Consider the following 281,135-nt stretch of genomic DNA (forward strand, 5'->3'; position numbering starts at 1 on the left):
CCCCACCCCGCACCCTAACCCTCCCCGTTAGTGCCTAAACCTAAGTCTCCCCCCTTCGTGCCTAAACCTAACCCTCCCTCCTTAGTGCCGAACCCCAGGGCCGCAACTAGGTGGGGGCTGGAGGTGCATGTGCGCAGCTGCACCCGCCACCATTGTCCTCCAGCCCGGTGCCGCAGGAAGGCTCCAAGCCAGATGCCCGCATAGGTTTTATTACCAGCGAGTACCCGGCTCCTTCCCTGCAGCGCCGCGGTAGCTGGAGGCTGGAGTTCTCTCCTGAACTCCAGCTTCTGGCTTTCCCCACGGGCACTATGGGAGAGACGTCATGACGTCTCTCCCATAATTCCAAGGAGCAGCCGGGCGGATCGAACTGCGGCGAATGCAGGAGCTGGGTTTAAGGTAAGTAATGTTTTTCTTTTTTTTTTAAGCGGCACTACAGGGGCATTACCATATGGGCACTACTACAGGGGCATTACAATGGGGGCATTACTATATGGGCACAAGTACAGGGGCATTACTATGGGGGCATTACTGTATGGGCACTACTACAGGGGCATTACCATATGGGCACTACTACAGGGGCATTACTTTATGGAGGCATTACCATATGGGCACTACTACAGGGGCATTACTATATGGGCACTACTACAGGGGCATTAGTATGGGGGCATTAATATATGGGCATTACCATATGGGCACTACTACAGGGGCATTACTATGGGGGAATTACCATATGGGCACTACAGGGGTATTACCATTTGGGCACTACTACAGGGGCATTACAATGGGGGCATTACTATATGGGCACTACTACAGGGGCATTACTATGGGGGAATTACCATATGGGCACTACTACAGGGGCATTACTATATGGGCACTACTACAGGGGCATTACCACAGGGAGCATTATTATAGGTGCACTGCTGAAGGGGGCATTACTATAGGGGCTCTGCTGCAGGGGGCATTACTATGGGGGAATTACCAGGGGGCGCCAAATTACTGTCTTGCCCCGGGTGACAAAATTCCTAGTTTCGGCCCTGCTAACCCTAACCCCCCACAGTGGTGCCTAACCCTAACCCCCCACTTAGGGGTGTCTAACCCTAACCTCCCCCCCAAAAAAACTAACGCTAACCCCGCTATGGTACCTAAACCTAACCACCCCCCCTGCGCTAACAGCTATGACTCCCCGCACTTACATGGTTCGGGCTGGTGTCTGTCTGTGTTCCGGCATCGGGATTAAGATAGGTATTGGTATTTCGACAGAAAAAATGTGTATAGTCCTGGCGCTAGGGAAGTGATATCCAGAAAATATGCAATAAAAGTATAACAATTGAAGCAATCATGTAACAAGCTGCAGCCAACAAAATTAAGGAATATAGGTTAATAATGAAAACTGAGATAAAATATATATATGTATATATATGAACTAGAGACTCCCAATAAGTGTCAGTAGGTCTCTACTAAATAGTCAGAGCTCCAGAATGAGTGGCTGTACAGCGGTACAGTGTGGTATAGTTACCAAGTGGAGGTGGGTGCTCAGACTTGTTTAAAAGGAGAGTATCCTGCAGTAATGTGCTCACAGGGACCAGTATTCTGGACGTCTGCTTTCAACCCCCGTCGGGGCTCCTGCACAGTGCGCTCACCTCCAGGTGATACAGCCGCTCCAGGTGATGTGGCCCGCACAATGTGCACGGCAGTAAAAACGGGGCTCCCGCACACCGCTGTCACCTCCGGGTGATGCAGCTACTCCAAATAATGTAGCCGTACAAGGCAATAGGGACGGGCTCCCGCACAGCACGCTCACCTCCATGAAGTGCAGCTACTCCAGGTGGTAAAGCCGCTAAATGTCCATGGCAATAGGAACGGAGGTAGATGATGAGTGTAACAAAGCCGGATAGGCTGATGTGATGTGCCGGCACCTCAGAACAAGTGGTAACAGCCGTCAAGAGTCTCTGGCATGACAAACAAAGGGTCCGTAAACTTCAACGCGTTTCTCTGCATAAAGCAGCTTTATCAAGAAGCGGAGATTCCTTTCTGTATCCTGGGAGGGATTAAATACCCCCTCCACAGTTGTTGATTAATTAATTAGTCATTTAAATTTCAAATCAGCCTTCAATAAAGCTATATTACTTTAAATTAAAAAAAAACAAAAAAAAAAAAACCAAAAAACAACTTATTTAAAACAAATAAAGAACAATAATAACAATAACATTAGTGATTAATTATTATTAAAAAACTGCTACACAGACAGATTACTAGCATAAAGCAATACACGAGGAGCACTGAGCAATTACAAAGTGATTATATCAAACATAGTCATATAGTCAAAACCAAATAGAGATCTATATTAAACAACTAGATTTGATCATATAAATTCTAGATCTATATTATCATTTAAACCATTTGGCTTAAGAGATTGCATTTTCAAAATCCACGCAGCCTCTTGTCTACAAAGTATTCTAAAGCGATCACCACCTCTAGGGGTCTTAGAAATCACCTCTAACCCAACTAGTTTCAAACCAGTGGGGTCGCTAGAATGTTTATCAGCAAAGTGTTTAGGAACACTATGTTTAAGAAGTTTATTAAGTATATTTCTTCTATGTTCCATAAATCTAGCCTTTATAGTTCTTGTAGTTCGGCCTATATAATATAACCCACACGGGCAGATCAATAAATAAATAGCATATTGAGAATTACAGTTAATATGTGATTCAATAGAAAATACAGTTTTCCCTATTGTTGAACATACATCTCTTGTGCTATGCAATGCAAAGCGGCATGTAGTACATCGATTAGAATTACATCAATAAAATCCAGTAATCGGAGTACCTAACCAGGTCACTCCAGTATTGGGTATCTTAGACTGTATATTATTCCTGAAAAAGCTAGGAGCCAAAAAATTACGTAAATTCTTGGCTCTCTTGAAAACTACCGTAGGTTTCATATCAATGCATTTCTTCAAAATTGGATCCGTGAATAATAGTTTATAATTTTTTTTAATAATGTTAGTAATCTTATTCGCTGCCACATTAAATTTGGAAACAAATGTTAAATTGGAATTAAGTTTGTATCCGCTGGTCTTCTTTTGATACTTCTTTCTACTTTTATTCAACATAGCTGCCCTATCTAGAGATAGAGAATCTTCCATAGCTTGATCTAAAATAGATGATGGATAGTTGCATTCTTTAAAGGAATCCACCAGGGCCGATGCCTGAGCCCGAAAGGCTCTTCTAATTCGATAGAGTTGACTCTTAGGTACATTATTTAACCATTTTTTATTGTGATTACTAGAGTAAGGAATGAATTTACAAACATCAACTGTTTTCCTAAATGTAGAGGTGACTAACTTACCCTCTATGCAGTCCAGAAATCTTTCCCATATGCTCCATTTAATGTGCTTTACTGCACTTCTGAGGGAAATGAGACGCCCTCATTCTGGGCTAGCACCCTACCTTATTGGTTTTAAAGCATGGACTATGGTAATGTATATGCACACTGTATTAGGCACAATTCTAGGTAAGTCCTAAAAGTTATATACTGTAGTGCAACTTTGGTTCATTTTTGGGGCGTGGGTCCCCCTGGATTGCATTGGCTGGTTTGTCTCAGGGCACTGCATTATAACACATTTTCCTTTATAACACATTTTAACCCTTCACTGTGTGTGTTTAATATATATGTACTTCACTTTTTTATTTTCAATCTTTATATGCAGCTGCAGCTGCTCCTAACAATTTCTTTACATTGCACTTTTCTTACTATGCTGGTGCCCTGGGGCGGCTTGGCTGGGGCAGTTTTTGGGGGGTCCTGCGCTCTGGATTTGAACTCTAGTATGTTAGGGACCTACCCGAAAGAGGTTACCTGGATATGGTGGGTAGGCCCATAAGCTTGGCCATGATTATGCTAAAAACCTCTACTGATTGCAAAATGTTATTGCATTTATATATATAATTAATGATTTGGAGTTGTGCACCTGAGATTTGTCTGTTTCTGTGCCTGCATTTAGTCTCATCAGGTAGCACCTCCCATTATATATATATAGTCAGGTTGTGCAGTCCAGAAATCTTTCCCATATGCTCCATTTAATGTGCTTTACTGCACTTCTGAGGGAAAGGAGACTCCCTCATTCTGGACTAGCACCCTACCTTATTGGTTTTAAAGCATGGACTATGGTAATGTATATGCACACTGTATTAGGCACAATTCTAGGTAAGTCCTAAAAGTTATATACTGTAGTGCAACTTTGGTTCATATTTGGGGCATGGGTCCCCCTGGATTGCATTGGCTGATTTGTCTCAGGGCACTGCATTATAACACATTTTCCTTTATAACACATTTTAACCCTTCACTGTGTGTTTAATATATGTGTACTTCACTTTTTTATTTTCATTCTTTATATGCAGCTGCTCCTAACTATGTCTTTACACTGCACTTTTCTTACTATGCTGGTGCCCTGGGGCGGCTTGGCTGGGGCAGTTTTTGGGGGGGTCCTGCGCTCTGGATTTGAACTCTAGTATGTTAGGGACCTACCCGAAAGAGGTTACCTGGATATGGTGGGTAGGCCCATAAGCTTGGCCATGATTATGCTAAAAACCTCTACTGATTGCAACATTTTATTGCATTTATATATATAATTAATGATTTGGAGTTGTGCACCTGAGATTTGTCTGCTTCTAGATCATATGTATGCATGTGTACCAGGGGCAGATTAAGAGAGGATGGGTCCTGTTTGCAGCCTCCGTGCAGGCCCCCTCCTCTCTCCACGGTGCATTTGTGAGTAGACTACGACACTGTGCCAGAGTTTCTGCGCATGTGCGTGTCTCTAGGAACATGGGACAGACGCCATGTTCCCAGTGATTTCTTTTCTGCGCAAATCTATGGGAAATTGCCAGCTGCTCCATTTTTCCTGTAATTTTTGTGGTGCCGATGCAGGACTCTGGACAGTTAAGTATACAAAGTGAGTGCAGGGTGCGCGGTGTTGGCCCCCTTGGTCTCAGGGGCCCATGTGCACCACACACCCTGCATCCATTATAGATACGCCACTGATGTGTACACAATTTTTACGTACATTTAAAGGTTGACAAGCACCATGATGGTATAATGGTTAGCATTACTGTCTCACAGCACTGATGTCTTGTATTCGTTTTCCACCAGGGCCCTAACTGTGGAGATTGTATATTCTCCCCGAGCTTGTGTGGGTTTCCTCTGGGTGCTCCAGTTTTGTCCCATGGGTTCCATACAAAAGGTTGACGATGAAAAGGTCGACAATGATTTGGTCAACACCAGAAGATCAACATGATATACTGGTAGGTTAACTGGCTATTGACAAAAAAAAACCACTAGTGTGTGTGTGCTTGCATGTTGTAGGGAATAAAGGGGTCTACTTACTAAGCCTTGGATGGAGATATAGTGGATGGAGATAAAGTACCAGCCAACCAGCTCCTAGCAGTCATTTTTCAAACACAGCATGTGATATGGCAGTTAAAGTACCAGCCAATCAGCTCCTATCTCCATTCACTTTATCTCCATCCAAGGCTTAGTAAATCGACCCCACAGATTGTAAGCTCCACGGGGGCAGAGACTGATGTGAATGGCCAAATATTCTCTGCAAAGTGCTGCGGAATATATGTTAAGTATACAAATAACTGGTTATAAATACATAGATTGTCTGTTCCTGCTACTAGTATATTATAATGTTGCCACCTTACTGACATTTTCAATTGTGTGATCCGATTGTTTATTTAAGCATTCCTTTTATACAGTAGTAGACAGTGGTAAAGCTCCATTGAATAACAAATGTCCACTCAATTGTTGACTTGGCTCCTCACCACAGGGGAAGACATGTATGTATCTAGCCACATTTATGTTTTTTTAATATGTAACATCATTTTGTTTAGGGGAACTATTCATTTGTATAAAATGTATATTTTCCTGTATTTTCCAATGTTTTTTTCCTCCTGACAACAATCTGTTTTGATTTATCCAATATCTCTTCCCCTAAACATCACTCCCCTCTCTGGGAGACAAACAGTATCTAGCTGTGTTCTTCTAGATTGTTTTTTCACTATGTAACATCACACTGCTATTGTTAGAAGCCTTCTATGTTAGTCTAACATAGATGTATAGGATGTATATTGGATGTATAGGTCACTAAATGAATTGGTCGCTAAATGAGGAGCCGCATATACTTAATACAGATAATAATTTTTATTTATGCTGAATAAAGAAAAGGTTTAAAGGAAAATCAAACTTAATGCTGTAACTGTGTTTTACTTTGCATAACTCTTGCATACTGTACAGCACAATTAATGTTATAAAAGACATTCAGAGTAACATTTTAGTCCTTGTACTATGGGTTCCAGCTGGTTGTAAGTCTAATGCTGCCCATCCACTAGGCGATTATACCTAGCGATGGAGCGATAACGACGGTCATTATTGCTCCATCACTTGGTAATCGCCCGCAAATCAGGCAGTAAAAGGTTAAAAACGACCAGCGATGCGCACGCCCACTGGTCATTTTAACATCAATCATCGCCCGAACATGACGGTCAACCTGATGACCGCCATGTTCGGGGATGATTGATCTGCATACACTGAACGTCTGAACGTTCAGTGTATGCAGTTCACCCCGCGGGAGACGATGGCGTCGTAATCGTGCCGTCGTCTCCCGCATCGTTAAATGGATGGGCAGCAAGCGGTTGTTAAACAAGTAGGTTTTTAAGTGAGAAACATCTGTACATTCTACTCTCCATAACGTTTATTAAATGCATTACAGGTGTTTTTATTGAAAAAATAAAACAAAGTACACATATATTCAGATATTTATATGCAATGTATTTATTTTTTCAAAGTCACATTGTTTAGAATGTTTAGGGACTCTTAGGGTTATATTTACTAAAGTGAGAGTTTTTAGAAGTTGAGATGTTGCCCATAGCAACCAATCAGATTCTAGTTATTATCTTCTAGAATGTGCTAGATAAATATTAAGTAGAATCTGATTGGTTGCTATGGGCAACATCTCCACTTCTAAAAACCCGCAATTAAGTATATATACACCCTAACGTTAACAAAATGTGTATTTTGCACTGTTAATTATTATATCCATATACAGTGGTGCTTGAAAGTTTGTGAACTCTTCAGAATATTCTATATTTCTGCTGAAATTTGGCCTAAAATTACCTCAGATTTCCATACAAGTCTTAAAAGTAGATAAAGAGAACCAAATCAAACAAATGAGTCAAAAAAATTGGAATGCTCATTTATTTTTTAAGGAAAATTATCCATCTGTGAATGTCAAAAGTATGTGACCCTTTAGGTTTAGCTGATATTTGGAAGGTGAAATTAGAGTCAGGTATTTTCTTTTCTATTTTTAAGTCTCTTTATTTATAAAGGTAGATAACAAATAAATAAAAAGACATACAGCAAAAGTAAATAAAAAATAATGTAGCATCAAATAGTATACAGTCATAATTAGACAAAAGTACATAATAGCAAACGCAATATAAAAAAACAAAAATAAGAAAACTTAAAACTACCACATTTTCATTTTTGTGTATCAAAATATATAAACCTACAATTCTAATAAACAGAAGAATAGATAGAAAAAAAAAGAATAATTGTGGGTGTGTGGTGGGGGAGGGGGAGGGGAGAGAAGGGGGAACACCAGGCAGCAGAGTCACAAGGGTTCAGGGAATATAACCAACCTTAGTAGAATATATAGAAGTGGCGAACAATTCCAATATTCTAAAATGAGCTTCACACCAGGCTCGGAAGGGTTTTTATTAAAGTGTAAGAACCAAGGGGTCCAAACTTCATGGAATTTTGGAACTTTATCATGGAGGAGAGGAGTGATATATTCCATGGAGGCGGTATACCAGAGTCTGTTAATTAGTGCTGTAATAGAAGGTGCAGTAGACTTTTTCCAGTTAGTGGCTATCAAAAGTTTAGCTGCGCTAGACACATGAGTACATGTTTATTATATGGTTTAGAAAAATCGGGAAATGGTTTACATAATAAAACATGTAAAGGATCCTTACTAGACACAGTACTAAAGATATCACCTATCAATGATAAAACCTCATCCCAATATATAGAAATTAGTGGACAATCCCACCATATATGAAAGTAGGAGCCCTTTTGTCCACACTGATGCCAGAAAAGGTCCGATGTTAGTGGATAGATAGAGTGAGGTCGCTCAGGGACCATATACCATCTGGTATAAATTTTGAAGGAATTTTCCTTGAGGTTGGTATTAATGGATGTCTTAGAAACCAAGTGTCGAATATCTAACCACTCTGCATCATCCAGAGTCCTTCCCAGATCAGTCTCCCAAGTCAACTCAAATGGCTCTTTTAACTCAGAGGGGGACCCTGCCAATAGGAAATACAGGATAGAAATAGTACCCCTACGACCAGGGTCATAACTGCAAAGGCGCTCAAAGGACAAAGGACCCTAAAATTACGGGACTTACTAAGGGAGCTAATAAAACTGGTGATCTGCAATATTCAAAACGGTGTCAAGTGTGCAGTCCATATTTGTCACATAACTCCTCAAAAGTCCAAGGGGTAAAGTCCCCAACTACATGTAGGATTCTAGGGATACCTGCAGCAACCCAGGGGCACATATAGGGGGCCTATACAGCCTAAAGGAAACTGAGGCTTTCTCCAAAGGGGTGACAGCGGGGATGGGTGCGAAGCTACGATCCCAAATGCATAAAGTGGCCTGAATGCAGGGAACCAAATGTACCGAGGCTGGAGGGAGCCATGGAAGAAAACCAACCCTTTGATCCCCGTTTAAATCACTTTCAATATCAACCCATTTCTTGCGACCAGGGTCCAAATGCCAAGCCATAATGTGGCTGAGTTGTGTAGCAAAGTAATAGCATTCAAAGATAGGGAGGCCTAGACCGCCATTAATAGAGGATTTAGCCACAACTCCTTCGGGGTCGAGGTTTTTTACCTTGCCATATAAAAGTACCACATATCGATTGGACAGTGCGTAGGAACATTGTCAGGACAACAATCGGGACTCTTTGAAATAAGTTAAGCAGCCGAGGTAGAATATTAATCTTTACAGAGTTTATCCGTCCAGTCCAGGAAATACAGAGAGGAGTCCATCTAGCTAAATCTGCTTTAATGGATTGCAAAAGAGGGACAAAATTAGCTGCATATAGTTGGTCATATAATTTCGTTATCTGGATACAGAGATTTGTAAGAGATTTCGGGCCACAGAGGTAATCAAACTTAAGTTCTAATCATTTAGAATCAGACGGGGGAAAGGCGAAACGCCAAAGCCTCAGATTTTGATCTGTTAACCTTATACCCAGAGTATGTACCATATAGAGCCACTTTGGCCCCCAATTTATCAAGTGATGTCAAGGGAGAGGAGAGGGTCAAAAGTACATCGCCTGCAAACAGCGACAATTTATATTCCATGTTCAGGACAGAGATACCCTTTATATCAGGATTATTCCGTATCTTATTAGCCAGGGGTCCAATGCATAATGCATAAAGTAAAGGGGAAAGGGGACAGCCCTGCCTGGTACCATTACATATCTTAAATGTTGGTGACAAAAGTGCATTGGTCGACACAATCGCAGTCGGGTTAAAATATAACACTTGGACTGCCTGTAAAAAATCCCCACAAAAGCCATATGCCAGTAAAGTCAGAAACATAAAGGGCCAGGACAGTCGATGGAAGGCTTTCTCTGTGTCTAGTGATAACAGGACTGCGGGTGTTCTGAATCTATTAATATGGGAGATCAAATTAACCGTACGCCGTGTATTATCCAAGGCATGTCAAGAGGGCACAAAGCCTACCTGATCTGTATCGATGAGCTGTTGGAGGTACAGATTTAGGGCCTGATTCAGACCCACTCGCGAGCGGCTGTCCGCTCGCAAGTGGGTCGATGTTATGGACTGAGCATGCGCACGACGGAGGGAGCTCCGTCGTGCGCATGCGCCAGACGCGACGAGCGAAGGAAAGTCCTTCGCTCGTTGTGTCCGATCAAAGGGGGCGTGCTGTCAATGTTGATTGACAGCACGCCCCCTTTGGTAGGCGTGCCGGGGGCGTGCCTCCCTGACGGGGGCGTTCCCACGGGAACGCCTCCCGTCAAAAGCCGGCCCACTGACATCACTAGTGATGTCAGTGGGAGTGATTTTGGCTCTGATAGAGCCAAAATCACTCCGGAGCTTGCGGTTGAAAACCTCAACCGCAGGCTCCGGCTCGCAATTTCGATGGTCGCGATGGTCACGACTAGGGGTGTGCACCGGCCACTTTTGGTGTTTTGTGTTTTGGTTTTGGATCTGGATCTTTCTTCGTGTTTTGGATCTGGATTGGTTTTGCCAAAACCACCCTTCCGTGTTTTGGGTTCTGGGTTTTGTGTTTTGGATCTGTATTTTTTTGAAAAAAAGCATAAAAACAGCTAAAATCACAGAATTTGTAGGTTTTTCTGCTCCTATGCTATTATTAACCTCAATAACCTTAATTTCCACTCATTTCCAGTCTATTCTGAACACCTCACACCTCACAATAGTGTTTTTATGTCCAAAAGGTTGCACCGAGGTAGCTGGATGACTATGCTAAGCGACACGAGTGGGCGGCACAAACACGTGACCCATCTAGGAGTGACACTGCAGTGGCAGACAGGATGGCAGTTAGAAAAACTAGGCCCCAAACTGTACATAATGCAAAGAAAAAAAGAGGTGCAAGATGGAATTGTCCTTGGGCCCTCCCACCCACCCTTATGTTGTATAAACAGGACATGCACACTTTAACAAATCAATCATTTCAGCGCCAGGGTCTGCCACACAACTGTGGCTGAAATGATTGGTTCGTTTGGGCCCCCACAAAACAAGCTGGCAATTAATGTATCCCTGCACAAACTGGCTCTACGGAGGCAAGATCTCATCCTCATCCTCCTCATCCACCGATTCCTCACCCTCTTCAGTGTGTACATCCTCATCCTCACAAAGTATTAACTCGTCCCCACTTGAATCCACCACCACAGGTCCCTCTGTACCTTCTGGAGGCTGGTCTCCCTGGAAGAGCTGATAATTCATTTTGATGAACATCATCTTCTCCACATTCTGTGGAAGCAACCGCCTACGCCTTTCGCTGACAAGGTTCCCGGCTGCACTAAACACTCTTTCGGAGTACACACTGGAGGGGGGGCAACTCAGGTAAAATAGAGCCAGTTTGTACAGGGGCCTCCAAATTGCCTCTTTTTCCTGCCAGTACAGGTATGGACTGTCTGACATGCCTACTTGGATGCTGTCACCGATGTAATCCTCCACCATTCTGTCAATGGTGACAGTATCATATGCAGTGACAGTAGACATGTCAGAAATTGTTGCCAGGTCCTTCAGTCCGGACCAGATGTCCAAACTTGGTCCTGCCTGCCCTGCATCACCGCCAGCGGGTTGCTTAGGATACCTAAGTTTTTTCCTGGCAGCCCCAGTTGTGGGAGAAAATGAAGAAGGAGCCGTTGACGTGTCACGTTCCGCTTCAGCTGACAGTGTGTTCACCAGCAGGTCTTTGCACCTCTGCAGGCTTGTGTCGGCCGGAAAGAGAGACACCACATAGGCTTTAAACCTAGGATCGAGCACGGTGGCCAAAATGTAGTGGTCTGATTTCAACAGATTGACCACCCTGGAATCCTGGCAAAGCGAATGAAGGGCTTCATCCACAAGTCCCACATGCCGAGCGGAATCGCTCCGTCTTAGCTCCTCCTTCACTTTCTCCAGCTGCTTCTGCAAAAGCCTGATGAGGGGAATGACCTGACTCAAGCTGGCAGTGTCTGAACTGACTTCACGTGTGGCAAGTTCGAAGGGCTGAAGAACCTTGCACAACACGGAAATCATTCTCCACTGCGCTTGAGTCAGGTGCATACCCCCTCCTTTGCCTATGTCATAGGTGGATGTATAGGCTTGTATGGCCTTTTGCTGCTCCTCCATCCTCTGAAGCATATAGAGGGTTGAGTTCCACCGCGTCACAACCTCTTGCTTCAGGTGATGGCGGGGCAGGTTCAAGAGTGTTTGCTGGCGCTCCAGTCTTCGGCACGCAGTCGCTGAATGGCGAAAGTGGCCAGAAATTTTTCGGGCCACCCAAAGCGTCTCCTGCACGCCCCTGTCGCTTTTCAGAAAATTCTGCACCACCAAGTTTATTGTGTGAGCAAAACATGGGACGTGCTGGAATTTGCCCAGATGTAATGCCCGCACAATATTGGTGGCGTTGTCAGATATCACAAATCCCCAGGAGAGTCTAAGTGGGGTAAGCCACTGGGCGATGATTTCCCTCAGTTTCTCTAAGAGGTTGTCGGCGGTGTGCCTCTTACTGAAACCGGTGATACACAGCGTAGCCTGCCTTGTAACGAGCTGGCGTTTCTGAGATGCTGCTACTGGTGACGCTGCTGCTGTTGCTGCGTAAGGTGATACATCTACCCAGTGGGCTGTCACAGTCATATAGTCCTTAGTCTGCCCTGTTCCACTTGTCCACATGTCCGTGGTTAAGTGGACATTGTGTACAACGGCATTTTTCAGGACACTGAGGACACTTTTTCTGACGTTTCTGTACAGTCTCGGTATCGCCTGCCTAGTGAAGTGGAATCTAGACGGGATTTGGAACCGGGGACACACTACCTCCATCAATTGTCTAAATCCCACTGCACTAATGGCGGATACCGGACGCACGTCTAACACCAACATAGCAGTCAAGGCCTCAGTTATACGTTTTGCTTCAGGATGACTGCTGTCGTACTTCATCCTCCTCGCTAAGGACTGTTGGAGGGTCAATTGTTTAGTAAAAGTAGTGGTGTTCCTACTTCCTCTCTGGGATGATGAACGACTCCCAGCAGCAGCAACAGCAGCAGCGGCAGCAGTAGGCGTAGCAATGCAGGATCCTCCGGAGGAATCCCGGATAGGAGAGTCAGTCATGCCAGTGATATGGCCTGCAGGACTACTTCCGATCCTGACTAAGGAGGAAATTGACGAGGAGGGAGTTGACGGTGTGGTTTGCAGGCGCTTGGATACAACAGGACAACGGGATTTAGGTGTCCCTGGACTGCTTACGGTCTGAGCCAAAGTTTCTGAACTTGACAGTAACTTTTTATGAACGCGCTGCAGCTGCCGTATAAGGGAGGATGTTCCTAGGTGGTTGACGTCCCTACCCCTACTTATTTCACCTTTACATATGGTACATATGGCAAGACAGTTGTTGTCCGGATTTGGATAGAAATATTGCCAGACCAAAGAGGTGGAATGTTTGGTCTTCTGCCCAGGCATGACCGTGATGGGCTTTTTCATCCCACGGACAACAACTGTCTCCCCCGGAGCCTGATTTAAACAAACCACATCACCATCAGAATCCTCCTCGCCAACTTCCTCCTCAGCGCCAGCTACACCAGTATCCTCATCCTGTTGTACTTCAACAGTGACATCTTCAATTTGCATATCAGCAAGTGGACTGTGGGTGCTCCTTTCAGCACTTGCAGGGGGCGTGCAAATGGTGGAAAGAGCCACCTCTTCCCGTCCAGTGCTGGGAAGGTCAGGCATCGCAACCACCACCACACTTGGACTCTCCTTGGGGATTTGTGATATCTTCTTAGAAAGCACAGTTCTTCGCTGTGCTTTTGCCAGCTTAACTCTTTTGATTTTTTTAGTGGGAGGAGTGCTTCCATCGTCATGTGAAGCTGAACCACTAGTCATGAACATACTAGGGATCGACCTTAGCCGTTCCTTGCCACTCCGTGTCGTAAATGGCATATTGGCAAGTTTACGTTTCTCTTCAGCTGATTTAAATGTCTTTTTCAAGGTCATTTTCCTGAACTTTGCCATTTGGGATTGTATGTGCCCTCTACTATGACATTGGGCATCGGCCTTGGCAGACAACGTTGATGGCATGTTATCGTCTATGTCATGACTAGTGGCAGCAGCTTCAGCACTAGGAGGAAGTGGTTCTTGATCTTTCTCTATTTTATTTTTATCGGAGAAAGTTTGGTCCTCCATTTATGTTATATCGATTTGATATATACGTGCGGCTAAACACAGAAAATAATTTTTTTTTTGGTTTGGACTGGAGTGTACTTTGTGGGTTACAGCACCCTTTAACGGTCAAGCCAGCCGGCCCTTTACTTATGACACAGGCGCACTCTTGGCACTACTTTGTTGATGCACGTGCGGCTACTGCGCACACAATTCACAAACACAGAAAATAATTTTTTTTTGGTTTGGACTGGAGTGTACTTTCGGGGGTTACAGCACCCTTTAACGGTCAAGCCAGCCGGCCCTTTACTTATGACACAGGCGCACGCTTGGCACTACTTTGTTGATGCACGTGCGGCTACTGCGCACACAATTCACAAACACAGAAAATAATTTTTTTTTTGGTTTGGACTGGAGTGTACTTTCGGGGGTTACAGCACCCTTAACGGTCAAGCCAGCCGGCCCTTTACTTATGACACAGGCGCACGCTTGGCACTACTTTGTTGATGCACGTGCGGCTACTGCGCACACAATTCACAAACACAGAAAATAATTTTTTTTTTGGTTTGGACTGGAGTGTACTTTCGGGGGTTACAGCACCCTTAACGGTCAAGCCAGCCGGCCCTTTACTTATGACACAGGCGCACGCTTGGCACTACTTTGTTGATGCACGTGCGGCTACTGCGCACACAATTCACAAACACAGAAAATAATTTTTTTTTTGGTTTGGACTGGAGTGTACTTTGGGGGTTACAGCACCCTTTAACGGTCAAGTCAGCCGGCCCTTTACTTATGACACAGGCGCACGCTTGGCACTACTTTGTTGATGCACGTGCGGCTACTGCGCACACAATTCACAAACACAGAAAATAATTTTTTTTTTGGTTTGGACTGGAGTGTACTTTGGGGGTTACAGCACCCTTTAACGGTCAAGCCAGCCGGCCCTTTACTTATGACACAGGCGCACGCTTGGCACTACTTTGTTGATGCACGTGCGGCTACTGCGCACACAATTCACAAACACAGAAAATAATTTTTTTTTTGGTTTGGACTGGAGTGTACTTTCGGGGGTTACAGCACCCTTAACGGTCAAGCCAGCCGGCCCTTTACTTATGACACAGGCGCACGCTTGGCACTACTTTGTTGATGCACGTGCGGCTACTGCGCACACAATTCACAAACACAGAAAATAATTTTTTTTTTGGTTTGGACTGGAGTGTACTTTCGGGGGTTACAGCACCCTTAACGGTCAAGCCAGCCGGCCCTTTACTTATGACACAGGCGCACGCTTGGCACTACTTTGTTGATGCACGTGCGGCTACTGCGCACACAATTCACAAACACAGAAAATAATTTTTTTTTTGGTTTGGACTGGAGTGTACTTTGGGGGTTACAGCACCCTTTAACGGTCAAGTCAGCCGGCCCTTTACTTATGACACAGGCGCACGCTTGGCACTACTTTGTTGATGCACGTGCGGCTACTGCGCACACAATTCACAAACACAGAAAATAATTTTTTTTTTGGTTTGGACTGGAGTGTACTTTGGGGGTTACAGCACCCTTTAACGGTCAAGTCAGCCGGCCCTTTACTTATGACACAGGCGCACGCTTGGCACTACTTTGTTGATGCACGTGCGGCTACTGCGCACACAATTCACAAACACAGAAAATAATTTTTTTTTTGGTTTGGACTGGAGTGTACTTTCGGGGGTTACAGCACCCTTAACGGTCAAGCCAGCCGGCCCTTTACTTATGACACAGGTGCACGCTTGGCACTACTTTGTTGATGCACGTGCGGCTACTGCGCACACAATTCACAAACACAGAAAATAATTTTTTTTTTGGTTTGGACTGGAGTGTACTTTCGGGGGTTACAGCACCCTTAACGGTCAAGCCAGCCGGCCCTTTACTTATGACACAGGCGCACGCTTGGCACTACTTTGTTGATGCACGTGCGGCTACTGCGCACACAATTCACAAACACAGAAAATAATTTTTTTTTTGGTTTGGACTGGAGTGTACTTTCGGGGGTTACAGCACCCTTAACGGTCAAGCCAGCCGGCCCTTTACTTATGACACAGGCGCACGCTTGGCACTACTTTGTTGATGCACGTGCGGCTACTGCGCACACAATTCACAAACACAGAAAATAATTTTTTTTTGGTTTGGACTGGAGTGTACTTTCGGGGGTTACAGCACCCTTTAACGGTCAAGCCAGCCGGCCCTTTACTTATGACACAGGCGCACGCTTGGCACTACTTTGTTGATGCACGTGCGGCTACTGCGCACACAATTCACAAACACAGAAAATATATTATTTTTTTAGCACTTGAGGGGAGCACCCCTGATGGACAGAGCACCCCCTGGACAACACTACAGCACTCCTTTAGGACTGGGACACTGCACAGGACTTTGGAGTGGACACAGCCCCTATGGAGAACTGACTGCACAACACAGTCCAGCCAGCCCCTATGGACTTTGAAGTAGTGGACACAGCCCCTATTAACAACAGCAGCACAGCACAACACAGCCAGCCCCTATGGACTTTGAAGTAGTGGACAACAGCAGCACTACACTACACTACACTACACTACACAGCCCTAACTCCCACCCTCCCTCTTCACTGTCCACAGCCGAGTGAGAAAATGGCGCCGACGCGGGTACCTTATATAGGATCCAAAACCCGCGAGACTCGGAAGGCGGGATGATGACGTTTTGCCTCGATTTCAGATCCGAGTCAGGCGGGAAAAGTCGAGCCTGACTCGGATCGGACTCGGATCGGGGGGGCTCGGGGGGGTTCGGATTTCAGAAATCCGAACCCGCTCACCCCTAGTCACGACCATCGCGGCCATCAAAATGCACGCTCGTATAGCCTGTGGGTGGTGACCCACAGCTATACGAGCGTCCAGGAGGACGCTCCATTTTCATGGAGCCCGGCCCTCATTCAGAGCGTGCGCTCTGCTCAGAGCGTACGGCTCTGAATGAGGGCCTTAGTCTATTGACCAGTATCTTTGCAAACAATTTAAGATCCGCATTAATCAGTGAAATCAGCCGATAATTAGCACAACAAGTGGGGTCCTTTTGCGGTTTGGGGATTACAATAACAACCGACTTAAGAGTGCCAATATGAAAATGTCCCCCCTGTAAAACCTCATTAAAAAGGGCAACCAAATGTGGCGATAAAACATCTGAGAAAGATTTATAATAAGAAGCAGGGTTGCCATCTGGGCCCGGGGCCTTAGATGGTTTCTGGGACTTTAAAACAGTATCAAGTTCAGTGGCAAACGCAGGATTTTGAAAGGGGGGTTTCCAAATAATTGGTTACAGACCCAATGACAAAAACATCTAACCAAAATAAGCCTGCAACATACACTTAATTGTGTACTTCAAGTATTTTAATAGGAGGATATTATTTATTAGATTATGCAGAGCTGTCTGCTATTCCCAGGGGTGTGGGGGGATGGGAGGATACTATTTATTAGATTATGCAGAGCTGTCTGCTGCATGTTATTCCAGGGGTGTGGGGGGATGGGAGGATTCCTCCCATTCCTCCACCCCCAGGAATAACATAAAGCAGACAGCTCTGCATAATCTAATAAATATTCTCCTCCCCCCTCCAAACCCCCACCTCAAATACATGGAGCAGTCAATTGGAATGATATTAATATATATTATCCCCTCCTGGCTGCCCCCCCCCATACACAGAGCTGTAGAAAATGGCCATCATTCAAAAAATATTACTCCCGCCCCCCGCCGCCACCACTGCACGCAAGACCCCCGCCCCCCATACAGAGCAGTAGAAAATGGCCATCATTCAAAAAATATTACTCCCGCCCCCCGCCGCCACCGCCACTGCCCGCAAGACCCCCGGAACTCCCCCGACATACAGCAGTACTCACCCGCCGGCGGCCACCTACGTGTTGCGGCTGACAGCCCTGGAACTCCACAGCTGCTGGCAGTGACTGTGTGTCCAGGGCGGCATGAGGTGCTGAGGCATCCGGATCACGGTGCCCGGCCTGGGGACTGACTTGGAGGAGCTTGCGCGCTGCAGCTCCCCCTACAGCCAGCCCAGGCAGTGTAAATCTTTGGAGAAAAAAAAATATATATATTTTGTTCAGCAGCGGCGCTGCTCGCCGGGTCGGACAGGGGGGGTTTCTAGGTACTCGGAAACCCCCCCTGCGTGCGCGTGTGAAGTTCCTCAACTGTGATCTGGGAATATATAGTGCAGATATAGAGGAACTGTTCAGTTTGGGGAGATTACAAGAATCTAAGCAGGCCTAAGTGCCAAGTAAATGTGGTGCTGAAATAGAACGATTTTCTTGGAGATTATACAGAGATTTGTAAAAGGAATAAATAGACTTATTAATAACCACTGGATCATAGCTGGGAGTACCCTTTTTATTTCTAAGAGATGTAATGGTTTGAGATGCCCGTTTGGCTCTCAGATGAGAAGCTAGCAAAGTGTCAGATTTATTCCCTTTTTCGTAAAATCTCTGATTCAGCCATCGAAGAGATTTTTCTGTTCGTTCTGCTAACAAGGACTGGAGCTCCCCTCTAACACCCTGGATCTGTGAGTATAAGGAAGAGGAGAGAGTTGATTTATGAACACGCTCGAGCTGCTCTAATTTAGCAGTAAGTTCGACAATCTTTTGAGAGTTTTGTTTCTTTCTGTGGGAGGCGTATTTAATCACTGCATCCCTAACTACTGCCTTATGCGCCTCCCAAACTGTGGGTAGTCGAACCTCTAGTGTAATATTCAATTTAAAATAGACCTCAATCTGATCCCAAAGATGTTCCTTAAATTAAGAAATACGGAGGAGTGCTTCATTTAGTCTCCATGAGCGACGGCCACTAGGCTGATGTAAGGGGTCAAACTGTACCGACACAATAGAGTGATCTGACCATACATTAGAGATGAGATCTACTTTAGTCAGGACCTTCAATACCCCGCTACATCCCATTAACATATCAATGTGGGAATACAACCCATGAGGATGTGAATAGAATGTGTAATCCCGTGATGAAGGATTGTGTGCCTGCCATGTATCAAATAGACCAGCCTCAGCCATATGTTTACATAAGGCTCCAGATGGGTGATGCTGAGAAAAAATGTGACTTGGCCCGACCTATCTAAGATAGGAGATATAATAGTATTAAAGTCAGCCCCGAGAACCACCATATCTCAATGCAGCTTTTGCAAATCAGAAAAAAAGTGTACGAAAAAATCTGACCTGACCTGTGTTAGGGGCGTACAAACAGGGCCAGTGCAAGGTTTCTCGTCACTCTAGGCAAAGCTTTGGCCTACTGCCTTTCCTCCCCCCAATGCCTATTGTGCAGCCCCTCACACACAGTTTATGATTTTTGAAAACCATAATAATAATTCTTTAAATAATAATGTTTTTGTGATCATCTGGCATAGGAGCTGTACTGAAGCACTGATAACTGATGCTGCTTATGCTGTTAAGGCTTCACTTAACACAGGGGTTCTAGGGGGATGTTAGATAGCAGAACAGAGCAAAAAAAAAGTACTTCACTTTTCATGATTATTTGTTTGAGATCTTGTCTTAGGCCCTCATTCAGACCCACTCGCAAGCGGGCGCACGTACGTTAGGCGTACGTACAAAAATATTTAAATTCAATGGCTCGCTCGTATTTTCGTTCGCATCTAAAATTCCTCCCAAAACTCTGACGACCCCTCCTCTAACTAACGAGCGTACAAAATAGCGAGCGTACATCCCCGAAATGGCTTGAAAGGAACGCACGCACAAGTATAAACAGGAAGTGGCCTTGTCAGATGTCGATTACCTGCTCCTTTATTCTGCCTACCTCCATCAATCGTATCATGCCAATCAATGTATCAATTAGCTTAATTGTTTGTTTTTTTCAACACAATGCAAGAAACTTTACTCTTGTCCGTGTTTGTGTTTACCCGCAGAATACGTACGGATGAAACATTCGCTTTTATTGTTCAAAAAACATGTGAACCACAATTAAACAATTGTACTATTGCTGTGGATCCCCGCATATTTCCCTGGGTTCATTTCTTTATTTAAATTTGCTTACGCATGTCACTGCATCAAGCCTATCCTAACTCTCCAGAGATTTCTGGCCCTGTCGAACACATGACTCATACACTAACCAATAAAATTGCTCCTGTTAATTTCCAAAATACATTAGCCAATCAGAAAATTTTTACACACTTTATCAAAAATGATTTTTAAGAAAAACACCATTGCCATCATGAGAGCCTCCGCATTCACCAGGCGCAGGAGCTGCTGGTGCTTACGGAGGTCATGGATCGCCGGATCACCAGCCAGCCTCAACCCATGACCAACCGGCAGAAGCGCTCCGCGTATACGGAGGTACGGTCCCGCCTGCGGTCCTTCGGCTCACGCCGCAACATCGGGCAGCTGGAGCGCAGGTGGTCCGACCTGCAACGGCGAACGCCCCGCTTGCTGGCATGCTTTCGCATGCAGATCCTGGCAAGTAAGTGTTATGTATTGTGGTTTTAATGTTTGTGTTTGTGGGGCAAACTGCGTGTGCATGTTTTCCTGTCTGTTCTATTTATTATTTGTACTCATATCTGCGTGTGCATGTTTTCCTGTCTGTTCTATTTATTATTTGTACTCATATCTGCGTGTGCATGTTTTCCTGTCTGTTCTATTTATTATTTGTACTCATATCTGCGTCTGCATGTTTTCCTGTCTGTTCTATTTATTATTTGTACTCATATCTGCGTGTGCATGTTTTCCTGTCTGTTCTATTTATTATTTGTACTCATATCTGCGTGTGCATGTTTTCCTGTCTGTTCTATTTATTATTTGTACTCATATCTGCGTCTGCATGTTTTCCTGTCTGTTCTATTTATTATTTGTACTCATATCTGCGTGTGCATGTTTTCCTGTCTGTTCTATTTATTATTTGTACTCATATCTGCGTCTGCATGTTTTCCTGTCTGTTCTATTTATTATTTGTACTCATATCTGCGTGTGCATGTTTTCCTGTCTGTTCTATTTATTATTTGTACTCATATCTGCGTGTGCATGTTTTCCTGTCTGTTCTATTTATTATTTGTACTCATATCTGCGTGTGCATGTTTTCCTGTCTGTTCTATTTATTATTTGTACTCATATCTGCGTCTGCATGTTTTCCTGTCTGTTCTATTTATTATTTGTACTCATATCTGCGTCTGCATGTTTTCCTGTCTGTTCTATTTATTATTTGTACTCATATCTGCGTGTGCATGTTTTCCTGTCTGTTCTATTTATTATTTGTACTCATATCTGCGTCTGCATGTTTTCCTGTCTGTTCTATTTATTATTTGTACTCATATCTGCGTCTGCATGTTTTCCTGTCTGTTCTATTTATTATTTGTACTCATATCTGCGTCTGCATGTTTTCCTGTCTGTTCTATTTATTATTTGTACTCATATCTGCGTGTGCATGTTTTCCTGTCTGTTCTATTTATTATTTGTACTCATATCTGCGTCTGCATGTTTTCCTGTCTGTTCTATTTATTATTTGTACTCATATCTGCGTGTGCATGTTTTCCTGTCTGTTCTATTTATTATTTGTACTCATATCTGCATCTGCATGTTTTCCTGTCTGTTCTATTTATTATTTGTACTCATATCTGCGTCTGCATGTTTTCCTGTCTGTTCTATTTATTATTTGTACTCATATCTGCGTCTGCATGTTTCCCCTCTATTTCTGATTTTTTAATTCTACTGCTATTTGTTTTTTTTGTTTTTTTTTGTTTTTGTTTTTTTTAGTTTGGTTGCCCGGATTTGTCCATAAACTAAACGCAATTTCTTTGACATATTTTAGGGGGACAGCCAAGACTCCGCCGTCACCGTCCGTCCAGACGGCGTTCCCGCCCACTATCCCCAACCCCCAGCCAACACTCCACCCCAAATCTTTCCCCTATTCCCCACTCCTCCCCATCCTTCCCAGACCCTCTCCCGGAAATGTCGGGCCTCCTTCCCCTCCGTCCCACTTCCCCCTCTCCTCCACCCACCCCTCTTCCAATTACCCCCTCCCCGGAGTCCATCATAACTCCGCCCCATTCTTTGGGGAATGACGGATCCTCCGAGGAGGATCATGGAGGTTTGCCCAGAGCTCCCGTTTTGTCTCCCGGTATGTTTTTTTTTATTTTTTTTTAAAGCACAAACTGTTTGTATGTAATCATGTGTCGTGCCTTTCTTCGTGTTTTTGTGGCTTGACTTTTGTTGATTGTGAAGGTTTGCCTTTACCTCTTCCTGGTGATTTAAACATACACATATCATACCTGTGGGAATTTGTACCTAGGCCTTGTATTTTTGCCAGCCCACCCTTTTTATTTTTGTTTTTGGGTTTAGGAGTGATTTGGTTGTTTTTTTTAATTTTTCTGTGGATTCCCTATTGTTGTATTAACCCACACACTTTTCTCACCCACAGAGGAACAGAGGCGTCGGCAAGAGGTGGCGGATGTTGTGGGGCAGATGCGCCAACATGTCATCGGCATTCTGGTGGCCCTCGACCGGCTGTCTGGCCTCCTTCGGCATTAGTTTTTTTATTTTTGTTCTATTTTCCAATTAAATTTATTAAGACAAATATACGTTGTGGCTCATTTTTAAAAACCAAAACCAAGATAGTTTAGCCTGACATAAGTAGACTGTTCCTGCAAGGATTTCCCTTTTTTAAAAGTTAGATTGTGTTTTGTCTTTGTATGTCAAACAGACACAAGAAACACATAACAGTAACAATGTCATTTCCCTTTTTGGGTGTAGTGTCAATTACATATTTCTACATTTTCCAGGTTCCTACTTGGTGCGCAAGCTGCTTAGGCCAATCTTACAAATCCCAAGGTTGGGCCAGGCTTCCTTTTGGTGTGGATTGGGAAGCTGAAAACATATTTCAGTTTAGCTCAACTGGCGTCAGTACTGGTTTACCCCTTAGTCAAATGTAACTTGTGTTAACCTGGTTACACTTGCTGTTAACGTTCCAAAAAAGGAAGACCATTTCACTCTTCAAACATTTATTCACAACATAACAGAGAAAACAAAGTGGTCACTCCCAAAAAAAATACACAGTGATAAATTCAAATACAACACATACCAAGAAATAATTAAATAAAAACACAAAATCAAGAACTGGTTGACGAAGGACCATGCCAACATGATTCCACAAACATGGCGTTGCGATATGGGTTCCAGAATATATGCCCAAAAGGACCAGATCCAGGTTTGGTAAGGGTAGCAGGAAGTAGTGAGCGTTGGAGTGCCAAAGATTATGTGAACAAACAGAAGATGGTGAGAAAAATAAAAATAAATTAGATGTTCGCCAAAAAACACAAACACATTAGGTATAAACACTGGAGTTTTGTTCAAACTTACCTAAAAAATCTGGCCACCACATCATCGCGTATGGCCCCCCCACATACTGACCTTCGACCAACCTCGGGGGGGCCATCCTCAGGTAAGGCATCCTCAGGCTGCATTGGGACACCACTCCTTATGGCAATGTTGTGAAATATCCCACACAGGACCACAATTTTCGACACCATATCCGGCACATACATGAGCTCGCCACCAGAGCGGTGGAGGCATCTGAATCGGCCTTTTAAAAGGCCAATACAGCGCTCCACCACTTGCCTGGTGGCTGTAAGTGCGGAATTATACGCACTTTGTGGCCCTGGTGTGGGAGCCAAATAAGGAGTGAGCAGCCAGGACATGCAAGGGTATCCACTGTCTCCTGTGAACAAAAATAGACCACATCAGGAACACTGTGTATCAAGCTTAACATTGTTATGTACTAAAGGTCTCCACTTACCCAGAAGCCACGCATCACCAGCTTGTAGGTTGGTTAATTTCTGCCATATCCCTGATTGCCGGATGACGAAGGAGTCATGAGCACTTCCGGGTAATTTAGCATTCAGGGACAGGATCTGGAGGGAGGCATCACATACCACCATTACATTCAGGGAGTGATAGTGTTTCCTGTTTCTAAATATTGCCTCCAGCCGTGCTGGAGGCTGAAGTGGTATGTGAGTACCATCCACAACCCCTATGATGTGTGGGAAGCCAGCTATTTGGTAAAAATTGGCCTTGGCCACACTAAGGGCACCCATATCCAAAGGCATTTTAATAAAATGATGGAGGTGCTTGAAAAGTGCCTCCATCACTGCCCTCAGGATCCTGGAAAAGGAGGATTGGGAGATGCCCGCCACTATTCCCACCGTTGTTTGAAACGATCCTGAGGCACAGAAATGTAACACCGCCATAAATTGCGTCAGTGGTGGTATTGCTGTTGGACTGTCAATTTGCCGCTCAAGATCACTTTCTATTAATGAGAGAGTGTCTATGATGATTTTGGGAGGTAGATGGTAGCGTCTTAAAACCTCATCATCGGGCATTCCAAAAAGGGTGACACGTGTTCGAAATATCTGGGGCCTTGCATGCCTACGATGCCTACGCCTGGGACGAGTTTGAGGTTGGTCGTCTTCCGGGAGCAGGGCCAGAACAATTCGCCCCAGATCTACCTGAAATTCAAAGTTTACAATGTAAGGCTTTTGACCCACCCCAAAAGTAACAAAAAACAACTTAGCTTTCTGATACCATCCATAGCTGCTTACATGCCGGGGTATTGTCATGATACGTATAAACTGTAAAAAAGCCAACAATGAGACTTCAAAAATTTAGAGGGTGTTTTTTTTTTATTCAAATTGTTGCAAGCCAACACAGAAAATAGCGGAAACACACATTTGGCCATCGATGAAAACGACATTGCACACCGTACGTCAAATAGGGTTCAAATGGACCCAAAAAATGGAAAAGGGAAAAGCAAAACTGGATTACATGATGAATAAGCCGCCAAAAATGCGTTAATTATTTCGCAAATGCAAGTCACTACACCAACAGTCAAAAATGCGTTAATTATTTCGCAAATGCAAGTCACTACACCAACAGTCAAAAATGCGGTAATTAATTCGCAAATGCAAGTCACTACACCAACAGTCAAAAATGCGGTAATTAATTCGCAAATGCAAGTCACTACACCAACAGTCAAAAATGCGGTAATTAATTCGCAAATGCAAGTCACTACACCAACAGTCAAAAATGCGGTAATTAATTCGCAAATGCAAGTCACTACACCAACAGTCAAAAATGCGGTAATTAATTCGCAAATGCAAGTCACTACACCAAAAGTCAAAAATGCGGTAATTAATTCGCAAATGCAAGTCACTACACCAACAGTCAAAAATGCGGTAATTAATTCGCAAATGCAAGTCACTACACCAACAGTCAAAAATGCGGTAATTAATTCGCAAATGCAAGTCACTACACCAACAGTCAAAAATGCGGTAATTAATTCGCAAATGCAAGTCACTACACCAACAGTCAAAAATGCGGCAATTAATTCGCAAATGCAAGTCACTACACCAACAGTCAAAAATGCGTAAATTATTTCGCAAATGCAAGTCACTACACCAACAGTCAAAAATGCGGTAATTAATTCGCAAATGCAAGACAAAAAATGGACTTACCCAACTCGAATATATAAGATTTCCCAAAAAAACTTCTTTGGGTCCGAAAACCAAAAAAAACTAAAAAAGATGAAATGAGTGTTAAAAAAATTAACTAACCACAAAACAGAAGAAGACACCAATTGGCCACAAATTTGACTGCACAAAACTTACCAAATCAGGAAAGGATGTGGAAAAAATGAAAAAAATGCAAACGGAAAAACAAAAGAAATGTAGCAAAAACAAACAAAAAACCAACTCTGCCAAATCCTCCAACCGCAAACAACCAAATCCAAACAACTTAACCGACAACACTCCAACAACCCCACCTCGACTCCACACACACCAAGCCATAAATAGTGTTTATTTTCCCGCACAAATTAAGGATGAATCATAGGGACGCACAATCAATGATGCGGCCGCAAACAAAGGACGCATGTATAAATACGTCACGAAATCACATTGAATTTCTGGTTGTTTTCATTCTGGAAGCAGAAACATGGCTTCAGACCAGGGAAACAATGGCCAAAAATCCGGCGGTAAGGCCTTCATGCATTTTGTCTCCATGATTATTTTCAAACAAATATATTGGTCAAGTTGTGAAGTGGCTAAATCGGAATATTTACCCAAATAGGTGAGGAGGATGACATGGATGAGACTGCTGGCCCCAGTCAACCCGCCAAAGCTGCCAAAAAAAAAAGGCAGCCACATTTCACAAGCAAGGAGATGGAGGTTTTGATCCAGAAGTGCGTTGACATCCTGCCCCAGGCAGCCAGGAATATGAGCCAAAGCCAGAAGTGGAGAATGTGGGAGGAGGTCGCCGTTGCTGTCAATAGGGTGGGTGATTATGTCCGTCTAGCCCGGGATGTCAAACGGCGGTAAGTAAACACTTTCCCATCCTATAAACAAACCCCATTGTAAAAAAAAGGATAATGGTTCCAAATTCATTCCACAGATGGGCAGACTTCAAATATCGTCTCAAACAAAAACTTGCCGACAGGGCTAGGCATGCAAGGGGGACAGGTGGGGGTCCCACCCCTGTGTCATTGGAGTTGACAGACTTAGAAGAGATGGCACAGGGGTGTGTGCAGGCTGTGGAGGTGTTTGGCGTGTCCAACATGGATACGGACATGCCAGACTTTGCAGCTCCTCATGTTGGCCAAGGTAAGTCTTGTGATGTCACCAACTCTGAAATGCTATTGTGCCAATATGTAGATTCTAATGTGAGTCTTTTCTCCAATTTCCTAACAGAGACAGAGGCGGATGAGTCTGCTCCAGAGGGGAGCCTTGGCCGCAGAATTTCTGCTGGCTCTGCAGGGGAGGAACCAGTACATCCGGCTGAGGACCCTGCAGAAGCCAGTCCAGGGCGTGCCCCCTCGCAGGCAGTGGGCCTCCTCACAGAACTCAATTTTAAATCGGCTTGCCATACGGAGATTCTGCAGAGGATGGACGCCAGTCTGATACGGGTGGCTGAGGCCCTGGAGCAAAATGCTGCGGCCAACGTGACCATTGCTCAGGCCCTGGCGGAAAATACCAGGGCCAACATCCGCATCGCCGATGCCCTGGAGCAGCTCGTTCGCCAGCACATGGTGGAGCCGACCTCCCTTCCTGCCGGAACATCCGGATCCTCCACCTCTGGCACAACATCAGGCAATCCTCCAAATGTGCCTAGCCCTGTGCCTAGTCCAGAGGCCACAACATCTGCCTCTGGACAGGCCAGCCCGATGGCATCCCGGACCCGGTCTGGCGCCCACCCTCACCCAGCCAAACGGGCGAGAAAACGGTGACAGCAATGGCGACTTTTCCCACACTCCTTCTGTGCTTGGCTCATATTCCTTTCTGGTCAAAACTTCCCTCTCCTTTCTTGTGAAATGTTTTTAAATTTTGTATTTACGCTTATGTTAGCAGTTATGGTTTTTTTTTTTTTGGATCAAATATCTTGGCCACAAAAAAAGGCAACAAAATATTAGGCCAATTTGTTTGTGTTTAAACAATAAATTAAAAACAAAAAACTGACATTGTATTGTGACATTATTGTACAAATGGGTTACATTTAATCCTGGCCCTAAAGGCAAAAACTGACCCTCTTAAAAAAAAAAAAGGCCTCTTTAAGGAACGTTTCAAAAATCACATAGCGATGCAAATTCCACAGTAAACCAAAAAAAAGGGGAGCTAATTAAAAGATGATGACATTATTGTTACAATAGGCCATAACCAACAAATTGTGGCCAAAATAAAACCCCAAAAATGTACGCTAATTGATTGTGTAATCATGACATTAGCAGCTCTGATTTCCACCTGCGTACGCTTTTGTGCTATCCCAATAAACTGCTTTCCAAACACATACCAAGCCGGATTTCAATCCAACACTAATTACTTTACTGACCAGCCGCGATTAATCGCTGCACCATCGTGGAGTCCCGGGACGGAGGAGAAGGCCATCGCCAATGTGGTCGAGTAATCCTGACCCTAAGCTGTGCGAGCATTTTGAAGGGAAAGCGGATGTTTCAGTGACGTATGAGACGGTCCGAACACATTTGACGTTCGCATCGGATAATGTATGTACGCCCCAAAAACGCCTCGCCACGCCTGCGTTTTTTCATCTCCATCCCCGTCAACACCCAAAAACGCCCTGTTCTGTCAATCACATTTGACATGTCACTTCCTGTACGCTATTTTAGGAACGAGAGAAAAAAAGCTCGCAATCTGCCGTACGCACATGCGCAGTGTAACACCGACGCATGCGCGGTTAGTCAACATCGGAACGCAACGAGCGTACTGTTGTTAACGTGCGGCTCTGAATGAGGGCCTTAGTCCCATTATATAAATACCACCATTTACCCATCTCCCTACACTGTACATGGCACCTGCCCACCAGCTTTACCTTCACATGCCCCTCTGGATTCATTTTAGCAGCAATTTTTTTTCTCACAGTAATAATGTGGGCAGGAGTGGATTGGGATGGAAAACCAGCCCCGCAAATTTCTGTAAGAAGCCCTAAAAAAAAAAAAAAAAAAACAAGTACGCACATTGGCCCCTACAGAAAAACAATAAAACACCTTGGCCCTTGCAGGAAAACAATAACACACATTGGCACCCACAGGAAAATAATAAAACACATTGGCACCCACAGGAAAAAAAAAGCAAACATATTGGCTGCCACAGAAGAAAATAACACACACTGACCTCCACTGGTAAAAACACACATTGGCCCCCACAGAAAGAAAATAAAAACATCATTGGCCCTGACGGGAAATAAAACACACACACACACATTTGCTCCCAAAGGAAGAAAATTAAAACTCACTTTAATTGCCCCAGCCCACAACAGAAGAACAACCTGACCTGTCAGTAGTAGAAGAGAGGAGCTCCCAGTTCCTTCCTCAGCCACTGGTGGCCCCGCCACCAGCAGCCTCAGGGGTCTAGTTACTAAGCAGTGTTAGGAGACAGAGTGAAAAGTGATAAGAAAGTGAAAAGGTGCCAGCCAATCAGCTCCCAACTGTCATTTTTTAAACACAGCCTGTGAGATGACAGTTGGGAGCTGATTGGCTGGCAACTTATCACTTTCTTATCACTTTTCACTCTGAATCCTAACACTGCTTAGTATATAGACCCCTCAGTGTCTGAAGGGACAGGTGTGGTGGGTGACAGAGTTTGCACTGACAGGTATGGTAGGTGACAGGTTAAGAGAGTCTGCAGGGACAGGTGTGGTAGGTGACAGGTTAAGAGAGTCTGTGGTGACAGATCTGGTCACGGAACCCCTCTACAATGATCACCTCTCACAACATAGCTACCCACCTCAGCCACTTAAATGTCCTCTTCTTACAGAACTCCAACCCTGCCTACAGCCACTTTATTGTCCACCTCACACAGCACTCCTACCCCTACCCCCCCTCCCTCAGTCACTTCAATACCCTGCTCTCAGAGCACTCCTACCCCTCACCCCCCTCCCCCAGCCACTTCAATGCCCATCTCTCACAGCACTCCTACCCCCCCAACCCCCTCCCTCAGCCACTTCAGTACTTAGCTCTCAGCACTCCTACCCCTTAGATCCTCTCCCTCAGCCACTTTAATGCCTAGCTCTCACAGCACTTCTACCCCTCACCCCCCCCCCTCCCTCAGCCACTTCAATTCCCAGCTCTCACAGTACTCCTACCCCTCCCTCAGCCACTTCAAAGGCTAGCTTCCTCAGCACACTCTCCCCCCCACCCCCTTCGGCAAACAACCTAGGGATGGGCAGATCGATTCACTGCACTGAGTTGAGCCTCATGGTGTCTTGAGACACGACTCTTTAGATAGAGCAGCGCTGGAGCCAGCAGGGGAGCCAGCGACTCAGAGTGAGTCGCTGACAGCTCCGCCCCCCGCAGCCCAGCACTACAGCTCAGGGCTCTCACTGACTCTCCTGAGTCGGTGAACTCCCCGAGCCCTAGCTGTAGCTGCGCGACTCAGAGTGAGTCGTTGACAGCTCCGCCCCCCCCGCAGCCCAGCTCAAGCCTCTGCACTGACTCAGGAGAGTTAGTGCACTGCCCTGAGCCCTGGCAGTAGCTGCACGACTCAAGGTGCGTACACACTGGGCGATAAAGTGGACGACTGAACGATAACGATAGCGTTATCGTTCAGTCGTCCACTTTATCGTCCATTTTTAAGCCCAAAAAGATGAACGATGACGACGACGCACGTTCCCGCGGGTCGTTCGTCATCATCGTTCATCGGGCTGACATGCAGGCCAACCTGACGATCTCGTCAGGTTGCTGCATGTCAGGGAATGGGGGAGAGAGCCCGGCGCTGAACGATATCGTTAATGATATCGTTCAGCGGCTGTGCTCAATGTCATGAACGACATTGAGCACAGCCTGCCGGGGACACACTACACGATATCGCTCAGGGAGCATATCGTCTAGTGTGTATGCACCTTCAGAGTGAGTCGCTGACAGCTCCGCCCCCTACACTGCTGATCTGACACAGTGGAGAAGTATGATCAGGTTGGATCAGCAGTGTAGGGGGCGAAGCTGTCATTCACTAGCTACCACTGACAGAGAGGCTAGGGGAGGTGAGTCTCTCGACTCACCAAACACTGAGTGACTCGAATCATTCGCTCATCTGAATGAGTCGAGTCAGTGTGTTGAGACACTCACTCACTAGCCATCTCTAAAACAAACCTTTCTTTCTGTCCTGAGCCGCCTCCTGCTGGGCACTACATATGCACCTGCCGAGACTGTGAGCCTAGTACACAGGGAGGCGGAGCTACCCGGCTGCTCTGAATGTGGTGCATAGCACAGAGCAGCCGGCAGCCGTGAACATCCACTGCCTGGCCTGCCGTGTCCTGTCTGCCTCCCGCAGCTAGCAGTAAATATGCGGCTGCGGACGGCTCTAGATCGCCCACTCCACAGGTCCCAAAAGTACGGTCACCAGCCCAGCAGCGGCAGCCTGCTGCTCCTCCTCCCCTGCAAAGGAAGAGTAGGAGTTGCAGGAAGGGAAAAAGAGAGCAGGCCAGGTCAGGTGTCAGCGCTCGGCGCAGAGGCAGAGTAAACAGCTCTGCCTGTGCCGTGGAGTGGCAGCCCAGGCAGACGCGGCAGGGAGACCTCTCGAGGACATGTGAGGGTGAGTGACAGCTGCAGCTGGATAGACCCACAGCCGCTGCTTGCAAAATGTTAAAAAAAAAATTTCAGCTTAACTGATTCAGTGGCGCCGTCCGGTAGCCGGCGCCCATAGGCAGATGCCTAAAGTTAACTAATTGTGGTTCCGGCCTTGCGTAAAAATTAACTAAAGTCACAATTTGATGGCCAATTTGACCTATGAGGATGATATATCACCCTTCAGTATCACTTTTAATGGAGAGAGTCTGAAAGGGAACTGAAGAGTGAATCAGTATAGCTACCCCATGTTTTTTTAGTAAAGTGGGAAGATTCTCCTGCAAAAAAATGAGGTCCCTTTAGAGAGTTCCGATCATTTTAAATAAAAGTGATCGCTTGTTTGGGGTGTTGAGGCCCTTTACATTAAGCAACAGTACAGTTAGAGGCATAATGAAAAAATTTGTCAGTAAAGGGAAATGGGGAAAAAAGAAGAAGAAAAAGGGGGAGAGGAAAAATAGGGAATTGTGAACAAATCACCCCACAATTGGGAGATCGAGGTACACAATTATCGAGCCCGAAGGGGGAAATAGAAAAGGGAAAAATCTGTCTCAAGGAGAGATATGGATCTGGTGGGCTCAAAAATTTGGGAGAGCAACTGACAAAACTTAAATGGTAAAAATTTAAGTGAGAGTAGAGGAGTACAGTCTCGCACTGGTCCCAACGAATAGAGGGGTATATAGAAAAGGACGATCTATGTACTGACCACCCGGAAATAATAAAACAATTATAATCAATATAACAAATCACTGTACCTGCTCTAAGTAACATGCATATACAGTACAACAATGAAGACAAATAAGGAAAACAATAAAAATATATACATACAAAACAAAAAGGACTGTGGAGTCCGAATCAACAATGTCAACCAAGGCCTTCAAAAATATAAAAGAAGCCAAATGTACCGTATATACTTGAGTATAAGCCGAGTTTTTCAGCACATTTTTTGTGCTGAAAAAACCCTCCTTCGGCTTATACTCGAGTGATGCTCCAGGACCAGGGCCGGTTCTCCCGTTACGCAGCTGAGTAGGGCGCCACATATTGGAGGGCGCCTCACTCAGCTGCGTACCATGCGGGCCGCGGTGCAGACTGTGTCTCTGTGACACAGCTGCACCGCGTGTGTAGCAGTCAGCACTACACAGTGCCAAACACACAGCCGCCGGCGCAAGCAGCTGTGTGTTTGTTGTAATTAGCAGCCGATGAGAGTCTGTCAGACTCTCATCGGCTGCTGCTCCTCCCACTGCGGGAGCCATCTTCCGGCTCCCGCAGTGGGTAATGGGAGAGACGTCATGATGTCATGACATCTCTCCCATAATGCAAAGCATCCGGAGGAGCCGGTAGCAATGTCGGGTCCAGGAGCGGGGTTTCAGATAAGTGTTTTTTTATTTTTTTATTACCGGTACGTCTCTCTCTACTGGGGAGGGGGCTACTACTGGGGGCAGTACCAGGGGGGGATTACTACTGGGGGCACTACCAGGGGGGATTACTGCTGGGGGCACTACCAGGGGGGATATTACTACTGGGGGCACTACCAGGGGGGAATACTACTGGGGGCAGTACCAGGGGGGGGGATTACTACCAGTAGCTGCTGCATTTCCCACCCTAGGCTTATACTGGAGTCAATAAGTTTTCCCAGTTTTTTGTGGTAAAATTAGGTACCTCGGATTATATTCGGGTCGACTTATAGTCGAGTATATACGGTAGGTTTCAAAGATACCTACATAACATTATAATGGGATGCAGTCAGGAAGCCGACGGTCGAAATGCCGACCACCGGCTTTCCAACTGTCTAATCCCGGCAGCTGTCTAATGACAGGCGTCGAAATTCCGACGCCTGTCATTTTACCTATGCCTGGCATACCAGTCAAAGGTAAGCCAGGGGGCAGCGGGCACAGACAGCCGCGGGGAGGGAGGGTTAGGTTACGTGTTCCCGGGGGGGACTTAGGGTTAGGCACCCCCCCCGGGAGGGTTAGGCTACGGGAAGGGGGCGTTGGGGTTAGGCACCCCCGGGTGGAGGTTAAGAGGTTAGGCACTCCCCCCCCCGGGAGACTTAGGTTTAGGCTGCGGGGAAGGGAGGGGTAGGTTCAGGCACTTACAGGGGGGTTAGGGTTAGGCCTCTTTGGGGGGAGGTTAGGGGTAGGCACAGGACATTACGGATCTGTAGGTTATTCCTCCGTTCTCTATTCTCCAAGTCTTAATTTTTGTCACGAAGGAAAGCAAGCTCTTTATACAGAAAGTCAGAGAGATCTCCCGAAGGCCTCTTGTATTGGATTCTAATGTAGTCTACACTTCGGTAATGCGACCATTAAGTGTAGCAAGCTCACGTTTAAGCTCAGCAGACAGATGTTGGAAGTTCGTAGTAAGAGATATTTTTTAAGGTCAGCAATCATAGCTTGAATGTTACTTTTAGTATCAAAAGCATGGCCAGGAAAAAGTTCAGGACAATGCGAACCCGCCGGGGAGGCTGGAGGTGATTACGATGACTGACGGGAATCTGGGCGAGAAAGATGTTGCATGATGCCCTGTTGGGTACCTTTTCTGCCTCCTCTAGCTGAGGATTTATGCATGGTAGAAAAGTAAACGTAACCTAGTACAGTGCAGGTATAGTGAGATATATTCTGGGTGGGCAGGAGACTAAAAATAAATTAAAACATGGCCTGGAGGGCAGATTCACTGAAAAACTGTATCCGGTACATGTGAAATCTTGTGAAACCACAAGATGGCAGTATTACATCAAAAAACTTATAGAGCAGGAGCTTAAAAAATATTTAGCCCTGTTATATCAATGGCATTGGTCTGTCACCATGGGATGTAGCCAGCATCCCGACAAGCGGGATGCCGTCTGCCGGAACCCCGGCATCGGAATCCGGCACGCCGAGACAACAACTGCGCCGAAATCCCGACATGACTCGGGATGCCGATGACCGATCCCGGCAGACGGCATCCCGATCATAAGGACACCGCAGAAAAGTGAGTATCAGCCGCGGGGGGGGGGTGTGTGCTTAGGTTTAGGTGCCCCAGGGGGTGTTAGTGTTAGGCTGTGGGAGGAGGGAGGTTAGGGTTAGGGTCCGGGCAGGGGGGTTAGGATCAGGCACCACATGGGGGGTTTAGGGTTAGGCACTAAGGGTGGAGGGTTAGGGTTAGGCACTTACCAGGGGGAATGGGTTAGGGTGCAGGGTAGGAAGGGTTAGTATTAGGATACAGGAAAGGAGGGTTAGGGGGTAAATAGGACAGGGCAACAATACCCACCGTTCCCCTGTCAGGATTTGAACCTTCGGGATGGCGCTGTCAGTGTACTGACAGCCGGCATCCTGTCCATCGGTATTTCATACCGATTCCGTCACCATAGCGATCTCCAAAACTATAAATATATAAGTATTGATCACCTAACTAAGGCTGAGGTTAGCAAGGGCCAGTAGCAGTTTATGCAGACAACAACCTGCTACTAGAAGGCAGCAGTAAAGCAGCGTACCTGGCATCCAATCTGTGCATAGTCCAGATATCAGCAGACAGAGTCAGCCAGGAAGGGAGGTCCAGGCTAAGAGTGCCAAAACAGCTCTGCACTTTTGGGCTTGAAGGAGAAAGGTCCCCCTCGGAAGTGCAGCATCATTGCACCACTTGAGAAGGCCGCTGTGCAGGGGATCCAGAGCGGCAATCGGCCAGACAGGCACGAGGAGACCACCCGGAAACAGCACCGCCGTGTGCAGGGACAGTTGACCAGCCCAAATATTGCCAGGAGGACCACAGGAGCTGGGTAAAAAACACTTTTTTAAATGGTAGTGAGGCCGAGACATGTCCTCTCAAAATGGCTGCTAGGCCATGCCCATCAGAGTCAGGTATCTTCAATCGATAAGATGACAATCAGGTGTGAGTGGACAACCTCTCTTTAAAAGAACAGGGATCTATTAAATGTTCAGAACACATGTTTGTGGAAGTGTATTATGCCATGAACAAAGGAGATTTCTGAGGACCTCAGAAGAAGAGTTGTTGATGCTCATCAGGCTGGAAAAGGTTACAAAACCATCTCTAAAGAGTTTGGACTCCACCAATCAACAGTCAGGCAGATTGTGCAGAAATGGAGGAGATTCCAGACCATTATTACACTCCCCAGGAGTGGTCGACCAACAAAGATCACGCCAAGAGCACGGCGTCCAATAGTTTGCAAGGTCACAAAGGAACCCAAGGTAACCTCTAAGCAACTGAAGCCCTTTCTCACATTAGCTAGTGTTAATGCTCATGAGTCCACCATCAGGAGAACACTGAACAACAATAGTGTGCATGGCAGGATTGCATGGAGAAGGATGCTGCTCTCGAAAAAGAATATTGCTGCCCGCCTGCAGTTTGCTAAACATCACCTGGACAAGCCAGAAGACTATTAGAACCATGTTTTGTGGACAGATGTAGGGCTTTTTGGTTTAAATGAGAAGTGTTATGTTTGGAGAAGGGAGAACACTGCATTCCAGCATAAAAACCTCATATCATCTGTGAAACATGGTGGTGGTGTTATCATGCTTTGGACCTGTTTTGCTGCATCTGGCCCAGGATGACTTGCCATCATTGATTGGACAATGAAATTTGAATTATACCAGAATATTCTAAAGGAAACTGTTAGGACATCTATCCATGAGCTGCATCTCAAGAAAACGTGGGTCATGCAGCAAGACAACGACCCAAAGCACCAAAAAATGGTTAAAAAATAATAAATGTAAAATTTTGGAATAGCCAAGTCAAGTCCTCACCTAATTCCTATCGAAATGTTGTGGAAGGACCTGAAGCGAGCAGTTCATGGGAGGAAACCCACCAACATAACAGCGTTGAAGCTGTTTTGCATTGAGTAATGGGGTAAAATCCCTCCAAGCCGATGTTCAGGACTAATCAACAATTACCGGAAACGTTTAGAAGCAGTTTTTGCTGCACAAGGGGGTCATACCAGATACTGACAGCAAAGGTTCGCATACTTTTGCCACTCACAGATATGTGATATTGGATCATTTTCCTCAATAAAAAAATTAGCACATCTAATTTTTTTGTCTCATTTGTTTGATTTTGTTCGCTTTATCTGCTTTTAGGACTTGTGAAAATCTGAGGTAGTTTTAGGCCAAATTTCAGCAGAAATATAGAAAATTCTGATGGGGTTCACAAACTTTTCAGCACCACTGTAATTAAACATAGAGAGGCTGGTAGCACTGTCGATGTCGGATGCAGTGGCGCAATGCTGACAGTGGGCGTTATCTGGATGGATGCACACCAGGGAAGTGATTTGCAGTGGCATTTGCATAAAGTAGCAAATTGTCGACCAGCAACAGATGCAGACACTGCCGGTGATTCAGAGATGGCTGTAGTTAGAATCGCTGCTGCATCTTTGGACGCAGCAGCAAAGCTAACATATGGTAATGCAACAGGAGGCACCTGTAGGAAAAAGAGGCCTCCTGCCAGCATCTGCGATGCAAGTGCTGCATCCAAAGCTGCAGCATCAGATCAGCATCGGTCACGATGGTCGCAGTAATGGGCAACGGAACACCTCAGCCGGGGTCATGAAGTTTGCATCGGAAGATGCAGACCATGCCCCCGACACTGCCAGAGAATGGGAGCAACACACCTCCATGAACACAGGGCAGCTCCACTCCCTCCGTGTAGCTTTGGGGAACTGCAAGAGATCTTGCAGTAGAAGACCAGCGCATATGCAGCACAGATTCTGCGCATGCGCCGATCTTCTAACATCGGAGATGTAAACAAAAACCATTGTGTTTGCGTACATCTCTGAATAAGGCCCACAGACACGGCTGCGTCGAATTCAGGTTCATCCCTAGAATGTGTTGGCAATTATCCCTAGAGCCAGATTTACCTCTAGTACCAGTAGACCTTGCGGCCTGTGGGTGGCAGTCATTAGGAGGTGTGACCTCACATCCCCAGACAGTGTTTAAAATGCCAATGCTTTCATATTTCTAATGATCTATTAATGTGGAGGCCGCACTGCTTTACCCCACTGCCTGCTCATCCCAGTGCTTGCTTCTATACCAGGCAATTCACACACTCTGGTAAGCAGCTGCACCAATCAGTCACATGTGCTGTAGGTTCTACCCCCTGAAGTAGGAGTCTGTAACTCACATGAGTGAGCTGCACAACTGTTAGCCTGAGTATGTAAACCAGCCGAGATAATAGTGCACTGAGAAAAAGTCCATTTTGGAGTTTGTCTATGGAGTCTGTTTATGGAAACAGTGAGGTAATAAAGTAAGCCTTCTGCTGGGCACTGGTAGTGGTGGTGGAGGAAGAGAGCCCTTGCATTAACCCTGTAAATAAAAGCTCATTAGCTCTTTTTCATGAAAGTGTCCATGATTATTTACAACTTCACAAAACTTCACAAAACTGAATAAATGAAACAAAGATTGGACAAACAGCATAAGGAACAAGTAACACTTGCCTACTGCCACTAAACCCAGCACTTTTACTCTCCATATACAGAGCAGGTATTTGACAAAGTGCAGGATATGTGCAACAAAAACGCCTGAGATGCTTGTACGTTCCACTCAGCGTACTTCAATGTTCTCAGGATACAGCTCTGCAACCTAGAACCTTAGGTGTGCAGGAAATAAAAAACAGTAAATCTATTAAGATAAGATCGTATTTTCAAAGCCACTTTGAAAAGCCTGTGTGTGAATAGTGAATACCTCTCTCACTACACATTGAACCATGTTGTGTGAATGGCTAATGATTGGTGTTAAGCTTAAAACACAAAAGGGTTTGAGAATACAGAATCCTTAGATTTAAATTTCCCTTTATTTTCCCATGACACCAAGGTTAACGGTTGCAATAGTTTTTTAACATAATCCCACTGTTGTGGGATAAAACCCTGTATGTCATATATGCACTCCCATTTTTTAGTAGAGTACCTAAAACTATAGTGTAAGTAGAGAAAGTAACAAAAACTAATTTTGAAAAAAGTCATCCTATACAATGTGCAAACTACTTAGCATTGTAAATCCAAAGATTACAATAAAAAGAAATACAGAAAATCTTTTGTGGTTCAGATAAATCTTTCAGGTAGGGAATGGACAAATAAGCATTACTTCTACCTGACCAGTTTACGAGAGATAGAAATATGACTAAAATGATCTTCCTTTTTTAACATATTGTACACATGTTAAAAGTAAATGGGTCAATAATAAATGTCCAAACTAAATATAAAATATAAAAATCACAATCTCTTATTAATCATAAATTAATCAAATGTGGAATCTGAGAGCTTATGAAGAGAAACTATGGACCTCATTCAGACCCGGTCGCAAGCGCTGCGTGCTCGCAACTGGGTCGATGCTTTGGTCCTGCGCACGCGCAGCGGCCGCACTGCGCGTGCGCAAGCCCCGGAGCGAGAGAGAAACTCTCTCGCTCACTACAAAAGGGCCGGCTGTCGATATTGATCAACAGCTCGGCCCGTTTTGTAGACGGGGTGGAGGGGTGGCTACACAAACAGAGGCGTTCCTAACGGAACGCTTGCCGTTTTGTGGGCGGCCGCACTGACATCAGCAGTGATGTCAGTGGGGAGTTTACTGCTCGATCAGAGCAGGAAGCTCCCTAGGGCTTGCGGTTGCCGAGACCCAACCTTAGGGTCTCGTCGCAAGCCACCTGGTCGGTTGCTAAGCTGTGGGTGGTAAACCACAGCTTAGCAAGCGACCAGGAGGCCGCACTAAAAAAAAAAAGCGGCCGCCCTCATTCAGAGAGAGCGATCGCTTCTTGTTACCGCCTCTGAATGAGGGCCTATATCTACAAAACGCGGAAAATGAACCTAGGTGGCACATGCAAACATACTTTTGGATATGTAGTATTATAGTATAATAATAATAACAATAATAATACAGGTAATAATAACAATAACTTTTCTGCAAAAGTACTCAAAGTGCTTCACAATTGGAGACAAGAAACCATATTACAAAGACGGCAGCTATCTTAGGTGCATTACAATGCAGGGCCGTAACTAGGGTAGTGCGACCTGTGCCACCGCACAGGGCACCGCAGGGCAGGGGGGGCGCTGTTCGAGCCTTTCAATTTTCTGTTTATAATCATTCTCACTTGCAGCTTCCTCTTATTTTATCCCCAGCTTCCCCATCTTTTCCTTGGCCCTTCCCCATGAGGCCATGCTCCTTTTTCGGGTGCGATTTGTCCCCATTTGAAAAATAGGGGGGCGCCAATACTCTTTCTGGCACAGGGCATCATAAAGTCTAGTTACGGCTCTATTACAATGGTTACATTGGGTTGATGCAGAATATGAAATACAAAGTACAAAGTGGCAAACAAGATACAAGGACACAAATTATGAAATGTTAAAAGCATTATATAAAGGACCTATTTCTCCATTAGTGCTACGGATTGTTCATTCTACCCATGGAGCTATCAGAAAATGCAGGCCTCTTACAGAATTTACAGAATAGTAAAGTGAGATACAAAAGACAAGATGGAATATGACATTGGGATACAAGATACTCACGGAGTCATTAAATCCATTGACTGTGTATCATACCAAAGTAACAAGCAGCACAGGGAGACAACACATACATTGGTTAAATATAAAAAACTACCCACTGAATCATTTCCATGTGTTGCCATCCTACCTATTAACATACCAGGTGAGGCATCCATCCTAGGTACTCTACAAATTGTTACAGTGCTCATGATGACCAATCCATTAAGTGTGATATGCAGTGGATACAAAAATACAAATACAAAACATAATAGAGAACAAATCAGTATTCCAAGAAGGTGTGGGGGCAAGGGTGGTGTGGAGGTCTGTACGAAGCAGCAGCCTTGCTGGTATGGAGCAGGTACATTGCTGACCATGGTGGTTAATATGGGAAAGATTTCTGGACTGCACACCCTGTAATATATATATAATGGGAGGTGCTACCTGATGAGACTAATTGCAGGCACAAAAACAGACAAATCTCAGGTGCACAACTCCAAATTATTGATAATATATAAATGCAATAAAATTTTGCATTCAATAGAGGTTTTTAGCATAATCTTGGCCAAGGTTATGGGCCTACCCACCATATCCAGGTAACCTCTTTCGGGTAGGTCCCTAACATACTAGAGTTCAAATCCAGAGCGCAGGACCCCCCAAAAACTCTGCAGCTGCTCCTAACTATTTCTTTACACTGCACTTTTCTTACTATGCTGGTGCCCTGGGGCGGCTTGGCTGGGGCAGTTTTTGGGGGGTCCTGCGCTCTGGATTTGAACTCTAGTATGTTAGGGACCTACCCGAAAGAGGTTACCTGGATATGGTGGGTAGGCCCGTAAGCTTGGCCATGATTATGCTGAAAACCTCTATTGATTGCAAAATTTTATTGCATTTATATATTATCAATAATTTGGAGTTGTGCACCTGAGATTTGTCTGACCATGGTGGTTAGCAGACCTGTAAGGAGCAGGGGGCCTTTGTTTATGCAAAACAATTGGATGAGGCCCTTTGTAGTCCCAGAATAGCATGGGGACTGAGAGGTTGTAGTTCCTGGGCATCAAGTTAATAGGGAGAGTTCTGTGAATTAGTAGCCGGTGAACTGAGTGGTGATGTTGACTGGCCTGGCATGGACTAAGCTGAAGTAATGGTATCAATTAGTTGGGGCTGATCCTGGCACTGGTGGGTCAGATGGAGAAGTGCCCATGTTTCACAAGGCTCGACGGCTGATGGAGGGCCAAATGGCATGGCAGCTGGAGGTCTTCGTAGTCATATCTAGGTGAGGTAGGTGGTGGCCATATAAAGCTATTCAACTAAAATTTGCTAGTTCAGGGACAGAGCTTAAAACAGTGCATTAAATATAACAAAATAAATGAGTAAACCAATAAAAAGAAAATAACTCAATATGAACAATAAAGTACTATATGAATGAAAAGGTAGCTTCCATTTTTCTTGAAAATATCTCCAGTAACAACAGTTCTCTTTGCTGCATCCTACAGTGACAACAGCTTTCCAATAGTAAGCAATGGGGGGATTTCAAATCAGCACAAGTTTGTTAAGCTCCTTGGATGAGTGCCAAGAGCTATTCAACTGCCCACGCTGTTTAAATCCACTAGTCGGAGAATGTGTTTTGCCGCATTTTGGTGCATACACGGGACGATCGTCAACTATATTGTTGAACGATCTCACGGGTGTACTGGATGATCGATATTGATCATCCAGCACACCACCAACCCACCAACGATGGCCAAAGACCCACGATCAACGGTCGCGGGTCCCTATGGTAAGCTGGTCGATATCGACCAGGTTGGCCTGCATGCACGGGCGGTGGACGATATCGTTATCGTCCATACGTGCCCATGCATCGCAGGTCGTTGGTGGGATGGAGGCACAGAAAAATGCACCTTATGATCGATATCGTTATCGTTCATATCGCGCTTTTTAATCGTATCGTGTGAACGCACCATTAGCCCTGTGTATTACTCATGGCATCTCTCTCGACCGGCAGTGTAACAACTCACGCTGATTTGAATTTCACCCAATGGATAAAAGGTAATTTATTCCTGTAAAAAATGTGGTTGAAACAGCAGTGTTAAAGAAAACATATATACAGTACTTTTAGGATAGGTTGAAATAGGCATAAGTGTAGATAAAAGAAACTGAGAGGAAACATCACTTTGATCTGTAATATATAGGTATTAAATATTGAACTAATAAATACAGATTACAATTATTAAATCTTTCCTTGTAAATTGTTCTAATAGGATTAATTGTACTATTTCATTTTTTATAACTAAATCATTTTTTTATTTATGTATTAATATATGTATTTAGGAATGATTATTTTTAACTAATCAATGATTCATTATTCTCCAGAATTAAAGGAAAGTTTTTCCCATATGATGATTGATAAATAGTGGGCCAAGACTAGTTATACACGGGCATCTTAACATATGTTGGGAGGTGAGGGGGAGGGAGCAAACCAGACAAGCTAGGGCCCCAGGGAGTCTTAATGAGGTAGTATGTTTGAGGTACAGTATGAGTAAATAGAGGACATTCCATTGATCCTAATGTGTACACATGTGGTAAATACTGTACAAGTAAATGGACCATGCAGCATTCATAAACAATACTACAACACATATGCTAAAGCCCACAAACATGAATGGGTTTCCATGCCCCCATTCCCATTCCAGTCACATGCTCTTACTAGTGCTAATAAATCTTTACAAAAATCATGTATTTTGAAGCCAGCTGATAAAAGTCTTAAGGAAGTAACTTACAACAAAGCTCACAACTTATAAACGTGGGAAAATCTGTAGGTGGTGTACGGTACCTGTCCAAATCTTCTTTATAAGCCTGGCTCCAACAAACCAGGTGGTCTTTAGAGAGCCTGTGCTTTTCAGTAAGGGATTGGTAGCCTCTGGTAGGTTAAGCAGCCTTCAACTATCCGTAGAGTCACTAATTCAGGTTTTTTTTCCAAACCCCACCATAGCGGCACCAGTCCTGGACTCACCAACCAGTGGCTGTTTTTCCATTTATTAACGGTTCCCTGATAGTTTCCCTGTACCCACCCTCCAAGATGCTAAAAAGTGCTGAACTGAAAGTCGAGACCTCTGGGCTGTGGACATCAGGGTACTTAACAATTAGAGACCCATGCCCATTATATAATTCCTCTAAACTGTCTTTAACCGCTTGGATCTGTTTTGTTTCATAAAATAAACAGGATGAGATCCAATCTTTGCCAGCACTGAGCTAGACTTCAATAATTTGGTGGTGATGTCAATGAAAGAAGTTTGTCACTAAGGGCTTTATTTACGAAATGGCGGCTTTTGAAAGCCGCCGCTTCCCACTGAGTTAGAGGTGAAAATTTAAAACAGCACTCGCAGTCAGCATGCTTTACACTCTGTGAGCAGGCTGTTCTAAATTTTCACCTCCAAACCACAAGTAAGCTGCCGCTTCATATATAAAACTGTGAGGAGGATTTATATAATAGACAGGGACAGAAAAGACATCCACGGGTCCCTGGTTTTCATACTACCAGTAAGGGACCTATTCATCATTACTTAATTTCTTCAAAAGAAGGTGAAAATGCACATTTTTACCTGCAATTGTAGAAATTAAGTTATCGGGCCATTCGTCAACAAGTTAAAAGATATCACAGTTATTTCCTACTCTAGCAGAATGGCCCACTGTCCCCATACACTAGCATGGGGACAGAATTAATCAAACTCTGAAAATACAATATTTTCAGAGCTTGAATACGGGAGCATTCGCCATCTATATGTGAAGGAGGTAAGGGTTGCGAAGAGGGATCCTTTCAGAACCCTCTGCCCCTGACCGGCTCCTTCCGCCGGACATCAGGGCTCTTAATTCTTCAAAATGAATGGCCCTTGCTGAATCAGTCCTTACTTTCCATAATTTCCTTTTAAGGTCAGGTATTAGCAACTGCGATCATTGCTGAATCAGGCCCACAGTTCCTACTTTCCATAATTTCCTTTTTTTGTGGGTCATCAAAGAAAAGGCTGAGAATTTTGATTAAACCACATTATTAAGATCTTATTACCCATATACAGTCAGGTGCATAAATATTGGGACATTGACAGAATTTTCAGATTTTGGCCTCTATTCACCACCACCCATGGCTTTGAAATGAAACAAACAAGATATGCTTTAACTGCAGACTTTCAGATTTAATTTGAGGGTAATTACATCCAAATCAGGTGAACGGTGTAGGAATTACAACGGTTTCTATATGTGCCTCCCACTTTTTAAGGGGCCAAAAGTAATGGGACTATCAGCTCAAAAGCTATTTCATGGACAGGTGTGGGCTATTCCCTTGTTATCTCATTATCAATTAAGCAGGTAAAAGGTCTGGAGTTGATTCTAGGTGTGACATTTGCATTTGGAATCAGTTGTTGTCTACTCTCAATATGAGATCCAAAGAGCTGTCACTATCAGTGAAGCAAGCCATCATTAGGCTGAAAAATCAAAACAAACCCATCAGAGAGATAGCAAAACATTAGGTGTGGCCAAATCAACTGTTTGGAACATTCTTAAAAAGAAAGAATGCACCGGAGAGCTCAGCAACACCAAAAGACCCGGAAAACAACTGTGGTGGATGACAGAAGAATTATTTCCATGGTGAAGAAAAACCCCTTCACAACAGTTGGCCAAATCAAGAACACTCTCCAGGAGGTAGGTGTATATGTGTTAAAGTCAACAATGAAGAGAAGACTTCACAAAAGTGAATATAGAGGGTTCGCCACAAGATGTAAACCATTGGTGAGCCTCAAAAACAGGAAGACCAGATTAGAGTTTGCCAAACAACATCTAAAAAAGCCATTACAGTTCTGGAACAACATCCTATGGACAGATGAGACAAAGATCAACTTGTACCAGAGTGATGGGAAGAGAAGAGTATGGAGAAGGAAAGGAACTGCTCATGATCCAAAACATACCACCTCATCAGTGAAGCATGGTGGTGGTAGTGTCATGGCGTGGGCATGTATGGCTGCCAATGGAACTGGTTCCCTTGTATTTATTGATGATGTGACTGCTGACATAAGCAGCAGAATGAATTCTGAAGTGTTTCGGGCAATATTATATACTCATATTCAGTCAAATGCTTCAGAACTTATTGGACGGCGCTTCACAGTGCAGATGGACAATGACCCGAAGCATACTGCAAAAGCAACCAAAGAGTTTTTTAAGGCTAGAAAGTGGAATGTTATGCAATGGCCAAGTCAATCCCCTGACCTGAATCCGATTGAGCATGCATTTCACTTGATGAAGACAAAACTGAAGGGAAAATGCCCCAAGAACAAGCAGGAACTGAAGACATTTGTAGTAGAGGCCTGGCAGAGCATCACCAGGGATGAAACCCAGCGTCTGGTGATGTCTATGCATTCCGGACTTCAGGCTGTAATTGCCTGCAAAGGATTTGCAACAAAGTATTAAAAAGTGAAAGATAGATTTAGGATTGTTTCGTTTGTCCCATTACTTTTGGCCCCTTAAAAAGTGGGAGGCACATATAGAAACCGTTGTAATTCCTACACCGTTCACCTGATTTGGATGTAATTACCCTCAAATTAAATCTGAAAGTCTGCAGTTAAAGCACATCTTGTTTGTTTCATTTCAGAGCCATTGTGGTGGTGAATAGAGGCCAAAATCTGAAAATTCTGTCAATGTCCCAATATTTATGCACCTGATTGTATATCCATTCCAGAATGAAGAAGCCTCTAAGTGAAGTACAGTGCAGAAAATGTATGCAGCCGTAGTCACTTTGTCTACATTGGGCCGATAACTATTCCTCTGGTCAGAGCGTCCGGCTATGAATCAGGGCCAAAGTTTCTTGCTCGCCGTGACCTGGTCACAAAAGAACTCTCAAAGTTCAATGATCGCCCTGAGAGCTTCAGAGCCTGGCAATCCTCTTTCCAAAATGTAATCAGTGGGTTAGGCCTTTCACATAGCGAAGAGATAGATCTTTTAATTAAATGGCTTGGGAATTAATCCGCTGAACATACTAGAAGGATAAGAGTGATCAATATTAACCACCCTGAGAATGGCCTTAAAATGATCTGGGATAGATTAAATGAGTCCTATGGTCACCAGAGATAATAGAAAGTGACTATTCAAAAAAATTGATGATTTCCCTAGGTTACATAACAAAAGCTATCAGAAACAGAGAGAATTAAGTGACCTACTAATGGAGCTAAGTGTGAGGGAGACTTACCAGGACTTGCCTTCCTCGACACAGCCAGAGGCATTAACCCTATAGTGCAAAAGCTACCTTACAATCTGCAGGAGCAATGGGTCATCCATCGTTCCAAAAATAAGCAGCAGCACAATGTGCCATTTCCACCATTCCCTGTTTTTGTGGACTTCGTGCACCAACAAGCTAAGACCAGGAATGATCCTAGTTTTGCCTTTATACTGACTAGCTCGACCCCTCTTCTACCTAACCCCCGCAAAATGTCAGTCGCAGTTCACAAGACTAATGTGCATTATACAGATTCTTCCCACAGGTCTACACATTCTACTCGCCAAGAGAATAGAGATAAAGATCCTGCCAAGCAGTGTCCTCTGCATAACAAACCGCATCCTCTCCTGAAATGCAGAGCCTCCAGAGAAAAGTCCCTGGAGAACCGCAAAGCATTCCTAAGAGAAAAACGGCATCTGCTACAAGTGCTGCTCTTCTACAACCCACCTAGCCAAGGATTGAAAGGTTAGTGCTAACTGCATAGAATGTCACAGCACAGAACACAACACAGCTCTACACCCTGAAACAACTGTCAAACTTTATGCAATCCTAGATGATCAAAGCAACAAGTCTCTAGCTAGATCAACAATCTTTGAGACCTTTAATATCAAAGGACCCAGCACTCCATACTCCTTAAGGACTTGTGCAGGGATTATCGAGACAATGGGGAGAAGAGCAATTGGCTATCAAGTCGAGTCCATAGACGGAAAGACATGCCTTCCCTTACCCACTATCACGGAATGCAATGAGATCCCTGATAATAGGTCTGAAATCCCTACACCAGACGCAGCTATCCATCATGCACATTTGAAATGTATAGCATATCTGATACCAGAACTGGACACAATGACCCAGATAATTTTACTCATTGGGAGAGATATCTTACAAGTCCACAAAGCCAGAAGTCAGATTAACGGTCCACACAATGCTCCTTATGCTCAAAGATTAGACCTAGGATGGGTCATAATAGGAGAAGTATGTCTTGGAAATGTGCATAAACCAGCTACTGTCAACAGCATGCTTACCTATACTTTAGAAAATTGTCGCCCTTTTCTATTTCAACCATTTCACAATTACTTCCTCATAAAGGAACTACCACACTGCACTGTCATAGACTCTCCTAGTGACAACCACATCTGTGACAGCTACCAAGAACATTTGGGGTGCACAGTCTTCCACAGAACAAAAAAGGGATGACCAAGTGGCCATGTCCATAGAGGACAATCTATTCCTGGAAATAATGAAAAAGGGACTAGTCAAAGATGATGCCAACAGCTGGGTTGCACCTCTACCCTTTAAAACACACAGACGGCGCCTACTTAACAACAGAGAACAAGTACTTAAACGCTTCTCTTCACTAAAACGCAACTTTCACAGGAAACCAGAAATGAAAGATCACTTCTTCTCTTTCATGGACAAAAATTTTTGAGAATGGTCATGCTGAGATAGCTCCCATTCTTAAAGACACAGACGAATGCTGGTACTTACCAATGTTTGGAGTATACCACCCAAAGAAACTAGGTCAGATCAGAGTCGTGTTTGATTCCAGTGCCAAGTTCGAAGGCATATCCTTAAATTATGTTCTCCTGACAAGGAGTACTCATACGTTTCTGTAAGGACTCTATTGCCTTCACAGCTGACATTCAACAAATGTTTCATTGCTTCTTCGTGAGGGAAAGTGACAGGAATTTCCTAAGATTCCTTTGGTTCAGAGACAACGATCTCTCTAAAGATATTGCAGAGTACCGCATGAGGGTACACATCTTTGGTAGCAGCCCTTCCCCTGCAGTTGCCATTTACGGACTCAGACATTCAGCTCAAGAGGGCGAGCTAGAGTATGGTTCTGATGTTAGACAACTTGTGGAAAAAGATTTCTATGTAGATGAAAATCTATGCCAACGGATGAGACAGCAATCAGCCTCTTCAAGAGAGCTCAGGAAATGCTTGCCTGCTCTAATCTCAGGCTTCACAAAATAGCTTCCAACAGCAAAGGGAGTGATGGAAGCCTTCCCTTCTCAAAATCATACCAGTGATTTAAGGGATTAATATTTAGGAACCAATTCTCCACCAGCTCAAGGTAGTCTCGGACTCTTATGGGACTTCAAATCTGACTCCTTTACCTTCCAAGTGAACAGTGAGGAAAGACCCTACACCCGCAGAGGTGTTTTGTCTCTTATAAACAGCTTGTATGACCCCTTAGGATTTGCTGCTCCTGTCTCTATCCAAGGTAAAGCCTTGCTCAGAGACCTAACCTGTGAGTCATCCGACTGGGACGCGTCAATGTCTCCTCAGAAAAGAGATATGTGGGAGGAGTGGAAAAGTTTTCTGTCCACCTTAACCAACCTTTATATTACACATTCATATACTCCTGTGCGTTCTACAGAAGTACAAGACCAGAGACTATGTGTATTTTCTGATGCTTCAAACCAAGCAATTGCTGCTGTTGCATATCTTAAAACTGTGGATATTAGAGGTCAGTTTCATATTGGGTTTGTCATGGGCAAAGCAAAGTTAGCACCACTTCCAGAGCACACCATACCCAGGCTAGAACTTTGTGCTACAGTGCTAGCTGTAGAATTAGCTGAGCTAATTTCATCTGAGTTGCCAATTGAATTCTTGGGAGCAGAATTCTACACAGACAGTAAAGTAGTATTAGGATACATCTGCAATGAGACAAGGCGATTCCATGTTTACGTCAGCAACTGCGTGCTATGGATCAGGAGGTCCACCAATCCAAAACAGTGGCACTATGTGTCTACTGCTCACAATCCTGCAGATCATGCTACAAGAGCCATCTCAGCCAGTCTCCTTAAAGACACTTCATGGCTCAAAAGACCGGAGTTCTTGTGCGAAACAGATGGGAACAATCCTGTAGGTGACACCTTTGAGCTAGTAGACCCAGACACAGATGTGGAAATCTGTCCACAAGTGACTACGATCCATACCATGATCTCACGTTGTCAACTTGAGCCACACAGATTCCAAAGATTCTCAACTTGGAAATCACTTCTTAGAGCAATTACCTGCCTAACTCATATAGCCTGTTCATTTAAACGTGCCACATCTCTAAGAGTGACTGAATGTAAAGGTTGGCATCACTGTCAGAATATTTACACAGCAGAAGATCCACTTCTGCTTACTCCTGCCACTCTTTTTACTCAGAAGATTGGGACTATCTATGCTCCTTCCGGAGAGTTCACCAACATAGATTTATTCAAATGACAATGGAGACAAGTTCAAAGTCTAGCAAACACCTTTTGGGAGAGGTGGAAAAGACAATATATCTCTACCCTGCAGCCAAGGACCAAGTGGCAAGCTGCCAAACCTAACCTAAAACCTGGTGATATTGTGCTTGTCAGAGATTGCCAGTCACAACATAACGAGTGGCCTTTAAGTCTTGTCACCAAGACATTCACAAGCAAGGATGGGAAAGTTCGTAAGGTCGAGGTCAAGATCTGTAAGCAAGGAGAGACTAAGGGCCTGATTCAGAGCCACTCGTAAGCGGCAGCTCGTTCGCTCCGAGCGATGTTTGCCCAACTGCGCATGCGTACGGATCGTTATACGCATGCGCGAACCAGTCAGTGCGGCCGAAATTCATGTGCTCGCAAAATAGCGAATGCCTGCTAATTTGAGTGACAGAATGAGGCGTATGTGGGTTGTAACAGGGGAAGGCGCTTGAAAACGGGGAGTGGAAATCCGATCGCAGGCGTGCTTAAAGGTCAAAACTGGCGTTTTAAGGGAGTGCATAATTAATCCAGCAGCGTCATTGACCACGTCACTTGGTTTTTTTTAACTTAGAACTGCTCGCAAAATAGTGGTTGAAAAAAACAAACACAAGAATAGCAAGCAGTTCAGACGCTGTTCGATGTACTCGATTAATCTAATAAATAGCGGACATGACGTATGGTGCGAGCGGCCAGGGGGCGTACTTTTCAAATTTCCGTTCGCATGTTTTGCTCGCTCGTTCAGACTTAGAGGCGTGAACAGACCGCAAAGTACGAACGGTTCATTTGAATAGCCACCCCTTTTTAGAAAACGAACGACCGCAAATAGCGAGCGGCTCTGAATGAGGGCCTAAGTTGTTTCTCAGACCAGTGTCTGAACTGTTCTTACTGTTACCTTCTTAGAGTTTAAATTTGTGGTATCAGCGATACCAGACGGGGAGTGTCATGCCTTCAGCACAGGGTTTGTTAATCCATCTCACTTCTGTTACACTAATTCTGGGGTGTCCAACCTTTCACCTTCCCTGGGCCACATTAGAAGATGAAAACTTGGTTTGGGCCGCACATAAAATAAAATAACAGTAACGTAGTAGTAGTCCCCCCCTTGTAGTGCCCCCAGTAGTAGTAGTCCCCCCCCCTTGTAGTGCCCCCATAGTAATCCACCCCCCTGGTAGTGCCCCCAGTAGTAATCCCCCCCTGGTAGTGCTACCATAGAAATCCCCCCCCTGGTAGTGCCCCCATAGTAATCCCCCCCCTGGTAGTGCCCCCATAGTAATCCCCCCCTGGTAGTGCCCCCATAGTGATCCCCCCCTTGGTAGTGCCCCCATAGTAATCCCCCCCCTTGGTAGTGCCCCCATAGTAATCCCCCCCCTTGGTAGTGCCCCCATAGTAACCCCCCCCTTGGTAGTGCCCCCATAGTAATCCCCCCACTTGGTAGTGCCCCCATAGTAATCCCCCCCTTGGTAGTGCCCCCACAGTAACCCCCCCCTTGGTAGTGCTCCCACAGTAATCCCCCCCTTGGTAGTGCCCCCATAGTAATCCCCCCCCTTGGTAGTGCCCCCATAGTAATCCCCCCCCCTAGTAGAGAGAGACTTAATAAAAAAAAAAAAAAAAACCACTTACCTGAAACTCCCGCTCCTGGTCCCGACGCTTCCACCGGCTCCTCTGGTGCTTTGCATTATGGGAGAGACGTCGTCATGACGATGGCTCTCCCATTACCCACTGCGGGAGCCGGAAGATGGCTCCCACAGTGGGAGCAGCGACAGCCGCTGAGAGTCTGACAGACTCTCAGCGGCTGCTGATTACAGCAAACACAAAGCTGCCGGCTCCGGCGGCTGTGTGTTTGTGCTGTGTAGCGCTGACCGGACTCCGTCCGGTCAGCGCTACACACGCGGTGCAGTCTGTGTCACAGTGACACAGACTGCACCGGCCCGCGGTCCGCATGACGCTGCGGCCCGGGGGGCACATGGCACCCTGCCCCCCGGCCCAGCCCGCCACTGGTGATTACGCTGGCGGCACAGTGAATGAAGGAGAGCGTGGGGGCGTGGTCTGGGGGCGCCAGGACTACAGTGAGCAATCCCGGAACAGCGGGACATATTGTGAATGTCCCGCTGAATCCCGGACACTTGAGAGGTATGCGGGCCGCATTACGAGCCGACCTGGGCCGCATGCGGCCCGCGGGCCGCGGGTTGGACAAGCCTGCACTAATTCATATTAGCAGCCCCACCTAGTGGTCAGGACAGTAGCATCTTAAATCTGATCTATTTTGTCCTATTTATACCTTGCATACTGTATAACTTCATGCTGTTTGCATATTCCATGTTATATATATGTTTGCCTTGCATTTCCATGTGCATATTGTAATTGCCTTTTATTGTTTACATTTCCAGTTTTACCACACTCGCTTATACGCACGTACCTGTGTACATTCATACAAGTTCCTCTATTGAATAATAAATTCCATTCTTCAGGCCACATCTGACTGGATTATTAGAAGATAGAGTATTGGCTATGCTGTCTGCTCCAAATTTGTCAGACACTTAGTGAGGGGCAGAACAGTGACATTGTTAAAGACGGGCACAAGATCAAACTCCACTCTATAACCAAAGGGAGTAATTTAGTAAAATGTAGTTTCTCATCCACTCCACTGTAACTGGAGGCATAAAGGAATAGTTTACTGACTATTCCTGGAAGTAGTTTCTCCTTTTCAATTAATGCACAGAGGCACCAAATTCTTACAATATAGCTGGTATGCTCTAAGACATGTCAGAACTTCACTCACATGTTTGCAGTGAGCAATACAGATGTGTCCTGTTGCATCTTTGCTGATCGCGCTGCAAAGTTGCAAGAGGACACATCTGTATCTTCAGAAAGATCAGAATGTCATCCAGATAGACAAGAACAAACTATTGCATCTTGGAAATATGCTGTTCATGTATTTTTGAAAAATGTCTGGTGCATTTTAGGCAAGCGGTTCCCAATCTGTGTGCCACGGCTCCCTGGGATGCCACAGTGCTGTCACCGGGGTGATGTGGCCAGTGGCCTAAAGAGGCCGTCCAGAAGCTGCCTGATTTTTTTTTTGTTTTCCCGGTTGGAGCGGCAATGGGCAGGGCGGTGCAGGGAGTGGGGGATGGGGTGCGGGAGGGTTTATGTGAGTGTGTGGGAGCTGTCTGTGGCATGCAGCAGGCAATTGCTGAAATTGAATGAGGTCCTGGCTGCCTGGCTGATCTGAGGGTTGCGGATATCTGAGGATCTGAAAGCTACGGTGCTGATGATCTCTACTAAAGGTAAGATAGGGGGGAGACGGCTATACTATAGGGAGGGGGCAGCATTGGGAACTATAGGGTGGGCTGCAATAAGAGAGAGCGTGGGAGAGGGTTGGATTGGTGACTGGAGATGGGGAGGAGGGGTAATGCCACTTAATGTTCTATAGGGAGGGGGCTATCTAGGTAACTATAGGGGGCCTACAATTAGAGATAATTATACTACTTGGAGGGGGCCGCAATGAGAGGGGGGAGGGAAACCTATGGTGGGGCTGCAATGAGAGACACATAGAGGAGAAGGCTGTAACGGGAGACATATGGAGGAGTGGGCTGCAATGAGAGACATATGGAAGAGGGTGCTGCAATGAGAGACACATGTAGAAGAGGGCTGCAATGAGAGACACATGGAAGATGGGGCAGCAATGACAGACACATGGAGGGGGCTGCAAAGGGAGACACATGGAGGAGGGGGCTGCAAAGGGAGAGGCACGGAGGGGGCTGCAATGAGAGACATGGAGAGGGGCAATAGGAGAGAGACGGAGGTGGCATAGGAGAGACAGAGGCGGCAATGGGTAAGAATAGCCCAGTTTTTCTCTTTTCTATTTTGTGAATGATGACACTATGTATGCCCTTAATTTTAGATAATAGGCACCCCTGTCTTTAGTGCACTGGCCCTCCCAAAGCCTTTATCCAGCCCTGCTTTAACGAAACTTCAGTGCTGTTCTGTTCCACCCAAAAAAAATGCATATTTTTTTCTTTGGATTTATGTGTATTATTTTTGCAAACAAGTTAATAAGTATTTCTGTGCTGATCTAAATACTAATTACGTTATTTTGACCAAGCTACATTAAAAAAGGGACCGTACGGTAATTATTTTGGCTTAGGGGTGTCTTGAAAAAATCATGGCGACCCTAAGGGTGCCTTGAACTGAAAAAGTTTGGGAACCACTGACTTAAGCTGAAGGACATGACCAGATACTCGTAGTGACCATCGCGGGTGTTAAATACCATCTTCTATTCGTCTCCTGCCCTGATTCTGTTTAAGCTGTAGACCCCTAAGTCTAATTTAGTAAAGACTTTAGCCCCTTTAATCCGATTGGAGAGCTTGTAGATGAGAGGTAAGGGGTATTGATCTTTAATAGTGATGGCATTCAGACCCCTGTAGACGATACAAAGTCTAAGACCCCATCCTTCTTAATTATTATTATTATTATCGTTTATTTATATGGCGCCACAAGTGTTCCGCAGCGCCTTACAAAGTACATAAACAAATAGATTGATTTACAGTGACTTACAGTACAATACATTACAGGACATGGATAATATACATTGCTACATTCACGACCATAACACCCAGATAAGCAACAATGCAAGCAACCAAGTGTTAGGTGCCCTGATAGAGAGTAAGAAGTAGATGAAGGTAGAGTAAGGAGAAGCACAAGAGGGTAGAGGGCCCTGCTCATAGAAGCTTACATTCGAAGGGGGAGGGACAGACAAACAGGGGTGAAACAGATGGGGTAGGCAGGGAGGAAGGAGTATGTAGCAGCAAGTTAAGATGAGAGCTGGCAGGCTTTGATGAAACAGTGGGTCTTGAGAGCCCATTTGAAGGATTGAAGAGAGGTGGAGAGTCTGATGGGAAGCGGGAGAGAGTTCCAAAGGTGGGGAGCAGCGCGGGCAAAATCTTGGATGTGGGAGTGGGAGGAAGTAATCAATTGGCATGAGAGGTGGCGTGCATTTGTTGAACGAAGAGGGCGGACAGGAGAGTGAAGAGAGATGAGATCAGAGATATAAATGGGATAGGAATGGCTGAGGGCTTTGTAAGTGAGTGTGAGAACCTTAAATTAGGTTCTAAAAGGGAAGGAGAGCCAGTGGAGAGCTTGTAGGAGAGGGGAGGCAGATGAAGAGTGTTTTGAGAGGAAGATGAGCCGAGCAACATGCATTGGGGACAGACTGGAGAGGGGAGAGAAGGGATTTGGGGAGGCCAGCTAGGAGAAGGTTACAGTAGTCCAATCTGGAGATGACCAATGAGTGTATGAGGGTATTAGTGGTATCCTGGGTGAGAAAGGGTCTAATCTTGGACATATTTTTAAGATGAAAACGACAGGACTGTGAGAGATTCTGGATATGTGGTTTGAAGGAGAGGGAGGAGTCCAGGATAACTCCAAGACAGCGCACTTTGGGGCTAGAGGAGATAGTTGTGCCATCAATTGATAAAGAAATGGTGGGAAGTGTGGTTATGTAGGGGCGAGGGAAGATGATTAGCTCAGTCTTAGACATATTAAGTTTAAGAAATCGCTGGGACATCCAGGAAGAGATGGCAGAGAGACAGTTGGAGACACGAGTGAGGAGAGATGGAGAGAGGTCAGGGGAGGAAATGTAGATCTGAGTATCATCAGCATAGAGATGATATTGGAGGTCAAAAGAGCTGATGAGTTCACCTAGTGAGGATGTATAGAGTGAGAAAAGGAGAGGTCCAAGAACAGAACCTTGGGGAACACCCACTGCAAGAGGCTGTGGGGGAGAGGAGGAGTCATGAGAGGATCGGGCAGAAAGGTAGGAGGACAGCCAGGAGAAGGCAGTGTCATGCAGACCAAGGGAGTGAAGGATTTGCAGAAGGAGAGAGTGGTCCACAGTGTCGAAAGCAGCAGAAAGGTCAAGGAGAATGAGCAGACAGTAGTGGCCCTTGGATTTAGCAGCAAGGAGGTCATTGCTGACTTTTGTGAGGGCAGTTTCAGTGGAGTGGAGAGAACGGAAGCCAGACTGAAAAGGGTCAAGGAGGGAATGAGAGGAAAGAAAGGTGGTAAGGCGCTTGTAAACAACACGCTCAAGGAGCTTGGAGGCAAAAGGGAGGAGAGAGATGGGACGTAGTTGGAGAGAGTGTTAGAATCAAGGGTTGTTTTTTTTAGTATGGGGTAGACAAGGGCATGTTTGAATGCAGACGGGACAGTGCCTGATGATAGGGAGAAATTAAGGAGGTGGGCAAGATGGGAGCAGGCAGAAGGAGAGAGGTAGCGGAGGAGACGTGAAGGGATAGGGTCAAGTTAAAAAGAGGCCTGCTCCCGCTAGTGACTTTTACTGCCTGATGAATCCTCTTCCAAGGTTCTACTGTATATAGTAGTGTCAGAAAGTGATATGGAAAGACAATCTCATTCCGGGTGGGCAGGCAGTGTCTATGCAGCTTTTTTTGCTGTATATGTCACGGAGGGACCAATAAGGAGCCAGCAGAAGATCATCTTGGGAAATGGTAGCACTTTGAATGACACTATGTGGATAAATGATTGCTGATAGACGGCAGCGATGTCCCCAGGAAAGAATTTGGGATTTACTCCAATCTAAGAAGGGACTGTGTAGATGTAGCCAGGGAAGACCCAGAATAAGTGGACTCTCAGCTGATGGAAGCACATAGAAAGAGATCTGCTCCCTATGGAGAGCAATAACATGCATGGTTAATCACTGGGTTCGATAGCAAATGGTAGCCATAGGAATTTTGTTCCCATCTACTCCAATTATGTAAAGGCAAGACCACAGAGGCACATTTGGAATCCTGAGCTTTTAAACTTTCTTTCCGTGATGAAGTTCTCATTGGCACCAGAAGTAAAAAATCATACCCATGAATCACAATAACTTACACTAGGCACAACACTTGGCCCTTTAAATCTGAGACAGAGCGGCGCGCCCCCCTATGGGAGCCGCAACTGCTTGTCAGAGCCTCTAGGACCAAAGCTACAGCAGTCAGTGAAGAGGAGATACCAACAGTCTTGCAGCAACCAGGAGAGGAACGCTGGCAGTGAGGGAACACTGTGAAGAGTGCCAGCTGGCACCCGCCCACGAACGGAGCACCAGTTATTCAATAAAAAGTATTTTGTTTACAGTTTTTCTGCACTTGTACAATTGATTTTACTTAACCTCTGCTTTTATATACTGAGGGGGTACGTCTCCAGCGTCGCCGAGACATCTTGCAGGGCTAGATGCAACAGATTGGGAATGGTCAAGAATGGAGGAATGGCTATACCTGCTTTCCATTCCATAAAAAGATTGTGAGTACTGTGTAGGTGGCTGATTTGGTCACCCACTGGAGAACCCAGATAAGCCCTGGACAGAGTAATTAAAATCAGCCTCTCACCCTCTTTGAGCACCTTTACATCCATGCATTATGGATTTAATTAATTGAAAAGGTAATAGAAGCCATTCCCTGAAATACTTCAAGAATTTCTCACACATTTTAACTTTTTATGTTTTATAGGACAGCTTAGATACTCAAAGATACTACTGGGAAGGAGAAGTCATATTATATATCTTATGGAAGAGGAAGAGGAGTTAACCCAACCCTTATGGCAGGAAATGATTATTCCAAGGAAATTAAATTACCATTAATAATTCTTCTATTTTTGTTTTCCACCATTTTCGTCTGTCCTCAAACTATTAAAATATATTTTATTCTAAATAAAAAATGTCTGTACATATGTTAGTACAATAAAGCTGGTGAGCATACCCAAGCTCTGTAATGTCATAATGGGAATACACTGCTGTGCTGCAAATCTGTCTCACAGTTTCTAATCATTTATTGAAGACAACATCACCAACATGTTGTGTTGAATAATTGATAACCAACCAAGTGAGCAAGATAATTCCTTTACTGCATCATATAGCCTTTAAATACAGTGGGTATTGTGGTGTAATATCTTTAGTCTTTAAACAACATCTAAAGCAAATTTTCTGTGTGTGTGTGCTCGCGTATAGATTGATGGAGGGAGACAGACAGGTAGATAGATAGATAGATAGATAGATAGATAGATAGATAGTGTAATAACACAGGGAAATTAGTTTGGTAGAGAGGTCAGTGGTACAGTGAGTAGGTGCATAATAAAATATCCATACGCAGCTTTGCAGGTAAAATGAAAATAAATGGTGCTTTACTGTCACATATCAGAAACAAAATAAACAGCCTAGCCCCCATGCAGGGCACTATATTACTGCTTGAACACTGACTACAGTGGGCAGCTAGTCTGCAAATGTAACAGTCTCAATCCTTTAGTCCTGTCTCTTACAAGTAAAGACACTGGCCTCCTAGCCTTCACATAAAGTTTCATGTGGTCCTCCCTGCCTCCTGCAGGTATGGATACTGGCTTCCTTAGCCTGCAGCTTAGCTGCTTCAAAGTCACATGTACAGTCTGATGGATTTGTGGTCCTCCCTGCCTCCTGCAGGTTTGGACTCATGCCCCTTTACCCCCAATTGCTTGGCTTGGCTTCACTAGGCTCTCTGGCTGCCACAGTCCCATTCTGTCTCCACTCGCAGCCTGACTGGTTTGCCTTCTCATCAGCCCACACCTTGGCTCTGCCCACAAAGCAGCCTGTAGGTGTGGTCAAATTTAGTTTTTCTACCCTGTGTGGGCGGATTCCTTCAGTCCCACACAGAATCCATGGCTCACTATCGCCATCTGTGGTGATATTGCCACAATAGATAGACAGATAGATAGATAGACACATGTACATTCACTCAGTCAGAGGCAGATCCAGAAGAAAACGACCTGGGGAGGGTGACACTATGAACTAGAGGTACCAGCGAGCCCTTAATGCCCTGCATGCTGGAAACTTGTGATTCTTTAAGTACCAGCATGCAGGGGAGGCTTGCTGGGATCTCTAGTTCTCCAGTAAAATACAATATTATTAAATCTATTATTTACAAATACATTTACACAATCAACCCAGCACCCACCGGCCAGGGGTGCCAGGGATAACCCCGAACCAGAAAATTGTATAGTGGATGCCCAGCTTTACTCATTTTGTTCTCTGTATTTCCACAACTAGGACCGGCTCAGCAGAGCCTTGTGCTGGTTCATAAAATACAGGGGAACCCTATGCATTTTTTCCCCTTTATTTTAAGAGTCAGGACAGGCTCAACAGAGCCCGGGCTGGTTAAGCTTGTGGGGGGGGGGGGGGGGGATGCACGTCATTTTAAAAATATATATTTTTAGTTACTATTTTTTTTCACACAGAAGCCTTCATGGATCTCACTGATCTGTGAAGGCTTCTGTCTAACTCAGACTTTTTAATGCTGGTTGCATTATAAGGTCCGAGTTTACATAGGGGAAAACTCGCAGACACTGGCATAATGTAATAGCTTTGAACTCACAAGTTCGCAGGCTATTAAATTTGGCGAGTTGTGGGACAAACTGGGACCTTTAAACATGCAAGAAGGTCTGAGTTTGTCCCATAGGGAAAACTCGGTCCCTATTACATTTACCCCTATGTATTCTTGTAGATGTGTGCATTCTTTTTGTGAGTATGAGCAGTGTAAAACTATGCTACTCAAACAACAATGGAGAATACCTTGGTACATCCAAAATAGAAGGTTCTTCCAGAGACAACAAGGTGCCTGACACTCTGCTCTCTGGAGATGCCTGTTCATACTAGAAGTGCACTTGTGGCATAGGCAAAACTAGAGATCTGGTAATTGGTGGTCCCAGATTTAGTACCAGATAATGTTACCCAATAGACGCCTATGGGATTCTTATCAGAATGCCCCATAAGAGGGATACTTCCCAGCCCCCCCCCCCAGTGGTGCATGCGTTCTTCTGCGCATGCGCAGAAGGACTCTAGAGGGACCTCTGGGTCATAAACGCGGAAGTCCCTCTATCACAAAAGACAGCTCTTACCGGGAGAGCTTTCCTTTGCGATTTTCTAGGTACATCAGAGATATTATCACGGGTATGTACCTGATAACGGCCAGTATGTACAGCATCGCGGATGCAATGTTTAGTACTTCCCGCACCTACTCTGAAAATGCAAGCAAAAATGTACGTTAACTCCCTTTGAGACCCGTGCAACTTAACTTGGATTTCAAATTGAATACCAAAACTTGCACCAGCACTAAGCAATTTAAGCAACTCACAGCTAATTGAATCCACCTCTAAGATGCTCCGAAAATAAAAATAAATGCAACACATATTAAAAATAGATTGTTTCAATCATACCATTATGTTATCTGTAACTGTGTGTTCAAGATTTGTTCTAATTTGTATTGCATCTCATTCAATTTATCTTGTATGTGAAATGTTCTATGGTATATTTTTGGAATGTACTTTATTTAGAAAGTCTAATAAATTGTGTTTAAAATTTAAAAAAATAATAATCTAATTTAGTACAATGATTTTAATTTTCACATCTGTTCACATGCACTTAATCTTAATTAATAATTGATGTTAACTGTTACTGCAAACCTCCCAACCATTTTGATTTTAGTGGGACAGTCCCACTTTCCGGGCACTGTCCCACCATTCCACCCATGAGCCGCAGTGTCCTGTGGTGGTGGTGGGGATTGGAAGTCCGCCCTCACCTTCTGCTCTGCTTAGCAGAGCAAGCAGTGAATAGAAGCTGTGTGTATGAGTGCAGCATCTATTCATTGGAGAGAGGGACTGGAGGAATACCCAGCCTTTCTCGGAGCGCTATGCATGCCCTCAGTCTGATAAAAAAAATGAGGGTGTAGATCGCCGGTACATTTCCTGTGAGGCCACGTCCCTTGCTGCGAGACCACACCCCTCTTTTCGGACAGGCAATGAAGGCTTGTGTCAAGCATGTTCCGAGGTATGTAATGCCAGGCATTACATTGTCTTACCAGTTTGGTCCAACCCATATTACAGATTCAATTCACAGGGGTGATTCAATTCAGTGCTGTGAGGCCGATTAAAGGATTTCCTCTCGAACCCTCCTGAGGGTGCGAGCAGAAATCAGAGAAAATGCCGGCCGCGAGGCTGTTTTCCGGCTCAACGCTGCGCTAACATCCTCGCGGCGGCACTTTAGTCGGGGAATGCCGGTTAGCATGACTAAACACCTAGCTTTATTCGCGCTAACTGGAATTCTCTGTCTTGAGTGGCTTTAGTCAGACATAACAACGCACTTAATTGAATAGCTCCAGGAACTCCTTCCCTGTGCTATGAACAGCATGCAGAATTGAATCGCCCCCATAGGAGGGAATTAAATTCACAACATGGACATATTATAACTTCGTGTCCTGCTGGAATCACAAGCTTTTTGAGTGTGATGGAAAACTTGTAATGTCAAGGAGGAGCCCTGTCTCTCTGTTAGCTGGCGCTGCAATAAAGCTTATTGTGTATATTGAAGCAGCACGCGTGACGTCATGACGTCACGCGTGCCGCACTGCTGAGACGCAGACACTGCCGGAGAGGAGCCGTGGACAGAATAGAAGGGAGCAGGAGCACCAGCAAGACACTGATTACGGTGAGGCTGCAGAGGCTGCTGCGTGGTGTGCTGCTTGGCTGAAGTGTTTGTGCTCGTGAGGGGACTTTCAAAGGCTCAGACACGCCCTCTTACTCAGGTTGTGAGTGGGGCTGGAGGGACAGGTTACAGAATCACCTACAGTACAATATATACAGTATAGTGATTTCAGCTGCCAACTTCCTCCTTACACCAAAGCTGAATTCAGGACTGTGCCCTGCCCCTGTCACCTCTTTCCTGGCCCTGACGTCTTTCCCATAGTGCAAAGGAGCAGCCGAGCGGAGCGGACGCTGGAGCGGGGCTGACGGTAAGTATTAGTGTTTTTTTTTATGTGCAGGCAGCCTGGACAATACTCTGGGGGCACTTCTGCTAGGGGAGACACCACTACTGGGGGTACCAGGGCACTACTACTGGGGACATTACTCGGGGGCACTTCTACTGGGGGCATTGCTTAGGAGATGCCACTACTGGGGGCATTACTCAGGGCCCAGGGGCACTACTACTTGGGGTTTTACTACTTTGGGCACTACTACAAAGGGAGCATTACTATTGTGGGCACTAATACAGGGGGCATTAATATTTCGGGCAATACAACTAGGGACACTACTACTGGGGCACTACAGCAGGGACCATTACTATTGGGGGCATTACTGATAGGGGCATGACTACAGGGGGCACTACTAATGGTGGCATGGCATAGGGGGCACCACTCCTGGGGCACTACTACTGGGTGCACTGCATAAAGGGCACCACTACTGTGGGCTCTGCATAAGTTGCACTACCACTGTGGGCACTGCATAAGGGGCATAAATACAGGGGACACTGCATATGGGGACAACTACAGGGGGCACTGCATAATGGGCACTTTTGCCTGAGAGCCAGTGGGGGGGAAGCCTAAGACCTGTCTTGATGGAATGGCAAGGGAGGGGGCTGGAATGAAGTGTGAATTATGTGAATCTTGTTTTTTCAATGTGTTGTATGTGGTTCTGGATTTAATAATGTATTTGAGGTGGATGTGGTTTTAAAACGTAGTTTATGTGCCTCTGGCTTTTCCAAAATATTATGTGGAAGTGGTTTGTTGCAGTGTATTATATGTGGACCTGGCTTGTATTTTCAATGTGCTGGATTCGCTCCCAACGCACTAAAAACAAGTGTGATGCAAGGTCATACTGCTGCAAATGTCACACCAAAGGCATGCACACAGAAATTCGGCGTGGGCTTGTGACAGCTAGGCCACACCCCATTTTTTGAGCGCGCGCCGCATTCTGTCTGACTTTTGTTTAGCTACATATATTTTTCAGCACTTTGCCTCTGACAGGTTTGCCACCCCTGGGCTCAGTAGTCGCAGTGGATGACATTCTGTGGTCTTTCGAGATCACACTCCCTTACTGTGATACCACACCCCCTCACGATGAGGCCACGCCCACTCCACAATATTATTGCTTCGAGGTGGGGGGGGCGCATTTTGACTGCTCGCACTGGGAGCCTCAAACCCTAGAAACTGCCCTGACACTGTGCAATCTTACAAACGACCAAATGATATATCGTGTGTCGTTTGGTCGTCAGATCGTTAACTAAATAATGTAACCATATCGCCTGGTCTCTCCGTAGTGCGTACACACTGCACGATCTGAGGAGAATTGTTAACAGGATTAACAGATCTTTCTGCATGTACAAAAGATCTGAAGATGCGATGAACGATGCCACGGGAGCGCATAGTGCGTACACACTGGACGATGTCGTTACGATGTGTCGGAATCGGCCAAATCGTTCAAAATATCGTCTAGTGTGTAGGGGCCTTTACTGAGCAACAACTGCTGCTTTGGGGCTCATTTACATTTGGATGTTTTATGACACGCCTCTGAGATGTAGCAGTACACGCCCACTTTACTGCTGCGCCCATAGGTATTGCTTTCACAATCTCCCTGAAATGCTTATTCAAAAGTAGGCACATCAGACATGGCAATAATATATCACACTGTAAAAAAAATCTAGAAGTTCACTATATAATAAAATGTACTAAAACATTTCCTAACTGGGAATTAGGTGACATTCCTTATTTTACAGTTACAGGGCCATTTTCTGATATAGATGCATGCTAATTGTATTTAAAATGTGCTGGTAAGATGCAAATTGCTGTATCTCCATATATATGACACAGCATCCACCTCTGGCCATGAACTGAATTTGTCATAAATAGAAACATTCTGTAACACCCACACACTGCTCACCATCTGAATACCATTGTCCAGATAAACAGATCTCTAAATCAGAACTGCAGCTGGAAACAATAATAACACTGGTAACTATGTGACACTGGGCACAATGATGTAGTTGCAGGTAACAGGTGACCCAAGTTCCCATTTCTCATTTGCAGGTAACAGATATGGCCCAAGTTCCCATTTCAAAATGTCTGTTAGGTGTTGAGATTAGCTATTGTTAATAAAGCTTCGTGACAATATAAAAAAAAAAAGAAAGATAGTATCCCGGAAGCCTGGCGGTAAGGGCGGCTCCGTGCCGTACGTGACGTCACCGCGCCGCTGTCAGAGAGGCAGAGACCCGCCCAGGCAGCCGCCTCTCTTCCTTCGAGTGTGGGCGGCAGCGGCGGAGCCCGGGCTGCGGGCACAGAGGGCAGGTGTGCGGGGCACCTATGTGACGTAACGCTGCGATCCCGTAGTCACACCGTCACCGTCTGTGTCAGCAGCGTTCTTTCCTCCGGGCCCAGTGGGCATAGCTGGCAACCGCGGCCCCCGCTGCGAGGGTGGCCATGGACGAGCAGGCGGGGCCCGGCGTTTTCTTCAACAACAATAACAATTCGCTGCTGTCCGCCGCCGCTGGTGGGGCCGGAGGGACCGGTGTTGGTGATGCGGCCTCGGCGGCTGCGGGCTCCGGTGGAGGTACCGGTACGGCCGGAAGGGCCCAGTACAGCATCCCGGGGATCCTGCACTTCCTGCAGCACGAGTGGGCGCGTTTCGAGGTGGAGAGAGCGCAATGGGAGGTGGAGCGGGCTGAGCTGCAGGTAATAGCGGGGATCTGTCAGTGCTGGGGATGCCAGGGGCTGTATAATACATCTCCCATCACTGCCTGACGTGTGTGTGTGTACTGTGCTGCTGGTACAGTGCCATACATCATCTACCGATGTGTCCTCATACAACTCTCCTTTTTGCACTATATGGCTCATGATGTACGGTGTGACTTATGCTGGGTACACACTGTATGCACAATGTATTGGCGAACAACGTCGTTCACAGATATATCGTGTCGGCCGTGCAGATATTTTGTGCGCATCATACCTGTGTGTACGAGTGACCAATCGACCTATTACAGGAACCGCCGTTAGTGACATCACCAGTGATGTCTGGACATACATAGCGAGCGGCTCATTGGTAAGTTTGTGGCGCTTACCAAATCGGTTGCTCAGCTGGTGGGGCGGTCGGTCGGCCAGGTATGTACATCACATTAGTGTTCTGCCATGGTTAGTGGTCACCAGACTTTTTTTGTATTTTTTGCTAAAGTATCTTATTTGCATCGTAGCCGCATGCAGTGTCACTCACAGTAGGCATTTAGGATTACTGTTGTTGCAGACAAATTGGTATAAACTCGCAGATTAAGCACAAGGATGTCTGACACAACTCCTGTATTGGTCTTCTGTCGTTTGCCTTTTTACCCATGTTAGTGTCTGAGTTGCGCATAGTTGCATGCAATGTGAAAAAGTGAGCGATGAGACACTTGTCCTGCTTTCGTTGCAAAGTCTGTATTGCTCCAAACGAAGCTGTTTGGTGCGATGTCAGGATAGGTGTATATGGACACATCTGTATGTGTATATACATTTCTATAACATGCCCATGTGGTTGCAGGGCTACAGCATGTGTTCTATGTATCTTAGTTGTGATGTAGGTAGGGTACATGGATATGTATGTGTGCATTATTCATGTATGTAGTAATGTGTTCTGCTGCCTCCGTATCCAGTTTAGAGAGCTCCAGATAGGGAACCCATCCTGTGATTCAGCAGTGTCATTAATAGTATGAATGCTCTTTAGCTATATGTTGGGAAAGTATTATATGGGCATGTGTGCTTGCTGGTGGTGGTGAGTGTGTATAAGGGGTTCATGTATTGAAGTATGTGTGCTAAACTATGGTTGTGCTATTTTTGTTTTGTTTACATAATTTGTCACAACAAGCTACATGTATTAAGCATGCGTGACACATGATATGTAAGTGTGGAAGGGTTAATGCAAACAAAACCACCCAATCTGTCTAATGTGTCTAAAATTCCTCCAAGTTCACACCTACCATTAACCAAACAGTTCTGCTTCCATTTATATTTGGTTCAAGAACTGACTATTTTTAGGAAACCTGTTACTACTATCTGACTTATCCCATAACACAGTCTCCTAAATTGATTAGATACTGTAACTCAAAAAATTTCTCTGTTGATGTGACCGTCATAAAAACCAAGCATCTCTGATGCATGAATTCGTTAAGGGCACTAATGCAGAATGTTATTAAATGGATTTTAAAATGATGGGGGAAAAAGTCACAGTACTTATTAAATATATGTATGGCAATAACAAATTAACCTAAAGAAATATGAATGCAAAACAGTTTTCTATCAAATAAAGCAGGAATAAAAACAGAAATGGGAATAGTACATGCAAATTCAGCAGTTAAGTCATTATCGGCTACGTCTGAGTCTATTACAATAGTCGCAAGCAGCGACACTTTACGCGCAGTGTGATTGGCAGTTTGGGGGAGGTAACTGGTCATGTCGCTTGCGTCTGCGATCCTGTACGCTCAACCAGTGTCTCGGTTCAGGCAGCCTTTCTGCATGACCATAGAGTTACTCAGGACTGTAAACATTAAATGATCTATGACTGATGCTGCGCCTTTGTACACAGATGCCTGGATTTGCAAAGCAGCAGGTGGGCGTCTCAATACATCTCCCGGTGGCTGCAACATTTGCATATTTTTGCACTGCAGCTGCGTATAACTCTGAATCAGGCCCTAATTTACCTATAAGATTTAGCGGCAAGAACTGGGCAGTATGGTGGTAGCATTGCTGGCTCTCAGCTCCGGGATCATGGGTTCCATTTTGACTTGGGCTATATTTGTGTATTTTGTATGCCATCCCCGTGTTTGCAGGGGTTTCCATCGGGTGCTCCAATTTCCTCCCACACTGCAAAGATGCCCAGATAGGGCTAATTTCATCAGAAGCCAATTAACCGGTCACTTGTGTAGTAGCTACCAATATAAATAAGCTCCTCCTGAGCATTTTGCAATTTTGTAAAATGTAGGTCCTCTTCTTCAAGTAACCGCTAATAAATGAAAAAATATTAGGGGGGGAATTCAATTGCTTGCTCCTGCAGCTTTAACTCAACAGAGCAATTCAATTGTTTACTCCATTTGGGTGTGATAGCCGGTGACGAGCAGAAATGTGCGATAAGTCCTGGTTTTTGGTGCCTAACCAGGACTTTAGACAGGTTTATACATTTATTGCAGATAAACCTAGTCTCTTTGGGTGCAACATGCGCGATAAAGCATGGGCTCCCAAAAACCATTCAACATTGCACCCCTTTAGACAGGAGATTGGGTGTGATAAAACAATTGAATTGCTTCCTAGATGTATATTGACCTGAGCCTGCTAGTACTGAGCGAGTTACTGTGCATGAAATTACATATAAATGTAATTGTATGCAAGATGTAGGTATAGAGATGTCATAGATGCGCTGTCTATATTTACAGCTGTAGAGAAGTTTTGTGTGTTCAGGTATGAGGTAAATGTAATGGCCTGGGATTTTCAGGCATTGGCAGGTCTGCCCAAATGTTTTAAAGGGGCAATAATTTTGCCTTTTAAATGATTTCCCTTTTAAAACATCAGCAGACTTGCCAGGAACTCGCCGATGCTTGCAAATCGCAGGCTATTACAATTACCCCATTATTGTGCATAGTATCTGTTCTACAGCTTCATGGAGTAGTCTATGCATTATAGTGACAGATGTGATTGGTTCTGGTCCTTTTGGCTACTGGTGTGACAATGCAGTTCATATATATTCTTGTTTTTAGGTTTCACTTTTAACTACTATATACATCTCAAGTCTATATTAGTGTTGATAAGTCCGTTACAATGTTCTAGACTAGATACTGAACAAGGGTCCTAGGAGAACATGTATAATTTGTTACTAACTTTTAAATAACATCTCCCTTTTACCAAACTTTTTAGTAGTATGCATAAAAAGTACACGTTATGAGTGTATTAGTAGTAGAAAATTATACATTTTCTTTTTGCATCCCATTACCAGTCATGTGAAATAGCTTTGTGCATTGGTATGTAATCACAGCAAGTTTCACAAGTCTATGTCAGCAACCAGTGTCTTAAACTGACATCTAAAAGGTTAAAACAGCTGCTCAGTGTGGCAGATTGTGTGCACTTTTAACTCACAAATTGCTTAGAAAGCTGTTATATGACAGACTTAGTCAACTAGTAGAGGCACAAAGGAAAGAAGCATTACAATGTGTTTACTTGCATGTGACAAACAGCTAGGTTTATATATTTAAGCAGATGGTTCACACACACTAGGATTGTAAATCACATTTGCAGTATTATGCATTCCTAGCTGTTTCATGACAGGGAGTCGGCTTTACATTATTTTTGTATGGGTTATTCTTCCTGGTTGGAGAGCATAATTTATTCATAAGAAGATGACAGCGGAGTATTGCCAGACAAGGGTTCTATGGTATAAAAGAAACAAGCTTTTCTCTAAAAAGTAGCAGGTATTGCTTAGTATAATAAACAAGTGATCCACAAATTAATTTTACAGTTGTGTTTATAAATGTATGTACAGTGCCTTGCAAAAGTATTCACCCTTTGCATTTTTCATGGTTTGTTGCCTCACAGCCTGGAATTAAAATGGATTGTTTGAAGGTGTGCATCATTTTATTCACAGAACATGCCCACAACTGTGAAGTTGTGTTTTTTTTTTTTTTTTTTATATTGTGAATCAAACAACATTTAGGACAACATAACAGAAAACGTCAGCGTGCATAACTATTCACCCCCCTAAAGTCAGTACTTTGTCGAGCCACCTTTTGCGCCAATTTCAGCTGCAAGTCGCTTTGGATAAGTCTCTATGAGCTTGCCCCTGGGATTTTTGCCCATTCCTCAAGGCAAAACTGCTCCAGCTCCTTCATGTTGGATGGTTTCCGCTTGTGAACAGCAATCTTCAAGTCTGACCACAGATTCTCAATTGGATTGAGATCTGGGCTTTGACTAGGCCTTTCTAACACATTTAAATGTTTCCCCTTAAAACCACTCGTGTTGTTTTAGCAGTATGCTACGGGTCATTGTCCTGCTGGAAGGTGAACCTCCGTCCCAGTCTCAAATCACAGGCAGACTGAAACAGGTTTTGCTCAAGAATATCCCTGTATTTAGCAACATCCATCTTTCCCTCTACTTGAATCAGTTTCCCAATCCCTGCTGCTGATAAACATCCCCACAGCATGATGCTGCCACCACCATGTTTCACTGTGGGGATGGTGGTGTTGGGGTGATGGGATGTGCTTGGTTTGCTCCAGACATGGCGTTTTCCTTGGTGGCCGAAAAAGTTAAATTTTCGTCTCATCTGACCAGAGCACCTTCCTCTATACATTTGGGGAGTCGACCACATGCCTTTTGGCAAACTCAAATCGTGTCTTCTTATTTTTATCACTAAGTAAAGGCTTTTTTCTGGCCACTCTTCCATAAAGCCCAGCTCTATGAAGTGTACGGCTTATTGTGGTCACATGCACAGATACACCAGTCGCTGCTGTGGAACTCTGCAGCTCCTTCAGGGTTATCTTTGGTCTCTGTGCTGCCTCTCTGATTAATGCCCACCTTGCCCGGTCTGAGTTTTGGTGGGCAGCCCACTCTTGGCAGGTTTGTTGTGGTACCATGTTCTTTCCATTAGATGATGATGATAGATTTGATGGTGCTTCGGGGGGAACATCAAAGATTTGGATAATTTTTTTATAACCAAACCCAAAATTGTAGTTCTCAACACCTTTGTCCCTGACTTGTTTGGAGACCTCCTTGGTCTTCATGGTGTGATGCCTCTTGCTTAGTAGTGGTGCAGCCTCGGGGGTCCTTTCAGAAAAGGTGTTTATACTGACAGATCATGTGACACTTCGATTTCACACAGGTGGACTTCATTTCACTAATTATGTGACTTCTGAATGTAATTGGTTGCACCAGAACTTTTGAGGGGATTCATAGCAAAGGGGGTGTTCACATATGCACATGCCAATTTTCAGAATTTTATTTATAAAGATTCTTTTTTATATATATTTTTCTCATTTCAGTTCACCAAACAAGACTATTTCTACTTCAGGGTCCATAGGGTATCCACAGGATACCTTGGGTATAGGTGATGATGTCAGGCATCGGGCACCATAGAGTTAAAGCTTTCAGCCTCCCAGGATGCACTAGGGTCCCCCTCCTATACCCCGCCCCTGGCCAAGGCATCTCAGTTTAGTTTGGTGCCCGGCCGGAGTCGGATGCACCTGTTAGAGGGGGGCCATGAAGAGCCCCTGAAGTTTTCGTTTTTTGCTGCTGTGGCTGCACATCTGGAAGTACAGCATGGACAGTCAGTCCTGACGTCCATGCGGTCTTCCCTACACCCCCGCCGGTACCAGAACGCCGGTACCGATCCGGGGATGCTGGTAAGCATCTGGGGTCACAGCTAGCGGTGACCCCAGATGTTTGGGACCATGGCCGGATCCATGGAGGACTACAAGGTAAGCAGCAGGGTCCTGCGGTGGGACCCTGCTGAACATGGTCCTAAGTCCCCAGGCAGGGGGCTCCCTGGGGACTGGCTGCAGCGTGGAGCCAGGTACTACCTGCGCTTCCACTACCCCCCTGGGACAGCGGACCGCGGCAGAGCGGTAGCGCTGCGGCGTCCCAGGGGTTAAATGCATGCCAGGGGAGCGCGCCTTCCCTGTCTCACAGCCGGCGCCTCCCCCGCTGCACACAGCCCTCTCTGCTCTAGTTGACTGGTCCTGTGTCAGCGCTCCTCCCCCAGGCCGTCCTCCTCTCTGCTCCTCGGTGGCCATCTTTGGAAGAAGCATGGTGAGCGTTGCTGGACGCTGATGAACGGTGGCATCGCGGTCTGGGTCCCCCCGCATACCTCTCCTCCGTTGGTTTAAGGTCTGTGTATGCAGCGCTGTGTCCTACCAGGCTCTGAGTCTGCGTAGTTGAGGATCAGCGCTGATAGTGCAGGAATTGATTTCTTTGCATTGTATGTGACCTATGCTAGCGTCTGCTGCCTGTACTTTCTTTTTCTTCTGTCAGCATTTCACTGTCCCTGATCTTTCTGCTAAAGCCCGTGCGGTGCTTGCAGGGTGGTCTCACACTATACTAACGAGTATCAGTGAGAGAGGTCACATACTTACCATTATGTCTGAAAGTGACTTTCCTCTCCAGCTTTTATGTACTACATGCTAGGTACCTATAGCGGAGGGGGACGGTAGCGCGGAGGGGCTATGTCGGAAGTGTTATTCATTGACGAGGCCGATTACGGTCACTGCTCCGGTACAGGAGCCGCCCTGGGCTTGTTTCGCCAAAGCGCTTACAACCCTCGTGGGCCAGTTAGGTCCGCAGCCTGCCTTCACTCAGATGGGATTGTCCCCACAGTCAGTGGTGTCATTACCCATGCAGGGTTTCCCGAGACAATTGATGGTACCCCACAGTCTCCCTATTTCCCCTCCTCAGGTCTCTCATGAGCCTGCGTGGGTTAATTCGTTAACAAGCTCTGTACAGCATTTGTCAGAAGTGTTGCAAGGGGAGTCTGTGATGCGGCCTCACAAACGGCCGGTGGCGTCTGTCTGCTCCTTATGAGGATGACGACGGGACGTCCGATGATGGGGAGATTCTGGATCTTTCTGACCAGGAACCTCCCCGTCCTAAAGAGTCGGACGCTAAGTCTAAGGTTTATATACCTGGCCTTATTCGTGCAGTCCTTACTGCTTTAGTTATTGAGGATGAGGAACCTCCGGTATCAAAATCCAAATACGCCTTTTTCAAGGATGTTAAGGGAGATGCCACAGTGTTTCCTCTTTCGGGGCAATTAGTGGACCACCTAGAGGAAGCGTGGAAACAGCCAGGCAAACTGTATCAGCCTCAAAGGCGTTTAGCAGTGGCGTATCCGTTTGCGGACAATTATTTTGCCAAGTGGGAATCTCCGCCACAGGTGGATTCCCATGTAACACGCCTGGTCCGAAGTGCCACGTTGCCCATGCCCTCCATGTCCTCGTTAAAGGATGCCACGGACCGTAAGGTGGAAATCTGCCTAAAGTCCATTTATTCCCTTGCGGGGGGAGGGCAGCGAGACCGGCTATGGCCATTTGTTGGGTTGCCAGATACGTTAGAGGCGTCCTTCGATTCCGACTGTTCGGCTGAACAGACCGAGTTGATAGGCAATCTCAGGGATTCGGCCACTTATATTAATGAAGCGGCTTTGGATATCAGTACTCTGACCTCACGGATTTCTTCGGCTGCTGTGGCGGCTCGTCGCACGTTATAGTTGCGATCTTGGAAGGCGGACGCTGATTCCAAGAAGGGCCTGGAAGCCTTGCCCTTTAACGGAGAAGTCCTATTTGGTCCAGATCTGGACAAAATTGTGGCCACGCTGGCGGCAGCTAAATCAGCATGTCTCCCGTCTGCTGCAGTTCCGTCCAGCTCAGGTACGTCGTCCTTTCGGCCTTACAGGGCCCAGGGTAGGCCTAAAGCACAATCTTTTCCCCGACAGGCTGGCCCCAAAAAATCGGCCAAGCCCCGGAAGCAGGCCTGGAGTACCAGGCGTCCGGCCCCTAAACCAGATGACAAGCCTGCGGCCTGACGGTCCGGGCCTCCTTTTGGGGGATCCCAAAGTGGGAGGCCGCCTGATGCAGCTCGCCCAGTGTTGGTCGGTCACCACGACGGACACTTGGGTTCTCGAGGTGGTTTCTCACGGGTACGCCCTCTCCTTCCGGCACAGACCCCCGTCTCGATTCTTCACCACGGGTCTACCATCAGACCGGAACAAAGCCTTGGAACTGCGGAAAGTTTTGCACACTATGCTCCAGGCTGGAGTTATAGTGCCTGTTCCATTCTCCCAGAAGGGCCAGGGTTTCTATTCTAATCTCTTTTTGGTGCAGAAACCCAATGGGTCGTATCGTCCGATACTCAACCTCTAAGCTCTCAACAAGTCTTTGCGGGTACCGAAGTTTCGGATGGAGACCCTGCGGTCCATCATTCTGGCGCTGGAACCTGGGGACTATATGGTGTCGTTGGACATACAGGACGCTTACCTGCATGTCCCTATTCTTTTGCGCCATCAACAGTTCCTCAGGTTTGCAATCCGCAGCGACCACTTTCAGTTCCGGGCGTTACCTTTTGGCCTGGCGACAGCACCACGTGTTTTCACCAAGGTGATGGCGGTCATGGCGGCTTCCCTGCGACTGCAGGGAGTCCGCATGTTGCCGTACTTGGACGACCTTCTCTTAGTGGCAGGATCTCCGGAGCTCCTTCTACGCCACTTGGACCTGACCATTGCGGTACTGAAACGGCACAGCTGGTTAATAAACTGGCAGAAGTCCACCCTGATCCCGTTTCAGTTGATTCTGCACCTCGCAGCCTTATTGGACTCTGGACAGGAGAGGATCTTTGTGACGGGGGAAAAGGTCTCTGCCTTGCAGTTGCGGGTGCGCAGTTGTCTGCAGAGCCGCCGGGTGTCTCTACACTCGGCGATGAGGTTACTGGGTTCCATGGTGTCTGTATTCGACATGGTGGAATATGCCCAGTTTCACTCCAGACCTCTGCAGCACCTGATCCTGTCCAAATGGAATGGACTGCCTCAGAGTCTAAAGTCCCAGACGATGGTGCTCACTCCGGAGGTTCGCCTGTCCCTTGCCTGGTGGTTACAGACGACCCATCTCAACAAGGGTCGTCCGTCCTGGGTGGCGAATTGGGTCCTGTTAACAACGGACGCCAGTCTTCGGGGCTGGGGAGCAGTCTCGGGTCCACACTTTTTCCTGGGCAGGTGGACTCGGGCAGAAACAGAGCTTCCAATCAATATCTTGGAACTCCGAGCGGTTTTCAATGCTCTCCAGCAGGCACATCGGGTTCTCCAAGGTCACCCGGTGCAGGTCCAGTCGGACAACGCTACCACCGTGGCCTACATAAACAGGCAAGGAGGAACCCGAAGTTGGGCGGCTCTCGTGGAGGTGTCCCGGATCCTGGTATGGGCGGAGCGCAATCTCCCGGCCATATCAGCAGTCTTCATCCCGGGAGTGCTAAACGGGGAGGCGGACTTTCTAAGTCGCCAGGACGTTCATCCGGGGGAATGGTCCCTGCACCCGGACGTTTTTCAACTGCTGGTGGACAGATGGGGTCTTCCAGAGATCGACCTCATGGCGTCCCGGCACAACAACAAGTTGCCGGTGTACGGGTCTCACACAAGAGACGAAGAGGCGTCTCTGGTGGATGCTCTGTCCGTCCGGTGGACGTTCCGGTTCGCTTATCTGAATTTCCAGATTACCCGCGGAAGAAGGGCAAACGGAGGAAACAAACAGGAAGGAGGGACGCTACTGTTGATCGCTCCCGCATGGCCCAGACGGCACTGGTTCTCAGACCTTCACGGTCTGTCCGTGGACAGTCCTCTGCGATTGCCGCTACGACCGGACCTTCTGTCACAGGGTCCTTGTCTTCACCCGGACCTGACTCTGCTGTCTTTGACGGCGTGGCTGTTGAGACGGCCATGTTGAGGTCCAGGGGGTTTTCCAGCTCTGTAGTGCGAACCATGCTAAGAGCTCGGAAACCGTCTTCCGCGAGAATATACCATCGCGTGTGGCATACGTTCTTCCAGTGGTGTCGACCGAGAGGTTATGCACTGCGGGAGTTTCGTCTGTCTAGAGTTCTAGCCTTCCTACATGCGGGACTAGACCATGGGCTTCGCCTTGCTTCTTTGAAGGTGCAGGTTTCTGCTCTGTCTGTCTGGTTTCATCGTAGGATTGCTACAATCCCTGATGTGCACACCTTTATGCAAGGTGTTCTGCGAATTCAGCCGCCATTTGTTCCACCAGTGGCACCTTGGGACTTGGCTGTGGTCCTGAGGGCTCTCCAGGGACCGCCGTTTGAACCACTGGGCTCAGTGGATCTGAAATGGCTAACAGCTAAGACTGTTTTCCTTCTGGCCATAGCTTCGGCCAGACGTGTTTCTGATTTAGGGGCTCTCTCTTGTAGACCCCCTTTCTTGATTTTTCATGGGAACAGGGCAGTGCTACGCACTCGACCTGAATTTCTTCCCAAAGTTGTTTCCATGTTTCATGTTAACGAGGAAATCGTTGTACCGGCTTTTAACTCACCTGGCCTTTCTGTGGGTGAGGCCACTTTGGATGTTGTGCGGGCCTTAAGGACTTTTGTTGACCGCACTTCTTCGTTTAGGAAGTCGGACGCCTTGTTTGTCCTCTATGGCTTCCGTAAAAAGGGTTGGTCTGCTTCAAAGCAAACTTTGGCAGCCTGGATCCATATGGCTATTTCAGAAGCTTATCTTCATGAAGGTCTGCCGTTTCCTCCTTCTGTGAAGGCTCATTCCACTAGTTCTGTGGGTCCTTCGTTGGCAGCTCGACGTGGTGCCTCTGCAGTCCAGATCTGCAAGGCGGCCACGTGGTCCTCTGTCCATACCTTTTGTGAGGTATTACGCGTTTGACACCTTTGCCTCTCAGGATGCTTCCTTCGGGCGGCGGATTCTCCTTTCTGCACAGGAGCGTCCCCACCCTTAAAGGATACTGCTTTGGGACATCCCCAAAGTATCCTGTGGATACCCTATGGACCCTGAAGTAGAAAATATGAGATATGGTAAGAACCTTGTTATCTCTATTTCTATGAAGTCCATAGGGTTCCACAGGACTCCCGCCCTGTCGCACCCGTGCTGCAGATGGGCTTGGCTTTGGTCACCGGTTTTTCCGTCTCCCTTTGGTGAGAATGTGATTCTTATGTGTGTCCAGATCTTTTTTCTCTCTTCCTTCTCCTCCTCCGGCCTATGGCTTGGTACGAAACTGAGATGCCTTGGCTCGGGGGCGGGGTATAGAGGGGGACCCTAGTGCATCCTGGGAGGCTGAAAGCTTTAACTCTATGGTGCCCGATGCCTGACGTCATCACCTGTACCCAAGGTATCCTGTGGAACCCTATGGACTTCGCAGAAATAGAGATAACAAGGGTAAGTTCTTACCATATCTCATATTTTTGTGCAGATCCATCACATAAAATTCAGATAAAAAAAAAAAAACTAAATTACAGGTTGTAATATAACAAAAAAGGTAAAAACCCAAGGGGGTGAATACTTTTGCAAGGCACTGTATATACTATATATGCACACAAAATAGTCAAGTTTGCATTTCCCTCAGTTTGTGCCACTTTTTAAGGTCATGATATACATGCAATGTATAAAACAATTAAAACTTCCCAACATCAACACGGAGTGATGTTCCGGAATGACACATTTGGCTCAGTTAAATTTAACGCAAATTAAATAGCGGTAGACAAAAGCCCCCAGAGCTGTTTTGTCGGTGAAAACCAGTTTTGCACCATTAAAAATGGTGTGTAGTCGCGGGAGCCGTCATTTTCCGACTAAACTGCCTGGCGCAATGCTGTTTCCGCGACGCTAAGGGCAGAAATCTGCATTGTGTTTGCAGTTTTGTCGGATTTCTGCTCGCACCCCAGGAGGGATGAGAGAAGAATCCCTAGTTGAATTAAATAGCTCTGGGAGCTACTTCCCAGCACTATTCAATTTGCGGTGAATTGAATCGAGCCAATTGTGTCCTGATGGCATCACAAATATTTACTCACACCTCTATGGGGCACAAGGGAAAGATTGCGATGTCTGCACTAATGTAAGTTCCAGATATGTGCTCATTCCTACACAATTGCAACCTCAACCCCCTAATTGAATCTGTTTATTTCACTCAGATGTCAAAAGTACTAGAATGCTAAATGTCTGACATTTTGCAATATTAGAATATTGTTCTTCATATGTCATTGGGTGGAAGACTGGTTTAATGGTAGTGAAAACTTTCATGGATTTTTGTTGTAATCACCTGGATGTCTGAGGTAAATTGTGTTTGTGTTGTGTAAACAGTTTTCTGTAGTATCAAAAAGAGTAAAGACAATCATAGGGTGAATTAGGCAGTGACTGAGCACTACCAGGTAATCTTACATTTTAATGCATACAATCTTATATTAGATCTAGTGACTATTTTATAGATGTAAGTCATATTATTAATTTACTGAACTTGTCTGGTTATTTGTGCATTCATTCACTGGTCATTTCTACACCTCTCCTGTTTTTTTGGTTCTAAAATTCTAACTATTCCTTCAATCTTTAAAGGAAAAATGTATTTTAAAAGTATATATAGTAATAATGATGGCACATGTCGCAAAATAGTTTTTATGTTGTATCTTCTACATACACCATCCCCTTAAATATGAGAATTCCCTTAACCGTTTATTCACTGGACGATTCATCCTATGTTTTTTTTAATTTTGCCTGTGTAATTAAGTAGGGGAATTTAACAATTTACAGTAATTTAACAATGCTTGAGAAGAGATGTCAGTATGGTAGAGTTCACCTGGTCCTCTCCACTTCCAGATTGGTTGGTGATTACACAGTCCCTATAGAGATCCTTGGCTCAGCCTGTTTCTACCTCAATAGTTAAATTCTGATAAAACTGGAAGGTTGAAGTTTGTGGTTATTAGATTGTGCTATATATATAAATTATACACACACAATAGGGAGTGTGCCCCACCTCACTGATGTGAACAATAAACGTTCACTTCGCTTAAAAAAACTAGATCAGAGATTCCTAAACTCCGCCATTACACTCCACTCAAGTGCAATAATGAGTGCCCAAAAACAATTGAAGTGAAATATTGGGCGCCCATTAATAAGTGTCTTAATAAAACAATTGAATCATCCCCTGCGTGTCCTACTATGGGCCATATTCAATTAGAAGCGAAAAGCTGTTTTCCTGCGAAAAAGTATCGCCGATTGCGGCTTTTCGTGTGGTCTGAGCTGATCTCCAAATTCAGTTCCAGATGGTTTTCGCCTACGCGGAAAGTCAATGCAATGTAATAGGCGAAAAAGATTTACCTAAGAATAGCAGGAGAAAAGAAGTGTAACATATTTTTATTTTGGGGTGCAAACGTGGGGAAACCACCCAGAACCCTTGGGACAGTCCTCAAAGCACAACTGTGTCAAAAAATCCAGGGGAAAAAACATAAGAACACCCCAAAAAAGTACTTTCATTTTGGGGGCAAAAAAGTACAAAGTGGGGGACAAGCATAAAAACTAGTGAAATAGCCTTATTAGGGGTCTGCACGGATGGGTCAGGTGTTTTGGGATTGCAGGAGCATGCAACCGGTGCATTTTTCATGTTTTTAAAAACCTTACTTTAGTGACTTAAAAGATGCTAGCACCCATTTTCAAGTACCCCAAGACTACTTTTTCACCAAAATTACTGCTTAATGCCATTCTTCACCACTTTTACAAGGATGCTAATAACAAGGATTTTAAACAACTTCAGTACCCCAAATAGTTTTAATAGGGCTATTGGAACACTTCTACATTCCCCAATGTTAGTGCATCTTTTTGGGGGTTCAGATAGATTTCCCTTATTCTGACCGTACTTTTCGCCTATTTTGCATTCGCCGCTTGCTGTTTTCGCTTGGTTAGTAATTGAATGGGCTGAAAAGCGGGGACGCCACAATAAGTGTTCGCGTCCAAAACACAAGATGTAGGCGAAAGGTCGGGTAGGTGGAATTTTTTTACCAAGGCAAAACTAATTGAGTACGGCCCTATGATTGGCTCTTCTGTGTGTCTTACTATGAATGGGGGGGGTACTGCTGTGTGAGGCATGCTTTGAATTTGGGAATCTACTGTGCGTTATGATATGAATTGTGGACAGCATACTATAAATTTGGTACAAAAGATGGGCATGTAGCTGGGTCTGATTGCCATTGAAGGGGCATGTGGTGAAGTCTAATGCTGGGTACACACTGGCAGATATATTGGCCAATCGATCGGCTAATATATCTTGTGTGCGTTGGCCAGTGTGTTCCAGCGATATGTCTGTGTACGGCGTAGTTCATATAGCTATGCTGCACAGCCGATGCCCAATATATCTGCAGATATATTGGGGCATCGTGCTGTGTATATGGGCGGTCAGTCGTCTGTTCGTACACTTTTAGCGGAGGCTGCGTCGGAGGGTGCGACGCATGACCCGTGACCAGAAGACATGATGGTTGGTCAGTGTGTATAAACAACCATCACCTGCAGATATATCTGCAGATCACTCGCTCTGCAGATATCTGTTAGGTGTGTACCCAGCTTCAGGGGCATTTGTTGGGGTCTATAGAAGTTTTCATACATTTTGGTTGGGGACAATGATCTGGCTTCTAAACATTTAAGATGGGTTTTAGTATTTTAGGGGTTGCTGTAGGCACAATGGTGTTTAAAGTGAGAAAATATTGTGGCAGATGGGCACCATTTGGAAGTAGTGCAGAGTTGTAGGAGGAGCCAATTGAATGTGGCGAAGAGGGAGAGAGGTTTGGGTGGGTGTGAGAGACTTGTAGTAAGGGTGTTAGTTACAGCGACGACTTATAGGAGGAGAGAATGATTTTGAAATGGGGAAAAATCAACAAGACAACGATTTCCATGACCTGTATAGACTTATGTAGCCAATTAACAAGTAACAAATATGCGTTACTTATGTCCAGTATAAATTAACAAGTAACAAATATGCGTTAATTATGTCCAGTATACAAAACAAACCATTTTTTATTGCTAGTGCTCAAAACAGAACCATTTCTGTTATGAGAATCCTACTATTTAAAGTATAAACTAGTGTAGAAAGCAGGAAATGTTCTTATTTCCAATGTTTAAAAGACTCGTTGGTGACTAGTATACATCAGAACCTTCTCTGCAGACTAATGTTCAAATGGAGCCCTTTCTGTTGACCAGAATACAAAAGGGACAATTCAATTCCGCTAGATTTGAATAGTGCCAGGATGTTGGTTTAGTTTAGCTCGACTGTTAGAAGTTAAGTAGGAGAATGTTGGTTCTTGCAACTTAACCTGGGCGTTTAGTCGCTAGAACTGCCATTTTCCGACTACAGCACACACACCCCCCCCCCCCTCCCTGCGATGCTGTTCGCACCACGCTAAACCTGCAAACAGACTTGCAGCTGGCACTTTAGTCAGATTTCTCTTTGCACCCTCAGTAGGGTGTGAGAAGAAATCATTTAGCTCAAGGACCAACTTCCTGATATTAAGAAATAGAGTTTGCAGTTTCTGGCATGAAAATGTAATGATATGACAAAACATTATACATAGTACTTGGCATCTGAGTTAACATCATTATTACAGGAATGAACACTGGGGTGACGGCAGAAGTGTATTACTGGTTTTTGCACTTTATCCTATATGATGTATTTCATATTTAATAGCATAAATGTTTTTGTTTTTTTTTCTACTTCTTAAAATATCGCCTTCTGTTCGTAGCCACTTGCTTCATAGTTGATGCTGTGAATTGTGTTAAGCTATCTTATCTTATGACCTTGAAGTATTCAAAGCGTGGTCTCAAAGCTTCCTGGCAGCATAGTGCAATATGCAAGTAAAGAGCGCCCCATTTGAGTGCGCCCCATTTGAGTGCCATTATATTGTATGGTGTGTAACTATGTATGAACACTGCAGGCATTGTTAAAATTAATGCAAAGCGAAATGAGGTGAAGACTTATCATAGTGCATGTTCATATGGTGCTTTCATTCATATGATTTTTTTTTATAAACCTATTGTCATAATGCTTAGTAATATTTGTTGATTAGCTGTATGTATGAGCCCTTAAAATAGCTAGGCTTAATGTTCTTGTACATTAAGTTACCATAGAAACTTAATATACCAGAGTACCTTACCATATATTTATGATAACTTTAGATCACAGCAGTATATGTACTGTATGTATATATGGGATCTAGTTAAAATGCCAGCTGACGGGATGCCGGAAACCTGACGCCCGTTAGGATGCCAACACAGGCATCCCGAAGGGATCAAGATACCGACGTCAGCATCCCGAAGGTAAGTCTGCCAGTTAGGGTTAGGCCGGAGATGGGGATAAGGGACCAACCTGGGTGGGTTAGGGCTGTGCAACAACGGGAGGAGGTTAGGGTTAGCCACCACCGTGGGAGGTTAGGGAGGAGAGGTAGGGTTAGGCTACCTAACGGCCCCTGTAGGGATGTTCACCACCGTGACGTCGCCGAATGTGAAGTGAAGTCCGTCACAGGGATCTGGAGCCGGAACGATGTAATTACTGAATGTATTGCGGCATTACCTTGTGGTCTAACCACTACTCCCGCTCCTGCTGTTACCGGGCACTGTGCGTTCTGCGATTTGTTGACAAATTTGTATGCTGTACTATGGAAACTTTGATTTATACGTTTTTTTTTTTTTTTTTCTATTTGTGCTTTATTTAAATACTTATTTGTGCTTTATTTATACTACAGTCATTTGTGGTGCGCACCACAATATCTTTGACCATGTATGTACACTACCGTTCAGTTTCGTGTTTTACATGAAAACTGACTTTTGTTTATCAAATTGCAAAATGAATATAACATATAGTCAAGACATTGGCTAGGTTAGAAATAATGATTTTTATTTGAAATAATAATTTTGTCCTTCAAACTTTGCTTTCGTCAAAGAATGCTCCTATTGCAGCAATTACAGCATTGCAGGCCTTTGGCATTCTAGCTGTTCTAGCTATTAATTTGTTGAGGTAATTTGAAGAAATTTCACCCCATGCTTCCTGTAGCACCTCCCACAAGTTGGATTGGCTTGATGGGCACTTCTTCCGTACCATATGGTCAAGCTGCGCCCACAACAGCTCAATGGGGTTGAGATCTGGTGACTCCGCTAGCCACTCCATTACAGACAGAATACCAGCAGCCTGCTTCTTCCCTAAATAGTTCTTGTATAATTTGGAGGTGTGCTTTGGGTCATTGTTCTGTTGGAGGAGGAAATTGACTCCAATCAAGCGCTGTCCACAGGGTATGGCATTGCAAAATGGAGTGATAGCCTTCCTTATTCAAAATCCCTTTTACCTTGTACAAATCTCCCACTTTACCAACACCAAAGCAACCCCAGACCATCACATTACCTCCACCATGCTTGACAGATGGTGTCAGGCACTCTTCCAGCATCTTTTCACTTGTTCTGCGTCTCACAAATGTACTTCTGTGTGATCCAAACACCTCAAACTTCGATTCGTCTGTCCATAACACTTTTTCCAATCTTCCTCTGTCCAATGTCTGTTTTCTTTTGCCCATATTAATCTTTTCCTTTTATTGGCCAGACTCAGATATGGCATTTTCTTTGCCACTCTGCCTAGAAGGCCAGCATCCCGGAGTCGCCTCTTCACTGTAGACGTTGACACTGGCATTTTGCGGTTACCATTTAATGAAGCTGCCAGTTGAGGACTTGTGAGGCGTCTATTTCTCAAACTAGAGACTCTAATGTACTTGTCTTCTTGCACAGTTGTGCACCGGGGCCTCCCACTTCTCTTTCTACTCTGGTTAGAGCCGGTTTGTGCTGTTCTCTGAAGGGAGTAGTACACACCGTTGTAGGAAATGTTCAGTTTCTTGGCAATTTCTCGCATGGAATACCCTTCATTTCTAAGAACAAGAATAGATTGTTTCACATGAAAGTTCTCTTTTTCTGGCCATTTGGAGAGTATAATCGAACCCACAAATGTGATGCTCCAGATACTCAACTAGCTCAAAGGAAGGACAGTTTTATAGCTTCTCTAACGAGCAAATCGGTTTTCAGCTGTGCTAACATAATTGCACAAGGGTTTTCTAATCAACCATTAGTCTTCTAACGCGCTTAACAAACACAATGTACCATTAGAACACTGGAGTGACGGTTGCTGGAAATGGGCCTCTATACACTTATGTAGATATTCCTTTAAAAACCAGACGTTTGCAGCTAGTAGTCATTTACCACATTAACAATGTATAGAATGTATTTCTGAATAATTTAATGTGCTCTTCAATGAAAAAAAAGCAGTGCTTTTCTTTAAAAAAGAAGAATTTCGAAGTGTATCCAAACTTTTGAACGGGTGTGTGTGTATGTATATATGTGTATGTATATATGTGTGTGTATGTATATGTATATATATATATTAGTGTGTGTGTTCCCGCTAGGATGCAGGGAGCTGGCATGAAGCTTCTGAAAAGGGGCGTGGCTGGGAAGTGGGTGTGTCCCTGTAACTCCTCCAATTTGTCACACTTTGGCGCATGCCCAGCACTTATGGAAGTGCTAGGCTTCCCCCAAGCTCTCCTCAAACGGTGCATGTACACACTGTCTATTCACCTGGCGGTGATCGTTCACCACAACTTTTCCCACACGTGGGATACAGCGGCCCATGGGTGGTGAAGACTAAGGGCAGGCTGTTTTAGTGGGGCACCGCTCAAAGGGCAGGGTGCATTTTACCCTTTTAAAATCGTGCAGGGCGCGGTGCTAAAACAGCCTAGCGGGAACACTATATATAGTATGTGTGTGTACATTTATTTATTACCAGTTATTTAGTGCTCACATATTCCACAGTGCTTTGCAGAAAATATTTGACTTTTCACTTCACTCCCTGCCCCAGTGGAGCTTACGAATTATGGGCCTGATTATGCAAGGAACGCAGTTGCTAATACACACGCAATCGGCCGATTGCGTACTGCGCATGCACAAACCGGCCACTACAATCAAGACTGCGAATGCAGTGACTACGCAGACCCAGAATAATTGACAGGAAGTGCCGTTTGTGGGTGGTGATGGGGGGAGGGAGGCGGCCGAACGCAGGCATGCCGGGGCATTTCAACGCCGTTGCAGGGGCGTGCATAAATGATCCACTGCGATGCCCTACGCAGCCTGATGGCGTGCGTGGAAGATAATTCCTGAGTAAGGTCAGGGCTTGTGCGTGAGGCTGCGATTGTACTTGATTGTACCGATGGTTTTGCAGTCTTGCTAAACATTACGGATGAGTGTAAGGTAAAGTGGGTGTCCTTATGTAGTGCTGCGAGGGCATTGCGATCGCAATGGATTAGCATACTATTGCAATTGAACTGCGCGCGTAATAGCTATACCATACCCTCTCTTAAGCTCTACGATCATGTCAGTGTAAAAACCTCCCATGTCACATGTGCCATGACGCAACTTTGTTAATTATGCACTCCCATAAACCGTATGCACTCCCATAAAACGCCGTTCGCATAATTAGGCACGCCTGCGTTCGGATCTCCACTCCCCCGTTTTCAAGCACCTTCCCCTGTTACCACCCACAAACGCCTCATTCTGTCACTCAAACTACCGACCTGGCTGTGTTCAAGGAGAGAGAAATTTCTGATCGTAGCGGCTAATTTGCGCACGCGCATTGCGAACTTTGCACATGCGCAGTATAGCGAACATCGGTGGCGTGCGGCCGCTTCGACTGACTCTGAATGAGGTCCATAGACCCTACTACGGGAGAGCTCTATGCAGCCGGAGATAGGAGACAGTAGACAGCCGGGACATACAGGAGGATCAGCGTAGACTGGGACAGACAGCAGGGATCAGAGCAGGCCAGGATGGACAGGAGGAGTTAGCGCAGACCGGGACGGACACAGGCACAGCAGTCACTTTAGGCATGATACTCCGCCAGAGCTGATGAGGATCTGCTTGCTCCCTCACTGCAAAATCTGGTAGCCAGGCAGCAAAATCTGGTAGCCATGGCGACCTTGCCCCAGGGATTTGTCGAGCCCTGCTCTAAGTAAACAAGAGAATGAATGAAATCTAGGTAGACTTGATGTGCAGAAATGCAGTGTTTGGATGATTTAAACAAAGGGGCAGGTCCAGTGATGACGGCAAATTCAATTAGGTGTGAGAATAGCAAAAATTCTGCACCTGTGGGGTTTTTCCTGCAGGTGCGGGATTTTTGCTATTTAATTAGGTGCAGGGTTTTAGATTCTTTGAGCGCTAGGGGGTTTTTATTTTGTGCACCTCCAGAGGATGACCAATTTTTCCTAAAATCCATATTTATCGTTCAATTGTTGAATTAATCATTCATGCGCGTTCGCGTTCATTGCATTTAGTAGTTAAACGATTTTCGTTAATTTTTCCCTTGAAAAAATGAACGGTTATTGTTTACTAAAATCGTTAATTTACACAATCGTTGTGTGTATGCACCTTCACCTTCCGAAGTGTGGTGTCAGTGTATAGCTGCGCATACACACAACGATTTTCTGTCAGATTATCTGTCAGATTTTTTAAAGTGTAATGAACGATTTTTTTTTGAACTACAAACGATTTTTGTTACTTTCCTTAATGAAAATCGTTCAGTTGGTCAGTCAGAATGAACTTCAAACTCCAAACGGGAATGCGCATGAACAATTTTTTTGAACGATAACGACGTCGTTATAGTTAAATCGTTAAAAAAATCGTTACATGTGTATGCACCTTTTGTATTAGTGTGTGTAAGTGATTGTGTGTGAGAGCCCCTTTGGAGGCAGCTGCAGGAAGAACTACATCTCCCAGCAGCCCCCTTCGCAGTGCAAAGATGAAGGGAGATGACCGAGAGCCGGAACAGTAAGTAGTGTTTTCAGCATGGGTTTTTTTGTTTTTTTTAAATTGAATACCGCAGGGGAAGCAGAGCCTCCCCTGTCATACTCCCTCCCCTGTCATACTCACTGTCATGCTCCAGAGTTTTGATATAAAAACTGTTTTTATAGATGTGTGCCTCCCAGCCATTGACCTCACCGCACGTCACTGAATACCGCGGGTTTGAGGAGAGCGCATTTCTGCGGTAATCCACAATTGGGTGTGATGTCCGTGTGATTTTTTGCGGAGAAAACTTTGCTCCCAATTATATATGCCCTTTAATATCAGTTATTTTACCTGTCATAAAGATGTGGAAGAACCTTCTGGAACAAATATAATGTCTGTAATTTGCAGGAGCCGATGCGATTTCGGCAAGATAGTCACTAGATTTAATGCAACAATCAGTTCAAAGGCTTAAAACAGGTTGATTTGAATCTAGTGACTATTACGCCAGCTCTACAAAGCGCAGGCTATTACATTTGCCCATCTTTAGTAGAGTGTGGAGTTGATTATTAACTAGATGTTCCACTTTGACAAATATTTATCACTGAACAATGCATTTTCCTTAATCTGTATCTGAAAATCTAAAGTTTGTGTGTAGCAATATAAACACTTGTTTGTTTTTGAAAAAAAAAAAAAACAATGTTGAAATCCAGCGTTAAAACTTTTTAGATATTGGAATGATAAGACAAGTTCTATATGATGTCTTCAGTGTCGGCATCTGAGCTTGCTAAGCACGGCAGGGTAGTAAAATTCATGGGTTTAATGGTATTTTAGCCTCATCCTTTACGTTTCTAAATCTGATCACGTTTTTCTTTGTTTGGAAAAGGAGGAACAATTACTGACCTTTTAGGGCTACTTAAGGAGGTTAATGTTGTAGTGGACAGTTACAGTAGTTATACTGAATGCTTGGCACCAAAAGTATTTTGCATTTTGGTTTGTTCCATATTATGAAATATTTGCATACTATAATGCAATATCTTGGGGATGGGACCCAAGTCCTAAACACAGAATGTATTTGTTTCATATATACCTTATACACATAGCCTGAAGGTAATTTTATACACTATATTTAATTGTGAATGAAACAAAGTTTGTATACGTTGAACACTCAGAAAGCAAAGGTGTCGCCGTCAGTCGCACGCAAAAAATGTTGGATATGGGAGACTCATCCTGTAGTAGCAGATTCATGCTCTAGGCCTCAGTCAGCAATGCCAATGTTTTGAAAGCATGTTGCTTTTCTTTAAATGTAGAAGGCTATATCAGCATGGAGTACTTTGTAACTATACAGAGGTAGCTGCATTAATCATTAATCTTTATGGATACGCAAACAGCTTTTGCAACATCTTACACCTGAAATAATACTTACATTTATAAGGTACAAAGGGTACCAATAAGCTAAAGGAAAATATACCATCGTTACAAGTTTACCAAGCAAACAACCAAACAGATTAACTGAAACAGATTAAAGTGGGAAACTAGAAACAAATACCATGACCTTAAGAACTAGAAAGAATGATGGTCAGTAAGGTGTTAGTTTACTGGACTGTGAGTTTGGTTATACGGGCCACTGTTTATTGACTAAACAGGTAGGTTCACTTGTAATTCGTTCTTTTTGCAGGTACGATCTCATAAAATTTCATATATGCTTCACAAACAACATAGATTGCAGTATATTCATTAAAACGGATATGTTCAATATAAAGAAGAAATAACGTAGTTGGCAAAAAAAGTTAAATCACACGTGAGACTAAAACCTCTAAATTCCATCTGCAAATGTTAAAGCAGTACAAAATTCTCTAATTACATGTGACATTTCATACTAAATAAATGTAGCAATATAAGCAAAGACTATTTTTACTTGGCGTTTTTAGGAATTACTTTTTTGAGAATCATTTATCTGAATGGTGCATAATAAAATAACCCTTATTGTACAACCTCAATAGGTTAAAGTTTTTGTGGCACTTAATTTACCAGTTATATGTGTGAATTTAGCTACATAATCCTTTTATGAAACAGCAGCCAGTAAATTTTCTCACTCGCGACTAGTGAAGGACTTAACGATATCGATAATGTTCAGTCGTTCATTAAACTGTGCAGTGCCTACACTGAACGATATATTGTTCAGTGTAGGCATCCTCCCTCATCCCTGAACATGTTCAATCTGTTGTGTATCGGCAGATTGGCAGACGTGTTCAGGTGATGATTGATGTCAGAAACAGCGCGCATCGCTGGTCGTTTCCGAAATGTTAGTGCCCGATTCATTGACTATTAATGAACGATAACTATGTTATGGTTCAGTCGTCCATTAATATCTGCTAGTCGATGTGCGCCTTTAGTGCGGTTAGATGAAGTAGAGCCAATATCCCGGAGATCACCATTGCAAACACTGGCAAAAATGTAATAGTCGCAAGATTTTGTCTATGTAGCTGCTAGATTTTACAATTTGCCACTTTAACTCCTCCGATTGTACCTTAAATCTGCAAAGAAAGAGTCCGGCTCATACTCCAAAGTTGAGGGCTCAGTAAAAAAAGTTTTTACCCTTTCCGCATCGGTCCTGGACTCCCGTCAGCTGCAGATACTAGTCAAGAAGCGAGTCTAATTTCTGGTAATCTCCAGAGATTAACCTTCTGCACTTAATCATTTGCATACAAATTTTAAGGGGCACCCACTTTAGAAACAGGGGGCCCCTAGTAGCTATTGTTTGGTGGTCACCTGTGATCAACAGACAATATTACACTGAACATCCATAACGTTAAAATCACATGCTTAAGATTGTGTGGGTCGAGGCATAGACTTTACAAGACTTCTGAAGGTGTCCTGTGGTATCTGGCACCAAGCAGCAGATCCTTTGTCCTGTAAATTGTGAGGTGGGTTTCCATGGCTTGGACTTGATTTTCCAGCACATCCCACAGATGCTCAATTGGATTGAGATCTGGTGAATTTGGAGGTCAGGTCAACACATTCTATGTTTCTCAAACCATTCCTGAACAATTTTTGTAGTGTGGCAGGGTGCATTATAGTGCTGAAATAGGCCACTGCCATTTGGTCTGCAGCAATGTTTAGGTGGTACATGCCAAAGTAAAATCCACAGGAATGCCAGAACCCAATGATTTCCAGCAGAACTTTACCCAGAACATTACACTGCATTCTTCCAATTGTGCATCCTCTTGCCATCTCTTTCCCAGGTAATTGGCGGACATGTACCCGGCCATCCACCTGATGTAAAAGAGAGCATGATTCATCAGACCAGGCCAATCTCTACCATAAATGCATGGTCCCGTTCTGATGCTCACATGCCCATTGTATGCACTTTCAGCAGTGGACAGGGGTCAGCATGGACACTGATTGGTCTGTGGCTATGCAGGTTCATTCGCAGCAAGCTCTGATGCACTGTGTATTCTGACATCTTTTTATCATACCTATAACTTTCAGCAATTTGTGCTGCAGTAGTTCTTCTGTGGGATTGGACCAGGAGGACTAACCTTCGCTCCCTATACGCATAAATCAATCTTGGGCGTGCATGACCCTGTCGCCAACTGCATAGCGGGAACACCCCACAAGATCTGTCATCTAGCCATCACAATTTGACCCTTGTCGAAGTCGCTCAGAACTTTACGCTCATTTTTCCTGCTTCCAGCACATCAACTTGAAGAATTGTGGACTTGCTGCCTAATATTATGCCAACTCTTGACAGATGCCACTGTTATTCACGTTACCTGTCAGTGGTTTTAATGTTATGGCTGATCGGTGTACTTTGCGTATATGGGTAGGAGGGCACTTCGTATACTATCACACCTATAGTTGTACCTGTACACATGGGGGCATCCGCATTTGAAAGATGAAAGTCCCTTCTTTCAAATTATTTTGTCCCTTAGCAGCTATTCTCGCGATCACCAAACAATAACATTCAACACTACTGTGACAATTTGTTTTTCATAGTTGCAGGGGAGGACACATTGAACCTGATTCAGAGTTGTACGCTAATGCTGCCATTTCTGCGACTGTGTAAGCAGATGCTATGCGAAATTATGCAAATGTTGCAGACGCTGGAAAATGTATTGAGAACTCCTCCTTACCTTGAGAAAGACCACAGGCTTTTCGAAACATGTTGGTGGAGGAGAACTTTTTAGAACTACCTGGTGATGAGAAGGGAGGACTGACATTCCTGATAGTGGTATACCCAGGTAATCTAACCATTGCTTGAATTGAGGCCCTGCTTGTCTCACACCACATCTGGTAGGAGTGCATCATACAGCACTATTTTGTTTGCATATTTAATAAAAGGTTTTATGCTATATTATTCACCTTTCTTGATCCATATACACTTTGACAGTGATACTTCCTACACTAGAATATTTGGGTTAACTTTGGTACAGTTGAAACCAACGGACAGAATTTAAAGATCCGTATGAAACAGACCTCTTGGATGATTAAGAATCTATAATTACGGTCTGCATATATGATCATCACATGGATGGACTTTGTATTTATTTAAAGCACTTCTGAGTCATCCGATTATCTTTTCCTGCACTGGTTAAGCAACCTATAGCTATACTGGTCTTCTGAATTTGATTGAGGTACAGTAGTGTCAGTATGTCTTCCTTTTTGGAAACCATGTTTAGCCAGGGCAGACAAACTTGAAATTGAAAGCACTGATGGGAAATGAACACGAAAATGGGTGTTGACAAAGAATGTATCCAACACTGTTTAATATCTGGGCATGCAGTGACCTCTTTACAAATTAGCAATGAAAGACAGGATCTGTAGCTATTTTGAGCATTTATGGATGTATGCTTTATGGCGGTTGTATCCAACTTCCAATAGGTTGTGATCTATTTTCATGTGTCAAAACTAACCATGATCTACCACTCCTTCCATCACAGAAAATGCCACACAGAGCTCTGATCTACAGACAAGCATCCCATGATAAATGTGCTGTACATGTCTGCTTTATGGGCTTATCAGCCAACGGGTTTTATTTATTTTTAAATATATAGATTCAATTAATTTTGATGATGCTGCCGTCCAGAATAATTTTGGTTACTGCATTCTTTGCAGTTTTGGCCTACATGTCCATATTTACCAACAGAGCCAGAAATTCAAAGCTAGCCCTTAAATGTAATTACCTTTTATATAATATAGTTCAGTAATGCTGCCCATCCACTACTAGATGCAAGGACGAGGGCACGATTACGACGCCGTCATCTCTCGCAGGGTGAAGTGCATACACTGAACGTTCAGACATTCAATCATCCCCGAACATGGCAACCTGACGGCGGTCGTCAGGTTGACCGCCATGTTCGGGCGATGATTGATGTTAAAAACGACCAGCGGGCGTGCGCATCGCTAGTCGTTCACATTTTACTGCCCGATTTGCGGGCGATTACCAAGCTATGGAGCGATAATGACGGTCGTTATCGCTCAATCGCTAGGTTTAATCACCTAGTAGATGGGCAGCTTAAGTGGTGGACCGGAAGCATATAGACCAATTGGTAACACTGGAATTAAATATAATTTACACTTCTAATCTAAAGGGACCAGATGTTACACCCTAATAGTTAGGTGAGGCTTGTGCTGCTTTGACAGATTTTTGTAAACATCTTAATGTGTGAATATTTTATGCAGGATACCTGTCGCATGATCCTTATATGTAACTGCTGCAAATTTAGCATTTCTTGCATTACTTGGCTAACTCAAATGTAATTTCTACTTCAGGGTCCATAGGGTATCCACAGGATACCTTACGTATAGGTGTGACGTCAGTCATCGGGCACCATAGAGTTAAGCTTTCAGCCTCCCAGGATGCACTAGGGTCCCCCTCCTATACCCCGCCCCCGAGCCAAGGCACCTCAGTTTCGTTTGGTGCCTGGCCGGAGTCGGGTGCACCTGTTGGAGTGGGGGCTAGAAGAGCCCCTGAAGCTTTTTCTTCATGCAGCCGTGGCTGCACATCTGGATGAACAGCATGGACAGTCAGTCCTGACGTCCATGCTGTCTTCCCTACACCCCCGCCGGTACCAGAACGCCGGTACCGATCCGGGGATGCTGGTGAGCATCTGGGGTCACAGCTAGCGGTGACCCCAGATGTTCCGGACCATGGCCGGATTCAAGGGGGACAGCAGGTAAGCAGCGGCGTCCCGCGGTGGGTCCCCGCTGTTACATGGTCCAGAGTCCCCAGGCAGGGGGCTCCCTGGGGACTGGCTGCAGCGTGGAGCCAGGTAAGAACCTGCGCTTCCACTACCCCCCTGGGACAGCGGACCGCAGCAGAGCGGTAGCGCTGCGGCGTCCCGGGGGTTAAATGCATGCCAGGGGAGCGCGCCTTCCCTGTCTCACAGCCGGCGCCTCCCCCGCTGCACACAGCCCTCTCTGCACTCTGCCGACTGGTCCTGTAGCAGCGCTCCTCCCTCAGGCCAGCCTCCTCTCTGCTCCTCGGCGGCCATCTTTCCAACGCATGGTGAATGCTGCTGGAAGCACTGGACGGAAGCATCGTGGTCTGGGTCCCCCCGCATACCTCTCCTCCGATTTGGGTCAGGTCTGTGTATGCTGCGCTGTGTCCTACCAGGCCCTGTGTCTGCGTAGTTGAGTGATCAGCGCTGTTAGTGCAGGAATTGATTTTTCTTTGCATTGTATGTGACTGTGCTAGCGCTGCTGCCTGTAACTTTTCTTCTAACTGTCAGCTTTATTACTGTCCCTGTCCTTTCTGCTAAGCCCTTGCGGTGCGGTGCTGCAGGGTGGTCTCTCGCCTATTTAATATATAATTGGTGAGAGGGGTCACATACTTGGTGCCATCATGTCTGAAAGTGATTTTCCTCTCCGGCTACAGTGTACTACGTGTAAAGTACCATTAGCGGAGGGGGAGGGTAGCGCGGAGGGCCTCTGCCGGCAGTGTTTGTCTATGGCGCGGCCTATTACGGTTACAGCATCGGTACAGGAGCCGCCCTGGGCTTGTTTCGCTCAGGCGCTTACAACCTTAGTGGGCCAGTTAGCTCCGCAGCCCGCGTTTACGCCGTTGGGTTTGTCCCAGCAGTCAGTGGTGTCGTCACCCATGCAGGGTTTCCCACGACAATTGGTGGTACCCCACAGTCTCCCTATTTGCCCGCTCGCGGTTTCTCAGGAGCCGGTGTGGGTTAACTCCCTGACGAGTTCTGTACAGCACTTGTCGGATGTGTTGCAAGGGGAGTCTGTGATGCGGCCACATAAACGGCCGGTGGCGTCTCTGTCTGCTCCTTATGAGGATGACGAGGGGACGTCTGATGATGGGGAGATTCTGGATCCTTACGATCAGGAACCTCTCCATACTAAGGACGCTGACGCTAAGTCCAAGGTATATATTCCTGGACTTATTCGGGCAGTCGGCACAGCCTTGGTGATTGAGGATGAAGTTCCCCCAGCGGCTAAGTCCAAGTATGCCTTTTTTAAAGATGTGAAGGGCGATGCCACAGTCTTTCCTCTTTCGGGTAAATTAGTGGACCATTTAGAGGAGGCGTGGAAACAGCCTGGCAAAAGATACCAGCCGCAGAGGCGCCTGGCAGTGGCTTATCCGTTCGCAGATAATTATTTCGCAAAGTGGGAATCCCCTCCACAGGTGGATTCTCACGTGACCCGTCTTGTCCGTAGTGCCACATTGCCGATGCCATCCATGTCCTCCCTTAAGGATGCTATGGACCGCAAGGTGGAGATCTGCCTGAAGTCTGCTTATTCCCTTGCGGGGGGGGGGGGGGCAGCACGGCCGGCTATGGCCATTTGCTGGGTTGCCAGAGCGATGGAGCGCTGGGCGGATTCATTAGAGGCATCTTTTGATTCCGACTGTCCGGCCGAACAGGCGGAGTTGATTGGTAATCTCCGTGATTCGGCCACTTATATCAACGAGGCGGCCTTAGACATTAGTACTCTGGTGTCTAGAATTTCTTCAGCAGCGGTGGCTGCTCGTCGCACCTTGTGGCTGCGATCCTGGAAGGCGGACGCAGATTCCAAAAAGGGTTTGGAGGCGTTGCCATTTACCAGAGAAGTTCTCTTCGGTCCGGATCTGGACAAGATTGTGGCCACGCTGGCGGCAGCCAAATCGGCTTGTCTCCCGTCGGCCGCTGCTCCTTCTGGTTCTGGACCATCGTCCTTTTGGTCTTATAGGGCCCAGGGCAGGCCCAAACCACAGTCTTTTCCTCGACAGGCTGGCCCTAAGAAATCGGCCAAGCCCCGGAAGCAGGCATGGAGTACCAGACGTCCGGCCCCTAAGCCAGATGACAAGCCTGCGGCCTGACGGTCCGGGCCTCCCTTTGGGGGATCCCAAAGTGGGAGGCCGCCCGCTGCAGTTCGCCCAGTGTTGGTCGGTCACTACGACAGACACTTGGGTTCTCGAGGTGGTCTCCCACGGGTACGCCCTCTCTTTCTGGCACAGACCCCCGGCTCAATTCTTCACCACGGGTCTACCATCAAACCGGAACAAGGCTACGGAGCTGCGGAAGGTATTGCACACTATGCTCCAGGCTGGAGTTATAGTGCCTGTTCCATTCTCCCAGAGGGGCCAGGGTTTCTATTCAAATCTTTTTTTGGTACAGAAACCCAATGGGTCGTATCGTCCGATACGCAACCTCTAAGCTCTCAACAAGTCTTTGCGGGTACCGAAGTTTCGGATGGAGACCCTGCGGTCCATCATTCTGGCGCTGGAACCTGGGGACTATATGGTGTAGTTGGACATACAGGACGCTTACCTGCATGTCCCTATTCTTTTGCGCCATCAACAGTTTCTCAGGTTTGCAATCCGCAGCGACCACTTCCAGTTTCGGGCGTTACCTTTTGGCCTGGCGACAGCACCACGTGTGTTCACCAAGGTGCTGATGGTTATGGCGGCGGCTTTGCGGCTGCAGGGAGTCCGCATGTTGCCGTACTTGGACGACCTTTTATTTGTGGCGGGATCTCCAGAGCTCCTTCTCCGCCACTTGGACCTGACCATTGCGCTACTGCAACGGCACGGCTGGCTAATCAACTGGCAGAAGTCCACTCTAATCCCGTCTCGGCGGATTCTGCACCTCGGAGCCTTATTGGACTCGGAACAGCAAAGGATCTTCGTGACGGGGGAAAAGATCTCTGCTTTACAGTCGTGGGTGCGCAGTTGTCTGCACAGCCGCCGGGTGTCTCTACACTCGGTGATGAGGTTACTGGGCTCCATGGTGTTGGTGTTCGACATGGTGGAATATGCCCAGTTTCACTCCAGACCTCTGCAGCACCTGATCCTGTCCAAGTGGAACGGGCTGCCTCAGTCTCTGAATTCCCAGACGATTGTGCTCACCCCGGAGGTTCGCCTGTCCCTTGCCTGGTGGTTACAGACGACCCATCTCAGCAAGGGACATCCGTTCTGGGTTCCAAATTGGGTCCTGTTGACAACGGACGCCAGTCTTCAGGGCTGGGGAGCAGTTTCGGGTCCACACTTGTTCCAGGGCAGGTGGACGCCGACAGAAGCGGAGCTTCCAATCAATATCTTGGAACTCCATGCAGTCTTCAATGCTCTCCAGCAGGCACATCGGGTTCTCCAGGGTCGTCCGGTACAGGTCCAGTCGGACAACGCTACCACCGTGGCCTACATAAACAGGCAAGGAGGAACCCGAAGTCGGGCGGCTCTCGTGGAGGTCTCTCGGATCCTTGTATGGGCGGAGCGCAATCTTCCGGCCATATCAGCGGTCTTCATTCCGGGAGTGCTAAATTGGGAGGCGGACTTTCTAAGTCGCCAGGACGTTCATCCGGGGGAATGGTCCCTGCACCCGGACGTTTTTCAACTGCTGGTGGACAGATGGGGTCTTCCAGAGATCGACCTCATGGCGTCCCGGCACAACAACAAGTTGCCGGTGTACGGGTCTCGCACAAGAGACGAAGAGGCGTCTCTGGTGGATGCTCTGTCCGTCCGGTGGACATTCCGGTTCGCATACCTGTTCCCTCCGGTTTCCCTTCTTCCACGGGTGATCCGGAAATTCAAACAGGAAGGAGGGACGCTCCTGTTGATAGCTCCCACGTGGCCCAGACGGCACTGGTTCTCAGACTTTCAGGGTCTGTCCATGGACAGTCCTCTGCGGTTGCCGCTACGACTGGACCTTCTGTCACAGGGTCCTTGTCTTCACCCGGACCTGACTCTGCTGTCTTTGACGGCGTGGCTGTTGAGACAGCCATGCTGAGGTCCAGGGGGTTTTCCAGTTCTGTAGTGCGTACCATGTTACGAGCTCTTAAACCGTCTTCCGCGAGGATATACCATCGCGTGTGGCATACGTTCTTCCAGTGGTGTCGACCGAGAGGTTATGCACCGCGGGAGTTTTGTCTGTCTCGGATACTCGCCTTCCTACAAGCGGGACTACATCATGGGCTTCACCTGGCTTCTTTGAAGGTACAGGTTTCGGCCCTGTCTGTCTGGTTTCACCGTAGGATTGCTACAATCCCGGATGTGCGTACCTTTTATGCAAGGTGTTCTCCGCATTCAGCCGCCCTTTGTTCCACCTGTGGCGCCTTGGGATTTGGCTGTGGTCCTGAGGGCTCTCCAGCGACCGCCGTTTGAACCACTGGGCTCAGTGGATCTTAAATGGCTAACAGCTAAGACTGTTGTTTTCCTTCTGGCTATTGCTTCGGCCAGACGTGTTTCTGATTTAGGGGCTCTTTCTTGTAGACCCCCTTTCTTGGTTTTTCATGGGAACAGGGCAGTGCTCCGCACTCGGCCCGAGTTTCTTCCCAAAGTTGTTTCCCAGTTTCATGTTAACGAGGAAATCGTTGTTCCGGCTTTTAACTCACCTGGTCTCTCTGTGGGTGAGGCCTCTTTGGATGTTGTGCGGGCCTTAAGGTCTTATGTTGACCGCACTTCTTCGTTTAGGAAGTCGGACGCCTTGTTTGTCCTCTATGGCTTCCGTAAAAAGGGTTGGCCTGCTTCAAAGCATACTTTGGCAGCCTGGATCCGTATGGCTATTTCTGAAGCCTATCTTCATGAAGGCCTGCCGGTTCCTCTTCTGTGAAGGCTCATTCCACTAGGTCTGTGGGTCCTTCGTGGGCAGCTCGACGTGGTGCCTCTGCAGTCCAGATCTGCAAGGCTGCTACGTGGTCCTCTGTCCATACCTTCGTGAGGTATTACGCGTTTGACACCTTCGCCTCTCAGGATGCTTCCTTCGGGCGGCGGATTCTCCTTTCTGCACAGGAGCGTCCCCACCCTTAAAGGATACTGCTTTGGGACATCCCCAAGGTATCCTGTGGATACCCTATGGACCCTGAAGTAGAAAATATGAGATATGGTAAGAACCTTGTTATCTCTATTTCTATGAAGTCCATAGGGTTCCACAGGACTCCCGCCCTGTCGCACCTGTGCTGTAGATGGGCTTTGCTCTGGTCACTGGTTTTTCCGTCTCCCTCTGGTGAGAATGTGATTCTTGTGTGTGTCCAGATCTTTTTTCTCTCTTCCTTCTCCTCCTCCGGCCTATGGCTTGGTAACTAACTGAGGTGCCTTGGCTCGGGGGCGGGGTATAGGAGGGGGACCCTAGTGCATCCTGGGAGGCTGAAAGCTTAACTCTATGGTGCCCGATGACTGACGTCACACCTATACCCAAGGTATCCTGTGGAACCCTATGGACTTCGTAGAAATAGAGATAACAAGGGTAAGTTCTTACCATATCTCATATTATTTATGTAGAGGTTTGGGAAAAGCACAACTGGGTTCATAGGCTACTTTGATTTACCACTGGGTGCAGAGCCTGTCAAACAGAAACCCCACAAAAAACATATTGCAAAATACAATACTTATAGTGTCTTAGCTGGTAGCGTAGGTTGCATAATTGATGATCTGGCTCTGATAAGAATGGTAAATATGATGTCATGGCATTGAGCACTTGCCCTTTAAACCTGTAATACGACACCTGTCATCTATTGCCCAGGACAAAAACCTCAAATATGGGAACCTTGATGCAACAGAAGCCTTTTCATGATGCAAGTACTTATTGAAGGGTTAACAGTTATTAGAGCCTCAGGTACTTTTAAGGTACACATCTCTGGTCTTTATTTTTAGATAAGCTTTTTCTCTAATAGGGCCCATACATCAGCAATCTAAAAAAAACAATTGACAGATAATGTGATTGCCACCCCCAACCCCCCCCCCCCCCCCCCCGATTTAAAGATTCCCCAATCCACCAATCAGTACTTTGTCAGATCTGTGATTTTCTGAAAATAATCTGCAATCTTGAAAGGCTCATCATTCTTACTGGTAACGGTCGGCAAATTGGCTGATCATCTATTCTCCATACACTAGCAATCTACAGCCCTGACTGATTGCTGAAAAATTTAGCATGTTGGACAACCTGATTTAGTGGTTCTGATCACTTTTTGATTGGAATCTGCAATTGGTGAACCCCATACATTGCCAATTGTTTGGTACAATCGTCTTCAAATTCCAATTTGCCCCTATTAATCAGATGTATGGGGGCCTTTAGTGACAATGTTAGGGGGAAATTCAAAAGGGTAAAGTCCTCACAAATCTGAGGAGGAGTAGATTTACAGTGCAGATGTGTGGAGATATATTTGTTTGCTGAAAAATCACCTTTAAGTGCTACAAAATATGCTACATAGCCATAATATGTGAACACCCATACAGTACTGTGTGTGCTTGTTGAGCGTATCATTCCAAAACCATGGGCATTAATATGAAGTTGGACCATCCCTATTCTGCTAGAACATTTTCCATTCTTTTAAGGAAGGCTTTCCATTACTCTTTGGAACATGGCTGCAGGGATTCCCATCAACTCAGTCACAAGCATAGTTATGAGGTCAGCCACTAATGTTTGTCAATAACGTGTTCACTGTTTTAGTTCATCTTCCATCAGAATGCCAGATGGTGAGGTGTGATTCATCACTCAACAGCACGTATTTCCACTGCTCCAGAGTCCTATGGTGGTATGCTTTACACCATACCAGCTGACTTCTGGCATTGTGAACTGTAATCTGCGGCATATGTGCAGCTGCTTGATCATGGAAACCTAATCCATGAAGCTCCCAACTAACAAGTTTTTAGCTGACTTTGCTTCCACAGATATTTTACAACTCTGTAGTGAGTGTTGTAAGTGAAGACTGAATATGTTCACACACTTCAGTGCTTGGCAGTCCTGCTCTGAGTTTGTGTGGCCTACTGCTTGACAACTGGTCTGTTGTTTCTCCTTGTCGTTTCCACTTCACAACTTGGGCATAAATTTTATAAACTTGCGTATTGGAAAGATGGCAGCCTATGACAGTGCCACATTGAAAATCACTGAGCTCTTCAGTATCATCCACTTTACTTATCATGGTCATCTGGAGATTGCATGGCTGCATGTGTGTTTCATGCTTCTGGTAATGATGGGTATGTCTGAAATGGCCAAACACTAATTAGAATGGTGCCTTTTAGTCAAGTAGTGTGTGTGTGTATATGTATATATATGTATATATGTGTATATATATATAATTAGTGTTACTAAATATATTACTTGAATTACTTGAGTCATGCAGTAGAATATATTTTATAGCAAGCATAACTTCACTATCTCGCCCCCTGATGTAAAAAGAGACTAATGGGAATGGCTTCCTCCTCAATGAATCATTGTATATATGCCTGCCTATGTGTCTGTATATTTATATCTATAAATGTTAACTATACATGTATGTGTAGCATGAGCATTTTTTTTAAATAAATGTACCCTCTAATTTAAGATATCGTGAGTCTTGTGGCATTGAAAACAAAAAACCCCAGGCTTTCAGCCTTGCGCCTTTATATGGTCAGGGAACGCCTTGATGACCTCTGATTTAATATTTTACTGCAGGATGTCCATTTTTACCCTTATATAGTATAATATTGCCTACTGACTTGTGTTTGTTTGTTTATTACTCAACTCAGTCTTGTGATATTAATTAATCGATTTAGCTTACATGTATTTTAGTCTGAATGTAGAGAATATTTAATGTTGAATTCAAAAGGAATGTACGTTGTTTTTTGAGGGGGAAGAAAGTATTTGTATTTGGCTTTTATTTCTTGTTTTTGTATTTTGTTTCAGAATTTGTTGCTTTTATTTAGATATTTTTTTTCTTTTTTCCCTGTTTGTTGGGCGTATGCCAGAGGAAATGGTCTGCATTGTTCTCTTCTTTAGTGGAAGTGTATTTGTAGCTCATTTTAATGTCCTGATTTTAAAGATTTATTTGTGTGTGTGTATGTATGTGTATATGTGTGTGTGTGTGTGTGTGTGTGTGTGTGTATATATATATATATATATATATATATATATATATAATTTTTAGATTTCACCAAATATTTTGAGGTAGAATAATAAATACGGCATAATTAAGGAATTATGTAAATTTATATGATCTACGTTGGCAAATGTTTTTAAAAATATATTTATCCGGAAACTTTTACAGCAGGGAAAGGAAACCGTAAATTATTGCTGTGTTATGGTGCTTCAAATATACACAGGTATAAGCACAAAGTGTTTCTCCTACAGTTACTGTGAGGAGTCCCATTAAACAGTTTCATGCAGAAAGGAATGCCAAGGACATTGTGAGGAAATACAGGGTTTTGTTTGTTTTTTTTCATTTATTATTATATATTGATCCGTATTCAATCTGAGCGGACCTGCGATACTTTTTCGCCTCCTGGACTTTTCGCCTACATCGCGTATTTTGCAGGCGGAAAAGTTTCGCGCGCGTGCCCGCTTATCCCCGTATTCAATTTGAAAGTAGGTGAAAACAGGATCCGGTGAAACTTAAACAAGCGGAAAGTACTGTCAGATTTGGGGAAATCAGCATGACACCCCCCAAAAGATGCTCTGACATGGGGGTTCTCTATGATACCCCCCGATTTGGCTTGCTGAAGGTATTTGGTGTTTTTAAACTGGCTTAATAGCTGCTAAATATCGTTTTTGTATAAGTGGTGCAGAATAGTATTCTGGAGGTTTTTTTGCAGAAAATAACTTATCCCAGCAAATTTGGGGTACTTGAAAATGGGGGCCAGCATATTTTAAAGTTAAGTTAAAAAAATTGTGAAAATCCACCTTCCGCAAGCCCCTGCAGTGAAAAAAACACCTGGGGCATACTTGGGGACACCCCCAGAGTCAAGTTCGCTAGTTTTTAACTTTGTCCACCAACATTTATTTTTTTCGCCCCCAAATTCAAAGTGATTTTTTGGGGTGTCGTAAGTGTTTTTAATTTTTTTTGCCATTTTACCTTTGGGGGACTGCCTGAAGGCTGCACGGGGGTTCCCGCAACGTTGTACCCCAATTCTGCACTTTTTTCCGCCTGCTATTCATAAGCGAAACTTGTTTGCCTATTACATTGCATTGACTTTCCGCCTAGGCGGAAAGTCTTTCAAATTGAATACGGCAATACTTTTTCGCCTGGCGAAATGACCTCATCGGCGAAAAGTTTCCGCCAAAAAACACGTGAAAACGTCTTTTCGCCTCAAATTGAATACGGGCCATTGTAAGCATGGCACCAAATTGTGTAAAAGATCCTTATGTGGAAACTGTTATTAAGCCTGCTGTATAACAGAGCCCACACGTGTATAGTATTGTCTTCTTTGTAGTCACCATTCTAGTCAATGGTGGGAGCTGTTCATTGGCTGAGAGAGGCGGGGGCTGACCACCTCTCTCAGCTAATGAACGCTCAGACACAGCACTAAAAAAGGGTAATGCTGCGTCTGAGCTCTTCATTTGGGATGGTTGATCATCGTGGTTTCGTGGGTCGGATTTTCTTGTTTTTTTGTTTTACCAAGACCAAGGATGCCTACAGGGACAAGAGGACCAGTCCAGGTAATGTAGTAGAGTGTGTAGGTATGTATGTATTAAAACTATATTGTCACGATGTGTGTGTATTGTGTTAATTAAACATTTCTTTACAGGTGAACTACAGGGACCAGCGGGCCCTTAATGCCCTGCATGCTGGTACTTGTGGTTCTCCAAATACCAGCATGCGGGGGAAGCTTTCTGGGACCTACAGTTATACTCGTAAAGACAATGCTTTCACATATTTTTTTTTACACTACACTATCAGTCTGGGGTGCCCTGGAGGGGGGGGGCCCTTTATTGGGGGGTCCCCAGCTCCCCGGGGATTCCTGGCCTGGTCTACTAGCGGTCAGGGTTGATTCTTCGGCTGGGGGGCCCAGTGAAAGGGATCCCCTGGCTGTGGCATTAGCCCCTGCTAGAAAAAGTCTGGTGCTGGTTCTGGATAATACAGGGGCACCTTACGCATTTTTTCTCCTGTATTTCTAGAACCAGGACGGGATCAGAGCCCACTGCTGGTTGCGCAGAATACGGGGGACCCCTACATCTTTTGTCCCCCGTATTTTGGCAACCAGGGCTGGTTCTGACTAGCCCGGTGCTGGTTAGGCTTACATTCGGGGGACCCCTACGTTGTTTGTCCCTCGTATGTTGCATAACCAACACTGGGTCACTAAAAGCCAGAGGCTGGTTGCTCTTTGGGGGTGGGGCACGCCGATTTTTTTTTTTTTTCGAAAACACTATTTGAGTTTTTTTCGGATGGTTCTCACTGAACCATCACTGCATATATATTTATTTTATTAAAGACAGGTGCATGCATCACGGATCTCCCTGTGCTTGCATTAGTCTTTTTTTTTTTTTTTTTATTATTTAAATGACGCTGCTCAGATACACGATGCATCGGCATACGATCACGATAGATATGATGGGCTGCACATCTGATTAAACAATACGTTTTAAGAGCTGCAGGAGCGTGCATCGGATCGTTTCCTACCTTAAGAACTACATTATTTCCACATGATTCATCGTACGACTCATCGCAAATCGGACAATTGGCCCAAAATTGCACTAGTATATGGCCAGCATTAGCTGCAGTGTGATGTAATTTCATTCTTTGGGAGTGTTTCAATTGCTTTTTTAGTTGTGAGAATTGATGGCCGCCCAATATAGCAATTCTATCGTTTTTTGCGCCCATTATCTCTTGTCGCGCCCAGTTAGACTAAGTTTAGCCACGTAAAACAGCTAAACCCATCTAAAGTCCTGGTTAGGACGCCCAAACCACAGAATTATCTCATATTTCTGCTCGCTATATCAGGAGGTGGTGAGCATAAATTCCAGCATCGGCAGCTATAGTGCCCAAACGCAAGCAATGTTTGAACCGCTGGCGCAAAATGTTACAGCTGTGTGCTCTGCAATGAAAACGCACACAAGGAGAAGCAACTGTAATGCTGCACTAACGGCAATCTATATACATAAATAGGGCAATGAGGCAGATGTATGAAGCTCTGGGAAATGATACATTGGAGAGTGATAAACGACCAACCAATCAGCTCCCAACTGTCATTTTTAAACACAGCCTGTAACATGACAGTTGGGAGCTGAGTGGCTGGTCGTTTTCACTCTGCACTTTATCACTTTCCAGAGCTTCATACATCTGCCCCAATGTCTTCTTGTTTAACTTTGCTCTTGCTTGCAAGGATATACAGGTGTTTAATTATAGCTTATTATCATACACATTTTCAAAGATTAAAGGTGCATACACACAACGATTTTTTGAACGATATCGTTTAACGATCGTTTGAAAAAATCATTCACTTTCTGAGTCAAACGATGAACGATTATTGTTCATGCACGTTCACGTTTGTAGTTCAGTCAGACTTGTCAACTCAACGATTTTCATTAAGTTAATATGCAAAAATCGTTTGTAGTTCATAAAAATCGTTCGTTACAATGAACAACTTTAGTAAACGATTTTAGTTCATTTTTTTCAAGGTAGAAAATCGTTTACTAAAATTGTTCATTAACTCAATCGTTGTGTGTGTATGCAGCTAAACAATTTAATTATGTTTCTGTATTGTATTTAAATGTAGCCTAACCCCTACACCCATTCTTTTATCCCACTTTCTTTTTTTTTTTTTTATTGGTTAGTACTACCTTCACCTTGTGAACATGGGTTTTCCTGACTGAACTGTGACTCAGGAGGAGGGGACCACATATTGTGTAATAGAGAAATGTTGTAAATAATGCATCAGCTGAAGGTTTGTCATTTGTGAGGTTGATTTCTCATGCTCTGGTGTAAGTGCAAAGGGTGTAAATGCTGTCACAAGTTTGTGCTTGTAGAATAATTTGGCAGACTTAATTATTTTAATGTGGATAAACAACAGGTTCACTATAATTTTTCATAATTGGTGTTCACAATTGATGGGCCAGTGGGTTTAAATATATAATTTGTGTGGCTTTAAGTGAAAATTGCAGTTCACAAAATACTAATTTTTTAATTGTTAAATGAAGCAACTAAAATTTGTATATATTTTTTTTTTTTTAACACTTGTCTCCTTTCAAATCAGGTTAATTGTGAATATTTTTTAATTTGCACTGTTTATTTTTTTTAATTTAACGTGAATAATTTTAGAGACTTTCAAAAAGAAACAAGAATGGGAGCAGTTAGAGAACCGCAAACCACAGAATGAAAGGGGTAGAGATGCACAACGCCAAGTACAACATACTAACAAAGCAGATGGGATGGCATGAGGTGCTGACAATCGTATTGTCGGCAGTGTAAGGTCGAGCAGAATATACAGACACTGTAGTAACGTTAGTTAAAGCATTGTAACTTTGTCAGCTCTATAACTTAAAACATGATGGTAAGGCAAAGGGGGTAATTCAATAGTTTTCGCCCGCAGCTGATGGTGCTGGATCCCCGACGGAGCAGTTCAATTATTGCTCTGTTAGTGTGCGTACAGCCGTGGGAGCACACATTTCTGCTCGCAGACCCTTGGGCAGGCGAGCAGAAAGGTGCAGTAAGTCTGCACTTTTGGTGACCAAACGGGAGTTTTCCTAAAGTAATCTCATTTTATAGTCTCAATGCCAATAGTACCACATTGGAACTTTAAAATAAATTGTATGAAGTGTGGTCAGTGGTAGAACTCCCGGAGGCGACGGAAGCACTTGCCTGTGGGCACCAAGTGTAAGAAAGACGCCGAGGAGTACTGGCACTTTGTGTTACTAGACTCCTGCTTAGTACAATCCAGAGCACTCTCTGCCCGCAGTTATCACTTTCTAATGCCAGGCTGTCATGCCCGCCACCTCACAACCCTCCAAAAACTGCACGGAGCCTGCTGCCACATAGTGTGGGAGAGAGGCCATGGTGGGACGCTGACTTATCAAACTGAGGGTGTTCCATTGTTCTGCGCTGCCGCAGTTCCAATCTATATAGATCAGGATCAAATCACTTGTTTGTGCAGCTGGGTGTAAGTGCCGTTTAGGAGAGAGCAGAAATGGCGCCTGTGGCACTAAAACATAGTCAGAATAACATCTGAATGGCTCGGTCGGGCGCCCATAAAACAATTGAATTCCCCTCCCAGAGAGAGAAATAGGGGCTTTTCCTGGGTATATAGAGAGATAAAAGGGGGCTCTTTCTGGCTTCTCATTTTTACTTGGCACTGTACCTTTCGCTGATCACACTGATTTCGCTGCAATCTAGTGTCCATATTGTACTTCAATTTTAGAGAGCTCCTTGTAAAGCTGGGTACACACTAAACATGTGTACCCAGCAATCTGACAAGCGCCTGGATGGGCGACGGGCTGACATATATCGGGCGGCCTGTACAATTTAGACGATCCGGAGCAGCAACCGCCGGATATGTTGGCCCCTGTTGCATTGGTCATCAGTTACACAGTCGGGTTGAGCTGCATGTAGGGCCAACCTGACAATGCAGCTGACCGCCCGACATAGTGGGTACACACTTGACCATTTTGAGGATTTGTTGTTCCGATCTGTCGGAATTGGGCTAATCTAGAGTTTACCCAGCTTTAATGTTGCACAATGCACAAAGCTCACTTATACCCCTTTTACACGACTGAAATATCCCGGGTTGATGCACGTGAACGCGCATAACCCCGGGATTTTAGTCGGTGTAAACGGATCAACCCGGGTCCAGTGAACTGGGGATCCGACCCTGCTTGATTGCAGTGTTGAGCACGGGTTGTTACCGTGTCACCCTGCATTTTAAACGGCGCGGCTCACGATGACCCATGGATATGACATCATCTCCAAGCTGCCACTGCAAGCAGGCCCGAGCGGCACGAAGCAGCGCACCCCACCTGCTCTCCCTGCCTCCGGACCGCTGCAGGATAACGTAAGTAGGTCACGGAGGGGGAGGGAGGGGAAAAAGCGCTGGTCACCTTTGCCGGACAGCCGGGGCAGTGCTGACCCGGGTCAAGTGCGAATGGTGCCGACTCGGGCATAGCCCGGGTCTGTGCCGCAGTGTAAAAGGGGGTTGTCCTGGGTCTGATCCGGGTTGGAAACATGTTCCAAATCCCGGGTCAGACCCGGGGACTTTGGTGTAAAAGGGGTATTGTGCAATGAAGGAAGGGGGAAGGGGTTTGGGGGTGGTGGTGTATCGGATGATCCTCATTCCTGGATTATGGCTGAACTTTTGTCACTGTGTGAGTGGAGTAGGACTGACTGATGCTCTGTGGCACAAAGGATCGCCAATTCTACTGAAGATGCTGAGAAAATTAAAATGTCTCTTAGTAAATTTCTATTTTTTGTTATCGCACACATTTCCTCTAATTTTAAGATTATGGGATATATTTACTAAAGTGCGGGTTTTTAGAAGTGAAGATGTTGTCCATAGTAAGAATGTGATTGGTTGCTATGGGCATCATCTCCACTTATAAAAACCTGCACTTTATATAAATATAACCCTATGAGGCATATTCAATTAGGGGTGAGAGTAGCAAAGATCCCGCATCTGCAAGGTTTACCTACAGGTGCAGGATTTTTGCTATTCAATTAGGTGAAGGGTTTTTCATTGTTGAGCGCCTCCTTTTTTATTTGAGCATCTCCAGAGCAAGTCTGAGTTTTCCTAAAATCGTTAATTTTAGGAAAAATCAGTGAACTTGCTCTGGGACCCTGGCGGCACCTTCCCTGAAGACTAAGCAATTGGAAGTTTCCAGTTAGCTTAATTAGCTCCTGCTGCAGTGATGAGTATGTCAAGTGTTTGTGTGAGTGTATGAGTGAGTGCGCACGAATGTGTGTGACCCCCCCTCTCCTCTCCCTATAATGGGTGCTCTGAGAATGACATCTCCCAGCAGCCCCCTCCCCAGTGACCAGACAGAGGGGAGGCCACCGGGAGCCATGGAGAGCCCCTGGCAGGTAAGTGTATTTTTTATTTATTTTTTGCGTGGGGTCTTCAGAACTTAAAACCCAGCGACAACTTTTTTTTTTTTTTTTGTATTGAATACCGTTTGTATCGGGAGCTTGCACACCCGCGGTAATCCAAAATTTTACTAATTTTTTTTTTTTTTTTACCTTGCTAAACCTCGCGCTTAATTGGATAAGCCCCTACGGGCTAGATTCAATTAAATACGAAGTGAATAGCATCGGGAATGAGCTCCCAGAGCTATTCAATTCATCGCGCTGCTAAGCCCAATTTAGGATTTCTTCTCTCATCCCTCCTGGGGATGTGAGCAGAAATCCGTCAAAAGTCTAGGCGCGATGCTATTTTCTGCCCTTAGCTCGGCGGAAACAGCATTGCGCCGGGGAGGTTATTCAAAGAATGCCCTTTCTCGCTACTAAACACCGTTTAACGCGCGAGAACGAGCATTCCCCGACCTAACATAGCGCAGAATTGAATTGCTTCGGGTCCTCATTTAAGGCGCTATTCACTTTGCGTTTAATTGTATCGACCCCCATGTGTTTTATCTGTGTTCAAGTAGCTGTCTGAGGCAGAGTAGGTTGCCACTTCTTTCTTTATACATGTTAGCCCTGTTATATAGTCGCACTCCTAAATTCCTTTCATTACGTTTTTTTTTATGACTCTTGTTATTTCTGCATGTTTGAAATTGATATGACCTTCCAAGTGCAGATCAAACACACTTTGTACAGGGCTGTTTGCTAACATAGCACATTCTTTAGTTAAATGAATCTGGAGTTTACCTTTTCATAAATAAATTAGTCCAGAAACTGATTTTTTTTTTTTCTTTTTTTAATATATAGTAATACTTTTTTTTTTTTTTTTTTTTTTTTTTTAACGCTATAGCTCATATTCATGAAAATGTTACCCGTTTTATGTCCGGTCTTTGGTTGGACTGTTATTTCTGCAGCATTCTAATAAAGTTACTTGACCAGTAAATGTTCTGAAATTGTACCTGTATCTTTTAACATCTACTTTAAGTACTAGTTTACTTTCACAGTTTGGGAACTAATGAACAAAAATCATCCATTCTATCATAATGATTTAATTAAATTGACATTTAAATACCCACTGTATTCTCACAAGAGTTGTAATTTACTTGCAGCAGACTTAAATTGCGTGTTTGCCAGCAAAGCACACTGGAGTAAAACTATGCATGCACCTTGGTTCTAGTTCCTTCTGTTGGCAAGCCCAAGTGACACATACATATTGGCACAGGAGTCAGCAGCCCTACACTAGCAGTGAAATGCTCATTCCGTGAGCATCCGGGCATCACACGCATGAATATGCCTCTAACCATAACTGTTTGCATCATAGTACTGCAAATTCCTGTCACCGGGCTGCTTTTAGTGCCAGGCTGCAGGCAATTCTTTTTATTATTTGAAGAGTTTGGTTACTGTTTGCCATAAATAAATGCTGCAGAAATCTGTTACTGTTACTGACATCAGACTATGGAAGTGTTTTATGTGTTGAAACTTGTGGATACTTATTTCAAGCTGTCATGGTGTCATTAGTCTGAGTTTAAAAAAAAAAAGTTAGAAAATGTAATGAACTGCAGTCTAATTGGACTTGCCTAACAAGTATTTGTACACAATTGTAAAGAAGTAACATTTAATTTACGTCAAATATTTTGATATACAGGGCCACTTTCATATAAAAGGAAAACTAATGTCAAAATAGAAAGGGGTGAAAGAAAAACGTTCCCACGCTGCTGCTCAGTTATCTGTCTTGCGCCTTGCTTACGTCTCATAGTACAATTCTGAAAAGCACTACAGAAAATAACACCAAGGGGGTTACGCACATTGACTTTTAGTGTCATACCTGATAATACATGTTTTACATGTGTATGAGGAATGGTAAAGAAATTATTTTGTTCTCGAAGTGCCAGTAGGTATGAGCAGGGCCGCCAAGAGCCAAGGCGGGCCCCGGTAATAGGGGGTGTGACCTAATCTCGGGAGGCGTGGCCACGCCCCCTTGCCGGAAAGAAAAAATAAAGAAGAAAGATTTGCGGCGCTGCGCACAGGGGAGGGGGGCGCTCTGAGCCCCCTCAGCCCGGCGTAAAGCCAGGGGGGGCGTCATCAGTGTGATCGGTCCCCCGCACAGGCATAGGAGACTTCTGTGGCTGCTGCTCAGCAGCCACGAGCAGTCTCCAACTGCAGCTCAGCACACGGGTAATCTGTACCCGCTCCCCCGCCCTCTCGGCGCCCCTGGGTACGAGCCCTAAGATAGTGGTGTGCAGTGGCATCTTTCCACAGACATCAATGACCTACCTCTCGGCATTCCTCGAAATGGCTGTAGTAATTGTATGAATAATACCCATTTTATTCACATTGCTTTAATTTTTGGTAATTATTTGTTCTTATCCCTATATTAAGCTAGGGAAGACCATTACTTCTCCTACTGGTGTTTATAATGCTCACATCACATTGAAGTGAATGTAGAAAGCTCATCCCCTGTCGCAGGCTAGCACTTTAGAGCAGGTAACATTGTAATGTGCTTACCTAGTTGGCAAAGTGCTTATGTTGTGTGTATCTGTGTGACATTACCTTACTCTTCCTATGAACACAAATATTTGTGTTAAATGTACGAGGGGATGCTGAAAAGTCCTCGGCCTCACCTAGAAGGAAATGGGGCAGTGCTTCCCAAACTTTTTTACTTCATGGCACACTTAGTGCATCATCATTCTTTTGGCTGCACCCCTAAGCCAGCATCAGACGCATCATCAGATCCCAAAAGCCGGCAGTGGGTGTCTATATACACAAGACGCCTCCTGCAGACTTTTTATATTTTAGCACAGCTGCTGCATACAGGGACACAGCGGCTGTGCTATAGCACCCATCTCTGACTAAGACCCAGATACAGCAACAAATAAGCCCTATATGGTGTGTGGTGGAAGGGAGTACTGAGGACCATGGTAATGACATTATTACATTGTTATAGATGTTTTAATTAAGATAAAGTGCAAAATAAAATTGTACAAGACTTATGCACTTTATCTCTATTTATCTATAACCAGGTAGTAATAGCTTGACCATGGTCTGCAATACCCCACCCAGTGCTAAATGTACTGTTTATTTGACAATCAAAAATGTAAGGATACAGAAATAAAATATAAATTTACATATATTCAATTTTAATTTATTTAACGCTAAAAGTGCCCATACTCTAGGCAATATTTTACACGATCAGCCCGATTCCGACACAACGGGACGACAGATCGTGTAAAATATGTCCTAATCGTGAGTCTCTACTCACGATTACGATGCCAATGCGCATACCCCTTGGTCGTACTTCGCATCTTCAGATCTTGCCTGCTGCAAGCAAGATCTGAAAATCTTATCACGATGCACTGGAATATTATAGGATGCCTGATAGATCGTGGGTCAATTTGGATTGTATTTAACACCAAATCGTGGCCACAACTGCAGGGGGAGAATTTGGACACGATATCTGATCGTGACCTGAACGCCTAGTGTGTGGGGCACCTTTACACTACCTCAGGGCTTCAGCTGTGCCACAGACTGCGTCATAAACAGAAGAGCCATCAGGGGTCCAGCCACACTGTGAGGTGAAGGAGTAGAAATGACGGGAAGAGTAGGAGGGGCCGCACGGCTCTCACAGTCAGTGCGAGTCAGCAGCACAGCATGGGGCCAGCAGTGTAAATGGCCGCGGCTGCTTCCAGAGGCATTAACTTACCCTTGAACCATCCACCTGCGACACACTTTGGGAACCGCTGGGCTGGAACCATAAAACTTAGACTATTCCACATATTCACCACGAAGTTCAGCACACTTGGCACAGCATTTCTGGAGTTTCTTTAACCCTACCGAAAAAAATTCTGTAGATTGATGACTGAAATACTGCTCTAAGTGGGTTAGGCCGAGGACTTATCGGCGACCCCTCGTATTTACCTTCTTGCGTGTGTGCTGTTTTTTTTTTACATGCCCCAGAAAGCATTTGTTTAAAAGGAGAATATTTTTGTTTCCTTGAGGCAGTGCAGCAACTTGTCAAAGTATGTATATATAAATCCTAAACATGGCCAATGTTACTGATACCAGGTTCTTCCATCTGTTAGACGTTCCTCATTAGGTCTTTAGGGAACTGATACCTGTGATCAGAACATTTTGTTTTTTTGTTTTTTTTTCTTTCTGTATATTAATTGCTTTTTGTGCCATAGTAAAAATCATATTGCACCCATCCTTCCACACACAAGTCGGCATTATTTTGATAGCATATTGAAAATAGGTAAATTTTGGGGGTAAATTACTTCTATCTTCTAATTTATTTTAATTAAATAAACTACAACAGTTATCACAAAAATGAGTGGTCTAGTTCTGCCGAGTAAAGAAATAAATGTGTATGTATTGTTAAGGTCTGTGGGAGATATAGGGCCAAGAAACTATGGTGATATTATGGTTTTAAATATTTTATTGTACTTAAGTGGGAGCTGGTTTCTATTGCCAGCATTGTTAGACTCTGTGTAAAGTGTATCTGACAGCAGCTGACATATCCGCCACTGTTGCAGCCATCGTATATCAGCGCTGATGCGAACAGGAGACTTAAAAGCGAGTCTTGCTTGAAGCTCCATGGACTTCCCTACACCTGGGTAATCTCTAATAAGGTTACTATTGTAATATCACAACATTTACTGTCAGGACTCCCCCACTGAGCTTTACTTAGTGCTTATATTGTGTGCTGTTTACAGTGATATTATGGCCAAAAAAAGCAAACGTATTATTTTTGGCCAGCTCCTGGAATCCAAGGCTATAGCCTGGGCTCTGTGTATGGTAAGCAGCTATTTCTTTTTTTTGGCAGATTTAAGCTTGTCTGATCAGATCAAGAATGACTCACTTCTAAAATAAATGTTCTGACTTGCAGGGATGAAAGGGTTAAATGACTAGTAGGCTCCTTATTAAGAGAAATGCTATATACAGTATGGAGAATTCACACAAAGATGGATGACTGGCTAGCAGTGCATCATTTCCATGCCATACTTTGCCTTCTGAGCTTCTTATCCTGTGTCCACATCCCATGTAACCATTCTCTGAACATGCGGGCACCCTAATCTCCTGACCTCTAAGCTACCTTGCAACTCCTGATTTGAACACACAGATAAAGGGTGTTTTTTGTTTTTCTCTCAAATCGATGACACTGTGGTGATGAAAAAAATATTTGGAAACAAATATTTATTTTTAATGTTTTTTGTTATGCATTCATATTGAGTGGTCAGAATTGAAACATTCAGTGAGACTCGCAATTTCATGACATCGCATGTGTCTATAGGTATAATATGCTAGCGTGAACAGCAAACTATGGCACAACTAAAACAATTGCTTGTGTCATATGTTAATAAGTGATTATTTATATTCCCTATGTATCATTCCTTTAGCCAAGTAACATTCAACCATGTTGCCATAACCTACTGCTCTTTCATAATTGTCAGTTTATGGCAGGAATTGTATGATGGTACTGTATTTAGAATGTCTCTTGTAGATTTTAGTTGTATGTTAACTGCAGTACACATGGCAAAGCCACAATTGTGTGAAGATGCATTGTATATATGGCTTTATGGCTCTAAATACCCTGTTATGTGGTACCCCCTGGGATTAGACATACGCTTTTGCTTGTTGTTGTGGGAGGTTACTCCATTGACTTTAACATCATTGCTTCCAAACCTCCAAAAAAAACTTGTAGTGGCAGGGGGGATATAGGAAAACATGGCTTCCGTTTGCAGATTCACCTTCATGCATTATGCGAATGTCTAATATGGTAGAACAATGCACATTGCTGGTAGTGGTCTAAGCACACACAGATTTGTGTAAAAGAGTGAAAAGCGTGTGCAGGTTATTTTTCTACACACTGCAACATATGGGCATGTACCATTTTATTGTTTTTGTTTAAAGTTATCATTTTTTTACTTGTCAGATATTAGCTGAACTGAATTGGTTGCTGTTATTATGGTGCAGGTGAAGTGAAGCAGTGCTAGCTAGTGGGCACATTTTGAGAATTGTAGAATCTTTATTATAATCAGATGATATTTATTTATTACCAGTTATTTATATAGCGCACACATATTCCGCAGCGCTTTACAGAGAATAGTTGGCCATTCACATCAGTCCCTGCCCCAGTGGAGCTTACAATCTAATAATCCCTACCTCATGCTCACACACATACACACTATGGTCAATTGTGTGGGGAGCCAATTAACCTACCAGTATATTTTTGGAGTGTGGGAGGCAGCCGGAGTACCCGGAGGAAACCCACGCAAGCACAGGGAGAATATACAAACTCCAAACAGTTAGGGCCGTAGTGGGAATTGAACCCATGACCTCAGTGCTGTGAGGCAGTAATGCTAACCAGATATGTAGAAGTTATTTGCCCTGCTGATAGTAGTGTCCTCATGTGTGGTTGCACTGTTCTAACATTTGCATGAAAATGTGTCTTTAAAATAGAGGCCTACACTAAATGTACTTTTTTTGTTTTGTTTTTTTAACCCATTTTTTCAGCCTTTATAAAAAAAAAAAAGACCTAACTGAAAGCTTCCACAAATCACAGGAACCATCTCATTAGTTATCTACTGCACTGGCAAAAGCATGTAAGGAATGTTGCATGAAAAGAGGCCTGTGTAAACACACAAAGCTTCCCGCACCCAAGTCCATGCTTAATATTAGATCACACGTCTTGTTTTTGCCAATGCCTAAAAAATGTTCCAAACATTAGACAGCAATTTGCTTCCTGTTGGGGAACGTCTTTGGTTAGACTCAAACTGACAACTTTAGTTTGTAAGACCTTTTGTAGTGGGATTTCAAACCTCATTAACAGCTTAAGACTTTGAATAGTGCGAACTGGTCACAGTCTAGACAAGTCATGTCAAACTTGCGTCCTACCTGGGGCCACTTTCGGGACCATGAAAAGTTTAGGGGGCCCACCGTAAATGTTCAAAGTACATTACAAATACAATTCTAACATTAACAACTGGTCAGAACTGTTACCAAAAGTTGGGACAGTGTGTGGTGTTTTTTTTGCAAGAAAAAAAAGGTGGCAGTACTCCCAAAGTGTTACATGTTAAAACGCGCCGTGAATTTTTTCGTGCAACTTTTTACCTTCGAATCTCTTAGTCACCCAGCGATGTGAATAGGACATTGTTGTGTGACTAAGACACATGATATGCAGCATGTCAATATTTTGTGTGCAACTGCGGGTGTATCTGCATATGAAATCCTACGTTACAGTGGTTCAGCTGCTGTATACCTGCAGTTGCACACAGAATATTGGTATGCCTCATATCATCAGAAGCTGCTTGTGCATCCTATACACATCACTGTGCGAATTAGACGCATTTAAAGGTAAAAAAAAATCGCACAAAAAGACACTCTGCTCTACAGAGTCACGCCACCACATGGGTCAACTAGAAGGGCTATTTAACGCACAAGTAAGTAAGATGTATGTGGACACATCTGTACAAATTGATACAGGTAGGTTCCATACACTGGACAAATCTCTATTGGGGTCTATTTACTAAGCAGTGTTAGGAGACAGAGTGATAAGTCTGTGATAAGGTGCCAGCCAATCAGCTCCCAACTGCCATCTCACAGGCTGTGTTTGAAAAATGACAGTTGGGAGCGGATTGGCTGGCACCTTATCACAGACTTATCACTTTTCACTCTGTCTCCGTACATAGACCCCTATGTATCTACCTTGGACAGGTGTTTACACATAGATTTGGATGTAGACTCTGCGGCCATGTCTGCATTAGGATTGTAATAACAGTCTGATCTGGAGTTGGATCCCCTGAGGATTGGACAAAGTGTGAACCCAACTTAAAGGCATATTTATTTGGGTGTATAATTTTTTTGCAGTAAAAATTACCACAGCTTTCATGACCATATTTTCATTACCACGTGCTCCTGCGGTAACCAAATAAATGTGTTCTGTTGGCCAGGGGGGCTCGCCATGTGGAAGCAGGATAATGGACAAGCAGATCGCTTGCCCTACGGAGGCTTCAGGCGTCGCAGAGCAATTCCCGTCCATTTCTCCCAAAAATATGCATTTTAGAAAAAAATTGGTTGTGCTCTGGGGCTGCGAGAAAAATAAGCTCCCGCTGCTCAAAAAATGAAAAACCCTGCACCTAATTGAAGAGCAAAAACTGTGCACCTGCAGGAAGAACCCAGCAAGTGTGGGATTTTTGCTATTTTCGCACCTAATTAAAACCCCTTTTAAGAGTAGCACTGTACATGACACAATCTTTATAGAAGGTCGCATGCCAACAGCTGCATGACATAAAAAAGTGCATGTGGCAGGAGAAGTGTGGCTAAAAACATTGCATGCTTTATAAAAAATGAGTCCTATTTATATCTTCATTAATGGATATCTTTTGTTTTCATTAGAATTCATCACATGTAAAGTATTGGGGAGGGATGACCCCACTGAGCTGTACTATATTAAATACATAACTACCAAAATGGAGGTTGTCTAGGTTTTAGCTCTCTTCAGAGGAGAAACATGCAGTAGTTGCAAGTTTGTAATCAACTAGCTATATATGTTATGTTTGTCTGCCTCTGTATATTGAAACGGATCGGAGGTGGTGTTATGGTGCTGTGCATCGCATTATATCACATTTCTTTAACATTCTGTAATGTATTTATCCTTATCCATACATCATGAGATGTGTTATTGAGCAGCATAGGAACTGCTCTGAAGCTTCCTTGCCTAGGTCTATGCTGTTATGGCTGAAAGAAAACCTATTTAAAATGCCATATTTCTTTACTGATATATTGTTTGTCTTACGTGTAGGAAGGTGTTTATCTAGGACTTTAAATTTCAGTATTACTCTATATAATTTTATAGTATACTTTTTTTTTATATACTCCACAAGATGTGTTCCGGTGGCTGCCATCCTTTGATAACCTGTTGTTTTTGTCAGGAGTAATGAATCTTTATTACCTAATGGGTACACACCCAATCTGCACATTTTATAAGCACCTTTACACTTCATTTACATACTACACTAGCAGGTGCCTGCACCTTTTCTGGATTGCTGAAATCATTTTCTATGTAATGCATTTTGGAATGATAAACCTAGTTATGAAGTAGTAGAACACATGAATGCAATTAATGAAATTCTTTCCAGTGTTGCCACATTCCTTCTTATGAACGCTTAACTATCTTGTTAGGGCAAGTTATGGATGAGGATGTAGTGAGAGTCAAACATGTCTCATAACATTGTTGCATGTTACTATTTAGTTAAGACCTAAAAGAAATATATTCACGGTGAAATCTTATATTCTATGACTAATTTTAATAGTAGTAACCCCTATATATGTGTGTATATATATTTTCTTCTTAGCTTGTACATTTGATGTAATGGACAGATATAACATTTATTTATATCTTTAAAATTATTTTATTTTAATATCACTATTCCAAATGTATGCCACAAGCATGAACAGTCTCTCTCTCTGCTTTTCTTTAGCATTCTGTGGGGGCGATTTAATTAGCCACGGGACTTGCTGTGCGCTTTAGTGCCCAGGTTAAGAGCCTGGAGCAATTCAGTTACTGCCTGCGACTAGTCCCAAGGACACGCTTAACCTCTCCTGAGGTGTGAACCGAAAACCTCATTAGTGCTTATGGGGCTAGTCGCAATGGTAATTGCATAGCTCTGAACACCGGGAGCTATGGGTAACCGCGCGTTAGCTGCGGGAAATAATTGAATAGCACTGGGCATTTAACCCGGAGCTAAAACCCTGGGCAAATCCCGTGGCTAAAATACATGGAAGATTACTTTGCAACAACTGTTTTAGATTTTAGCAGTACTTTTTTTTTTCTTTTTCTAGTGTTATCAATCTTTATTAATTTCATGGTTAATGCATCAAGTACATATGTAAACAGACTGATATATTCTAAATATACAGCAAGAGGGCGCCTAATAGGATGGTATAATTGATAGTGTCAATAAAACATAGTCTTGTGTGAAATGCTTTTCTAGTTCTCCTTCCAAATGGATATTTGTTCCTCTGGATAGAATTTGGAAAGATAAAAGCCAACTTGGTTCGTATCAAATTAATTTACGCGGGAATTACTTAATTTGGTTCAAACTGGAGGAATGGAAGGTACCTTTTTGTTTGTTTCGATCCTACAAATAGACCCTCATATCAGAAGCATCTGAAAGAAATAGCTAGAGACCTTTCATAATGTATATTTAGTGAAATATTTATTGGTTAAAAAAAGTGTATTTCTTTATATAAAAATACACTTACTGCAGTCAGAAAGTTTCTCTATGTATCACCCCACTTGGGTAAGATGTTGTCGTCATCCTGTCTCACCCCACTACATGGTGTAAGCTCACGACAGTAGCAATAACTTTGCAGAGATCAAATCTGCAGGCCCATCCTATGCGTTTCGTTTAACCCAACGTCATCAGGGGTATCTAATAGCAGCTGGACAAATATCCCATTGATGCAAAAATGTATCTTTGCTTTCCTTTAATGATGTGTAATGAATCCAATGGACTTGTGTACCCAATACTCCCTGTCTCTCAATCTACCCATGTGGTGGCTAGCCTGAGCCAATACTGCTTCCAGCTCCTTCAAATGGACCCTCATAGTTCTGCCAGTTGAGAGGGATGGGTGGAGGTATATAGGAAGGGTTGTTACAGCGTAGCTGTATAGTATGGTCCGTGTTCTTCTCAGAAAATTTTTCCAGCCGGGTGGCATCAAGAAGTAGACGGGTGGGGGCCTTCGCAATGATATAACGATTTAAATTTGAAATAACATTTTATATATTAATTCTCCTCTTCTTATTAGAGGCCCAGTCATCTGATTATGAAAAAGCTGCAAAGTCTATAGGATCTGGTCTTTTTTTATACAGCTCCAAGATACTGTCCCTACTTGCAGGCTACCAAAGTGCCGGGTGGTAGGCTGATTCTTGCCGGGTGGTGCACCCGCAAAAAACAGCCTGGGAGAACACTGATGGTAGTTGCTTAGTTCCAAAAGCATAACATATTTCATACAATCTATCGCTAAGTCATAAGCAATCACTTCCTAAAGATGTGTGTTTTGGTGTTTTACAGGCTCAGATAGCCTTCCTTCAAGGTGAAAGGAAAGGACAAGAAAATTTAAAGAAGGATCTAGTCAGAAGAATAAAGATGTTGGAATATGCTTTAAAACAAGAAAGGTATGAACAATATCTGCGTGTTGTTCCAGAATACATTGTTCTATCTTCATTGACCTCATTATTCTGTCGGAGGTTGTCAAACCTGTCTCTGTCCTGAACAACTGGTTAGTTCGAAAGTGGGAAACATACATGTTTGAATAAACTCTGGACTGGTTGGAGAATCCTTTTTCCATGTAAACAGTATCAACACACCATAATAATACAGCCTGCATTACAGTCCTTTTTCCCATACTAGCGGGTAGATTTACTCTAAAACATGACAACCAATCAGATTCTTGGTTGCATTCTGGAAAATTATAAAATCTGATTGGTTGCTATGGGCCCCACCATCACTTGTTTATTTTATAAGCTTTAATAAATCTACCCCTATTTCTTAACTGAAGCTCTCTGCATAAGCCGACCATATCCCTTACACACAGTTTAATATTATTGCATTGCAGGTTTGGAAAAAAAACGTGTTTTTAAAAAACAAAACAAAAAAAAAAACTGATTTTTTTTTTAAACTGGTTTTTGTTGGTTTAAACCAGCTTTTTTACATTAATGTTTAAATGAAAATAAAAATGAATCTTTCTATGTATTAGAGACCTTGATCAATCACGTTTTAATGCTTTCTTACATTAACAAACCTAAGTTATTAGGATTTGATAAGATTTATTTGACATCTTTCAATAAAACCACTTTTAGACTAAACCTAATTAAAACATGCAAAAGCACTTTTCAGCGAAACACACAAAAAGAGGAGATAAGCATTAGAACTGGAAATGTCACTGGCATTAAACATTTTGAATAAAAACACTAGTTTAGAGGCCTTTTCAGTTCCCAGCCTGTTTCGAAGCTTCAAAAGAACTAAAAGAAAAAATTCTTTCCACACTAGCTGAAGATGCTTGAGCTGTCAGAAGTTGTTAAATAATGGGAAATACATTGGGGTTAACTTTTTTTTTTTTTTGCTCATCCACCAAGGTGATACTTGTGGCACAACAGAGACTAACGGGCATATTCAATTAGCTGCAGTATTTACCCCGAGGCTAATTGCTGCGCCGGATCTATTCAATTAGCGGGGATACCCCTCGTGTGAGTCCCCGCAGTTGGAATTTACCTCGCAGCTCATGGAGGTGCGACGTAAAATCTGCGTAAAGACCGCCAAATTGGGCTTGCTTGCGGGGAAAAAACCCATTGATTCTGCAGTTTACACGGAATCTGTGTGTTTCCGCACTCAAGTCCCAATTTTTTCCGGTGTGGGACAAAGGCTATTTTATTGAATAGCTTTTACCCGCGCCGTGGGGATTTTGCCCTGCAATTGGTCATGGGGTAAATTAAATATGCCCCTAACTTTCTTTCTAGCACTCATCTCAATAGGACTGAAGGTTTTGCATTGAAATACAAAGGTAAGCATGGTGATTAAACCATGAGATGTTTCTCTGTATATTGCCTGTTTTATATGTTGGTGTATACTCTTTAAGATTGAGAATGTTAGCTGTAGTTTTTTTTCCTGCCCTGTGTGATTGATGGGGGAGAAGTCTTTGCTTGATAAGAGAGGTGCTTAATCTGCCTTTTATCTGGTTCATACTCCATATATCTTTGTAGTGTGTGTGATTTTACTGCATTGGTTCAGCTTACTCAGATAAAGACCGCAAGCAACGAGAATGTGGAATAATACCAGTCAGTGTTGTAAGCCTGTAGTCACAGCATATTAAAAAACCAGAGTAGTTTAAAAGAAAAAAAAAAAACATTTGGTTTAAACCAGCCAACCCTGCTGCATTGCATGCACAAACAACTGCCTTGCTTTACTTTTTATTATGATTAAGTCTGTAAGATTCTAAACAGTTCCTGTACATCATGTTAGTATGCATGCTTGCTTTTTGTATTAACTGGTTTCAGAAAAAGATCCTATACAATAACAGTGAATCTTCAGTGTACAATGCATAAGCATTTGTGCTATCACCATCCATTTCACTTATAAATAAATGAGCAATTCTCTTCATAGATTGTTCATGCTAACGATTACTCAGCTGTAAGATGAACCAAGCCGCCTTACTGTCAGTGGAGCAGATGTTCCCTAGGTGATGGTATTGAATATTCCAGCCTTTTTACATCTCTTTTTACTCCCCTGTAATATCATAATCTGCTCTTGTGGGTGTTTCTTTTAAAGATGCACAAATGTATTTGCAGCTGTGCTTGGTAAAACTATTTGATTCCGTGTTAAATGGGTCTACAAGTGTCATAGACTTACATCCGGAGCACACAAGCTTCAGGTGCTGAGGTGAATGGTAGGCCAGGACATGGTGCTCACATGTAAATCTTGATCAGTGCTATAAAGTTATCTTGATGAATGAGATTGCTTCCTTCTGTTGAGCAGGGTTTCCAGGCCTTGCACTGTGTATTTGGCTGTTATTATTACAGTTGGTTTATAATTACTAATGTGTCAATGAGCTGTGGAATAAATAATGCTTAATACCTTTTTAAATGTCTTTCCAGAAATATATTATTTTTTCTTTAACATGTTAAACCAGGGCTTTTTTTTGTGTACCCTCATACACTTTTTAAGCTTGTCACAGCAATATCCATAATATTTTTATGTAGTACTTGCACAAATTATACCTTTTTTATTTTTTAGACTTACATTTTCAGAAAATATCATTAGTCTGTCTTTGAGGTGTCCATAAGAATAAGCAATCCATCTAAAGTGGCCTAAAGAAACAAGAAACGTATCCTACCTTTTTTTTTTTTTTTTTGTTTATTTGAAATTGCATTTAAAAGCAAATGTCTATCATTTTGTCCAGTGTGGTGTTTGCTTTGGCCTCATCCTTCTTTCCAAAACCGTAAAATGTAGAATTCTACGTAAAGATTTTTATAATAAAATCGGAACTTAGAAATGGTCATTATTTTATGCACTGTCTTGCAGTAATATGACTAACCCAACAAGGTACGTCGACTTACAGCAAGCTAAATGATGCGACACCGGAGCAGCTAGATTTGGACGTTATAACCATCATCTTTATAATGAATCGCGCCGGTCCTGGAGCTATTCAATTCAGCGCACTGTTTACTCAGACTATTAAAACCTAAGTCGGAACATGCCAGATCTCTCTAATTAACCTGTTTGTTTAGTCGCATGAACCGGCATTCTCCGACTAAAGTGCCAGCCGCGAGGCTGTTAGCGCCGAGCTTAGCCGGCAAACAGCCTCGCGGCTGGCACTTTAGCCAGGTTTCTGCTCGCACCATCAGGAGGGTGCAAGAAGAAATCCCTTAGTTGGGCTAACAGCGCACTGAATTGAGAAGCTCTGGGAACGCCTTCCCGGCGTGATTAATAACGCTCTGAATTGAATCGCCCCCTTAGACTTGGTTCACTTTGACCCTGAACTCGTATATGAAATGCACATTTCTCTTACTCCGGATAGGATGGAAATTACCAAAATAAAAACTGCAGACATTCCCATGTGGATGGTACTTCTGCCATGCAGGCTATATTAACTGATAAGACTCCTGAACTCACAATGGCAATTGTTAGTTGTAAAGCACTAATATGTCAGCGGGGAAAATAGAATCGTTCTCTGATCATTTTATGAAGAAAAAAAATGTACAAACAGAAAAAAACAGCATGTTGGGAAGACTGTTCTAACCTTTTATATCCATTTTTACTGAAAACATTAGCCAAAAATAATTTTCCTTTCTTCCTTCCACCTCAGGGCAAAATATCACAAGCTGAAGTATGGAACAGAGTTAAATCAGGGAGATATGAAGCCACCAAACTATGATTCTGGTAAGCTTTTATTAAATGCTAAAATTCCTTCAAATGTTTACAGTTTTGCCTGATAGAATGTGGTTCAAAAAAGATGTGTACTGAAACTACGAGAGCGACTTATGCTGGGTACACACTAGACGATATGAGGATCAGACGACATATCGTTCACATCATCCAGTGTGCACAGACTGTCACTGACTATGCGAGCTCTCGCGCATCATTGTTAAATGTGTACCCAGCCTTAGGCCCCGAGAAATCTCTATCCTACAGGATTTCACTTTTTCCCTTTTTTGTGTAGTTTGTGTTTATGCTTCATACGCGCAAAATAATTGCTTAAGTTGCTGCTGCCCTCTTTGCATTGTATATGTACTATGTATGACCCACGCATAAGTGTACCCATTTGTTTTGCTTTTGCAGGATTGTTCCTAAAATAGCAGTATAATGAGAAAAGTAATTGCAGCAGTATTCATTAATATGGTGTTTTGTTTTTTTAAATCCTTTTAATTTAACTATTTAATCTGACAAATATATTTCTGTCTTTATAACCTCCTTCCCACATTTAAAATGCCACCTCTGCCTTCTGCCATGTGTATTCCCGACACAAAAGTGCATTTAAATCTAGCCGTTCAAGTGACACCATTTTTATAATGCATTTCACCACTTTTGGGCTGTAATGTAATATGGTATTCTAAAGAGATCACTATGTACTGCATTTCTTAAACCATCAAGAAATGTAATGTTATGTGCACACTTTCAGTAGTATTTAAAGATGTAAAAGCAATCTGGTCAGTAGAAATTGCAGAAAAGTTTCACGCAAGGACGGGCTGTTTTGCCACGGTCCAGTTCTATATTCTAAAAGCTCCTTTGCCATCCTGTAGTTTTGAAAAGGGCTCCTCTTTTAGGACGTGAATCAATTGTTGGTAGCTCCCGAGCTATTTAGTTGTTAGCACTACTAGCCCTGCGCTGGTCACAACAATATTTTTTTATTTTTTTTTTCGCAAATAGAATGTGCATTCTTTTAGCCAAGTTAATGTAATAGTCGACATGTGGGAAACATAGTTTCCAGCAGATAGTGCTATGGATAGTATTGAAACCGTGGCCCTTGTGAGGCAACAGGGACAACCACCTTGCAACCCAGAGACTGCACATTATCCATGTCCTAGAGATTATTGGAAATCTCTTACCCACAGTTTTCAAAACTTTTTTCTCACATCTCAAACATATTTTGCTGGCCACAGAGAAGCTGGCCCTGCCGGCTGCCTCATACTCTGAACAATTGATGCCTTGTTCAATTTGAACACACACAAACAAATCCTGGCCATTCATTAGTGAGTTTGGTAGATGGATACACATACATGCCGATTAGTGGTCATCTTCTAGTTACATTGTGATCATGATTCACATGTATTGTGTCCACGCAAGGTATGGTAGGCCAATTTCCTGTGTGTTTATGTAAGGAAAATATCCTCATGACTAGGACACAGGACTAGTTTTAATTGTTTCTGGGAAATAAAAATCTGCATTTGAATAGTTACTTAATTTGTTTTTATTTCTCACGTTAACTAAATTTGGAGAATTTGATTTGGGATGCATGAGAAAATGGCACTGTTTGATTTAAATTCATCACCTGGCTAAATGATATCTTCGTTAAGCTATTTTCTCATGAGTAACTGCAATTTGTAATTAATTTTAACATCTGCATTTCAATTCCTATCTATGTACAACTTAGGTATTTACAGATGTGTCCTTATACACCAAGCTTCCGCCATGCCACACTGAGCGGTGTAGTGTCGCGTCTTTTTCTTTAAATTTACATCTTATTCACGCCGCAGCAAAACACTACTCACGGGCATATTCAGTTAGGTGCGAAAAGTCGAGTACTTTTCGCGTGCCGCACTTCTCGCCGTCATCGCTGGTTTTCCATGCGGAAAAGTATCGCGCGCATCCCAGCTTAACCCTGTATTCAATTAGAAATCGGCGAAAATGGCACCTGGCGAATTCGGACCTTGACGAAAAGTACTGTCAAAAATGGGGAAAACACTCTGTACCCCCCGAAAAGCTGCACTAACATAGGGGATGACTATAGGGGTGTTCTAGTACCCTAATAAAGGTAATCTGTTTTTTTTTTCTCTCCAAAAACTTGTTTTAGCGTCTTTACATAAATGGTGAAGAATAGCATTTAGCAATATTGTTTAATCAAAATAAGTAGTCCCAGCAAATTTGGGGTACATGAAAATGGGTGCTAGCATATTTTGAAGTTGCAAATGTGAAGTTTTAAAAAAACTTAAAAAAATCCACCTGCAATCTTATTTCACTTGTTTTTACGTTTGTCCCCAAACTGTTTGTTTTTTTTTCGCCTACGCCCCCCCCCCAAAATGAAAGTACTTTTTTGGCGTTTTAATTATTTTTTAGAATTTTTATTACAGTTTTAGCCTGGGGGGACGTGTACCAAGGGTGCAGGGGGGTTCCCGCTAGTTTGCACCCCAAAACCCCAGTTCTGCACTTTTTTTACAACCGCTTTCATAGGCGAATCTTTTTCGCCGATTCCAATGCATTGATTTTCCACACCGGGAAAAGTTTTTGGGATTGAAAACGGGGGATAAGTTTTCGCCTGGCAAAATGACATCACCGCCAAAACTTTTTAGCTGAAAACGGCTTTTCGCACCTAATTGAATACGGCCCTCAATCTGTACCAAAAACGAGGGGCTGTGACTTTAACTGCACAGATTTTAGTTTTAAATATGTACAACGTTGCAGATGAAGCACAACAGAACTTGGCGTGAAAAAAAGCTGCGGCCTGGTAATTGTGCCACTTCAGATTCAGACTCCTTTGCACACAGTTAGGAAAGATATAGGTGCACTGATGTATTGCTGTGAACATCCCAAATTCAAAGCGGCAGCTCAGTGGGTTCTGCTCCCCGTTAATATCGGTGCACAAAAAAGGAAAAGGAGTGAAGCGCCGTTTAGAATTCAGTAAATTTTATTAATTGTAAGAAATACAACAGTATAACCGTATTCGCTAAAAAAAACACCATTCTCATAAATATTAAACAAATTAATAAACATTTAGAAAGTTGTTCTCATAAAACCAGACAGATCTGCACAAAGATATAAAAGGGTTATATCAAATTAATCAGTCCTGTCTCATTAAGTGCTTTTTGGCTCCTAATCTTCAAATGGGCTCTCAAGGCCCCTTTCTTCCTCAAAGCTTTCCTGCGCTCATCCTAACCCACTACTCCATGTTCCTTCCTCACAATCCAGCCCATCTGTGTCACCCCTGTTTGTCTGCCCACGAGCAGGGCCCTCTTCCCTCACGTGCTTCTCCTTCCCTTACTTTTACTTTCATTTACAACAGCACCTAACACTTGGTTGCTGACACCATGCTGCTTATGTAAGTGTTAAGCAGCAATGTTTATAAATCATGTTGTCCCACATTGTTTGTACTGTTTTATAACTATTTCTTGTGTGCTCATTAGTTTATGTACTTTGTAAGGTGCTGCGGAACCCTTGTGGCGCCATATAAATAAAGGATGATGATGATAATAATAAAGTGGTTTTGTCTCATCCCATTGTTTAATTTCAGCAACTAAGTTGCACTGTGAAATTGGCACTTCGAGAAGGGCTATTTTGGCGCAACTGCAGCCATAGTGTATGAGGACACATCTGTACAAGCTGTGTAATCCGTTGGGTTTTGAGCACAGCCATGGCCAAAAGTTTTGAGAAGGACAGTATTGGTTTTCACAAAGTTTGCTCCTTCTGTGTTTTTAGACTTGTTTGTCAGATGTTAGTATGGTATACTGAAGTAAAATTACATTAAGTTTATGCAGAGTGTCAATATTTGCAGTGTTGATCCTTCTTTTTCACGACCTCTGCAATTCGCCTGACATGCTGTCAATCAAGTTCTGGGCCACATCCGCCCATTCTTGCCTAATAAATGCTTGGAGTTTGTCAGAATTTGTGGGTTTTTGTTTATCCACCCCCCCTCTTGAGGATTGACCACTTAGTTATCACTTTTGCCTTATGACAAGGTGCTCCATCACGCTGGAAAAAGCATTGTTCTTGAAAAAGAAGGGTCAATGCTGCAAATATTGACTCTCTGCATTAACTCAATGTAATTGTCAATAAAAGTCTTTGACATTTTTACTTCAGTATACCATAGTAACATATGACAAAAAGGTCTAAAAACACAAATGCTTTCTCTGGAAAGGGAATCCCCTTCCCATTTCTTTTAAATTTCTGTTTCTGTATAGAGGGTTATCCATTGCTTCACTTTTGTTCTCTTTTTGCAGCCTGGTTTCTTGTGTAATTAAGTATGCTAAACAACAGTAATTGAAGGTCAACTTCAATTTTTTGTTTTCTCCACTATGAAAGAGTACCATGCTGATTTTGTTTTTTTTTCGTGTGGTACTAATGTATGACTTTTGTTAAGCATCTAAAAAAAAATGGGATATCTAGCGTTTTTAATTCTATTCCAAACTCTTGCATTTTTGCTGTAACTTGAAATATAAGGCAGATAGTCATTTTGTTTAGATGTTTGGATTCGGGAGGAAGTGTTACCTTAGGGGTCCAAATTTTGTGGTGATTCCTTAATAAACACCCCATATACTTCAAGTAAGATGGAATAAATAAGCCGCGTTTAGTAAATAGTTTATTAAATTGAAAAATCAATATTATGGAAATGAACGGTCACAGTCGAGATATTTTGACATCCTCTCAACTAAAAAAAAAAAAAAATCATAAAAATCTTAGATGGGTGGTGGACACACCTGGTTGAATTGATGTGGAATGACCCATAAGAGAAGAAAATCATAGCTTTGCAATTAGGTCCATACATATACAATTACTGTTTTGTCCAAGTCATTTATGACCATTTGCTGGTTATTATTCTTACAGATTGCATTTGACACATTGTTTCCTTCAGTAGGTTATATTAGGATTTTAGATACCGTATATACTCGGGTGTAAGTCGACCCGAATATGAGCCGATGTACCTACTTTTACCTGAAACCCCCGCTCCTGGTCCCGCCGCTAACAGCTCCTCCGGCCGCTTTGCATGGGAGAGACGTCATTACTCATGACGTCTCTCCCATTACCCACTGCGGGAGCCGGAATATGGCTCCCGCAGTGGGAGCAGCAGCAGCCGATGAGAGTCTGATAGACTCTCATCGGCTGCTGATTACAACAAACACACAGCTGCCGGCTCCGGCGGCTGTGTGTTTGTGCTGTGTAGCGCTGACCGAACTCCGTCCGGTCAGCGCTACACACTTCACTCGAGTATAAGCCGAGGAGGTGCTTTTTCAGCACAAAAAATGTGCTGAAAAACTCGGCTTATACTCGAGTATATACGGTATATATTATAAAGTCCAGTATTAGTCCACACTCACGTCTGAAAATCCAATTGCTGGGGTAGCCACCCAAATGGGATCACCTGTATCCCTGCATACAAAAAATGAACAAAGGGGGTGCACTCACCAGTCTTCTAAAATGAGTTTTTATTTCATCTTTTTTTTAAAAATTTACAGCATCATAGTAAAGCTCCGACGTTTCGGTCCTAGCCATGGACCTTTGTCAAGGTACCTTGACAAAGGTCCATGGCTAGGACCGAAACGTCGGAGCTTTACTATGATGCTGTCAAAATTTTTTAAAAAGATGAAATAAAAACTCATTTTAGAAGACTGGTGAGTGCACCCCCTTTGTTCATTTTTCGGTATATATTATATGTATTAACTAAATTGTCATTTACTATACTATAGTATGGTTTTTTTATGTGCAATATTGTGTATGTATGAACCTGACTGCAGAGCTGTGACTTCCTTCTCCTTTTTTTGTTATTTACAACCCTCTCATAGCCGCTTGGATCTGATTTTCTTACGTACAACATTTTAGGAATTTATATATCCTGCCAGTGCAGACAGTAAATTTATTTTTGTATCTTCTAATATGTCTTTTATTCTCTATGTACAAAAGTTTCAATGATCACTGGAACAATGATTTTTTTTTTTGCCTGAAATGTACAACTCTTCAAATATTGACCAAATATTCTTGTTTGTAAAATCATTACAAGCTGTATTATGAATTGTATTTGCCTTTTCTTAACCAATATGTCTTATTCTAGCAAGCTTTAAAACCATGCAGCATAGGCTGTTTATTTTTTAATCTCAGCCATAGTGTGGTGTGATATATTTTTATCTTCTACTTTTCTTGTCTATGTTCCAACTGCAGTAACTTTGGATAAATTATACCCCTTTTACACAGGCCAAATAACCCAGGTTATCGCCATGTTAACCTGGGTCCAGTGACCTGCAAATCCAACCCAGGTAGCGAGCAGGGTTGGACCGGGGATCTCCCGGGTTACTGGGTAGTGTAACAGTTTACAGCATAGGAACAGCTGGCTCAACGACATTTGGAGATGTCATCTAAAAGCACCAGCAGAAAATTTAACACTGCACCCGCATGCAGTGTAAACTGCCCGACCCGGGAATAACCCTTGTTGGAGCTGCAATGTGAACTGGGTCTTGCCTGGTTGGAAATGTGTTCCAAATCCTGGGTCAGACCAAGGATTTTAATGTAAGAGGAATATAGGCATTTGTAAATAAAATATAAATATATAAAAATAAAAAATAAATTTTACTCTGGTCTAAAACAATGAACATCCCACTTGTGCATTCAAAATGTGATGCAGCGGGTGAAAATGAAGAATTAAAGAATTACACTCACAGGACTTCAGAGAAAGTCAAGTACAGACATATTAATAAAAATTAATTTATCCCAGGTACTTATGTATAATAGCTGGAAACAGCAGAGCAATAACATTGTGAAAATTAAGGTGGTAGGTTTGTATATGGATTAATATGTACATACATTAGTGTGAACTTGGTATGCAAAATTAAGCACTAACGATCTAAACCTTTTGACAAGCAGGTCATAGTTTTCCTAAGTTGATCCTGGCTTCAGGGACTCAATTGCGTCTAATTTATGCCTGCCTGGTGTAGCCCATATACAGTATACCTGCAGTGCACTGTAGCGTAAAGGAGCTGGCCCAGCATTTACAAGTATGCATTCGATTTATTTAACTGTTGTGTTATGATAGATGATGATTTGAGAAGTGGAAACAAAACCCTGTTGGTGACAGTCTTTTTATTCTGCGATCCCACATTGATAATTCATGTTCTTTTCCTGCTAGATGAAACAAATGAGATGGATATCCAGACAGCACCACCACAGAACAGCCAGTTTATATGGAAACAGAGCCGACAGTTACTAAGGCAGTAAGTGATTCCTCGTTCTCTCATCTCTCAGCTGAGGGGTTAACTACACTGATTTTTATTTTGGGTTTGCAGAGACTTTCTGTGACTTGTAATTTGCTTTAGTGGCACTTGATGTATTTCTTCTAGGGATTTTTGTGCCCATCGCAATGAATAGAGAATTGTACCAAGGACTCCTTTCATTTTCCCAGTGCCTGTAGAGGCTGGTAGAGACGATCCTTGCAGCTGGTAGCAGATGATTTATTAGCATGACTGCCCTGCACAGTACTGCACTGTGTGTCATTATATAGATATTACAGTGCTATTGGAAGATTATCTGCTTATTGTGTTTTTTGGAGTGCTGAGAACTAAAAATGTTACTGATGGTCACATGAACCCCTGCCTCTTTTCTGTAGGTATCTGCAAGAGGTCGGTTACACAGACACCATACTGGAAGTGAAGTCAAAGCGGGTGCGAGCTTTGCTAGGCCTTTCTGCAGATTCTTCAGACAGGCTCACAGACACGAATCAGGACTCCATGGTAAATGGCACAGAGACTGAGCTTCCCAATCCACTGGTTATCGGGTAGGTTTGCATCTTCTTTTTTCTTTTCTTTTTTTGACTCTAAAAAAAATAATTATCGATGGAAGCGGTGACAAATGGAGTATGTCCATATCTGGATAAGTCTTAACATTCTAGCTGAAGTATAATTAATTTTCCTAAACCTACTTTTCTATATTCGAATATTCTTTGCTGCACCCAGAAAACTATTCAATCTTTCTAACCTGTTTAAGGTGTCTGGACCTAATTGAAATGAACAGATTACAAATATTGTGCCGAGATACTATATTGCAACATTTTGTTTAGAAATCACGGTGTGCACATTCCTTATAAAAAAAACTTGATGTGCAAAACTGGGCTAAAATAATAGATTTAGGCCCGTATTCAATTAGGGAGCAAAAAGTCTGTGCTGGACTTTTCACTCCACATCGGAGCTTTTCTAGGGATAAAGTATCGGGCGCGTGCTCTCTTTATCCCCGTATTCAATTTGGAGCCGGTGAAAAAAGGAGCCTGCGGAAAGGTAAGTATCAGGAAAAATAGGGGAATTTTCGGGAATTCATCCTGGGACCCCCCTAATGATGTCCAGACATGGGTGATCACTGTTTGTACCCCCATTTAGCGCTGCAGAATGTGTTCTGCATTTGTAAATAGCTGCAGCAGCTGTTTTTTCCCGGCATTGAAGAAGTGATGCAGAAGCACACTTAGGTTTTTTATTTAGTTTTTAAAAGTGGTCCCATCAAATTTGGTGTACATGAAAATGGGTACTAGCATATTTTTAAGTCCCTAAACTAATTTTTTTTTCAATTCTGCAAAAATACACCTGCTGCTAATAGCCTATTCTAGAAAACACCTGCAGCATACTTACAGAATACCCCTAAACCTATTTCGCTATTTTTAAACACTTCCCCAATTTTTATTTTATTTTTTTAACCCCAAAATTAAAATCATTTGTTTAGGGTGTCCCTATTTTGTTTTAAAATAACTTTTTTTTTTTTGACATAGTTCATTTTTAGGGGCTATTCCCAGGGGTGCAGGCTATTTTTATTTATTTTTTTTAAACCTGCACCTCTAAACCCCAAATATGCACTTTTTTTCGCCATGTAAAACATGGTGGAAACTTATCCCCTTTTTTTACAAAAAAACTTGACAGCACACTTCTCAGGCAGAGCACATAAAAAAAACCACACAGAAAAAAATCACCATTTGGTTTACCATTTGTAAACTCCAAGTTGCATTCACCATGTTTGCTGTCTTCAAATCTGACAGAGGACGCCTGTGTTATTAATCAATCAAGTAATTGCTTAAAATATTCTGCACTCTTGTTATATAAAACTTCATGCAATGTCTGTCCAATTGAAAACCTCATTCCATTCAGAAATAGTCTGACACCCTGTCCTTAATAGGCATGTTTTGTGGTGAGGGCCCATTTGCATTGTTTTCGAGACATAATTTTGTGCTTCATACTATATTCTTTCCTTTGTACAAAGTTTTTTTTTGTTCCCGTCAGTCTACTAACATGTGATTACACGTTTTGTGGCCTGTTGGACAGACTAGTTCAGCCACATGATTATCCTCTTATGTTCTTCCAATTGCTCGAAAAGCTGTTTTGCTTTTGATTTATACATGGTTCAGCAGATTTTAGTATTGTTAGTGGATTAAGGTAATTCAATTTAAAATGAGTCTTTGGAATTGATGATTGTACTAAATGAGTATAATGATGATCTCTGTGACAGTGTGAATTTTAAAAGCTAAATTAATTATTCCATTATGTTCATAACAACTCAATCCATCTATAGATGTTCTTGCAGAAACATTTCTGTTTACATTTGAACAGCAGCTGTAAAGGAGTATTCCACTTTAAATAACCCTAGATGCCATTCCTTCCTAATTATAATAATTTCATGAAGTTTGTGTTTTTGGATCCCTACCATTCAATTTATTTGACAGTAGAAATGTTGTAGATAGCTGGAAGCTCAGCACTGCTTGGCTCTAGCAGGAGAGATCCCTCACAACAGGTCTATGGCTTTTAATGAAAGCAGCTGGTACTACTATTGGGAAAGGAGGGATTTGAGAACAAGGGGTAATGTATAATAGCCTGTGAGATACAGGCATCAGCGATATCCCTGCAAGTCTTCCTGATGTTTTAAAGTGCCAATCATTTAAAAGACAGAACCAACCTGAATTTGTCATTAAAATGATTGCCACTTGAAACTTGCCAATGCCTGCATCTCACAGGCTAGAACATTTCCCCCAAGGTGTTATATTTGTGGAAAACTATATTAAATGTCATAACTTATGTAATTTTGCAAGTTTAAAAAGAAAAAGTCCTTAATGTGCCTTACCTTCTAAAATGTTTTAAAAGAGTTGAGAATCAAAGTGTAAAAAAAAAAATCTGCAAGTGAATAGGTGGCACAGGGTACCAAGTCCTAAAGGGAAAAGTTCTGTAGCTACCAGCCATACTAGTGTAAATGAGTGAATGATTGATAATGGATAATTGGTCATGCATAGATCAGTGGTTCCCAAACTTTGCGCCGTGACACCTTAGGGCGCCTCGGGACACTTGCAGGGGTGCCTCCGGTTGTTTGTCCAGCACCAAATCAAATCATTTATGGTCAATGTAATGTAAATATATGGACAAGCAGAAGCACATACCTGTCCACCACCACATAACTGACCCTAAGGATGACAGGGAAGCACAATTTACTTCACTTTACTAAATTTTTTTCCTGAATCTCTCGATAACAAACTTAAACTTAGGGGTGCTGTGAAAACAATGCTGATACTCTAGGGTGCCCTGATTCAAAAAAGTTTGTGAACCACTGGCATAGGTACATTAAATGAAATAAACAGTAAGTAGTAATTCCGAAAACTATATTATCAAGTAAATAAACTCTGTTGGCGTGTTGTAGATTACAGTGAATGAATCCAAACCAAGATGAAATCAACTTTAAGTAAATTACACCTAATGGCTAAAGTTAAAGAAAGAGGGGAACACATTAGAGACGCCCAACGTTGCCCACAAATAATATACATGAAAGTCCTCAGAGATTACAATCTCCCTGGCGTATAGAACAGAACATTCACAATATTCTGTGTCCTACATGCAGAAAAAAAAAGATATTCATTTATTTACTGCTCTATATAAATGATTATATTAGGTCATTGTGGTACACAATGGTCCAAAAATGTTTTTTTATCCTTACTAGCTTAGTACTGACAATCTCCCTTTCACATTCAGTTTTCTTGCAGCCCTTTTCCTTTAATCTTTTATTAAATGGAAAAGAGCTGTGAAGATGTATGTGGGAAGCATACAGTGCTAGGCAGCAGTGTAGGTGATGTGGGAAGCCGTAATTAACATTTTATTTGACTTCGTCTTTTCTTAGTCTCTGAAAAGCTTAAGAAATTCCCATGTCACTGAATGGGTTACCTTAAAGAAAACGAAAGCTACACAAATAAATCTTGCTAAGTACATTCTACGTCACTCCCCTACCACCCTCACCTCTTGCTCCTGTAGAGGTAATAACCTGCCTTATCTTACATACTGTTGCATATGCCTTCCAGAAAGAAGTTTAAGAAGTGTTATAGTGGCACTTGTGTCACTGATATGACTTGACCACAGATATAAGCTTTGAGGGTACTTTTTGTCTAAGATGGTCATTCCATGATGACTGATGCCTGTAGAAAAGTCAAAACAATAATAAATCGGAGGTAAAAGTGATAACAATTTAATGATACAAATATATAGAAAATCAGCTGTTCAGAGTAATGTTGCTACTTTGCTAATTTATTTAATCCAAACTGACCTCAGCATGAACAGTGCTGAGTTTTGTATTAAAAATATGTATAACGTGTAGGGGAAAAAATACTGTGGTAAAACAGAACCTCTTGGCAGACTATACTTGTTTGAAGAGATGGCTGGCAACAAGTGAAATTAAAATTCCAAAAATATTTAATCAAACCCTAAATGAAGGTAGGGTATAATCCATTATTGCAGTAGTATCTGCTATCCATAGACATACAAGGGTTTCTGGCAAGTAAAACTGTCATATAGCTAAACAGTCCTATAATTCCTCCCCTGATTTGACGTTGGAAGCTATGGATCCCCAATAAGCTTCAGTTACTAAGCAACGGATATTTACAGACATTATTAGGATGTTCCTACATTTTCTCTAGTATGGTCTAAAAGGTTAGTAGTTTAATAAAGGATTAGTCGCGAGCACTACTTTTTTTTTATTTCATGATAGGAAACCCGACATGACTGACTCAGCCTCTGTACTGGAAACATTTAAATTTCTGGAAAATGCTGCTGCAGAGTTCAGTGATGAAGAGGATGATGAAGACAATGACGGCAGAGATAAGACTATAATAGATGCTGCAACGGTAAGCATTCCGGAATACTGTTGGTTATGGTGGGCAAACTGTAGTAAAAGTAAAATGCAGAGGTGTCCTTACTCATCTAGCTTCAATATGCCATGCAGTGCGATGTACCTGGTGCGAGAGAGCCGCCAGGTACATTGCAACTGTGATAGCGCCTGGTGGGTTTTTTTTTGCCAAAAATTGATCTAAGTCACAATGGGGGCGATTCAATTCAATGCGCTGAAATCCTTTAGTTGGGCTACACGCGCATTCCCGGGGCTATTAAACATCACGCTGAATTGAATCGCCCCCAATGCAACACCAGGAGACAGAACTGATTAATTTGATGTGCAACATTTTTATATCTGTGTCCGACTGAGTCTGTAAAGGGTTCTTGGAGTGGAGATAAACTGAGATCGCTGCATCATAGCATGCTGATTCAGAGACTCAGTCGCACACAGATATAAGTGTCGCATATCAAATTATTTAGCAGTGTCTCCTGGTGAGTTCTAGTTACATCGCACTGCGGCTTAGACGCATTTTCAACACAAAAAAAAAAGACAAAAAAAAACACCTATCGCTAGCATAGTCTCGCGGGACAAGTACTGAGAGGGGCTGTTTGGTGCGACTGCAGCAAAGACGAGTATGAATACATCTGTATCAAAAGAACATGTTCACTTGGATCATTTAGGGATGTAAATTTATAAACTGAGGTGCATCGAACCTGGAAAAATGCAGCACATTGGTGATCAACCTAAACAATCTTGAAATGCCAGGAATTGTGCATGAAGGGAAACACATGCCTGAGTTTAAAGATGGAATTGGTGGATGTTAGAAGCTGCAGAATATAGTGATGTGGTGATATTGAAGATCTCAAGGCTAAAAAGGTATAACTTAACTTATAAGTTAGCAATGAAACGAACCAAATAAATCCATGGGTATTACAGCTCCAGTGGATGCTTTTTTTTTTTTTTTTTTTTTTTTTTAAATCATGTATTCTTTTTTGAAGAAACTACGTAATACAAAAGTCATAAATTACATAAATAAAACAATCTAAATAAGAAAAAAAAAAGGTGTCAGTGCAATTTGTACATATTCCACCACATCAGCAGTAAACAAAACATAACATCTGTTTGCCGAGCAAAGTATGTGGTTCGGTAAACACATTTTGGGAAAATTACAATATAAAACAAATTAACACGGACATCAGTAATGGATAACCAATATATTGCATCAAAGTGCTAAATAGAAAAATAAATAATAGCAATAGTACCAATGCAGATCCGTTCGAGTACAGCTCACCTGCAGAGTAGATGGGGCTGTACAGTCGTGGCAGTACAAATTGTTCTCCCTAACCTAGAGTGACTCAATCTATCCCATTTATCATGGAATTTTGACATCTTATTACAAGACTTAAACACATGCTTTTTGTGTTTTGATCACATCATTCACCAGAATTCTCCATTTAAGCAGATCAGGAGAGTCTGTTGAGAAGCAGGACCGTGCTACAATCACCTTGGCCAGTGTGGAAAGACACTGTGGCCGGAGGCCGACCACACGTGATTAAAATGGCTGCCACGGCACTGAAGAGATTAACCCTCATGCCATGGCACCATTTTTAAAAGGACCTTTAGGCGCAGTGCGCCACGTACTGCGAATGTATAAGTAATGTGTTTGAACATGTCATTCAATGTGCTGTGCGCAGTTGTGGAAATGTACTTTTTAAATGTTTAGCCTATGCACTTATAAGGAATGTATAAGTTATTTTGTTTTAGAAGGCTGTAACATTTAAGTCAAATGGTTATGAGACATTCTCACCTCCTAGTGATGTTAATTATCCTGAAGTAGTGACCAAACCTTTGTTTACACCACTTTCATTGAAATGCAATGCAGAGGTCTCCAGTGTGTGTGTGTGTGTGTGTACAATACCCCTGCAAGTTTGTGGAAAGCAAGTTGTTTGTGTTTAGAAAGCTTCTATTCTGTGTAAGAACTTAGGTGTTAAGACTCAGAAAGCCAGAACTGGTTTACTCATAAACATGTGAAAAGATGAATGCAATAGAAATTTGCATTATATTTACCTTTTCAGAAACCATATATGCTAACTCAGTTTGTGCTTAAGAAAGCCAACTCTTTTTGAGTGGTATCGAGTTAATTGATTTAATTTCTGTGAAATGTAAGACGTATTTATTTATGTTTTGTGAGATAGCCTGATTGGCTAAGAGGAACCCAGGGCGGACTTACCTCTGTGGTAATGTGTATTGGAGTAGCATAAAAGAAGGCTTCGTGCCTGGTAAAATTGTACATCTTTGAAAATCCTTTGTGGGGAAGAACTGCTGATTTGATAAGATTTCTTGTATGCTGATTATTTCCTTTCAATCTGACGGGAGGGTCTTTTTTAAGACTTTGAGCAATAAACACCTTTTGTCTTTACTTCAACTGCATCTGTACCCTGCGCCCAACAGAATTGCGCCAAACGCTATTCCGTTCTACTGTTCTGGGTTGAGTCAGGTGTCTCCGAAACTCAAGCCCTCTGCCCGCTACCATGCAGACCTGGTCCATTGCGAGGGATCAGGTGGAAACAGCCGACACCAAACAGGAGTTGTGTCCACAGTTAGTCGATGCATACGCAGCAGAGCGGTTCCAGGTGCCGGCGATAGGAGCCTGAGTGTACCTAAGAAACTGTTCCAAACGCCGATGGTAGTTTGTTGGTGGCAGCATCGTTACGCCCACGGCGCAGTGGGTGGAGTCAGTGACACTGTCACTGATGGTAAGCGGAAATCCCTTATACCCCAAGGTCAAAGGGGGATCAAAACCTCAACCTGTGATCGGGAGTCCGCGCTGTAAGCCATCCGGTCACAGACACATAGTATAACGATACAATATCAGTGACTGTGTTTCTTCTAGATCTAGGACGAATAAACAGATTTTAGGACTAAAACTGGGCAAGGAAGGAGCCGTAAGTAATATATCCTTCAAACCTGCTCCCAGAAGGAATAGACTAGTGGGCATTCCCACAGCAAATGCCAAGAACCAGCATTCTCCCCATGGCACCTAGGGCAAAACGAGTCTTCCCTAAGGCCAGCACGACGCTGGGAATGTGCGGTACACCCTGTGCAAAACATAAAAGTGAACCTGCTGATATCTAATACAGGGTTTAGTAAACTTAATCGAGACTAGAATTTGCAACCAATGGTCATCAGAGATTAGCCCTATATCTGTTTCCCATTTCAACTTAAGGGGGGTAAGCAACACTGGATACAAGTTATCATTGAGAGGCATATATGAAAGACACCCTACCCCTTGAACCTAAAGTAGCCACTAAAGACTTTACTGGAGACGGTGAGAATGCAGGGGTAGTACAGGCAAACTGTGTTTGTGTAGTGTGCCGTAACTGTAAATATCTAAAAAAGGCTGTATTAGGAATACCAAATTCATTTAGCAGTTATTGGAAAGATTTGAAAGTCCTTTCATTATACAATTGACCCAGGGTCGTGACACCCTTTAGAAGCCATATATTAGAAGACGATAGTTTAAGTAGCTCAGGGTATGAACTATTAAACCACAGAGGAGAATCTGCATCTAAATCAGACCATTCAAAGAGAGTATGGGCATATCGCCAGATCAGCAGAGGCTGACGAAGCAAAAGGAGCAAACCAAAAACAGATATACCAGAAAGTAAAAATAGCAACGGAGCAAGGGAGGAACACACCCGCTCCGCCATTAAACCCGACCATGTTAAACCGGCAGAGCCTGTTATATATTCTGCAGCACTGGGGAGTGCTGCAGAATATATCAATAATTGGGCTGAATAGACATCTTGAATAAATTAATGCGCCCCAGGACTGACCAGGGTAATTTTTTCCAGACATGAACCTTCGCCTTGAAGCTGGATGATATAGGGTTGACATTTTGTGATGCATACTTTGAGGCCTGAGGCGTGATCCAAACACCCAGATATTTATTTCTTAAAATCCACTGCAGAGGGCAGGAAATCTGCTCCTCATCGGGAATATGACCTGAAATGGGAAAGATATTAAACTTGTCCCAATTAATAAGTAATCCTGAATAAATACCAAACATATTAACCATAGATAGCACCGACTCTAATGAACTCCCCGAATCCTCTAAAAACAAAAGCATATCATCCGCATATAAAGCTACAACATCTTCGACCCTACCCGTCTAATACGACGGATATCTGGATCTGCACGTAGCATACAAGCCAACGGTTCAATGACCATAGCAAAAAGGGAAGGGGATAACTGACAACACTGACGATTCCCCCTCGCCAGAGGAAAAGTAGCTGCTGTATACTCATTAAGAGACACTCGAGTTGCCGAAGAAGACTATTGGAGCTGAATCCAGTGAATAAAACGCGGCCCAAAGGCAAATTTACGGAGCACAGCCCATAGGTAGCCCCATTCCACTGAGTCAAAGGCCTTGGCAGCATCCACGGACACCACCACAGCCTCCTCCCCGACCAAATCACTTCTCTGCAAATGATGTCTACGAAGGTTCTGGACCGTAGACTTCCCCGGCATGAAACCCATTTGGTCAGGATGAATAAGTGACATAATACTATGTTTAAGCGTGTAGCAAGTATCTTGGCTAATATTTTGACATCCGTTGTTGGGAGTGAAATGGGTCGGTAAGACTCGCTTCCCAGGTTTGGCTAATACAACAATTACAGCCTCAGACTTAGAGGGGGGAGTGAACTCCAATCAAACAAAAAATTAAATCCTATAAATACAGAATAAGAAAATCTTTTTACAGTTTCTGTATACCTCCACAGGGATCCCATCACAACTAGGGGCATTGGAAGCGGGGAGAGAGAGGAGACTGCCACCTCAATCTCCTCTGTAAATGGAGCATCAAGGCATTCAATAGCTACTTGGGAAAACCTCGGCAGGGCTACCCGGTTTAAATAATCCTGAAGCTGTGTGGCTGAATAAGAGACTCTGGAGGCATACAGAGAAGTATAGTATTCACTAAACACCTCTGCAATGGAAATAGATATTAGGGCACCTACCTCTCTGCAGCTGAATCGTGGCAGGCAGCTCTCCTAGGGATCCTCCAACACCCTATGTTCAAGTTTAGATAACAAGGTGAAGGATAGCGCCAAATTGCCTATCACGGACCCAATAGACACACAACAGTATGCATGTATAAAAACAATTTATTATACTATATAAGTAAATGAATAAATAGATGCCAAATAGCAAACACAGACGACAAATCTACAACTCATTCGCATGTGTGATCTATGCACATAAATACTTTTAGGAACAGACACAGATATTGAGTAAAGATTTAAAATAAACAATCTACGGTCTCATCCAGGATAGTGTATAGGGAGCACCACCTGTAAGCTCCGATCTTAGACAGTTTATGTTGTTTCTTAGTGTCAGTTTGTTTTTGAAGAGTTAGAATGTAGCATATGATAATGTATCACTTCTGTAAATGTGTATACGTAATCTGTTTGAAAACAACTCTCAATGTATCCTTAATGGAACTTCAGATAACTTGTGCTTATGAAATACAAAGAAATTCTAATACTCATCCCACAAGCAATCCCAACACGTACAGGTGTAAAATGCTGGGCAATCTAGCTCCTATCTGCATGGCCTGTAAATTATGTAAACATAGACACTGAGACCGGGCTTAATTAGCCCATCCGTGGCCCGCTTAAGTTTCTTGAAACTAGGTGATGGGTGCAGATGGACTGCTCACCTGGTATGGGTCCTCTTTCTTGTACTGTCTGGTCCCGACTTTACACTGATGTATGTGGGAGAATCACTGTTTGCTGTAAAGCAGCTCTCCTGGTAAAGCGGTGGGCGGCAACTGTCTGACCCCAGCCGTGATGATACACACACTCAACGTAGGCGCTCCGTCTGAGCAATGAACCCCGGAGCACCAGCCTCAGCACACAATTCAGTCTCCCTATTGTAGGTCTGGGATGATTCAATTACAATCCATGTGAGCTTCCACGAGGATAATTGCAGGTCAGGAATGCAGACTTTACCCCAGGGACACCCTTAACGCGTTTCTTTCTCATTTGAGAATTTCTTCAGGAGGATGTCTGCTAGCAGGAAGATGTCTTATTTAAAGGAAGTACCTTCCAATCAACTTGATTCATTAGTACAGAATGCACCTGCAATCTATTTTGTCCCTGTTTGAGCTGCACTACACTGCACACGTTTATTTAAAATGTTAAATTACACAGAATTGTTAGGATTATTTGTTCACCATAATGTTTTGGCTTGTAAATGCCCTGTCCAATTTAATAGCATAAAATTATACATAACTGTTATCATATAATTCAGTAGTTCTAATGCACATATTAAAGAGTGACAGGTAACATACTTTAATAATCTGTATTACGTCTTCACTCTGACACCCATAATGTCATCAATACTGCATATCTCTCATAAACATGGCTGGCTCATATAAAACCTTATCCTGCAATTCATCCCTAATGAAGTTCAATTACATCATAGTAATGACTTCATTCTCTTTTCTAGTTGTTTAGTTTTGAAATATACGCAATCTTAATAAAGTCAGGTAGAATAGTAATGAGCACTCAAAAAATGAAAAACGAACATATGCACATACTGGACTGATTATGAACTAATACTAATATACATTCAATTACAAACAAAGGCAAAACAGAAACCCAAAATAAAACCCAATCAACATTGGGCCATGGATACCGCCCTCTAGCTACTACCGACAGAAATCGGTAATGTCAGCCACTGAGTGACACAACTGACCCTGAGAATTGAAGATACACTATATTAGTACCAGAATCTTCCCTTGCCAGAAAAGCCAAATAACTACCCCCAACTTCAGCCTGTAACTATTGTTCATGTCTGGATAAAAGAAGTCTACCTTTGGATTTCTCAAAAAGATAGTTTGACCACTCTCTGAGCATTTAACCACAAATCCTGATCAATAGAAGATTGAGAGAGAATGTATTGGGCCTCTAGGTGTTGGCATAAGGTCTCAAGGCGGGCCTCCTCTCGTCTATTATACATCTTGATTTCAGATAACCTTTTGATAAAGGAACACCTCACATAGGCCTTAAGGGCTTCATGCCTAATAGTAGGACTTGGACAGGAGAAATTATTCAACCCAAATCCCTCCCATGCCACAACCAATTCAGAGCCAGCCCCCATCAAAGAAAGCCAAAATGGATGTAGTTTCCAAAAAACTGCCCCCCCCCCCCCTCTGTCTTAAGACATGCTCAAAGTAAGTAGCACTGGAGAATGGTCAGAAATACCCCATGATAAGTAAGCTACCTCAGGCACTGCAGGTAACATATCGGGAGAATCAACACTTAATCTATACGGGACAGTGTATAGAAAGAGGTAGCGTGGCATGAGTATTGAGTAGTGGAGGGATTCCGACATCGCCAAATATCAAACCAGCCCGATCAGATTGGCAAATGGAGTGGGGGAGGTCAAAGCTGAGTCAACACACTCTCTCCATCTGTCCAAATACTTATCTATAACATTATTGAAATCACCCACACATCACAGGGATACCTGGGGATTGGGCAACAAATAGATCTTGACGAAGAATATCACTACTGTACGGAGGTGGGATATATATGGCCAAATTACTTCAGTCATAAGGTTTCATTAGAGAAGTACATTGCACAGTGTGCCCTCTGCAGGACGACCTGAGCAGTCCCACACCACCCAACATATCATTAAATAGCATAGCACACCTTGAGATACAGTAAAGAAGGAAAAAAAATTGCACATATGTATAATAACATATAAGAAAAAGCAAACACATCCTACGCTAACCCTCCCTGTATAGCCATCAAAACCTGAGGTATACCTATTCCCCATGCTATATAAAGTCCCCCCCCCCCCCTCCCCTCAACTATCCTAAGAACCAAATGGTCCCTAAATAAGTCCTAAATAGAGCACAAATTAGTGAGGGTATAGGAAACTAAACCCTATAGCTATTTCCAGCAGAATACTCCCTTAAAACGAAACTGGAAATGGTCCCCTGGTGTAGCAAACAACATATACAAAACATATTACAATTAAGAAAATATGATATAGGCCAGCAAAATATATCAGATGAAATAGGTATAAAAAAAAAACATCACAGTGTATGAGCTCGTAAAGATGGTTGTGGATATTATTGATAGTGTGCAGCTCAGGCATTTAGTGAAACAAGATCAAATAATGAAAGACAGGAATATCAGTGAGGAGCACAAGGTTTTTTCTCCAACCAGTCCTCCGCATCCCTGGGATTGACAAAGAAATGGGTAGAATTGTTGTGCACCACACTCAATGGTGCAGGAAATAACATGGAATACTGAACATTGTGATCACGGAGCTTGCACTTAACTTGCAGGAACTGTGAACGACTAGCTTGCACTTTCAGTGCGAAGTCTGGAAAAACTGATACAGAATGTTTCTCAAATTGTAATGGGCCCTTAGTGCGAGCCAAACGGAGGATAGTATCCCAATCTTTAAAATGTGGCAGGCAGGCAATGAAGGTTCTAGCGCGAGCACCAGGTGGAGGAGGTCTGGAAGCGAACTGGGGACTGAAAGCATCTCAGGAGAACAATTGGACCAGCCAGTCCTCAAGAAATTTATCAGGAGTCGAGACGCCTTCAGCCCACTCGGGAAGCCCAACGATGCGGATATTATTTCGTCTGAGCCTCCCCTCAACATCAGATAACTTTGTCCAGAATGGACGCCACTTGAGTCGACAGATCTTCATCTTTACTTTTTAAAGGAGAGATGACATCCTCCAAATCTGAAATACGGTGCTCAGTTTCGCCTACTCTCTCCTTTATCTTTTGTAAATCCTGACGAAGCAGGGACACATAAATTTGCACCTGGCCAAACTTATCAGTGACCCGTTGCTCGGAGGCAGAGAGCGCTTGTATTTGCTGGGTAGAATGTGGGGGGGGATCAGACACACCTTGATTGGATGATTGAGGAGCTTGAGAGGTTCTAGCAAACTTCTCTAATCTGGCATTGGCAGTTTTCCCCATTTTAGCACAAATATTATAAGGGCTCTCCACACGCAGTATAAAGTAGAAGAAGCACTTGTAAAATCCATAATAAGGAGGATATACTCGCTATGTATCGGTAGGTTCTAATACAGCTAATATTCCCTCAGTGTGTCCCACCTTATGAATATAGCCAAATAGGTGTATTATCTGGGGAAGTATAGTATGATCCAGTGGTCACCAGCTTATACACCTGTGCTATGATGTCTGGACAATTGCAGCTGGAAAGTAATACAGAGTAGGTGTCCTGTAATAGAGGAATCACCAGACTGAGGAGACTCCTGAAGTTATCCAAGATGGCGGCCGCTGCGTGACTCACCGGACCAAAGGCCCAGCAGAGGAGCAATGGCAACCTCTCCCAACATCAGCGGTTATGAGTTAATGGGCACGGAAAGGCGGCACAGCAACTGAAGGAGGGAGCCGACTAAACACTGAGATCCCAGGTGGAACGGGAGTGCCGCTGCCGGAGGGACAAGCACTGCCACAGGCCTTTTCGCACACAACTGCTGAAACAGGATCCACAGAGCCCCGGAGGACGCAGCACGGAGCACCGGAGGCTTCAGGAGAAAGTCCCACAACTGCAAGGAGGGTGTCGACCCTAGACCACCAGGGGATCAGGATTTGTCAGAGTTTCCGTGGGAGCTTCAGCGAAACGCTGCTACTCCATGCTGAGCTAAGCCACGCCCTCCCCCCTCCCCCGTTTCAGTGGATGTCTTACTAAATCTTTAGTCACACAGAAAAAATTGTTTTTTATCCTTCATTAAACCATACAGCAGATGGTACAAATAAAGCAGATTTCAGCTTGCATACAAGTATCTTATGTTAACTATATAGAGCCAAAACATATATTTGCTAATATGACGATGGTGCTTTCATTTAAGAGTTACAGTAATGCCTGGTCTTCTGTGGTGTAATACTGTATTGTTGCCCTGTAGCATTGATGCTGTACAGACTGTGAGACTGTCTGGCAGCACTGCCCTCTTTCCTTTCACTATCCGTTCAGTTACTTTCTCTGCAGACGTTTGCTTTCAGGATTCAATCACTAGCTTAGGGATGATGTCACGCGACAAATACTGTAAAGTGCTGCTTTTAAAGGAAACTACAGTGAATTTTGTGCTTTGTAGCTTTCTGGCACACCTATTGCATATAATTCCATTATTACATCACTGAGCTCTGCTCTGTACACTAGAACTGCATTTTGAAATAAGTTACTAAAAAACAAAAATTCCGATTGAGACAAATACTACTGAAGTTCACAAAAATACTGCTTGGTCAAATAGTTTTTCTACATCAGGGTCCATAGGGTATCCACTGGATACCTTGAGGTATAGGTGATGGCATCAGGCACCATAGAGTTAAGTTTTCAGCCTCTCCTATACCCCGCCCCCGACCCAAGGCATCTCAGTTTCGTTGGTGCCCGGCTCTGAGTCGGAGCACATGTTTAGAGGGGGGCTAAAACTAGCCCCTGAAGTTTTCTTCAACGGCAGCTGTGGCTGCACATCTGGGAGTACAGCATGGACCGTCAGTACTGATATCCATGCGGTCTCCCCTTCACCCCGCCGGTATCAGAACGCTGGTACTGATCCGGGGATGCTGGTGAGTATCTGGGGTCACGGCTAGCAGTGACCCCAGATGCTTCAGACCGTGGCCGGATCCAAGGGGGGACAGGTCAGCGGCGGGGTCCCGCGGTGGGTCCCTGCTGAACACACGGTCTTGAGTCCCCAGGCAGGGGGCTCCCTGGGGACTGGCTGCAGCGTGGAGCCAGGCAAACAACCTGCGCTTCCGCTATACCCCAGGGACAGCGGGCTGCGGCTGAGCGGCAAGTGCTACGGCGTCCCGGGGGTTAATTGCATGCCAGGGGAGCGCACCTTCCCTGTTCTCTGCTGGCGCCTCCCCTGCTGCACACAGTTCTCTCTGCACCTACCGATTGGTCCTGTGGCAGCGCTCCTCCCCCAGGCCGGCCTCCTCTCTGTTCCTCGGTGGCCATCATCTTCAAGTGTGGTGGACGCTGCTGGAAGCTGAGCGTCGGAGGCATTGTGGTCTGGGTCCCCCTGCATACCTCTCCTCAGATAAGGTCAGTGTATGTAGCGCTGTGTCCTACCAGACTCTATCTGTGTAGTTGAAATCAGCGCTGATAGTGCAGGGAATTGATTCTTCTGCATTGTATGTGACTTATTGCTAGCGCTGCTGCCTGTACTTTCTACTGCCATTTTACTGCTCTTACTGCCCTGCTCTTACTCTGCTAAAGCCCTTGCAGTGCGTTGTTGCAGGGTGTTCTCCCACTATACTAATAAGTATCAGTGAGAGGGTCACATACTTTACCATCATGTCTGAGAGTGACTTTCCTCGCCAGCTTCTGTGTACTACATGTAGTGTACCAATAGCGGAGGGAGATGGAAACGCGGAGGGGTTATGTCGACAGTGTTACTTATTGGCGCGCCCAATTACTGTGTCTGCTCCAGTGCAGGAACCTCCCTGGGCTTGTTTTGCTAAGGCGTTTACAACCCTGGTGGGCCAGTTAGCTCCGCCTCCTGCATTCCCTTAAATGGGATTATCTCAGCAGTCAGTGGTGTCGTCACCCATGCAAGGGTTCCCGAGACAGCTGATGGTACCCCACAGTCTCCCTATTTCCCCTTCTCAGGTTGCACAAGAGCCTGCGTGGGTTAATTCATTGACAAATAGGGTACAGCACGGATGTTTTACAGGGCCACATAAGCGGCCTTTGGCGTCTCAGTCTGCTCATTATTATGATGATGACGTGACCGATGATGGGGAGATTCTGGACATATCTGATCAGGAGCCTCTCTGTACTAAAGAGTCGGACTAGGTCCAAGGTATATATTCCTGGCCTTATACGGGCGGTCCGTACGGCTTTAGTCATTGAGGATGACGATCCTCCGGTGGCCAAATCCAAATATGCCTTTTTCAAGGATATTAAGGGGGATGCCACAGTGTTTCCTCTTTCTGGTCAGCTGGTAGATCATTTAGAGGAGGCGTGGAAAAATCCTGGTAAACTGTTTCAGCCTCAGAGGCGATTGGCGGTGGCTTATCCGTTTGCAGATAATTATTTTTCTAAGTGGGAATCCCCTCCGCAGGTGGATTCTCATGTGAAACGTTTTGTCAGAAGTGCTACTTTGCCCATGCCCTCCATGTCCTCCCTGAAGGATGCTATGGACCGCAAGGTTGAGATATGCCTTAAGTCCATTTATTCCCTTGCTGGAGGGGCGTCCAGACCGGCTATGGCTGTGTGTTGGGTAGCCAGAGCTATGGAGCGCTGGCTGATAGCCTGGAGGTGTCCTTAGACTCGGACTGTTCGGCAGAACAGGCTGAGTTAGTGGGCAATCTTAGGGACTCAGCCACTTACATTAATGAGGCGGCCCTGGATATCAGTCTCCTCATAGGATTTCCTATGCAGCTGTTGCCGCTCGTCGCACCTTATGGTTGCGTTCCTGCAAAGCGGACGCAGATTCCAAAAAGGCCTTAGAATGTTTGCATTTTAATGGAGAAGTCCTCTTTGGTCCTGATCTGGACAAGATAGTAGCTGCGCTGGCAGCAGCCAAGTCTGCATGTCTCCCGTCTGCAACGGTTTCTTCAGGTTCTGGTACGTCGGCTTTACAGGGCCCAGGGTAGGCCCAAAGCACAGTCTTTTCCACGACAGGCTGGCCCCCAAAAATCTGCCAAGCCCAGGAAACAGGCCTGGAGTACCAGACGTCCGGCTCCCAAGTCAGATGAAAAGCCTGCGGCCTGACGGTCCGGGCCTCCCTTTGGGGGATCCCAGTGTGGGAGGCCGCCTGCTTCAGTTTGCCCAGTGTTGGTTGACAACAACGGGGGACACTTGGGTTCACGAGGTGGTTTCTCAGGGGTATGCCCTCTCCTTCCGGCTCAGGCCTCTCTCCCGGTTTTTCACCACCGGCCTTCCATTAGACCAGCACAGGGCGTTGGCGCTGCGGAAGGTATTGCACATTATGCTCCAGGCTGGAGTTATAGTACCTGTTCCGTTATCCCAGAGGGGCCAGGGTTTCTATTCCAACCTATTTTTGGTGCAGAAACCCAATGGGTCTTATCATCCTATTCTCAACCTCAAGGCCCTCAACAAGTCTTTGAGGGTGCCTCGGTTCCGGATGGAGACCCTACGGTCCATTGTTCTGGCTCTGGAACCTGGGGATTACATGGTGTCGTTGGACATCCAGGACGCTTACCTGCATGTCCCTATTCTTTTGCATCATCAGCAATTCCTCAGGTTTGCAATCCGCAACGACCATTTCAGTTCTGGGCACTGCCTTTTGGCCTAGCGACAGCACCACGTGTTTTCACCAAGGTCATGGCAGCTCACCTGCGAACGCAGGGAGTCCGATTGTTGCCGTATCTGGACGACCTACTGTTGTTGGCCGAGTCCCCGGAGATCCTCCTACGCCATCTGGAACTGACCATTTCGGTCCTGCATAATCACGGCTGGTTGATAGACTGGACAAAGTCCACTCTTATCCCATCTCAGAGGATTCTACACCTCGGGGCCTTGTTGGACTCTCAGCAGCAGCGGATCTTTGTGACGGAGGAAAAGATCTTGGCCTTACAGTTGAGGGTGCGCAATTGTCTACAGGGTCGCCGAGTGTCTGTGCACTCGGCAATGAGGCTACTGGGCTCCATGGTGTCAGTATTCGACATGGTGGAATATGCCCAGTTTCACTCCAGACCTCTGCAACAATTGATCCTGTCCAAATTGAATGGGTTGCCTCAGAGCTTAAGGTCTCAGACAATGGTACTCACTTCGGAGGTTCGCCTGTCTCTAACCTGGTGGTTGCAGACGACCCATCTCAACAAGGGTAGCCCACTTTGGGTGGCGAACTGGGTCCTTTTGACAACGGACGCCAGTCTCCGGGGATGGGGACCTGTCACGGGTCCACACTTGTTTCAGGGCAGGTGGACTCAGGAGGAAACAGCGCTTCCAATAAACATCTTGGAACTCCGTGCAGTGTTCAGTGGTCTCCAGCAGGCACATCAAGTTCTCCAAAGACAACCGGTGCAGGTCCAGTCGGACAATGCCACCACCGTGGCCTACATAAACCACCAAGGAGGAACCAGAAGTCAGGCAGCACTAGTGTCCCACATCCTGGCCATATCAGCGGTATTCATCCCGGGAGTCCTCAACTGGGAAGCGGATTTTCTCAGCCAGCAGGACGTGCATCTGGGAGAATGGTCTCTGCACCAGGAAGTCTTTCAACTTCTAGTGGACAGGTGGGGTCTTCCGGAGATGGACCTCATGGCGTCCCGTCACAACAAGAAGTTGCCGGTGTACGGGTCTCGAACAAGAGACGAAGAGGCGTCTCTGGTGGATGCACTGTCTGTCCGGTGGACGTTCCAGTTTGCCTACCTCTTCCCTCCTTTTTCCCTTCTTCCGAGGGTGATCCGCAAGTTCAAGCAGGAAGGAGTGGCTCAGGCGGCACTGGTTCTCGGACCTAAAATGTCTATTAGTAGACGTTCCTCTGCGGTTACCGCTACGTCCGGACCTACTGTCACAGGGTCCTTGTCTTCACCCGGACCTGACTCTGCTGTCTTTGACGGCGTGGCTGTTGAGACGGCCCTGTTAAGGTCCAGAGGGTTTTCCGGCTCTGTGGTGCAAACCATGTTAAGAGCTCGGAAGCCTTCCTCTGCAAGAATTTACCATCATGTGTGGCATACTTTCTTTCAGTGGTGTCGCCCTAGATGTTATGCTCCTCGGGTGTTTCGCCTTTCTAGGGTTTTGGCTTTCCTACAGGCTGGCTTAGATCACGGTCTTCGCCTTGCTTCACTGAAGGTGCAGGTGTCTGCCCTGTCAGTCAGGTTTCATCGTAGGATTGCTGTGCTCCCTGATGTCCGCACCTTTATTCAGGGAGTTCTTTGCATTCAGGCACCTTTTATTCCACCGGTGGCTCCTTGGGATTTGGCTGTGGTCCTGAGAGCTCTTCAGGGACCGCCGTTTGAACCACTGGGCTCAGTGGATCTCAAATGGCTTACAGCTAAAACTATTTTCCTTCTGGCCATTGCCTCGGCCAGACGTGTCTCGGATTTAGGGGCTCTCTCATGTCGACCCCCTTTTCTAATTTTTCATAGGAACAGGGCGGTGCTTCGCACTCGTCCTGCATTCCTTCCTAAAGTGGTATCAAGTTTCCACATCAACGAAGAAATCGTTGTGCCGGCCTTTAATTCCCCTGATCTTTCAGCGGGTGAGGCCACCCTGGATGTTGTGCGGGCTTTAAGGATTTGTTGACCGCACCTCTTCTTCATTTCAGAAATCGGACGCCTTGTTTGTCCTCTATGGCTTCCGTAATAAGGGTTGGCCTGCTTCAAAGCAAACTTGAGCAGGATGGATTCGTATGGCAATTTCGGAAGCTTATCTTCATGAAGGCCTTCCGGTTCCATCCTCTGTGAGGGCTCATTCCACTAGGTCTGTAGGTCCTTCGTGGGCAGCTCGACATGGTGCCTCTGCTGTCCAAATTTGCAAGGCTGCCACGTGGTCGTCTGTCCATACCCTTGTGAGGTATTACGCTTTTGACACCTTTGCCTCTCAGGATACTTCCTTCGGGCGGCGGTTTCTCCTTTCAGCACAGGAGCGTCCCCACCTTTAAAGGATACTGCTTTGGGACATCCCTATGGCCCCTGATGTATAAAATATGAGATATGGTAAGAACTTACCTTTGTTATCTCTATTTCTACGAAGTCCATAGGGTTCCACAGGACTCCCGCCCTGTCGCACCTGTACTGCAGATAGGCTTTCTTGCTGTCACCGGTTTTTCCATCTCCTTCTGGTGAGAATGTGATTCTTGTGTGTTTCCAGATCTTTCTTCTCTCTCTTTCTTCTCCTCCGGCCTATGGCTTGTTACATAACTGAGATGCCTTGGCTCAGGGGCGGGGTATAGGAGAGGGACCCTGGTGCATCCTGGGAGGCTGAAAACTTAACTCTATGGTGCCCGATGCCTGACTTCATCACCTATACCCCAAGGTATCCTGTGGAACCCTATGGACTTCGTAGAAATAGAGGTAACAAAGCTAAGTTCTTGCCATATCTCATATTTTCTTACATTCAGTATACGGTCTAAAGAGGAATCATTTTTAGTGTATTTTGCACATTTGACATGTTAGAAGAGCATTATATAAAGGGATAACCAACACTAAGTACATTTATTTGTTGTGCTTTTAATGTGTGTGGCTTTTTTGTATTATTGTTTTTATATACTTGCAGAGTACAGCATACAATGTATTTCTTGCAGCCTAATCTGTTTCACATGGTTTGACATTTTAGCCTCGATCAATAGCACTAAGTTTATTCAAAACATTGGGTCAAATTAATCTTGTCATTATTTCTTAAGTCATATTGGTAATGTATTTTGAAAATGTAAGATAAGGCATTATGAATTTTAATTATTTGCTTTTTGTAGATTGTGAGAAGAAGAGTCATTCCTGATCCCAATGAGGACAGGGACACAGAAGAGGCCTTGAAAGAGTTTGACTTTTTGGTCTCAGATGATAGTGATGGAGGAGAATCTAGAAGTGCTGGTGATGGCACTGAATGGGGTAAGGCTGTGATTGTTTTCTCACATTGTCAGAAATTACATGGGTCACACTGGTTGCTTCAGACGGGTCACCAGCAGAATGAATCCGCTTCATTCTGATTTGCTGCTAGACTATAATTCACATGCAGTAGTGCGAAACTCTTAAGGTGCATACACACGTAACGATTTTGTACGCAATGATTATCTGTCAGATTTTCCCTTGAAAAGTGAACGATTTTTTGAAGTGTAATGAACGATTTTTACAACTATGAACTAAAAATGTTCCTTACCTTAATGAAAATCGTTATGTTGGACAGCTTGAAATGAACTACAAACAGGAGAGCACTTGAACAATTTTCGTTCATCGTTAGAACTCAGAAACTGAATGATTTTTTGAACGATAATGATGCCGTTATAGTTAAATCGTTCAAAAAATCCTTACGTGTGTACGCACCTTAAGTCTAACAAGATTTCGGCTTAGCTCTGTCTGTAAAGGCTAACTTGTCCATTCTATTTTAAATTTGGTTATTGCTGCTGTTGCCTCATTGACCCTGTGAGTTACCACACAGACAGCAAAAGTCAGTCATTTTTCTCTTGCTGGCTCCTAACTTGTGGACCTTGCTTCAAGTTCCCTGCTCCATCTCCATACCTGAAATGTGAACGCCCCCTTTGTACTGTGTAGTTTGGATCCCTGATGAAATCTCCTCTCAACAAAATGTTTTGACATGAGCAACCTGCAGTGCAGCGCTATGACAACAAAGCATTATCTGGTAGTATTTCAGAGTCCCAGCACGATAACTATAGGCGCTGGAACATTAAGGGCCTGATGTTGGAGATAGTGGAGCGATTTTTTGCTGTTGTGCAGGAGTCTTAGCACCTTGCATGTGTCCTCATTGTGTCCTAGCAGAGTTGCAGTTGTGATTTTAGACGTGCAGAGGGTGAAGTGTATTGAAAATGTATTGGGAGTTCCTGGGAGGTGACAGGGAGGTTGCTCAGCGCACGCTAGTAGATGGTCTATCTTATGGGCTTGTAATGGGAGTTTCACTGGCTTGTCAGTGAAAGTGGTTGCATGCACAGACGTTCAACCTCTCACTTAGGAGCCATACTCGAACGGAGTAACTGCACCTCCCATAGGGCTGGTGCAAATTTCACTGGTGCGTCTAAAGAGACAGCAATCTCTATTCATGCATGTACAGGCGCTGAAAGTGGACATCAGTCCTTGCACTTTGGTACACTTGGATGTACATAAGGGAAGACCTTTGTAGTGATATTTGGTAAAGTCGCAGACGGGCGATTGCCAATAAATGAAGCTGCGGGCATTTCTGCATCCACCTCTGTTAGCCCCTAAATGTTAGTGGCCTTAAACTAAAAAGTCTTGGCCTTGATTTTATCAGATAACTAATTGGCATAGAGGATGGGGTATAGAACGGGCAGATATACAGCCACAGTTCAACTAGTTTCTTCAAATCTTTTTAAAAAGTTATCCATTTAATGTTCTAAATCTCTCAAGTCCTGGTATGAGAGGTCTGGTTACAAGCAGCACCATTATAACTTCACATTTAATACAATTGTATTGAAAATAACCTCATCTGTGCTGGGCTTAGTGCAGAGTTGTGGAGCAGATCTATAGTGAGCTGACATATGCCGATTAATATGCAACCATTTTTTCCTTGCTGCACTTTGAAGCTGATAATGTTATTGCCGTATAGTAATGATTGGAATGAGAGAACACAGGAGACAACAGCATTGTGTAACTGATTTCATGTTTCCCTGGGTGGAGCCAGCTCATGAACTCTTAGGAATGTTACCTGTCTATTTCCAGCGTATGCGTATCATGTCATTATTTTATAGACTGCCATCATGTCCATTTGTTTTGTTTGCAATATAGATACTTTTCAATGTGAAACTGTCCAAGCATTTAAAATGGAAAATATCAGCACATTTACAGTTCACTGAATCTTACCCCACACTTAAATATTGTAGTAAATGTAAGTTATTAAATATTATCAGATGACCTTGACAATATTGTAATGCAATGAACTGTACTTGAATGTACTCAGCATATATTGGGAAAGTTATCTTGAAATTGTATTATGTATAGTAGCAAATATGTTTGACAAGGTTTTGCGTTAGTATAGAAAGGAGATTACCCGGACGAACTGCGGTTGGAAATATTTTGTATGTGAATTTTTTTTTCCCAGTTTCGGTCCAGTAGTTTTGTTGATTATGAACCTAGGAATGAATGATCTCGCAATGTAATCTGTTGTTTGCACCATTGTTTTCAAGTGTAGTTTGAGAGTTAACATTAAATACAATACTGTTTTGTCAATAGTTTGGACCCTTTCAGATACTATTATTAGTACTGAAACTGGGCACAGGATATGTGACTTGTGCATGTCATTTTATGTTCCTATGTAGTGGTTTTTGCGGTATACCTCTTGCCCCTCTTTTTGGCAAAAGAAAAGGTCAGGGTTCTCCTTCAGACAAGAGTATTGGTGAAGCCATTTGTATTGAAGAGGAATGTGTTTGATTTCTTTCACTGTTTAGAAAAGGAAGACCAGTGCCCCATACCGGAATCCTGGAATGTCGATCAGGGAGTAATAACCAAACTCAAGGAACAATACAAAAAGGAGCGCAAGGGGAAAAAAGGGGTGAAGAGTAAGTGGAAAACATTGCACTTCAAAATCATCAATCCCACCTCTTTCATATCCTACCTTCCCTCCAAAGCTATTTTTCGTTATTTTCTTTCAATGTTTTCCTCAACCACTTACTCTTTTACTTTGCTGCTCCTCCTCTTTTTCCTGCTGTTCACCTTTTAACGGGCATTGGAGCTCTGTCACCTATTAGAGAAGTAAATTGTTAATACTGGCATAGTCCTGCCATAGTCCAAAGATGAGCCATAAAGCTCAATATTATTGTCTTGCTTTCTTTAAAGTGGAACTAAATATATAAAATAAGTGTTTTAATAATTTGGCGAACAGGTTCAGTTTTTCCCATTGGCCACAGTCTGTGTGCCATTCACAGAGGAAAGCTGCTGCCATGTTTCTGATCAATTCCATTCCAACTCTTACTCAGCGACATGGGAAAGATCAATTGTTTTGTTCTTTGGCTGTCACAGCAGGTATCGTACAGCACTCATGCAATTTAATGTTTGTAAATACAGTTTTCTACTAATTTGGAGATTATCCCCCCCGCATTAAGAATTTGTATATACCGATCCAAGTTAAGTGCATGTGAATGGGTGTAAAGGTAAAAAACGTACTAAATAAGACTCTGCACGTTTGAACTTATATGTACGATTAAGTTTTACTTCATTACATTTCCTTTTTTGAATGCTGCTTATTAAAGTTGAGCGTGTCTGACACACGTCGTTGCAGCTGACAACCATGGGAGTGCACTGTAAATGTAATGACATGATTATGAAGTATTTACGTGTGGTTTTGCATGTGTGCAACTTCAGCAGGACGACTTTCTGTTCTGTCAGACATGTTTATAAAGTGCACATTGAAAGCATCTAAATGCTTATAAAGCACTTATTAAAATGCATACGGGTCATATCCTATATAGGTTTACTTGCATTAAAACCTCCTGGGAAAGTCGGGATGTACGTTATTGATGTTGAAAGATCATCATGGCAGCTCACTAAAGTAAGACTGAGCCTGTTGATGTGATTGAATACTTTCCATTGAGCACATTCAGGCTGCAGCCTATGCTGTGCCTCCTTTTTTGTGTTTTTAGTTCCATTTTAAGAGCTAAACATTTTGTCCCCATATTATTACAAGCTTCAAATGCAAAGTAGGGATTTTTTTTTTATAATACATTTAATATGGTTTCCATCTAATCATGAGCAAAATTTATTTTCACAAACTGGATTAGTAATGATGGCGCTCCCTTAGTAAGAATATAGTCAATCCTTGGGTCAATCTGTAAACCTTTCTTCTGGTAGTTAATTGGTTCAGATTAACCTTTTTTTTTTTTTTTAGTTTTTTTTCAGTTTTGTTTTTTTTAGAGATGGTTTTTAGTGAATCTCAGAAAGTGAAGCTTTTCTGTCTGTATTTTCATTGATATTTTATATTGTTGGCATTGGTACACATATGACTTAAGAAACGGTAATTGATGTGCGCACCGTTTATTAACCTCTTACTGATTACAGCTCATTTCTATTAGTTTTTCTCAGCAACATACATACAATGTAACATTTGAGCTCTTTCTGCCCAGGAAAAGGAAAGTATTACTTTTATTTTTATTTTTTTATGCTGTGCATGGAGTATGCATTATAATTTGAGACCATTGCATTCTTCATGCTGAGTAGAAGCTCAGGCGTTAATGCCCAATAAATTTGTATAACCATCCAGTCCCAAGCATTACATTACATCATACCAATGAATTACTGTTGGGTGTACATTTGAATTTTTAACTTGTTTGAGTTGCCTTGTGTACGTACAGTACATGTTGCTGCTTATGTCTGCTGAACAGGTAATGTACACCAATAGGTGATAGATCTGACATTTAGACCTGTAACTCATACTGTGTATACAGTTAGTACAAAGCAGAGGGGACTTTTTAACTGACCTGATTAACTGAAGGATACCTGTTGTGTTTGATGCTATTTATTGACTCTCCACAAAAAAATGCAGTGCCATGAAGACATTGTTTGTGCAATTAAAATGACTTCCTCATCCAAAATAGAAACACTTAAAGGCATAAATAAAATACAATCTGTTCACGTTACAAATTAGACTTTAATATAAAACGAACTGAAGTCATAACCAATATACAGTAATTACTCCTCCATTTCCTTAGAGAAAAATATAGTTGCCTTCCCGACACAAAAATTATGAAGTCATACTTATAACAATGGTGCATTTTACATAATTTTTTTTTTTACATTTGCTGTTGTGCTACCAGTTTTATATATCTGGTATGTATTTCAAGCATTTTGTATCTGGTCTGTAAAGATTCTCCAATTTGTTTGGAAAGCATTTCTCTCCTCCTCTTTATTTGTTCCGTTGCTAAATTAGATTTAAATAATCCACAAAGAGGAACAGAGATACTATACTTAAATGTCTTTATGAAGTCTCACTGGACCAACAATTATGCCAATAACAATTACCCTTTATGAAAATAGTGGTTAGATGTTAAATCACTAGTAAGTGCTTTCAGCACTTTATTTTAATAATCACTGAGGTATTTGGAAGGGTAGAATTGTAAATAATAAAGGTTACTTGTAAAAAATATTTCCATGGTTTTGTTATCTTGGGGAATCAACATGCTATTCAGCCAAGACTGAATGCTGATTGCTTACCTGGTTGGTAGGTTTTCCAATGGTCTTCAAGGACCATTATTGGTCATTGAGAACACACAAGTTAAGCGGCTTCTACACAATCAGTGTAGTGCCGCGTTCCTGCAACCCAGCATCTCTGGATTGGTGAAATCCAACATGCTGAATTTCACTGATTTGGCGATCACTATCAATATATGATTGTGATTTGCAAATCCTTGAAATGTAACATGGAGATTTTCACCGATTTATCATGGACCACGGAACTTCGATGGCCGCAGGTCTGCATTTCTGACCGGCGGATCTGTGTGTACGATCGCAGGATCGCGCAACTTTGGTAGGTGTATGGGGCCTTTAGCACCAACTTCTTTTATTTTTACTGGTTTTTTTGGGTATCTGCACCAATTTAGGGCAACTCCATTAACACCATAAGTGTTAAGAAGTGTGATATCTCTTTAACAATGCATGTGCAGTACTTTTGTGTACTATGGACCAGCAACATTTTACCTACTACAGAGCCACCTCTTTGCTTTTCCAAATAGACCCTTATTTGCAAAGCACAAGCACATATACTGTACCTGACTCATGAATAGAGAATTGGGCATTTCAGACAGCGATCATTCCTGAACCATAACATGAGGATATACTCAACAAACAAGTTACCACTGAAACTTGGCTGTTTGAGGTTACTCAATATTATTACCAGTTATTTATATAGCGCGCACATTCTGCAGCGTTTTACAGAGACTATTTTGGCCATTCACGTCAGTGTATGAGCAGTTATTTGGAGATGGGTATGATTTACTGACAGTCGGGATGTCGGCTGTCACTAGAGTGACAGCGGCATCCCGATGCCTACAGTCCCGACAGGGGAACAGTAAGTAGTGTTCCCCTGCCCTGTTCACCCCCTAACCTTCCTTTGCTGCACTCTAACACTAACCCTTCCTACCCCGCACCCTAACCCTTCCTACCCCGCACCCTAACCCTTCCTACCCCGCACCCTAACCCTTCCTACCCCGCACCCTAACCCTTCCTACCCCGCACCCTAACCCTTCCTCCTGAGTGCCTAACCCTCCCTCCTGAGTGCCTAACCCTCCCCTTCCCCCTCCCGCAGCCCAACCGTAAGTCCCCCCGGGGTGCCTAAACCTAACCTTCCCCCTCCCGCAGCCTAACCGTAAGCCCCCCCGGGGTGCCTAAACCTAACACCCCCCCCCTCCCCCCCCCCCTGCTAAAACCCACCCGGCCCCGCTTTAATTACAATCGGGATTCCAGCGTCTGCATCTCCAGCCATGGGCCGTATTCAGTTCGGAGCGAAAAGCCATTTTCGCATGGTTTTTGTTGAAAATTGCACCTGAAAATTTATCTCCATGTTCCATTTCAATCAGTTTTCGCCTATACCAAAAGTCAATGCACTGAAATAGGCGACACTTTTTCTCCACAGAATAGCAGGAGAAGAGAAGTGCATAATCTATAGTTTGGGGTGCAGATGTTGGGAAACCACTCAGAACCTTTGGTACACAACCCCCAAAGGACAATTCATCAAAAAAACATTCCAGGAACACCCCAAAAAACGCATTCGAAATTTAGGGCGAAATTGGAAAAAGTGGGGAAACAACTTCAAAAACTAGCAAAATAAGCTTCTGGGTGTGCTCTAAGAAGGGGCCAAGTGTTTTGGGGATTGCAGGTGCTTGTATGACGGAGAAATTTAATTTTTTCTAAACTTTACGTTAGAGACATTAAAATACCCATTATCAAGCACCCCAAATTTGATGGAACTACTTATTTGCTCCAAAAGACACTGCTTTATGCCAAGACGCTAATAGCAAGCAATTACCACCACTTAAATACCCTAACTAGTTCAATTAGGGCTAATACTAAACTACCATAATGATTTCTGAAGTCAACCCATGTTTTTCAGAGTGATTCCCCCAATTCAACATGCACTTTTCACCTGTTTCACATTCGCTGGGTCCTGTTTTCCCCTGTTTAATAATTGAATACGGAGTAAATCGGGAGCGCGCACGAAAAGTTTTCGCGTCCAAAACACGGGAAGGCGGCGAAAAGTCAGGCAGGCGTAACTTTCTCGCCGATGCAAAACTAATTGAGTACAGCCCCATCCACCGCCGGTCTTACGCTGATCGGGATTACAGCGCTGGGATTTCGGCAGCCAGCATCCCGGCCGTCGGTAAGTTAACCGCATCTCGTTATTTCGTTATTTGAATAATATGTCTGAAGGCTTAAACATATTTGAGCAAAACTGCAGCATTGTATTGCTCCTTCACTGCATGATGTTTTACAAAAGTAATATTTAGATGGCCCCCTTTTTACACTTTGTGCTGAACCTGTTTTTATATAGAGTGCTTCTGTACAGAAAAGCTTATAACACTATCACCAAGATTGAAATAAACACCTGGATCTAATAGTAGCAGACATTTTAGCTACTGCTTGTTTAGTTTATACTGACTAGTAGGGTCTTCCCATCAGTTACAATGCTGCATATTCTGTTCCAAACTGGAGTCGCACTTGTCAGAGTATTTTCTTTTTTCTATCTTTATTGAAACCGTTAAAGTATGACCAAAAAGCGATAGATAGATAGATAGATATAATATCTCTATCTCTATCACACATACACTCTCCAGTTATATTGTCTATACTTATGAGAACTACCCAATTGTATTCAACAGTCCTGTTTTTTTAGACTGCAGGTTCAAAATTATAAAGAAAGCCATTCCTCCCCTTTTTGCCCAAAAGCAAAAAAAAAAAAAATTACAGTAATTTAATGAAATAAATTTGGCAAAACTAAAGATGAAATGAAACCCATACACTTCGGAAATGTTAACATTGGTCGTTGTGGGATACATGCCACACCATCAGAATGCACAAAAAGTCGATTAATAGTAAGGCAAATCTGTATTTGAATGTTTGTGCGCCAGATAGGGCAAAAAGAAAAAAAAAAAGATCCTGAGATGTTTACTGGATGGTCATAAGTTTTTGGGGAGATAATATTGGAGGCCCATGTTCAACCTGTTAACTTTACTTGTCCTTGTAATGTGTCTGTAGGTTTTTGTTTTGTTTTGTTTGTTTTGTTTTATTATTTTAGCTTACTAAAAGTTTTTTTTGTTTACAGCTTGCTAACCTATTTTATTCTGAACTGCGTTTGACATTTGACGTTTTACCCAGTTAACTGAATCTTGAAATAAAATAGGGCCTATAGACTTTACAGGACTGGTTGTTCTCTTAGTAAGGGTTGTCTGCTACATATCTAGAGCTCTCTGCATGGGTTATTCATACTGCTGCATCTGTAGCTGGGCACATAACTTGCACCATTCCCCGCATTCATACATTAAAGACCTCGTCTCCTGTTACTTTTAGACCAAACATGCACTTGAAGTTCGGTGTAAGAATACTTGCTGCTTCTCTTATTTTGTCCATTTCCTAAATCTGTAAATGACAGCAGAGTATCCGTATGCCCCTTAGCGATGATGGAGCCATGAGATATATTGATACAAAAATTATATAATATATATACAAATAAACATTTTTTTTAAAGTAGAGCAAATTTTACTGATCTAGGAAATGCCATGGACCAATGGTTAGACCTTTCCATTTCTTAAAGAACCTTTTGTCCCTAAACTTATAACAGGAAAAACTTCAGAAGAAATGTCTCAGCCTGTGTCCCACATTAAACAATCAAAACAGGGATGTGGGAGCATGTTGGAGAAAAGCTCAGGTAAGTGCCGATATCGGTGTAAGGACATAGTCACTGTGTGGGAAAAAATAAATCTTCATTCTTGTTGGCTGCCTTTAATGTGTTTTATTTACATGAAAGCAGATTTGCTTGTATTATCGGGTCTCTGAAATGTGGTTTGTATGGTTATATATGTATTCAGTGCTTGTGATTTTCCAGTAGCTTCAATTTAATATTTTTGAAAACCCAGTACCATATAAAATATCTGGTTCTGTGGCTTGAATTCACTCAGTCTGTTCTGATATAATGGTGAACTGAGAATGTAGTTTGTTATATGCATTTAAATTTGTTCTGCTCCCTGTGTTCCTTTTTGTTTTGTGGTTAGGGCCAAACCGATCGAAGCTCCAAGATATGCTGGCAAACCTTCGAGACGTTGATGAGCTGCCATCATTACAGCCCTCTGTGGTGTCCTCTTCAAGACCTGCAAGCTCACGCCTCAGCGAACAGGAAATAAATCGGACAGATGAAGGTGAGCTGCTGAGTATTTGGAAAATTGGTTTATTGTATCTTGAATTGCCTGTTTGACAGCTTTATTTTAGTTAAACCTTTACTATTTCCTCAATAGGTAGAAAAGGACTTTGCATCATTATAAAACATGTATATTTAACAGACTTGTCAACTGTACATAAGCAGTTCCTTACTTTTCTAGCATGTTAATTTAATTGCTGTTCTTACAGCATATGCCCCTTAATACTCTGGTAATATTTTGCCTATGCACAGAGACGACGTATTGAGCAGCTGGCCAGCGTGAATCAGGTTCTGCTCTCCAATTAGTAATTATAGACCCTCCCGTATCTATTTCTGCAGGCAAGGAAGTGATTATGTGTACAAAATATACTTTAGGATAAAATGTTGAGTAAATAGTGTCTTCTTCATAGAACTTGTACAGTAAGGATTAAAAAAATCCTGATTTGAATGATGGTGATAGTTTTAATAAAACTTAAAATACTTTTTGAACAGCACTCCTCCCAATTAGCACCTATCACCACAAGGTTACCATATCTGTAATATAATCAGAGTAAAAAAAAATAAATAAGGAAAAGGAGTCCAAATATACATTTCATTCAAAGTGTTGTATCCAACTACACAGTGTATAAAACAAGTTCTGTGTCCAATTCTGAGTTTTCAAACCTCCACATTAAGGTGTAATTATCTAAAGGTAGTTTTTCAGACCATTCTGCCGAATACTGTATATGTATCAAAGTCACAACATGGTATGTGCAGCTGCTCTGTCTCTTGTAGACAGATTATAATAGCAGGCTTCTGTGCAATAGTAATTTGTATCGGAAATGCTTTCTGATACTATTAACAAGTTTCAGCAATTGCCTTTCTCATTTTGAGCCAGGTCTACCATGGGTCATGTTCCCCTGGCCTATGTTAGTCATTTGGGAGGGGACGGTGTGGGGACGGTGTTATGCAGTGTGGCTTGTCTGATGTGGCGTAGCTGATTGTTAGGGCTCCAGGTATGCTAGTTTGTGTGCTCCGTTTGGGAACCACTGCGTTAAGGCATATCTGTATCCTTTATAATACTGAAAGCAGTTCCTGATCCTACTGCAGTTTAGGCTCTATATAACCCTGATATACATATATTAGACAATACGTTACTAACATTCTAATGTTGGCCAAAGTCTGCATGGCAAGGTCCCGGCTAGCCTGTTTAGATCCTAGTTTTAAAGAATGTTTGTCATTGGCCAATGAAACTGCAAGATACAAATGTTTTATACACTCGGGCAGAAATGCCCTACTTAAATACGAGCAGTAGATGGACGGAGTCCTATTCTGTGCTTAATGCTGGTACATCCGCACATGGCCCTCAATGGGTCGCTAGACACCTGACCACCAGTATTCTACCATTCTGATTAATGACCCACTTGTCAGAATTGTTTTTTTGTTATTGTTTGTATTACCTAAATTTCCAACACGTATGTAGTGTCTTCTGTCCAACGCTGTGATTTATTCTTGGATGTGTGGATCATATTTATTGTGTGTAATGTTTGCTTTATTTTTTTTTGTAATGTAAAACTTCGAAAATTCGAATAGACCCAATTTAAAAGAAAAAGTTTGGATTTGTTTTCTACTCTTTGGGCCAGATTTGCGTGCAATTCCGAGTGCTGACAGATCACATTATATTTAGTAAACTACACATGCAAATTAGAACAATTACAAGCAATTGTCAGTTGGCAGCATCTTGGCCCCTGCTCACATATGACTGAATGCTGGGCCGTTCACGCATAGAAGAAGCGTATTGTGGGTGTGAGAAGAGTGACTGTGTGCTGGGTACCCTTATGATTTCATTTGGATCTCCTTCACCGAGGATAGGGCTTGTACAAATTCAGGTGATAACGAAGACTACTGTCGCAAGCAGAGGGCTGGAGACGGTGCCATCGCACAGATGCATCGGACTCTGAATACAAGTAGATGTTCGCATGGGCCGGAACTGCAACCTTATTATGTGTGACTCGGACTCTGGTCCTTTGTTTTTATATGGACTCAGAGCAGCACCAATTTCTCATTATTGTATTTGCTGATCTGTTTACTTGTTGTTTAACTTACTTAACCATATTTCTAATCATCAAGTAGATGCAGTTTAAACATAAATAAATTCAAGAAGGCTTACTGAAAGGTATTTAAAGATGCTGTAAGGGAATAATAGGGATCACTGCTGTCCCACTTACAGATGTCATTTCTCATCTAGCATCAATTCGCCATGTAGCGTGATATACCTGCCGTGAGTGAGCCGCCAGGGCCCGTGCAGCTCTAGCGTTGGACTTTTTTTTTTTTTTTAAGAAAATGTTTGTCGCAATGCGATATGACTAGGATGCTCCAGGAGACACTGCTGGTTAATATGATATGTGACACTTGTATATCTGTGCGACTGAGACTGAAAACAGAACTTGGTGTGGAAAAAAGCTGCGGCCGTTGCATCGTAGCACTTTGTATGCTGATTGAGATACTCAGTCGCACACAGATATACAAGTGTCACATGTCAGATTAATGAGCACAGTCTCCTGGTGCGTTCTAGTCGCATCGCAACTAAAGCTGGCCACACATCTAAAGATTATCTGTCCAACCAGCCAACTAGTTGATTGGTTGGGAGCAAATTGCTGATTGTCATTTGCTTTCATACCTTACCAGATTTTCATTCCAAATGCCAGAAAATGGACAAAAACAGTTTGAACTATCATTTTCATCTGTTTCTGGCATTTAGGAGCAAATTGCTTATCAGTTACTCCCATACGTTACTAGATTTTCACTCCAACTAATCAACTAGTTGGCTGGTTGGACAGATAATCTTTAGATATGTGGCCAGCTTTAGACGCATTGTCCGTTAAAAAAAAGATGCCCGGGGCTAGCAGAGTCTTACAGGACAAGGTGCACCAAGAGGGGCTGTTTGGAGCGACTTCAGCAAAGACGAGTGAGGACACATTTGTATTACATATATTTCAGTGTGTTACCTGTGACAGCCTTTTTAAAATATCAGTGCATAATTGAACAGCCACTAAGGTGTCACTTTAATATAGCATGTGGTCAGAAATCGGCTTATTAAACTTAATAAATAATTACATTTTGAAACTTGAAACTAAGGATGCCTAATCAGTATTGCAATCTAAAACTGAATGCAGTTTAAACCTCCAACCATTATTTTTTCCTAACAAATCATGTTTTGAGGATTTCTGTCTGTGGAAGCAGGTGGGATAATTAGTGACTACGCTAAATAGATTAAATCACCTGTGCATGATTAGATAAAGCCAGTAAACGTCCTGTTGGTGGTGATTGAGGACTGGAGTTGAGAACCCCTGGTTTAAACCATGTCTGTAGTTCCCTTTAATGAACAGTGCTACATAATACATTGCCACTTTTCAAATAAAGGATAAGTGCCAAAATACCTAAAAGCCAAAGGAATTCTTTTTGGTGCATGTTTCATTGTAAATTATGTTGCCACTGCAGTTTTCAAATATCAAGTAATTGCATGTAAATGAGACTCGCCATAAACTCTTTTCTGTTCAGGTTTATTAGAGCATAGCTTGAATAGTATGATTTTAGTTGTTTGTGATTTAAATTAGATACCCCCTTTCTAGTTCTGAATAGGAACCCCCTTTGTTCCTAGAATAATTGGAATTCTTCATCCACTGATTCAACAAGGTGCTGAAAGCATTCCTTATGCTGGGCATACACTATGCAATTATCTGTCAGATATCTGTCCAATATGGCTGGTTGGAATGAAAATCTGGTAATGTATGGGAGCAAATAACAATGAAATTTGCTCCCAAACACTAGACAACAGACCAGATTTTCCTTCCCACCAGACAGATTTGACAGATATCTGACAGATAATTGTAGAGTGTATGCCCAGCATTAGAGATTCTGGTCCACGGTGATATGATAGCATCACGCAGTTAATGCAGATTTCTCAACTGCACATAATTGGATGCAAAACTGGCAAGCGGCCAGGAGACTTACCTGCTTTTCCGGGGGGGCCGGGAGTGTCACGCGATTTTCGTGAGGCTCCTAAGCGTTTCGGGAGAGTAGGTAAGCATGAATCAAGGGACTAAGGCTGGGTACACACCTAAACGACCAGCAATCGGACCTATTTTGAGGGCGATTTGCCTTCACACTGGACATCGCATGATTGCCGGTACACACTTAAAAGATTTATTGACTGACGGAACAGTCACTGTTCTGTCCTTCATTAATATGTACAGTCTCACATGCGATATTGCAAATTGGGCATACACCCTGTACGATATGCCCAATTTGGCATTCTGATTTGGCCAAATCGTGCCGATATTGTCCTGGTGTGTATGCACCCTAAGACAGTTTATCTCAGAGGTTCCCAAATTTAATTCTCAGGGCAACCTAACAGTCCAGGTTTTAAGGATATTCATGCTTAACCACAGGTAACTTAATTAGTATCTCAGTCAGTTTGATTTAACCACCTGTACTCAACCATGGATATCTCTAAAAACTGAACTTTTGGGCTGCCTTGATAACTGTGTTTGGGAGCCTCTGTTTTAGCTAATACAGTTTATCTGTGAATAGTGGTAGTTTGATCAAGAGCGTGACAAATGGATAAGAAGGACTCAGTGCTGCAATCCATTTGATATTAAAGGACATAGCGGCAGTAGAAAACAATTAAAGATGATGCTACCATGGATGATTAAAATCCAGCCACATGTCAATAGTGATCAAATGATTTGTGATAGCTGTAGGAAACAAATGAAAAGGGATTCTTTAACTGCTGAGGAAAGTGACACATAAATGGCACATGCAGGACTGAATCAGCTTCGCAGTCTTTAAATTAAAGTTGAAGCAGTGTAGGGGCATCACCTATCGAGAGGAAAAGAATGAAGGAAGAAAACTATTGCAAAAGGAAAGTTTTATAAAAAGAGATATTCCAGGGGAACCCGTGCCTGATAGTTTTCTACTGCTGCTGTGTCCTTTAATATCAAATGGGTTGCAGCACTGAGTCTTAATGTACTTTTTATCCATTTGTCACGCTCTTGATCAAACTGTATTAGGTAAACTGTCTTAGGGCGATTATGCACACAGGTCCACTGCGAGAAGATGCTAATGTTTGCAATCGCTATGCCGTCGCAGGCCAACATAAATACGCCCACTTCCCCTTTCTCACATCCATAATACTTTGCAAGTCTGCGACAACATCGGTACCATCAAGTAACTTTGGTAACTCACGCACAATTATACAAGATCAGACCTTACTCAGATATTGCTAACGTCGACGCACGCAGTGGAGCTCAAGCTGCGTATGCCATCGCAGTGGATAGTTTATGTACACCCCTGTAACACCTCTGACACACCTGCGTTTCGCCGACCGCCCCCTACCCCACGTTATCACCTCCAAACCAAATGCTCACTTCCTGTCAATCACTCTGCGATGGGTCTGCATGGTATCTGCGATTGCGGTGAAGCCTTCGCACATGCACACTGCGATGTATGCGCAGTACGCAAAAATCATCCATAGTCGCAATAGCGATTCCTAATGAATCAGGCCCTTAGTCCCTTCTATCACCAGTACTCAATGCAGAAGCTGCAGACAGATTGAGAAGAACACAGTAGGGGATGGCCATTGACCATCAATAGTTAACAAATATTGATTTACTACCGATGGTCGATGGTTTTGTCATTGATGGCAGAGAGCCAATTCTTTTCTGCCATCCATGGTTTTTTTTCTGCTCATGACACAGAATTTAGTCCTGCCCCTTGGTTGTCTGCTAAGCCCCGCCACCTTTTTTTATTTTTGATTTGACCCCGCAGATTGCCAGACACCCGGCAGCGGTGGCCATCGAGTGGTTCAAACCATTGATGGTTTAACATTGTTGTTATACCATCGATGGGTTATCACCAATGGTGCCATAGATGGAAAACCACCGATGACCTTCCCTAGAACACAGAGAGACACTACAAGACAAGTCTGAACTTGCCAGTTGCATGGTTAGTGCAAGAAGGGTTCAACTGCCTTAATATATTTTTTTTACTCCTGTTCCCTAAGGCTTCCCAAAATGAAACTTTTATACCAAAGAGAGATTGTATTTAAGTGTATAATATAATTGCAATCCTGTAGCATAAACACTCATGTATTACTGAGGGCTAAAATTTTACATATGAAAGTTACTTTATGCCGTCTACCATCCTACCAAATTTCACAAAAAGTAACTTTTTTTTGTGATGATTTGGCATGGAATAAGGGGTTTGTTGAATCCGCACAGGAGAAAATATAATTTGAATCTGAATTAATCACTTATAATAATTTTATAACCAGTTTTATTCATCATTTCTAGTGGGTGTTATCCCCTATTAGTTGGATATAGCTGGTGGTGCACCATAGGATTGGTACAAGGTACTTATATATAGAGTGCTGAATCACATAGAGATGACTCAACATAAAGAATTTTCCTTGGTTTGGTGCACTCTTTTATGAGAAAAATGTATTTTGTTTAAAATATAACTTTTACTTATGCTGGCCATACACGCTACAATTATCGGGACGATCCGCCCGATATTGGCGGATCGCCGCGATAATTGTAGCGTGGGGGGGCGACCGAGGGTTAAATATTGCTCGGTCGGGCATGCTGGATTGTCCAGCATGCCCGTCCGATGCGATATTACCCGGTAAACTGTCGGTCGCATCGGGCAGTGTATGCCCAGCGCAGCCGACAGATAGACATTTCCTGTGTTCCTTCCTACGGAAGGAACAGGGAAATGTCTCCTCCCCCGGGGGCGGAGCGCGGATGTCGGGCTATACACTGTGAGATTTCGCTCACAGTGTATGCCCTGGACATCTGCGGCTGGCAGCCGGCCAGATAAAATGTCTGTCGGTCTGACAGACATTTTATCTGGCAGTGTATGCCCAGCATTAAATATATTTAAAAAATATATTTTATACATACAAAACACAACACGTGCAGACAATATACGCACATATGTAACAATTAGTTGAAAAAAAGTTATATTGAAAAAAATATATAATGGCTCAATACATTTTTAAGGTCTATGATTATGACCTGTGCGCTTATCTCTGTATTTACATTTCACATTTGCAGAGCACATATAAACCTTGAACAATAAAGTGAAATATTTAAACCACTGAAATAGTCTGTCCTATATCATTTATTATGACATTTGTATTATTACCAACTATAAGGTCTTTTAACATATAATTTAATCACCAAAAAATATTTTTGTAAGTGTTAAGTATACATTCCCAGAGTCATAGTTCGTATATAGGAGTGGTTTTTATGCTGCAGACTAATCACACCCTCATAATTAACCGTTGTAATTTATCAGGAGAAAGGAAAATAATTTTTTATATAAAGTAACATGTATTATATAATTATGCTCCTCTCTCAAAAAACAGTAATCCCTATCACAAACCTGAAGAGATTTATAAATCATGCTATTTATAGAAAATGTTGTAATACAGCAGTGCTCTGTGATTGTTACACATTAGGTGCATACAGTGATGGTAACATAGTTGTTTAGCAATAGCATGTATACAATGTGATATTAATCACCACATAAGATACTTTGTAATGAACAGTGCCCTGAAATTTTTGCACATTAAATATGTATAGAAAGAGCAGCATAGTAATTTAACAATAACATGTATACAGTGCACTGTTACTAAAATTTATGGAGGATAGGCTCCGATGTGAACAAGCTCTCCAGTGAAACGCGCGTCATCAGCCAACGCCGATATTGCGGGTCTCATTAGGGCGCCCATGTGACCCGGCGGCCTCATCCAGTCTGCACACTGGGAGATTGCTCCCGCACACCCCACCCTTGTCTTCTTACCGCTTCAGGAAACCAAGGTACTTCTGTCAGCTCTCATATCCCGCTCTCTCCGGCGGCTCTGCCCCGCACTGTGTTACACACAACAGGGGGACACCAGAGCTAGCAGGGACAGCAGACACCGGCTCTATGCTCTCCTCTCTTCCATCTCCCTCACTTCCACTCTGCACTTAGGGGGTCTCTGTCTCCCTCTGATCCGTCCGATACCATCAGGTAAACGGAGACAGGGGTGAGAGGTCTTCCCCCAATTAAGGCAGAGTACTATTACAAATTAACTTTTCTCAGATTATCTAGAGATATATCCTCCATAAATTTTAGTAACAGTGCATTGTATACATGTTATTGTCATAATAAATGATATAGGAAAGTGGTTTAAATATTTCACTTTATTGTTCAAGGTTTATTTGATGAGACCATATGTGCTCTGCAAATGTGAAATGTAAATACAGAGATAAGCGCACAGGTCATAATCATAGACCTTAAAAACGTATTGAGCCATTATATTTTTTTTCAATATAAAAATTTTTTTCAACTAATTACAATATATGTGCGTATATTGTCTGCACATGTGTTGTGTTTTGTATGTATAAAATTATTTTTTTAAATATATTTAAGTAAAAGTTATATTTTAAACAAAATAAATTTTTCTCAGAGTGCACCAAACCAAGGAAAATTCTTTGTTGAGTCATCTCTATGTGATTCAGCACTATATATATATATATATATATATATATATATATATATATATGCATGCATGCAATGACCCAATACTGATTCTGGGGATTCCAGCGCTGGCATTCTCAGCACCGGAATCCCCACTGTCAGTATTGGGTCATTCCATCCAGACACCTGCCAGAATTCCGGCGCCGGCATCCCGTGCCGGAACGTGCAGGCCGTATAAGGCCCACATAATCATTTGGTCTGGCCCTAGAAGCTTTTTTTTCTACTAGCCTCATCTGTCTAGCAGGGTGCCTAGAATGGCACCCTGCAACCAGAATCTATGCAGCAGTGTCACCTGGAGCGTCCTTAGGGCGTTTCAGATGGTCACACCGCTGCCCTTACAGCTCCCCGGAGCATCCTCAGGATGCTCTGGGCATTGCTGTAATCACCAGCAATTGTGGACCCGCCCCCGTGTGAAGACACGTGGAAGGGGCGTGGTCTGCACCGGGCCCGCAAATGTTGTCTATAACCAAATGGTCCTCAGCAGAAAAAAGGTTCCCCGCCCCTGCACTAGGGAGGATTAGGGTTAGGCACTAAGGGGGGAGGGGTAGGGAGAGGGTTAGGATACGACCGAAAGCTGTCTGTATCCTAACCCTGTCGGGATTCTGACCGCCAGGCTCCTGAGTGCATGCATCCCGTACCCAACCCTTGAGAGGGGCTGTGTGCAGCAATAATGTATGAGGACACATCAGTACTTTAACTATTAAATCACTGAATTATGGCTAACTGAATACATTTTTTTTGCTTGCATCATTGATAGATTAGTCTTTTGGCTTGCTGACTGGTTTCTCTAGCTTTAATAGAACCCTACAATATACAGCATTGTCGATAATTGGTCATTTGTTTTACTAAAGCAGGCTTGGCTGATGTGAATAGTAGGAGGTATGGCGTGTTGGTGCCTGTGCAGATCTGTTCTCATGATTCATCTGACTCCTCCACACTTGTTCATGTTACAGGAAACTGGTTCCTAAGCAACAGCTTTCCATACATTTTCCTTTCCTTCTAATCTTAAACCAAGCATCTGCCACATTTGTTGTGGCTGTCAGTGTATCGTGGCATCTTCATATTGTACAGTTTGCAGAAACACTTAAATCCTCATTCCCTCATAGTCCGTGTGCTAATGATTTTCATAAATTGCAGATTGTGACAATTTTCAATTATTCAGTTTTACTGTAGAGAATAAGTAATGTTGTATTTATTCAATTTAACGAACAGCACAACAGGTCTTAACCTATGGGTGTGAACCAGAAAAACTGAGTCACCAAACAATGGCCCTCATTCAGAGATGCATGCTAAAGCCGCCACAGCCGCAAATCTGTATGCAGTGGCTGTTATAAAATATGCAAACGTTGCAGCCGCTGGAATTTGTATTGAGATGTCCACCAGCACCTTTGCAAATCCGAACATCTGCTTTCAAAGAGGCAGCTCTGTCGCAGATCAGTCGATTATCGGACTGCTGAGTAACCCTATGGTCACGCAGAATGGCCGAAGGGACTGAGGCGCCTTTAGCCATTATTTCTGAGTACGGGATTGCAGTCACAGGCTGACATGCCCTGAAGGCATGCAACTATTTCCGTTGCAAAAGGAGGTACCTAAGTTGGACACACTTAGTTTGAAATGTAGATGAAGTGAATATAGTGGTAGCATGCTGGAAGTTACGGGTAGGAGAGAGTGAGGTGTTAGACAGGACAAGGCCAAGCACTCATCCAGGAGCCTACTCTTATTTCTAACCAGTGTCCTGGAACCCACTCATAGATGTTTACTGTAACTAGTTAGATGATTGTAAGTCCCGAGAACGTGAACTCCCACTGAAATGCTAGCCTTGGTGTTAACTCTTCATTTAGAGTGGATAACTTTATTCTGAGCAGTAGAACGCTTACTCAGATCTGTTAGGCCATGTTTAGGGATGCTATGCATACCTGAAGGTACCATCCAAGTTATAATCTGATATTGCATAATGATGTCATCAGTTATAAGTGGTGGATGTGTAAGTTGTATTGTGTGGCAACTTTTTTGCTTATAATGGTGTAAAACTTTTAGAATCAATATATATACAGTGACGTACAATGTGTTCTTGGAGTTTAAGCTTGTTAATTGTTCAGTTTGGATATGTTTTCTCTACACCTGGGGCCAAATGTGATAGGGTGAGAGCTTAGAAAATGTGAGGGTTTAGCAGAAATCTCTCACATTGGTCAAGTTTTATCTTCAATATGTGAAAACATCTGGATGAGAGTTTAAATCGTGAGTTTTTTGAGTTTGTATGTTCTCAGACTGTTACATATTCTAAACTCTCACCCTATTACATTTGGCTCCTGCTGTGTCAGTGAACATAATGTATCTCTTCCCTCAAGCAGCTTCCTGATTTACTATAAATCTAGGGCTAAATTAGAGATGCTTATTGACGTTATAGTCTACAATCATATGGCGTAAATTGTATGTTTTATAACCACCAGTTATCAATATGGGACCAGCTGCGCGCAGAATAAAAAATGCTGCTGCTCCCAAATAGATCGATTTGGTTGGAAGTCATAGAATTTATTGTATGCAGTTACACTACAAAAATCACAGTTTTCGTTTTATAAGCGCACAATAGTAGAAAAAGAATCCAATCATTCATCTGTTAATATATGTATTACTGTTGGACAGTGTTAAATTTGTCTATTATGTAGATATGTGTGTTTATATTAACAATGTAACTTAATCCTGTTTTGTTCAGTTGAAGCATTAACGTTCCCACCATCATCTGGAAAATCTTTCATAATGGGAGCTGATGAAGCATTAGAAAATGAGCTTGGTCTGGGAGAGTTGGCGGGCCTTACAGTGGCCAACGAGGCAGACTCCTTGACTTATGATGTAAGCTTTTGTGAAGTGTTCTGTATTGTAAATATACACAATATATTATGTTTATATTTGCACAAATTGTAACCACTGCAGAGATTTTCTTTTTTATAGTTTGTTTTTTTTGTTTTTTTTTGGCAGACTCCAACGCTAAACCCAAAATTTTATTAATATGCAGTAATTCTGTAATTTGACTCACATTTATAGAGGTTTAATAGTTTCCCCTTCTTTCACAGATTGCTAACAACAAGGATGCGCTTAGGAAAACATGGAATCCCAAATTCACTCTTCGAAGTCACTTTGATGGAATTCGGGGCCTTACGTTCCACCCAACAGAGCCAGTCCTTATAACTGCATCAGAAGATCATACATTAAAGATGTGGAATCTACAAAAGACTGCCCCTGCAAAAAAGTATGGAATCATTTTATTTTAATTTATTATAACTTTTGCTCTACTTTTCTTATTTATTATCTAACTTGAAGTGACTGCTATTTAAAAACAAACAAACATAGGCAGGAACTTGAACCTATTCAAATGCATTAAAGTAGATCTGCAGCCTACTCACAATTTGGTGGTCTTATCAAATACCTTCATCATACCTCATTAAAGAACTAATACTCATACACTATTGACAAAGGTCTATATGAAGTAGTTGTCTACAGTTTTATGTTGGAAGCAAAAATGTGTATAAAAGGCTAGTGAAGACCTTGTCCTTGTTTATTTCCTTTCTCACGTACATTTTTCAGTGGTCGACGTGGAAATTTTGAATAGGGGATATGGAAATATCAGGGGGTTTTACTCCAAATCCTGAGCCCCCTGATAATTCCATACCCCACTTCCTCCTACCCACAGCACACCTTCCCTCACAGTCATCGTACACCTAACACACCATAGCTCACTGCACACTTCTCACCACAGCACACCGCCCACCTCACCTTGCTCTGCTCTGGTGACTGCGGTGCTCCCTTCCCCAATCCTTGTCCTTGGTGGCACTGGTATTTTGAATTCAGCGCCAGCCGTGAGCAAATGACAGCTCGCGGTCAGGCAGCCCACGTGGCCGTCCCCTGATTGGCTGCCGGTCTGCGAACAGTGATTGGCTCGCGGCTCGAGCCAAATTTAAACGCACTTGTTGACCGGCGCTGGGACAGTGGCAGTCCCAGCGCCGATCGAGTGCCAATATGCCGCTTGCCACCCCTGATTGGCTGCCAAGTCACGAGCCATGATTGGCTCACAGCCGGAGCCAAATTTAAACAAGCAGCAAGCAGCTGCTTGTTGACCGGCGCTGGGACAGTGACAGTCCCAGCTCCGGACTGGTGCCGAAGTGAAGTGTCGGTATGGCATACCGTTTCATACCACCACACTTCAAGCACTGGGTCACATTCTGTATATGTTTAGCTTTGAATTGAAAGACCACAACAATCAACATTGACATTTCTATATGAAGAAAACATTTTGTTCATTGTTGTCTTTCAGCTGTAGTTATGTTCCAGTGAAGTCTTTAATATAATTTCCTCTACCCCTTGCCTCCATTACATGCAGCTGAAAGACCAAGATAACTTTCCTTATATGACTTGTTCCTAGTTTTGATTCCACCTATCTACACAATGAACATGTCTACAACCTTTCACTCACTGTGCTGTCTCAGGAGAACCATCAACCTAAAGTGGTATCCTACTGCAAAGGGGTGAAAGAGTATGTCTGACATGTTTTATATAAACTTCAGTTATTCAACTCAGTAATATGGTCTTTGATCTTGGTTTTGCTTGCTCTTGTATGGAAAGTTTAGGAGTCCTTTAAATATTATATAGATTTATTAGAATAAGTCCAATTAGCAATTTGTAAATAAAACTTACACAAGCAAGTAAAAACACTTCTTTATAGAAAAATGAAAGGCTTTGCATTATTGTGCTAAATAATATACATTAATGTTCATTTGAATAAATGTTCATTACGTTTGCTCACTCCTCTGCTGCAGGTTGCCATATAGAGTAGTACTTCTCTAACTAAGTAGTCACAAATCCACCGACTGGTTTGTAGATGCATTGATGTCACAGTACCACTGTCGACTACTTGAACTGTATAAGGTGCTGTAGATGTTAGAGGAGTAGCCAAGCATCTGTAATGGTTTGGGGGCTAACACCAGTGTGCTTTTATGGCTTTGGCCTCAATAATCCTTTAATTTTTTCAGTTACTGTAGTTCCCAGTTCATTTTAATGTTAAAACCTTTGCCTTCCATTAGAGGGCTCAGATGATTGTATATGATACAATATTTTATATTGCTGAACAATGATTAGAAAGAGTCAATAAAAATATCTAAAATAGTTTTAATGGATGTTAATAGAAATTACAACTTGCAAGTCATGTAAACATTTTTCAGCCATCGGTTTTGCTGAACTTAAGCAACCCGCTCCTTAATACTGCCCAAACTAAATGGCTAATGGCAATATCAGCTTGGTGGCTGTCCAACATCTTGTTATAGATGTAAAAAGTAGTATGCCTGCTATTATTGCTTTACATAAAGCATTCATGGTGCTTGGCAATTATGGATAACTGAGTGCGTCAGAAAGGACGTCAGCTATGCAGCCGTGTGCTTATCTTGGTGCCAGCACAGACCGTCTCCTATGACTCGAGTAATGGTAACCATCACTTGCATGCATGGAAGCAGCCATTATATAGACTGTACAAATGTCCCTGAGAGCGTACAGGATATGGTCCTCTGGATTTAGTGGCAGTACGGACACATTTTACATCTATTGATGTTACATTGGATGGTTTATCATGAACATTGGTACATAATGGCTTTCTCCAGTGTGGTTTAATTTCAAAATAGTACTCCTAATTCATCATGCCCCTTCTGCAATGTAAATAATTAGCTTTTATCCCTTTCACACTGCCATCATATAACCTGGGTTATTGCACATGAAAGCGCAGCAACCCGGGATACTGTGCAGTGTGAAATGGCTAAGTTGAAATAACCGGCATTTCTACTTCAGGGTCCATAGGGTATCCACAGGATACCTTGGGGTATAGGCGATGGCGGCAAACATCGGGCACCTCAGAGTTAATTTTTCAGCCTCCCAGGATGCACTGGAGTCCCTCTCCTATACCCCGCCCCCAAGCCAAGGCAAATCAGTTTCGTAGCTGCCCGGCTCTGAGTCTGATCACCTCTTCAGAGGGGGCTGTTGGACAGCCCCTGCAGTTTCTTCCAGCAGCTTTTGCTGCGATAATATGAGCGGGCAGCATGGACAGGCTAATTAGAGGTCCATGCTGCCGCTCCTTCACCCCGCCCGGCCAGAACGCCGGTACTGATCCGGGAATGCTGGCGGGCACCAGAGTCTCAGCTAGCGGGGACCCCGGTATTCCAGACTGTGGCCGGATTCACGGGGATTCAGGTAAGCGGCGGGAACCCGCGGTGGGTTACCGCCGATTCAGTCTTATTTGTCCCTAGGCAGGGGGCTCCCTGGGGACAGGCTGCACGTGGGGCAAGGTACTGATCCTCTGCTTCCACTAGACCACCAGGGACAGCAGTCTGCAGCAGTATGGAAAATGCTTCAGCGTCCCAGGGGTTAATAGCATGCCAGGGGTGTGTGCTTTCCCTGTCTCACAGGCGGCGCCTCCATCGCTGCACAGTGCCTTTCCACAGCGGTCTGGCGGGCTGTGGCAGCGTTCCTCCCCCGGGCCTGTCTCCTCTCAGCTCCTCGGCAGCCATTTTGTACAAGTGGCGAACGCTGCTGAATTCTGATACAGGGGGCATCACGGTCCAGGTCCCCCGCATACCTCTTCTCCGCTGAGGTCAGTGTATGCAGCACTGTTTCTTACCAAGCTTTGTGTCTGCGTAGTTGATCATAGTGCTTGTAGTGCAGGTGATTTATTTCTGCACTGTATGTGACTATATGCTAGCGCTGTCTGACTGTACTTCACGTCTGACTGTCAGCCATTTTACTATCCCTGTCGCGGTGCGGTGCTGCAGGGTGCTTATTGCCTCACAGTTAAAATGAAGTGTTTTTCTGTGTGGTGCGTCACATACATATCGTTTACACTCATCATGTCTGAGAGTGAACGTGATTATTCTCCTCAGCTAAAACGTACCACATGCTCTACTGTTAGCAGAGGGTGACGTGAACACTGAGGGTTTCTCACATTTATATAAAATGTTTTTGTGAGATTTGGTATTGCACTGCCATATTTATGCAGCAAGTTCCTGCGGCTTGACAAGCATCAGACAGAACTAGTATTTTGCTTTACTACTATGTGTATAGATGTATGCATATGCTATGTGGTCGCATTATACTCACCTGCAGGCACAACCGCATGGTAATAGTACACAGCATGCACTATGACGTACACCCTGCTGCTCCACTCTACATGTTAGTTACAAGGCAGGTATGTGGGGAGAAACAGCTAATTCTCCCTCCCTAGTAGTTCACGCAGTGGTTACAGTAGTGTCTCTCTCTCTACCTTTGTACAGAGACTGACTACAACCTCCAGTCCATGTTGCAGGGATGTCCCTTAAGCCAACATGGGGCACGCATTAGGCGAAATCCAAATATTGCATCCTTTCGTCTACTCTTCACTTCGGCGATGAAGATCACAGGAATGATAGCTGCAGGTTATCCATTCCTGTAGTTCATTACATGCCTAGTGAGTACTGCAACCTTGCTTATGTTCTCTCCAATGCAACGTTTCGCAAAGTGGTACTTTTTTGGAAGTCCATATACTACCTTACAAAGGGGGGGGGGGCTTCCAGACCAGCTATGACTAAGCTGGGTAGCTAGTGAATGGACACGGGGCAGATGCCTTGGATCCATATATGTTAATGAGGCAGCCTTGGTTATAGGTCTCCTCATTTCTAGAATTTCCTTGGCAGTAGTGGCGGCGCGCCACTCCCTTTGGTGGCGCTGATGCAGACTCCAGGAAAGTGTTGGAATGCTTACCCTTTAATGGTGAGATCCTCTTTGGCTCTGCTCTATGAAAAAATTGTGAGCATTTTGGCAGCAGCTAAATCTGCGTGTCTTCCATCGGCCCAAGTTCCTTCAGGGTCTAGGACTTTGTCCTTTTGGCCCTGTTGGGCCTACGGTAGGTCCAGAGAACAGTCCTGAAGGGATGGGCCTCCCTCTGGGGGACCCCAGGGTGGGAGGCCAGCTTCTTCAGTTCGCCCAGTGCTGGTATCGGACTACTACAGACACTTGGGTAGGAGAAGTGGTCTCTCACGGGTACGCCCTCTCCTTCCGCAGAAGGCCTACCAGCCAGTATTTCACCACAGGCCTTCAGTCAGTTCTAGACAAGGCCCTGGAATTCCAGAAAGTAGGGCACTCTGTTACAAGCGGGGGTTATAGTGCCTGTTTCGTTGCCTCTGAGAGGACCCCTTTCTGGTTCTGACACCCAATGGGTCCTATCAGCCTATTCTTAACCTCAAGTCCCTCAAGTCATTGAGGGTCCCTTGGATCAGGATGGAGACCCTACATTCCATCATATTGGCTATGGAGCCTGGGGATTTTATGGTGTCCTTGTACATTCAGGATGCCTTCCTGAAGGTCCCAGTTGCTTTAGCTCACCAGCGATCCCTCAGGTTCGCAGTGGTCAATCAACATTTCCAGTTTCAGGTACTGCTCTTTGGCCTTTCCACAGCACTTAGGGTGTTTACCAAGGTCATGGCAGTTATGGCAGCAGGGAGTCCGCCTGTTACCCTATCTGGACGACCTTCTGCACTTAGCAGGGTCTATGGGGGTACTTCAGGGTCATCTGCACCGAACAATATCTGTGTTGCAGACTCACAGCTGGCTGATAAACTGGAAGTGTTTCCTCACAGACAACGAAGGATCTTTGTGACACAGGAAAAGATCTCTGCTTTACAGGCAAAGATTCATATTTGTCTTCAGAGTTGCCAAGTGTCCCTTCACTCGGCAATCAGATTACTGGGGTCCATGGTGTCGAAGTTCACCATGGTAGAGTATGCAGAGTTTTCACTCCAGACCTCTGCAGAAGTTGATCTTCTACAGATCGAATGGGTTGTACCCATCGGATAAAGACACTGACCTTGGTGCTTTCTCCAGATGTACGGCTGTTTCTGGCCTGGTGGCTACAGACGTCCCACCTCAACAAGGGGCGCCCCTTTTGGATCTCAGACTCTGTCCTCCTGACGACGGACGCCAGTCTCCGAGGTTGGCAGGCTGTGACAGGTCCACACTTCTGTAGGAGAGGTGGCCGTCTGCAGAATCAGCTCTTCCAATCAACGTATTGGTACTTCGAGCGGTATTCACAGCTCTTCAGCAAGCTAGACTAGTTCTTCACGGAAAACATGTGCAGGTCCAGTCAGACTACGTCACCACAGTGGCTTACATAAACCGCCAAGGAGGAACTAGAAGTCAGGCGGCCCTGACACAGGTGTCCCGCAATCTCCCAGCTGTCTCGGCAGTGTTCATACCAGGAGTCCTCAACTGGGAAGCAGACTTCCTCAGCCGTCAGGACGTACATCCAGGGGAATGGTTGCTTAACCAGTAGGTGTTTTAATCCCTAGTGAACAAAAGGGCCTTCCAGAGATAAAACCTCATGGCATCCTGACAAGACAACAAGCTGTCTATGTACGGGTCAAGAACAAGAGACAAGAAGGCTCTTCTGGTAGACACTATGTCGGTGCGGTGGACCTTCCAGTTTGCGTACCTTTTCCCTCCGTTCTCACCCCTTCCTCGAGTATTTCAGAAGTTCAAGCAAGAAGGAGGCACGCTCCTGTTGATAGCTCCAGCATGGCCCAGCGGTCACTGGTACTCAAATCTTCGGGGTCTCTCCATAGACACTCTGATGCTGTTGCCTCACCTTCCGGACCTATTTTCTCAAGGTCCTTGCCATTACCTGGACCTGGGTCATCTGTCTTTGACGGCGTGGTTATTGAGACAGCCGTTTTTAAGGTCCAGGGGTTTTTCATGCTCTGTCTCACCACTCTGTCTCTATCTCTGTATCACCATGCCCAGAGCTCAGAAGCCTTCTTCTGCAAGAATTTACCACAGAGTGTGGCAAACTTTCTTTGAATGGTGTCGACCTAGAGGCTATTTTCCTCAGGTGTTGAGGATATCCAGGCTTTTGGTTTTCCTACAGGCGGGCTTCGATCACGGTCTTCACCTTACTTCCCTGAAGGGGCAGGTTTCTGCCCTATCAGTGTGGTTTCAGCGTAGGATTGTTACCCTTCCTGATGTCCCCACCTTTATGCAAGGTGTACTTCGTATTTAGCCTCCTTTTGTTCCACCAGTGGCTCCTTGGAATTTGGCTGTGGTTCTGAGGGCTTTCCAAGGACCGCCGTTTGAACCACTGGGCTCAGTGGATTTAAAATGGCTTACAGCTCAGACTGTTCTTCTGGCCATTGCTTCGGCCAGAAGGGTGTCAGATTTGGGGGCTCTCTCATGTCGCCCTCCCTTTTGATTTTTCATAGAGATAGGGCAGTGCTTCGCACTCGCCCTGGTTTCCTACCTAAGGTGGTATCTAGTTTCCACATTAATGACGAAATTATAGTACCGGCCTTTAATTCCCCAGACCTCTCAGTTGGTGAGGCCTCCTTGGATGTGGTACGGACTATAAAGGATTTATGTTGACCGTACTAATTGATTTCGGAATTCGGACTTTGTTTGTCCTCTATGGTTTCCGTAAGAAGGGTTGGCCTGCCACTAAGCAGACTTTGGCAGGGTGGGTTTGCATGGAGATTTCTGAGGCTTACATTCATGAGGGCCTTCCTGTACCATCCTCTGTTGAAGCTCATTCTACTCGGTCTGTGGGTCATTCGTGGGCAGCTCATCGTGGTGCCTCTGCTGTTCAGGTCTGCAAGGCAGCCACACCTTCTGTCCATACCTTTGTGAGCTATTATGCATTTGATACCTTCGCCTCTCCGGATGCTTCCTTCGAGCGGCGGATTCTCCTTTCAGCAAAGGAGCGTCCCCACCCTTAAAGGATACTGCTTTGGGACATCCCCAAGGTATCCTGTGGATACCCTATGGACCCTGAAGTAGAAAATATGAGATATGGTAAGAACTTACACTTGTTATCTCTATTTCTACGGAGTCCATAGGGTTCCACAGGACTCCCGCCCTGTCGCACCTGTACTGCAGATGGGCTTTGTTCTGGTCACCAGTTTCAGTCTCCATCTGATGAGAATGTGATTCTTGTGTGTTCCAGTCTTTTTTCTCTTTCTTCCCCTTCTCCGGCCTATGGCTTGTTTCGTAATTGATTTGCCTTGGCTCGGGGGCAGGGTATAGGAGAGGGACCCCAGTGCATCCTGGGAGGCTGAAGAATGAACTCTGAGGTGCCCGATGTCTGCCGCCATCGCCTATACCCCAAGGTATCCTGTGGAACCCTATGGACTTCGTAGAAATAGAGATAACAAGGGTAAGTTCTTACCATATCTCATATTTTCAACTCTGGTAGCAAGCAGGGTTGAACACGAGTTCAGCCTGGGTCACGGTGCAATGTGTACGGGTAACCCGGGTCGAGGCGACCCAGGTCCCGTTCAGTGCATAGGGAGAGCCGGCGCTTGGAGATGATCTCATCACAAGCGCCGGCTCAGCAGTCGTGGCGGTGACATCATAGACCCAACATTATTGCCGGATCGGGTCTCCAGTCTGAAAGGGTCTCAGGCAGCTCGCACTCGGGATGGACGCGTGTAGAAATCACGAGTGTGACCCGCCATTGGTGATGTGAAAGGGGTATTAGTTACTCAGAATTGTTCTGTATTTGTTATACATCATAATTGATAAGTGGCTGAATGAAGTGTAGGTCATGCGTCTCCCTGTTGTGTACAGTACATTATTTGAGCTTCATTTTGAATGAATGACATTCAGAAAATAAGTTGTCAAGAACTGAAGTACATATGTGAATTGTAGCACATTTCTTCAGTTCTTCCAATCTCCGCTTTTTAAATGCTTTGAATTGCAGTTGGTGGCCAAGCTTTCCTTTTGTGTATGTGTGAACTACATTTCTCATCACCTTGAAACATCAAGAGTAGCTTGCCTATTTGTTTCAGTCACATGAATCATTCGTATTCCATACACGCTAATGTATTTAATAAATCTGATTAACCATCTAGCTTGGCACACCTGTAAACATGTACGGTACCTGTTTTATTTTTTTTTAACTGCGTCTGTGACAAAATAGGAAGCTTGTTCAAGCCAGACACATTTGGAAACCATATGTAAACTGTTTGTAAACTGCATTGACTGACACGGAATTAAAATTGGAAGCACTGAAATAATGCACCACAACAGAAGCTAAATTAATGTAAACATTAAAATATGTATTATCATAGTTAGTGTAATGATTTTTAATTCACATCAGCTTAACTTGCTTAGCTGACATTGGAAAACCATCTTAAATGTAGAAGGGCAACAGACTGCTTTGTGCTGCATGTGGCCCTCCTAACCTTACAGTTCCAACAACAACATGATAACCGGTAAAGCAAAACATACACACAAAAAAATGTTTTAGTCATTAACCTTGTTTAAAAGTAAAATATACTACAAGCATTGGAAAGCTGATAAAAATGCATATGTGGACAAACTTTAAAGAATACAACTATACCTATCTAGCTAGATTTACTCTATACAGAAATCACTAGGGTTGCCTACTGTAACAAATTTGAAGTGCACAGTTTGATATAGTGAAGTCTATCTTGTACTGAGTTTAATATAACTGTCTAAAAGGTCAAAGGACTGTCGTTTTCAGTGTCAAGAACAGCAATTCTCTACACATGATTCCAAACCCTTTTACAAGGTGATGCCTTCTGATCTCACTGCTAGCTTAGCTGGGTACACACCTATACAATTGTCCAACCGTTCTTTCGATTTCGATCTGTTCGTTCGATATCGAAAGAGTGTTTACGCACGTTCCATCCTGTATTGACAAATGAAAACTGGTCGGATTGGAGGATCGCATCTTCTGTGCAGCTTAATTTTCATCCGATTCGACTGGGCCTGGTCTTACCGAAAGTGCTGTGTGTATGAACCTTCCACCGTTCTTGTGATTGTACACCAAACCTGGGGCTGCCTCTCTGTACGTGCATAATTACACTCAGGAAGTTCAGGAAGCATTCTGTGTGCTACGCTCCTCTTCATATACATATTCTCCATTCTTTTTCTCTTTACCCCGCCACCTACTTGTTAGTGGACACAAGCACACGTCCTTCCATTACCTTAAAACCTTTGCCCCACCACCTATACTGCAAGGCTTGGCTTGCTGGACAGTGTATAGTAGTTCCACAACTTGCTGGCCTGTGTAGTACTACAATTGATAGTGGACACAAGCATACATCCTTCCTTTACCTTAAAACATTTACCTCACCACCTATAGCTTGAAATCAGGAAAATGTGTACGCTGGAACAATCATTTGCTTGCGATATTTCAGCAACGTGGGATCGAAGATCGCACCTTGGAATGTATATGTGTGTATGCGTGTATCGGACTATGATCAGCACTTCCGAACGGGAGCATTGTCGATTGAAAGGTTGTTTCGAATGTGTGATTGTATAGGTGTGTACGCAGCTTGAGATGAATTACGCATTTTATTGTCCAATATCAACCGCTATCTAGTAACGTTTAGTCACAAGAGCTACTGCAGAAAATATTTTAGAAAACATGTTAAACAGGTCATTGGAACATCAGCGTAAAGGTGCGTACACACTAGACAATATTTTGCCTGATTTTGACGCATCAGAACGACAAATCGTGTAAAGTATGTCCAAATCCTGAGCGTCCACTAACGATCACGATGCGGGTCGTATATAACATCTTCATATCTTGTCTACAGCAGGCAAGATCTGCCAATCTCATTAATAAGATACAGGTTGTTGGTCAGATCGTTTGTCAGATTGGACAGTTTATGCAAGATATCCTTTGTCTGGGAGTTGCCGGGGTAGTTCAAGGGAAATCATTGACGACATCACATCTTTTACGAATCGTCTAGTGTGTAGGCACTTTTTTAGATTTGGTCATGTATTTTGCCTTCATTTATTTTCATTCAAGGTGCGTACACACTAGGCGATATGCTCCATGAGCGATATCGTCTAGTGTGTCCCCAGCAGGGTGTGCTCAATGTCGTTCATGACATTGAGCACACCCGCTGAACGATATTTTTAACAATTTCGTTCAGCACCAGCTCTCTCCCCCATTCCCCAACATGCAGCAACCTGACGATATCGTCAGATTGGCCTGCATGTTTGCACGATGAACGACCATGACGAACGACCCGCGGGAACGCGCATCGTCGTCATCGTTCACCGTTTTGGTGTAAAAAATGGACGATATAGATAACAATATCGTTATCGTGCAGTTTTCCACTTCATCGCCCAGTGTGTACACACCTTTACTTATAAAGTTCCAAAATAGATTGAAGATCATTTAACCAACACAGAGTTGTGGAGCAGTTAGTGCTCTGAGCAGCTATAGACATTCCTGGTGACTGGTTATTAATCCTGTCTTAGGTCTGAGTTTTATTTGCTGTGCTTGGATCTTATATTGCTATACAATAAGTTGTTTTTTTTAATTATTTCTCTATTTCTCCATTCTAGGAGCACATCTCTTGACGTTGAACCAATTTATACATTCAGAGCGCACAGGTAATAAAAACAGTTTTATTTATTTAGTTAAATTATGACTTTTAGGTTAGATTCAATAGATTTAAATTATTAACATTGACGTTAATAAAAGTTTAATATTTATTTTTAAACTTCAGAAGGGAAAGGGTTCGGGCTATGTAAGGAGCTCCACATTTAGTATTATTAAGGTTCTGGCCTTCTGTAAAGCAACAGAAACAGTGGTAAAAAATGTAAACTCTGTGGCCTCTGTGCAATTGATAACCACTACAAATGCTCTGAAATTATTTTTAAAATGTTATTAAACAGAGAGCAGGGAGTGTGTGTGGAGATGAAGTTGGAGTTTCCATCACTGACTAAATTACGGACATCAATGTTTCTTTATAAACCTTTATTGATCTGTAATTTTTTCAGTGTCTGCAGCTCTTTAACACTGCCTCCTACCGGTGGTGATATCAGCTACATTAGATGTGATTGTATTCTAAGGCTGATGATCCTGTGGGGGGCTGTACTTATGAGACCGGCGGCCGCTTGTTTTAGTAAGACTTTTCATTGTCTGAATATATTCCATATCCGCTATCAGACCTATAATAACACATACGCACGGTGAAAATGGGTAAAACAAATTAAAGCAAATGTGCATTTTAGTTGCAATGTAGTCATGCAATTGTAATGCTTCTTCTGTGCACTTTGTGCATTGTATTAGTAAAAGTGTAAACTATTGCACTGGTAATGTATGAGAAAATGGACAGGGTACCATTGGCAAAAAGCAGATGGAGATCTGCAACTAAAGTGCATCTTTGGATGCAGAACTTGAGCCTGTACATTGCAAGTTCGATAATGTCTTGTATCTGTCCCAAGTTTATACAATGCCTTTGTAATGCCTAAGTGCAGAGTTGCATCTAATAGAAATGGTGTGCAATATATGATTAACATGCTACATGCATCTCAAGAATTTCTATCCTTGGAGCTATTCCCATTAGTATGTACGATTATAACCTTTCAAAGAATGGTTTGGGGATGAGAGTACGGGGCAATCATATGACGCAAATAACTCCAGGAGTGACCTAGTTACCACAAGTCTTACACTAGGGGAGTATCCACGTAGTCCCAAACATTGTTCGGGCCCTAATGGATAGCCGCGATCAGCGAAAAACGGGGATTTTTCGCCGATTAGCCCCGTTTTTCGACATTGATTTTTTTTTCATCCTATCCTATTAGTTCCAACTAAATAATAAGATAATTCTCCCAAAAACACACAGGACTCACGATTAACTTGCAGACCTATGTGTTTTCGCCATTTAGGTGGTGGATAAACGGCACGTATCATTAATTATTTTACGGGATTTTCACGGAAAATATCCAGGATAAATGCCTGTGTAGGGCAGTACTTCGGGGCTAATTAGATAGCCCCGCAGCGATCAATTAGCAGCGCTACTTTAGTGCTGCTAATTGATATCCCCCCCCCCCCAGATGTCTTGTGCACTGGCATGTATTACAAATAAGTTCAGTTTTTGGTTACTGCTTTGATGATGGACCTGCTGTCCTCTTCTCACAGATGTGTAACATCACATCTGTGAGAAGTGTGTGTGTGTAGCAGTAAGAGGTATACAAATTGCTACTTTATTACAAGGTATTTTGACTTTGGTATTATGGTTTATAATTATAGGTAAATAAATCTTTAGCTACTAAATGCCACCTCTTATAGTGATTTTATTTGTTCTAATTTAGCTAGAGAGAGTTCCTCAAATGAAGGTCGAGGTTACAAGCCTACACCTTGGTTTATAGCACAATTAAGTATAGCTCATTAAAATGTACGTGTGCTATAGTAAAGTCTGAAAATAATTGTGTTTCAGGGGCCCAGTTTTGTGTGTAGTAATGAGCAGTACCGGGGAGCAGTGTTACAGTGGTGGAACAGATGGTGTTATCCAGAGCTGGAATACACCAAATCCCAATGTGGATCCATATGATTCTTATGGTAGGTTTAAACACTGATTCCTGGTTATGTTCAGATCATGTAATATTGTCATTCATTTTTCTTCTGTTCAGAAGTCCACATTTGCTATATATTCATCACACCAGATATACTTCGCCTTTTAGTATCCAACACGTGTTTCTAAACTGTGTGACCAAGTATTGTGAACTTTCTACTTATAAAACCACTTTCAGACAGGAAAAAGCCGAAATCTCTGCTTTTAACCGACATTTGCGCACCAGGTTGTTTTGCCAGTCCCTTCCTGTATCCCCCTTTAGACAGAAGAGCAAATTACTGGGTCAAATATTTCAATCTGGTAATTTGCTGATTAGCACAGGTATTTCTTCTGTCTGAAAGGGTCAACCCGGGTCAAAATTCCCGGATCGACCCTGATATATTCCTGGGTCGAATTCCTGGGATTTTTGACCCGGGTTGATCATTTCAGACAAAAAAAAAGGACCCGTGTTGATCAGCAAATTACCAGGTTGAAATGTTTGACCCGTTAATTTGTTTTTCTGTCTAAATGGGGTATAATTGTTTGTTTCTACAAAGTAAATCTTATTTCTAAAAAAAAATAGAATATATCAATAATTGTTAATCTGTACATAACAAAATAGGATAGGTTTCATTGGGACTCCTGGCCACCCATGCTTTGGTTTTCCAAACCATAGTTTAATTACATACAAGTTAAAAGTATAAACTGATTTAGACCTTTACTCTCTCAAAAGTATCTTTGTCTCATTAATCCCTTGGCATGCGCAACTCATTCCCAGCTATTATAGCGCTTCTGCCCATCCCTTCAGTAAGGATGCCTTGCCTAGCCTAGAAATGTCGATGAGGTTCTATAAAGGAGGGAGAGTTCTTTGGGTTTCATGAGATTTAGGCTTGTTGGATTTTTAGCCTAGTCTTAGGACATTTTGGCACATGTTCTAACATAAGTTATGATATTGTCAATATCTATACTAGTGTTCGTACATGTAAACACAGGCTGTATTACCAGCAAACACAAGTTTTCCTTAGGCGGTTAAACACAAACTGCATAAAAACCCAAACCATTTATAATATGATGATTTATGTAATATGACACTTATTTGTGAGCTATTATACAGCAGTGAACAACATGCAGCCCTGTAGCCACTGTCAACCCTCCAAGCCTTCACTTGCTGTGCCCAGTTCCTTGCTCCTTTTGTAATCTTATTTGTTATGGATTGTAGCCCTTCTTTAATAGGCCTGTTGATATGATGTTACAGAGCGAAGTGCCTCTTTCATTGACTAAATGTATTGATTTAACCTACTACTGAAATAGAGTAATGTGCAGTCCTTTTATAGATAGGGGGGGTTGTCCAATGCGGCCCCCAAAGGTCGCTTGTTGAAAATAAACATTGGAGGTCTCAAACTTTTGAATATTCAGATGTGTCCTCATACATCATTGCTGCAGCCAAATAGCCCCCCTCGGCTCGCCAGGTCCTACCCTGCTAGCATCGGGTGTCTCTTTTTTGTGAAAATGCATCTTAGCCATAATGGAACTAGGAAGCACCAGGAGGCTGCGCTTATTTCATTTGATATGCAACATTTTGTATATCTCTGTGCGACGGAGTCTCTGAATCTATATACAAAGTGCTACAATACATCCGCTAGGCCTTTTTTCCACACCAAGTTCAGTTGTGCATCGTATACACACTCAGTGGTACCCAGATATACAAGTGTCGCATATTAAATTAATCTGGTCAGTGCATCCTAGTACATCGCATTGCGACTAAGCTGCAATTTCGGCAAAAGAAGATGCCTGGCACTAGCAGAGTCACGCAGGACCTGGCGGTTCACTATCGTCAGGCATCTCGCGCCACATGGCGTATAGAGGCTAGATGTATGAGGGCACAGCTGTAAGTGTTGACTTCTACTAAGAGTAAAAATATGAAGGTGTAAAACCAAGGCTAAGTGCATTTACTTCCAAGTCTTTCTCCCTGTAATATCCAAATGGAGAGGATATTTATCCCAATAGTATACAGTTATGTCATGGAGGAAAAAATAACAATACAGCATTTGTATGAGTAGGTGAAATAAGTCATTCTTGGTGAAAGCAACTTGTGAATATATGAAAATCAGTCTGGTCTGATCAGCAAAACACATCCTGAAGAGGTTAATTAAAGTGATTTCCTTTTTATTATGTAGCATATTCTGTTATCTCTGGGATGACTCTTATCTGCATAGTATGTCCTGAAAATACATTATTAGGAGAATGTTAGTCACTTGTACTGTAAGTACAGTTATGGCCTTCTCTAACCTACTGCCGGTGATTAGATGACTTTACAGTAATTTAAATTGTGTTGTGGACATTGATCAAACATTGTGGTAGCCTGATTTCCAGTGTGGCACACATTAATGTGAATACATGTGTGATTTACCATATGCTGTGACAATTTTGTACCTGTATTTTTAAAAATGTGCTTTTTTTTTTCTTCCCCTGAGCAGATCCTTCTGTACTGCGAGTAGCATTTGAAGGCCATTCCGATTCTGTGTGGGGCTTGGTGTACAGTGCGGCTCATCAGCGTTTGTTGTCCGCCTCAGCAGATGGCACAATAAGAGTGTGGAATGCGTTAGAAGCCTCCCCTGCATTAAGCATATTTAATGAGAGCCAAGGTAACTTAATTACCATATTAATAAGCAGATGGACAAAGCTGTATTCTGCTATAGTCCTCTTAGGTATTTCTGTGCTGCAGTTAAGGAACCGTATTGGACAAGTTAAATGGATGCAAGTTTTGTTAAAGGGGGACTTAGTATTCTGTATTTTTGGTGCGTGTATGTGCTGCATTCATGTGTCTTATATATGTATATGTAATTCCTCATTTATACTTCCACATATAAATACACTTTTCATTTGGCTGTGGAAAAAATTGTATAAAATCAATTGTGGACTGTGTGTACCACTTGGAACCTGTTTCTACAGTTGTACTTTCATATATAAAATCCTAGTCCTAATCTAAAATACCCCAATGAGTACCACTTGGGGAGAAAATCTAGAGTGTATATATATATATATATCTTATTTTTTGTTACATAAATCATGTAGAAATTGCAATTATCCAGTAGCTGTGCCAAAAACTGCAGCTTTTCAGTTCCCAGTCCTGGAGGTTGCAGTTTGGGGGTCCCTCACATGGCGGTAGCCATTTTGTGCCTATGGATACATTTACGAAGCAGAGGGAAATGGGGATCCATCTCCTGCACCCTCTGTCCTGCACCAATTTCGGAACCTTACACTGTGCACTCACACAAGTGTCTGTAACTGGAGGAGTCTTTTGGAGAAAAAAAAAATCCTGCTGTCCCTGCATGATTTTTTTTAATGCTTATTTGTGAAAACTGTCAAAATTTTTTAATACCAGCCACAATAAAGATTGTTGTTAATCGCACTACTGACATTATTGCTTCATATGCCTTTAGATCTGCTGCATCAGCATAGTCAGATAAGGACTGTTTAAGCCAGGGGTTCCCAACCACATTCCTCAAGGCACACTAACAGTCCAGGTTTTAAGGATAGCCATACTTGAGCACAAGTGTGTTAATTAGTTCTGCAGTTATTTTGATTTAACCACCTGTGCTCAAGCATGGCTATAACTAAAACCTGGACTGTTAGTGTGCCTTGAGGACCGAGGTTGGGAAACAATGGTTTAAGCCGTCAAATGCTTAAATCGACAACCATGTCTTCCAGTCTTTGTTTTGCGGCTCCTCATCAGAAATAGGTGGAATTGGCTCACTTTTTGTGGCAATTTGTGACCAATTATGGTTTAAAATTGCCTAATTGGACATCCAAATTGCAGCATGTTTTTGCTTTAGGTAGCTATTACATTTTATAGCCATTCCACTTAATTTACTTTAGTAAATGTATGGAAAAAAATAACTTCGTAACAAAGGCAATTAAAACTATATTGATCAACCGCAAACAAATGTATTAATGATTCTATACCTTGGTTCTTGAAAACCATATACTAGAGCACTGTATGAGTATACCATGGAACTATTCTGAGGAGGTTGCTAAAAAATTTCGACATTTGAAGTCGAACATAAAATTATTTTTGCTGTATAATATCCTTATTCCCCATTAGACCTATAATAATCTATATTTGGGTCATTCAATGCAAATCATCACAAAAAAAGTAAACTTTTCAACCCGACCTTCTCAGATTTTTGTGAATTTTGGTAGGACGGTAGATGGCATTAATTAACTTACATATATAAAATGTTAGCCCTCAGTGATACTGTGTTCATGCTACAGGATTGCAAACATGCTTTTTGAGGTTTCATAAATAGTTTTATATTTAAATATTGACTTTTACATTTCAAGGTCACATGATGTGACATTTTGACCTTGAATTCTAAAAAAGTGTTACATTATTTTTTTCATACATGAAGTAAGTTTCATTTTGGGAAGTCTTTGGGAACAGGAGTAAAAAAATAATTATAGCAGTTGAATCCTCCTTGTGCTAACCATGCAACTGGCAAGTTCAGACTTGTCTTGTAGTGTCTCTCTGTGTTCTAGGGATGGCCATCTGTGGTTTTCCATCAATTGTCATCATTGATGGTGCCATCGGTGATAACCATCGATGGTACAATAACAATCTATGTTGAATCATTGATGGTTTGCACCATTCAATGGCCACTGCTGCCGGGCATCTGGCAAGCCGCAGGCAAACAAAAGAAACCAGGGGGCATGGCTTAAGTGGCGTGGCTTTCTCGGACATCCAGGAGGGGGCCACGTTCTGTATCATGAGCAGAAAAAAACACATTGGGTTCCACTTTGTCATCGATGGCAGAAAACAATTGGCTCTCTGCCATCGATGGCAAAACAATCAACCGTCGGTAGTAAACCACCGATATTTGTAAACTATTGATGGTCGATGGCCATCCCTACTGTGTTCTTCTCAGTCTGGCTGCTGATTTTGCATTGAGAACTAGTGATAGAAGGGACTAAGGGCCTGATTCATTAAGAATCGCTATTGCGATTACACGTGCAGACGGCTGATTGCATACTGCGCACGAAGGCTTCACTGCGAAACTAAGAGCGTTTACCTTATACAATTTATCAGTGAATAGTGGTAGTTTGTTCAAGAGCGTGACAAATGGATAAAAAGTACATTAAGACTCAATGCTGCAACCCATTTGCTAGTAGCATCTTCCTTACTTGTTTCCTAATTCTGCCTCGTGCCCCCCACCCACCCCCCGGAAAAGCAGAGAAGTCTTTCGACCTGCTGCCCCCCCCCCTCCCCTCGGACCACCTTGTAGCTCCCACACAAACCCCCGCAACGGGGGGCCAGTGACTCGATTCACGTTGAATCGCATCATCATGGCCCCGGCCCCTGTTTCACAATGCCAGTAATCTCGCCCCCGCATCGCTTCCAATGCCAGGTAATATCCCTAGCCACGCCCCATATGCCGTCCCCCCCCCAGCCATGTCGACCTTGCTGTCCCCTCCCGAAGGCAAATATGTCTTGTATCACTAGTTCTCAATGCAGAAGCTGCAGCCATGCTGAGTGGTGCTAACCATCGATGGTTACTACCGATGGTTATCTGTAGAACAGACACTACAAGACAAGTCTGAACTTGCCAGTTCCATGGTTAGTGCAAGAAGGGTTCAACTGTGCACTTAATATTTTTTTTTACTCCTGATCCCAAAGGCTACCCAAAATGAAACTTATACCAAAGCGAGATTGTATTTAGGTGTATAACATACTTTATGTAAAAAAAAATTAAACATACCCCTTTTTTTTTTTTTAGTTACTCAAGGTCAAAGGTTACATCATGTGACCTTGAAATATAAAAGTCAATATTTAAATATAAAACATTTTTTTTATGAAAACTATGGTCCCTTAGCTTCAAAACAAGACCAACATGAAAGTTCTACAACAATTAGAAGCAAAGTTGTTAGTTTTAGTTGACATTGCAAGCCTAAATTTACACTTTGTCATGTTTGCAACCCTGTTGCATGAGCGCCGTGTATCACTAAAGGGCTAACATATTATGAAAGTTACTTTGTCTGTCATTCTACCAAATTTCATGAAAATCTAAGATGGTGAGGTTGGAAGCTGTGATGATTGGGCATGGAATGACCCATTCATGGGTTGTTGAGTTACATTTCTAGCTGTTAGAATGCTAATATGTGTATTTCTCAACCACCCATATTTAACTTGGTATGTTGGAGTTTTTTTCAAATTATGTTCTATTTGGCCGTAACAAATAATGACACATTTCTATGTTCTGAAGAATTAGGAATACCTTCTTCTGTGGATCTAGTAAGCTGTGACCCTGCTCATATGGTGGCATCTTTTAACAGTGGACACACAAGCATCTTCAATATGGAGACACGGCAGAAAGTTCTAACATTAGAGTCTTGCATAGATACAGGTATGTATTTTACTACAGCTTTTGTGAAGATTGTGTTGATCATTTATTTACTTTTAAATTGAGTTTTATTTGGAAGAAAGCAATAGTACAGTAAACAGCATTATTTGTCCAACTCTTAAAGTATAAGATCATAGGAATATTGGTAACAGGCATTGGTCATTTGAATATTGCGTTTGGAGTAGAATAACATCAGTGGGTAGCCTGTGTGTATAGAACACTAAAACAAATTGCACAAGTGTAATACTAGAAGCATAAGGAGAATTCAGGCATATAGCCCATATGCGATCAAATTTCAACATTACCTAGACATTGAATTTTTTTGTGTCCCAACTAGGCTATACTGCTTTTAGCCAACATCAGGGTAACCAAGACAAATTGCTTATTAGGCCTGCCAAAAAGTTCCTTGTCCGAAACTCGCAAGCAATTCTTTCTCTGGTGTTAACAGAGGAAGAGATGCACCAGTGGAGACCACTGGCCCTTACCAACCTTTGCTAAAATGTACTTACAATATGAAATTCCGAAAATGTTGCCCAAATGAGCCCCAGGGTATGAAAATGTATGGCGTTAAGAAGTAAACTGTCCCCCAAATTAGGTTAAGTTCAGATGCATGATCAATCCTATGAGTAATGAACATATGAATTCGCTGGTAATTCAAGCAGTGTATCCTCAAGGGCTACCCAAAACCTCTCCCAACTCCTCGTCTTTCTGTAGGCTTGTGTGAGCTGCTCAGTTCTCTCTAAGATGTGACAAGGCATCTGAATGGTGAGCATCTAGGATATAGGAGTAAACAAAGTAGACTATTTTACGGAAGTCTAACATATCCATACATTTCTTAAGGGTACATCTCTGAATCACTGGAGGACCACTAGAGAATTGAGCAGATAAGGAAGATGCACTGAGCCTTGGGAAGAGATAAAGTACCAACCAATCAGCTCCTAACTGTCATTTTTCAAACACAGCCAGTAACATGGCAGTTAGGAGCTGATTGGTAGTTTATCTCTCTCAACTTTTATCACTCTCAAAGGCTTAGTGCTTCTCCCTCCAGGGTCTGTCTAAGTTGCAAGCACCTAGAATATAACCCACCGTATTCTAAAAGTATTAATTTGGTATATCAAATTCAGACTGGCGTTGAGCAAATTATTTAAGTGTTCCTGTAGAGACCACTCCTCACCTGTCAGAGGGCTCTAGCCTGCAGGCACTCAAGTTCTAGCAGCCTCTATATGCCCCAAGGGGGGTTAACTGGGTCCAGATCCTGGGCATCCAAAATCTTAGAAACCACAAATTCTAATGCTTAGGTAGCTTAGAGCATGTCACCACACCCCCAACAATGCTTGGAGAGGAGGATGGGAAGGGTTAGCATGTGTGACTAAAAGGGTTTGTAAGGCCGAGTCATCTGCATTCTTCACACATTTCAGGTTGGATAATTGAGCTGCATAATAAAATCTAAAATGCGGTGGCACCAAGCCACCCATGGTCCTAGTTCTTGTAACAGTGTCTAGTTTTATACGGGGCCAGTGATCCATCCAGACCAGGGAAGACACAAATCCATCTATTTGAAACCTCTAAGGGAGATGAACACTGCAGAGCCTGATAAGGGAGAAAAAAAATGTGAGTAGAACAACCATTTATTAACAGCTTCACCCTGACTGTGAATGTCTGGGACAGATTGCACCAGTTTCACAATTAAACTTTTAGGCAATCAATAAGCAAATGGATTATGTTGGACTGCAAATAGGAGACCCAAATATAGGTTTTCATTAAGTTATAGTTAAATTCATGCTTTTACTTACTTTGGGACTGGCTTATCTCATAGGCTTTGACTGTGCAGGGAAGCTTTTGTCACTGCAACTACCAGTTTGGTGGTGCTGTTGTCTTGCTCTTTGATCTGTTCATGTATGAGGGACATCAACTATACTTTGTTTTGAAAACAACCCATGTTGGTAGCATATATGACGCTGGAGTCTGTTTGCCTGTATCAAAGGGAAAGTCGAACCTCAAGCTAGTAGAACTATGTGATCCCTTTTTAATTCTAGTTTTGGGTCAATGTACAGTCAGGGCCAAAAGTTTTGAGAATGACACAAGTATTGGTTTTCACAAAGTTTGCTGCTTCAGTGTTTTTAGTCCTTTTTGTCAGATGTTACTATGGTATACTGAAGTAAAATTACAAGCATTTCATAAGTGTCAAAGGCTTTTATTGACCATTACATTAAGGTTATGCAAAGAGCCAATATTTGCAGTGTTGACCCTTTTTCAAGACCTCTGCAATTTGCGCTGGCATGCTGTCAATCAACTTCTGGGCCACATACTGACTGATGGCCGCCCATTCTTGCCTAATAAATGCTTGGGGCGGGATATAATAGAGAGAGTCTGCCGGAGGTGCGGGATACAGACTGATCTCGATCGTTTTTTTAAAGTTGCAGGCATTTACAAGGCAAAGCCAGTTCGGCTTTGCCTTGTAAATAACTGCAACTTTAAAAAAACGATCGACGTGGTGTGGACATGGTGTGGTGAAGTCATTGCCCAGTCTACCTAAAGGCAGAAACTAGTAGTGGGGGACTTTAAGGTATGTTTCCCTTTCTCTAAACTCCTGTAATGCTGAGCACAAGTGGGCACTTTAGATCTGCATTATGAGGACAAGTTCCATTTGTCCATAGTATTGAAGGGGTTAGAGATACGCAAAGTGTATGATCCATTTTGCTTCTGTTAGTATGCAGAGAAATAATTAAGATAAATATGGTAGAATGCCATGGAAAGAGAACTTGGCAATGATGCAGTACCATCAGTTAAGCTGTAGAAACATATAATGTAATGAGAGCAGTAAACATATGAAATAAATGCTTCCCAATTAAATGCAGTTTCGCTGAATGTGAAAATGCTGTAGAGTCTTCAACAGATGTCATTTTACTGACTTTGTATAGAGTACAACATACGTTTGCAAAGTGTAGGGTGAGAGTACCATTTACGAAACTTTAATATGCATTAGAATAATTTTACCACATTATAACAAAACCAGAGTGTCTCAAAACCATTTGAAGTTGATGCAGCTACTTTTAATTTTAATAATCTTCCAGCAGCTGCCAATAGCAGAGGGACCTCCAGGCATCTCTGCACCCTCCCCCAGTGATTGCCGTGCTTCTGTTCACTGTTGATTGGTCAATATGGTAGGACCTCCCACCCGGCGGCTGCAGAGAGGTGGGAAATGTAAATTATCCCCGCAGCCCCCCAGTGAGTACCTAGCAGCTGCTTAGAGGAGCAGCTGCTGGGGAAAGCGAAGTCGTGATGTTATAAGCATCGATAGTCCGATATATCGATAACCAATATAGTAAAATCAATGTTAAATGTTTCCAAACTTTTTTTTTTTTATCGTGTTAGATAAGTATTAAAAAGATATTGTTGACCTAATTTAATAAAAAAATTAAAAAAAAAGCCTGTAATTTTTTGAGCAGTTTTTGGAAAGGGGTTAAAACCTCCTGGGTTGCTTTCACAGTGTGTCTGGGTCATTGTCCATCTGTACTGTTGCCGCCATCCAATCAACTTTGATATATTTGGCTGAGTCTAAGCAGACCGTATATTCCTATACACTTCAGAATAATTTTGACTACTTCTGTCACATTAATAAATACTAGTGCCCTAGTGCCATTGGAAGCCAATCATGTTTATGCCATCACGCTGCCTCCATTGTGTTCTACAGATGCTTCGGGTCATGAGCCATTCCTAGCCTTCACCATACTTTTTTCTTCCCATCATTCTGGTACATGTTGATCTTAGTTCCATATCCGGGATGGCTTTTTTTACAAAAAAATTTGGCAAAATCTCATAGTTCTTGAGGTGGTATGCAGTCGGGAAGCCGGCGAACCTAATCCTGAGAGCTGGCTCCCCGACTGTAATATCCTGGCAAGGGTCTAAAGACAGGCGTCGATATGCCGTCGCCTCTCATTAGACATACGCCGGGAGCCCGATTGAATGGGCGCGGATAGCCGCCGGGGGAGGGCTAGGTTTAAGGTTAGGCACCCCCCCCGGGAGGTTAGGTGTAGGCTAGGGGAAGGGGGGGTTAGAGTTAGGCACCCCCGGGGGGAGGTTAGGATTAGGCACCCCCCCGGGGGACTTAGGTTTAGGCAGCGGGGAATGGGGGGTTAGGTTTAGGCACTTAGAGGGGGGATTAGGGTTAAGTCCTGGGGAGAGGGAGGTTAGGGTTAGGCACCCCTAAGGGAGTTAGGGGGTAGAATTAGGTTAGCTAATACTTACCTGATGACGATCGGGATTTCCACTGCTGCCGGGATGCTGGTGTCGTGATTCCAACCGCTGGACATGTGTTCGGCGGTAAATCATACCGATTCCCTTGAGCTTAATGAATGGTTTGCATCTTGTGGTGATCTCTCTGAATTTGCTCTTGTAAAGTCTTCTCTTTATGGTAGACTTAGATAATGATATGCCTACCTCTTTGAGCGTGTTCTTCTCTTAGCTGGATGCTGTGAAGGGGTTTTCCTTTACCATTGAAGGGATCCTGTGATCATCCAACACTGTCTTCCAGGGACATCAATCCTGAGTGCCAGTACCAGTGCATTTTATTTCTCTCAATGTACCAAATTGTTGAATTGACGACTCCCAAGGTTCCCGCTAACTATCTGATGGTTTATTTTTGTTGTTGCAGCCTACTGATGGCCTGTGTCACTTGCATTGAGAGCTCTTTGACCACTAGTTGTGGATTCATGGCAACAGCTTCCAAATGCAATTGCTACATTTGGAATAAACTCCAGAACTTTTGCCAGCTCAATTGATAAAGAAATAATGAAGGAACAGCCCACACCTGCCCTTGAAACAGCTTTTAAGTTATTTGTCAAATCACTTTTGGGCCCTTGAAAAAGAGGTTGCTACGTATTAAACAGCTGTAATTCCTAAACCCTTCCTCCAATTTGGATGTGAATACCAGCAAATTAAAGCTGATAGTTTGCACTTTCAAACCATATTCGTTAAAAAAATTGTAACTTTAAATATAGTTTGGTAAACAGCTAAAATAACAAAATGTTGTCAGTGTCTGACTATATATGGCCCTAACAGTATATTCACTTTAAAAGAGTAATGCTTTTACTCTCTGGAATATATTTTTAGCATTCAATAGCCTTTTGCATGGATCGCCAAAGTAAAAAAATACCATGATCAATTAAAGTGGTTGCTTAACCAACAAAAAGGGAGCTTTCACCATGGTAAAATGAATGCTGTACTTATGACCTGTTTGTTTTGTTCCCTATAGCTGTTCATTCCAGCTGCCAAATAAACAGAGTAATTAGCCATCCAACTCTTCCTATCAGCATCACTGCTCATGAAGATCGTCATATCAAGTTTTATGACAACAATACAGGTATATATAGTGACATAATAAATATAAATGTTGAAAGAAATGGGCACTCCAAAGACCAACATTTAGATTAGTGTGCCCAGGATACAAATGCAGGAAAACGGCACTCCTGAATAGATTCAAACACCAGAGTGTTTATTAAAAATCCATACAATGTACAGCGATGCGTGTATATGTGTGTGCATGTGTATATGTGTATGTATGTGTATATATATATATATATATATATATATATATATATATATATATATATATATATATATATACATGTTTCTTATAACTACTGCACATTAACAACCTATTACTATGCATGTTTTTTAAAGTGGTTAAAATGTAACTTTATTATCCATAATAATGAAATTTAATTTGACCTTTCTGTTTTCTAAGAGTCTTTTTTTTTTTTTTTTTAAAGACATCCATCTTCTGACACATAAGCCAAAGCAGCTCTGTCAGATAGAAACATCCATATATCCATTCAAACCTCAAGCATACAAATATCCATCCAAAAATTCAGATGTATACTTTAATACAATATAGCACAATAAATTGCAGTAATTTTTTATGATTTTGTTTGTAGGTCTATTGTTGTGCTATATTGTTTTCAAATTGCATACTTCAATAGCACTCTGGATGAGTGCTATTGAGATGTATACAGAGCAATTAGTATACATCTGAATTTTTGCATTTGTTCTTTATTGGGGAAGGAGGATTGACACCTATTAGGAACAGCTGACGAAGATTTTCATTCATATTTAATTTATTTATATTTAAAATATTGATATTGTTGTGCCTGAATTTTTCTATGTAATTAGTTTGTGTACATTACTGTTTTATATATCCATCCACCAGGTTATGGATCAAGCGATCAACACACTACTCCACCATACCATTATTGTCCATGAATACAAAATATTCCATACTTCTATCTATAAAAAGCATCTGCATCACAAACCATACATCTGCAAATGGTGTGCACATCCTGAGGAAATCGTAAAATGTTTAGAACACCTAGACCTATTAAACAAATGCTATGGGTCTTAGTTATGCACTCTAGAACACCATTCTACTGAATAGGATGTTATCTGATTACCAGAATAGGCTTTTTCAGTAGAATGGTGTCACGAGGGTATAACATAAGTCCCATAGATCTTTATTGACATCAGGCATCATATACTGATAGGGACATGCTCAGTGTGCTCCTGAGAAACCACCAGCGACCTCATCCAAATGTCAGCGTTCAGTGCATTGGCTCCAAATGATTACATGAGCTTGGAGTCAGATTGGTAAAATATGTCCTTAATTAGGGACACGTAAATTACACACACAGGTTTTGTGGTTGATTAAAACCAGGTGAAAGTCAGGCGGCCACTGAACCTGTGCAATGTCTGTGTGTCCCTGATTACGGGAATTTTATAGCAACCCTAGCCTAAATCCTGACTACAGATGTGTCCTAATACACCAAGCGTCTATACGCCATACGGCGTGATTGAACCATTTCAAGAAGTGTAACATACTGTCATTTTCATTAGATTTTGCGTCTTATTTGTATCACAGACACAGCAAAACATCACTCAGTGTAAAGACACTGGTCTGTGACTATAACCGCACAGGAATTAGATTTAAACACGTACAAGATCGCAGGTGAAGTACAACGGAACTTGGCGTAAGAAAAATGACACGCATGAAATTGATCAGTATAATCTAGCAGAGTAGTTCTGTTGCTTCCAGTTGTTTTATTTATGCGATTAAGATGCACATTTTGAGCAAGATATATATTTGCCGCAGCCTAATCATCCGGGACCTGGTGCTCCAAGAGGGGCTATATAGCATGACTAAAGCCACAGTGTATGATATCACATATGTAATTCACAGAATGATAGATCCTGTTTTACAATTGATTACAGTTGTAAGACTGTCAGAATATATAGTACTTTTCATATAAATGGTATAGCATTTAATTACTGTTCATTAATTTATTTATTTTTTCACTTCTAGGAAAACTGATCCATTCAATGGTTGCTCACTTAGATGCTGTAACAAGTTTAGCTGTTGATCCTAATGGATTGTACCTGATGTCCGGCAGTGAGTATTGTTGGAATGAGTTAAAGCTGCTCATGTACAGTTTTGTCTAGCTCAGCAAGAACTTCTGTGCTGCAATACCTCGTATAACATATTTATTTATGCATCATTTTATGTATTGTTCCTATGTACTAATAGCACAATGCAGGAAATTTCACAGAAATCTCTGTCAAAGTGCTAATTAGCACTGCAGATCGCAGTCCCCATTATTATCAAAGGGGACTACAATCTGACCACTATGTACTAAACTCCAAAAAGCAAAACTTTTTGCAGTTAGCACCGGTAGTTTACACCTTCTTCAGATGGTGTAACTACTGTAAGTCTATGGGGGCTCCAGAGGCAGAAGAGAGATCTTTCCATCTCTCCCCTGCAGCTCCCAGCCGGCTCTGGAAGCTGACACTATACGCATGTGCAGTGTCAGCTTTCCCCAAGGAAGTTTTTTACTTTTGTGAAAGACTTCTCCTAAATGCTGGAGATATATCTCATGGGTACATCTTGTCATCCAGCAGATAATGTGAGGATTCTGTCTTGTCTGATACAGAAACATGTCGAGCACATCTGTATGAAACAGAGTTTAAACCTCAAACTTGTTTTTAGTGCATGCAAATTTCAAACGAAAATGTCACTTTGAGAAAAGCAAAGCCCAGTCTTCTCCAGTTGGAAAATGGCATTTTCCTGTGATTTATTGATTGCAGCAATTTTATGGTATTATTTTATGGCCTAATGTTGTTGAGGCTCAAATAAAGGCCAACCACCCATGGAGTATGTTCAGAGCCGATGTATATGGAGCAATACCAAATAGAAGGATTTTTTTATCTTTAAACACCAAGTTAAGTAAGTTTTGCTTATAGGCCTTGTACTTGTCTGTCCTACAGAGTATCCCCATTTCAATATCTCCCTGGGGCAAACATGAATAGGACTGCTGCAGGCTCACAGATTTAAGCATGTATTTTGATGGCAAAAAAGGAGGATGTCACAGCACACATAGGCCACAGGGGCTTTCTAAAGCCTCTCTGCTCACTATACCATGGGCATTGTGTATGTATATTTGTATATAATATTGGTAAAACAAAAGAACCATAGGCTGTGGTACTCATGGGAAAGAAAAATGCTGACAACAGTAAGTGATTCAGATGTTTCAGGACATTTATAGTTTTAAAATCTATAAAAATTTCTAAATGACAGATTCACCTACTGGCAGCACAGCAATATATTTGTGTCCCATTAGTGAAGCTGCCTCCTATGTTGGTTTTATCCTATGTTCCATCTGTAAAAAACTGAATTACGGAGGCAACCAGACCTCAGATCAATGTTGGGCGGCAAAATCAGTGGGTTGCTATACTCACCTGGGCTGCTGTCTTAGGGCCGTATTCAATTAGGTGCGAAAAGGCGCGTTTGGCCAAAAGTGTTCACAGGTGCAAACTTTTCACACATAAGTGCGTATTGCGCTATTGAATTGTTGGTGTTCGCTTGAGCGAAAACACCATAGACTGAAACCGGCGAAAAGCTTTCACCCTCTAAAATGTGCAAAATCACTATTTTTGACTAAAAATGTGGGGACTTGGTTCAGAACCCTTTGGACAACCCCCAAGTGACTGATTAAGCAAAAATCATTTTTAAATTAGCTTAATTCCCCCTAATAATGACATGTCATTTTTGGGGTGAAAATGTAAAAAGTGTTGGAAAATGGGTTTAAAGTACTGGGTCAGGTATTTTGGGGGGCTGTATGGATGGGACAGGTGTTTTTAGGATTGCAGGTAGCTGCAGCAGGTGTATTTTTAACATTTTTAAAAACTGCACTTTATAGAAATAAAGAAAATACTAGCACCCCCAATTTAACTACAGCAATTATTTAAAAAAAAACAAAAAACAATTTTTCCATACTTATGCAAATATGCATATTTATTTATTATTACCAATTATTTATATAGCGCACACATATTCCGCTGTGCTTTACAGAGAATATTTTGGTCATTCACATCAGGCCCTGCCCCAGTGGAGCTTACACTCTATATTCCCTATCACAGTGTTGGCTAACCTTGACACTCCAGCTGTTATGGAACTACATAACCCAGCATGCACTTTTACAGTTTTGCTATTAGGGCATGCTAAAACTGTGGCAGGGCATGCTGGGATATATAGTTCCACAACAGCTGGAGTGTCAAGGTTAGCCAACACTGCCCTATCACATGCGCACATACATACACAGTGTGGGAGCCAATTAACCCACCATATATTTTTGGAGTGTGGGAGGAAACTGGTGTACCCGGAGGAAACCCACGCAAGCACAGGGAGAATATTCAAAATCCGCACAGGTAGGGCCGCGGTGGGAATCGAACCCATGACCTCAGTGCTGTGAGGCAGTAATGCTAACCATTAACACCGTCTGTGCTGCCCATATAACAGCCATTTGACTCAATTTAAGAACCCAAAATATTTATTTAGGGCTATTAATAAACTTCTATATTGATTTCCAGTGTCAGTTAAGGCGCACATCCACTACCCGATTTAAACAGAGATTGGACGATAACAACATTGCTATCGTTCAATCGTTTGTTAACCAGGCACAAATCGGGCAGCTTAATGTCAAAAAAGACCAGCGATGCTCTCCCGCTGGTCGTTTTTGACATCTATCATCGCCTGAACATGCTGGTCAGTCTGCCGATATCAACAGATTGGCCATGCTCAGGGATGAGGGAGGGTGCCTACACTGAACGACTTGATTGTTCAGTGTAGGCACAGCAGAGACTGTGAAACGACTGCACGATTACAATATCGTAATCGTGCAGTAATTTCAGTCTGCTAGTGGATGTACCCCTTTAGGCTTTTTATGGGGTACAGACTGTTTCCCCAAAAATGTGCTGTACTTTTTGCTAGTTTCGCCATGCTCAATTATCGCACATATGCGTTTTCGTGAGTTTTGATTTGGATAGGGCGAAAAGGAGGAGTGTGCATTGCGAAAATACTGTTGCCTTATGAGCACGTAACAAAGTAATATATTTGTTTTATTATACTCTGAAATTGTGGATAATTATGGGAAAGATGCATCACAAAAGGAACAATAACATCTGTGCATTTCATATGCCTAGCATATTACATTGCTGTATGAACCAGTATTTGAAGCATAGATAAATGTACAATAAATGTCGCTTCCTGGTTCTGTATACTTCAATGAAATCTGATAGTCCTAGAAGACAATTAAAATGTTTTCTTTTTTTCCCACAGGTCACGACTGTTCGATACGCTTATGGAACTTGGAAAGCAAGACATGCATACAGGAATTCACAGCTCACCGCAAGAAGTCTGATGAGTCCATTCACGATGTGGCATTCCACCCGTCTAAATGCTACATAGCCAGTGCGGGCGCCGATGCCCTTGCCAAAGTTTTTGTATGACACCATGCTTACCTGTAGCTTTTAATTTACCAAGCAGCCACATAAGAGAGACATGCTACTAATGCCCGAAGATTTGATTTAACTGGCCTTTTCTTCTTGTGTTCAATAATCAGGATAAGATGCAAAAACAATGTTGTGGGTTTAGTTTTTGTTGGGTGCTGTTTTCTAAACTAATGGTTTGTTCAGGGTGCTGTGAACTCGACTGGCGCTTGGAGCCAGGATTCTGTCTTTCAAATGACCTCTGAGCTACAGTAGCAGCATTTTGTTTTTAAGAGTGCACATTTGACCAGGCAGGCCTGGATCAAACTAGATACCAACTTCCAGCATGCTTTGAGGTTGTGGCATTTGGGACAATATAAAGAAAATAAAAAAGCTGGCCAGTAAATGGCAAATAACTACAATATAGGAAACACAATGGGAAAGTACTTTACTGCTCCCCTTTCTCACTTAGAGCTCTAGCAAGCACATTTGGTGGAAAACATGGACCTGTTATTTGCCCAGTTCTCGTTGTGCATCTATCTCCTTGTAGAGCTGACTATTGAGGAAGGAAGCATTTTCCCATCCAGTGGGCTGCTAGTAACAAGTCAATTCAGTGTAAAAATAAAGAACACATTTTATATTTTAATTGTTTTGTTTAGTATACAGTGCTTTGTGTTCTTTTGAATGTACTTCTAGGTAAAATACCAAAATAAATTTCTAAAAGGGTAAAATGTGTTGAAAATGTCAAATGTCAGTTCTGAACTTCACCTACATTAAATGACACCATCAGATTATTATTTTTTTTATATATATAAAAAAAAATTAAATACATAAACAGCAAAAACATTAGTAGCTTTTAATAGTTTTAATGACTAACAGTAAATGTTTTCGGACCTTTTCATCCATATTGATGATATAACAGTGAGTCGGTAAATTCAGCCATACGTTTGCCAAAAGCACTATGTTTGCTAGAGGGTGAAATGCCAACACGGAGACAGCCAGAGCTGCACTGTAGGCATTATTTCTTCTAGAAATTCACACTTGCACGTATTTTATTGTCAAGCAAAATGATAATCCTGTACTTGTACTGTGAGCCTGAGCAACGTGCATTTGTTCCTATAGGTTTAGATTTGGTTTATTGGTTATTTATAATCCTGTGTTTCTCATGTAGCACAAAGGAAATTGTCACCATTTGCACCAGTTAGTAATACATGTAAGATTTGCTTGCCAGCGCAGTGCATTAGGGTTGCTTAACGGAGATGGAATTGGCTATTGTGGCAAAATGATCCCTAGTAATGCTAAGACTTAATATCTTAGGTGATGATATAATTTACATTTTAGTGATCCTGTGCCCTCTTTTTCTTAATGGCACTTTTTTTTTTTTGTTATTTCAAGGAATGTTTTTATCAACTTAATCATTTTTGTAACCCTACAGTTAGTTATGAAATTATTTTAAAACTATGAGAATATAGTCCTGCCTTTTAGCTGGGGAAATAATTAATTAGAATATTCAAATCTTATCTTTCTGTTTATGCCAGTTCAGTTGCAATAATTATTATTATTATTTTTTTTAGGTTACGCTTTTCATATTTCAAATAATGGAAGCAATGATTTTTACTTTTAATGAATTGGTGTTTCTTTCATTGGTAAGGTTGCCCGAAATATCCCTTATGACTTGATAATGCTGTAATAATTATTAGTGCTAAAAGCTCCAATTCCTCCACTGCTGGCTGCATTGTTTTAATTATTTACATGACCCTATTGTACTACAAAAATGCACAGACACACTCATCCTTGGTTTTTGCTAAGATTCGCTGAAAGATTGGGAAAATTATTTGCCTTTGAAAAGTGATATTTGTGCTTAATTAAATTTAAAAGGCTATACATCATTAAAGCAAACAAATATGAAATGCCACTAAATTAACCTAAAATATTTTTTTTAAAAATTTCCAGTTTGTTTAAAGAAGTACAATTGTGGCTTTTTACTTATACATTGTTTAAACATTGAAATTGTGGATTATTTGTGTATCTGACTTTTCGTTTATTATTTTTTTCTTACTTTCTTTTAGACTAATTGCAAAGATTTATTTGGAAATGCTAAAAAGCTATGTATATTATATATAAATATATATATATATTGTAAACATATATTAAATGTGTCTAGTATGGGATGACTCCAGGGGTGAGTTTTAATATTTTGTATTGAATTCTTCTAAATGTACACAAAAGATAATGGTATGGGTATGACATTGAGTATTTTGCTGTTACATACTATAGACAACTACAGCTGTTTCAATTGGTGTATATACATCTTAAGTTGGCATGCTTGTTTTACTAACTGTAATATTTAGTTGATTAAAATCTGAATGTAAGTAAAAAAAATGGCTATTTAAACTCATGCAAGGAAAAATACCACATGTCAGTCTGTTGTAGTTTAATTAGAGGAGTGACCGAAAAGAGTGGAAAATACCTTTTTAATTTAAAAAAAAATTTCCTTTTGGTTTAACTGCTCATCAGTTAGCAACCATATTCCGTTAAATTCCAGTGTCTACAAGACCAAAAATGAACACTGCAAATAGACCTTTGAAGACTTCACCCTACAACCTTGAATGGAGAATTTTTTTTTGTCCTGGCCCACCCAATTTTTTTTAGTACAATAATTATAAATAAAAATTCTTGTGATATAATGGCAAACATTTTAGATGAACAATGAAATGCACATTTTTACATTTGACTAAATTTCAAAACATGCAGTATGTGTCATAGCACCATTATTTTGCATTATCTGTACATAGACAACAGTATATTTGGACTGTAGAAAATTTTGCAAGCGCTGAAAGTAGTTTTACAATCTACAGTGTGAAATCAGACTAACATTTTTGTTAAATACATCATTTAAATTTCTGATTATTGGTGATGTGAATTGAAATAAACATGGATGAGTGCTGGGTAAAGTCAACTTGCAATGGTAATTATTATTATATTCTCCAATAAAGGGAAAACGTTTTTGAAAAATTGTACTTGACAAATGCACATTATAATAGCATCATTACCTTAAATAAACCTGGACTCTATACTTTATTTTCCTTTTTAGAATGTCTACTTTTTTTTTTTTTTTTTTTTAAGGTATTGATGATTAAGGGAAAAGTAAATTGCTTAATGTTAAACTGGATTTTCATTACTGCTCTATTAGATACAGTCCCCATCCCATTAAAGGTGGCTTCTCCCACATCTTTAGAACTGACCAGTTGGGATGCAGCAAGGGATGTTTGACAATCAAGGTGGTGACTCTGGATTGGTAGTGGCCAGCTCAGTAAAGGAACAAAAATAATAGAATGAGGCTAATGGCATGATTTCTACAAGGGGCATGCCAAATGCTTGATTTCTAAACAGGATAAATAAACTTGCAACAGCAAGTCTTCAATAGACACTGTCTTTTATATTCCAGTATTGCTTCTTGACAAGCTATGATGTATAATAACTGGTAATATTAGTGACCCCATAGCTGTCAAGTAAAACTCACCCAGAAGGAACTACTGAGGAGTGTTCTCGCATTGACACCACTCACGTCCAGCAGGGAATCTGTGTGGCAGATAGTTTTTAATCGGCGGTGCCTGTTTTTCACAAGAATGAGTCCCATTATAGTGCTGCAATTCTATGTATAGCAAAAGCTACAAGCAACATATGAACAAAGAACATGGAAGAGCTTTTAGTCACCCCCAAACAGCTGCTGGAAATGTGCATTTGTCCTTATTTACAGCACAGCAAAGCAATTCATACTTGCATGCAGCACAAAAATTAGGCAGTAGTCCGATGTAATTACCAGATTTAGAATAGTCCCTTATGGATGGCATTTTGTTTTTCTACTAATACTACTTTATCTAAAGTCTGTGGGTCAGTTCTTAGGAAAATGGGCATTTGATTAGGTTGGTTTACTCCTTTATGCTCTAGAATTTGATTTACAGGTGGCTCGATTGTGATTAGATAGCAAAACAATGATTACACCTAGAAGTAGGTGTTGAATTCCCTCTATCCATATTTGGCCATTGGCTTTCAGTATTTTCATGTACAAATGTTGTACTCTACTTGGACACTATTTTGTAGAGGCTGCTCTCCATGAGCAGAAACAAGAGTGTGATGCAAACACCTATGCAGAGAGTAGTGTACAAAACTTTTTTTCTTTGCGGAAGAATTGTGAAAGAAGGAATTTAAATAAGGAAAAAACCCAGGGTACTCTATACTGGTGACCATTAACGATCAACAGTATGTGCATACAATTAATGAATAATGTTAATATAAATATTTTCTATACAATCTTACCAATCCTTATTACTGAGTTTTCTCATCCCTGTGTTGAGCGTATTTTTGGCTTGGTCACATTACAACATTATTATCAGTCATTTGTTTATGTATTACCTGCACAATTTAGGTCTTGTTTTTGTAATTATTTTCCCAGAAGACAAAACCATTGATCTGCTTATGCTGGGTACACACTGGCAAATACAGTCAGGTGCATAAATATTGGGACTTTGACAGAATTTTCATATTTTGGCCTCTTTGGATCTCATATTGAGAGTCGACAGCAACTGATTCCAAATGCAAATGTCACACCTAGAATCAACTCCAGACCTTTTACCTGCTTAATTGATAATGAAATAACGAGGGAATAGCCCACACCTGTCCATGAAATAGCTTTTGAGTTGATAGTCCCATTACTTTTGGCCCCTTAAAAAGTGGGAGGCACATATAGAAACCGTTGGATGTAATTACCCTCAAATTAAATCTGAAAGTCTGCAGTTAAAGCACATCTTGTTTGTTTCATTTCAAAGCTATTGTGGTGGTGAATAGAGGCCAAACTATGAAAATTCTGTCAATGTCTCAATATTTATGCACCTGACTGTATATTGGGCAGTATGTACCAGCGATATGTCTGTGAACGATGTCATTCACAGACCTATCACGTCTGCTCTGCTGTACAGCCGATGCCCAACATATCTGCAGATGGTTGACTGCCCGTTTACTTGCTGCGGGGAGGGGGGTGTGAAACCCGTAGCCAGAAGACAGATGATGGTTGTTCAGTGTGTATGACCAACCATCATCTGCAGATCACTCGATCTGCATATTCATAGCGCTCTCTCTCTCTCTTACTTCCCCCCACAGCACTTAGGATTTCTTTTAATTACCTTTTTTTTTTAGCAAAAGTATTCCTGGATGGTTGCTAGGGAGGAAAAAAGTTACACCCACCTGTTTTTAGTTCAGTTTATTACAATTTCAATGGAAAAGCAAAAAAAACTACCCTTTTTCCCATTTTGGATAGAATTCGTTTGGCATGTCATAAGAACTTAGTCTAATTTTCTCAATTACCAATACTCAGCAGCTGTGTAGGGTAGCCAACCCTTAAAAAACAAGTAAAACTTGTTGATAAATAAGAGTTTTGTGCTAGTTTTTGCCATCTTGAATGAAATGCATACAGTGCAACTTCACATGGTTTGAAGCCTGCATTTCAACTATGGGTACTTCAGCATAATATGCATTTCCACTTGCGGTTGAGTGGGTGCAACTGGGAGCCCACATGTGGGAGAAGTGTTCCATGTTGTATGTACAATTGTGGTCTATACAGAGCGCTGTGCTTGCAGAGATCTGTCCAATTCAAATGGATCTTTTGCACCAAGGATAGGGTTTGGGCAAACCGCAGTGATAGTATCTACTTTCACAAGTTGGTGGATGAGGGCAGTGTGGCCGCATAGATTTGGACAACTGAATACAGGCGGATACACTCAATTCAGCTGCACTATGCTCAGAAATAAATAAGTGCAACTCTGAAATATGCTCACAATATGTAGAAATCATATGCTAACAATAAGGCAGACATACCATATTGAAAACTAGAAACCTACTGCATCAAGTGAAAGGAACGCCTATTTTTACTTGACCCAGTGGATATTGAAGCCAATATGGAGGAGATTGTCACAAAATAATGATCTAGAAGTGCATATTCCTTACTGTATTACCTACGTGATTCACCCCCAATGGGATTTTCTGACAGAATGAATGCTGGTTAACCTTAGTATCTTAGATTACAGAGAACCATGGCAGAACTTGCTGTTCATCTGTACAGGACTTGCAGAATAAAGTATGTCTAGTCTAAATTACACACTACTGCATTTTGTTGAGGATCTGACTGTCTGGATTCTGACTTCTCTAGCGTTGGCTGGCCAGTGGCCCTCGTATGGTGTTTTGGTATGTTTCTGGCATTTCGTTCCTGAAGTGAGCATGGTATATCCTGCCACCTTCCTTCCCTCTGTATATTTGCTCATTATACTTTCACTTAGTTTCTCAGGTATCTACCAATTCATTCTCTGGCCATTGGTAACTGAAACTGCCTTTCTGTAGGCCAGTGTGGGGTAGGAAGTTTCCCTACACTAGATACCAGCCTCTTTCCAGCAGACATAAGCCTGTCTCATTTTGCAGTTCCTCAAGGTGGGTCTTTGACAAGATTATAAGGGTATTGTGAATAAAGGTTTGGATAATGTAATACCCTCTTGCCTGTATTATTCTCTGTACTTGTTTTTATGCTATGTGTGTATGTATTGTGGTGTATAATGTTGTCTATCATGTATTTCTATATGATGACATGCAGGGTGGACCACAAAGCTAATGTGAATGGTCCTCTGTTCGGTATGAGATGCATCTTTTTGTATTCTGCTGGTGTCTCACTTGGTCAGATAGGTCTGAACAGACATATTGGAGGTAGGTTGCACATGATGACAATGTTGAATTAAGACCCGGAGGGGGTCACATAACTTCAGTATCACTGTAGACAATGCTGAGCATTCAGCAGTTACGGGGTTATAGTTTAGTGTAACACAGAAGAATAAGAAAGTTTAATTCTGCAGGTGTTGTGTTTATACAATATAGGACAGTGGTTCTAAAACTCTGTCCTCAATGCACTCTTACAGTCCAAGTTTTAAGTATATCCATGCTTTAGCACAGATTTCTTCATTATTAACTGTCAATTTGATTTAGCCATATGTGTTCCATCATGGATGGTGTTAAAATCTGTACTGTTAAAGTTCTTTGAGGATCGACTTTGAGAACTACCAGGGGAGAGGGGTTTGATATAGCAACTGTCCAGCTCAAGATACTGATACCAGTAAAAGACCTCTCGAAGCTCAAGAGAACTTCAGGGGCCAGTTTGTTACGTGAGCGGGGAAACTGAATCAGCACGAGGCCCGTACTTGCATCTAGCCAGCTGCAACATGTGTTAAGAAGAGAGACTGAAGGGGGTGTCCTGGAGGAGAAGTAACAAAACAGCAGAGGAGAAAGCTGCTGGGGCCTACCACTGGGAGTAATATGAAGGAAGTTTAAATTTAACCACATGCCTGGCATGATCACATCAAATGCGACCAGAGATGTCCACTGGGCGGCTGCCAGAAGATAATCTTCCAGCAGCTGCCTATAGCAGAAGGACCTTCCAGTACCCATGGTTCCATCCTCACTGTGTCCCGATCACTGCTGGCCAAGTGATTGGGCAGCCTGGAGGTACCCTCAGCAGGCAGCTGCAGACCAGCCACAACTCATGGTTACAACAGCTTCTCTTCCTGTGTCCCGATCACGGTGGCCAGCAGTGATCAAGCAGTTTAACGGCACCAGCAGCTGCAGAACAGTCATGACCGCAATGGAAACGCAGCTTCTCTCACACTGTGGCCAGTAGTGATCATGCAGCCCAGTGGAACTCCCTCCTACTGGCTTCAGTGCAGCTGAGTCTGCACTAGAATCAGCAGCCCCAACACTGCCCCATGTGGGCTGTGCACTGCTGGTCACAGTGATCAGACAGCCTCTATGTATGTATCACTGCTCCGTCCCTGCTGCTAACAGTAAACTTTTTTAATTATCACATTATTTAAATAATGGCTATAATAATAGGCATTGGAGTTTATTTATGAAGTATTGGGTTTTAAAACCCGACGCTTCTGATCGTGTTTATTTAGAAAGGCGATGTTTGTACTAGGAAGACACAGCCGGTAAGAGTAGTGCCCTTTTACATATCAGGCATAAACAGGATCAGAAGTGCTGGCTTTTACAACCCAACACCTTGTAGATCAATCCAATAAAGAGATGGAAATAAAGTGGAGGGCCCTATTCACACAGTGACGGGAAATGAGCTATAAGAGATGTAGTAAATAGCCTTATATTGCACAAAGTAGTGTTTATTGGAGCAAATAATTTTGAAACTAAGAATATATAGAGAGAGCTACTGTATATACACTATAAAATAAAAATGTATAGGCTCTACATTTTGCAAAAATGCATTAAATCCTATGGGGAAAGTAAAAACGTAATCGCTGCAATATCTCCTCTTGTAGCAAACACAAACAGCTCGAAATTTGTCCAGTTTTTAAACCATGTAGTTACACCCACAATGCATATGACAAACCAAATCAATAATGACTTCTTTAGATCAGGCACCACTTGTCAGAAGTGCTTGTAAATCTGTGAAGAGAGATAAAATCCTTTTAAGCAGAATCTTAGGTATACAGATGACCATGTACCAAATTTGAATAATTACTGGGCTTATCAGTGTATTATTTAAGAGCTGTCCATTCGCTCTGTATCTCACAGGAAGGCTCCCAGCACATGTTATAAATCACCCGGCTTTAAAACGAACTGCATAACAAACTCACAATAAAAAGAGTAGTGTATTTAAGCTTATCTGGCAACCACTGGATGCAGATAAAGATGGTAAGGTCCAGCTCCTCCTGCTGCCCCCCAGAGGAAAATGAACCAAGCAGTCCTAACACCACAGCAAGATCTGGAGCCCTGGTGCGTTTCATTTTTATTTTTTTTTAATTGTCAAAGTTCCTTCACAGTGCATTTCTTTATTCACTGGTTGCTTTGTATGTAGGGCTTTCAATTAATCATTACCAGTCACATATCATCACATGCTTACACATTTACATAATATATAACAATATATGTGAAGCATTAAAGGTTTTTTTTACTGTAAAATAAGTACAAAATACAAAAAATATCAGGTAATTGCTACTTAGGAAAAATGGATCCTCCAATGAGTCGGGACATATATTTCAAACTGGGACTCGCTCTACTAAAAAGCTTCTTTAATTAATTGCAATAGAAAAGACCTCCAAAATGGTGTTATATCTATAGCAAAATAACAGGCGTTTGTAGTTTCCTGTTTCCAAAAGTCTGATTACCATTCTGACACCACCCCCCCATAACATTAAAACCACCTGCCTAATATTGTATAGGTCCCCCTTGTGCCTCCAAAATAGCTCTGACCCGTCGAGACATGGACTCCATACGACCGCTGAAGATGTCCTGTGGTATCTGGCACCAAGATGTTATCAGCAGATCCTGTAAGTTGCAGGGGGGGGGGGGGGAATCCTCCATGGCTTGGATTGTTTTCCAGCACATACCACAGATACTCAATTGTATTGAATCTGGGGATTTTGTCGTATTCCTCACACCATTCCTGAACAATATTGTGGTAGTGTGCATTATCCTTCTGAATGAGGCCACTGCCATCAGGGAATACTGTTGCCACGGGTATACTTGGTCTGCAACAAAGTTTATGTAGGTGGTATCAAAGTAACATCCACATGAATGCCAGGATTAAATGGTGGTTCTCTGCAAACTTTTATTTGTTTATATATTAAAATAAATCTGTAGCAGCATATAGTAGAAAAACAACATAAATTGTTCCAATTATACTTGCAATAAAGTATTGCATAGAAATTTCCTTGATCCTAACGTCCTTGAATACCAGATAATATATAGTTGTGTATATCTCAATGTGTAATCATGTTTCAGGAAGTCAGGTAATAGAAAATTCATTCTATATGGAGTGAAACTATTAAAAAGGCACATTAATAATATGGAATAATGTAATCTGAAAATTTCCGGACCGGATACTATTTCTATTGTTCATTCAACTGAGCACATACTATAGTAACAATGTAATGTATAACAGGTATTCAGTAAATCTAAAATATGTTAATATGTGAATCAAATGTCACAGTGGATACAGTTGGAAACACACAAAACTTGCAGTTGTAGAAAGTCCAAGTGCCCCAGTTGGGTGTGGTATGTTTTGCTAACATAAATAACGTCAACCTGGTCATAAAGTTGACATGCAGCCTGTCGACATTGACTAGATTGACATTTATCAAGTTGACAAAATGTCCCTTGTGGTCTAGCAGTGACTTACCTTCTACGATGGGTCCGGCAGCCATCTGATGACTCCTGGTGGAATCAAGGGCACTTACGGCGGTGAGTATGTCTAGCAACCCGAAACCCCCCCAATGTGCCTAATACCCCATTCAGACATACCAAGATATCCAGGATTTTTCTGGGGCACAGCGAAACTCCCCTGGGTCCGGCTTATGTCTGAAAGGGTTCCGTCCTGGGTTGACAGGGTTATTCCCGGAACTTGTAACCCCGGTCAGTGCCAGAGCTTATGTTTAAATGTGCGAACCGAGTTTTTAGACCCAGGTCGAGCAGAAAAGAAGCTGATGGCTCTAACCTCCCCTCCCACAGCCTATTCCCAACCCTCCACTGCCAGTCCGTTCACAATGTTTGTTTCACATGCCAACATTGTGATGTCGACTTAACATTGTAAATGTCAACATTGTGACTGCGTCCCCGTTAAACTGCATTTTGTTCCATCACACTAGTAACGAACTTGATAACATTACAGTAGTATGACAAAATCTCTGTGGATAGGAGAGACTGTTCATAAATATATTCTTCTGTTTACATGTTATCAACTCAGCGAGGCTTTGTTATTATAGTGTAGAATAGATGGTGTCGTTATTACAAGCAGGGGCGCCGAGAGGGGGGGGAGCGGTACAGATTACCCGGGCCCGGGCTTCCCGAGGGGCCCGGTGGGGGCCCGGGACCGGCGCCACTCCCCCCTCCCTCACAGCAGCCCAGCACACAGCGTGTGGTGAGCTGCAGTTGGAGACTGCTTGTGGCGGCTGAGCAGCAAACAGCAGTCTCCTGTGCGGGGGAGCGATCACACTGATCGCGCCCACCCACTGGCATTGCGCCGGGCTGAGGGGGCTCAGAGCGCCCCCTCTCCCCAGCGTGTGGCGCTGCAAATCTTTTTTTTTTTTCTTGGCAAGGGGGCGAGGCCACGCCTTCCGCGATTAGGCTACGCCCCCTATTACCAGAGCCCGCCACGGCTCTTGGCGGGCCTGATTACAAGTCCAGACAGACTGACTTTTCCACATTGCTTACTGCAATTAAAAGGAGTTAGAAGAGATGTACTACGCTCTGGAAAGTGATAATTTGGAGAGTGATAACTACCAGCCAATAGGACAATAATGAAAACATAAAAAATGCATTTAACACATTTTCAACACTACAAAAATAAAAAGGCTAAAAGAGAATGGGGAGAAAAAAAAAGAATAAAAGAGAAAAAGGAGGAAAGAAAGGGAAGCCAAAGGTTGGAAGGGGAACTTAAGAGTCTTTAGAGCAAAGGATAAGTAAATGACCAGTAAATTTAGGTTAGAAAGAATGACTGCACTCCAGACTTATCTCAGACATTTAAGAACAGAGGGCCTGAGTCACACACGGACGCAAGTGCTGAGTGCTCGCAACCGGGTCGACGGTGGCCCACAGCGCATGCGCACGACGGAGCCGGCTCCGTTGTGCGCATGCGCGAGACCCGGCTAGCGACGGGCACTCCATCGCTCTAGGTCACGCACCAAAGGTAGTGAGCTGTCGCTGTTGAGTGACAGCTCCCCCCCTTTGGTGGGCAGGCCGGGGGGGGGGTGGCTGCCCACACAGAGGCGTTCCCATGAGAACGCCTGCCGTTTGGGGGCAGCCCCCCTGACATCAATAGTGATGTCAGTGGAGAGCCTCCGGCTCTGTTAGAACCGAAAGCTCTCTGGGGCTTGCGATGAACGAGACCCTACCACAAGGGTCTCGTCGCAAGCCCGATGGTCGCGATGGTCAAGACCATCATCATGGCCGCTCGCTATAGCTGTGGGTGGTCGCTCAAAAAAAAAAAAAAGCCCGGCCCTGATTCGGAGCGAGTGCTCTGTCAGAGCGAGCAGCTCTGAATCAGGCCCAGAGGCCAAATGAGTTGAATTGTTAATTCTAATATTTTGTGTGTTGTCTTATTCCTAAACTCTCTTGACATCCTTCAATAAAATACTCTTACTCTATTCAGTAAGTCCTTTTCAGTCACCGTTATTGATTATTTGAGGATAGGGACCAGCAGCGGCTCCTGCCCTCTTACCTGAGAGGCGCTGCCGCTGCTGCTATACTGGCCGTGGCCGGCCGTATCCCGACGCCTGCACAATGAAGCTGGCAGATGCTGGGACAAGCGCATGCGCATAACCACTGGCTTCTGTGAACTGCATTGTTTGCAGCCTCGAGAAGCCCTGCAGGGCTGCCCGAAAGGCAGAGCAGCGGCATTCCAATGGAAGCCGCTCTCTGCTAATCGCAGCCCGGACTGGCAGTCCCAGGGAGAGGAGACACCTCCCCCTGGGGCTGCCTGTCTTTTCATGACTGGCAGCTGAGGCTTCCAATGGGAAGCCACCTCCAGTCAGTGTAGCCAGTGCAGTCACGAATTGCACAGCCCCGGGCCTCTCCAATACCCGCTTCCCCCCCTTTGGGTGCCCCTGGAGAGGGGGGGGGGGGGCAATGCTCCTTCTGGCCCAGTTCCACAAAAAGTTTAGTTAAAGCTCTAGAAAGCAGTGAGTGTCACATTTGTAACATCTGATCACTTAATACACCACTAAGTTTTTCTCTATTTCAAGTTGTCTTGTTGTTGACTGAAGAGGGAGACACCCCTGGCCTTGTGGTAAACTATGGGCCTGATTTAGAGATGTACGCAATGCCGATATTTACGCCCGGCGCTGGCCCCCCTACCTTGTACCTCACAACAGCCTAGCACACGCTGCTGTGTACTGAGCAGCAGCCACAGTAGTTTGTTATCTATGCCTGTGGGCGGGAGCGATTACACTAATCGCGCCCCTCCTGGCTTTGCTTCGGGCTGAGGGGCTCAGTGCCCCCCTCCCCGGTGCGCAACGCTTCTGCAAAAGTTATTTTTATTTTTCCTAAGGGGGAGGGACATAAGACGCAGGCCCAAAACAGGGGTGTGGCCTCATGGGGAAAGACCATGACCAATCTGATTTGTCCCATAGGGTGATAAAGGGCTACTGATCCTGTTGTACCACTGTAATCCAGGTGTCACTGCCAAATACAATTTTAATCCAATGGCTACATTGATGATACACAATAATTGTGCAGTATAACTCACCAGTTATAGATGTAGGTGGGCGCTGGTGAAGCTACATCTGCAGCAGGATTTGTCCATCAGAACAGCCGTGCACCAGTCTGGAGCCAACATTGTAGATCACTGAAGGTATAGAAAGAGCGCTACTTGTAGTGTATATGCAGCAAATATCAGAGGCGGGGAGATCTGTGTATGTATGTACCCTGCACCAGCAGCTGAACCCTCCGCCTAGGGAATATGAGGTGTGCTGGTAAAACCTGAGTTGGCAATCGTTGGCTGTGTTCAGGGCTGCCATCAAAAACTGTGAGGCAGATAGCGCCATGTGTAAAGTGTTTGGCTGCCATGTGAGACGTGATAGGTTCGAGTCCCGGGTAGGACAGTATTTTGAAATGTGTGTTTTACGTAAAAGAGGATGTGACTGAAGGTACTTGCAAACGTTGACAGATGGAGGGGGAGTTAACCAGGGAGAATATAGGGGCGTCCAGGAGATGCTGGGGATAAAAGAAGAGGAAGCTACAAGTGAGAATTATCATAAACAAAAAATTGACAGGCCCGAGCAGTGCCCCCTGAAAATACAAATAAGATCATAATGGTCCTGATTCAGAGGATCAAGCAGTGCCAATGTTTGTGTAGCTGAGCGATGCTTTGCTACTGCGCATGTGCAAATTTCTAGTAAACCCTTACTGCGCACACGCAAACCAATGTGAGCGATGAAATATACATTTGCGTACGACATTGCTTTCACTTGAAACGACTTGTGTGATCCATGGTTGTTTTAGGGTGGAGACTGGGAGGTGACTCAAAGTGATCACAAAAAGAGGAGATGGCATGTGCGTGTTTACGGCAGTGTCAGGGGCGTATTTATAAGGGGTGGGGGGGCCCGCACTGCACCCCCTGTACCCGTACTTTTTTTTTTATATAACTTAAATCTCCGATGTCCCACGGAGCCTGTAAAATGCCCTCCGCTGCCATTTTCCTGTCGTTTTGCGCATGCGCAGTAGGAACTCACTGAGAAAATGGCTGCCACGCCATTTCCCCGGTGATCTGCGCCTGCGCAGTAGACTCTGGGCACACTCTAGTGCCCGGAATCTACCGCTGCTTTCAGTTCGCTGACGGCAGCCGGGGAGAGAGGAGGGGGCCCCTCCTCTCTTAATACTACCCTGATGGGTGTATTTCAGCATGCGGCTGTGTTGTCTTTCACAGCACCGCAGCCTCAGTGGCCATAGTATGAGAAAGTTACAAGATACCTGTGTGAAGCAGATGCAGGGAGGAGCTGGACACTCCTTTTACCAGTGTAAGTGACTTATCAGTGAGCCTAGATGACGAAATATAAACAATGATAGAGCTTTGAAATGTAGAAGGGAAGTCTATATGTAATGCTTGGTACATAATGATAGGTATATTGCCCGTTTGAATGGGCAATATATCTATAGTGCATTGCCGGGTATGTACAGCGGATATGTCTGTGAATGACGTAGTTCATAGGCGTATCCAATTTGCTGTGCAGCACAGCATATGGCCGATATATCTGAAAGATATATCGGTCATCTGCTGGTGTGTACGGGCAACCTGCCGATCGCCCGTACACATGCTGTGGAACCCGGCGGTGATTGATAACTCAACTGGGCGGGCAAATTAAATGCCCGCCCTTTTGAGCTGTCAAGCCCGGCACATCGAGCAGACAAATTGACAAGTGTAATGGTTGTGAGAACCTGCGCACACTTGCTATGTTTAGAAGCTGCTGGTATATAGGGTCTATCCTGATTCCCTTAATAAACAAAGTATAATAACTGGTAATACCTGCGCTTAATAGTGTAGGAAATAAATGATATTCCAAATCATATTCCAAAGCCCAAATGTTTAAATGAGATAAATGTATTACTAATAGGTAGCAAAGTACTGCTTGCTGAGCAGAAATTGTGGGGTCTACAGGTAGTCACAGTGCTACCGGACTCCCAGTTTAATTACAAGCATTCAGCAAAAATGGGGTGTCGGTGGCAATTAGTCCAGGGGTTAGGGAAGGTGTAGGGGCGAGAGAAGTATAACAAATAGCCTGCAAAGAATAAAATAAAACGAATGTATTTTTTCTATTTTATATATTTTTAAACATTTTTCTACACATTTTGTATTTATATTTTTTCTACATTTGTTTTATTTCTGCTCAGCAAGCAGTACTTTGCTACCTATTAGTAATACATTATCTCATTTAAACATTTGGGCTTTGGAATATGATTTGGAATATCATTTATTTCCTACACTATTAAGCGCAGGTATTACCAGTTATTATAAATTGACAAGTGTATTGAAATGTACAGGGGAAAAGGGAGGAGGGTATCCTAAGCACTGGTTGGACTGCTAATAAGATCGAGTGTAGTAGGTATATTCCAAGTAAATGCAATGTGTGGATCAGATCCAATAGGATCTCTCTATGGAGGTGCACCCGTGAGAGTGAAATATATATGAGACAGTAAAAAAGAGGGAAGGGTACTCTCTTTTGTGGGGCACTCAACCTACTACGAATGTACTATAAAATATAACTTTTATTCATATGCTGATAAAATGTTATGGTAATATCAAAAAACAGACATCTATAAACAAAAACACTGAACAAACGAAACGGACAAAATATATAATCTGGGCCAGGATAGGTCCAGAGGTAGGTGACTGAGAAAAGATAGGGACAACAATGTGTCTCCAATCTCTATTACCCAAAGTTTGTGGGTCAGACACACTAATCCCCCTTTTCCACCTAAATTCCGGGTCTGACCCGGAGTTGGAACAAAGTTCCTATCCGGATCAGACCCGGAATTTTGCAGACTCGGGATATTCCCGAGTCAGCGCCGCTCACACCACAGTTGGGTCTGCATAGACCCGGCTTTTGCGGAGTGAAAGTGGTCGCTTGGAGATGACGTCATCTCCAAACGCCACTGAAGCCGGACCAATCGGCCGGCTAGCAGCGCACTCCAGGTCATCGTGACCCGGAGTGCGCTGTTCTCATAGCAGGGTTTCACGGACTAGGCCCGTGTTAAACCCTGCTAGTAACCTGGGTTGGATTGCCGGGTTACTCGACCCAGCGATCCAACTCTCTCCCCTTTTACACCAGGGAGCTGCCCGGGTTAACCCTTCAAAAACCCGGGTTTTAGCTCCGGTGTAAAAGGGGTATATTTAAGACACTATGGTCAAATAAATGGCGAAAATATATAGTGAAGGGATGAGCAGATACATAAATATACACCCTTGATTAATCCCTTGAGGTTCAGAGTGGTTCCCACTGTTTAGTCCCTTTAAATCAATTGCATATATGGGACATCATCATGTGGGGATACAATGGAGTATCAATGTATTACATTTATGAGCAGGTATAACACATTATTAATAATAATTCTTCTGGGCTGTCCTGAGAGCATAAAATTGAAAATTTATAAACAGGTATAACACATAATAAACAGTGATTCTCTGGGCTGTCCCTTTGAATAAATTCCACCTGTGGGACATCATTACGTGAAAATGCAGAAGACTAATGGTATAGTACATAAACAAAGGATTGTCTAGGCAAATAAATCACGTGAGTAACAGTTGTATTCTGGTAATCAATTAAGTAAGTGATTAGCTATTAGGTGCATAAATTGATGTGTGAACATCTAATTGAACAGTTAATTATATCATATAGATTGTAGTTAGATAGTTTATCGTAGTTAATAAATCAGATGAGTGTCTTAGTATAAACCATATATGTTCATTAACAAGTACATATAATGTCCTGACATAAAAGAATGTTATATTTGCTGACAATTATAAATCAAAGTGTGATAGACAGCAGGATAGTTAAATAGAGATATGAGTCTCTCCACTTGCACTTGGGAGAAATGGCTGCTGCAGGGTGTTATACATAAGCATTGGACACCGTGTGAGCGGAAATCTTCCTGTGTATGGGGACAGAAGTAAGACATAGACATCTGCTGTTGAACAGGACATACACAGTGCAGATCTGATGAAGCGATTCAGTGCAGAATAGCTCTCCTATGTCCTGCACAATGAGAGTGCCTGTAGCAGAAATAAATCTGAAAAATATATAGGACACAAAGTGAGTAAAGATATGAGAAAAAATAAAAAGGAGAGAAGAAAGGAGTACTTTCCTCAGAGTGCTGCTTCCTGTGGTGTGTGTATGTAACACATTGAACCACAGGTGAGCGGCTCTGGGGATTCCCTAGTCACCAGGATTAGTATAGAAGATCGGCACATCCGTGCATTAGGCTATCCCCCTATGATGTGCTAATACAGTATAGAGGTGAATAACCATAGGGGGATGTGAATGTGATGAGAAAGTGATAGTTACAGTTGATATCACATCCACCTCTCAATCACAGGTATCTTCTTCTGGGCACCATGTGCATTAGCGCACCCTGCCTCTGTCCCTGCACTGTACACACATCAGGGTATAGGGGGGATAGCCTATTGCACGGATGTGCCGATCTTCTATAGTAATCCTGGTGACTAGGGAATCCCCAGAGCCGCTCACCTGTGGTTCAATGTGTTACATACATACACCACAGGAAGCAGCACTCTGAGGAAAGTACTCCTTTCTTCTCTCCTTCTCTCCTTTTTATTTTTTCTCATATCTTTACTCACTTTGAGGGGTATTCAATATGAACCGTTAACTTCACTGCCGAAGTTTACGTTTCATATCAGAGTTTTTTTCTGCGTTAAAGTATCGGGCGCGCTCCCGCGTATCCCCGTATTAAATTTGAAATCGTCGAAAACGGGAACCTCCGAAGTTGGATTTGCGTAAAGTTACTATTTTTTCCATAAACAATTTGTAAGACCCCCCTAAAGTTGTAAAAACATGGGGGATCACTATGGGTACCCCCGTTTTAGCCTTTAAATGAAAGTCGGGGATTTAAATAGCCGCAGCAGGTGTTATTTTCCCGACATTGAAGAAGTGTTGCAGAAGAGCACTTAGGTTATTTTTTTCATTTTTTTAAGTGGTCCCATCAAATTTGGGGTACATGAAAATGGGTACTAGCATATTTTTAAGTCCCTAAAGTAAGTCTTTAAAAATTCTGCATTTGTGCACCTGCCGCTATAATTCTATTCTTCAAAACACCTGCCGTATACTTGCAGAATAGCCCTGAACCTATTTCCCTATTATTTAACAATTTTTTCCCCTTTTTTTTTTTCACCCCAATTTTTAAATTAATTTTTTGGGGTGTCCCTATTTTTTTTTTTAAACCCAAATTTATTTTTTAAGGGTGTCCCGATTTTTGTAGGACATTTTTTTTTGAACATTTCCTTTTAAGGGGACATTCCCAAAACTACAGGCTATTTTTTATAAGCCTACACCCCCAAACCCCTATTCTGTATTTTTTTTCACTGTTTTTAAAAAAATGACCCTTGAGCCCATTTAAGGAAAAAAACGGGAATTTTCGGGAAATATGCCTGGGACCCCCCCTAAAGATGTCCTGACATGGGGGATCACTATGTTTACCCTGTTTTTGCCTGCTTAAGAAAGTCGGGTTTTTAAATAGTTTTGCAAGGTGTTTTTCCCTGCCGCGGCTATTAGAAACCCCGACTTCCTTCAGGAGTTAAAAATGGGGGTACCCATAGTTATCCCCCATGTCTAGACATCATTAGGGGGGTCCCTAGAATATTTTCTGAAAATGCCCGTGTGATACCCCATAAGGACCCCCAAATTCTTGGACTTTTATATGCTGCCCAGTGCTGGGGAATGTTCTGGAAGTGCAATAAGCAGGGACTCTAGAACCCAGGAGACCGGGCAGTGTGTGCTCAGTGCAGAGCTGAAAGTGAAACTAGGGGATAGAGGCTGGCAGCAGCAGGAAAATGGCAGTGTGAGAGAGCTGCAGGAACGTGGTCTGTAGCTATCAGCAGTTGAGTGAGGAGGCTTTGAGCTGGGACACCTTGCAAAGGGACAGACCAGGTAGCTGCACTGCCAGTACCTGGGGTAAGCCAGGAGAGAGGCACAGTGAGCTCCAGCCTGTGATAGACAGCCCAGACAGCTCCAGCCCAGACATCTGTGATAAGAAGTGCAACATTTCTGTGGTGAGATCTGAACCCCAGCACTCTGCTTTGTTACAAGACAGCACTCAGTGATGATATAGCATTGGTCCCCTATAGTACATGGACATACTGCCCCATTACCACTCTGTGTAGTTGACTTTTCACAAGTTAAATTGCCAACATGGTATCACTTGAACATTCTCTCAAATAAGGAGGATTACAGTGTGCTTACATCTCAGTGTATGACAATTCCTTCAGTCTCCTTTTACCACATGTGCACCAACGACAGCCTGCGCAGGACGAATAGTAAAAATGTGCTCTATAGTGATAATTTGCAAATAATGCTATATACTGAAACACTTGTGTGTGAGACATATTGCCATGCATAGAAAGTTTATTTGTTAGTTGAGTTTAAGGTACTTATTTATCAGTTAGTAAACGAGAAGCAAGTATTGTAATATATTACTGTGATGACTATAGTATGCATTCATGAGTGTTTGAAGACAATTCTAGTTAGTATGTAATGGTTATTGAATGATTCGTGCATGTCCAAACTTATTCACTACCAGTGTGACAAAGTGCTCCTGCACAATAAAACTAACTTCATTTTCAAAGTGTGTGATTACTGTGCTGGGTTCTGGGGGGTCTCCTGTCTCTCTGCTGTGATAGAAGGACCCTGAAAGAGGAACTGCACTGATCCACGCCCAAGCAGGTTCCAGAAGAAAACCAGGTACGATTGTTAACCTGTTAAGAAAATATGTAAAAATTTAGAAAAAAATGACATAAGGTCCCCCCCAAAAGCCAAACCAGCCCCAGGCTAGCCAGCCAGTGGTTGTTTCTAAAAATACGGGGAACAAAATGTGTAGGGTTCCACCGTATTTTAGAAACCAACACCAGGCTGCAGGGACTAGTGCTGGTTTTAAATATAGGGGGCAAAAGACCAGCACCAGACCCAACCGACCGGGGTGCAATGCCACAGCCCGGAGACCCAATCACCGGGGCTCCAGGTCCAAAGCATTACACCCCAAGTCGGTCAGCACAAGCCGGTGATCTCGGGGGAGTCGGGGACCCCCCAAAAAAGGGTCCCCCCTCTCCCGAGCACCACAGGCTTACGCTGAAGCCTGGGACTCTTCCCCATACCCCTTGCTTGGTGGGTATGGGGGTAATAGGGGGCCAAATAATGTAAAACTATTGTACTTTACAGTGGAACTACAAGTGCCAGCATGACTGCCATTTTGCACTTGTGGAACTACAAGTGCCAGCAGACATGCGGCACCTGTAATGTCACTGTAAAATAAATAGTTAAAAAAAGACAAAACACACACACCGGGCCCAGTATAAGTTTATTACACACACCTACCCATTCACACATACTTACCTATACCAGATGTTCGGTCCCCTTGTTAAGTAGAGATCCATGGTAGCTGGCCCTGCAAGAAAGATTTCATACTCACCTCACCCACGTGGGAACTGTCAGTTGCCGGAGCGCTGCCGCTGATTGGCTGATGGGACTGCAATGCCCCGTGAAGTCCCGGCAGCGGCCATTCGGGAGCTATGTGTATGTGTGACAACACACATACACATAGCTTGTAGTGTGGATCGGGTAACACGTTTTTTTGTTTTAAAACACCCATGGATTACTGCGGAGACCAGCGCTGGATGTAGGTGAGTATGTGAGTTTGGCTTTTGGGGGGGGGGGGGGACCTTATGTCATTTTTTTTCCAAAATACCCCCATGTTTAACTCCTGAAGGAAGTCGGGCTTTCTAATAGCCGCTGCAAGTGCATAAATGCGGCTTTGAAGAAAGTGGTGCAGAAGAGCATTTAGAATTTTTTTGGGGGAAAAATAACTATGCCCAGCAAATTTGGAGTACTTCAAAAATGGGGGTCAGCATATTTTAAAGTTGCTAAACAGACTTGAAAAATCGTGAAAAACCCACTTGCGCAAGGAGCTGCAATGAAAAAAACACCTGGGGCATACTTGGGGACCCCCCCAGAGTCAAGTTCGCTATTTTTTAACTTTGTTCCCCAACATTATTTTTTTTGGCCCCAAAATTCAAAGTGCTTTTTTTGGGGTGTCCCGATTTTTTTTATTATATTTTTTAAACAGATCGTTTCAAGGGGTCATTCTGAAGGGTGCAGGCTATTTTTTTTAAGCCTGCACCCCTAAACTCCAATTCTGCACTTTTTTTCGACACCTATTCAATGGTGAAAACTTATCCCCGTTTTTTAACTTCGACTTTTCAAAAATGCGATAAGTCTTTGATATTGAATACAGTGTAAAAGTAAAACCTGCGATGACGTCATAATTGCGATATTAACGCAAAAACGATGTTATCGCACCCATATTGAATACCCCTGTTTGTGTCCTATATATTTTTCTTATTTATTTCTGCTACAGGCACTCTCATTGTGCAGGACATAGGAGAGCTATTCTGCACTGAATCGCTTCATCAGATCTGCACTGTGTATGTCCTGTTCAACAGCAGATGTCTATGTCTTACTTCTGTCCCCATACACAGGAAGATTTCCGCTCACACGGTGTCCAATGCTTCTGTATAACACCCTGCAGCAGCCATTTCTCCCAAGTGCAAGTGGAGAGACTCATATCTATTTAACTATCCTGCTGTCTATCACACTTTGATTTATAATTGTCAGCAAATATAACATTCTTTTATGTCAGGACATTATATGTACTTGTTAATGAACATATATGGTTTATACTAAAACACTCATCTGATTTATTAACTACGATAAACCATCTAACTACAATCTATATGATATAATTAACTGTTCAATTAGATGTTCACACATCAATTTATGCACCTAATAGCTAATCACTTACTTAATTGATTACCAGAATACAACTGTTACTCACATGATTTATTTGCCTAGACAATCCTTTGTTTATGTACTATACCATTAGTCTTCTGCATTTTCATGTAATGATGTCCCACAGGTGGAATTTATTCAAAGGGACAGCCCAGAGAATCACTGTTTATTATGTGTTATACCTGTTTATAAATTTTCAATTTTATGCTCTCGGGACAGCCCAGAGGAATTATTGTTAATAATGTGTTATACCTGCTCATAAATGTAATACATTGATACTCCATTGTATCCCCACATGATGATGTCCCATATATGCAATTGATTTAAAGGGACTGCATAGTGGGAACCACCCTGAACCTCAGGGGATTAATCAAGTAGCCGCCGACGTCTACATCGAAGGGTGTATATTTATGTATCTGCTCATCCCTTCACTATATATTTTCGCCATTTATTTGACCATAGTGTCTTAATTAGGGTGTCTGACCCACAAACTTTGGGTAATAGCGATTGGAGACACACTGTTGTCCCTATCTTTTGTCAGTCACCTACCTCTGGACCTATCCTGGCCCAGATTATATGTTTTGTCCGTTTCCTTTGTTCAGTGTTTTTGTTTATAGATGTCTGTTTTTTATATTACCATAACATTTTATCAGCATATGAATAAAAGTTATATTTTATAGTACATTCGTAGTAAGTTGAGTGCCCCACAAAAGAGAGTACCCTTCCCTCTTTTTTACTGTCTCAAATTGACAAATGTGTATACACTTACCAATCGTCAGATAGGGTGTACCCAGCTTAAGGGAAGAATCAAGATCACACAGATTAGCATATACTACTAGTCGCTCTGCAGCTATGTTTAAATGACTATGTAATGCAGGTGTGGGGAACGTCCGGCCTGCGGGCCGTATAAGGCCCGCAAAATCATTTGGTCTGGCCCTGCCAAGTCAACTGCAGGCGGGACTAGAAAATCATCAAAGCCAGGAGCTTATTTCTGCTAGCCTCATCTGGCTAGGGGGCCTAGAATGGCACCTTGCAGCCAGAATCTATGAAGCAGTACCGACTGGAGCATCCTTAGACGGTTACACCACTGCACTTACAGCTCAGGATGCTCCAGTTGCTGTAATTACTGGCAATTGTGGCCACACCCCCTCCGTGTGACTTCACCGGCCCTGTGAATGATTTTATAAATGCCCCTTGGCAGAAAAAAGGTTCCCCACCCCTGATGTAATGTATACCACTGTCCTTCGGTTATGTTTGTCTTTCCTTTTAATGGTTATGTTTCCCTGCTTCGACCTTGTAGGAAGGAATTGTGTTTATTCAGATGTTTTAAGAGGCAACTTCCCTAACAGGGAAGTACTTATTCATTAGCTAAGGTTACATGCAAGTTTGATGATTGTATACTCAGGAACAGCTCAGACCATGCCATCCTTCCTCTTTTGTTGATTCTGTGGTCCTTAAACGTAAACCTTGTCAGTGTGTTGTAATATACATTCATGAACCTGTTAGAAATCAGAGTAAGTTCAATAAATGTGATTGTATGAGAAAGCATTTATTTTCTCTGTTTATTTATAAGCTGTTAGAAGATGCTAAGGACAAGAGTAATGGTTACGATTTCTGCAAAGAGGTGCAACTTTTTTTTAAGTGTATAAAAGGATGCACACCACTGCAGAGTTTTGTATAATCTGACACAAATCCCATATCACTATATGCAGCTGCACAAAGTAAATGAAATTCACAAATATGCAGGGAGGGGGGTTGTTGAAGTGCTGCATAAACAACAATTGACCATGCCTAATAATGGGATCTAATCATTATGTTGAAATTTATCATGTCAACAGTTATAATGTCAACATTGTTGAAATGTCTACAATGAATGTCGGCACCCACCTGCATAATGTCGACATGTGAATTGACATCATTCTGCCCAGAACGGCAGCCGAGGGTTAGGGTTAGGCTGCCGGAGGGGAGGTTAGTATTATGCACCAGGGAGAGGCTTAGTATTAGTAATCTCACCTGCAGAAAACATGCATGATCTGACGGAAGTCATAAGGACGTCACTCCCAGACACTAAAGACACCGCTGGAACTGCCGGACCAGGTAGACCACTAGGGACATTTTGTCGACATTCTAATCATGTCGACATTTCATCAGTGTCGACATGAATGTTGATGTGGTCAATTTCAACATACCAAGCCTGTCGACATTATGACCATGTCGACATTCTCATGTCGACATTATGATTGCCTACATAATGAATTTTGCCAAAATGTACCACACCCCTATTAATAGACCCTCTAGAAAAATAAATTATTGGGAAATATGTAGTCTCAAACACTTTAAAGTACATCTACAGCAGCAGATACAAACCTATATGTACTGTACTAACAAGTCCCTCAGGGTAGCAGCACACGGGTCATAGGCAAACGCAGGGGGGGTTTCCGTCTGCCTGGAAACACCCCTCCCCAGCCCACACCATTACCACAATAGAAATAGTAATACAGAAGAATATTACTAGTGCTGCATGTTCTTGGAATGGTGCCCACATCTAAAATAAAAACAGGATGGACCTACTGCTGCATCTAATGGCTTACTGTGATCACTGGTCCTGTATATGCTGGAATTATGACACACAATACACTTTGTATGACACATTTTAAAGCTGGTTAAGTGCTAATTCTACCCTCTTCATGGACAGGCCACACTTACTGTAAAATCAATCATTTGGAAACCCCCCTATAGAAATTCTGCGTTTGCCACTGTGGGTATTCTATTCCATTTTTGCTGTTGAAAAACTGCAACTTAAAGTAGCTAAAAAAAAGTACTCTGTAATCAGCGACATCACAATTGTGTGAGCTGTGAATACAGGCTGACAATCCGCATGTGACTCTCTTACAAGCTCTTATCTATATTTGCAGTGAAAATTGCTGAAATCTGTCAGATTCTCTAGTTATACTAAGCAGTAATAAACCCTCCCCCAATGACTTCATGCCCCTGCTTTGCCTGCTATCTGATCTCTTTTCAAATAAGAGAGCAGAATTCCTAAACTTTGGCCAGGGAGGTGAGGCTATGATGTCATTAGAGATGTGCGCCGACCCCCGTGTTTTGGTTTTGGATCTGTATCTCCTTGTGTTTTGGATCTGGATCTGGTTTTGGATCTTTATCCTTGGTGTTTTGTTTTTAGGTTTTGGTTTTTGGATCTGTATTTTTTCCAAAAAATTATATAAACAGCTAAAACCACATAATTTGGGCCTGTTTATGTTCCTACAGTATTATTAACCTTAATAACAATCATTTTCAGGCATGTCCATGCATTTTTAACCACTTCACAGCTCACAATATTGATTTCAGTATTTTTCACCAATATAGGCCAGAGGCTGCAGCGAGCTGGCTGGCTAAAGTAAGCAACAGAGCAACAGCACAAACGCACGGGAGTTAAAAAAAAATAATGATCATCTATGAAACATTGCCACACAGCAGTGGCAGACAGGATGGCGGTTTAATAAACTATAATAATGTCAGTCGGCAATGCCCCAAATTGTGCAGAATTAAAAGAAAAGAGGTGCAAGATGGAATTGTCCCTCCCACCCACTCTTATGTGGGATATTAAAAAGGACATGCACAGTTTAACAAACCAAGCACTTTAGCCACTAGGACTGACACTTTCGTGGCTGAACTCCTTGGTTTGTATGGGACCTCACAAAACAATTTTTGGAAGGACTACCTTCAATTATTAAGGAGGAGTTTGGTGATGAGGGTGTTGGTGATGGAGATTGCATGTGCTGGTCCAAACTGCTGGTAGCCGATACTGGACTGCTTGTTATTAATTTACAAATTATTATAATTTTGTTAAACAAATTGCATGAACCCGCTGCAAATGACGTAACAAGGAGGAGGTGCCTAGATGGTTAACGTCCCTTCTTCTGCTAACTTTGGTTTTATAAATGGAACAGATGCCTTCACAACTGTTGTCAGAATTTAGATTCAAATAATTCCACACCCAAGACGTGGCTTTTCTGGCTTTCTTTTTATCATGAGCAAGAACTGCTGCCACTGGTGGCTGATTTACGCAAACAACATCCTCATCAACAGCTTCCTAATTTGCGTCAGGTAGCACACAAATTTCCCCCTCATCCTCCTTTTGCACTTCCTCCACACTATCATCCTCATTTTCTATTATTTCACCATCTAATACTAGCACAGCCATCATGGCGTCAGTGATCCGCTATGAAATTGGGTGACAGCTGTTATACTTACTTCCTCTATCAAAGGACTGTTTAATAGTCAATTGTTTTTTTAAATTACTACTAGTAGTAGTCTTCTTGGTCCCTTTCTGGATGAAGATCCACCCCCATCACGGATAGGAGAGGAGTCAATCATGCTTATGAAATTGGATGCAGGACTACTTCCGATCACGATTGAGGATGTTGATGATGCAGGTGTTGGTGGTGGAGATTGTAGGCGCTTGGATCCAGATAGAAGCTGACACTGGACTGATTGTTAGGGTTTTTGTCCCCAAAGTCTCTGAATTTGAAATACCCTTTCCAATTTGATGAATGCACTGCAAGTGATGTAACAGGGAGGAGGTTCCTAGATGGTTGAGGTCCTTACCTCTACTCACTGTTACATGGCAACTGTTACAAATGGCTTGGCAAAGGTTGTCTGGATTTGGGTGGAAATAGTTCCACACATGAGAAGTGGATTTTATGGTCCTTTGCCCAGGCATGGCAACAATGGGTTTTTCCCACCATGGGCAACAACTGTTGCCTGACTTACAGTTTTTACACAGACATCCTCACCAACAACATGCTCATTATCATCAACATCCTCATCATCCTTGTTATCACCAACTACGTAAATATCCTCCTGGTGCAATTCCACAGAAGCATCCTCGATTTCTATGTCAGCATGTTGACTTGTGCTGCTCATCTCCACATTTGCAGAGGGCACACAAATGGTGGAAGGAGGATCCTCTTCAAGTACAGTATTAGAAAGGTCAGGCTCACACATGGCAACCGCGGACACGCTTGGACTCTCCTCTGGGATCTTTGACTTTTCAGAGCACACAGTTGTTTTCGGTGTCTTACTCGTCTTAACAATTTACACTTTTTTTGTACCTCTCCTACAAGCAGAAGGGCTTAAATCATCACAACTAGAACCACCAGTCATAAATAGAGGCCAATGCCTTATCCTTTCCTTGCCACTTCGAGAAGTGAATGGCATATTGATAATTTTTTGTTTCTCTAAAGCTAACAAAGCTTTAGATTTTTTTTTCTTTAACAGGGTAAAAGTTGATTTTACATGGCCTGACATAAGCCCTGGTGCATCGGCATTCATAGATGACGTTGACGGCCTTGCATTGTCATCATGACTGCTGCCAGCAGCTACAAGACTGGTATGTGGATCCTGCTCTCCTGTCATGTGACTGTCCTCCATACTCACTGCGGTCTTACAGCAGTGTCATCAAGCAATTATAGTGCAGCTAAGTTGTGGCTAATGCACACAACCACACAAAAAAATATCTATATTTTTAAAATTGGGGGAGAGCACCCCTGAACGAGGCAGCAGCCCCTTGATAAACAACACAGGCAGCACCCCTATGCAGCTACGTTACTGATAATAAGTGTGGCTAATGCACACACGCAAAGAAAAAAATAAACTTTGCTTTTTGGGGGGAGGGGCACTTGGGGGAAGAGCACCCCTGAACACAGCAGCAGCCCCTTGATAAATGACACTAGCAGCACCCCTGCGCAGCTACATTGCTGATAAGTGTGGCTAACGCATACACACACACAAAGAAAAAAATAAACACTTGTATTTATATATTTTTATTGTGAAGAGCACCCCTGATGGACAACACAGCAGCACAGCCAGCCAGTTCCTATGGGCAACAGCCAGACAGCCCCTATGGACAGGACAACAGCCAGCCCCTATGGACAACAGCCAGTCCCTATGGACATTAACAGCACAGTGATCACAGCCCCCTCCTTCCTCTTCACTCTCCACAGCAGGAATGAAATTGGTGGCGATCACGGGGAACTTTTATACAATTCAAAACCCGCTAGAATCTGACAGTGGGATGACGTTTTGTATCGTTTTGAGATCCAATTCACTCGGGAAAACCCGAGCCGACTCCGTGGGTCTGGATCTCTGATATCCGAACCCGCTCATTTCTAGATGTCATCAGGCCAGAGATTTTGTTATTGTCCGATCTCAGCCAATGAGACTTGTTGATTGCTGGTACAACCCTAAACACAGGATATTATAATAAAGTATATAACTAATCCTCAGCATCCCACATACAGCCATTTTATGTAGCCTGTACACTCTTTCAAGGTTAAATTAAATGATATGACTGTTGTTGGAATATATTTCATCATTACTAAAATAATTTTAATGTGGGCCCTTCTATATGCTATACTCTATACTCAGAATGAAGGTCCTGCCATACACTAGCTACCAGAATAAAGCTCCTAGGATACTATATCATAAAGCAGATCATTGGGAAATTCCAAGATGTCTGATGGCTGTCCTGACAGGTATCATGCACATAAACTCCTAAAATCTAATATTATTTGGATTCTTCCCCTCTTTTAAATGTGGAGGAAAGTAGGACCCTCCTGTGTGGTTGTGATGTGCCCCTCCATGTCTTCCATACTTCCCCCATGACTAATCTCTTTCTGTTCTAAATTGTCTTCCTAATGCTGCATACACACAGGACGATTTTCCTGAACGATATGAATGATAACGATATCGTTGAGCGATATATCGTTCGTTTTTAGGCAGTGAACGATTGACCAACGACCAACGATGCACGATCCCGCATTGACGAGAAAGATATCTTTCATCGTCCATGCATGCAGGCCAACTTGGACGATATCGTCAATTTTCCCTGTTCAGAGATGTGGCAGGATGACTCACTGACAGATATCTTTGAAAGATCTTTGAACGATCTATGAACGATATCTTTGAAAGATATCTTTCAAGTCATTGATGGTACAGATCGTACCGTGTGTATGCATGCAGGCCAACTTGGACGATATCGTCAATTTTCCCTGTTCAGAGATGTGGCAAGATGACTCACTGACAGATCATCGAACGATATCTATCTTTCAAGTTGTTGGTGGTACAGATCGTTCCGTGTGTATGCACCTTTATGCTGCATACACATGGTACAACCTGCACAACCAAAGATGTCGCTGATAGATTTCCATCCAACTTTCTGTAGTGCAGGGCAAACGATTTTGGGTGTACACATTGATAGATATCTATGATAGATATTTCAGTGAAGTCATGTCTTTACGGGCAAATCTTGAAAAAATCGTCCAAGTTGGCCTGCATGTACGGTCGACCATATCGTTCATGTTTGAAGACGCATCGATGGTCGATCGTTCACTGCATAAAAATGAACGATATGAACAATTTATCGTTGAAAGATATCGTTATCGTTCAGGAAAATTGTCCCGAGTGTATGCAGCTTTACACTCTAAAGGAGCACATCCACTAGGTGACTAGTGTAGGACTGAACGATAACGATATTGTTATCGTTCAGTTGTTCATTAAACTGTGCAGTACCTACACTGACATATATCTATATATCGATCAATGTAGGCACCCTCCCTCATCCCTGAACATGGTCAATCTGTCGTTAATGGCAGATTGACCGGTACACACTGAACGATGTAGACAATATGACATTATGAAATGACATATCGGCCCGACATTGCTCCAGCATGTACCCGGCTTTACTTACCTGCCTTTATTTTTCAATATTTTCTCTGCCCTCATGCCTCATGTCTTGTCTGCCCTCTGCTTCTATGCCTCATCTCTGCGCCACATTGGTTATCCTGTCATTGGCTTCATATATATCCCTCTGTCCTTCTAGTATATGTGATTATCAGAGCCGTATCTAGAGTTTTTGGTGCCCTGTGCCAGAGAGAGCATTGCCCACCTCCCCCCCACCCCAATTTTTTAAATAGGGACATAAGATAGTGCACCTGAAAAAGGGCAATGGCCTCATGGGGAAGGGCAGGGAAGAGATAGGGGTGGCCAGGAGATGCTGGGGATAAAAGAAGAGGAAGCTACAAGTGAGGATGATAATAAACAGAAAAATTGACAGGCCCAAACAGCGCCCCCTGCCCTGCGGTGTCCTGTGCCATGGCACTGGTTGCACTACCCTAGTTACGGCCCTGGTGATTATATGTATGCCTTCTACTGTGAATACAGGTGAACCGTTTGTTTCTGAATCCTGATTTGAAAAATATACATAAAAGATCCCTCCCATATTTTAAACATACTTATAATATTATTAATGGCATTTTGCCTCTGCAGAAATGAAGAATGACTACATTCTTCTAGAGTTTATACACATTTAAATTGGTAAGCATGTTAATGCTTAGTGTTGTTCCAGGGTTGAACTTCTACATCCCTGCATTTTGTTCATTTTCTTAAACTATCAAGCAAAAGCAATTTGCTAAAACTAATTTAAATGGAAATCTGAAAAGAATGACTCCTAGATACATCCAGATTCTGGTTACTTCTGAGCATACTGCATGGGAACTTCCACCCAGTACCACTAGATGGAGACATTATATTAATACACAGACTATACATCAATACATGCAGCCTATACAATACAAATCTAGCAGATTATATTGTTATGATAGCAGTATTAATATTGTATTTGCTGATGTTTGTAGAATTTGCAAAAACTAATAAAATATAATTCCCTATTTTGTGTATAATACAAATATTAAGTAGTAATGAACCCCCTAACTATTGTGTCACTCAGTGCTAAACATTAAAAGGGACCTTCATCTGATAATGAACTATTTAAAGGCAGTAGGTTTTCATTGAAAAAAACAATAACATTAGTCCAAAAATGTAAAAACAAGTCAGTGAAAACAGCAATGATGGACTGGTGTTTAATCATCACTAAATGGCCCATTACACATGCGTAAACTCTATGTTTCCGCATATTTAGGTAACGGGCCATTTATCATCACGGGTCTTGCAGGACCATCTGATATTCAGCAAATTCTGAAAACTTAGGCCCTGATTCAGAGCCGTTCGTTAGAGGCAGTACGCTCGTTGCGTTCCGATGTTGACTAACCGCGCATGCGCCGGTGTTACACTGCGCATGTGCGTACGGCTGATTGCGAGTTTTTTTTGTCTCGTTCGTCAAATAGCGTACAGGAAGTGACATGTCAAATGTGATTGACAGAACAGGCCGTTTTTGGGCGTTGACGGGGGTGGAGATAGAAAAACGCAGGCGTGGCGAGGCGTTTTTGGGGCGTACATACATTAACAAATGCGAACGTCAAATGTGTTCGTGCAAACTCATACGTCACTGGATGATCCTCTTTCCCTTCAAAATGCTCGCACAGCTTAGGGGCTGGATAACTCGACCACAGTGGCGATGGCCTTCTCCTCCATCCCGGCACTCCACGATGTTGCATCGATTAATCACGGCTTGTCAGAAACTCAATTAGTGTTGGATTGAAAACCGGCTTGGTATGTGTTTGGAAAGCAGTTTTTTTGGATAGCACAAAACCGAACGCAGGTGGAAATCATAGCTGCTAATGTCAGGATTACACAATCAATTAGCGTACATTTGTGGGGGTGTATTTTGCCCGCAATGTGTTCGTTTTTGGACTATTGTAACAATAATGTCATCATGTTTAGGTTTGGTCCCTCATTTTGTGTTTGCAAGGTGTTTTTTACTCCTTAGGTAATGTTTAAAACGTTCCTTAACGAGCCCTTTTTTTACAATGTGTAATTTGTGTTTTTGAACGTTGTTGGGTTGTGGGCCCGGATTAAAAGTAACCCATTTTGTAAAGAATGTCAGAATACAAAGTCGTACATTTCTGCAAAATTTATTTGTATCCACCCATAAAAAAAAAACATATTGAACTACAACATTTTGGGCAGTGTTCCACAATATTTAATAATTGTGCAAACAATAATTTTTGATTAAACGTAAATGTAAAAATTAAAAACAATTCACAAGAAAGGAGAGGGAAGTTTTGACCAGAAAGGAATATGAGGCAAGCACAGAAGGAGTGTGGGAAAAGTAGCCAATGGTGTCACCGTTTTTTCGCCCGTTTGGCTGGGGGAGGGAGGGCGCCAGACCGGGTCCGGGATGTCATCGGGCTGGCCTGTCCAGAGGCAGATGTTGTGGCCTCTGGACTAGGCACAGGGCTAGGCACATTTGGAGGATTGGCTGATGTTGTGCCAGAGGTGGAGGATCCTGATGTTCCGGCAGGAAGGGAGGTCGGCTCCACCATGTGCTGGCGAACGAGCTGCTCCAGGGCAGTGGCGATGCGGATGTTGGCCCTGGTATTTTCCGCCAGGGCCTGACCAATGGTCACGTTGGCCGCAGCATTTTGCTCCAGGGCCTCAGCCACCCGTACCAGACTGGCGTCCATCCTCTGCAGAATCTCCGTATGGAAATCCGATTTTAAATTGAGTTCTGTGAGGAGGGACACTGCCTGCGAGGGGGATTGCCCTGGTCTGGCTTCTGCAGGGTCCACAGCCGGATGTACTGGTTCCTCCCCTGCAGAGCCAGCAGAAATTCTGCGGCCAAGGCTCCCCTCTGGAGCAGACTCATCCGCCTGTGTCTCTGTTGGAAAAATGAGAAAAGACTCACATTAGAATCTACATATTGGCACAATAACATTTCACAGTTGGTGACATCACAACATTTACCTGGGACAACATGAGGAGCCGCAAAGTCTGGCATGTCCGTATCCATGTTGGACACGCCAAACACCTCCACAGGCTGCACACACCCCTATGCCAGCTCTTCTAAATCTGTAAACTCCAATGATACAGGGGTGGGACCTCCACCTGTCCCCCTTGCATGCCTAGCCCTGTGTGCCATTTTTTGTTTCAGCCGATATTTGAAGTCTTGCCATCTGTGGGTTAAATTGGAAGCATTACTTTTTTTTTGATTGGGTTGTTGGTTTTAGGGTGGTCAAGTGTTTACTTACCGCCGTTTGACATCCCGGGCTAGACGGACATGATCCCCCACCCTATTGACTAGGGGTGAGCGGGTTCGGTTTTACTCGGTTTTACTCGGTTCTTATCGCCACTTTACCGCAAATTCAGCTCGATTTTATTCGCTATCCAAAACACGTGTTCGGCGATAGCCAATAAAAAGATCCGAGTAAAACCGAGTAAAACCGAACCCGCTCACCCCTACTATTGACCTCCACGGCTACCTCTTCCCACATTCTCCACTTCTGGCTTGCACTCATATTCCTGTCTGCCTGTGGCAGGATGTCCACACACTTCTGAATCAAAACCTCCATCTCCTTTCTTGTGAATTGTGGCTGCCTTTTCTTTTTGGCAGCTTTGGCCGGATTACTGGGCCCAGCAGCCTCTTCCATGTCATCCTCCTCACCTATTTGTGTAAATATGCAGATTTCTCAAATTCACAACTTGCCCAATCTTATGTTTCAAATTAATCATTGAGACAAAATGCATGAAATACTTACCGCGGGACTGTTGGCCATTGTTTTCCTTGTCTGTATCCATGTGTGTTGTTCCAACTAGAAATACACCAGAATTGTGTTTTTGTCTCGTGACGTATTTATACATGCGTCCTTATTTTGCGGCCGCATCATTGATTGTGCGTTCCTCTGATCCTTCCTTAATTTGGGCGGGAAACTAAACACTATTTATGGGTTGTGGCGTTTCGACTCGAGGTGGCGTTTATTGAATGTTGGAGGTTACGTTGGATGGAGTTGATTGTTGGCTGGTTTAGGAGATTGCGTTTATTTTTTACATTTTTGGGTTAGCGGTTTTTATTGGTTTTCAGTTCCTTTTTTTTCACTTTTGGTTTTTTGGCTCGTTTCCAGTTTTGGTAAGTTTGGGGAGGTATAACTTCGGGGCAATTTGTCTCTCATTGTGGTGTTGATTTTTCTAATATTTTTTTCCCGTCATTTCATCTCTCTTAGGTTTTTTTTTGGCTCTGCCCCAAAGACATTTTGGTCCGGTTTCTTAGATATTAGCTCTTGGTAAGTTCATGTGTTAAATTGTTTAGGGAATGTTCTTGTTTGTCTGTACGCAACTTTGGTTGGCCTTCCACATGTGACGTTGTTTTTGGCCAAATCGAACTCTGTGTTTTTTGTTAATTTTTTTTTGCGCCGTTATTGTGCCCTGTATTTGCGAACTAATTAGCGCATTTTTACTACTTGCTATTGTGCCCTGTATTGGCGAACTAATTAGCGCACTTTTACTACTTGCTATTGTGCCCTGTATTGGCGAACTAATTAGCGCATTTTTACTACTTGCTATTGTGCCCTGTATTGGCGAACTAATTAGCGCATTTTTACTACTTGCTATTGTGCCCTGTATTGGCGAACTAATTAGCGCATTGTGAAATGTGTATTCTTCCCTTAATAATGTTTTTTGTCGCCTGGAGCATTGGTTGATTACATTTGGCCTCTATTTGGCGTAGTGTGCGTAACGTCATTTTGCTCTTGGGCCAAATGTGTGTGTGTCCCCTTTTATGTTTTGTGTTGCTTAAATTTGTGATAATGACATGGCCAGCATAAAATGATGTATATTTTTGATGTTATTATTTGCAGGTACAACATATCATGACAATACCCCGGCATGTAAGCATCACTGGATGGTATTTGAAAGCAAAGTTACATGTATTTTTATTGGGTGTTGTAAAAAGGCTGACCTTCCAATGTTGTCATTTCAGGTTGATTTGGGTCGGATTGTTCTGGCCCTGCTCCCGGAAGCCGACCAACCTCAATCTCGTCCCAGGCGTAGGCATCGTAGGCGTGCAAGGCCCCAGATATTTCGAACACGTGTCACCCTTTTTGGAATGCCAGATGATGAGGTTTTAAGATGATACCGTCTTCCTCCAAAAATCATCATAGACACTCTCTCATTAATAGAGAGTGATCTTGAGCGGCAAATTGACAGTCCTACAGCAATTCCACCACTTACGCAATTAATGACGGTGTTACATTTCTGTGCCTCAGGATCGTTCCAAACAACGGTGGGAATAGTGGCGGCATCTCACAATCCTCCTTTTCCCGGATCCTGAGGGCAGTGATGGAGGCACTTTTCAAGCACCTCCATCATTTTATTCAAATGCCTTTGGATATGGGTGCCCTTAGTGTGGCCAAGGCCAATTTTTACCAAATAGCTGGCTTCCCACACATCATAGGGGTTGTGGATGGTACTCACATACCACTTCAGCCTCCAGCACGGCTGGAGGCAATATTTAGAAACCGTAAACACTATCACTCCCTCAATGTAATGGTGGTATGTGATGCCTCCCTCCAGATCCTGTCCCTGAATGCAAAATTACCAGGAAGTTCACATGACTCCTTCGTCATCCGGCAATCAGGGATATGGCACAAATTAACCAACCTACAAGCTGGTGATGCGTGGCTTCTGGGTAAGTGGAGACCTTTAGTACATAACAATGTTAAGCTTCATACAGAGTGAGCCTGATGTTGTCTTTTCGTTTTCACAGGAGACAGTGGCTACCCTTGCACGCCCTGGCTGCTCACTCCTTATTTGGCTCCCACACCAGGGCCACAAAGTGAGTTTAATTCTGCACTTACAGCCACCAGGCAAGTGGTGGAGCGCTGTATCGGCCTTTTAAAAGGCCGATTCAGATGCCTCCACCGCTCTGGTGGCGAACTCATGTATTTGCCGGATATGGTTTCGAAAATTGTGGTCCTGTGTGGGATATTTCACAACATTGCCATAAGGAGTGGTGTCCCAATGCAGCCAGAGGATGCCTGACCTGAGGATGGCCCCCCTGAGGTTGGTCGGAGGTCAGTATGTGGGGGGGCCATACGCGATGATGTGGTGGCCAGATTTTTTAGGTAATTATTTGCCAAAAACCAGTGTTGATACCTAATGTGGTTGGGTTTGTTTGAGAGCATCTAATTTTTTGCTAATTTGTTTCTCCCTCTTCTGTTTTTTGACATAATCTTTGGCACTCCAACGATGACTACTTCCTGCTACCCTTACAAAACCTGTATGTGGATATTTTGTGGCTATATTCTGGAACACTTATTGCCACGCCATATATGTGGAATCATGTTGGCATGGTCCTTCGTCAACCAGTTCTTGATTGTTTTTTTTGGGTGTTTGTTTTTTGGTATGTGTTGTATTTGAGATTATCACTGTTTGTGAGTGACCACTTTGAAATTTCTGTTATGTTGGTAATAAATGTTTTTAGAGTGAAATGTTGTCCCTTTTTTGTAACGTTACCACCAAGTGTAACCAGGTTCACACACGTAACATTTGACTAAGGGGTAATCCAGTACTGACGCCATTTGAGCAAAAATGATTCCTTTATTCTGGGTCCAAACCAACACCAAAAGGAAGCCTGTACAATCCTTTTGCTTCGTAATATTGCCCTAAGCTGCTTGCACACCAACTAGGAACCTGGAAAATGTTGAAATATCTAATTGTGACTACACCAAAAAAGGGAAATCAGATTTGTACTGTTAGGTGTTTCTTGTGGCTGTTTGAGCCAAAAATACAACACACACTCTTATTGGCCAAAATGTGAAATCCTTGCAGGAACACTATACTTATGTCAGGGTAAACAATATGTGGTTGGGACAAAACGAATGAGCCAGAACGTAACTTCAAACAAAACAATTTATTTACAGAATGTTTTAAAAAAAAAAACTACTCCCTAAGGAGGACCGACATACGGTCAAGGACCACCAGCACCCCGATGATTTGGCTGTGCATCTGGGCCACACATCCGGCTAAATTTGCCCGAAGCCTCTGTTCCTCTGTGGGTGAGAAAAAATTGGGGATGAATACAACAATAGTGAAACCACATAAAAAAACAATTAAAAAAAAAAACAAGAAAAAAACAAAACTGCATTACAATTCATCACACTAAAATGGTGTAGGGCAAAAATACAAGGCCTATGTCCAAATTCAGACAGGTGGAAAACAGCAGTAACAGGTTACGGCAATCGACCAAAACCACTTATTTTTGGGTTAAACAAACAAAAAACATAAAATTATAAACAAAAAAACAAACAGTTTGTGTCGAAAATAAACAGCAAACAAAAACATACCGGAAGACCCAACGCCAGCTACAGAAGGCCCTCCATCGTCCTCCTCGGAGGTGGGTCCATTCCCCAAAGATCGGGGCGGTGTAATGACCGACTCCGGGGAGGGGGTCATTCTAAGAGGGGTGGTTGGAGGAGAGGTGGAATTGGGACGGAGGGGAAGGAGTCCAGAAAAATCTGGCTGAGGGTGTAGGAAGGCTGGGGAGGAGGGGGGAATAGGGGAAGGAGTGGAGTTGGAGTGTTGGCTGGGGGTGGGGGAGAGTGGCCGTGCTCGCCGTCTGGCGAGACGCTGATGGCGTAGTCTTCGCTGGGCCCCTAAAAGATGGTAAACAAATTGTGGTTAGATCCAACACAAATCCGCAAACAAAATCAATTTCAAATGCACCCCCAAACAAAACAAAAAAAATTAGAAAGAATAAATCTGAAAGACAGGGAAAACATGGCCATGCAGATATGAAGAGAATGAATAAATATGAAAGACAGGGAAAACATGGCCATGCAGATAGGACGAGAAGGAATAAAGATGAAAGACAGGGAAAACATGGCCATGCAGATAGGAGGAGAATGAATAAATATGAAAGACACGGAAAACATGGCCATGCAGATATGAGGAGAATTAATAAAGATGAAAGACAGGGAAAACATGGCCATGCAGATAGGAGGAGAAGGAATAAAGATGAAAGACAGGGAAAACATGGCCATGCAGATAGGAGGAGAATGAATAAATATGAAAGACACGGAAAACATGGCCATGCAGATATGAGGAGAATTAATAAAGATGAAAGACAGGGAAAACATGGCCATGCAGATAGGAGGAGAAGGAATAAAGATGAAAGACAGGGAAAACATGGCCATGCAGATAGGAGGAGAAGGAATAAAGATGAAAGACAGGGAAAACATGGCCATGCAGATAGGAGGAGAATGAATAAAGATGAAAGACACGGAAAACATGGCCATGCAGATAGGAGGAGAATGAATAAATATGAAAGACACGGAAAACATGGCCATGCAGATATGAGGAGAATTAATAAAGATGAAAGACAGGGAAAACATGGCCATGCAGTTAGGGCCACAAAGACAAACATGAAAACCACAATCCATTAAACTTACTCGCAGCGATCTGCATGCGAAAGCATGCCAGCAAGCGGGGCGTCCGCCGTTGCAGGTCCGACCACCTCCGCTCCAGCTGCCCGATATGGCGGCGTGAGCCGAAGGAGCGCAGGCGGCTCCAAACCTCCGCATATGCGGATTGCTTCTCCCAGTTGGTGATGGGTGGAGGCTGGCTGGTTATCCGCCGATCCATCACCTCCGCAAGCACCAGCAGCTCGCGCCTGGTGAATGCGGAGGCTCTCATGATGGCAATGGAGTTTTTCCAAAAAATCATTTTTGATAAAGTGCTCCAAAATTTTCTGATTGGCTAATGTATTTAGGATATTAACAGGAGCAATTCTATTGGTTAGTGTATGAGTCATGTGTTCGACAGGGCCAGAAATCTGAGGAGACTTATGATAGTCTTAATGCAGTGACATGCGTAAGCAAATTTACATTAAAAAATGAACTCCATGAAATATGCGGGGCTAAAAACAAATAGACCAATTATTTAATAGGGGTTAACATGTATTTTGACAAATAAAAGCGAATGTTTAAGCCATACGTATTCTGCGGGTAAACACAAACACGCACATAAATAAAGTTTATTGCATTGTGTAAAAAAAAAAAAAAAAACCAATTAAGCTAATTGATATATTGATTGGCATGTTACGATTGAGGGAGGTAGGCAGAATAAACGAGCAGTTAATCGAAATGTCTCAGGCCAACTTCCGGGTAGTACTAGTGCGTGCGTTCCCTTCAAACCACTTCGGGGATGTACGCTCGCTATTTGGCACGCTCGTTAGTTAGAGGAGGGGTCGCCTGAGTTTGGGGTGGATGTTTTGATGCGAACGAAAATACGAGCGTGTGCCTGAATTTAAATATTTCTTTACGTTCGCCCAACGTATGAACGGCCACTTGCGTCCGGGTCTGAATGAGGGCCTTAGTTTTTAGAGTCTGCCTGAGAGAACAAACACCATCTTCAGATGGCGCTTGTTGTCGGAACCCCGCTCCTTCCTATGGGAAGGAGTTCCGGGAATGCAAAGAGGGATCCGAGCAGATCCCTCTGCCGCCTCCTCACTGCCTCCCCATCGGCTTTGCGTGTAAATGACCTCTGGTCGCACATGGGCAGAAGCCTACCAGGGCAGATGTAAATAACGCTGCTACTTCTGTAGCAGTATTACTAATCACGGGGACAGCTGCTTTTTGGAGCAGTTATCCCCCGCACTGGAGCAATGCTGAATTGCTCCTGTAATAAGTATCCCCAGCGGTGAGGTAGATACCTAATCATTCCGGGATGTCTGGCCCATGATGATGAATAGACCCCTAAATCACAATATGCTGAACAAAGTAGTTACATTGGAAACAGTGTAGATGTTAGTGAGAAAGAAAGTTTCATTAAATCATAGATGCTGTGTTCAAAAGTGATGTTAATGTAATGTGGACAGGTGAGTGGTGTGTCTGTCCAGTCTGTCTGTGGAGCAAATGGTGACTGTGTATTACTGGTAATATGTGCTGAGATGTTTATATAATATAGGCCTCATTCAATTGTATCCCTCTATCAGCACTCAGCAGAGAGAAGCCCATAGGTTTCTAATGGTAACGCCATCAGTAAGATGGCATTACCCACCGCTGCCAAGTCCCTGAGTACATCGCAATCCGAGGTTTGGTGCATACGAAAAATGCAGTGAAACCCGCATTTTCGGGTTTGACTGCATTTTTACCCTTGATGCATCTTGCCCCTAATTTGTGAAATATGCTGTCTTTTACCCAGCATTTAAATGCTGGGTGGGTTTGCCAGTTATAGATTTATCCACCTTTCACATAGAAAACGCAATTACCGGGTAAAGCACTTTTACCCGGTAATTTGCAGATCAATACGGGGTTTTTTCTGTGTGAAAGTGTCATCCTGGGTCGAAATTGCCAGGTCTCCGACCCTGGTAAAAAGCATGACACTTTCACACAGAAAAAAACCCGTGTTGATCTGCAGATTACCGGGTAAAAGTGCTTTACCCGGTAATTACGTTTTCTGGCCCTGATTCAGAGCCGGACGCTCTGACAGAGCGCTCGCTCTGAATCAGGTCCGTCCCTGCTCCTTTTTGGAGCAGCCTCCTGTCCGCTCGCATAGCTGTGGGTGACCCCCCACAGCTATAGCGAGCGGCCAAAATGATGATCGCGATGGTCAAGACCATCGCGACCATCGGGCTTGCGATGAGACCTTGCAGTAGGGTCTCGCTGCCGCAAGCCCTATCAGAGCCAAAAGCACTCCCACTGACATCACTAGTGATGTCAGTGGGGCCGGCCCCAGACGGTAGGCATTCCCATGGGAACGCCTCCGTCTGGGCAGCCACGCCCCCGGCACGTGCACCAAAGGGGGCGTGCTGTCAATCACCATCGATGGCACGCCCCCTTTGGTGCGAGACCCATAACGACGGCTTGGCCGTCGTTATTCGGGTCTCGCGCATGCGCACGACGGAGGCGCCTCCGTCGTGCGCGTGTGCACTTGGGCACCATTGACCCGCTTGCGAGCGCTTGCGAGCGGGTCAGAATCAGGCCCTCTGTGTGAAAGGGGTATAATTTACACCTTCTGCTATTTAGACATTAACTGGGCAAGTTTCCTTTTTTATCTTGTAATACTAACAATACTATCAATTTTGAAAGATAAAACTTCAATATTGCTTATATAAATAACCGTGAAGCTGGACAGTCAATTAATTTGTATTTATTTTAAAACATCATATTTCAAAACTGTGGCTATATGAAAATTATGTGGTAACAACTAGTAGGAATAATCTTCTGACATCTACTCTTTGCTGCTGGGGACTCTGGACCTGATTCAGACCCGCTCGCTAGGATGCGTTTGCAGGCAGCCAGCCGATTGTTTGCATTCTGCACATGGGTTTGCATCGCAAAGCACGTGCTCGAACCAGTGCGAGCGAACGGGAAGTGTTCACTCGCTGCGCATAGACTGCCCGGCAGAATGAGTGACAGGAGAAGTCGTTTGTGGGTGGTGACAGGGGCTGGCCGCTAGAAATGGGGAAGTGGAGATGCAAACGTAGGCGTGCCTGAGCGTCTTAATGCCGTTTCAGAGGCGTGCATAATTAAGAAGCAGCATCATAGTACATGTCACTTGGTAGTATTTTACACTGAAGCACTCGCAGTGCTTGCGGCAGGGTATGGTCAACCACAAGTGCTGCGATCGCATCTGATGGTACTCGATGTTACCGATGGTTGCATACACTTCCTGGACATGACGTGTAGTAGTGGGCATCTTAAGACAGGCTGGTGGGCACCTGCATAGATAATGCGATCACACGCTAAGACATAGTGGGCGTGCTAATGCCTTGCCATGCGATCACCTGCCTTGCCGAATTTGCGTACGCATCTAGCGTGCGAATGCATCTAGCGAGTGGGTCTGAATCAGGTCCTCTGTTTCTTTCACTGTCTAACTCTTAAGGTGCGTACACACTTGCCGATATATCGTTATCATTCAGTTGTTCACTATATCGGCCAATTTGTATGCAAAAACGATGAACAATAACGACCAACAACCAACGATGCATGCTTCCGCAGGTCGTTGGTCTTTGTTCATCGCCCGAACATGCAGGCCAACCTGACGATATTGTTAGGTTGTTGCATGTTCGGGAATGAGGGAGGGAGCCCGGTGCTGAACGATATCGTTCATGATATCGGTTAGAGGCTGCAGGCCTGTTACAAGGCTGCAGGCCTGTTACAAGACTCTTTGCCCCTCCCCTCTCCTTTATTATTGGCTTCTGTCACAGCTGATTCACCCTTGCAGAGAAACCTTGGCATTCAGTTGTGATTGGTGTTAAGGTGCGTACACATGGAACGATATATATCGTTATGATTTGAACGATAACGATATCGTTCAGTGATATATCGTTTATATCGTTCCGTGTGTATGCAATGAACGACCAACGATGTGCGCTCCCGCTGGACAATAACGATATTATTGATTCCTACCTATCTATACACTCTAAATGTCGCTACTTAGCGTTATAAGTCGCACAAGAAATAATTGCTTTCCAGACTTTGATTGTGATTCCAAAGCACAAAAAGATATTATTCACCAAAAAGCAGATAGTTACACGCTGTGATCTAAATACAATTAGCGCAAACAAATTATACAATCACAAGGTATAGTCGATACATACACAGGTGCTCTGGATCCAAATTTCCGGCATCAAAGGTGAAGCCTCCGTCAATAGCAAGAAAATGATGACTGACTAACAGATTCAGAGAGCTTGCATATATACCCTTACAGAAATAGGCAATACAATAGAACAAGTTGGCATAATCCCATTGGTTCTTCTTCCTGGTTCTTCTGTTACAATACAGTTCATAGGTCAGTTTGTAAGATCACAGTCCAGCCTCCAACAGCTCTTTGTGTCCATTATCCCGCTGAAGAACAAGTCTAAACTGGCTGCATTACAGAGTACATTTTAATGCCTAACTCTCTTATGATCCATAATTTGCAGATGCATGTTGCGATTTCCTCACCGATGGAACCGGAAGTCTGCAAATAAACAGTGGTTAGCATATCAAGCCACCCACCGGACCAACCACAGGCCCAATACACTCGCACATCATCGCTCATCCCACAAGCCATACACCGCTCATTCTATTTGCATCACACCGCACACATTCACCAGTAATACCCCAGATCCACGCCTTCCCCCACACAGCCGCACCCCACTCCGTTATTAAACCCCCCAATGTTCACCGCCTCACCAGCCCCATTTCCCCTCCACAACATCCCTAGACTCCCATTTTGCCCACCACCCATCATACCCAGCTTACATGAACCCACACTACTGCCTGACCCCCTAGTAGTCGACATACTCCAGGTACCCATTGTCCATCCAGAGCTTCCTGACTACACCGTCAGCACCGCACACCCCAACATCACCCAGTCACTTCCATACACACGTCATTAAACATGAATAGCCTCAGCCCGTACTACCTAACCGACCAACATACCGGCTGGAGCAGATTGACACCAACACAACCCCTTACACATTAATACATCCCACGTTCACCCCACCCGCCACTCGATCCATCACACGTATTTTCTGCACGTAATAAATCCATCCCGCCCACACACCTGTCATTTCACCTCTCAACCCTATGTATCTACTTTTCACCATGCAGGACAGACATCCGCCCACATGGATTCCGATACCGATTGGCCATCAGCTACCAAACCCCCCCCACATGTCAATCACCCCCTGAACACGCCCACCACACACACATCCCCCTCTCATTGGCCACTTCCGTACACACCTATCCCTACACGTGTATATAACATGCTGCAGTCACTTGCCCCAGTAACCTCCATGATTAAGGCACACGCCGAAACGCGTTGGAGAATCCACACCAACCCCCTTCAAATACTCCAAGTCCTACACCCCTCTCTGCTCAGCAGAGAATCCCCCAGCTGTACGCAGGGTGGTGCATCACAAGGAGCCACCAGCACCTTCGGCTAGCGGCACCCCCGCCTTGTGCGCACACCACTTCCGGCGGCAACCAAGTGACCTCATCAACAGGAGCCGCGAGCAGCCGCCAGACTCCACACCCGAGCGGCATCTATCACCAGACACCCACCCCCGTCTGCCCCGCCGGCACACGCGGTACGTGGAATAGCCAGCAGCGTGCCTCCCGCACCCCGGAGCCGCTACCCCGCCACAGCCCGCCCACCTACCCGGGCACAGCCACACCCGGCATCCAGAGGCACCCAACACCAGACTCCCACCCCCGGCCGTCCCGCCGGCACACACGGCACGTGCATATTGGCAGAAGCGTGCAAACCTTTCCCAGGAGCCGCCAGCCCGTCACAGTCCGCCCACCCAACTCGGGTACAGACACCGCGCTGACGCAGACACCTCCAGTCTGCCATCAAGAACGCCACCACCGTCAACACCAGCACGTGGCACAGCCGCTCCAGGAGACACAGCAGAAAGAGAACAGCCTGCATCTACATCGCTGCACACCATCTAGAGACTGCCTATCACCATCCCCATATCACAACGCCTACCCAGGTACCTACCGGTAGGTAAGTTGCACACTGTGAGGGACGCAGTCACAGCACCCTCCACCACCACATTGCCGGAAGTTAAGACTGTTGACCAAAGGTCCAGCAGGGATTACGTGCTGGTCAAGAACTGCACGGCAAGGAGCCCCCTAAAAGGGTCCACCCACCTTCCCCCCCGTGCACGCATCTATCCACACCCCCTTACACCTCTGGGTCATTTGTTTTTCAAGCAGCACTGTGTCTACTTCAATAAAGCCTTTGACCCAACACTACGACCTCAGTCTCTCTTTTAGACAACTCTTATACACCCACACACAGCACACACTCCCACTTCCCACAACAAGAGCGCGCCTTACCCCTAATTACTAGTGGTTTAGAATAGCACCAAACATGGTTTGTTTATCATGTACTAAACCTGAGATCTTAAATACAGTCACTTTATTACATACTTAATAATAAATAAAACCTTGACTATAAACCTTAATGCTAGGGAACCTTTTTATGTAAGTGTGCAGTGTGTAAGTGTAAGGATATTAAGAAAAGATGCTAGTTAGTGTTGTGCGACTACGTGTTTGTCGAGTACACCGTGGTATGTGTTTTGCAGGGTTGTTCATATTAAATGTTTTAGTAAATGTATATATTTATATAATGAGCACTTTTAACATTGTTCTATTGCGTGGGAATCGCACTATGCTAAATAATAGCATCGCCGTATGTACTTATAATGTGTGAGATTCGCTAAAATGGCGCTGGGCGGCCATTCGCAAAATGGCGTCTTGTTTCCATTCGCAAAATGGCGTCGTGCAGATTTTAATTTTAACAGATTCTGGACCTCATTCAGAGTCGGTCATTGCGGCCGCACGGTCGTACGCCACCGATGTTCGCTAAACTGCGCATGCGTAAAGTTCGCAATGCGCGTGCGCAAACTAGCTGCTACGATCTGAAATATCTCTCTCCTTGAACACAGCCAGGTCGGTAGTTTGAGTGACAGAATGAGGCGTTTGTGGGTGGTAACAGGGGAAGGTGCTTGAAAACGGGGGTGTGGAGATCCGAACACAGGTGTGCCTAATTATGCGAACGGCGTTTTATGGGAGTGCATAATTAACAGAGTAGTGTCATGGCACACGTGACATGGGTGGTTTGTACACTGACCTGATCGTAGTGCTTAAGAGAGGGTATGGTCAACCTTAAGCTCTACGACCAGTTCCGGTGGTTCCCGATGGTCTCGATTAATCCTTATATGCCCGGAGATGACATGTAATGCGTACGAGAAGGGGGCGTTTTGTTGTCTTACGGCCGCATCCTCCCCTTGGTCGGCCAGCTAACAATCCGATCTTAGGGACGCAACTTGCGAGTGCATCATTTGCATATCCGGCCCCTTTTCCCTTACGACCGTGCGGCCACAACGACCGACTCTGAATGAGGTCCTCTGTCTCAGCCAATTATCCAGGTCCGACAATATCATCCATCGGGCATGCATGCAGGCCAATCTGGACTATATTGTGCATTTTCCATAGGGGTTTGGTGATATCTTTGGTGTGTGGATGAACAATATCGTTCATCCAGCACACCAGGAATTTCAAGGGAGATCATTCAGCGATATCGTTCGCTGAACAGATCGTCCCGTAGGTATCCAGCATTACTTTGGTATTACAGACACTTTATAGGCATGTCAGTGGTAGCACTCTGTTTTTCCTTTCTATTACTTATGTCAGTAGTGCAATGGTAAAGGGCATTACCCACAAGAGGGGCATCAGGCTTCTACCCAGAGGCTACCAGTCCTCCTATTTTCCCAGCTGCAAAATGCTGTCCTGCATCACATTTAAGTTGGCGAAACGTCGTGAAGTGGCTGTTGCCAGTGCATTAGAACTATCACCTAGCCTTTGTTACCTTCTAGATTGTATAGACTTAAAAAATAATTTACCTTTATCCATAGGGCTTGATGAAGGTTTGTAGGGGCCCATGGACAAACTACTTGTGGGGGCCCCTACCAATAAAATTGTTGATAAGATAAGATGCCCATTTTTATTTTAATAAAGTATAATGTGTAAATACTCCCAGTACCACAAATGTGTTAAATACACTATAGAGCCCCCAGTTCACATTATACCACACAGAAACCCCAGTTCACATATGCCAGTCCCGGCCTACTGGTGATGTAGTCATGTGTGGGAGATCCCCAGTGTATGGGGGGCCCATGGGTTACCATCCTGCCTGTCCTGTTGTTAATCCTATCCAGTTATGTTTATCCCTTGACAAATGTATTCGCTGCTGTTGTGCAAATGTAAAATAAACGTCCTAAAATTACACAATGATGCTGATTTTACTAAGATGGTGCACAATTGCAAATACTGTAGGCTTTAACCCTTAACAACAAAACATTGGTCATATTTGTCCTGGGCTAATTAAGACTAACAGATGAATAGTTGATATAGGTGACAAAAAAATGCACTAGATGAGATTATTATTCACCCCAGTATCAGCAGTTTGTCTATGAAGTCTGTGAACAACACATTTAAATTAAATATAGAAAACTATTTGTTTTCTGATGTAGTCCTATTATTAGGCACTCTTGCAGGCTGTAGTGCACATATTTAAAAACCGTTATTTACATTTCATTTAGAAATGTGAAGGTAAATTTGGACAGCAAAAGCAAACCCCTGTGTTACTATTGATAACTAGACAGGCATAAAGTCCAGACATGTCTTGAGCTTATCTGCAGTTTGCAGCTGATTTCAGTTATGGTTGGGTTACTCTTGAAGAAACTGCCTACAACACTCAGTATACTGTAACATCTCTATGACCACCGTTACTAAAAGATAACAGTAATAAACTATTTACTAGGTTAATGTTAATGGGGTTGCCATTCAAATTGCTGAAGAACTAAAGCTTGCCTACTATACCATAGGATAAACATAATTAAAAAAAAAACAAGCTAGAAACAAACAACGCGAATGTATTTTAGTATTCTATACATGATGGAAAGGGGAGGGGTTTTGAAGACTTTTTGTTTTCTTATATTGTATGATCTCTTTAATTATACCCCTCAAGGTTTCATCATGCAAATGCTATTTCCTTCTGCAAACTAAGGGCCTGATTCAGAGACAGACACTCTGAAAGAGCGCTCGCTCTGAATCAGAGCGTTTATTTATTTTTTGTGTGCGGCCTCCTGGCCGCTCGCATAGCTGTGGGTGACCACTCACAGCTATTGCAAGCGCCCAGGATGATGGTCACGATGGTCTTGTGGTAGGGTCTCGTGGCTGCAAGCCCCAGAGAGCTTCTGGCTCTAATAGAAGCCACCCCCCCCCCACCATGCCTACAAAACGGGGCGAGCTGTCGATCAACATCGACAGCCGCCCCTTTTGTAGTGAGCCACGGAGCGAGATTTCTCTCTCGCTCCGGGGATTGCGCACACGCAGTGCAGCCGCTGCGCATGCGCAGAGCTCACCATCGACCCGTTCGCGAGCGATCAAGCCCTCAATGCTTAATGCCTAAAAGAAAACTGAAGATTACCTGCTAGTTGCTATTTGTAATTATTTTCAACTCTTTGGGGCATATTTATTAAAATGTGTGGTGTGCCCCCGAATATTAAGAATCCTTATCACTGCAAATTTTTTTCACTTAGATGTACCAGTTTCAATCACTAAGACGACTAATGCACATGCGCGAATTTCCAGCTGCACGAGAGCAATGCGAAAAAGGCTGCAATACGCATCGGGATCTACTGCAGCCTACTGGAGTGAGATCATGTCCCAAAGCGACATCACTGCCTGGGTACCGAATGAGACCTGTTCTGCCCGTGTACAGAATGGATCTCCACTGAAATCACCGGGGGACGCAGAAGCACACATGGTTACATGGGATGCAATCATGTCAGCGAAAGCCCAGGTGACCACGATCACATGCCGTGTGACCATGCCAGGTAACTGGTTAAATATCTACATAGAAAACTGTGTTGACCTCTACGGCAGGGGCACAGCTAATAGACACATAATTATGCCTTTAGTTTAAACGTGTAAACAGCAGTTTATAAGCCCCTTTATTTCTGAATGATTAGGCAAGTATAACAAGAGTAACATTTTAGTTAAAATCATGTTATAAAAAGAAATTTGCAAAAGTATCCCCTGGATATCCCCATTTTAGATTGCACAAACGTAAGTTTCTATGGGGCTGATATTTGTAAGATTTGCCAAGCTCATTTAGATGGTGTTAACCATTGCAGCCTGTGGTTTACTTTCCGCCACATTTATCGGGAGAAGGATCCATAGGATCCTTCCCCAACAATGGTCACTCACACACGAGTGGTCTGATGACCACGCATGCGCAGTAGTGCAGCCGGCCCCTAAAGCAGGAAGAAAAGTGATCAGTTTACTTTTACAATTCACAGGAACAGACTCTTATTGGAGCCTCTGGGCCTGATTCAGACCCGGTCGCAAGCGCTGAGCGCTCGCAACCGGGTCGATGGTGGCCCACAGCGCATGCGCACAACAGAGCCGGCTCCGTTGTGCGCATGCGCGAGACCCGGCTAGCGACGGGCAATCCGTCGCTCCGGGTCTCGCACCAAAGGGGGCGAGCTGTCGATGTTGAGTGACAGCACGCCCCCTTAGGTGGGCGGGCCGGGGGGGTGGCTGCCCAAAAGGAAGCGTTCCCATGAGAATGCCTGCCATTTGGGGGCGACCCCACTGACATCACTCGTGATGTCAGTGGAGAGATTCCGGCTCTGTTAGAGCCGAAATCTCTCTGGGGCTTGCGGCTACGAGACCCTACCACAAGGGTTTCGTTGCAAGCCCGATGGTCGCGATGGTCTTGACCATCGCGACCATCTTTTTGGCCGCTCGCTATAGCTGTGGGTGGTCACCCACAGCTATGCAAGCGGCCAGGAGGCCACTCTAAAATTCAGAGGGACGTCCCTGATTCTGAGCGAGCGCTCTGTCTGCCTATTTATTTTGGGTAATAAGCACTTACAGTACGTCAAACTATTTTCTAAATAAACTACTAGCTGACTTGCACTATAGGCCCCCATTTATTAACGAGTTTTATCACCAAAACAAGTCATAAATTTTACTGTGTATGATAAATGGTGCTCCTGACAATCAGCTCCCAACTGTAATTTTTCTAATAGTTGACAGTTGGGAGCTGATTGGCTGGAGCACCATTTATCATACACAGTAAAATTTATGACTTGTTTTGGTGATAAAACTCATTAATAAATGAGGCCCTCAGTGTGTTGCATAATGAAAAATCATTAGACAATCATTGGTTTTATTTTACATTTTTGGAGGATTTACCTGTTTGTATATTCTTATTTTTAGGTCTGTAGATATGCATTCGGTATGATTTACTGCTGGCAGCATGACAGAGGAGGAAATCCCGATCGTCCTAAAGGTAAGTATAAACTAATCTAATTCTACCCCTAACCCTAACCCTCCTTTAGGTTGCCTAACCCTAACCTCCCCCCCTGTGCCTAATCCTAAACCCCCCTCTAAGTGCCTAAACCTAACCTCCCCTTCCCCGCCGCCTAAACCTAAATCCCCCGGGGGGGAGGTGCCTAATCCTAACCCTCCCTCCCCCTAGCCTAACCCAAACCTCCCGGGGGGGTGGCTAACCCTAAGTCCCCCCCGGGAGCCCATAACCTAACCTCCTCCCCGCGGCTGTCCACGCATGGCATCACTTCGATCGGGATGCCGGGCGCCGGTCTCCCGCAGTCTGTAAAATGGCAGGCGTCTAGTTTAGACGCCTGTCATTTAACCCTCGCCGGGATTAAGTAGTTAAGTAGTAGGGAAGCCGGCTGTTGGCATTGCGATGGCTGGTTTCCTGAACGTATACCGTAGATACATGTGACAGTGATATACACAGCATAGTTTTCCATAGGTAACTGTGTATGTATTGTGGTGCTCTGTGGTCTGGAGCTGTTACATACGCAATACACTATTGTTCAGTCGCTCTGCACACCTATCTTAAGGTGCGTACACACACACTAGTAGATTTTTTTAACAATTTGCCTGATTCCGACGCTTCGGAACGACAAATCACTCAATCGCGCAGTTTGTGTGCGCACTATATCATGCAGTGCACGCTTCTGTGGAGCAGTCAACCTGATGATGAGGCTGACGACCCCATGCAGGATGATGCAGCAGGGGCTGACATATCGGGCGGTCAGGCACCTGATCGTCTAGTGTGGACCGGCCACCCGATATGTAGGCCCATTGACGGGGGACGGGGGGACGGGGGGGGGTCGCTGGTCTCATCGCTAGTGTGTACCCAGCTTTAGGCTGATTTACGGTCTGGATCTGTTACGTCATTGACACATTAATTGCTGATATAAGTTTTATATTAGCTTTATTGCTTTTTCATTTATCAAAGTGATTGATGTATTTAAATTCCTGAGATGTTCATAACAGAAGAGGTATTGTGACAGTGGCCACTGTGATACTTGTCAGACTTCCCCATGCAAGTATTTGGAAACCCCTGTCAATAAATCCTGTGCTTGCCCATTTTCATTATACCTAAATCCACCTTATGACAAGGGCCTCTCCTCATGCATTATAAGCCAGTGCCGTGGCTAACCCAGAGCCGTGGCTAACCCAGAGCCTAAAATGTAAAAGTCACTGGGGACAGGGCTCAGACATGCATGCCCTGTAGTATACTAAGCACTGACCTACTTGTCCTCCTTGGGTTGGCCACATTGGGCCTGATTTAGAGATGGGTTGAATTGCAGAGCCGCACACAAGTGGCTGTGCAATTCCATCCATCTCAAATGCAATTGCAGCAGGAGGTGTCTGTAGGAAATCTGCGATCCCAGTGCTGCGACAGCCTGGGATTACCATCACAATCATCACAACCATCTCGACCATCAGTCACAATGGTGGCCCCTTTGGCAAGGCTGCGGTAGTTGAAGCCTGGCTGATCCGGGTTATTGCCGAATTGGCACCATTCACACTGCACACGGGTGCAGTACCGGCGCTTGGAGATGACATCATGGACGGATGACCCGGGTTACCCGTTTACACTGAGTCTCACCTAGGTCCTTCCCGGGAATAAGCCTGTTTACTAGCAAGGTTGGCTTCCCAGGTGACTGGACCTGGGTGGAGCTGTTTCCACTGGCCAAAATCCCAAGCTGATATCGTCCATCGCCCGTAGATGCAGGTCAACTTGGTCGATATCGACCAAGTCACTATAGGGAGGGTCCTTATAGTTGTTAGTGAGTTGGAGGTGTGTGTCGATATCGATCGTCCAGCACACCAGGAGGTTGCAGGACGCTTAAGGGGCATATACATGAATTATCGGGTTTTTAGACCTGATGATTGTAATTTCTTATTGCTGCTATTTGCAATAATAAGAAATTGACATTCGCAGGAATGTATCAAAAAACACATGCCGTGACAGGGCTCCGAAAGGAACCCGTGTCTGTGAAGTGAAGTTATCTCATTAGGGATCATTTCACTTCTGTTTTGTGCCTCCACAACCAGGGGCTGGCTGGCAACTTTTAGCCTGGGGGGAAAATGCATGCAGGCGGCCCTGGCAGAGGAGTAGCGTGTAGCCAGGGTGCCCGAAGAACATGCGTGCTACGGCGCCGCCCCCCCTCAAGTGTTTCAGGGAGGAGGCGGGTCCATATGGGATTAATGTAAGGTAAAAATAGAGATTAGGGGCAGCCCCCTGTCGTAGTGCCCATATGCAGTGCCCCCGTGTGCCACAGGAGAGAACACCCTTATGCAGGCCTCCAGTAGTGCCCCCAGTAGTGATCCCCCCTATGCAGTGCCCCTTGTGCCCCCAGTAGTGGTCCCCCCTGTTCAGTGCCCCTTGTGCCCCCAGTAGTAAGCCCCTTATACAGTTCCCCAATAGTGGTAACCCTTATGCAATGTCCCTTAAATAGTGGCCCCAGTTGTAGTCTCCCCCCTATGCAGTAACCCCAGTATTGCCCTTTATATAGAGCCCCCAGCAGTGGTCCCTCGCAGTGCCCCCAGTGGTAGTCCCCTCCCCCTATGTAGTGCTCCTAGTAGTAGTCCCCTCCCCCCTATGCAGTGCCCCTAGTAGTAGTCCCCTCCCCTTGTAGTGCCCCCAGTAGTAGCCCCCCCTTGTAGTGCTCCCAGTAGTAGTAGTCCCCCTTTGTAGTGCCCTCAGTAGTAATCCACCCCCCTGGTAGTGCCCCCAGTAGTAATCCCCCCCTGGTAGTGCCACCATAGAAATCCCCCCCCTGGTAGTGCCCCCATAGAAACCCCCCCCTGGTAGTGCCCCCATAGTAATCCCCCCCTGGTAGTGCCCCCAGTAGTAGTAGTCCCCCTTTGTAGTTCCCCCAGTAGTAGTAGTCCCCCCCTTGTAGTGCCCCCAGTAGTAATCCCCCCCTGGTAGTGCCACCATAGAAATCCCCCCCTGGTAGTGCCCCCATAGTAATCCCCCCCCTGGTAGTGCCCCCAGTAGAGAGAGACTTTATAAAAAAAAAAAAAAAACACTTACCTGAAACTCCCGCTCCTGGTCCTGACGCTTCCACCGGCTCCTCTGGCCGCTTTGCATTATGGGAGAGACGTCGTCATGACGACGGCTCTCCCATTACCCACTGCGGGAGCCGGAAGATGGCTCCCGCAGTGGGAGCAGCAGCAGCCGATGAGAGTCTGACAGACTCTCAGCGGCTGCTGATTACAGCAAGCACACAGCTGCCGGCTCCGGCGGCTGTGTGTTTATGCTGTGTAGCGCTGACCGGACTCCGTCCGGTCAGCGCCACACACGCGGTGCAGTCTGTGTCACAGTGACACAGACTGCACCGGCCCGCGGCCCGCATGACGCTGCGGCCCGGGGGGCACATGGCACCCTGCCCCCCGGCCCAGCCCGCCACTGTCCACAGCACTACTGCACATGCATGGTCTTTAGAGAATGCAACCCCTAGGCTATAGCTGCTAATGCATTCCAGAGCCAGCTTCGCAGCCAGATAGAAACCTATGGGGGCCGAGGCTGCTGTCAGACATGGAGGGTCTGCGGCAGATATGGGGATATCTGCTGCAGTCCCTACTTCATACATTTGGGTGATATTTGCGGGTATCCCCAAAACCGGGTTTTTTGGGGGGCATATGCCGCAAATATTGAATGATAAACAGACCCCTAATTGTTTCATAGTAGCAAGCTTCTTGAATAGTTGACTTCTGATGGACTGTTGGAGGTTTGTGTATCAGCAGCCCAGCCGTATGACAGCTTCAGTTACCTCCATTGGAAACAAGCAAAGAGTGAGCAGTGTGTCTTCAGGCTGGTGTGACCTGCTGAAATTCAGCTCTGACCTGAGGTATCTAGCTAGGTTCAGCAATATCAGACATTTAATAGCATACAGAGAGTATAGCTTTCTTACTATAAAGGCATTTTTGTTTGCTAAAGAGCAGGTGACATAGTTAGTTTTTAAATAAGAACCTGGATATATCATATGATAAAAATATTCATGTATGCAGTGCTATATCAGCATGGTTCCTTGCAGCACTGAAACGTGTAGTTCTTGGACATACAGTAGATAATTTGCACTTGCCTATTCTCCTGGAAGTGTCGGCAGACTCCCAAGTTTTGGGGAGCTCTTCTGGAGTAGCCACCTATATCCTAGCCACTTGTGCAAAAAAGCCATCCGTCCAGGTTTCAATGGCACAATAATTGGCACAATCATTGTAACCCTGTCCCTAGGTCAAAAAAATTGACAAACATTGTACCATTGTATAGTGAGGAGGCGGGCCATGATGATCTGATTCTCTACACCATGGTCTGTTATCTGGATCTCACCCCTTTGGAATCTCTCAGTGGGGCACAGCTAAAATTCAGGACAAATAAGATAAAGGGGAGTTTTATAATGGCAATGTTTTGCTTTTAATTATGTTGTAGTTTTAAGAATAGCCAGCAAAGACGTTTTTAGCTCTTAAGGTTTCACTGCCCTGAACATAATCTCCTTTTGTACTCCAATAAATGTATTTTTTAATTAACCCATTCTCATTTAATTTGCTCTGCTACTGTTCATATATTCAAGTTACATCCTATTACGGGCTCCTTTGCCTGTATTTCTATGAACAAGTATTTTCTTTTTTTATTGTTATTATATTAAGAAGCTACTTTCCCATTGTGACTAAAATGTTTGTTTTGCTTCTAATTTGTGTACCCTCCCCGTTTCCTCTCTCCCCTTCTAATTTGTGTACCCTCCCCGTTTCCTCTCTCCCCTTCTAATTTGTGTACCCTCCCCGTTTCCTCTCGCCCCTTCTAATTTGTGTACCCTCCCCGTTTCCTCTCTCCCCTTTTAATTTGTGTACCCTCCCCGTTTCCTCTCTCCCCTTCTAATTTGTGTACCCTCCCCGTTTCATCTCTCCCCTTCTAATTTGTGTACCCTCCCCGTTTCCTCTCTCCCCTTCTAATTTGTGTACCCTCCCCGTTTCCTCTCTCCCCTTCTAATTTGTGTACCCTCCCCGTTTCCTCTCTCCCCTTCTAATTTGTGTACCCTCCCCGTTTCATCTCTCCCCTTCTAATTTGTGTACCCTCCCCGTTTCCTCTCTACCCTTCTAATTTGTGTACCCTCCCCGTTTCCTCTCTCCCCTTCTAATTTGTGTACCCTCCCCGTTTCCTCTCTCCCCTTCTTTAATTTTGTACTTTGATTTCCTCTTCTTATTTTCTACTCCTTTTACCATTATTTGTAAATCTAAAATAAAAATGTAATATTAAAAAAAAAAAAGAATAGCCAGCAAAAAAGCTAAAAATATGTGATTTTAAAAACCGGAACCTGTCACATTTCCCGCATTGTCTCATAAAATGACCATCCTTCTCCTGACTTCAGCTCAAATGTAGAAACATATCAGAATTTATTTTTAAAACTTACTATCTGCAATAGTTTATTGATATTTCTGATATGAAGTCTTATTTTGTCTTGTACCATTAATTACAATGTAACCTGTTTAATCCACTTTCATTATCATTTATTTATATAATAATAATAATAATAATAATAATAATAAGCCATGAAGTTATGTAATACCGTGTTGAAAATGAAAACGTCCTTATTAAAATAATATACATAGTTGTATTTGGTATTTTTACAAAGCAGATTTGAGTAAGTGTTACACTGTGTTGTTCCATATGGTTGCTCACACTTAAAAGGCTGAAATTGCCTTGATTCATCTAATCCCTATAATCTGTTATCCTGAAGCTCTGCCAAGTGACCTTTATGTCATGTTAGTGTCACTCCAGTGGAAGTCACATGATGCTACAAAGCAGACGGTGCCTTTTTTCTCATAAGAAAATGTCATCTGCAATATTACAGTTTAAATTAAACTCAATAAATCATCCTTACCTTTGCAACTTTTAACTTATAAAATCATACTGTGGCATTTCTTAGATATGTTTGAGCTAGATTTACTTAATCTAAAATATGTAATCTCATAGCATGCATATATTACATTCCCTAGTTATGTCTATTGAGAGCGTTTTGGTCATTGCCTAAACCTTGGTTATTACTCATTACATATGAAACACCAACATGTTGCGCAATATTGTACAATGACTGTGGGTGAAAAGGAGCAAAAATAAACTACTCAGAATACTAATCAGAGGGAAAACTAATATACAGTAACAGTATGTACAATATAATGGGGATTAAACAACCTGCAGTTTACATTAATGCTTCATTTTAATCAACAAATTTAAATATTTTAGGGGCCTATTCAATTTATCATTGCTCCGGCACGGTGACAGCTGATGCGAAATCAGTTGTCCCCGTGAGCCACTTCACTGCTCCTTTTCGGAGCAGTGAATCATTTCAATGCTCCTTTCGGAGCAGTGATGGGAGTGCGCGTACGCGACCTACAGGTCACGCATGCGCAAAAGAGCCCCAACATCCGACGGAAGGAGCCGGACAGGGGCAGAGGGATCCAAAAGGAACCCTCTTCGCGACCTGGGACTCCTTTCCATAGGGAAGGAGCAGGTATCGGGAGCGCTCGCCATCTGAAGATGGCAAATGCTTCCGCACTCAAGCTCCGAAAATATTATATTTTCAGAGCTTGATGAATTCTGTGCCCATACTAGTGTAAGGGGACAGCGGGCCAGTCCACAAGAGGAAGGTAAGCAGGAGATATCTGTGATATCTCCTGCTTTACCTTCGTGATGAATGGCCCAAATACATAATTTCTACAATTGCAGGTGAAAATGTTAATTTTAACCTGCTTTTGTAAAAATTAAGTGATGATGAATAGGCCCCTTAGACAGGGGCGTATTAAAGGAGACGTGGCCCGTGTGCAGTCTCCGTGTGCGCCTCCTCCTATCTAGCCGGTGGTGTAGGTGAGAGTAGACTCTGGCATTGCTCCAGTCTACTGGGTATGCACTGGTTTCCAGGAACATGGTGCCCGTGCCATGGACCCAGTGATTTCTCCTACTGTTCCTGTTCCTGTTTCCCACCGAAGCCGACGCAGGACTCCGCAGAGGTGAGTATTAAACATGGATGCAAATGGAATGCTAAGGTGACGCACTTCCTTATGCGTACAACCCCATTTTTACCATATGAGAACAGTCGTGATCATTATCAGTAACATTTTTGCCTACCATGTGCTAGGTATAAGAGATATGACTGAAATAGACATGTTCTCAGCATACACATGACTCAGAATATGGTGTAACTGGTTACACTATCACAGGACTTCAACAAGACAAGTCTCTTCTATGCACAGTTGCCATCTGTTTGACACCCAGAAACCCCCGTTTCACTGATGGAGAAAAAAGTCCAAATGTGTCCAACTCAGAATCATCTGAAGATACTCAAAGATGCGAATGTTTGCTACAGTACATGCACATTTAATGCAGCTGCAATCAGACCTGAAGACGATATAATGGTATACCCACAGATCAGCCATAATCCCCAACAGGTGAAGTGAATAACACTGATTATCTCATTACAATGGCACCTGTCAAGGGATGGGATATATTAGGCAGCAAGTTAACCTACCAAAAGTGGTCCAAGGAAGGACAAGCTGTTCATTGGCCACATGGTCATGGGCATCAAAGACACATTGATGCATGTGGGGAGTGAAGGCTAGCCAGTCCTGTCTGATCACACAGAAGAACTAATGTAGCACAAATTACTGAAAAAGTTAATGCTGGCTAAGATAGTAATGTGTCAGAACACACAGTGCATCACAGCTTGCTGCATATGGGGCTACGTAGCTGTAGACTGGTCAGAGTGCCCATGCTGACCCCTGTCCATCATCAAAAGCATCTACAATGGGCACGTGAGCATCAGAACTGGACCATGGAGCAATGGAAGAAGTTTGCCTGGTCGGATGAATCACGTTTTCTTTTACATTATGTGGACGGTCGGGTGTGTGTGCATCATTTACCTGGGGAAGAATTGGCCCCATGGTGCACTATGGGAAGAAGGCCGAGGCAGTATAATATGCTGGACAATATTCTGCTGGGAAAGCTTGGGTCCTGCCATTCATGTGGATGCTACTTTGACACGTACCACCTACCTAAACATTGTTTCAGAACAAGTACACCTCTTCATGGCAACGGTATTCCCTGATGGCAGTGACCTCTTTCAGCAGACTAATGGGCCCTGGCACACTACAAAAATTGCTCAGGAATGGTTTGAGGAACATGACAAAGAGTTCAAGGTGTTGACTTGGCCTCCAAATTCCCCAGATCTCAATACGATTGAGCATCTGTGGTACTGTATGTCCTGGAAAAACAAGTCCGAGCCATGGGGGCCCCACTCCTACCTAGCAATTTACAATACACTATTTGCGACAATAATAAACTAAGATTCACCAGGATGTATTAATAATATACACACATAGGGACAGGGGCTCCGAAAGGAGCCCACCCCAGCAATGTGTAAGAAATAAAATGATTGCTAATGTGATCATTTTACTTCTCTACCAGGACCCCACAGTGCTACTGTGCATGTGCCTTCTACTGACATTGCTTATATGGTGGGCACCCTCTCTCGGTAATTTCTGCAGAGTATAGTCCATAGGGTACAGCAGTTAACGCCATCTGAAGATGTCCCGCTGTTCTATCCGTGGGCTGAAGTGTCCGGTGGGTGGTCTGGTCGGGAGGTTGGGCACCCCCACCGCTGCAGCTGTACAGCGGTGCCGGACCCCCGGAGTAGCTGAATGGATGCTGTGCGCATGCCGAGAGAGGGCTGGGGGAAGCCCAGCTAGTGACAGAGTGCTGGTCTCCCCCCCAAGCCTGACGTCACACGGGAGGTGTGCCATGCGGGCACGCCCCAAAAAACATCACTGAGAGGGCGTGGCCTATAGTAATTAGACCACGCTACCATTTCGGTCACGCGCGACTGGAAGGCGCAGTATACCCACATGGCATAGGGCGCGGCTCGCCCCTGGAGCCAGCCAAGACTATGCCACTCTGTTGCCCATAGTTTCTCTGCTTTGTTAAGCTTTCATATTGCGCACAAAAAAACAGTAGATGTATATTTATTGTAGCTAGTACTCCTCCTAGGAGCAATATTTCACCCTGCACATGTTCACTATCACATTCAATGGAATTGAAATGCTGCATAACTTTCTCATTACCTCACTACAGACACAGTTACCATTTACCTAGAAGTAATTTGATATGACATTGGTATAATAAAATTAATTTTGGATTGCTCATTAATAGTAATTGTGTCATTTAATGGTTATTGTGTCCCTTAGCTCCCCTCTGGCTGTGACAGCTGCTAAAGCAGCATCAGATGGCAAAACGAAGACTGCGCTAGTTTGTAAACCTATATTAAACAATATAAAAGAAATTCCCTTTAGACAATTTGCTGTATACATGGTTCCCAGCATCTGCAGACTGTCACTTGGGAAAATCTCTCTATCTTGCAACGCTTTGTGATTGATCATAGTGAGTGTGTGCATAATAATACAAATACAAGTAGAGACAGACAACAGTAATAACATTGCTATCATATTCAAGCAAAAATCATACAGGGGAAAATAGTGTTTCTGGAGTGTCGCACTTATGGTTCTGTTGCAGAGTTGGCTGCAAAATGATTGCATTTTACACCCCATGAAAAAAGCATATCCATTATGAAAAACAGCTATATGGTCAGCAATAGGAATAACTGAGTGCATCTGAGTACAGCGTGATAACAACCCCCCTGTATCTTGTGAGCAATAACACTGGAAATGTATATTCAGATAAAATATCTTTAAAGGTGTCTGTGTCTTGTCCATTTTTTTTTATGTTCTACAAGTGCCATGTATATGCTGGCGCTTGTAATTCTGTTACCGCCAGCATATACAAACACTTTAGCCATGATATGGCATGCTGAGACCTGTAGTTCATCGACAAGACTTGAAACTTATTTTTAAACATTTTATTACACCACACCCACTTTCATGATTGTGGGAATAAGCCGACTCATGCATGTGCTCCCTGTCATCTTGCTGTCCTGGCAAGTGATGACTATTCTTGCCATTGCCGGCCAGTGTTGCCAGGAGGCTGAGCAGCTGCTCCGGTGACTTGATCCTGTTAAAACATTTTTTTTTGGCAGGCGTGATTCCCTTAGGCAATTGAGGTCCTTGTTGAACAGACCGGGGTTGGTGGACAATATGGTAGGATGATAGCACACTGCGGTTTCCCTGCTATCAGGGCCGGATTTAGAATGGGGCAGGTAGAGCTGCAGATCCAGGCCCTCCCATAAAAATAGGTCTATCTATCTATCTATCTATCTATCTATCTATCTATCTATCTATCTATCTATCTATCTAAGGGCGTAGCTATAGTAGGTGCAAAGAGGCATGTAAGGCCCTGGAGCCCGGCCCTCTCCCTGCACTGAGTTACACTGCCATCTACTGAGCTGGGATTTTCTATTCTCACCAGAATGCTGTTGCAGGGCATCTGGGCCCAGAGCTGATCTAAGCTACAGCCATCTCTAGCTGCTGCCTGCATGCATTGTGATGTCACAATGCAGATCACAGCCCTATATAAGGTATGACCAGCTACTGGCAGCCATTTTGTGGTGACATTTTGTTCTATCTTGATACTCTGAGTAGTTCCTGCTTTATTTAAGTGACTTTGGATAACGGCTACTGATATGGACTTTGGATTACATTTTCTAATAAGGTCCTGTACAGCAACATCTTCAGAAAAAGAATCTGAATAACATCTGCAGATAAGGACTATGTAACACATTTTGGCCTGTCACCCTTACCCCTTCAGACACCTCCTTACATTATATATACAGTTTTTAATTTAGAAACAATGGATATAATGAATTATTCATCTGATATGACGCTGCATGACTTAAGGTGGGTACACACATACCTCTGAGGATCCAACTCCAGACCAGACTGGTGACACAATCCTACTGGAGACCTGGACTCCAGTATATATGCCTACACACCTGTCCAGCAGATATCAGACAGAAGGTGCAGAGAATGGGGCTGCTAAGGGGCCCAGGCCGCCTCTGAGTGCTGCTGCAGGGCATCTGCTGTCACTGGCCCAGTCTGCTCAACCTCCATCTATCTTAACTGATACCCCTTTTACAGTTGGCCAAATAACCCGTGTTGTTTCTGTGTCAACTGTCAACCCGGGTCGCGGCTCAGTGTAAAAGGGGCCAGGTTTGATTCCCAGGTCAAGTTACCCAGCAATCCAACTCGGGTAGCGAGCAGGGTATAACACGGATACGACTCATGTAACACTGCAATGTGAACGGGTGACAGCCTGGGTCCAGTTAACATCCTGTGGAGAGCCGGGAGAGAAGCCCCGGCAATAACCCTAACCCGGGCTGGACCCAAGTTTTAGGTATAAAAGGTGCATGAATGATTTATTAGTTAATCATAGCCTTCTTATATACCACGTTATATCATGGTTTTAGGACTAGAAAGACTATATACATTTTTAGAAAATATATTTTTTTGTTTATAATAGTTACAATACTTATTTTGTTTATAATGCTAATCACCATTCATTTATTCCTACAGCTAAAGAGGCAGATGGTGCAAATATTAGATAATTTACAATCAAAACGGATAAATTGCTAAATTATTTGCACAGGAGGGGGCCCTATGGAAATTTTGCTATGGGGCCGCCATAGGTCTTGCTATGCCCCTGTATCTATCTATCTATCTATCTATCTATCTATCTATCTATCTATCTATCTATCTATCTCTCTCTCTCTCTCTCTCTCTCATCTCTCTCTCTCTCTCTCTCTCTCTCTCATCTCTCTCATGCTCTGCCACATTACTGGTGCTATTGGCGATCAGGAGGGCAAAAACAGATTTATATATATATATATATATATATATATAGATAATAATTATATATATATATATATATATATATATATATATGTGTAAAAACTTAACATTTTATTTCAAATCATTTTCATTTTTTTTATTATGAACTTTATTTGTATAGCTAAAAAGACAGTTAATATATAATTAATTTACTACAGTGCCTAGTGATGTGGGATGAACACTTATAGACATATGGCAATAATATGTGAAACATTTTTTTTTTTTTATAATAGCCCAGTGGTTCCCAAACTTTCTTGAATTACGGCACCCTAGAGCATCAACATTTTTTTCATGGCACCCCTAGGCCAAACGTTTTGTTATTGAGAAATTTAGCAAAATTTTTAAATTAAGTAAATTATGCTTATATGTCTGCCTTAGGTTCAGATATGTGATGGTGGACAGGGTTGTGCTCTGTTTGTCCATATATTTTATGATTGGCAGCCAACAGTCGTGGTTTTGCCTATCACAATGAGCATAAATAAATTGATTTGGTTTTGGATCACTAACCTGTGGCACCCCTGCAAATGCCCCAAGGCTTCCCAGGGTGCTGCCACGGCACCCAGTTTGAGAACCACTGTAATAGCCTAAATTACTCCAGCACGCAAGAAAATGATGACAATACAGTTCACACCATTTCACAAAAAAAAATAAAAATATTTTTTTTTGTAGTTATCGCTCCACTATAAGGTGCGAGCTATGTCCTCATTGGGGCTAGACAGTCCCCATGGCACAGGCCACACCACCTGTGCAGACTGAACCCATACAGCACTGGTCATGCCCCCACATCACTAGTCACACCACCACAGTGCTGGTCACACCCCCTGTAGCAGCAAACCATAGGCCCTAAATAATTTTCAGCTCCAGGCCCATTTGGACCTTAATCTGGCACTGCCAGCTATACGATATCTGCTTCAGCATGTCATAGTTTATTGTCGGTAGCAGCTTTTTAGGTGGAACATCCCGCTGTTTTCTAGCCCAGTTTAGTAATTTTAAAACTTAATTATATTTAAACGCTATGAACCAGTGCAAATATTATTTATATCAGGCACTCACCACAGAAATTCCTATTGACAGACACACATGCTTATTTCTATAAGAACTTAATCTGACCAGATTTGCTGTCGCATGCCCTTACTGTACTGGAGGCTGGGTGAGAACACCCCTACCCTCCCCTGTTCGTACTCGTTGTTAGTTGTAAGGATTTCTACATTGCACGTGTGTGCAGTTCTGCAATAGTGCATTTGCGTGCGTTGACCTGCTAAGCTTGCTAAATGCAAAATCATGAAAACATGATCTGCTAGTAATCACTATGCACCATGGGCCTGATTCAGAGCCACTCGTAAGTGGCAGCTCGTTCGCTCCGAGCGATGTTTGCCCAACTGCGCATGCGTATGGATCGTTATACGCATGCGCGAACCAGTCTGTGCGGCCGAAATTCATGTGCTCGCAAAATAGCGAATGCCTGCTAATTTGAGTGACAGGATGAGGCGTATGTGGGTGGTAACAGGGGAAGGTGCTTGAAAACGGGGAGTGGAGATCCGATCGCAGGCGTGCTTAAAGGTCAAAACGGGCGTTTTATGGGTGTGCATAATTAAAACAGCAGCGTCATTGACCACGTCACTGGGTTATTTTATAGCCAGAACTGCTCGCAACATTGTGGTAGCAAAAACCAACCACAAGAATAGCGAGCAGCTCATACCCTGTTCGATGTACTCGATTAATCTAATAAATAGCGGACATGACGTAGGATGCGAGCGGCCAGGGGGCGTAGTTTCCCAAAAAACGACCGCAAGTTTTGTTCGCTCGTTCAGACCTAGAGGCGTGAACAGACCGCAAACAGCGAACGGTTCATTTGAATAGCCACCCCTATTTTCAGGACGAGCGAGCGCTAATTGCGTCCGGCTCTGAATCAGGCCCCATGTGTGCACAATTTCTTATTCAATAGTACATACAGGGCTTTCTCTCTCTCTCACCCTCTATATGTGTGAAAACATTATAACCGCTCCCATATGAAGCGAATGACATTGACTATCTTGTAAAAATGTTGCATGTTTAGTGATACTGTATATTAGATGGTAAGCTGACATAAATTACTCATAGTCAATGTGTTGAATTCAGAAGATATGGGCAACTTTAAAGACCTGAGTAACTGTGATAAGGACCAAATTGTTATGGCAAGATGACTGGGTCACAGCATTTCCAAAATGGAAAGGCTTGGGAGAGCTCAATGTAAGCTGTGGTAACTACCTATCAACACTATTCTGAGGTGAGTAAAACAACAAACCATCGACAGGTTGTTAGGCTGCCAATACTCACCAACAATAACAATAACTTAGTTGACTAGAGGTCAACTAAGGTTATCCGGTTATTAGATTCAACAGAAGAGACACTGACACAAATCGCATAAAATTGAAATGATGGCTTCAGAATGCCCATACAACCCCTGACCGCTATTGAAAGCACCTAAAATGGGCATGCGATCATTGGAACTGCACCTTGGATCAGTGGAAGAAGGTCTCCAGCTCCGCTGAATCTCATTTTCTGTTGTGTATGGTAGGTGTGCGTCATTTACCTAGGAAAGAGATGACCCCAGGAAGCATTGTGGGCCAAAAACAGGATGGTAGAGTGAGTGTGCTGCTCTGGATATTATTCTACAGGGAAACCTTGGGTCTGGTCATTCATGTGGACATTCATTTGATGGGTACCACCTACCTAAACATCATTGCAGACAAGGTACATCCTTCCATAGCAATGGTATTCTCTGATGAGAGTAGAATGCACTCTGCCACACTGCAAGGATTGTTCAAGAATGGTTTTAGGAACATATGGTCTGATTCAGCTTACATCGCTATTGCCATCGTAGCTGTGATTACACATGCAGTTCAAATGTGATAGTATGCTAATTCATTGTGATCGCTATGCCACCACAGCACTACATAAGGACGCCCACCTTACCTAACACACATCTGTAATGCTTAGCAAGGCTGCGAAACCATAGGTACAATCGAGTACCATCGCAGCCTCACGCACACTTGCACAAGCTCTGACCTTACTCCGAAATGGCTGACTTCAGCGCACGCTATCAGGCCTCAGGCTGCGTATGGAATCGCAGTGGATAATTAATGCACGCCTCTGCAACCACATTTAAACGCACTGGCACGCCTACGTTTCACCAACCACCCACCCCCCATCACCACCCACAAACGGTTCTTCCTGTCAATCACTCTGGGTCCGCGTAGTCACTGTGATCGCAGTCCTGAACGCAGTGGTCGATTCCAAAGCCGTAACTAGACTTTTTGGTGCCCTGTGCCAGAGAGAGCATTGGGTCCCCCCCCCATTTTTTAAATAGGGACATAATATAGTGCACCTGAAAAAGGGCAATGGGGAAAGGCCATAGAAGAGATAGGAGATACCAGGAGATGCTGGGGATAAAAGAAGAGGAAGCTGCAAGTGAGAATGATAATTAACAGAACATTGACAGGCCCAAACAGTGCCCCCTGCCCTGCGGTGCCCTGTGCCATGGCACTGGTCTCACTACCCTAGTTACGGCCCTGGTCGATTCACGCATGCGCACTGCGATACATACGCATGCGTGGTACGTAACAATCAGGCCAATTGCGTGCATATTAGCAACTGCGATCCAAGCTGAATCAGGCCCATGATGAAGAGTTCAAGGTGTTGTTGAGTCCATGCCTCAGTGAGTCAGAGCTTTCTTGGTGGTACATGGAGGAACAATTGGGCAGCACAGACGGTGTAATGGTTAGCATTACTGCCTCACAGCACTGAGGTCGTGGGTTCAATTCCCACCACGGCTCTAACTGTGTGGAGTTTGTATATTCTCCCTGTGCTTGCGTGGGTTTCCTCCGGGTGCTCCGGTTTCCTCCCACATTTCAAAAATATACTGGTAGGTTAATTGGCTACCTACAAAATTAACCCTATTGCGTATGCGTGTGTTCGCATGTGATAGGGAATATAGATTGTAAGCTCTTCTGGGGCAGGGACTGATGTGAATGGGCAAATATTCTCTGTAAAGCGCTGCGGAATATGTGTTCAAGATATAAATAACTGATAATAATAATAATAATAATAATAATAATAATAATAATAATCGACATATAGTATAAGGCAGGTGGTTTTATATACAAGGAGCAAGCACAAAGTCTTTAGGAAATTACTGTATGTCTAATCACAGTTATTAAAAATATGTGTTATCCAGTAGCCTATGGATATCTATCTATCTATCTATCTATCTATCTATCTATCTATCTATCTATCTATCTATCTATCTATCCACTCCTTGAGAGTCCTGGCCACACACACTTGTGCAATGTAATTCACTATGATAGCGTTTTATAATATAAGCATGTCATGTAAGACAAACAATACTGACATATGGAGATCATATCATACAAGCAATTTATTTAAATCCGTACTGTCTTCTTCTCTTGTGTCGCTTCATGTCTAATTGAATTCAGCACAATGGAGGTGTGACATTTAGCAGGTATTCTGTCACTTTAAAAAAAAGACAATTGATAAAGTTTATTTTTGTTGCTAACACACTAGACTAAAGGTGCATACACACTAGACAATATGCTCCCTGAGCGATATCGTGTAGTGTGTCCCCGGCAGGCTGTGCTCAATGTCGTTCATGACATTGAGCACAGCTGCTGAACGATATCATTAACGATATCGTTCAGCGCCGGGCTCTCTCCCCCATTCCCCAACATGCAGCAACCTGACGACATCGTCAGATTGTGCTGCATGTTCAGGCGATGGATAATGCCGGAAACGACCAGCGGGAGTGCGCATCGCTGGTCGTTTCCGACATAAGAGTGCACGATTTGTGCACGATTACTGAGCGATTGCACGATTACGATGTCGTAATCGTGCAGTCGCTCAGTAATATCGCCCAGTGTGTACCCACCTTTAATCTTGTTTTTATTTTTTTTGTGGGAATAGTGCATGGATTTAATATACAGTACAAGTGATAGCTCTCTCGCTGTCTCACGCAGACTTCCCTATGGACACAGTTATCACATAAAGGATATCCAACTGTATAGCTAAAATACAAACCACTCTATGTAAAGTATAGTAACTTGACAAAAGTGAAAAGTGAAGTATTGGGGAGATATTAGTTGTACAAACATATTCTTATTGCGTTCCTAGCTCTGTAAAAGGATTCACTGTTACTTATTACCTAAGCTTTTCTAAGAGCAAGTAATCAATACATTTGATAATGCATAAAAAAATATTACTATGGATTTGACTTCTACATCTTAGCATAAAACTATATAGGTTACATTTTTCACATCTGCTTTTGTGCTTTCACTAATTCACTTGATAAATATTAGGGCACAGTTTTGCCCTTATATTAAGCCTGAATCTAAAAAAATGGAATTCTCCCATAGAGAACTCCGGAGGGGGGCATGTTGTTTAAGGGGCTACACCTCAAAAGCTATTGGAGGTACCGAGCTGAAATTTGGCATGGGCTGGTAGAACTGTCGCTCGGTGCTGCATGCCAAACTTCAGGGCAAAAACATAAAAAAGTAGGATTTGGGAGTAATCTAAAGTTCCAACTGTCATTTTTTTCTGACACTCTCAATTAGGACCACTTTTCTGCTGTTCTCTATGGGGGATTTTTTGGAAGGCATAACTCACGGTAGGGGGCAAATTCAGACTTGGGGTTTGTTTTATTAGGTAGCTATTGTTCCAGGGTAGTACTTTTGGGGTTCAGGTAAATTAGAAAGTTACAGTTTTTAAACTATTACCTCACGAATCCGCCATTATAGAGATAAGAAGTTTCAACTTTGTTGTGCAGCCTCAGTTGGTGCCTTCAGCAGGTGTACGCATTGTGGTCTCACTTGGGTGCACCAAGATGGCTGGCCAGTGTGGGCAGTAGCGGCGGTGGGCTCGGGGGAAGGAAGCAGCCGTTAGCTGTGGACAGGACCGGGGAAGGGGGGGTAGCGGGTGTTAGCTGCGGCCCGGACCTGAAATGTATGAAGCACAACCATGGCCAGGCTTTTTAGAACCAGTCCTGGTTGCCAAAATATGAGGGACAAATGACGTAGGGGCCCCCCGTATTTAGTGCAACCAGCACTGGGCTCTGAGTCCTGGTCCTGGAAATACAGGGGAAAAAATGTGTAGCGTTCCCCTGTATTTACCAGAACCAGCAACGGACCCTTTCTCATTTTGGCAGGACTAGCCTTTACATAATTTGCTTGCAATATGACCCCTTAATGTACAACACTGCAGAACATGTTGCAGTTTTATAAATAAGGGATAGTAATAATCCCATAGATTGTAAATTTGCGATCAGAGCCCTCTTACCTCTATGTCTGTCTGTCATTACCCAGTCTTGTTTGTTCCCAATTGTAAAGCGCAATGGAATATGCTACTGCTACATAAATAACTGTTAATAATAATAATAGCTGATACCTTTCTTCCCCATACATTCCACTGCCTGTACTGCATGTGTTGACAGTAAATAGACCCCTCAGTCATCTGTGTTGTGAGCCTTTCTCTGAGCAGAGGTTATTTTCAAACTTTAGCAGTTACAACTGCCTGCATCACCCCCCCACTCTATCCCCCATCCAGGGGTGCCGAGAGGGGGGGAGCGGGTACTAATTACCTGAGCCCAGGCTTGCTGGAGGGGCCTGGTGGGGGCCCGGGTACCGGCACCTCTCCCCCCCGTCTGACATCACAGCAGCCCTGCACACGCATGTGTACTGGGCTGCACTGCGAGACTGCTCGCGGCTGCTAAGACGTAGCCACAGCAGTCTTATATGCCTGTGGGGGGAGCGATCAAGCTGATCGCACCCCCCACTAGTTATGCGCCGAGCTGAGTGGGCTCACAGCGCCCCCCTCGCCAGCCGAAGCGACACTGCAAAACTGTTTTGTTTTTTTTCAACATAGGGGGCGTGGCCACGCCTCCCACGATTAGACCACACTCCATTTTACCCAGGGCCCGCTGCGGCTCTTGGCGGGCCTGCCCCCATCATACATATGTTTCTGGATGTATTATTTCTTCTTATATAGGATATGGCAGTAAAAACGTTATAACTCTCTTTTTTTAGAAATACTAATAAAATGCCCAAGAACATGACAAATGACTACAGTTTCATTTTCCATATCTATTCCTGACATGTTCTGAGAAAACCGCCCATTACTGTTTATGAGTGTTCATATTTAACAATTCTCTCATGTGAATAGAGAGAGAGCTATTTTGCACATTTAAAGCGTCTAACTACTTCAAATACATGAAAAAGATATATCTGTCTTGATGAATCCTTAAACAAATCAGTGTTACTCTATTACTTTGACTGCGAGATGCATTATTCAAAAAAATTGCTAATTATAGCTTAGTAAGCTTCTATCATTATCCATGACAATGTGATAAGTATAACTGTATATTTAGAGTCTGTGAAGGCAATTTAACTCTCTGCAATGTGCAGCTGCACATATAACCGAGAACTACGGCACCCCAACACTGCACATTTACCTGCGCCCCTTTATGGGGTGTGAGGGAAAATGTGCGAAGTTAATGGCTGCGAGATGCAGACTGATTCTCTGGCACGTTGTTGCCATTGCCTTTGCTGCAAATGGAATTACCCCATTTCATATGTATTCACATAGACTCTATAAAATTAGTTGGGCTTTCTCCAGCAAATTGGAAAAATATATCTGTAACTCAGTGAAACATAACATAAAGATTAACCTATTCTCATTACATAACTCTGAAGCGCCATACAGGACCTGTTTATGGTTTGTGGGGGCACCTAGAAATTATTATAAAGTATAAATGTGTAATTAATCCGGGATGTAGTCAGAATCCCGGCATGCTGGATGCCAACGGGCGAAATACCAGCACCAGAGTCCCGAGCGCCGGCATCCTGAAGGTAAGTATCAAGTGTTAGGGGGAGGGTTAGGGTGAGGGTTAGGGTTAGGCATTAGAGGAAGGGTTGGGGTTAGGCACTAGGGGGAAGGTTTAGGTAGGGTAGGATATATATAAGAAATATTACATGCAAAGAGAAGGACATACTAGATTCATAGCAGCAGTGATACAGCATACAAACAGGAAACATATAAGCAAACAAAAACTGTACATAAGATATATAATAGGTGACAGAGAGGGTGCAGAAGGTAAAGGACAAGGAGGCACAAGTGGATAAGAGGGGAGCATACTTACATAAATCATTTTCACATAAAGAATGCAATGAACCCTGCATAACTTCGCTTTATTTCGCATTGCATTAATAAAAATGTTTGCAGAAATGTATCAAAAGCGGTGAAAGTAGCTTTCCGAAAACTGCTATATAATGCGTAATAATTTTTGAGATGTGATCTCTATTTCCTCTTGATATCGTATTTTATTATAGTGCATATGCAATGGGAAAAAAAGAGAGCAAGAGCAATCAAGCAAAGAACAAGCACCCCTCGTGTCGTTGCTCAGTGAAGGAGGAAGGGCCTGTTTGTTGGAGAGGATCTTCTTGTTTGTTTTGGAGGAGGAAGTTCTTGCTGGAGAGGGTGTTTGTTTTGGAGGAGGAGGTTCTGTGTGATGGAAAGGGTCTATTTGCAGGAGAACAGGTAACAAGATTTTTGACAAGTGATGGATAATCAGGCTTGCCTATTCATTTGGCCGGGAGCCTCCCGAATATTGCGTGCTGTTCCCGGCCCCCAGGAAAGGCAGGCAAGCCTCCCGGCAACCACTTGCCCCCCCCCCCGGACTACCAATAGAAACCCCTGTTATTGTGAAGAGGGGGCGGGGCCAAGATTCCGCGATCGTGCGGCCCCGCCCCAATGCGGCATCATTACCCAGCCACTCCCCCCTGCTGTGCGCAGACATTCAGCTCCCTACCGGAAGGAGAGAGCTAAATGTCGGCAAGTATGTGGATAATACAGAGTTTGTGTTCCCTGAACACCAGGAGTATGTTTTAAGGCAGTGGTTCGCAAACTTTTTCAGTTCAAGGCACCCTTTAGGGTCTTTTTTCAAGGCAACCCTTAGCCAAATTAATTGCCGAGCGGTCCCTTTTTTCACCCAAGTAGTTGGGTCAAAATTACGTTATTAGTATTTAGGGCAGGACCAAAATGCTTATTAACTGTAAAAAAAAATACACATAAATCCAAGGAAAAATAATATTTTAATTATTTTTTTCAATAATAATATATAGGTGCCCTTATGGGGAGTAAGGAGTAGAAGAAAACACATGAGGGTAGAGGGCTTACATTCTAAAGGATATGTGCACCTGTGGTGCACTACAAAACTTTTCAAACCTTGGGATCAGCTTGGGTACTGTCACCCTTATTTCCTGTTCCACATTGATTTTTAAACAGTACTTGCTTTTTATTACAGCAACAGCCGAAAACCCCACTTCACACAGATATGTTGTTGCAAATAGAATGAGTAGTCGCTGGGCTTTAGTACTTAGCATTGGATATTCATCTTTAATGGATAGCCAAAACTCTTCAAGTCCCATGTTGCTAAATTTTACTTTCAGAGCCTTGTCATAGGAGAGCTCAATGAGTTTTTCTTCTTCTGTAAAAGTAAATTCAGATGGGGCCTTTCTACTGAATGGGTCTTGGATCCATACAAATTTCTCCAAATTCTCTTGAAAATATTTTTCAAACCAGTCACTGAGCTTTGTTAGATGCTGCTCAAAAACTGGTTCATGTGTCAAGTAAACATCATTGGATGTAACAAACTGATGTAACATGGGGAAACAGTCACTGTAACCATCTTCATTTAATTTTCTTTTTAATAAAAGCTATTTTTTTCTGAAAGCTGATACCTTCTCTGAGTGTTTAAGAATGTGGGTGTTGCTTCCCTGTAGAGAGAATGCATTCAGTTTGTCAAAGAGATCACACAGGTGTGCTAATTTGGACAAAAAAATATCAGTATCCACACTCGTGTACTTCTTCTACGAGATAGGAGTAGAGTTCCTGATGTAATTCAAAGACACGGGAAAGTACATTGCCATGGGAGAGCCATCATGAGCTACAGTAGTACAACAAAGATGTGTGCTCAGAGCCCATATCCTCACACATTTTTTCTTCTGTGGCCGAGTTTTTATGAAGTTCGCAACATTCAACACGCTCTCCATGACTGCATTCAATGGAGGACTCAGTTGCTTTGAGGCAAGGGCTTCCCTGGAGATAATGTAGTGTGTCCACAGTGCATCAGCTGCTTTGCTTGGTATGAGTGCCTGCAATCCTCCATAACAGCCAGACATAGAGCGGCCACCATCAGTGCAGACCCACAAAGCACTTTGTCCAGTCTAAGTGGTTTTCACTCAAAAAAGTGTCAATGATCTAAAACAAGTCACTGGTGGGAAAGGTTAGGGTTAGGCACCCCTAAGGGAGGGTTATGGTTAGGGGAGAGAATTAGGTTAGTCTATACTTACCTTAGGGACGATCAGGATTTTCACCCATGTCGGGCAGCCGCAGTCGGGATTCCAACCTCCGGACTTGCGTCCGGTGGTAAATCATACCGATTCCATAAGATATTTTACAATTATTACAATCTGTTGTTTTGTTTTTTTTGTACCAATTACAGATGGAAAGTTGTATTTTGAAAGTTGTATTTTGACAAGTCTTGTGCCTTTATACCTGCGGTAATACTTTTACAAAACAGAAGGTCCTCCACAATATTGTCACCATCTACAAAGCGTGTGTAGCAAATCAAATGAGCATCCTTGTTGCTGTCTGTTGACTCATTTAGTTGTAGCGCGAAAATTATTTCCCTTTCATTTTTTCAGTTAATTGGTCATTCAGACCTTCAGCCATATATCGGATACTGCGACTGATGTTATTGCTGGATAAAGGTAGGGGCATATCTATAATGGGTGTGCGGGGCACACGGGCCCCTGGGTCCAGGAGGGCCTGCACCGCACACCCTGCACCCATAGCATACTTACCACGTCGGAGCGGGGGTCCGGCGCTCTAAAAACTACTAGAAAATGGCCACCGCTTGGCTTGGAATCATGCATTCTGCAGACAATATTTTCAGGCATAGTACACACTGTGGACACTCTTCATAATTGACATCTACAGACTTACAACCAAGGTCTAGGTAAGTATCGTCGTATCTGCGATGTTTCCTTTGCTTCTCAACTTTGCCACTGGTCTGTGGTTCCTCATCCTTTTCTTCACTACCACGCTTCATTCCAGTTTACAAAACCTTTCCATTTTTTTTTAAATAAAAAATTCCGTCCTGAAGCAATCACAATAAATTATTTTAAGTTTAGTTTAGTGTAGCTCCTATACGAGAAGTAAAATTGCACTGCTTAAAAGCAACACCATACAAACAGTGGGAACAGCGCAGGAGGACACCCCAGTATTGCTGTTCAAAGTATATTCCCTAGTGATGGCTCTCCTGGGTGTGTGTGACCAGTGTCTGTACCAGTGTATGCATGCCCAGTGTCTGTGTGCCCAGCGTCTGCAGGGCCGGTGCAAGGTTTCCGGGAACCCTAGGCAACATTTCACCAACCGCCCCTGCTCCCTCCAATTCATAATATGCCAGCCATCAGTCTCCCCAGTTAAATAACATGTCACACAGCAGTGTCTCAAATTCATAATATGCTATATAGAATATTACACACAGCAGAGCACCAAAATCATAATGTACCTCATAACACTGCCACAAATTCATTATATGCCACACAGCTGTGCCACAAATTAATTATATGCCACTCAGTCATGAATTATACCATTCATTTATTTTTTAGTGGACAAAGCGGCGCCCTCCTGTGGCCCGCGCCCTTAGGCAGCTGCCTAATGGTAGCACCGGCTCTGAGTGTCTGTATCTGTGTGTTTCTAGTTTGTGTGCCTGTAGTTTCTGAAAAATTACTTACCTACCATAATATAGGTATGCAGTCGGGAAGCCAGCGGACCTAATCCCGACACCCGGCTACCCGACTGCTTAATCCCGGTGAGGGTTAAATGACAGGAGTCTAAATCTAGATGCCTGTCATTTTACTAACACCCACCGGCGCCCAGCATCCCGATCGAAGATATTCCAGGAGCCGGCCGCGGGGGGGGGGAGGGTTAGGTTTAGGGCTCCTGGGGGGGACTTAGGGTTAGGCTCCCCCCCGGGAGGTTATGGTTAGGCTAGGGGGAGGGAGGAGTAGGCACCCCCCCGGGGGACTTAGGTTCAGGCGGCGGAGAAGGGGGGGTTAGGTTTAGGCACTTAGAGGGGGATTAGGGTTAGGTACCCCTAAGGGAGGGTTATGGTTAGGGGAGAGAATTAGGTTAGTCTATACTTACCTTAGGGACGATCGGGATTTTCACCCATGTCGGGCAGCTGCTGTCGGGATTCCAACCGCCGGACTTGCGTCCGGTGGTAAATCATACCGATTCCATAAGATATTTTACAATTATTACAATCTGTTGTTTGGTTTTTTTGTACCCATTACAGATGGAAAGTTGTATTTTGACAAGGCATATCAGGTAATGCTATGACACATTACAGTGCCCCCTGTTCATATCACAGCAATAGAGTGCCTTTCAGTTCAAATTACTGTATGTCATATTCAGGGCCGGCTCTAGGGGTGTTCGATTAGTGCGGTCGAACAGGGGTGCCACCCATAGAGGGCGCACCCCTCCCCAACATCCCAATTTCAGCATCCTGCTGTTCCACCCATGGGACGAAGTGGCCCGCGGGTGGTCAAATCGGGAGGTAGGGGACCCCCACTGCTGGACCCCGGAGTCTGAATGGATGCTGTGCGGCATCCATTCAGTGACAGGAGAGGGGCTGGGAGAAGCCCAGCTAGTGAGGCTCCCCCAGACAGCCTGACATTATTTGGAGGCGTGCCATGCGGACACGCCTCCAAATAACATCACGTAGGGGGAGTGGCCTATGGTAACGCCCCCATGTTTGGTCGCCGCGTACGATGTTGGGGCGCACTATAAAGAGCCGGCAGAGGGTGCTCTGACCCCTGGAGCTGGCCCTGGTCACATTACAGTGCCTCCTTACCATTATAATATCCACTATACACACATTTCTCACCAAAATGTAGTGTCACACAATTAAGGCTGGGCAATGGATCATACCCAATTGATTAGCAGGCAAATATGGAAAATTGGTATGCAAATTCATAACCTGGGTCCAGGCTTCCCTAAACCCCATAGCAATTGCACTGCTTGCAACCACTATAGTTATGCCCATGCTGTTGCCTCTTGTTCCTACCTGTCTAGGCACATGTGCTGTTAATCCTGATTCCATTGTGCAATTGACATCCATCTGGGAGAACAGAACAGCACTGCATGAAGTCTTGTAAAAACAGTGGTGCCCCAGTGATCTAAAATTAAGGGCATACATAGTGTCATCCATAACAAAAAGAAAGAAAAACTGGGCAATTCCCCCTCCGTCTCACTCCTATTGCCACCTCTGTCTCTCTCCCATTGCCCCTCTCCATGTCTCGCATTGCAGACCCCTGTTTCTGTCCCTTTGCAGCTCCCTCCATGTGTCTCCCTTTGTAGCCTCCTCCATGTGTCTCCATTTGCAGCCCCCTTCATGTGTCTCCCTGTGCAGCCCCCGGGTCTCCCTGTGCAGCGCCCTCCATGTGTCCCCCTTTGCAGTGGCAAACGCAGGATTTCTATAGGGGGGTTTCCAAATGCTTGTTTTTGGAGTGAGTGTGGCCAGTCCATGAAGAGGGTAGAATTAGCACTTAACCAGCTTTAATATGTGTCATACAAAGTGTATTGTGTGTCATAATTCCAGCATGTACAGGACCAGTGATCACAGTAAGCCATTATATGCGGCAGTAGGGCCATCCTGCCTGAGCTGAATGTTTTTATTTTAGATGTAAGCACCATTCCAGGGCATTGGAGCAAGTGCGGGAGTCTGGGAGCAACCTAGCGCTGCCCTGGACATATATGTACATATTGGGCTCTATAGCAGCACATCCCTTATGCTGGGCATACACTATACAATTGTCTGTCAGATATCTGATCAATTTGGCTGGTTGGAATGAAAATCTGGTAATGTATGGGAGCAAATGACAGTCGATCATATGGTCTTAAACACTGGAAAACGGACAAAAAAAACATTTGTTCCAATTGGTTAAATTTGTGTGTTTTAACCAATTTGTCTGAACAACCATTTTTGGCTATTTTCCAGTGTTTGTGAGCAAATGGACAACTGTCATTTGCTCCCATACATTACATTACAAGGTTTTCATTCCAACCAGCCAGATATCTGACAGATAATTGTATAGTGTATGCCCAGCATAACAGTGAGTGTTTTCCAGATCTCCTAGTTGATACACAGGTTATTTATTACTATCTGATACATGTTAAAAGATCCACAGGTGGTGCTAATTGTTTCATTTGTGATAGTGAGAATAACATGCAGCACTTGTAAAATTCTATTTTGTTACTATTTCTATTGTAGTCATGGTGTGGGCTGGGGAGGGGGGTTTCCAGGCAGATGGAAACCCCCCCTGCGTTTGCCTATCCTTTGTAGCCTCCTCCATGTGTCTCCCTTTGCAGCCCCCTTCATGTGTCTCCCTGTGCAGCCCCCGGGTCTCCCTGTGCAGCGCCCTCCATGACTCTCCCTGTGCAGCCACCTCCCTCAATGCTTTTCATTGCAGCATTTCAAGCCCCCCCTATAGTTCCCTATGCGGGCCCACTCCCTATAGTATACAGACAGTACCAGTGCCACTCATAGCTATCCATTTCCCCCCCACCCCTCCCTCATATAGTTTCCATAGGAGCCAACTTTACTTACCTTTGCTACAGAGCTCCAGAGAACGTCCTATCCCTTAGATCCTGGGTCCCATGCAATCACATCTAACCGCCGCCCCCCACACCGCTCCGCCTCGCCTCCATCTCCAATAGCGATGCACTGAAAAAATTAAAAGAAATGACAGCAGCTTCCCTCTGGCCGCGACACCCTGTGACAGTGCCGCAACACCCCACACACACAGTTTGGGAACCACTGTTTTAAGGCATAAAATATCCATATAATAATAAGTTGCTCATAGCAACCAATCTATATTTTCTAGTCTATGCCCACCAGAATGTTATTTGTAGAAAGTCCTTATTGTCTGCCCACCAGCATATCAATTTCTGGGCAAACCCTTATAATAAGTTCTGAAAGACGGGGCTGACTCAGAGTTGTACAGATGTTTGGAGATCTGCGGAAGCGCAGGATCTGTACTGCGCATGTGCAGATCTCCTTCTGCAATCTCGCTCGCAGTACCCGGACACCGAAGCCAGATTTACAGGCAAAGGCCGTTTTTGGGCGGAGTCTGGCAGCAGCTCAGAAAACGAGGGAGTGTTGTCCCCGTTTTCTGGGCGTGCTGAAGCCAGTGGCTGCATCCTTGCAAGAAGCTTTACTGGCTTTGTGCTGCGTGAAAACACTTGTTGATCCAATGCTGCGTCCTCGGACACAGCTATGGAACACAGAAGCTGGCAGGAGGCTTCTACTCGCACAAGACTCCTCCTGCGGCATTTGCATATTTTTGCACAGCCGCTGCATAGAAAGTCGCAGTGGTTGTGCAATGGGTACAACTCTGAATCAGGCCCAATGTTGTTAAGAATTAGAGATGAGCGGGTCCAGTTCTCTGAGAATCGGACCCACCCGAACGTCACGATCCAGGCCGTCATAATCCCGCTGTCGGAGTCCCGCGGGTTTTGGATTGTATATAAGTCCCTCCCTGCGGTGATCGGTGCCATTTGCTTGCTGAGTCCTGGGCTGTTAGGGCTGTGCTTCGTCCAAGGGGGGATGTGTTGTCCAATACAGGGGTGTGCAGTGCTGGGCTGTGTTGTCCAATACAGGGGTCGGCAGTGCTGAGCTGTGTTGTCCAATACAGGGGTGTGCAGTGCTGGGCTGTGTTGTCCAATACAGGGGTGTGCAGTGCTGGGCTGTGTTGCCCAATACAGGGGTGTGCTGTGCTGGGCTGTGTTGTCCAATGCAAGGGTGTGCAGTGCTGGGCTGTGTTGTCCAAGCCAGGCAGAGTGTGCTGTGCTCTGTACAGGGGGCTATGTTATTTATCATTGCTTTACTAATCCAGGGGTGTGCTGTGCTGTCCATCTAGTGTGCTGTCCATCCAGTGTACTGTCCGTCCACGGGCTGTAAAAATTTTTTTAAAAAAAGTAACTAAAAGTTAAAAAAAAAAAGTTAAAAATGTAGAGGCGGACGGTCGGCAAATGCGCGGCACCTTGTCACTGTATTTTTTCTAAAAAATACAGTGATAAGGCTGCGGAGAGGACTCGCAGAGAAAGAGCTTTATCACAAGCTCTGTCCCTGCAAAGGATTTTTAATAAATCCCTGTGATATTCCCTAAATTCGCAATGCAAATTCAGTCGAAAATATCACACTACAATCTGCATTTTAATGCAGTTTGTAGTAAATACAGCCTTAAGTGTGTCAGTGGGTTCCATGTGTGAGCCTGACCTTTCCAAAACTGTACTCGAAGAGGAGCCTCCATCCGCCGATGGTGCATCATCTGCAAATGTGGGGATGAGCTGCACAAGTCAACATGCCGACATAGAAATCAAGGATGCTTCTGTGGAAGTGCACCAGGATGAGAAGGATATTTGTGTAGCTGACGCTAATAAGGATGTTGATGATTAGGATGCTGATGATGTTGTTGATGAGGATGTTGTTTGTGTAAATCAGGCCCCAGTGGAAACAGTTGTTGCCCATGATAAGGACAAGCCCATTGTCATGCCTGGCCATAAAACAAAAAAATCCACTTGTTATGTGTGGAATAAATTCTTCCCAAATTCGGACAACAATAGCCAAGCCATCTGCACCCATTGTCACCATCTAAAAGCCTCCTCTCTGTTACGTCATCTGCAGCGCATCCATCCAAAATGTTTGCAAAATTAAGAAACTTTGGCTAAAAAAGTAACAACAAGCAGTCCAGCGTCAGCTAGCTCCCTTCTCTTTGCTAGATCCAAGAACCTGGCATCTTCACCACCAACACCTTCATCAACAATATCCTCAATCAAGATCGGAACTAGTCATGCATCCAATTTGATAAGGCTAACTCAGTCCTCCCCTATTCAGGATTCCTCAAGAGAATCCTTGAGCGCTATGCCTGCTACTGCTGGGAGTGGATCTTCATCCCAGAAGGGGACCAGGAAGACTACTAGTAGTAGTTGAAAAAACAATTGACTGTTAAACAATCCTATGTAAGGGGGAGCAAGTATGACAGCCGTCACCCAGTTGCACAGCAGATCACTGACGCCATAACATCTATGCTGATATTAGATGTGCTTCTGATATCCGCCATTAGTGCAGTGGGTTTTAGACAGTTCATTGAGGTCTTGTGTCACTGCTACCAAATCCCATCTAGGATCCACTTCACTAGAAAAGCAATTCCCAGCCTGTACAGGGACTTTAAAAAGAACTTAATTAGTGTCCTCCAAAATGCCGTTGTACCCACTGTCCACTTAACCACAGATATGTGGACAAATGGAACAGGGCAAACGCAAGCTTACATGACTGTAACAGCCCACTGGGTGGGTGTATTGACTTCAGTGGCACCAACAGCAGCAGCACCAGCAGCATCTAAGAAACAGTAGCTTATTCAAAGGCAGGCTACTCTGTGTATCACCGGTTTCACTAAGAGGCATACTGCTGACAACCTCTTAGAAAAACTCTGGGAAGTCATTGAAAAATGGCTTACCCCACTTGGACTCTCAACGGCACCAATATCATGAGAGCATTACAGGAGGGTGAATTCCAACATGTCCCATGTTTTGCTCACACAATCAACTTGGTGGTGCAAATTTTTGTGGCTTGCAAAATTCTGGACATTTTCACCATTCAGCAGGTGCATGTAGAAGATTGCAGCACCTGCAAGAAATGTTGAATTTACCCTGTAACCAGCTGAAGCAAGAGGTAGTTACAAGGTGGAACTCCACCCTTCATATGCTTCAGCGGATGAAGGAACAGCAAAAAGCCATCCAAAGCTACACAACAAACTATGACATAGGAAGAGGAGGGGGAATGTACCTTACTCAAGTCACCTGTGAAGTGAGTTCAGACACTGCCAGCTTGAGTCAGGTAACTCCCCTAATTAGACTGTTGGAAAGTATGTCGGACTTGTAGATTAAGTCCTTTATTCACTTCGCCAGGATCCAAGACTTGTCAGGATCTTACAACTGGATCAATAAATTTTGGTGACCATGCTGGATCCTAGGTTTAAGTCATATGTCATGTCTTGCTTCCCAGCGGACACAGGGCCTGATTCAGACCCGGTCGCAAGTGCTGAGCGCTCGCAACCGGGTCGATGGTGGCCCAGAGCGCATGCGCACAACGGAGCCGGCTCCGTCGTGCGCATGCGCGAGACCCGAATAGTGACGGGCAAGCCGTCTCTCCGGGTCTCGCACCAAAGGGGGCGTGCTGTCGATGTTGAGTGACAGCACACCCCCTTAGGTGGGCGGGCCGGGGGGGTGGCTGCCCAGACGGAGGTGTTCTCATGAGAACGCCTACCATCTGGGGCCGGCCCCACTGACATCACAAGTGATGTCAGTGGGAGAGCTTTCGGTTCTGTTTGAGCCGAAAGCTCTCTGGGGCTTGCGGCAACAAGACCCTACCACAAGGGTCTCGTCGCAAGCCCGATGGTCGCGATGGTCTTGACCATCGCGACCATCTTCCTGGCCGCTCGCTATAGCTGTGGGTGGTCACCCACAGCTATGCGAGCGGCCAGGAGGCCGTTCTAAATAAAAAAAAAACTGGCCCTGATTCAGAGCGAGCGCTCTGTCAGAGCGACCGGCTCTGAATCAGGGCCACAGATCAGAAGATATGCAAAGAGCTGTTGGTAAGGAAATTGTCAGCTCAAGCGGCACATAATGCAGTGATGGCCCCTCCTTCATTTTCTCCAGCAAGTGCAGCTGCCAGGAAAAAACTAAACTTTCCCAAAAAAAGACCCACTGG

General features: G+C 43.5%; 1 protein-coding gene across 3 annotated transcripts; it reads left to right on the forward strand.

Annotated features, from left to right (window-relative positions):
* The first annotated feature begins 63,005 nt into the window (after positions 1–63,005).
* On the forward strand, positions 63,006–203,743 carry STRN (striatin). Of its 3 annotated transcripts, XM_088474400.1 has the most exons (19): positions 63,006–63,554; positions 116,460–116,563; positions 120,250–120,323; positions 127,489–127,573; positions 127,966–128,133; positions 132,354–132,489; positions 148,921–149,056; positions 151,582–151,692; positions 157,959–158,045; positions 158,389–158,532; positions 169,810–169,946; positions 170,168–170,343; positions 181,476–181,523; positions 183,356–183,477; positions 185,947–186,114; positions 189,730–189,870; positions 195,122–195,229; positions 197,222–197,308; positions 200,531–203,743. In XM_088474400.1, the coding sequence occupies exons 1-19, from the start codon at positions 63,303–63,305 to the stop codon at positions 200,698–200,700; spliced, it is 2,454 nt and encodes an 817-aa protein (XP_088330526.1). In that variant the 5' UTR covers positions 63,006–63,302; the 3' UTR covers positions 200,701–203,743. The 3 variants fall into 3 exon arrangements, with proteins under 3 accessions (XP_088330526.1, XP_088330524.1, XP_088330525.1); XM_088474398.1 differs by lacking the exon at positions 157,959–158,045 and having other exon boundaries at positions 63,007–63,554; XM_088474399.1 differs by lacking the exons at positions 151,582–151,692; positions 157,959–158,045 and having other exon boundaries at positions 63,007–63,554.
* Positions 203,744–281,135: the final 77,392 nt, after the last annotated feature.

Source organism: Taudactylus pleione, unplaced genomic scaffold (genome assembly GCF_031769625.1).
Source record: "Taudactylus pleione unplaced genomic scaffold, aTauple2 ptg000154l, whole genome shotgun sequence".
Taxonomy (NCBI): domain Eukaryota; kingdom Metazoa; phylum Chordata; class Amphibia; order Anura; family Myobatrachidae; genus Taudactylus; species Taudactylus pleione.

Bases quoted from the DNA above. Each gene is read 5' to 3' on its own strand.
- STRN (XM_088474400.1), top strand. From the start codon at position 63,303: ATGGACGAGCAGGCGGGGCCCGGCGTTTTCTTCAACAACAATAACAAT. The intron at 151,693-157,958 runs GTAAGTGGAAAA...AACTTATAACAG, and splicing joins GGGGAAAAAAGGGGTGAAGA to GAAAAACTTCAGAAGAAATG. The intron at 158,533-169,809 runs GTGAGCTGCTGA...TGTTTTGTTCAG, and splicing joins AATAAATCGGACAGATGAAG to TTGAAGCATTAACGTTCCCA.